At 38.6% G+C, this 270571-nt stretch overlaps 3 protein-coding genes and 2 long non-coding RNA genes across 15 annotated transcripts; 3 read left to right on the forward strand and 2 right to left on the reverse strand.

The window, feature by feature from the left end:
* Positions 1-1347: 1347 nt before the first annotated feature.
* LOC115610696 lies at positions 1348-9716 on the forward strand. The gene is made up of 3 exons (XR_003992307.1): positions 1348-1359; positions 1431-1434; positions 9222-9716. It is a non-coding gene; the product is annotated as an uncharacterized LOC115610696 (long non-coding RNA).
* On the reverse strand, positions 2451-31483 carry BEND4 (BEN domain containing 4). 2 transcript variants are annotated; one of them, XM_030492610.1, is made up of 5 exons: positions 30996-31483; positions 21336-21902; positions 11874-11965; positions 7631-7871; positions 2451-4325 (listed from the first exon to the last, which is right to left on the reverse strand). In XM_030492610.1, exons 1-5 carry the CDS (start codon positions 31363-31365, stop codon positions 4108-4110), a joined length of 1488 nt encoding a protein of 495 aa, XP_030348470.1. In that variant the 5' UTR covers positions 31366-31483; the 3' UTR covers positions 2451-4107. The 2 variants fall into 2 exon arrangements, with proteins under 2 accessions (XP_030348470.1, XP_030348471.1); XM_030492611.1 differs by having other exon boundaries at positions 3510-4325; positions 7702-7871.
* Positions 31484-91946: 60463 nt separating this feature from the next.
* On the forward strand, positions 91947-94494 carry SHISA3 (shisa family member 3). Its single transcript, XM_030491957.1, has 2 exons — positions 91947-92276; positions 93107-94494. Exons 1-2 carry the CDS (start codon positions 91991-91993, stop codon positions 93556-93558), a joined length of 738 nt encoding a protein of 245 aa, XP_030347817.1. The 5' UTR covers positions 91947-91990; the 3' UTR covers positions 93559-94494.
* A 7496-nt stretch (positions 94495-101990) lies between these two features.
* ATP8A1 (ATPase phospholipid transporting 8A1) lies at positions 101991-208565 on the reverse strand. Of its 10 annotated transcripts, none has more exons than XM_030491498.1 (37): positions 207425-208565; positions 198708-198822; positions 196849-196948; positions 194204-194302; positions 190321-190366; positions 186153-186193; positions 185170-185243; positions 180584-180653; positions 179829-179956; positions 175198-175309; positions 174166-174331; positions 171601-171728; positions 169786-169863; positions 168431-168519; positions 166619-166663; positions 163973-164045; positions 161326-161431; positions 160003-160085; positions 159738-159787; positions 157189-157258; positions 156046-156130; positions 152234-152373; positions 150709-150847; positions 149405-149469; positions 147013-147185; positions 141026-141209; positions 140808-140918; positions 133806-133880; positions 133548-133670; positions 130961-131039; positions 127251-127312; positions 123331-123387; positions 122455-122562; positions 110743-110831; positions 110251-110343; positions 103145-103236; positions 101991-102750 (listed from the first exon to the last, which is right to left on the reverse strand). In XM_030491498.1, exons 1-37 carry the CDS (start codon positions 207426-207428, stop codon positions 102653-102655), a joined length of 3450 nt encoding a protein of 1149 aa, XP_030347358.1. In that variant the 5' UTR covers positions 207429-208565; the 3' UTR covers positions 101991-102652. The 10 variants fall into 10 exon arrangements, with proteins under 10 accessions (XP_030347358.1, XP_030347359.1, XP_030347356.1 ...); XM_030491499.1 differs by having other exon boundaries at positions 207963-208199; XM_030491496.1 differs by lacking the exon at positions 185170-185243 and adding an exon at positions 182521-182594 and having other exon boundaries at positions 207963-208198.
* Positions 208566-215588: 7023 nt separating this feature from the next.
* On the forward strand, positions 215589-219469 carry LOC115610273. Its single transcript, XR_003992169.1, has 3 exons — positions 215589-217603; positions 217848-217952; positions 219165-219469. It is a non-coding gene; the product is annotated as an uncharacterized LOC115610273 (long non-coding RNA).
* Positions 219470-270571: the final 51102 nt, after the last annotated feature.

Here is a 270571-nt window from a genome sequence, read left to right on the forward strand (position 1 = left end):
ACAGGCACCTGAAAGCATTGCTTTCTAATGGAAATATTTGGCAACTGTTCCTCATGGATGACACCAGCCTGCGGTCGGGTCCGTCTTGCTTCACAGCCCAGCAGAAGGAGTTTGTGCGGTGAATGTTTGTCACCGTAATTCCTCTACAAATTATTTGGAGTTGGGATTTTCTAAAGCATTTAAGAGAACATGAGACATTCAGCTATCACTGAGTTTTGAATTAGAATGGGATTTAAACTTCACCGCTTGAAAATCCAGGTCTTAAGATAGCAGATGGGTACTTCCTCTGAGCAGTTTTTCTATCTAACCAGCACACAATTACATAGGGCTATATTTTGAGGTGAAAATGATTTCTATTATATTCATACTTGAATCCTTCATAATCTTTCACTGCACTTGCTGGTGCTTCATACCAAACAAACATTTAATGCAAAAGACAACCCTCTAGACTTTTTACATATATATCTAAAACTTTTAATACATATTTATAGTGAGAACCAGTTCTGACAGCTATCATGCTGACACAACGATGCCTACAGAGAAAGAGACAGGTTAACCAGAGACTTTTATTGTGCATTTTTATGCAACAGAACAAATGGAACTGGAGGTATGTAGTAATAAAACCAATATTCAAATTAGAATTAACACCTGAAATAGTAAACTTTAGGTAACAAATGTCTTTATAATTAAAAAATATTGACTGTTTAAAAAATCTCTAAGATTTTATATTCTTTAAAAGAAATGTGTGTTGCCACATAGAAAACGATTCACACATCCTATAGAAATTGTCACAAAAACCTTACTAATCTATATTACACTATGCACTTTTTTTTTTTTGTACAGTATCTGGTAAAGGTCTATCCCTAACCTGTACTTACTCTACACAGTACAATCATCATTAGAAAGTATTCATAGAATTAACTACACCATAACAATAAAAATATCAGGATTAATGGTTTTTTAATCACAGTTTCTCCACAAATATTTGTCATAGAAAATATAGCGAAGGCATGTTGGCACAGATGGGCGTGCAGTACTGCTACACAAAGTTTGAGAGAAGGCAGATACATAAATGACAGTTAAGATTAAAGAGTATGGAAGGGTAAGACAAGAATCTCTATTCTCCTGGGACTTTCTGGAGTGACATGATAGATAGCGGTTTCCTTCTGTCACCTGCTGTCTACATCCAGAGCTGGGAAGGGATGCATGACTTTCAAAGCACACTGCTTAAATATGGCTATCTCGCTGTGCAAGGGCTTACGTACTATCTATTATTTCAGGTCCCATACTACTATGCCTAACCTCTTGCAGATATTTAGACACTTCAATGTGTATGAATTTATAATGCCTCATGAACAAGTTAATTGGAATAAGCTGTTGTGAAAGATTTGGGTTTTATTTTTGTTTAAATGAAATGGATGGGTCAAGAGTCAAGTGTCCATGATGGCAATTAAAACCAAAGAGACAACTGAGGAAAGTTGTCGTACTCTGTTATTTTAAACCCAAGCGTGAACAAAAAAAAGATGAGCTGGTGTCTGCTAATGCCTGTCTGTGACTATGATTCATGTCACTGGCCAGTGCGCATAAGCAACTGAGAGCAAAATTTTTGTCTGTAAAGAAAGATCCAAACCTGCAAAGCCATCTCTCGTGCCAAAGTGGCTTTCAGGATGAAATTATACATTTGGTTATTTTGCACAGTATGAGAGTAGAGGATTGTGAGAGGTCCCAGGATGCTGGCTACACATTTTACGCTGAAAATAAAGCTAGGCTTACTAGTTATGTCAGCGTATCTTTAGGTTATTGAGAGAGGTCTGCCCAGCCCAGTAATTCTGTGACTGTTAAAAATGAAGCATTTGTATTTTTAATCTCATATGATTAAACATTTGAAAGGAAACCATCACAATGTTTACAAAAATACAGCATGATACATATCGCTGTGGACAAATTTACAGTAGAATGTTGACTCACACGTTCTGACATGTTTTACCAAGTAGTTCTGGCAAGTGTCACCACATTAAACATAGACCAGCAAGACTTACGCCATCGGAGCAATGTAACATCTTCATTACAGTTCTTCTAAAAAAAGTGTAAGTTCAACACTGAAAAGCTACTATAGGATATCTGTACCATGACATTTTTATACACTGAGTTTCTCCTCCAGGGGCCACCATGCACTGTTGACTGCTCAAAGAGTCACCTCCTGCCTGTAGTGAGGGATGCTGTCCCAAACCCCTTGGCCTGGTGAGGTCATGACTAAACTGCTCATTCACTTTTAGAAAATGAGTTATCCTGGGGCAGGCACGTGCCTTTCAACCCCCTTTTTAAAATCACCAAAAATAATATGAATTGAGAGGTACTGGACATTTAAGGGCCTAAAGCATATCCTGGTTGAGCGAGGTCCTATTTATGGTGGAGCCCGTGTTCCAAGATGCCCTGCAGGCTGCCTATGAGAGACTGGTCACAACCGCAGGCAAAGAGGAGGCAGGGGTCAGGAAGAAACTACTGTGTGGGTGAGCTAACCTTTGAAAGACTGCCTCTGTCCTCCATCCATGGTCAGGCTAGAGCTAGAGGAGCACTGCACCCCAAAGGGCCCTTCCTGGTCTTTGAGGAAGGGGCTGGGTGCCTCCTGCCCTGCCCAGCACATGGGGAGATCAGAAGGAGAGGAGAAGGGTAAAAGGAACAATCAATAGCTTCTCTCGTGGCTTGCACAAGGCAGTTAGGAAAGCTGGGGAGTATATGTGTTCAGGAGAGTCACCACTGATGAGGTAGCACTAAGGATGGTCAAAAGCGAAGTGAACTTTCTTTCCAAAAACCAGTTCCCTGTACCTGCCAGTGGGGAAATGTTGCCTTAGGCAGGGCTGGTTCAGGCCAGGAAGGATGCCAGCGCTGGCCTGAGAGACTGGACAAGGGTAAAGAGATGGAAAACGTGGAAAGGGTTTTATTTCTTTGGCATTGTGTATTTCTGGAGTGCATCAATTTGGAGGGACAGTGGACTCCTAAGCCTTTAAAATTTAAGTTTTTCAGTGGACTGTTTTCTATTTTATTTTAAAGTCAGTATCTGCTTCTAACGTTGTGCACCATTGTGAATTCTGCTCTAGCACAGTTCTTTTTTTAACAGCTTGCTTAATCTGGACCCCCTGTTTACTTACAACAGAAGTTTAAACTATGCTGCTCTTACCCAACCCTTCCCTGAATGCATCGCTGAGCATCTGACTCTTAGACCAGCTCATTGCCTCATCTATTTCAAGGGAAGGGTATAAAACATAAATGAAAGCAAAACCAAGAAAAGGCAATTTAAAGCCTCTGAAGCTACATAATACATCTGCAGAATAGGAACAGACAAAGCAAAACCTGTCTTCTGAAATGGCAATTTGGTTTTAGCAATCTTATTTTAATGAAAACTGTCATGATCAACTCTAATCCCCTAGAAATCTAGATAAATATAGTGTCTACCTGATATACAAAGCAATGTTTATCTATTAGAAGTGCCTGTTATTGTTCTGGGTCTTTGGAGGACTCTGCTGTTGACGAACACTGCTGTTTTACCTGGGAAGCTTAATTTCCTGGCAGAGTTGGCTAAAGGAAGTCCCTGAATTTTCCATCTCGTGCAGTATTTTAAGGTAGCATTTATAATTATGTTATATTCTGTTAGGAAATGGGAGACCATTTCTTCTTTTTATTGTAAGAGTGCAGACTTGTTCTTTCATCTCCTACTCAGGGAAAGCAAATTGTACCCAGCTGTTCTGGGTCCAGACCTGGGCTTGTTATCAATAGGCATATGAGACAGTAACTGCTGTTTCTTTTGACATCTTTATAGTTTTTAAATGACCTTTCCTCTAGAACTAGATGAAATGAACTGCAATTTCCCTTTGAGGGTGCTATGAAGGATTTGGAAATAACAGGCACTGAGAAGTCCCATACAGCAGGTCTTGAAATTGATCTCTTTCTGTTAACTGGGACATGTTAGGATGGAGAAGCTGAAATGTATGCAGTATGTGTTCAAACATGCTTTGGACTCTTAAATGACAGCAGGGTAAGTATGTTTAACAAATAGTCTCTCCTAAACTAAGTGGTTGCTACTGTTGTAGGAGGTTCTTCTCACTGCCATCAATCACCAGATCCGTCTTGCATACCTCTATTGAAGACTTCATCCTGCGACCCTGGATGGTCAGTCCCTTCATAATATGAGTTCCCATTGTGAAGGAAAGTCCCCACCGCACGCCCTTGACGAGCATGTCCCACTGCGTCACTGAATACCTTGTTTATTTGCTCTTCAGATGGCATCCACCAGTCCGGGTTGGAAGTACAGTGCATCCTAATGAACTCTGCAGGAAAACATGCAAGGATAAAAAACAACTTGTCTTTGCAGCACCCGTTATTGGCCAGGTGTTGAAAGCTCATGGGAGATAAGAAAGGGGGCATTACTGCTCTACTTAAGTAGAAGTAAAGCTTTATGGGGGATGCCATGATAATGCCACTTGGACCTACGTTATTTGTGTACAAGTGTGTTTCTCCACATGCAGTATGTGTTGTTATATATGAGCTAATTATGAGACACATGGGACCTGGAGATTAAATCCCTTCTTGCAGGAATAAAAAGAACTAATTTGAAGTCACAGCTGTGATTCAGTGTGCGCAATACATGTGAAAGCTAATACGAACTGGGATGTGTTTAATTTGAAACCTGTTGTGTATTTGTATCTGAAGGTGATTACTCCGGTGGATCTGTACGATCTCCCTCTGCTGGCTGCTTCAACATCTGCAGGCTGCAGTAGCCCACAACCTGCTTGAGAATGTCACTACCGTTATCTCATTTGGTATGTCTGTTTGGAATGTCTTTCATTTCAAGTCCTTCTCTTTCCATCTTCCTGAATCTGACACCTATTTTTCAGAGAGTAAATTGGCCTTAGAAATAGCTAAATGAGATGAAAGGGCTAATTTGGGGAGCCTTGCAATAGTTTTCAATGCAGGAGAAAATGAATTGTACTGCATGTAATTTGGCTATTTAAGTCGCTGCTGCTTCCACATACAGCTATTCGTATGTGATGATTACATTTTTCATAATTTATTTTTCAGATTCTTTGACATGCAGTATGCTAAACTTGCAGAAGTTGCCTTACCAATTCTGGAGTCGTAACTGCTAGGCATAGCTCAAATAGGTGTATTTGGACTTTGAAACATCCAAATACAATTTTAAATGGGAGGGCGCCTTATTAGATATATTAGATACACTGTACCTCATATGGAAACTGAGCTCCTTATTTATTCTGTAACATACTTATTCCCTCATGTGGTATTGTGTGTCCCAGGATATTTTTACATTCTATTTTCTTCTGTTGACAAGCCAACAGCACAATAAGTGGCATAAGGTAACTTCATTACTGTCACCACATCTTGAGACCAGGGAATGCTGTGCTTTCACATGAGTTCCTGTGCCTGCAAGGTATCTCATCTGTTAGACAATTAGGATATGATTTTTTGCATAGCTCCTCCAGCAGTGTGTCTGCAAGTGATAGCTATCTCAGTTTTAAATTCATTTCTCTGGAAATCCACACAGGCAATAGTAATTCCTACCTAGTTACATTCACATGGGGCTCCACAGACTGGTGTTTTTCTCAGGAAAACGGTTACCACGTAAAGGAGTAATGCTATAATTTAAGCATGCCAGGCTGTTTTAAAGCTGATTCCAGACATCAGTCAGTTGTGGGAATATATTAAAAATGTTTATAGACGTTTAAACTACTCTGAGTGCAGAGAGAGAAGCAGTTTGTACTGCATAAGGCATAATTGGATGTGCTGAGAATTACAAGTCAGACACTTGTTACCTTGGCTTACAAATGGGTAGGAGCCAGTAGCCAGCTCTTGGCACCAGAGAAAGTTGTTGTGTTCCCACCCATGCACAAAAGCCCAAAAGAAGAGAGCTGTCTACTCTGCTTTCTTAACTGGTCCTTAGGTACTGACTGTTTTGGCTTTCTCTTCAAGCGTCTGCAAAGTAAGGGAATCGGCCCTTTTCCTTCTCCCAAGGAGTGTTCCACACGTTCTGTATGTCTAGGACCCCAGAAAGGAGAGTGGCCATAAGCAAAAGTCCATCTACAGATGGATTTACTGTTAGTCTTGGAGGGAGGCAAGGGGGAGAAAGAGGAAAAAAAGGGTATTAACTCTGGTTCTGCATAAATTATTAGGTGAAATTTACAGTCATTTAGTAAATGGTCAATGCATTTGTATTTAGCCTTCATTATCCAAGAGGACCACATGGTTTAGTGCGAGGTGTCCCTGCCCATGGCAGGGGGGTTGGAACTAGATGATCTTAAGGTCCTTTCCAACCCTTACTATTCTATGAACCTCAGAGACCCTGAATCTCATTCCACACCTCTGTGCATTATGGTGTGCAATGGACTTGCCCTTGTATTAAGCTCCAATAAAATATAAGGTCTGGTAGAGTATCATATAACAGGTTAACAGGTTCCTTTGTAGTAAAAAAGAGCCTCTTTGACTAATTTGGCTGTATGTAAAATCTGACCTCATCACGTGGTTACATCAGTGTAATGCACCTACAAGTCTTATCAACTTTGCCTTGTTGGAGTGTTCTACCCTAAATAGGAAGAGGCTCCGTCTTATGTATGTAACCACTCCAGCTGGATAACTAAAGATGTTTTTATCATTGACTAATCAAACTACAGCTTTTTACACTGCAATGATTAGTAAAACATTTTTGAAGTCAGTTCAACCAAAATTTCATGTATGTGCTCACAAAATATTAAATACATTAATGTTAAGCATATGCATTTATAAAATGCAGATACTGATACTACAAACATGTTTTAAATTGTGCTTTAAAAAGGCCTGTTTTGTATGTTTTGTTATAAAGCCCAGTACCAGGCCTTTTTAACAATTTTAGGAAACCACAGAACGAACTGCCACAACAGATAATTCTTCTCAATCTGAACCCTTTCCCTGTATTGTCCAACATCCTCACTCTCTGATGTTGTGAAATGCTTGTAAAATTCCCCTGCCTTTTCAGGCTAAACATGAGACAAACTTGTTCCCTAACTTTTTCAGTCAACTTGGCATCAGTACTCCAAAAAAGAAGTTAAATCCTTGACAATGCATTTGTATACACTCTGTATGTAATTAACCTGTAGATATTCTTGGCTCTACAAAATGTTTAAACCTATTATGAAACTCGGTTAGCTTTTAACTCCAATGATGCACTGTGGCCTAGGCTTACAGTGCATTAGGCTATCAGTACTCCTTTGGTCCATTTTGCTGGATATCTCTGTTAAAGAATGCCCTGTTGGTTTACTATAGAAGAGTGTAATCAGGATTGTCTGATTTTCCTTCTTTGCTGTTTCAAGTGTATCAGTATCGTGTGCCCTCATATTTGTTTCCTCTCTCAAATAAGCAGCCCCATTTTTTCCCATTTAAAAAAAGCCCAACACATATATAATACATACATACATATATGTATGTATGTATATAAAAAAAAAGTGGAGGGTTTCTGGCTGCTTGTCACCTGCCTGTGAAACCCCTTCTAGTTCTGCAACTGTCAGCCCAATGCTTCTACTGAGCCAGAGCCAATGTGGTGAAATGAGATCACATATGGTGGACACTGAGCGAAAAGATGCAGTACCTCTGAGACATGTTACTTTTACTGGATCCAGAGGACGTCTTTCAGGACCTGTCTCTCCTGACTGCACTGACCTTTTCCTTTTTCCAAGGCCGCATGAGTACTTAAGCTCATCGGTTGTGAAAACAAATCTGATGAGATAGCGAAGGAGCCGTCGTCCATCTTTCTTGGAAGAATTTACAGCCTCATCCCACTGTTTACTAGTGATGTAGACAGGGTAGTTGTTCAGCAACTGCTTGCTCCCCTGAAAAAGTGAAATATTTCCGTTGCTTATTTTACAAGGCAAATAAGTAAAGATGTCAGTTGCAATAAAAAATATTTTTTTATTGCAATACTGACAGTAGAACACATCCTGAAGTGAACATATAATTGCCCTTACTGAGATGAGCACTTTTAAAATTACGTTTCCATTTTCTAGAACTCAAATCTGGTGAGGTACAAGGAATACACTTTGAGAGGTAGCTATTGATAATTTCCACTTTAACAAGCAGGTTAAAAAGAGTTAAGAATCAGTGACTGGGTATCTATTTAAGTATAAACTTTCTTCTTAATCTGTTAAAATGCATAAAAAGGGTCTTTGAAGAGTGTGATCAAATGGATCACTACATTACAGCTGACAGTTTACTTCAGACGTGACTCTTTTAGTCTATTTTTATAATAAATTTATTACTTCTGTAGAACACACCTGAAACTTGACAGCAGTTATGTTACTGTGAAAAATGTAAAGAAAATAAATAAAGGAACTATGAAAACTAAATGCTTCATTATTATTAATGAATGCTGTATTAACTCAAATTACAGCTTTACAGAAATGCCACCGTGTCATCTGGAAAGAAATTTTGCTTTTAACCTTCATAATTTGTGTGCTTCAATATTCCAAAATTAAATGAATGCTGTAGGACTAATTATGGGGATTCCTATAATCCACACACATTTATAAGCCCTCTTTAGTCAATTGTACCTAAATTGTATTTAATTCTCCTTGCCCATAAAATGCTATTTTAGCATTACCTAATTAACATATGATGGTACTGTTAATACATTTGAAATAACTGAAGTACACAAAAAACCCCAACCACATCCTCTTGGAGACTCATTACCTTTTACAGCTCCACCTCTTTATTAAAACACATAAATCTGGAAGACCAATTAGTAAAATCTTCTTATAGCCCCCATCTTAGACAGGAGCTCACAGTGAACTACAGAAACATGGATCTGATGCTCAACAGAGGCAATCAGCCACATGCTGTACTTGTGGGCAACTGCTGCAAAGTTCTCCTCATTGCTACTAGATCTTTGATATCTGAAAACTATTTTAAGAACTACCCTTGCCTCCTTTCATATATTTATTATAGCATCCTGGGAGACAGCTTCAGAGCATCTTTGAAGTTTTTCCTCAGGTATTTGCTTTTAACTTTTTTGCAAGTTCGCTAAATATATGGAAGGTAGAATTTAGTGAAGACTGTGATGAGGAGGCCATTAGACAATCTGTAAGATTTAGGGTACCACGACCTGCTGGGGTTTAGTGTCACTGGGAGCTGAGCCTATGTGACTGTCTGCTACTTGTTTAGCTCAGTGTTAACTGCTGGCAAAGATGGCTACAATCAAATCCAAAACTCTGCAAAGGAAGCCAAAATATAAAGGAACAGATGGGCTTTGTCTGTCAGAGGGGCCCCTCCCTACAGCTAAAACATTTAAACTCTCCATTCCCCCTGTGGCTTGTAAATCCAAGTTTGTCATCCCTAAGAGAAAGACCCTTCAACTATAGTCTAATTCTGTTATCATTTGAGACTTTCTCTTTTCACTTCACTTGACTCTTCCCACCACTGCAAAAAGGCCAGGGTCAATTCCTTCCCTCCATTCATGATTCAAGAAGCTGCTTTAATTTCTGCCAGGTACACACACCCCTGGGAAGCCAGTAATACATCTAAGGAGCTCTGCCATGGAAAGAATGTTACCCTCCATTCAGCCCAGCTCCTCATCCTCTCCCAACACGGTAAGAGGCTGGGGAAGGAAGACGAGCAGGGGGACAGCATGGAAAGTTCTCTGGGGGTATTGCACGCTTACGCTGAAGAAACTGTGACCACTCCATCTCAGGGGGAGCTGACACTAGTATTTCCTTGGCTTGTTCTGCCACAGGACCATCTGCTTCCCATGTTGCTACTTATTTTTTCAGCAACTAGCTCCACATCTCTTTTATATATAGTAAAATATTTTCCTATCTTAGATTTCTGAATCCTATTTATTTTTTCTTATTAAAAACACTGTAATGAACAAAGGACCTTTTTTATTGATACCAGCACAAGTAAAAGCTACAGCTAGCTCTGTAGGTACTGCCTTGCTTTTAAGCTCTGGCAGGCAGAAGCAATGCAATGCAGCCCGTAATGGCACAGTGTAAGGCTCCAGGCTTGCTCATGTGTGTTAGGGTTGGATGCTCGTATGTGGCTTTGCTAAGTAGCAAGCTATCCTAGAAGCTGCCTCTGTGTTTAAATGTATTGCACTGATGGAAATAGGGTGCAGAAAGGCCCAACATCTAAATTTCATGAGAGCTCACATTACGATTAACTGAGGAGAAGGTAATAAATTCTGTGTAATCTCCTCAGCCCCAATTTTATTATACTTCTCTCTTATTCCCCCTGAAATTTAGGATATTTATTTTTCCTCATTCTTCTCCAAAGGCATGATATAGTGTTATGCTACTCTGTTAAACAATTACTGGGTTCCTGCTATAGATACACTTTCATTACCTCCTCTGAAAGTAAAGCACTTCTGGGCAAAAGATTCTCAGTAAATATATGATGCAGTTTGGTGTGTCCAGCAGTCATTAAACTAAAACAAACAGAAAACCTTCCAGAAATGAAATAAGCAGACCCTGAAGGAAGAACCAAAGTACAAATGCGTTCATGCTTGTATTTGTACACAATTAAGCTTATGAATAAAAGATTAGCATCTATGTGTTTAATTGAATAAAGAATTCTGTCACATCACAAGAAGCTATTCCATGTGGGATGTTAGAGAACAGCCCCAGTTTTTACAGTGCTTGAAAATTTTAGTTACGCAAAAAAGCATTAAATAAAGGAAAATTAATCCTTGAAATATATTTGAGTGGTAACAGCTAATGATATATATGTATATGCACAAGTATAGGTATATGTATGTATCAATTTGCACAGGATAAAACTGAATGGACGAGCAAAGTGATGCACACCCTGAACTGCTGCAAAGTATCTTCAGTGAACTACGGTAAGTTGGACTATGTGAGGCTTGCATACATATCATTTATGTGCAAAGGGAGGTCAGACTAGACCTAAGTGTTCATTCTTTTGATTTTGTTTGCATGAATAATGGGTAGTGACATGTATACCCTACATATGTGAAACCATGCATAGCAAGAGCCTCGAATGCAGACAGTCTAAACTAGAAAAGTCTCAACAAAACCACTTCATTTGAGGCATCTTTACAAGCCTGGATAGAAACACAGTGGAGCAGAATTAATGTGAACTACACCAGAGTTAATAGATACATCTACCTTCTAAAGAAGGGGAGGACTTAAATTTCCTGCTTTTTGACTGCAGCCCTTTTAAACAGATCATAATTACAAAAATCCCCAAACTCCACATCAAGTATGAAATTGTCAACGCTCAACATTTAGTTTGGGTTGCTTTCTGAAAAGCAAGAGCACTCTAAAAACTTGCTGAAGTCTGTATTTGGCTCTGCAAAATGAAGGAAACATGTATCTTAGCATTAACCATTTTAGGGCTGCATCAGAGCTATACTAACTGTATACACATGCATGTCTGTGTCCATACACATGACATATTGATACCCACCATGCATGGGCTGCAGCCCCCATGCACTGGCAACCCCTGTGTGCAGCCACTGCAGTTTTCACTGCAGTTTCACTGCCACCCAGCTGCAGTTTTCACCAGGCTAGCACCAGCCTAAATTCTACCCGCAAAAGTGAGTTTCTGAGGAAAGGCGAGAGAAAAATTACCCAAAGCAAGGCAAGTGCAGCTGGTGCCAATGGAGGAAGTTATGTGCTGTCAGTGAAGTCATCCTAGATTATGCTAGTGATGAGTCTCCTCCATTTGGGGATTACTGTACCTAAGAATGACAGTTTAATAATAGATTTTACATATTTTTACTAGCAAATATATTCTTCCAGCACCTACTGATTTATTTGCCTACATGTTTTCAATGAATTGTCAGACATAAAGAGATGTAGCTTGTCTTCACTGCTTACTACCTCAGTCGGATGGTCTGTTGGCTGTGGTACCATAAGTTGGTTGTGATGCTGAAGTACAGTCTTCAAATAATCTAAAACAGTCTGGCAGGGCACTGCGTGAAAAAAAATTGCAATTACTGTATATTAGCTGTCTTGCACAAAATAGAACAATAATATTAAATCAAACAGTATTCTTCAGGATCTGTTTTGTATGTCTGTGAGATTTATTTCTGATAGGAAATACTCTTCATTTGGATTTGTGCAGACATTTCATTCAATAAATATACGATGGATGTTGTATTTCCTATGTTGAAATCTCCGACATTGCTTTTATTTTCTGACCACTAGTTTTCAAAGGTTTTTTTTCCTAGTTTGAAATTATAATTATATAAATACAAATTAGGTCAGCAGTAATGATAATAAGAAAAAAATCTGTAAGTACTGTAAACAGCCCAACCATACAAAAGAGAAACCATTTCTTGGACCTAAATCATGCACTGATTAACATGTAAATACACTCAAGTGTTTTTGAAACTACAGTCTCATTAACTATACTGAACAGATTTAATGATTCATATACTTTAATTTCTCTTCCCTCCCTCCTCCCAAATTTGTTATAAAAGTAGGTGTTAGGCAAATTGCTTTATTTCTCTTTCCCTCATCCTCCCCCCTTTCTATTCCCATCACTCTCATCCATTTCAGTAGTGGTACCAACATCCTATTCCCTTCTGCTGAGGTGATAGGTTAATTGGGGATGATTCAATTACGGGTCTCTCTTAAGCAGATGCTGCCACATCCCTGATTAACTCTAGAGTATTTTCGAGATACAGTGCTTTTCCTCTGAGCCTGAAACACCATAGGAGAATTAAACAGATATTAACCCAACATGAAAACTGACTAGTGCAAGAGTAAATTAAGCATCATTTTTAAGGTATCTTATCACTCTCACATTTCGTATGGGTTGTTTTTGTAAAATATTCAGAGATAATCATAGCTTCAGCTAAAAATCTAGAAAAAATATTTGTGTTCTATTTTTTTAATATTATTTCTTGACATTCGGCCTTTACACCTGGAAAAATGCAGTGTTTTGGGCTTTGTCATAAGCTGGCAATCTGAAAATAAGCACTGAAATCACTGAGAACGTCTCAAGGTAGGATTTACAGGTATTTTGCACTCCTTCCTGGGCATTCACACTGTGCAGCAACTATGCTCCTCTCCAGGCAGACAGGGTGCAAAACACCTTTACTCTGTGCAAAACAGACTCTTTAAGCTAAGTGGTGTTACATCCAGCAGTCTGCATACAGAAGTCATGCAAAGTGCCTGGTGTGAATAATAAATTCCTGTGTCATTTCACTCAGTGCTGACTTCTCCATAAAGGCGTCAGTGTATTTGCTCCTGTTTCACTTGATACATCACACTTTGCCATAGGAGGTTATGTGTTAAGCTAAAGTTAGCATTTCAAGTGACTTGTACCTGCTTTATTTCTCCAGTGACTTCACTCCTTATTGCTAGACCAGAGCTGCTACACAGTGACACTGCCATAGAGGCAGGAAAGCCTGGATGCATTTATTTTTTGGTAGGAAAAAAACACTTTTAAATGTCATTGGATGGTTTTGGAAAATGTTTCAATTCTGAAAAAGTTGGAAGGGCAGTCAAGCCCCACCAACATGTTCTGCGGCCTTCCTATAATGAGAGCTGTGTATTTAGCATATAGCAGCAATCAAAAAAATTCAATACAAGTTCTTATGTGGAATAAAGGAGAAAAATAACCACAGGTAATGTTATAGCGCACTGGATATTTGTAAGAAGGTGTGGCAAAAAAGAAGAATTTGGCTTTTTCTCTAGAGAGTTAACAAGATCATAACCCTGAGAGCTGAAACTCTGCATGCTTATGCACATATCCACTATCACCGGCGTTACCAACAAGGATCTGTGCCTATCGTAACCAACAGGAAAGATGCTAATGTCAAAATAACACTTGCTTGTTCTGATTTAGTAGAAAGCCTGCAGGGAGGCAGTAATTCTCCTGCCCATTAGGAAGGAGCCTTAGTGGGAGGGGGAATGTTGGTCTTGCTAAGATGTTAAGCATGACATGTGTAAGACGTGGCAGGTCTTTGTTGTTCATTGATCCAAGTTTTAAGACTTGTAACTCTAGGCATCTGTATGTTGTAACAAATGCTTCTTCGGCATAGCTTGTCACAGCTCTCTCTGTGGAGTATTCTAATTTCTAATAAACAGTTGAACAACTTGGTGGCCACCGACTGTGCCACTGACAAAAGCTGGGCTGTGGTCTCTCAGTCTGACCTGCCACATAGCACAGCAACTCCCCAGGCTAAATTTTTTTTGCACCAGACAGCATCAGTGGTAAACCCACTCTGTCTTACAACCTGGGCTGGAATCGGCATGGCTTTATCCTTTCTGAAACAGGCCAGCAATTCTGGCACTGACTACCAAGCCCCTTAGTTGTCCTGACACTGGGAGGGAGTTGCGGCAGACAGCTGAGGTTGCAGTCCCACCCGAAGCCACTGTTCTATGTGCGCTAAAACCTGGAGTTACAGCAGAAAATATTTCTATGTGCTTACCATCATCATCATATTGGTGTGACTGCACCATTTAACTCTTCACAAGAACAGAAATACTCAATGAACAGTTCCATATTTTTGTCAAATCCTACTATTTCCATTTGATAATGGTCCAATACTGTTACTAGGACAGCATATTTTTCCATTCATCTGCCAGGGAAAGAATACCTTCTCAACAGAATGCTCCAGGTTTGATTTTAATTTTCCTAAGATCCTAACCTCTGCTTTTTACTTCAACAACTTCCCCTCTATTCCATTTGTTCTGTTTCTAACTGTTCCTTTGCTTTCCTTCTAAGCTCGTTGATTTTGTAACCACCATGAACCTTTTTCTCCTAGGTAGTCTTTTGGGGCCTTCAACAACATGCTTTTAATATTTATTTCCCAATTATACCCACTCTTTCTTTTCCTTTTTTTTAAACCTTTGGCTACAATAGTTATCTCCAACTTTTTATGAAGCATCAAGAACATCTCTATTATTGGTTTGGACTGTGGTTTTGCTCATTATAGATGCTATTGGGCTGCCATCACTAGTACTGGTATCTGTCAAAATAAGGGTTCTCATTTATCCTCTCCAAAATGTGGTCTCCACTGTCACACACTCCAGGCTGTTTATATTGCCAAAGCACAGCACTATGAGGAGATACTTGGGTTTGCTGTAAATAAGGTCTATCTCCAATGTAAATAAGGTATATCTCCCACCTCTCCCATGGTATCAGGCAGCCCTAGCGAGAAGGGATGGCTCACCCCCAGCTCGGCTGTGTGTCGCCTCTCAGTGGCCTCAGTCCCTTAAGCAGACAGTAAGAAATCTGGTTATTCTGTTCATTAATAAGCTTTTGTGCTCTGTAGCTGACACTGGCTAGTATTCCTGCTGGTGGTGTGCACAGCAGACTATGAATCCCTTAGCACTCAAGACCATTCACTTCTGAATAGCCAGCGAGGAGGGGAATTGGGAAGGGTGTAAATCTACATCCACCCTGCTCAGACTGGCAGCTGTTAGTTAAGACTGGCTCAGCATTGCAATACCTCCTCCTTCACTTGACCTTGAGCAATGCTTCACTCTCAGTTCATTGCAGGGCATTTCTAAATTGATGCTCAACTGTCAAAATGATGTAACAAATGATAGGGAACCTGCTGACGACTACATGGCAGTGTGAATTTCTTATAACATTAATGGAGATGCCTTTTCTGCCTGAGATTTGGACAAGTGTACAGTATAACATGGCTTGGATTATTTTAGCTCATACGCTCATTTATTTCAATAGTCAGCTGAAAGCCAGTGAAAGCTGCATGGATGGGCTGTGAAAACAAGTTGGGGTGCAGTGAGCTGGAAAAAGAGTGAGAGGTAAAGAGAGATGGGGATTAGTAAAGAGGATTTGTAGGGTACCCAAGACCCTACAAATCTGGATGTTTGTAACTGGACGATAACAAAACTAGCACCCATTGCTAGTGAAAGCAGCCAGCAGAAATCAGAAGAATCAACATTACACACAGAAGGGTGTTAAAGATTGGCTAAACTGACCTACATGCCTGCCAAAAACAGGAAAGGGAGAAAAAATGATAGCAAATATCCTGATACTTTTAAAATCCCTCTCCGTTGTGTTTTCCAGGTGGAGTGGAAAGCCATTTAACTTCTGTTAATCTGCATCTGAAAAGCCATTGTATTTCTTTTAATTTTCTTTTGCAAAAATATTTATTCCACAAAGAAGAAAGAATGTGCCTCTTCCATATGCCCCTGGAATGTGCACCTCTGCCTAAACAACAGAACAGATAAAACAAGGTAGCTTTGCATCTCTCATTTAAACGATGCTGCCACATTCTCCTGTGGCTTTTATTTTTGTCTGTGCTCCCTCATTTTCCTTCTGCTTAATAGAAGGTACCTTTTCTTGTCCTCCCTTTCAGCCGTGAAGTCTTCAGGACAGGGACCTCTCCTGTAAACCTCTCTAGTCAGTAGAAACTGCTGGTAACTAACAGGGAAACCAAGGAGCCCCCGGCGAGCGGGGACAGGACTTTGTGTCACTAGAATGACAAATGCTGACCTGAAAAACACAAACCAACGTTGCGACCGAGGAGTTCAGCCTCACCATGCTGAACCACAGCTCCCCACAGAACTCCCACCAGCTCTTGCTCCCCAGAGTAGGCTAGGAAACCTGACCCCAAAAATTCTCACGGGTTTTTACCCAGAAGCATGGAGAAAACAGATTAATAAAGCTCTGGTCTGCTGCAGTTACACGTTCCAGTAAGTTTTTGTAGTTAGGCTGGTTTAGCAAACTAAGCTGGCACCCCTAAGCTGCAAGTAAAGCAATGCTGCAAATTCAAAGGGGTTCTCGTGCCAAACACTGGGTGACCATGCTCGAGGCTTTCTCTTCCTGAAGTAACTTCTCGCTTTGAAGCTGAACAGCAGAACAAGGCCAGAGATCAGACCACAACATCCAGAACATCAAGGGAAACCAAAGAAGTGGTTAAATGTGAACATCAAGGGAAAAAAAGAGAAGGACATGAAAAAGTGTTCATCATAACCCTTGATGGATGCTTTATCTATGCTGCGGCTGTGGTAGGCTCTTTGGAAATGCAATGCTCTAAAAGTATAAAGGAGACAGGATTTGTAGGGAAAAGTAATATCTTTTATTAGATCATCCAATATAGTCAGGAGAGTCAAGCCTTGGGCACACAAAACCTCCTGGAAAACTTGTCTGACTTTTTCAATTACATTGATATTAACTCGACCTGCAAATCCTGCTTTGCTTTGGCTACCTCCAGCCACCATGAATGCCATCTTTATCAGTGATCACTTCTCTATATTTGAGGGGGTTTTCTACCCCCATCCTTCTGCTGTTTGCTGGAGTAGTTTTTGCTGCCAGGCTAACAAGGCCAGAATAATTACTGTATTTATCACACTCTGCTTCACCTTACTTATTTATATCTTTTCACTACATACAGGGTGGTTCGTCCAAAATCATGCAGCAAAGCTGGGCGCACCAAAAGGCAAATCCTCACTCATGACTCTGGCCTTTGCTTTAACCACCTGGAAACATTTTCTCCCTTTTTGGCCAGAAAACTGTAAGAAAATCATGCTGACAATAGCAAAGGAGAACTGCTTAATATATATTAGATGGTCTAAATCCAGGTATTACAAGCAGTTTCACAAATAGGTCTTTAATTTTGCTATTAGGGAAGTATCACAGCCCCAGTAATTTTATACAGAGGAAAGAGACACTTTTCTCCTAGTATAGATGGATTACTTGCTCTGTTCTTGATAGTCTCAAAACCTTGAAGAGCCAATGACAAGTTTGCCAATCTCCTGCCAGGAATTATCTAATCTTTAATAATTTTTCAAAACAAGACAAAATAACACACTGAATGAAAATGTTTCTCTTTTCAGTTGAACTGAAATCTGAAAATGTTTGCTTAATGTTTTTGCCTAAAAAACCCAAGAATAGGCAAAACTGCATAGACTGCAAGAAATTGCATTGCTCCAAACCCAAAGCACTGAAATATGAATGTTTCTTCATTTATTCCATAGCTGAAACAATTCAGATTTCACACAAATTTAAGTGTTGTTTCAGACAAATCAGCTGGGTATTTTTTGAGTAAAAACCCCAACCAAACAACCGAAACATGCAGTATTTCATCCATACAATAGTTTTTCTCCAGTGATCTGCCAAAGAGTGATGCTACACTATGGGCAAAAAGATCCTAAAGACTGGAAGGCTTCTACAGCAACAGGGCAGAGTTCTGAAAACTGAAAAATCTTATTTTCTGTGTCCAAAAGCTACAGGATGATATGTCTTCTGTAATATTAGTGAAAAAAATAAAAAAGTCATTGCCTTTACATCTGCTGAGAAAACTCTTCTTCCCGGTAGTCTCTTTGTGAGCCATGCAAATGGTCCTTTGCAGAGCTAGAGGCAGAGATGTACAGTGGCAACTATTTTTAGATTGCAAACTCTCATGGATTTTAAAAGGGCTTTTGCATATGGAAAGTAAAAAAAAAGAAATGCAAAGTATTTCAGGAAGAGGATAAAATGATTCATAGGCGGTTATAGAGCAGAAGGGAGGGGTTGAGGCTTTTATCTTCTGTTGACAGGGCTGCTGGTGAGAACCTCAGTACCTGCGGGGAGGGCAGGCTGCACGCCTCCCTGCCAGCCTCACTGAGCAGCTCCAGCCCAGCTTCCTCAAGGAGGAGAAGGAAAACCACTATGTCAAACAAATGCGCTCTTTCAGCAGCTTGATGGGATAGTATGGTAGGCTCCAGGGTCATCTAGCTGCCTCCACAGTTTCAAATCACAGGAAAATTTCTGGGTGGCTTTTCTGGTAGCAGAAGCTCATGGAGCAAAATCAGCACTGGAGACAAAAATAATGAGACATCACCTTTAGTTGATTTTTGACTAACCTTGCTCAGGGAGGCCGTGGGACTGCCTTTGGACCTCAGACCTCTGTCCTTCTATGTGGCAAAATCTGAGGGTCCTTTCTGTGGCTCTTAACGCTTTCCCAAACACTCGGGTCACTTTAGACCTATCTGTATACGTTGCCCAGACAGCAGCAGATGACGATTTTATGTTGACTGATGAAGTTATATGTCCTTGCACATTTATTTTATGCTGTCTGCTTCCCTTGATACACTGTTAACAGGGTGTTTCATTACTCCTGGGGGGTGGGGTGGTGGTGTTCATCTCTCTTTTAAAGGAAGATGAAGGGTAACTGTGATGACCCAGGTAAACACTGGCTGCTTAACTCAGCATTAATCCTAGCAAAATACAGGTAATTGCAAGGGGATTCAATTGACTAAGAACTAAAGAATATGAGTATAATTAATGCCAGTCAAAATGGTCTTATGGAAAGTGGATCTTGTCAGACTAACCAGATTGTCATTCTTTGATCAGATTATAGGTTCACATGAAAAAGTTGGGCTGAACAGATGTAATATATCTAGACTCCGGAAGGGCATTTAACTTACTACCATGAGTTATCTGATTGCAAAAGCAGCAACACACAACATCAGTAGACTATAGCATACACGGATTAAGAACGTGCTACTGACATCTCAAGTATTTGTCATTGGGACAACCATCATGACTGGGTACGTTTCTAGCAAAGCTTGACAGGGATTGGTAGCAGCCTCAATACCGTTCAGCATTTCTAACCAAGATCATGATATTAATTTAAAACCTATTAAAAAAAAAAAAAAAAAATGGATGATACAGAAATTGGTGAACCAGCAAACACTGGGCAAACAGGGCAGCCAAAGCAATCCGGACCACTTCATACACGAACACAGCCAAATACAAAGTATGTATGACTAGGAAGAAATGTGCACAGAAGGAGAAGCTCAGCTGCACAACCAATAGCCAAATGACCAGGGCAACCATGGGGGGGAACAAAGAAACTATTCACCTTTGCTCAGGCAGATAGACACATATTGCATGTATTCCAGTGCACAATTTTTAAAGAAATGAGCACCAGGGGAGAAAAGAACTGCAAAGAAGGACTGAATTAACTTGAGGAGTTTTAAACAGCTCTGTTTGCTTAGTTTATCGAAGATGGAAATTAAGTCAGCTTTCAATCTGTAAATACCTTTAACCAGAAAAAGTACCAACTCCTATACAGCACTTTATTTAGTGGAGCAAAGCATGAAAGTCAATGGCTAAAAGCTGATTTCACATAGTCAGGCAGAGAATAAGGCACACATTTTCACCAGTGTAATTAACCACTGGAGTTAATAACTGTCAGGGTACAGAGTTGGAGACTCTACTCATCAAGAGTCTCCAACTCAGGACTGGAGGCCTTCTGAGATACTACTTGAGTCAATTTTAAGTTATGCTTTAGCAAAAGCCAAAAAGATTTCTGGGTTCAATATAGGTGATTAAATGAAAGCTGTAGGCCTGATTATAGACCCTAATTATAATTTTTGGTCTTACACACCTGAAGCTAGGACTCAACAGGAGTTAAATCCACATGATTTCCTTTGTCACAGTGTTTCCACATGATGTAAGAACCACTACTGAATCCACTGAGAGAGCCCAAGTTACAGTGACTCCAGATTTTAGGAAGGGTGGGGGAAGTATTCTAGATTTTGGCTTTCCTAGTGTTTATACACATCAGAATGCACTGTATACTTATCCTCTTTACTAAATTTCAACTTGCTTTTAGTATTATTTGAGGTGTATTTCTGTCTGTACTTACAGTTTAGAGGTTATGGGGCCAAGATACTTTGTTTATATCTAATATCACTTTTCAAGTATCTCAAAGCACCTTAACAGTGAGAAGTTTTAAGGGGCAAGAGAAGTTTTTCACAGAGGGGGGTTTCTATTAGACAGGGGTTTTCTGCCTGCTTTCTCTCTCCCAGCAGCTGCTAGGTATTGATGAACTGGAGAAGTTGTTGCCAAGACTTTTTTAAGGTTTATTCAAAGATGAACAGGAGGAGCTGAACTTATGCTTCTCACTGAGCTAACAGAAATTTAAAAGATACTGTTCAAGGTAAAAGACAAATGTATTTAAGTTAAAAGTACGGATATAACTTTGAACAGTTTCTTTATCAACCAAATATAAGGAGCCCCAAAAGGGAATTAGGATTATAAAATGCAATGTCACTGAAAGAACAAGATAGATAATTAGGTACAAAAGCATATGTTTGAAATTACTGTGACCTGATGTTTGGAATTTGGAATTATAATTATATCCCATCCTGAACCCAGCTCACTAGTCTAGGACTAAAGATTCATATGGATGAGTACCAGCAGATCATTTTCCAGTGGACACAGCTGTAGGAATTTTGGCTGGAGACGAATTTCAGTGTTTGATTACTATGACTGCATCCTTTAAAAATAACCAGAACTAAAAAAAACCCCTATAACCCAAAGTAATTTTATCACCAGTTGATAATATTATATGGCAGGGGATTAGTTACCTGGAATGCTCTCCAATTTTCTACGAAGTTCCTCATTTTCTTGTTGCAATGAAATTACCTCCTGCTCTAGCTCTTGACACCGAGGGCAGTAACCTTCTTCCTCTTCCTCCTCTTCCTCCTCTGGAAGTGTAGAAGATGATGGGTGACCATGAGATTCAGATGTTGCTGGAGATGTCCATCCACCTAAAGTGTGTACTGGAGAGGTTGAAAGTGGATCCACATCTGCCAAATGGCTAAAATCATTTACTGATGAGGTGTTCTGAGAAGGGAAGCTCCCAGAAAGCAAATAGTTCTGCAGGGAATCAGTAAAAACTCTCAGAAAGGCTGAGGTTTGTTGTTTCTTTTGCATATACTGCATCTCTATGTCTAAAATGTCTGACGTCTGACTATGGACCATTTTCCCAAGCTGACATTGCTCTTGTCTTTCACTATAATTTGGGTTTTCCTGCTTTATACAAGAAATCATGGACTGAGAGTGATTGTTGTCCAGTAGTTTTCCACCACAATTTAAGAGACTTAAAACCCGGCTGCATTGTTGCGCAAAGGCATCCAGAATCATTCGACTCTCTGCAACAAAAGAAAAGATGAATCACAGAAACCTAACGCAAACGGTTATGCCAGGCAGTAGCAGCTAGATGAATGTACACAACTGTTTACAGTAGCATGCATTTTATTTCTGAACACATTAAAATTATGGCTTCCGCTTTAATACTTCTGCAACACTGCGATTTAAAACAATCCTGACTTTGCTTCTATTTTGAGAGTGCCCTTGCGCCCTTGCTGTTAATCAGAAATGCATTGTGATGATAGTCACTGCTTACTGCCATCTTCTTTCGGAGGGATTAAGACAGGAAAATGGGGAAGAAAATACAATTTCCACGCAATTTTCTACAATTAAAAGTTCATCTAAGTACTTGAAGCCTATCTCAAGCTGCTGGCAGGCACTGCCTGTACATGTTTGCAGGACTTTGCACTACACCTTCGTCCTACGCCCTGCTCCTCTCCAACAAGGCTTCCAAGCTCTGGTTTTATTCCCTTTCATCTTTGTGGCACTTGCTTGACATTGAGACACTTCACATGACCTGCCCCCGATTCTATGGAGTTTGCTTCTGTTTCTTTTGCATCAAATGTACCACATGGAGCTCCTCTGGACAGGAGAGGAATTTTTTCTGTCCTACTGACCTCCTGTGAGTTTGTGGGCAGGCCAGTATCACAGAGTTCTTCAAGCTGCTCTGGACATAATCAGGAAACTATATGGGTCTGTGCAGCAGTTCCCAGAGGCAGCAGCATGGCTGTGTGAGTAGGATAAGAATGCCATGCTGCACCTTGTCAGCCCTGCCTCTAGTGACAGGAGGTGTCATGTCTCAGGGAGCAACAGCAGCTACAACTTAAACCTGTGCAGTTCATTTCTGCACTGTCTATGTAAATAGCTCAAGCTGCTGTAACAGTTCTTGGACCCAGATGGAAAATTACCACGACATTTATGATATGACCTGTTAGGTTCCCCAATGAAAATACTTAAAGTTTTTTAGCTTATTCACAGCTGAGTTCCTTTAGGTGTCTGCAAAGATGCAACTAACATTTTGCATGAGATTTAAAAAAAAAAAAAAAAAAGCCTGTAGGTTTAAGCGCTGCCAATTTTGGAGAGCTCTTCTCAGGCAGGCTTGACTTTTAGAAAGTGACAAACGCATTTACTTTTCAAAAGGCAACCTGCTACAGATGCATGAGACTAAGCACCCCAGACCTTGATTTATGTTAACTTCATCATTAGAGATGAAAACATAGCCTCATCACACTGATAATATGTAAAGAACTGAAATGTTCAGAAACCAGGCCTTTCAGAGGTGGCGCTTCTCACGGCACCTCTCCATGATCCAGCAGATACACCTTCTGGTGGAAAACCTGCTTCACACTGAGGTTAGTACAGCTGGCGTGAAGAATATTTTAACCAACACTATTTTGCATTTTTACCATCCTCCAGATCTCTGCAGAGGGCAGGGCTGAAGCTGCATACAAATGCTTTCAGTCTTGAACTCAGCCCAAGAAGACCTCCCCAGTACAAAACCCAAGGATGTGATCTCCCAGGGACTTAACCATAAGAACAACGATGGTGAGATGGACAGAGTAAGCACAGCTCAGTGCTGGGCTATGAGGCTGCTCAGGGCCAAGCAGGGAGAGCCCACCGGCATGTGAAAGATTGGGGTGACTCTAAGACCACTTAAAGCATCCTCACTATCAGCCTCCTGTGCTGACGAGTCTTACCACACGCTTGTAGATGGGCTCAGATGAACCAGGGCAGATTTCTCCAACACATCTTTGATCCAAGATGTTAAGCAATGCCCTATTTCCACACTACAAACTCAAAAGGGCAGGAATGCACAGGCACTGCTGTCCTCTTTACAAGTGGGTGCTGGTGAGGTGTCAGCTGCTCTGTATCCTCCATACCTGTTGTCCCTCCTTCCCTTTTACTGCATTAACCTAAGGCCAGCTTAGGCAAGGTTTTTAACTCTTACAAGGACAAAATAAAACAGCACAATGGACATAATAAAATAAAAGAATGGAACCCTGGTTAACACTGCAGTTTTCTAGCTGGAACCTACTGATAAACCAAAAGAAAATCAAGAAACTCGAGCATCACTAACAACCTCAAGTTGTGCTTTCTATGCCTTCTTTCTTTACCCCCACATTTTCCCTTTAATATTGTTACATGTTGATATTGATTGGAATTTTGCAATCCTACTACAGAGCAGGTTTTTCATTCATTTTAATCCTATAATCTGATTCCAGACTTGAAGTCGTGTTTACTGTTTGTATTTTAATCATTATGGTCCCTGTTGACAAAACAGTTACTCATTCCTTACATACCCTTGTTGCAAGAGGACAAAATATGAATGAAACAACTGAAAAGGGATTAGATTCGTATAAGAAATGTTATTCTAATATTAAGGTTTCTCCTAAAATTCTGGAAAAAGTAACCTGACATTTCAAATACCAGTTTTGAAGAATGCTATAATACACAATAACATCAGCAAAGATGAAATTATTAGTTTTGTTGTAAAATTGAATGCATTACGCACATTCACTGAGATAATGGCTTAAAATGCAACTGAAATTTTATACAGAAATGACAGTATTGATTTAATCTTCAGTTCAGTATCAGATCTACTACAAAGACACTGTAACAGCAATTATTGTTTTTCTCTTAACATCAACCCATATTCAAAGACATAAAAATGAAAGTCATGACAACACAGGGCTGTTTTGAAATGCTAGCACAAAGATTCACAAATGCTTTTTTTGTAGGTACCACTGGGCAGCAATAGTGAGGGATGCTCTCAGCACACATTTTGCAAACATTTGGCTCTGTGCTGAAGCAGGAACCCCTTTGAAGCGACTTTGATACCAGTAACAGTACCCGTACCCCAGTCCAAACAACCCCAAATGAGAATAACTATGGTTATTTCTTGTGATGGATCAGAAATAGAAACAAATGCTGCCCGTTTAGCACATATCATAGAAATTGGGACTGCAGCTTTTACAGACTGTCTCTAATTAGAAATGCAAGCACTGTACGATGCCTAATCACTAAGAAATGACAAAAAGTTGGCTTTATGTGATTACTACTGAATAATCACTGATGTATGATTCTTAATTGATTTAATGCAATGTATGTATTTTGTAGGAAAGGATGATTCCATCGAAGTGACTGCATGCCATGGCTTACGCCCAGCTGGTAAATCAGAACCACGCAGTCCGCTCGCTCAGTCCTCCTCTTCTTCCCCCCTGCTCCCGGAGGGATGGGGAGGAGAATCGAAAGAATGTAAATCCCATGGGTTCAGACAAGAACAGTCCAGTAACTAAGGCATAATACAAAACCACTACTACTACCACCAATAATAATAATGATAAGGGAAATAAGAAGGGGAGAGAATATAAAACTTAAAGGGGAAAAGAAAACAATAAACACAAGTGTTGCACAACACAATTGCTCACCACCCACCGACCAATACCCAGCCTGACCCGAGCAGCGATCTGGGCCTTCCGGGTAACTCCCCCCACTTCATATACTGGGCATGACGTGCTGTGGTATGGAATACTCCTTTGGCTAGTTTGGGTCCTGTCTCTGCTTCCTCCCAGCTTCCCGTGCCCCTCCGCACTAGCAAAGCAAGAGACTGAAAAGTCCTTGATCAGAGTAAACATTACTTAGCAACAACTAAAAACATTGGTGTTATCAGCATTGTTCCCAGACTAAAGTCAAAAACACAGCACTGCACCAGCTACTAAAAAGGAGAAAAATAACTGCTACAGGACAGCTGAATGCTGCACCAGATTTAAACAGTGTAAATAGCATATTAAAGTCTTATTGTGATATCCTTTTTCCTTATTACAATGTTCACCATCCATGTAACTCTAATGTCTTAGACTCCACAGTCTTTAGTCTTTTAGACTTAGTCTTAGAACTTTTATTGACTTTAACTAGACTTTTGCCTGAAAGTGGACTTGCCAGATCAGACCTATCAAGTGCTAACAGAGCAGGATTAAATTGCTAAAAGTGCATATTTCTACCTAGATTATTTGAGAGTGCAAGCAACCTGAAGGTACTATCATACGGCAAATCAGGCACCAACTCCCAGATATAGCATTTGTCTTTAAGTCTTTTTTTCATTGATGCTGAACTGTGGGGCTTCTTAGCTATTCAACTGCCAGACTAAAGCCATGGTTTTACTAAGAGCAAACTTCTGAAACTCAACCTGACAAACTACACTGATACATCAGAAAAGATGTCTGGGAAGACTGGCAGGTGTAACATCAGCTTTTCCTACACCTGAGAATCTTTTCAATACTTAGACCAGACAGCTTTATTAATAGAGTATTGTGTTGGGTCTCAATGCCTCTGGATTCAGGTCATGGCTTTTCCATAGTTCCCATTGAGATCTTGGGCAGCTGGTTTAAAAAGTCATCTTTGTAACTATAGTGTGGGTCTGAATACCATACATTCTCCTCTGCAGGAAAGGTATTCATTAGTATGTAACTTTCAGCAAGATTCCAAAGTCCAGGACCTTAGCAATTTCAATCACCTTGCTCTTCACCTTGCAGTATTTCAGTCCTCTCACCTGACGATTGGTATTTCTTGATTTGTTCAATTATTATATTATTATTAATATACATCCTGGGCAGCAGCTCTGTAACCCTCGAATGGCTTTGTCCATGCACAGACTTTGTCATTATGTTTTTAGACATGAACATTGCTGTAAATGTCTATGCTTGGGTCACGAAATCGAGAGCATCTGACACCTCCTATGACTAAGTGATGCTTCCTTGGGCACTTTGCATGAAGATCAGCCCAGTGGATGAAGATTACAAGTGTTTGGCCATTTCAGTACTGATCTGATGGATCTAATTTCGGATGAGGGTTCCCAACTTCTTTGTTAAAGCCAAAATAATGATCTTCACCTTCTCTGTTCACTTCAAAAACTTTTTGGTGTCCGGGAATGATAGAGCTTTATTAATTGGTTGTGTTAAACATGCCAAGCTGTTGGCACACAAATGACACCTCTAAGACAGCTCTGCTCTTCTATCTCCACTTTCCATGAAAGCCCACCTTTAATTTTAAAGCTGTAAGGTCTACATCATGCTTTCCTAAGGGAGAGGAGTTTCTTTGGTGAACTGAAATGTACATGCTACCAGAGATACACATTGTTTTCATACCAGGAAAATAATCTGAATAGATTAATAAACAATAAGCATTTTACAGAAGAAAATGGGTATCTGCTGATGCTTTGAATGTACCTGTCTGTGTGGCTTATGCTGCTGCAGCAGCAGTGGTCATATTCACTAGAGGACAGAGAAGGCTCGTATTGCAGTACAGCTCCACATTTCTCATTGTAAGAGGGCATTTCTCATGCAGGATCTTTCCCTAAAAGATGTGATCTTGAGCTAGATCTTTCCACACCAGGGCCCAGGATGGAGAACACCTACTTTTCCTCCTTCCCCTAATCCCTCTTCCTGCAATTCTTCTCGACTCTGGAGGCCAGGGTGGTCTCTCAGAGAGGGACTGAAGAAGAAACCATTCATTCTTGGCAAGACCTCCAACCACTAAGAAAAGCTTCAAAAATATGGAAGCATCCTTACTTGTGGTTGTGTTTGAGGTGTGCACTCTCAAGAGCAAACATGGTACTCTGAATCCAAAGAGGCCTGAGGACTAAGAATCAACTGCATTAACAGTTGAGGTTGCTAGTTGTTGTGGTTTAAGCCCAGCCAGTAAATCAGAACCACACAGCCACTCACTCACTCCCCTCCTTCTCCCCCCCCTGCTCCCAGAGGGATGGGGAGGAAAATCGAAAGAATGTAAATCCCACGGGTTCAGACAAGAACAGTCCAGTAACTAAGGTATAATACAAAACCACTACTGCTACCACCAATAATAATAATGGTAAGGGAAATAACAAGGGGAGAGAATATAAAACTAAAAGGGGAAAAGGAAAACAATAAACACAAGTGCTGCACAATACAATTGCTCACCACTCGCCGACCGACACCCAGCCCGACCTGAGCAGCGATCTGGGCCTTTCGGGTGACTCCCCCCAGTTGATATACTGGGCACGACATGCTGTGGTATGGAATACCCCTTTGGCTAGTTTGAGTCACGTGTCCTTTTTCTGCTTCCTCCCAGCTTCTCATGCCCCTCCTCACTGGCAGAACATGAGAGACTGAGAAGTCCTTGATCAGGGTAAGCATTACTTAGCAACAACTAAAAACATCGGTGTGTTATCAGCACTGTTCTCAGACTAAAGCCAAAAACACAGCACTGCACCAGCTACTAAGAAAGGGAAAAACAACTGTTACAGCTGAACCCAGGACTTTTTACTAGCCAGCTTGCTCACTGTTGCCTGCACAAGAAAAGAGCTATCAACAAAAAGAGGGGAATCTGTGAAACTAAACTTACAAAACAGGTGTCTCTACAAAACTGTGATCTACAGCCCTCCACCCCTTCACTCAAGTAAGCACCCACCAAGTGCTACAGGTAAGCCAAGCGGGAAAACTGTGCAAGTCAGGGATGGTGACTGCTTGCCTTGTGGAGAACAACCAAGTGGACCTGCAGCTGGACACCTGCAAAGGGAAGGATCCTTCCTTCCCTACAGCACCCACTGATCAGGAGATAAACCTCTGGCTAAGAGGTGTTCTGGAAAGGCCCAGCCCGTACTCTTGCTGCTGTGGGGAACCCAGGAGCCAGGTGGGCAGAGACCCTGTGGGTGCTGGGCAAAGCACAGACCAACCTTGCTTGGAGAACACAAAAATGCTCCCACTCCCCAGGGCAAAACTGCAGCTCTGCTTCCCCAGAAGCCGCCTGAGCTATCAAATTGGCTCACACATTTGTTAAGAGGATGTCAAGGCTCCAGATGACTGGATGGCAGTACTTTACATACACACAGCCCCGAAGTCATAACTAGCTCACCCTCAAGAGCTCCCAGCTCAGCTTACCACTGCTAGAGCTCCTCCAATACAAGGCACTTGGTGTTTCTCCATCACCAAGCAGGAAGAAGAGGTTCATAGCTCAGCAAAGCATCCGCACCCCAGGGATTACAATTCTCAGGAGGTCTAAACTTCACCTCTTGCTTTATCAGCCCCATGTAACAACTTGTACAAAGTCCCACTTCTGCACGCTGCAGCAAGTTTTTGGTTTGTTTTCTCATGTTCTGTTTTGCATGGTACTTCAGGCTTAGATGAGAGAAGGTATGTTGATACCCATCTAGGAACCTAAAGTAAAACTAAAGCCTGGATGTGCAGGTGATAGGACAGGGACTTCAAATGACTTCAGTGCACAAACAGCAGTTCCTTAACTACCTTTTTGTTTTGTTTTGAGTGCAGGACTGAATCGGTGACAAACTTTGAAGCCTGCTCTAGCACCTGGTTGGTACAATCTACAGACGCAGGAGAAAGTCCAAACTTCTGCTCTTCAAAGCCCAGAGGGCTTCGCTGTGGATATAGCCTCATACATCATCTACCAGACAGCTGAATGTTTTCCATGGTGTAATCTGCTTCTGTAAAGAAACGTAGGTGACACCTTTATCAGCAGTGTTTTGATTGTGGGCCACAAAAAACACTAAACTACCACCATTTTGGTATTTCAAGTAAGAAGTATTTTCAAGAAAAAAAGAAAAGATGATGTTCTGCCACAGATCACAGGACTGTGCATCAGAGCTGTGAATTTTCAGGCTAATCTATTCAAGTATTAAACTTTTTGGTAAAGCACTTGAATTATTTGTAACAAGACATGATAAATTCATCCAGTACACGGCTGCTTCTGAGTGAAAACAGGCATTAAAACATAGCCATATATCCTATTAACTAGAATATCTCCCTGTTTAGTAAGGAAATGTCATCACATTTGTTACAAAGGCAAACAGCAACATAACAAAACAGAATCCAATTTTTCTAAATAAATAAATCAATGATGTGTCAAAAATTAACAGATGAGTTAATATACCCGATGTTATCAAAACCAGATGGTGCTTCATAATATTCATCCTGTTCAGTCAAACCCTGAATATATTCTGGACCATCAGTATATAAAATAGGATGCTGCTATTTGTGATGGCAAACAAAAGCAATCATGCCTGCCAAGCACATACTATAACAGGCAGCATTTCAGCTCTGCTAGACAGAAAGTAATTAGAATGCTTTTAATGTCCAAAAGAATGATGCTGATAGGCTGCCACAGATGTGTAGATTTATGAATATTTATATGGTGGTTTATAGCTGACACTTTTATCAGTTGAAGAAGATAAAATATCTGCCTGACTCAAAAGCTTGACAGTCAGGTTAATAAAATCTCATTAAAGAGAATGACCTATGCAATTATATAGGATTTATTGTAATTCATTTTTGATTGTACTCTGCTTAAAGATGCAATTTCCCATTTCCTGATGCCAAATTTAGGTTGCACATCAAGATCTACGTGGTTTTTAACTCCAAGCCATAACCAGAAGAAAGATATACATTCAGCACCTCGGTATCTTACACCTTTAAAGCAAAAAAATAATAAAGTAATCCCATCCCCTGCTCCTCGCTGCATCTTACGAAAACAGTGCAGGCAAGCAGCCGATCTATTTTCTTCCTATTAAAATCACCACCTCTTTAACATCAGACTCTCTCCACCTCCAGCAGCTCCCTCCAGCAGCCAGCTGCCCCCCCCCCCGGCCGCCACCGCGGCGGAGCGGAGCGCCCGGCCCGGACTGCCCGCGCCCGCGGCCGGCGGCGGCGGCGCCGCTCCCGCAGGTGCGAACTGCCCGCTGGGCGCTTGCCCCGCCAAGTCGCGAGCGGCCGCCGGCTCAGCCCCGACGGTGCCGGCGGGACCGCGATGCCCTCCCCGTCCCGGCGAAGATGCTGGCCCCAGCAGCGGCCCCGCCCGCCCTCCGGAACTTTAGCGATGCCCCACCGACGGGCGGACCCAGCCGCTCGCCCCGTCCCCCCCGCACCCAGCCCTGAGGCGCCGGCGCCGCCAGCCTCGATGGGGGAGACCCCGAGCCCGCCTCCAGCCTCCTGGGAGAAGGGTGTGGGTGTGTGCGTGTTGTGGGGAGCCCGCAGCCCTCATCCCGCTCCCGCCTCCTGCAAAGTGCCCCGCGAAGTTGCGCGGCGGAGGAGAGGAGTTGCGGGTACCTGCGCTCAGCTCCGCGCCGCCGCCCCCCGCTGCCGCCGGGCAGGGGCCGTAGCGGCCCGAAGAGCTCGGGGCCGGCGGCGGCGGGGGCGGGCGGGGGTGTCCCTGGGCAGCGCCGGGGGCGGCGGTGGGGCGGGCGGGCCCGTTGGGGAAGGGGCCGTGCGGCGCGTAGGGCAGCGGCTCGGCGGTGTGCGGGAAGGGCTGCCCCGCTCCGCGCCCGCGGGGCACCTCCACCATGGTGGGTCTCTCGTAGCGCTTGGCCAGCGCCGCCCGCTTCCCGGGGAAGGTCTTCAGGACGCTGTAGGGGCCCCGCTGCTTGTAGATTTTGGGGGTGCTGGGCCCCTCCTCCGCCGGCTGCATCTCCTCCGCCATCCTCCACCGCCTCCCCTGGCCCAGCGCGACGCGGCCCCGCTCCGGGGCTGCGTCTGCCGCCGCCGCGGCTCGTCTCTGTGGCACGGCGGAGCCCCGGCGCGGCGGGGCGCCGGCCTGATTGACAGGCGGCCGCGCCAATGCCTGGAGGGAGACGGGCGGCGACCGGCAAGTGTTTAGGGTAATCTGTGCTAATGGCAGCGGGGCGGGGAGGCGGGTCCTGGCGGGGCCGCTGCCGCCTCCGGCTCCCCCCGCGGGGGCAGGTGAGCTGACGGGCAATGCAGAGGGGAACGGGCGGCCGCGGAGCAACCCAGCGCCCTCCCCGATCCGCCGGGCCTGGCCCGGCGGTGCCGCGGGGTACCGACCCGGCCCGCGGAGCGCGGAGCCGCGCAGAAACTTTGTGGCCCCTCTGCGGATGCGCCGCCGGTGTCCGTCCCTCCCGTCCCTTCCTGTCCCCGCACGGAGCCAGCCGCGGGGCCGCCTCCCCGGTTATTAGGGGTGAAAGAAATAATGCCATTTGGGAGTCCAGGACCTGTCAGAGTTGATTAGGACACAGAGGACATTTTCTTTCTCATTATGCAAAAGCGTTTCATGGCGAAATAAAAGAGGTTTCGCTGTAACTCATGCATGTCAGATTTCCAGGAATCCGGGAGATTAATCACATTTAACATTATTTGCAACGCCTCCTGCCCACACCCCCCCCCCGTCCGCTTTTTGCAAACTGCTTAAATGAGGCGGACACGTGGGGCGAAGGCTCGTCCCTCTCCTCTCGCCCCCACCCCCCGCTCCTCTCCGTCTCCTGCTTAGACCCTTGCAGGGACAGTTGAGAAATAATGAAGCGCTGGTGAAAGACAGGAGCGGAATGAGATGCCATCAAGAGACGTTTCTGAGAAATGGTGGAGATCTGGGTGAGATGGGAGACAGCTGAAACTGAATGATACGCTGAAGAAAAATAAATGATAACAAACAGCTTGCTCCCTCTCCCCATTCTTTTCTGTGAGGCAATTTTATATTTTGCATTAACATTTCCCTTCTTCTGTCCCACTTTTCTCCTGCTTTTGCTGCTATAATTTATCAGGATTACAATAAACCTTCTGGCTTGTGGAAGTAAAATTACAGAACACCTTAGTTATATTTAAGCAGTGGCAGTGGGAAATCATTCCTCTGTCATCATGTGGAGTTTCAGCCACTTATTGTGGTCATCGTTCTCCCATTTCAGCTGTATGTATTTAGTCGGAAATGAAAAGCCGCCCTTCTCTACTGATGTAATTAACTCCTGTGGTCTTCAGCCCCTCTCCTGCAGAGAAGTCCAGCTAACTTCTACAAACCAGGCATTTCTTTCATGCAGGACATACAAGGAGCTGCGCTGTTTCTGATTTTGATTTTTTTGACAAGTAGAATAAATTGAATACTTGCAGCAGCCAAAAGCCTCTAAGTAAAGGCTAGTGTAATAGAAATCACTATTTTATTTAAGAAAAATCAATCATAAGTCTTTTTGTTTTCTGACTGACTCTTTGATTGCCTGTGTTTTAAAAAAAATACTGTACTGTAATGCAAAAGAGAGACTGGAAGTAAGTGTGAGAGAAACTCTGCTTCCACTCAGAAACAAAATGTGTTCTCCAGCTTGTCTTATCTGACTGGCTTCTACCACAGCTGTGACCAGCAGCTATTGGAGGTTGGTACAGTAATAAAATTGTATGAAGTTAATATTAGGCTTCTAGTAGTTAGATTCAAATAAATGGCCAAAAATTACCTGCTTAGGTGTCAACTACATTCCTAGGAGCTCACTACTCTTCGGTGTTGACACCTACCCTTCTGCTCCTGGTGGAGGAAACAACCCTTGCACAAACAGAGAAAACCGGGGTTGGCAGGTCATGTCCTCCAAGCCGCCTTCTTTATCTGGGCTCCCTGCCACTCGTCAGATAGATGTTGGATCTCTATGGACATGAAGAGAGAAGTGGGTTTGGGGTTAATGGGGTCCAAAGCTACTGAAATGCAGTGGGGACCTCAGCCATGAGGAAAATGGAATACATACTTTATGCACTGAATTTGTGTCTGCTGAGGTTTTTGACAGTGTCCACCACTGGATCACCAAAATGACCCTTTGGTTGTTTTCAGGAAGGCTTGGTTTTAACTCTGCTCTGCTCTCAGTGGTTCTTCTGGGTATGTAGACCTAACAAATGTGCTGATTCTCCCCCCTGCCTGTTCCTTCTATGACCCTTCCCATGAGTTTCACATGAGGGACTCTGCTACCATGGCCAAAGGCTGTGTTGTGCCTAACATGAGGGGGTCCTGCTGCTCAGTCCTGTGGAGCAAAAGTGGTCCCACCTTCCTTTGGCTTTGTGGGATGCCCCTTTTTAGGGGAACACCAATTTACTCCTAAGCTCTGTAAAGGTATGCAATCGCTCTTGCAGGAGGACTAACACGGCTTTGCGGTTGGGGATCATGGCCCTAGACTGGCAAAGAGGCCAGCTGGGTGAAGTGGTGGCCTCAAGAGTATGGGGGGATGATGGTGTACCTGCTGCGAGCGGTTGTGGGCTGTCCCTTTCCATGGCCGCTCCCTGTGGCACATCCTGCTGCACTTGAGTGGCCTTGCAAGTAACAGCATGTAGTCATGAAGTTATTATTAACTAAACATTTATCTCTGAATTACAGTCCTATTTTGGTTTCACACTGGATTGAAACAGTTTATACATAGAACATAGCCTTTGCCTTGATCAAGTAGAAAAAAATAAAAAGCCTTAGCTGATACCAGCAGCTCATTTCAAGAAAGCCAAACACCTTCATTTCCCATAGACTGTGCCACCACTTAGGATTTGACCCTGAAGCGAAGGTTGTGTCTTTCCCTACTTGTTTACTGATGCAAGTTTCCACGGTTTTACTGATGCTAAGGGCTGGAGATCTGTGACAGGATTATTTCAGAGCACCCAGAGTGGAAAAAGGATGGGAAGCAACTGACCCTTGGAAAAAAAACCTAATCAAAACAAAGATAAAGGGCACAATGAAAAATAAGAAACCCAACATTGCTGCAGTGTATGCTCCTCTGCTCCTAGAAATCACCACAAAGAGAATATTTGTCAGTATATAGAAAAATACCCAATCTAGACAGAGGCTATCAATCACTGAACATGCCTTTGTTGAAGATAGCATGAGGTACTCAATGAATAAAAGTGTGATTCATCTCTATCTTCTGAGCAGGGGCTAAATCTTGCTCCACTTATTCATGGGAGCAGTGCTCCTCTGATAACTAAAGCATGCAGGATTTGGCCATGAACTGCCAATATTGCTCTGCACATTTGGAGTGCATGATGAGAGCTAAGATTGGCAACTCTCCTCTGTAATCTAAACCACTCTGCAAGCAGGCTAGCCATAATTTGCTGCCCTAAACATTTAACCCCAGCTAGTTAATTTAAGCTTAGCTCAGTTGCTCATGTTTATGGATAAAGAAACAAAAGGGAAAGCATCAAAAGGAAAAGATGACTGTGGAATTCAATATTTCAGCAGCTGTTGATAGGTAAATGTTATTGAAGTGTGGCATTCAAATCCAAAGGCCTGCATTTATGATAATGAGCCTAACAAGGAAATGAGATTGACACAGCAATTCTCTGTTTTTGTTGTCCCCTGAGGTTAGAGATTATGCAGCGCATGGTGCTGTTTTTAGCCTCCTTGGTGATTCCAACTGTGAGAGACAACGCTGTGCATATTTGTCAAGGTTGCACTTTAATCAGGTGACTCAGGAGCTTTTTGAGGGAGAACATGAACTGCTGGTCTCACTTAAACCTTAATCCACATCCTATGTCAGAGATCCATCAGCCAAGTGAGGTGGCTTTTAGCCCCTGCTTTTCTCTTTTACTCAGTGCTCTGTGAAAATGCTTTGAAATAATTGAAATGTATCTATCATGGTTACATTGTATTTTGAGAATTACTGGAATGTTTCTCAGTGACATTAATTGGTTTTAAAATATTTTTGTCTTTCTAATTAGTGCGAGATTGATGAGCAGTGGAAAGGGCATTTATACACAGGCAGACACATATTTCCATGCTACATTTGTGTCTTAATAAAATGGTAGCTAACTGGATTCTTGTGCTGAGTAAACACTGGCAAATAGAAAGGAAAATATCCTATACCTTTAGGAGGAAATACCCTGTGTTTTAAATGTGATAACACTGTGTAAAAAAAAAAAAAAGAACCAGTCTCCCTGAGGGCTGGAAAATGGATAAATGAATTATTTAAATATAGTTAAAGGACACACAGGAAAAAAGTAATGGCTTTGATACCCAATGTAGGGAAAATTATTAATATTTTAAGGAATCAATTGTGGACACATGGAAAAGCTCATTTTAATTAAAGATAGCTTACATAAAGCAGTTTGAAGAAGGGAGAAATAGTTTAAGGTACTTGTTGCTGAGAATTCTTTAGAAATACATTATGGATAAACCAGGTGACATAACATAGTCCGAACTTTCACCTGCCCTAAAAAAGCCTCACTGTCTGTGTTGGAGTGATTTGGAATAGCTTCACCTTCCTGGAGTGTCAGCTTTTGCCCTAGCCCTTGCCCAAGCTTGGTGCTCTCATCTTGGCCAGCACCAAGTAATGTAGAATTGCTCCATAATGTGTAGTTGCTCTTTGCAACATTTAGTTCTCGTCTTGCAGCACTTGGTATTTTGAGAGCAGCATCTCAAAGGCCTGCTGACAGTGTGCTGAAAGGGAGAGCTGCTGCTCCACGTTGGGATCCAGCTGCTCTGCCAAACCTATGCGACTCTCTCCAGTCCTGCTAGCTCCTGCCTTTCAGATACTCTAACCTTTGTTATCCAGCTTGCAAAAAGGTGGTCCCCACAAGGCGGAAGTCACACTGACCTGGAACTCAATTAGAGTAGAAAGCGTTGGTTTCCCCAAGTAGAACTGTTACTGATATTTTGCATTGAAGTGTTAGGTTCAGGCCCTACACCTGCACAGCTTGGTGGCTATTCGAAAATACTGTCAAATTTTGTCTAGCAAGCTGAGCGCATCAGTTGCAGTGAAAACACAGATGGGATGGACAGGGGAAATCAGCTGGAAGCAGAATCTTCCTTAAACTCATCTAGACGGGGAACCTGGCTGTGATTCAAACACAAAAGGATAAACATGATCAACCATGCAGCATCTACCAAGCAGAGTCTCAACTAGGCTTAATTTGATGAGAAACACAGACCTGACAGATACCTGGAGATACCACCAGTGCTGTAAGCATTGGAATGACACCTGATTCTTTGTTGAAGATAGGCTTCACCCCAGATTAGATGCCTTTCCCAGCTTTAAAGAGGTCCTTTTATGACTTGAAGGGTGTAAAATCTTCCCTGTGTTTGCCTTCACTGTTTAATTCTCAGGCAGCCCTTCAACCTTACATGAAATCATGACAACAACTCACATCTAAATGTGGAGTTCAACCACTTCACACAGATAAGATGAAGGACTTCCTCTCCATTAAATAGTCTTGTAGAAGACTGGCAATCCTGTGGGAGAACCCCAAAAGCTGTCTGCAGGGGCAAAATCATCACTGACAGTTGAGAAAAGAGGAAAGCAATGGGCAAACCCTGGAGTCCCCTGAGACCTTGCTTGCACACTGGCTGGTGCAGCACAAAATGGCTTAGTCAGGAGAGGTGCTAAGATCTTTGAAACAAAAGCTGAATTGAATACCACGTTAAAAGAAATGGAGGGGAAGAAGACAACAGTACATATAGACAAAACTGTGTGAGAATAGGGCCAGGAGACTGCTTTGAGAAAGAAGTTCTGTCACAATGCAAATCTTTTCTGCCTGGGAACATGTCCATCACAAGCTGCATCTGCTTAGAAAAAGAAATAAATAGGTGAAACCTCGTTTGCTCAATGGTAAATGTACAGGTGCTATGTTTGGAGAGGCTGAAATTCACCTGATGAACCACCCACTTCTAGCTTACCGCATACAGGTGAGTTGCACCCAAAAGACGCTCCAAGGTGATCTCAGAACAACACTTCAAATAATTGGCAGCCTAAAAAATGTATGCTTTTACTTGTTTACATGCAAAGGATCTAAAAACCCAAAAAAGATCATATGTATGTGGTTGTCTCAGGTAATGATGTAATACCTCAAACATCTATCAGCTTTATTTTTGTGATTACAGTATCATGAGAATCTTGTTATGTCCTGGCCATTTTTCAGCTTCCTCATCATTATATTCTTGATTCTTTCCTATGTGACAATGGATTTACATTTTAAAACAGGAGAGATACTGTCAATATCAACAGAGAAGTGAGAGTTAACTTCAGCTAATGCTCTGTCCCTGAATCTCTTAATCTATAATTGAGAAAGTCTTGTATCATCTACCATCCTTGGAAATATCTGCTGGTTTTGGTGCTGATTCTGCCACCCTTAGAGTATAGGAGATCAGAATTTAGGTAATGTGCATTATTTTAATCTGGACTAACATTAAAAATTTATGAAAATCTTCCCATCTGGTAGGAAAGTGGCTCTTCGAGGAAGACGGTATTTCTTGCTCTCCCTCCACAAGTTTATATAGGATTTAGCTTGTTAAGAAAAAAAAGCGCTGTAGAATGTTCTTTTTTCTTGTGTGGTGATTTTGGGTTTTTTTGGTTTTTTTTTTTTTTGTTTCTGTAATACTATGGTTATAGTAATTTTCTTTTGCTGGGGTAAAAATCCTTTCTGATCAGCTCTATTAATGATGGAGGAAACCATGCTTTCTAAAGAAAGGGCATTAGCTTCCCTAATTATTGTTTTCAGACCATATATATTTATGAACGCGGGAGACTGTGGCTCCTGGAAAACTGAAGTACCAGGAAAGACAGCTGTTCAGGTTTGAAAGAAAATACATTGCCCAAATACATCTGGCCAAAGCATGGGCACAGATATAGCCTTTCTTTACTTATGCTGTCTTGCAGGCACACACACAATCAGAAAACTGGAAAACTAAATATTAAAATCTGACACTAGCACAGTTAAGATTTTACATGTTCACTTACATAGGCATCTGATTAAAAATGCAAATGAAGCTGACTTTGCTGAGATACTGACTTGAGATCAAGCTTTCTGAAGACAGGCTATTTCCATTTTCCTCAGAAGAAAGAAAAAATGAGTTGGGAGATTTTATTCACCTGGGTGAAACAAAAATTGTGTAAGAGCTATGTATAAATATGTATGAATAAATATTTAATTATATATATGCTGAATGGTTTAACTGTTTTTCAGCAAATACATAATTTGTTAATTTTGCCTGCTTCCACTGGATAATTTATTCATCAGATCAGCGTTTTTAATATTCACTAGATGATCGGCTGATCAAATCCTGTTAGCTGAATATGTTATTTGATTTTTTTTGCCCTTTTCAAAAATCACTTTGTCTATTGGAAGAACATTGCTGTGATTTATTAGTGGTATATTCCATCCAGTCCATGGTGACATTCTTCAGAAGTAAGCTCTGAAGACAGTAGATTTCTTGCTCCTGTCATATGATATTAACCTTTTATAATCCTGGCATGTATTAGATGTCTTTGACCCCATGAGAAATAAAACCCCATGTCCAACAGCACCCTTTTTTGTCATGCATTCATGACAACACATGTATGATATGTTTTATTTTTCATTTGATTACTGAATATTGAATTACTTAGATTAGCTACATCAATCAATTCTATATTCTGGTTCATCCAAGTGTCTTCCCTGCAGTTTGTTCAGTAATGTGTCTCTGCAAAGCATTTCTTCTAACTCCTAAAATTGCCATGTGGCTTCAGAGATACCCTGACATTACAGTGTGGAACAAGATGGAGAAAGGACAGTGTCTAATCCTTTACAAGTCAGCCTTGAAGTTGATCATCTTATAGCCCTTTGTAGCTAGAACAGGACTTCTTACACTTATCACTTGAAAGGGAGATTCTTAGCTTTCGATTGTGCTGTCTTCATACCCAGGGAGGTTTGCAGAGATCAGGAAGTAAAGCAATGGTATCATTATGTTTGGAAACATATTTTATGTTTTATAGCATTCCTTTACATTTTCATAATTTTTAAAGTTTCTGAAGACATACTTTTCCTGTTAGATTACTGAAGCCTAAATATTTGAATAAGGCTAGCTTTGTAGGAAGGAGGTTATAAAAGTAGCATCAATTCAATAAAAAAAAAAAATTCTCAAGCTAATTCTCTATAACATTGCCCTATAAGACTTTTAGTATATAGAGAATAAACAGTGCAGTGACACTCAAAAGCGTTGAGAGCACCACTCTGAAATGACCTGTGTAACTTTGTGCCAGTGCCAGTCAAAACTAGTGCCGACAGCTATACTCAGATATGTGTGCCACAATCTGTGTGCTACAGCCTAATGTATTCTATATTTCAATATGCATGCATATGTAATAGGTTATATAATATTCCATACAAAAATTGCATTAAGAAAACGTTAAAGTTGCCTAGTTCGGCATTTAAAAGTCAGGAAATAAAATTAAGATTGTACATGCAACATTAACTCTATTCCCTAGTGCATTTGCCTATGATACAGTCTAATTACATGATCAAATATTATTTCTCAGATTATACAGTATAATATCTACATTTTTTTATATCTTGTGAAATAGGAGGCAAATTAGACAGGACGAAGCTAGATTTCTATAAACCCTCATAAGAAAAGAGTCCAAATAAACATGGACGTGTCATTTTGGAGAGAGGATTATAACCCTTTGGAAAGGGGTTATAACAAGGGATGTGGATGGGAAAATCATGAGTGGTGTGGAAAAGGTGTATGAAGAATGGTGATTCAATATTCCTTCCACTGTAAAAGCTGGGGGACATTCGCTCAACTAGCAAGTTTAAAAGAAGCTTACTTTACATGCCACACACATGAAGTTGCCACCACAGACTGTTGAGGAGGTCCAAAATATAATGCATCCAAAACACATCAGAGAAATGTATAGAGGATAGAGCCATTGCTGACTATTACATGTGAATTTCAGGTGTATGCCAAGAAGTCACTAAATTGTTGGTGGCTAGGAGCTGGGAGTATCTACCTGGGAAGAGCTCATTTAATTTTTCTTCTATTCTTTTTCCAAACAAACACTGCTATGGTTTCAAAAGAGTAGCAGTTACTGGTGTTTCCATACAAAATAATGCTGCTGCTGCTGACAGTAATACCCTGTATTTGGGATCCTTGCCACAAGGAAAGGAGAGGTGAGTGTGACCCTTGGTCTAGGGAAGATGTGGCCCCTGTTTACCAGCTGAGAAGCCCATCGTCTGCACCACTCCTTACTGGAGATGTTTCTGTGCACATAAATAACACAGTGACAACAATCAAAAAACTTTGCAGGACTGTCCTTGTAAGACTCCATTCCTGCTCACTGCTCCACTCTCCAGCAGGATCTTACCTTAGATCTGTAGACCTGGGTGTTTTAAACACTGAGTGGAGGACAACTTCACATTTCCCTGCAATTTGAGGCACGTGTATCCATGCCTCAGTGGCTTCTCTCCCTGTCTCAGATGTTGGCTATGAGATTGTTGCAGTCCACTGATGGATGGCATGGGGTGGCCTGAGTGGGCCACGCAGTGATGGTAAGCGGCCCTGAGAGCTCTGGACCAAAGGTGCCCAAAGGGGCATGGAATTTGACACACTCTTCAGATACGGGCTTTGTTCCCACATGGAGTTGGAAATGTAAGTGGGGCTGTTTTCCTATGACATGGGAATGTATGTCAGAAAAAAAGCAGGTGGAGACAACAGCCATGTGATAGACCATATTCACAGTAAATTCCATTTACCTTGCATATATTATCTGCCTGCTTCACCTGCACCATGACTGCTAATTCATTCCTACCAAGAGTCTTTTTCTTATGCTAATGAGGTTCTTTAAACAATGTTGCTAAAACCTTACCGAGTTGCTAGAGAAATGGTCCTTTCTTTTCCCAAAATGCAGAACAGTCCTTCCTTCACTCCCTGACAGGTCTGAAATGACAGTGTTTTTCCACTGGCAGTTTTAAGGTCTGTGATTTCATTCTTTGTTGTGTCTAGAAGTCAGTATTTTATGTGGTTAAAGATCAAGAAATATTAGTTCAGGGAATTAGATTTTGAAGAAGTCTTGACAGATAGCAAGGTATTATGTATAATTAACACCAAATAATCTACAATTAGAAGATTATGCATATACAAAGGTTATGTTAAGGAATTTAATGATATTTTAGAAAGTACATGAGTGATGGTTTTTACTCCCTCTGAAGTCTGAGGTTCTTCATGCCTTTGCAAAAAAGCAATACAAAATCAGCATCAATTTTAATTTTAAAACACCTGAATTCTTAATTTTGCAAAATGTAACCATCTGTAATGCTGATCTGTCTGTAACATCTCAAGATTACATCTGGGTGAGGTACCAAATAAAAAAGCCAGTCTGTCTTTATTGAGGGAGGAGTTAATTTTCTGTATGTAGGGAAAACCAAGCTTAATGTAAGCTACAGTGGCTGATACAATAGGATTTTCAAGCAGGGAGGGGAAAAGTAAATGTGAGAGGAATTACAGTCTTGTGGTTAGTACACAGACTTAAAGTGCTGACTGTATGCAGCTGTCCCATTACTTACCTGTATGGTAAAAAAGAGGTTGTTAGTAATTTTGGGGGCTTTATTCCCTTTTGTTCTGCCATTTTGGTGAGGTATAAAATACAAACATTGTAGAAACATTTTGCACTGGAGGAAATCACTGCACAACACCTGCAGCACTGAGGAATGTAACTCTACATCCCATTGCACATCTTTCATGTGGAGGCCATAAACAACCCCTTTTGTCTCTCTGTGTTATTTTTCAACAATTTTTTATTTCTGTTCCCAGATTAGAGACTAACCATCCCAGTAATGGGTAGGCAAGAGTTGCTACCAGCAACTACTGTCCTTGGAGAGCTTGGCAGCTTTGGCCTGCTCAGAGCCCAGCCATGGGGACCTGTTTGAGTTCTCTGTGGGCTCTTCCCATCTTGTACAACAGAATTTCTTTCCAAAATTGAGGACCCTGGAATTGTTCAAAAATCAGCTCTGCTGTCTGATATTCCCTCCTGCTACCCTAGCTACCATGGAGGGTGGACACAGTTGGAAGCAGCTCTGTCTCTCAAGGTGTGTGTCCAGTGCCTATCCCCAGTTTTGCCTGGCCATGTGCAGGGTTTGGCATCTTCCTTGCAGGTGACAAAATCACTGAAACACAACACAAAGCTATTTGGGCTGGAATAGTTACTGCAACGGTGATGTCCACAAGTGCAGCAGTTATAAAAGCAGCTTCTGAAGGAACCCTTCATAGCTGTATGACTTTCCAGCACACTTTGAAATGTCTGCAAGCTAGAACCAGCATTGTGATGGGATACAGAAGTTTCTTTTGCAGTTGCTGGTGAAAGACAGGATACAGGCAATATGATCAGACCTTGGCCATACCCAGACACAGATAGAGGAGCACTGTAGCTGTGTTTTGAACTTTCTTTTTGTTGAACTTGCAGCTTTTTGGGATGGCAAATCCACTTTTAGATCAGCTACACCTAAGAAAATGAAAAATCTGACATCCAACATATGCAGGTTTCACCCATGGCTGTCTGTGTTCAAGGTAGATGGTGCTCTTTGCAGGTGGAATTGTGCTTTGCATTGGCCAGGCATGAGCACTGTTTGTACAGTTTCATGTGTGGTTAGTTGCTGTGCTATAAATTCAGTCCTAACTTGGTACTAGTTAAATTCCCTATTTAGACCAAACCAATCCTCATTCCAGAATGTAAAGCAACAAGTTGAACCTACACATATTACATTCCTCTTCTTCCATTTCTTCCTTTTCTTCCTACACTTACTCTCCGGTTTGTTTTTCTTTTGTTTTGTGACACTTCATTTACCGGTTTACCGCTCCAAGCAAACAGTCTGGGGCAGCAAAATTCATGGGGGAAGGCGGCATCAAAGATTTTGGACTCTGACTACTGTCCTTTAACAAATGCACTGCCCATTTTAAGATTCATCTAAGCTCTCTGTCTGGTCCGCCACCAGACTTTTTTTGTGCTTGTAGCCTATCACGGGCAGAATAAGGAAAGAACATAGTGCCTTGATGTAGCTGTGCAGTTCGTAGTCTGAGCCTGCAAGTTGGTCTGTCCACAAAATCCTGGAAAAGCAGCAGTGTTTAAATACCTGAGACCTCACAGTCTCACACCTGCAAGAGAAAGCAACCAGAGACTGCTTTTTTTGAATATCAGGGAAAAAAAAAAGATATTTAAAGAGGCAGGGACTTATGGATTCATTTGTTCAGACTGATAGAAGCCATTAAATGTTTGCAAAGCAGTTTTTCTCTGTAGCATTACACTTAATGGGAACAAATTAGCTGAAAGATATGATTGCAAGAATGTTAACAGCAGGATTCTGAATGAGCTTCAGGATTACAATGTTTTTTCTGCTCCTCCATAAAGGAAAGAGCTCTTAATGTACAACTTCTATGGCATTGTAAGCGAATAAAAGATGAGATAATTATTTTCCCTTAAAATTGACTTAAGTTAGATGATGCACAGACACAGATGAGATGTAACTCTGAACTATTGTATTCTTCAGGGCTGGCACATTTCCTATAGACTAGACTTTTTTATCCAACAGAAGGAACATGGATATAATAAATTAGCAGAAGTTACATGGCCCAAATTCTGTTAAATGGGTCAAATGTTAGTACTTCCTATGAGAAAATAAAAAGAAGGTATGGAGAGAGCATTCATTAATAAGACAGTCATACAAAGAACCAGATGAAGCTGTTTACAGACTCTGATGGCAACAGTAGGGTTGTGGGACAGTTGTCCAGACTGATACTCAGTAAAGCATTAAGACTTCATGTGAGAAGACAAACATCTCAAAACCTAAGTGTTAAAGCTATCCCCATCAGAACATGCACTGGCATCCAGCCACACACTAATGCAAAGGAAATTGCTCTGATGCTTTGTCCTTCAATGCTGCATTTCTAAATTTGCTGTATTAAATAGATTCCTGCTATTCCTAGCATCCAACCTCAACCCTATTACAACAAAGAAACTGCAGAGGATAATTTCAAAACCACTATGTCATCTTGTGTAGTCAGTATATGTTGTGGTCTTATACAGTACTCAGCTTTTCCAAAAAGTAAGGTTTAGAGGTTTGCCCAAGATCGCATAACAAAGCTGGCAGAGCAGAATATGATTTAGGATCAACCACTACCACATGGCCCTTACTTCTTCATCCTGTGCTGCTTCTTGATCATGCTAAGTTAGTCACAGCTCTAGCAACAGAAATAGGAGTTGTTTATTATCCTCAGTGTAGTAATGATACCTCAGGCCACGGTGTCAAGTAATTGAAACAACAGGGGTCTTAGACATACTTAAAAGCAGAGATCTCAAAATATACAGAAACCAATGTAGACAAATGGAATGTATAACTAATAAATTGTTAGCTATCTGCAGTATAATATTACAGCCCAAATTCAGCCATTCCAGAGACTTCCACTGCACCCTTGCTACTCTTTGGAGTGTAAATCTCCATCAAGCTGAGGCTAAAATAACAGTAGTAGTAGTAGTAGTAATAATAATAATAATAATTACTATTAGTTATTCACACATACATTTGCTGATAGGGATTTCCACTTGTAAATGCCAGGCAGGTGGAGAGTAAATTTAACACCAAGGTGTGGCAACAATCACATCCAATTAAGGACCTAGTGCTATGTGGTACTGAATATCTATGGCCTAAAGCTGATGAGGAGTTAAACAAGTAAATAGCAGTCTTTATAAATATTTTTGACTTACTGCATCTTGTTATGCTGGCCTGAAAATATGTTATGTCATACTGACTACAGATTTAGAGATTAAAACCAAAACATGGTAATTTCTCCACAGTTATATTTGCCCTAAACAGATGCCATGGAGCCCTTTATTATAAGCTCTGAGGAAGGAAGGATACAATCTTCAAAGTAAGTCTTATGCCATCAGACCCAGTGATGTGTATTTCTCTGTGTTCTTTATTAAATGAGATTGCATTTAATATTTTTCATTTGCCTTTATGATCTATTAATAACACTTTACCTACCCATCACTCTATATTTTCTGCATCATTTTATTCAGTGCTTTTGCTTTTAAGATGGTCCTAGAATTTATAGTACTATTCCATGTACTGTATGCATTTTGGGCATATATTTTATGCAGCTGAGATATATCATACTTAACAAAGTTTTGCAAAACCATAGTCTCACATTGTAATGAGATACAGAGAGATTAAGGCTATTTTAGTACTTTGGCTACTGAATGGCAGATGAAGGGCAATATGATTAAATGCAAGATAAAACTGTGAGCTGAGTGATAAAAACAGACAAGTACATGAAAGATTCTTCTGTCAAAGGTTTTTCTTATTTTTCATGTAAATATTGCTGGAATGCGCTGTTACTGGAACTAAAGTTTGTAATTTTGCAGCTAGTAATTCTCCATTAGAGGTACTGTTTCATTTATCACTATGGGATTGTCTTTGGAAGGCTAGGAAATAAGACAAAGTAAAATAACAGTAATCTCCCTTAACCCATTCTAACCTGGCTGTACTGTTTATTTCTAGTAACGTGCACCATTTGCTGGGGCTGAGATCTAGCAAGGTACCACAAGTGCTGCCAGCATGGCTCTGCAATGCATAAATCAGTAGCTGGCTCCAACAAAGTGGTCAAAACAAACAAACAAAAAGAGAGACGTACATCTGGTACGTGGTTAATATGCAGAGCAGGGAAGCACCAAGAGTTAGCCAGCAGGGTATGCTGAACAGCAGGATCTACTCAAAAATCATTGTGGATTGTTTCTGCCATTAAAATGTGGAAGAGTGGAAAAGAAATGGTTGTGGCACTCCAGCAACCTCAGCTGACGTCTTTCAGGACCCAAGGTAATATCTGCTTTGGAAAGGTCCCAGCCCTCTCAGCCCTGGCTTGGGAGTCCTGGTGCTGCGCTGGGGAGTATGGTGGGATTTGGTTCCCCCAGCTTCAGCTCACTGCCCCTGAGTCGCTGAGGAAATTACCCTGATTTTGAGGCTGTGTGTAAAGAGCGGGAATGTTAACAGTTGGAGTTACCTCTTTTGCACCACGAAAAATAGGAAGCCTCTTGCCAGCAATATTCCAGCTCCATTTTTATACCATGCCACAGAGACCCAGTCTGGTTCAGGTTTTGAGGATATGGTTGGAGCACCTGAGCCTCACACCAGTTCTAGCAGTGAATGAGGTTTGCAGAGGTTGCAGAGGTTGCCAGTGCCTCTTGCTGAAAGGCTGTGGAGACCACCTGCCCACTGATGCAGCTTTGAAGGAAGACAGCACTCACCATAAGCTACTTGAGCAGTTTGTAGGCTCTGTGTAAATTGCAAAAATTACTGGACAAAGATTTTGAACAATGAATACATTTTGTTCTCAAGCTATTTATGAACAGAAAAAAAAAAAACCCCTTGAAAAAAATAGTGATGGGTTGAACATGCTTTGTTTGGCATTAACGGATATTTGAAGGAGCTGGGATGCATGACTCATTCAATCAAGCTGTAGAGATAATCAAAGGTGGTGAGAAATGCTTCCAAATTTTGCATTCTTCAAACATCCCAAACTCCCAGTGAATTCCGTACAGAAGAATTAAGATGAGTTTTCCAACCTTGCAGGTCTCCTGTCTCCCTGGTACTTTCTGTACTCTCCTGTCTCCCTGGTGCTTTCTGTACAGCAGAACTGAGACTAAATCATTTCACAGAGCTCGTACAGGAGCTGCACAATTGCCCCTTTCTGTACTACATTTGTTACATGCATTTCTAGTCCCCGGGCTGGATCTAAGCAGTCTGCATATGACCTGCTGCCTGTCCCCTGCCACGGTCTTTCCACAAGGCTGTCCCTGTCACCTGGGGATGGAGACCTGCTGTGCAGCCCTGGGTGTCTTGGTAATGAGCTGTCTGGCAGCTCTTGCTGAAGTTCTGGGGTCCGTCATGGATACATGACACCCAGGAGTAAAACGGAATTATCACTATAAAAAAGTCAGATCTTTTCATGTCTATAATTTGTTCCTGTGTTTGTGTGTTATTGCATTGCATTAAGCTCCCTCTAAAAATAAAAAGCTCCAATTCATAATCAGAGAGAGAGAGAGAATAATGCTGGGAATCCCAGATTACTGAAAAGGAGAGGGGAAAAAAAACAACACAAAATTGCTGCCTGACATGATTAAAGACACTTCAAAATTTTATAGGGAACAGCCTGCAAAATTGCCACAGAAAATGGTGGGAGATAAGGCAGAAAAGAAGTTGGTTATTGGAGATATGAAGAAGTTGGAGATCTTTTCAGAAAAAAAAAAAGTCACTGTATGAAATATCCTCTCTGGTCTCCAAAAAAAAAAAAAGGTGCCAAGAGCAGATATAACCAAGGAACATATAGATGATCGGTGTCCCATGCTTCATTCAATCAGGCAATCAAGATAATTAGAAAGTATGGGAAAGATTGATTAATGGCCAAGACAGACATTGAGTCGACCTTTTCTTTATTACTACAGCAGTACATTTAAATAGTCTTCACTTAGTAGGGTTTAAAATAGAAAAGCGGGCTGTTATAGATATAGTAAATGTGTAACTAAGAATGCATGATCTAACACCCCTATTCTGTAGCTTGCTTCCCACCTTTAATCTCCACTCCATTTCATCTGAATATGAATTGGTTTAGTTTCTTGAATCCATGCTCCAGCAGCAGTACTAGTTACTATCTTAGAGGCATGAATTTATTTAACAGTAGTAAAATAAATATAGTTTTAAATGGTTTTAGGTTGAAAATAGGAAGATGTAGGGGTCAGCTTTACTTTGTGAACTAGTGTCAGTTGTGTTATTAGGACCAGGGGAGTTGAAGCAGACTGCTCGCTCTGGGAGCCCCAGGTTCAGTGTTAAATGAGGAACTTGTCCAGGGCGTTCTTGGTGGTACCAGCTGCTAGGAGAGCCTGGCATGTCCACAGTTGGGTAACCCAGGCTGCTGCTTCTTCATGTCAGAGATTTTGGCTCTGTCACCCACAGCTGGGGCCAGCGGAGCTGCCACAGCACAGCAGTGACAGTGGCAGAGCAGAGAGCAGACAGATATCTCAAGGGGCAAGAAACTTTACTAAGGCATTTTTAGCAGCATTAACCAGTCCGCTGGCTGTGAAAGGAGAGGTAGAAAGCAGGCTAGAGGGCAGGAACCATCTGTGGCGGGGACTTGAATGAGTGCATAGGAGGAAGGGACACCATGCAGGAGAGGCTTGGAAGGACTTGCACTTCCCCTAGAAAGAGATCCAGAGCCAAAACATTTGGCTGGCAATGCTCAGCTGAGGGGGGCTGACCATATAACGTGAATCACAAGTCACAAGGGCCGGCTGACTTGTGCTGCTGGGCTGATGGTGCGCAGCTGGCCACCTAAGCAGCAGGCTTCAGGGCACAGCAGCGCTGCCCTGGTTGTGCAGGTAAGCCAGGGCTGAAGGTGTGTCCCGAGCATACCTCTTTTGGAGAGGGTTTAATTTAACATTTTATACAAAATGTTGCTCACTCCAGTAAGAAACGCAGCCATCTATCTGAGCTCTATAAGGTGACCCTGATAGCAACTGTAAATGAGAAGCAGACAGAGAGTGGGAATGAATGATGCTGGATTTTGCCTGGAGGCGACTGAGGGCAGCAGTGTTGTCTGATTTTGCACAAAGGCAGTGCACTGTGTATCCTGCCATCAAGAAGGGCTGGAGCAAGCAGCATGGGTTTGAGCACCACTGAGCCTGCTGTGAAGGCTGTTTCCCACTGAGGCTCAGTGATACTTGTCAAAGAGTCACAGGGTTTTCTCAGCTGCTGAACTGAAGAATGGCGTGTAGTGCTCAAGGCTGTTTGCTGAACAGCGCTCTTCCTCACAGGCAGGTCTGCAGAGAAAAGGGAAGGAAGTTAATTAGTAAAACTGGAAGGCATTTAGGAAAAAAGTATGTATTTGGAAAAAAATCCAAACCAGTCTCTGTGGCATAATGCAGGGGAAATCAATGGATGTCTAAGAGAGTGTTTTTGCAGGAGTTTACAAAATCTGCAGGGAAATTATGACATTAAGCAATGTTTACAATTAGATAATAGTGTTTGAAGCAAAAAATGTTATGTGTTGTTGATCTGCAGTAGTCAATCCCCCCGCACTCCCCAACTTGACAGTTAGCCTTTTAATTTTGTAGAGTTGAAAGCCATTGACACAAGCGTATGAAAAGTTTTCTTGTGTCAGTTATCTCTATTAAGCAGAAGTAATCTTGATCACCAGCATTAGTTCAGACATTCAGCTCATGTAAATCAGCAGAACTCCTCTGGTGTCAATAAAACAACCTTGATTTATAGTAGCAGGAGATCTGAGTGGCATATTGCTTTGAAAAATTGAGGTGTACATTTATTCATTGTTTCAAAGGTAGAGGCTTGATCTGCTCCACTGAGGCATAGCCTTGCTGTGTCAGGCAGCTCCACCGAGGACCCTGCAGGCTCAGGAGGACCAGGGCTTGCTTACAGCATGTACGTTGCAGGATCAGCTCCTCACCTAATAAAAGGAAGTCCAGCACTTCCTGAGGAATGCCTCCTTACCCTAGCCCATCAAAAACGCACTTGCAATGGCAATTAATTGGTTCTGGGATACCCTCCAATGCAAATGGTCAGATCCAAAGCCCTCTATTTTGTTGGCTTCAAAGGGCACCAGCACAGTCTCAAGGGTGTCAGTTTTGAGACTGGTGCTGGTGCTTTATATGCATCTAGGTCACATTTCATCTGTGACCAAACACGTGAGCTGTGATCCTGTGCTGATCTCGAAATGGGTGTAAGGCCGTGTGGAGCCTTTTTTAACCCCACTGCTCCACTTGCAGGGAGTGGGGTGGGGCTACTCCAGGGCATGGAGGTGCTGATGCCTGTCTGCATTTGCTGGGCTGGACCCAGGCTTTGTAGTCCTGTTCCTATAGCACTGGTAGGTAGGTAAGACTACGGAGCTGGTCTTACTGACAGTGTTGCTCTAATCCAAATAAATATGTGTGAAAAACATGTGCCTCATAACACAAAAATGTAGCTGCATTTTAAACAAGAGGGCAACAAACAGCTGTTGTGGATACTGCAGAAGGTGCCGTTGGGTAAGAGAAGGGTTTGGTTTGGTGTTTATACTGCATTAAAAACCACTGAACTGGGTGGTTCAATGTGGTGAGATCCAGAGTACCTCTGCATAGTGCTGAGCATTTTTCACTCACATTGACTTCACTGGAGGAAACCAAGGGAGCTCCATACCTTAGAAGGTGACTGTGAGCTCTGACATTTGTATCATATTAATAAAATAGATTCCCTTGTTGGGGTATGCATTTCCCCTTCCCCCTAAGTTTCAAATAATACTACTACTTAAAGTAGGAACAAACATTTTACTTATGGCTAGAATGCATTTATTGGTAATTTTCACATAAATCAACTTATATGAAAATGTATTCATAATCCAAGCCTTCTCTATAGTGATAAAATGTTTCTGCTTCTGTGGTAGAAAATAGCTTATTATGCAAACAGCATTGCTAGTGTTACATTATGCATGGGAGTCACCTGGAGAACATCACAAAAGCTTCAACCAAAAGGAAAAAAAAGAGGGGAGAAAATCGGGTGTTCCATTTACCGCACCACTTGCCTATTATAATTAGCTGTAAATGAGCTGATAGTTGTACTTTGAAATGTATTTCATATATGCCTTGGTAACGCTATACAAATAAGAAAAGCAGAACAGAATGGGAGAATATGAAACTCACCAAAGAATGGCCTCGCAAAATCTCACCCCAATTAAAAAGTGAAAGCCAGTTGCCATTTTAAAATTGGTTAGTTGTATTTACTTTGAGAATACCTTCGTTATATTTATTTACTACTTGATTTAATTCAGAATGCTGCAGGTTCCTGCTGGACTGTCGTTATTATGAATGACATTGTTGAGAAGTTTGATTAAATAAGATCTGCTCAGGCTTAAAAACATATTGCCTCTGATTGTTTTAAAATAACAAAAAAAGAATTACTCCCAGTACAATTGTGTGAGGCCCAGTGTCTCCTGTGACCCTTCTTATTGAGGAATAAAATGGTGGTTTTAAAGAAAAGTGGAAGGATCACAGTTGTTCTTGTGGCACATCTTTTGGGAAGTTCTGGAGAGATATCACATATCAGATCAGCTCTTGCCCAGGGTGGGTTTACACTTGGAGTCGTTTAAGATGAGGTTCCTGTGATATTGGAGTCTGAGAACTGGTATTCAGGTAATTCTGAGTCTTTCACAAAACATTTAGTTTTGGGAATGTGTATGACTTCCTGCACCAGCACTATCTTTGCCACTGTCTTTATGCCGCCAATACTGTTACATCTCTTAAACTTTCACACGAAGGATTCTTTTGGCTGCAGTCTTGCAAAAGCCGGATGTTTCCATCATCTTCTCTATATCCGCTTGTAAACAGTGAGCTCTTGACTTCTCTGATGTTCTTGGCTGTGTGTATAGTCTAACTGAATAAGTAGTATTTCCCTGGATCAGTTGGTTCTGAAAACATCTGGCTAAGCTGGAGCAATCTGTTTTATGATATATTAATTTAATCAGCATCTGTGGCAAATGCAGGACAAATATAATCAGGGCTTCACTGCCCTTCACAATCTTTTAATCTTGTCAGTCAGCCAAGAGACAAAGTTAGCCCAGAGAAAAATAAGATGACACTGAAGTGAGGAAGGGAGATGCTGTGAACCAAAATTGGTTCTTGGTGTCACTGCTCTATGGCTGGCTGTCAGACCCCATGCATCCCTCAGCAAGGGTGCAGGACTGCCTGCAGCAGGTCTGTATCTATCAGATTGTCCAGCCTGAGGCTTCCTGAAACCTTGTGCAAGCATCTTGATGAATCAACAGTTTTCAATAGTGGTGTTCCCCAGACAGACCCTGAGGCGTGGACTAGGTCTGGCCAGGATGGACTATAACTACAAATTCCTGCTTTTTCTAGCCCAACCCAAATTTGCTGTGTCTTTCATGTTTCTGGCAAAAAGTTATACAATGCATGATATTGTGTTCTCCCAAAACCCTGAGAGCTGAAGGAGCTGCTCTGAACTCACTGGTCACTAGGCATTTGCTGGCCCAGGAAAGTACGCTCTGACCTTGGAGGAGGGTGGCTGGTAATACCTCACTGCGCCTGGCTCTGCTGGGTTCCAGCGTTTAAAAAGCCGGTTCTGCCTCATGAGTTCTCACATCAGCAACATAGCTGCTTTACTTAAGCAAGAAGCTCTGTGGGGCTCAAACTGCAGGGAACTTTCAGCATGTACCAGCTTAGATCAGCTGTTACGCAGCAGTGGTATCTGCTGCTGATCAGGTAAACTCAGGTACTGAATGAAGTGGGTGTCTTTTAGGCTTTTTGGATCTGCATGGCTACTGAATGACAACAGGCAGGAGGAGGAAAAGCAGCTAAGGAAAGCGTCCTAAGAAAAAGACTGGAAGTTGAACATGACAAGTTGAAACTCTCTGAAAATATGCCAGACAACTGAGGATGTTTTAAATCTCACTTCACCATCCACAAGATATGATGCTGGCAAACAAAAAGATAATCAGAAGGCAATTTTGTTTCTGGCAACGCTTTGATCTGAGGCAGCTTATATGCTTAATGGTTTTCATTTAACTCTCTTTTGGAGACATCACTGGGAAGTGATGAAAAACATCACAGGAGAAAAACATTGCATACATATACTCTATATGAAAAATATCTAGTATATAAACGTATGTATATACATGGAAGCATTTGTGTATATATCTATATCTATATTTATATCTATATCTGTATCTATATCTCTATATACCTACATATCTCTACATCTCTATATCTATATATCTACATATCTATATCTATCCGTATCTATCTAGAAATCCACGACTCGAAAAAGAGAAACATAATCCGTGACTCATTTAAGGCCAACAACCCAATCCTGGGGTCCAAAATCTTTAGCAAGACACAAGATCATGACAAGGATCTGGGGCAAAATGCTCCAGACTGTTGAGAGAAGTTTCCTTACTTGGCACAAAATGACTGTTTGAGAAGTCAGAATTAATCTGTGACAAAGAAAATAACATTTATGCAAGGTGGTAACTGAAGCTGCATTTTTTCTACATGAGGCAACACTGTGGCTGGTAAGGGCAATCCAGAATATTAGACAAAAAGAGAGAATTTTTCTAACAAAAATAGCATCTAGAGATGCACTGAAAACCAGTGTAAGCAAAGATAATGCCTGATATCTGGGAAGATATGCAAAATAGAAATAGATTATGTTACTTTGCAAGAGTGCATATGCTAGCAGAGTGTGCATAGCATGGACAAAGAAGATGACAACAGCATCACTAGCTCAGAGCAATTCCTTCTTTGAACAATGGACACTGCTGCAGAAGTGGAATATTAGCTTGAAATCAAATGGAACATTTATGAATTTTAACTTGGACACAGGTAGACAAGCTGGTGTGGGGCCAGAAACACAGATATAATCATGGAGATAACAGCCACAGGCAGTAGGAAATGAGCTGGAGTTGCTGGGGCTTACAGTGAGAAGCTTATCTCTACCAAGGGCGTGTGTGAACTAAATGTATAAGCAAAACAAATTAAAAAAAAAGGATTTCCAGATGTGTCAAAGGTGGGGGTATCTATTTTTAGCTTAAAAACATGTAATTAAAAAAAAGTAGTTATTACAGTGAAAAAACCCTAAGTTTATTTATTTTATAAGAATTTGAGGGGATCTTCCAGAAGGTAGGCAAGAAAGCTAGACTACCTCAGACTAAATCTGAATAAACCTATTTATCTCCCATTGTACGTCTCCAAGACAGGTTTTCTCTCAACTTAAAACAGAAGGCAAAAGCACAGCTAGTGAAGTCATTCCTATTGAATCACAGAGTAAGTGAAGCCTTCCTCCAGAGTGGATACAATTGCTGTGCATTGCATGGGAAAAAAGAACCTGTGGTTACTTATTGATATATTACCTGAGGATGTGAAAACTAAAGTTTGCTTGTCAGAGGATGACACCTTTGGAAACACGGACATTGCCAAAGATACTCTCTGTGATGTGCTGGTGCTGGCCAGGAAACTCCCTCAGTGAAAAGGTGTTTGCTCACCCCACATCACGTCTTCTGGAGGAACACCTGACTGCACTAGATGTGCCCACAGGACCAAGTTATGTTCCTGGGGAGATTTCAGTAACACCCCCAGTGTCCTGCACCCAGTTTTTCCCTTGCCTTGGTTAAGAAATTTGTCTCCACTTTCACAGTTGTTTTGTCCTATCTTGTTTATGACCCTATCTATGTTACAGTACTGATGAGTTGCTTTCTCTTTTTTCTCTGTCTGGCCATTACATAATGAATAGCCTAAAGAAAAGATATTTAATGATGGCATACTTTGAAGCTCTGCTACTCTTTAAGCCTTGGGAGACTATCAGTGCTCCTGGATCATTCTGGCGTCTGTGTTAGAGACCTCTCCCAACTCCATGGTGCCCTTTGCTTCTTTGTCACAGGACAGAGGTCTGTGTGATCCTCCAAAGGTTATGGAGGAGTCTTAACTCAGCAGGTAATTCCTTTTATTCTTTCTTTCATGAGTTCACCCCTGCTGATGGCTGGTGGGCTGGACTAGCTCACAGTGATAAATCTGCAGAAAAATGGTTAAGGGATATTAACTGAAAACTCACTCTGTCCCCAGATCAGCATCACAAGTGCCCTGTCTGGCTTTACAAATTAAACGACAGACTTATTAGAAATTAGGAGCAAATCTCAGGCACCAGATGTGCAGATTGCAACAGTGAACACACAGTTAGAGAATGCTGAAGATCCTGCTGCTCTCTGAGTCCAGCATGAGGAAGATGAGACTTTTTTGGTACACAAATGGAGATGACAATCCTGATGTCCCTGCTCATTGCAGGGCAGTTAGACTAGATGACCTTTACAGGTCCCTTCCAACCCACGGTATTCTATGATTTTATGAGCCTGCCTGTGTGCAGCTGATTTTGCTTCTTCATAGAAATGTGTCATTTCTTCATATTGCACCAACCCCGCAAACTTTGTCTTCACTTTCTCAGAAAGTTTTATCTCATACCCTAAAAAAATAAGAAGTCCATTAACATTCAATATACTCAGCTGAGTTGAATTAGAAATGAGCAAAAGTAGGTTTGAGGCAAACCAGAGGGACAGAAACAGTTTAGTGGAATGACCTTTCCTCTTCCTAAAGTTGTGTCATCATCAGTAATTGCTTATTCCTCGAGAGAGGCAATAGCTGGGCTGGAAAAGATAGAGTCACTGCGTCTCTGCACCCTTCAATGAGATGAAGGGAAAATAGTTGGAAAATTTGATTGTTTGGTCTCTTTTCCCAAGTAACAAGTGATAGGAGAAGATGTAACGGCCTCAGGCTATGCCAGGGGAGGTTTAGGTTGGATATTAGGAAAAATTTCTTCACAGAGAGGGTGCTCAGGCATTGGAACAGGCTGCCCAGGGAAGTGGTGGAATCACCATCCCTGGAAGTGTTCAAAGACTGTGTAGATGAGGCCCTCAGTTAGGTTTATTGGTGGACTTGGCAGTCCTGGGGTAATGGTTGGTCTTGATGACCTTACAGGCCTTTTCCAACCTAGTTGATTCTATGATTCTAGGAAAAAGGATGGTGTGAAAAGGAAGGGTCTAGTACTAATGGTGATGTAAAATATAGCCAGGCAGCAAGAAGTGACCTCAAATACTGGAGGCTTCCTACAAAAGCCTCCCATTTGAGATTTTAGGATGATGCCGGTAGTCAGAGTGTAGGCTTTAATTGTAGGTTTAAACTAACAATAGTATGTGTGGCTTTAAACTAACATAGTAAAATACAGCAAACTGTTCTAACTTGCTAACATGTAGAGAGAAAGGAATGTTTGGCTGACGGGGGAAGGAACATCACAGGACTGGCAACAACTAAGGAAACAGTAAGTAAGACCAAGGATGCCAGCCTTCAAGATAACAGAGTGGCACCCAATGTGGAGTGAGACTGGAACAGAACAGAAGCAAGAACATGCCAACTGCTAACTCAGCACTAGGACCTTGCGAGCATGCAGAAGGACTGAGGTCATTCAGTAAACACAGTGAGGAAGACTATTGGCAGCCACCAGAGACCCCCACTCAGCAAGAAAGCACATGTGTAATTAGAAAGCAAATATTATAATTAGTTCCTGGAAATCTCATGAATATGTAAATAATTTCCCCTGGAAAAGCTGTAAATATGCATGAGTATGGTAAATATATATAGCTGCTGCCGGCAAGTAATGGATGCGCTCACCTTTGCGAAACTATTCGCGTGTGCACCCAGCGCTGCAATAAAGAATGCCTGCTTTCTAAAACTCCAAATCGAGTCTTAGAGAGTTTCTCTGACTGACTTTTACAGTAACAAGAGAGGAGCAGGAATAACTGTACAGAGGTGGAGGAAGGTGGAAAGAAGCTTGTGGGTCCATGAGATGAGGTGTCCTTTCAGGCTTCTAGACAAGAAAGAACAGTGCTGTTTCAGACACAAGGCTGGGCTGATAGGGTAATAGCTTGCTATAGTCGAACTGCAGAGTGGGATTATTATGGCTTTGGGTAAGACCTATTAACTATTGTTAAGGTGATTGATCACTTTTATTATTTTGTTATGGAAGGAGTTTCACAATCAGAGCTAATCATGGGGCATTACGATGCCCCTGTCTGCTTAAATGCTGAAATCCAGAGATAGATTGTGAGATGATTACAAAAATTGCAAGACTGTCATTTCCATATTGAACATGGACTGGGCGAAAATCATAACAACACATGTATTGCTGAGACACTCCATGTAGGGGAAAACACTTGTGAAGTTTGCTTTCAGCCTCTGGAGAGGGAAACAAACAAGTTTGCTCACTGTTCTGTTTAGCTTTTCTGGCACACAAAGTTTCTACAGTTTTAAGACTGCTCTGCTGCGCAACTCTTATATGTCTGCCCGGGTTCTCTGGTATTGTCTTCTGCTGCTGCCTGCAAGATTCACTGAGGTTTCACCAGGGACAACTCCCTGACAGGTTTCCCTGTAAATGTGTTTAAAAATCCACCTCACACAAAGAAGAATGGAGAGTCAGATTAAGAAAGAGTTTTGAATTCAATATTGCATGGCCAAAAAGATGTATTCAGGTGTTTCCACAGCAGCAAGATGCTTTCCAAGAACATAGACTTCTATTTTACTTTCTCACATAGTGTTTAATGAAGCTTTCATCTGAGAAGTAGAAGACTCTGATGGGACAAGAAGAATCCGTATTATTAAAAATTGTTCAGGTTCTGAGAAAACCAGTAGGATCAAGGCACATAAGTTGCAGGTGAATCCAGCATGGAGGTCTGATCAGAAGCAGAAGAGCTAGACCACTCCCCAGTTACACATGGCTGATCCTACATTAAGATTTGAGATGCCCAGAGTATAACAAATTAATTCACATCTATACCTTTATGTTCTTACTAGTGATGAATGAGAGCAATGAGAATAGCTGTTACCCACAAACTCAGCATCAGGAAAGTGCATGAAAGAAGCAGCTCTTTCTGTGCTTTTTCAAGGCTCATCGTCTCTTCTTGGGCACACCAGGAATATCTACCTACAGAAATAATGAATATCCACCATAAACAATGTAATGTTCAGCTCCTACTGGAAGGTGCATGTTCAGCTTGACCTTGCAGAAATTGTGCATATAACAGTAAACACAATAGAAGTAAAAGGCAAGAGACTGCATCAGGACTGGACAGAATGGGAAAATACCAATGGCACTGGCCTGGCAAGTCGAGCTTTGATGTAACTGTACAAATAATAAGTAGTGCAATAAGAATTCTGTAACTAAGTAGCATATTATTATGCACAATATTAATAACATGCCAAATCATTAGTGCATGTGTTAACCAGTGAAATCTCTTGAAATGTTGTTTCTCTGCAATGAATGACTACTGCAAGTAAAAAGAGATATCTCTGCAACCAGCCTGTGTCATATACCTCCTGTAAAGAAACCCTTCCCTGTCACTGCCTTGCTCGTTTGGAGTATGTTATCTCTGGCATGTTCTACTTCACATCTTTCCTGGTATTTTTGCACTTTTTACTAGGAATAGGAACTCTTCTGGCCCTAAAACTCAATATTTACAGAACCTCGTTTTGTGCATAACAGACCCATTTCTTCTTTGACAATACCACCTTCATAATCTATCAACCGGAACATTAGTAAAGATGTAACATTTGTGGGGTCTTCCTGGACTGGTGTGTTTCAGCAAGTCCATGTACATGGAGTGCCTAAAAGACACCCACGTAGGTGTTCTTTGTTATCCTTTGACACGGGCGACCACTGACCAGAATTTAACCTGTCAATTCATTGGTCATAACCCGTTCATCTATCACCAATTGAAAAGAAGTCCTGTTCATAGACATTATAACAATGGGTAGAATTATATACACATAAGATGAATTTGTAGATGTTTTATATGACTAAACATACATGACTTGGGAGGAGATGATTTTACAGGGAATGGAAAGTCAGTGTCAGCTGTTGTGCCTGGATTTCAGACTGCTTCCTGAACAGAGGAGAAAACCAACTTAAAAGTCTTTGAATGTGCATGCTAGCTAGATTAGATTTGTACTGATAGCTTTTGTTTCCATTCCTATCTCTCTTGCCTAGTTTAATATGCATGGCTATATATGGAGAAAATGTGTCTCTGTGCTAGCATAGCAAAGATAACCTTGAAGAGTATAAATGAATGTACGTATTGATGGAGCAATTTGTGTTTTTATTGATTTCTTGCTGTGTCTCGCTGAATTCCTAGTATGTAGAATAGGCTGTAACTATTTTTTTATGAAGAATGCTACAGAATATATTTTCCCACACCAATTCTTAAGAGACATGTACAATTTATACATAAGAATATGAAAGAAAGCATACAGTATATATTGATTATTATTATTTATTGCTATAAGTAGGATTTAGGGCTCCAGGTAGAGATGCAAGACTTGAGATCAAAAAAGAGTAGCGCATTTTCTGTGTAGGAAGGCAGAGCTCCCAAGATGAAATACCAAGATTTTAAGCCTAAAATACGTAGCTTTTGCTAACATGGAGAAAGTTGAAGGCAAAAGGGTGACACAGTGATGTGTTCCCAAGAAGAAAGGATGTTATTGCAGAGCAGTGATTAACACTATCAAAATGCAAATAGGTGGCTAGAAAGGAAAGGCTGGGCTGGGTCTTCTCTGTACTGGGAATCTGGCTTGTGCTGTAGATGTTTTTCCAAGTAGGTAAAGTGGGGGAAGGTGTCACTGGCATGTATGAGCTAAGGATGTTGGTCAGGTCCAGAGGCAGGTACCACCCCAGGTCATGATCCTGCATGTGTTTCTGGACCTGACATCCTTTGGTTTCTTTGACACCAGCTATCTTCTACATGCACACAGGGGCTTGTACATTAGGGATCTAGTTCGAATTGGTGATAAAGTGATTAGTAGCATTAAACTGAAGACTGTGGATGTTTATTCAGGTAGCTTAGTTGGATTTTTTTCTGTTCCTCTGAGTTTTGCAATGCTTCTTCCTATTGCACACTCTATCTGCTCTGAGCAGAGAAATAAAGCAGAGAAATGTGTTGTGTGCTGGCTCCTGTGCAGTCTTGCTGGGCTTTGAGAGCAGGCACTGCAGACTCCTCAAGTGCTGTTTAAGGCAGCTCCACCCTAAATTTGAACCAAGCCTCCCTTCAGCGCAAGGAGTGGAAACTGCACTTTTCTTGTCTGGTTGCTCATGAGCAAGGAGAGGAGCAGTGTGTCCATTCTGCTGCATGGAAATTAGTGACTGATAGCAGAGACACAACGCTGGACAGAAGGCACCTTCATGTGGCTCAACAGTTGCTCTCTGACAGTGCCCAGAAGCGGATACCAAAGAAAGCACATTAAAAGCAGTACCCATGTATCATGAGACTTCTCTTCAGATACTGAAGAAGTTTCTAAGCCAGAGATTGCCTCTGAACCCATGTTTAATAGGCGCCAATGGTACCATCCTCCATGAATGTGTCTAGTCTCTTCTGAGCTCATTTATGCTTTTGGCATTTGTAACATCCTCTGGTATTAACACTACAGTTTAATTATACTTTATGAGAAAAAGTAATTCCTTTGATTCCTGTGTAGATCTGGGCCTCTTTATTTTAAATGAGTGTATATGGCAATTAATAAGGCTTTTAAAATGGAGAAGGAAAATTATGAAGCTGATCACATAGATCTGGTGTGTGAGGCAGAACACTCAAATGGGAGAGTGGGCAACGCCAAAGGCTTGAGCAGCTAAAGGCTGAGGCCGACAAAATGGAATAGTAGTACTTTACTAGACCTTGGAAGATTTACCAGCTTTCAAGAAATAGAGAGAAAAATTACGTAAAAACATGAGAATGTCAAAACAATGATTAATTGCATAATATACATTATCAGTGATGTTGTGGGTCATCATGCTGATAACTGTGTAGGATGAATACCTGTAAATGAATATTGGTTTAGCATATTTGATTTCTACTTATCTTTTTACCAAGGCTTTAACTGCACAGTCTTCAAAATCTGTGCATAGCATAGATTAGTACCATTGCACAGTGGTAGAATATGTTCCTCTTTGTTCTCAGCCCTTTGTTATTGTTTCTTTCTAAATACTACATTCTCAAGAGAAATACAGAACCTTATTTTTGGAGACTAATAATCTAAACCTAGGCCAGCTTTTAATTCATGCATAAGTAGAGAAATATGCAGATTTAGCAACAATGACTTGAAACTATTCAGTTTCTATGCATAAGCGAGTGGCAGGGCTCCAGATATGTCAAGGCAATCTCACCCTTGAAGGCTGTGGACAAACCTGGTTATTGATTATTGCAAGCTGGTGAGCACATCCTAACAGGAAGGCAGTGATGCTGCTGGCCTCCCCTGAGCAAGGGCCACGGGAAGTCCTGCTGAGACCCCGCACTTCTCTTGCCAGCTTGCTTGATCTTTAACATCATTTTGTTGGATAAGCAACCTGTTAGCATCTAAGACTGCTGATTTCCTTGACCCTCTTCCTCCTGGCTTTTTGGCTTGCAGGTGTGACATCAGACTCACAGAGTGAGGGTTTCCATTTGGCGGTGTGGGCTGGGGAAGATCCCTGGGCTGGCTACCCTCTCTCTGCCTCTGTGCTGGGCCTGGCTGGGCTGATGAGCTCAGCTGAGCTGGTGTCCAAACATCTTCTTTGAGATTTCTCTGTGGAGAGCAGAAGCCAACCTATCTTGGAGCCAACCCTGTCCTGAATCTCTGAAATCTTTTGACAAGATGGTGCCTTAAGTTCAAAATTCTTAACCTTCAAGACACCATATCTTCATTAATACTGATGCTGAAGGGAGATGAGAGGTAAGGAACTAGGGACAAGAAATTCTCACAGAGCTGACTATAGGGCATTTGCCTTTAGTGAGAGCTGTGCACAGGTTCCTTCTTCTATGGGAAATTCCAGTGGAATTTTTGTTCTGTGGAGGATATAAAACAAAAAATTTACTGTGGAGCAAGATAGCTAAATGTTCTGTTCAGTGTGACTTACATTTGCAATTTTATTTTTAATTTAAAATTTCTGAACTAAGTAACTTGAAGACAAAATCAGATTATTCTCGACCAAATATGTTACAACAGATGTTATAACTTTTTGAAAATGTTTTAATAACTGAAACAAAATGTTACTGAAAATCTTCCTGCGAGACATTTCAGTATCAAGTTATGGAATTCTTCTAACTGAAAGATTTTCTGACAGAAAATTTTAAGCACACTCTGTATTTGTTTTTCATGTGCTTTTAAGTATTTTAAATGCATTTTCATAATTTCAAAACAAATGAAAAAAGAATTATAAAGGCAAAAGAAACTCACTCTGGGATTGAGAATATTTAGCAATAATGGGTAGTGCAAAACCAGAAAGTATTTTTCAAATGGCTTGTACATTCCTACTGTTTCACACTGAAAAGTAATGGCTTTTGTAAGCTACCAGCCTTATTTTATACAATGCTCAGATGTTACAGTGCTTTCATTAACTTATGCTGGCAGTATTGTAAAAATACTCTCCAGAAGCATACAGGAGGGGGAAACTTACTCAGGAAGTGTCACATCTCATGGACCATTTGTACCATTTGCACCATTTGCTTTTAACCATAGAGGAGATTTTCCTGGTTTTGTGTATCTCTCTTTGGAAGGAGGAGAGTAATTTGGTGACAAAGGAGCACTCAAAATATATCAACTTTGCCAAGACAGAAATATAAAGCAGTAATTTGAGTATCTTCAGGGCACTGCGTAGACTATTAAACTAATGGAACAGCTGTTGCTGACAGAGGGGCAAGGTTTTCAGGTCTTTGGGAAACTCTTTAATTACTTGCTAGGTTTGGTAGTATTGTTGTAGATGTTGGAAATTCAGACACTAACTGTTCAGCAACTAAAGGTAGTGAATATTTTTGTGAAAACAACTGAAGATTGGTGGGAGATGTGTTATCCAACAGGATGATGCCAACAACCATTTAATGGCCACTCAGAAAATTATGCCATCTCCTTCCAGACCACCAGATCCTCCATTCAGGGATGTTGGCTAGTACTTCCATCTCAGAGTCTTTTCTTCTGCTAAGAACATGCAGCAGTTCTTCAAAAAGGGGGAGAAGAGATCGTTGTTTCTAGAGCATGAGATGCAGTCAGAGGATCTGCTTGCTCTTCAGCAATGCTCTGGTTGGAGTGACGACATGAGAAGTAGCTCTGGGTCAAGACCCCAGTCAGCTTAACCCTACAGCTCCAGCTGTGCAAGATTGACTCGTGACACTGTTGGGTACAAATTCTTCTGTGTCTGACCATGGTATAAAAATACCACCATCAACTGCTCTGAGGTTCATATTCTGATGGTGTGGTTTAGGTAGGCTCAGAGCCTAGTGGACAGGAGATTCTTGGGGTGTAGCGAGAAGAGTGACTACTTCCTGGTTACAGAGGAGGTTGATGAGTGCTGTATGCTGTACTGGAGGGTTCATCAGAGCTTCCCCAAGAGCTGCATTTCACTAGGCTAGCTGGATGCTAAGTGTGTTTCTTAGGACTTCAGCAGACTTGTGCTATTTAAGACCATATTTTGTCATAATAAAAAATTTGGAGTGGCTCGGGAGAACCATGACCTCAAAGTATTCTCTTTTTGATCACCAGTGTTTCAAGGCAAGTATAAAATTGAATAATGTGAAGGGTTTGTGGCTTTTGAGTTTGTAATAGCTTCCATAATGTCTCCCTGAGAGAGGTCAGTCCATCTTTTCTATATCCTGAACGCTAACTAGATCCTGTGCTTCTACCTGACAGTGACAACACAGTACCTGCTGCTGGTGCCTGCTTTAAAGGTTTTGTGATTTGTGCACAGACACCCATGACAACAGAACTGCATAAAATTTTCACTTATTTCTACATAGGTCTCTCAAGAAACTTCCTTCTGTTATGAAATACTCATTTTTTAGTACCTCCTGGTGACTGCTGGGTCAGAATGCCACAAATCTTGATCTTGCATGAATCCACAGGACAAACAGCAGTTTGTGATTTCCAGACAGAGAATGAAGCTCCTGAAGCAAAAGTTTGATTTTTTTACTGTAAATTCCTAGTACCTCCCCTACTGAATTTACCAGAAATTTCTGTAATCATAGGTTTGGACTTGGTTTATTTTTTTCCATTTTTTAAAAATGGTAACAGAGAACATTTAACAAAAGCACATATATCCAAAGCCAGTGCACAAATGTATGTAGATAACACAGATAATTAAGAACTAAAATGCAGTATTTATATTGATTCTGTGTTTTTTTGCTGATAATTTTATGGTAACAAGATGCTAAGCTAATAATGCCAAATAGAAAAGAAAGAGAAAAAATATCAATACTTATTATATTTAGACTCAGAATGGTCAGATAGCTATGACCACTTTTTGATACATTTGCCAATATTTCCTTTCCCCCTCCTATTAGCAGCTGTCTGGTGAAACCTGATGAATGGGCACAAAGGGACAAATCCATCCAGAGTATAACTTCAGAGGAATGACTCCAGGGACATGTTCAGTCCATTATGGTGAGCAGGGAATGCAAGCTGATTGGCATCTCTCCAATTTTACATGATCATATTTAAAGGTGGAGAAATTACATTTAGTACATACTGTTTTCCCCAAAAAACATATGCACAGCAGCACACATTGTATTTTCAAGAATATGATTGTCTTTGAAAGATAAGCTGGTTGGATATACTTTTTATTCTTGTTTATTTATGGATTTGTAGGTTGAGGGGGGTTCCTCTTGGTGGGGGAATTTTTGTTGTGTTTGGGACTGTTCTAGGAAGTAGCGTTTCTTATTTACAGTGAGAAGATGAAGTCTGTAGATGTTGAATAAACCTAAAGTAAAATGTGGTGTCATTACAAAGATCAGGAAGATCTCTTCAGGCTGCACCTTGCCTTGAGAAACAATCTAGAAATGCCAGTGGATCTGTTGGTGACACTGCTAAGATCGAAACTGGAAGAAATCCTCTTACTTGGAACATGCTTGTTTATAAGTGAATACTGAAGGTTTCTGAACTCCAATACTTTTAAAATTGTCCCTGTAAGGTCAATGAGCCAGAGCAGGAGCCACACTGTTGCTCTGTGCTTGCATAGAGGCTTGCCCAGAGGGGTCCAGGTTATGACCAAGCCACTAAAGTGGTACAGTGATGAAAAGCATTACCCTGTTCCTTGCTCAAATCTGTGATTTGCTCTTCTTTTTAAAAATTAGTTCCTCCAAATAACAGTTACGGGCTGGAAGGGACTGACATACAGAAGCTTGCCAAACATAAGATATAATTGCTAAGATGGGAAAGGTTGCTAAGTGTGAGAGGATATATCTTCATGCCTTTTAAAAGCAAACTCTGAGTGAACTGAAGATAGGATGTGAAGCCAGACAGTTGCTCTGCTGAGGTGTGGTGGTGTTTTGAGACCCTCCTTTACACAGAGTTCTGTCATGTGTCCTACACCTCAGAATGACAGAGAAATGGGAAGGTCACAAATGACCACAGTACCACAGCCTTACTTTTCATGCACAGTTTTTCTGAAGAAGTATGTGGTAGATAATGCTACTGATAATGTAACCAGCTGTCAAAAATCCATTTGTACCAAGGCAATCTGTGTTGTATTATGTCTCTGAGAACTGAGAATGTCATAGGAAAATGTCTTTGGCAAGCAAAGTACAGGTTTCTTTAAATCTTGTTTCTAAATTAAATGGTGATGGATTATGTCTGGATCATATTAGCACTCACCTTTGGGGATGATATTTGAACTCTAAGTCTTTGCTTATCAGATCCATACTAGGCAGGTTACTGTTACTGTCACTGTGGTCATGATTCAAATGTGGACATGTACTGCAGCAAGAAGAGTTACATTTAAGTTTCTTCTTCTCGCAGCATTACCTGGAGGACATGCATTGATATCTGGAAATATTTCACACTATTCTTAAAGGCTTTAGGGCCTTCCTTGGGTGCCTTTATGACCCTTGGAGCAGCTCTAGGTCATCCTTCTCCATCCACCTGTGCCCAACCAGTGGGTCTTGTCAGGTCTTACCAGCGTTATGAGCAATCCTGTTACGCAGTGTCTAAGTCTTGAATATTGAATAGACTGCTCAGGCTCTGGGTGAATGAATAAATGAGCATCTGTCGGGGGATGCTCGTCCAGGGGATGTGGTGGAACACACCCAAAGTGTGATGAGGAGCCAGATTACATTAGATTTAGAGTATTAGATTTCCCCCAGTATCACCAGGCCAGAGTGGCCTCTATCGGGGGGTCTAAGAGTGTGGAAAGGGCAGTGTTTTTGGCAGGACCCCTAGAGGGCACTCTCAGATTCCTTTTGGAACGAGACAGCATTCCCTCGCTTCGCCACCGCACACGCCAACTTCTGGTGCGCCTGTTTTAAGGCACTAGCAGATCTTGAGTGTGCGAGTTACCTGAACACAGATCATGCTTGCTAATGAAAGGTACTGATGCAAGCATCAGACTTCCCAGAAAAAGGCAGTAAAGTGCATAGAAAAGACTTGGGATTTATTTTCTTTTTTTTTTTCTTTTCCTTTTTTTGTTATTTTTTATTTTTTATTTATCCCCCCCCCCCCCTTTTTTTTTTGTTCAGGACCATTGTTTAGATTAATACACACAGCTCTTGGAACCGTTGGAGGGTTGCTACTGCAATGACCATACACAGGGAAATGTGGCTTACATGTATTTCCATAAGCTCTGCATTTCAAGAAGTAACCAGCACCAAAGGAAGAAGAAAATGTGGTCAGGGTCTCATGTGGGTTGTCTGTGATGGGACTCAGGATGGATTTAACGTGCTTCCTCCTGCTCTCCTTTGTGCTTTAGCTACAACTAGTTAAAAAGACTTTCCTATACTTCGAATAGTTTCAAGCATTGCTGAAAACACAGATGCTGAGTGCCCTTACCTTTACTTCAAACCAAAGGAGCTGTGGGTGGGTAAAATAAAGCCTCAAAGAAGGTTCAGTACTTCATAAAACCTTATGAAAAGCACATTTTTTTTAATTAATACGTCAAATGAGATAACTTAGATTTCAGACAGGATTTTTTTTTCTTCACAATTCTTTATAGACAGAAATTTTGCATGATGAAGCTATAAGTAGGCTGTGCTGTATTTCCAATACTTCTCAATTGCATCAATACCTTTGGGGTGGATCTCACTGAAAAGTTGTCCTGTCTTTCAGCTAATAGTGTGTAGCGTTTGCGTCAAATAAACATGGATGCTCTGTCCTAATGGTGAATACAAAGTCTGCCAAAGTACTAATCCGGCTGTCTGAAAATAAAAGAATATAAAAAAAAAAAGTCAGTGGCTTTAATTTATTCAGACTACAAACAATGCTGTAAGATCCTGTAAATGTTTGGGATGTGTCAGTGTTTTCCTGAATCTGCCTGTTATGGTTTTTCAGGGCATAACTCATGCTTGTTTGCAGATACTGGCAGGGCAGACAGTGTGCTCTGACGAGCTGCAGGCACAGGCTGCTTCAGCAGATTCCAGGGATTTGCTCTCACAGTTTAGCCCAAAAATAAGCACATCTCCTAATAAATGTTGTATGCAAATATGGCTCAGTCATTCCTACATGAGATTCTAATTCATTCATTTAAAGATGTTAATTTTGTAGTGTATGCAAATTTGCATATGTAATTCAGCAAAGGCAGGAGTAATCTTTTATTCTCATCACTTCTGACATTTTAATCAATGATTTATGTCATATTCTTACATTTATTAGCCCTCCCTCAGAATGCTAAGGCAGATTATTATGCATTGATATTTCTATACATATATAAAGTTCATTAAGACTCTTTGACAGAAGGATGGTCAAAGTGCAGGAACAGGGGGCAGGCATTTGGGGGCTCATGCTTTACTGTCTCTACAGGCTGGTTGTCCTCATTTGATAAACAACTTCCCTGTGTCACGGTTGTTCCATCTGTACAATAGAGATAGCACTGCTTGAACTCAAAGGTGCAACTAATTGGAGTTTTTAAAGCTTCTTGAGCTCCCTGGCTGGAAGCTGCTATATAAATATTCTTCTGGTCACAAAGAAAAATAATGAGGCACAGTCCTATGTAATGGAGATATCATCTGTTATTTCTAGGGTTTTTTTGCTGTTAAAGGCGGTTGCAGAAATGGTATCCTCTTCTGGAGACTACCCCTTGTAGGTATTCACAGTCACACACTCACTGACTTTTTGACAAAATACAGCTTTTATGGCTATTTTCTTCTTCTGACTTTGTTGGCTTTCCAGATCTGAGGGACTCAACTGGATTTTATTGCCTCCTAGGCACCATCAACAGAATAACTTATGTTGTCTCAATGCCAGTCACTCACTTCTCTGTGAATCCTTGGAGGGCAGTTGAGTTACAAAGATGACTGGGAAAGGCTGAATTGTAAGACACAGAATTACAGAAGAATCATTTTAAAGGCCTGATTTCACCAACAGACCTTTGCAGCTGAGGTGAATGTGTGAATAGAAAGAAATCAGCTGGGATCTCAGATCCCGTTTTGAGTTTGAACCAGGTCTTTGTATTTAGAAGAATTATTTGTGATGAGAGGAAACAACAAGGGATTTTTTCAAAAGTATAATTTCAACTTAAAGGGTGGAAATATGATCCTGCAAGTCACTCACAGTTAGAGCTTTGCCTACGTGATTTTTGGAAATATATATGTATTCCTGTCATGCAATAAAGGCAGTCCTGTGCCCTGCAGGAATCCAATTCCAGTTTCCAGAAGTGTAAATTCATTGATGGTATTTATCTAAAGCAAAATTCCAAGCATGGTTACACTTAGGAATGGGAACTATAAACTTACATTTTATGCATAGGGGTGTGTGTCTGCTAAATATTCCTGGAGAACACAGGCACAGGTGAGAAATCTGTTCTTTATTCAGTACGGCTGCTGCAGGCAGCTGAAGTTCATGGTGTCCCTGTAAAATGAAAATTTCTGGAGGACATCCAACATTTCAGTTCAAACCCTTTTCAATGGAGTAGCTTGTGAATTGGCCCTGCTGCACACCCCAGTCTGCATCCTACATTTGAGTAAATCCATGTGACTGCAGTTACTGACTGGTTGGCCCAAAGTAAGGATGACAGCCACATGAGACGTGGAATATACAACTGGATACTTTCATTACAAGAAAGTTCAACCTAATATCTAATTCTACTCAGGTATTATTATGAGTCCTATGACTGTCAAATATAGCCATATAATTTTGATGTCACGCTGTCAAGCCCAGGATAATAGTGATAAACAGGGTAAACAACTTGCACTATGAGTTTCTAAGAACAACAAGTAACAGTTGTTATAGTGATACTTACAAAAATAAACATTTTTGACATTCATGTAAAGGTAGGGATCCTAAAGAGAGACACATCCCTCTGTTCTTGGACATGTAGCTTAAAAAAGTTCCAGTTGTTACTACTGAAGAAATGCACTAATTCTAGGCAGGTGTTTAGGAGTCAAAGAAAACTGGGGAAAAGAGGCACGGTAGTATCTTACCAATCTCATCTCTTCTAAAATCATTAGTCAGACTATTGCCTTCCCTCCTCAGCAAACTATTGTAAGTGTAGCCTAGTTCCACAACTCTAAGGCTAGACAGCTACCTTGGAAAGAAAAGAAAAAAGGTTATTCTCAAAATGTCATGATTCTAGGGCTGCAGCTCTAAGAAAGTCACTGTCCATCCTTCTCCTACTTCTCTTCTTTCTCCTGACAGGTGGGGAAAAAAGCCTCAGTGTTTCATACTCTCAGGAAATGAAGTTCATTCTCAACATTGCTCAAACATTTCCTATTCCATGTTATAAAGGCACTCCCAACACTTTATTAAAAAGAAAAATTTTTTTTCTTTTTTCTCTTTTGTTTCCCTTTCTTCTCTTTTCTTTCCTCTTTCCTTTCCTTTTCTCCTTTCTTTTTTCTTTTCTTTTCTTTGCTTTGCTTTGCTTTGCTTTGCTTTTTTTTCTTTTTTTTCTTTTCCGTTTGATTTTTTTATGCAAAATATGAAAAAAGACAGGGATTGAAGATCTTGTTTTTTCTGATTTATGTTGTTGCTCAGGCCAGACCTCAGCACCACACAGACCTGGCAAAATGGAAAGAAGGAAGAAACTCAGCTGTAACTGGAATGGTTTATTATTTGTTTATCTTTATCCTACACCACCACTTTCCAGTTTCTGAATAGCAGTAGCACACCAATTATCCGAGGAATAAGAGACTGTCCAAGGGAAGATAGTAAGCAGCGACTGCCTGTCAGGTAACACACACAGTCTGAAACAAATACTGAGTTTAACTCTCCTAGTCCCAGGGGCTGCCAGGACAAATCCCGACCCCTCTCTTTTCCCACTGCTGCCTTACCAGGTCCTGTGGGCGAGTCTCTGCAGCACAGTGTCCCCTCCCGGCAACTTCACCTTCAGCACCATCCACCAGTCCTGGATACTCTCTGGATATGGGCTTCCCCCAGACGTAGGGTCTCTGCTACACCTCTGATATCAGATCTGGAGGGTCTGGGCAGGAGAGCAAGGAGCTGACTCAGGCAGTGACACCACCGAGGCAGCCCTGTCCCTCCTCACCCTTCACTCATCTATCGGCAAAAACACCACTGCTCTGCCTGAGGAACCATCCCCAGCACTTCTCAGGGTTTTCTCAATCCATAATTAAATAAACAGCACTTCAAATCTGAATTAATAGTAAACATAGCACATATAAGCCTACAGGGAAAAGGATGCTGCAGGGATGGATAGTCTGAAAAGAATATACCAAAGCACTTACAGGAATATTAAATACAGAAAATAGATCAGGAGAAAAAAAAACAAGACACAAGGATGATCATTGAATGAGTTTCTTGGAAAGCCCAAATATTCTTTTGGGCTCTACAAGTAATACTTTTTTCATGTGCTGTAAGGAGACATTTGGTCTCTCTGCTATGAGAAGACGATCCCACAGCTAGATCCCCATTGAGGAAATGGCACAGGCAGCGTAGTGCTGCTGTCAGTGGTTAACACTGCTGTTTTCTCTTATAGCACTCACCATCATATGGATACTTTCAAAGAGGTGATCCAGGACAGAGGCAAGATTGCACCAATATAAGCAGTGTTAATGCTGTGAGACCAGCGTGGGCTCTGATGCCCCTTGTGGAGTGGTTCCACTGACCTCCACCATCCCACGGGAGGATGAAGACCCGCTACAGGCCTTCTTGGTTTGGGGAGGACCTGCTGAGAATAAGATCTAATTAGTGCTGAGGATGATAGGAGTCTAAGGGATGTACGGGTTCAGACCTGAGGCTAGAGAGCAAGGTGGTGTGTGGACCACCGCTGAGTGCTTAGTTCTTACACTGCAGCTCTTCTCTCAGCTGGGACTTCTGGCTATGAATCTAACACCATTCCTAGCACTCTCCCTTTGGGATTTGTGGCCAGAAAGGGTCTGCAGAGTGAACACTGAGCTTCCCTTAAATGGGAAAACAGCAAAAGGAAAGAGATTTGGATTATGAAAAGTGCAAAGTGATTTCTGCTTCTGTATGAGATGCAACAAAACAGACCATGTTCAGTTAGGTAGCCATGTTTTGAGTTTGTAATTGCATGCTATATGGTGTCACTGAACAGTCAACCTGGAGGTTTGTGCACGTTCTGTGCTGCTGCTCCCTTGGCTGCTCTTACTGAGCAGAGCTGGTCACACAGTGCACGAACCTCTCCAGCCGTTTGATCATTTCATAAAAAGCTGCACTTCTGCAGATAATTTTTGCCAGTATCCACACAGGCCCTAACAATTTAATTTTTGGTAGTAAGTACTACTCATTCATTGCACTTCAGAGTTTTCCTGTGTGGTTTTAAAAGTAATTTGGCCATACGTAAGAGCTGCAGACCCCATGGGCTGTAGCCAGCCTTTGTTGCACGTAAATCATAGCTTGCTTTAGGTTACATTTTCTTTGGAATGGAAAGCTAGTTTGTTTAGTTATGTTGGTCTAAGGGCATCAAATTGGACCATATTGTCACTGGTAACAAAAACAAGCTCACAGACTGCTCAGGACATCAGTAAAGGTAATTGGCCAAATTACTTCATCCAGCCATAACTCTAAAGGTAGACATCCGATAAGTTAGTCAAAGCTTCATCTTTTCATGAGCTATCAGTTCATACATCACTCTTGACATGAAAAGGGCCTCATTTCCACAGCTTTAGTACCAGAAGGGGTTTTTTTAGTCTTAAATATAGCATCTGTGCACAAGACAGTCTTGGAAATTTTATACCAGCAACAAATACGTTACTGAATCAGAGCTTCAGGATAGTTCTCCTGGAATATTTGAGTTTATCTTGTAATTGTACTACTCATTCACTGAAGTAACACCTTTCAAATCAAATCTTAATACTAAATTTAAGCAAGAGAAGCAATCATGCTTACGGCTTTTAACAGTAAGATGAAATAAATTCAATTATTTAGTAAAATTATTTATGGACAAGTGGCTTCTTGCTAGCCTCTGTCATCATTATGTCTCTGACTAACAGATCAAATTTTTAAAATGAAAATATTATTTTCCAATTTGTTCATTATATGGCCTCTCTCTCTAAAATTTTAATGCTGCACTTCACAGCACTATAAAATAATTATAAAGAATGAGAGAGTAGTCTCATTCCTGAATGACATGAGGATGTTCCCTCTGTTCCTAGAGCAGGTGTTACCAAATCCTGCTGGTGGGTTCCCAAGCCTGGAGTCCCAAAGCTTTCCTCCTTTGCTTTAACCCTGCCAAAACCACCTATCTCTAACAGATAATACTGGATATGGATCCAGATATTGTGTTCCTCTCCTTATACTGACTTTACTGAAGAATTAAAATTTAGGAAGAGTAAAGACATCTCTGCCCCCAAACTTTAGTTTTCTTCACAAATGAAAAGGTTGTGCCACAATGTTACAGTGCATTTACCTCCTAATTCGGTAAATTTTTTTTGCTATTGTCAAGCTTTAATAGGTCTGGCTGCATTGATTTGATGGAATTAATGACCCAAAAGGATCAAAGGTATTAGCATGACCCCTTAGCATGACCCTGCTACAACATTAAATTATAAACAAATGTACAAAATTTCAGATGCAGGAACTTCAGCCTCTTTACTCTGATGATCTTCTAATGCTATAAGGAAGCAAACATTAATTAAAGCATTTGAGATGTGACTCATTACACTTTTTGTTCTAAACCCATTTCTTACAAATTCTACAATTGAGAAGAAATAAGTAAATTCTACAGTTTCACACTTTCTTTTCATGCCTTCTTTGACAGGAAGGAGGAGAAGAGAGGATGGAGAGGAGTGAACAGAAAGAAATAAACCCTGAGCATTAAGAAGCTTTCGCGTTTTGTGTGCTGCTGCTGAGGTCTCTTATTTTTCTCTTGTTGCCAAGTAAGTAACATACACATTGTGAAGGAGAGACAGTAGGGACAAAGTGCAACTAGTCCCAGCTCCAGTGTGCAGCCTGGGGCAAAGCAGGCGCAGTAACCACTCCTGGCAGCTACCCTGACTCCATCATGGTTGCAAAAGGCCATACGCCTCTACCACGTTTTTACCAGCAGTGACACTCATGCCAGCTGTCAGCCTGCCTTAGGAGAGACCTAGCGGCCAGGGGACCTTGTGTCCCTGTGGCCCGTGGGCGCTGCAGGCACTGCCCTGGTCCTCAGCTGTGGCTCCCCTGGGAAGGACATGTTTCTGAATGCACCAGCAGTGTGCCAGCACATGGCTCCAGGCTGCAAACACAACTGCAAGGGAAATCATGGCATACAGACACATTTCAAGTACAATCACCCCTTCTGAGACTTGGAGAGCTTGTACCAGAGAGAGTTAATTTGTTCATAGTATGGCTTGTAGTTGTGTTTCCACTCACATCAGGTGGCAGCTTTATCTTTTTTATCAGTCGAAATTTTTTTCCCTGCAAGATTGTCTAGTGGTTGCTGGGTTTGTGGTTTTTTGCACGTGTATACTTTTAGCATTTGAAATGTCCCATCCCAAAGCTTGATTAGCATTTTGCTAATTTTGTAGCTATTATCTCCTGTTACTAGAATATATAAAGAACAACTGTTCTACTTTTTCTATGCTACTCACAATTAGACTGTATCCTCCCTATGCTGTTTCTGTTCCGTGCTGAAGAGCCCTAGTCTGTTCTTAATCCTCATAATGGAGATTGTTTACCCACTCTTGGCACCATGCTCTTTCCTTTTCCAGCTGTCCTGCTGTCTTTCCGAGTGCCTCATCACCACATCTAGCGTGCAGTATTTTCTAGTTATTTATATGTCTATACTACATGGTTTACAATCAAACTAATTTGTTTCTATCATTAAGTTGAAATTCTGTCTCCCTATATATATTCTAGTACGCAAAGGATGCTACTTCTTCAGTATCTAACTAATACCCAAATGTCCTGATGATAATCAGAAGTGGACAAATCAGTAATCATATCCCAAATAGATCTCAGCATGCAAGCCTTGATTATATAGAGCTTAATATATATGGGTACATGGGAAATAAGGCTGTTTCTTCTTGTAAGTCCACAGTGTAAAGTTTAATGATAGCCACTACACAAGAGTATGTGCAGGCAGGAAACATAAGGCTTTGTTGCTCTCTTCATTCCAAATTGGGTATAAGCTACTGAAAACCTGAAAAAAATATTATGCTTTTAGCCCTTCCCATTAATGGCTTGTCTCACTTTTCTACCTGTTTTCACGTTACAACTCCTTCCAATACATGATTAGAAAAAGAAAATGGAGGCATTATGATATCAGGGAATTACTCATCTCAGTTTAATAGCTCTATTGTTATAATTATTGATTGAAAATTACTCTCTCTGAGAGCTGTTGAAATAAGTTTTCATGATACATTTTGCACCAGAAATGCCAATACCTACTGCTCAATAATCCTGCCTTTACTTTGCCTCGTCCTTCATCTGCTAAAAAGAGACTCCTTTGTGTAATGCTCCTTTGTGCAGTGCACAAATACACCTCAGTGTAGCAATCATTCGTAGTAGGGCTGTCTCACAGTGTTCCTGAGATGAGGCAGATTAGAGGAAATGCTAACTTTAAGCGAATGACAAATGATCCAAGGGGATGCATGATTACCAACCACTTGATAATCGCCACATGATAAGATCATTGTGGCTTGACTGCATGTCAAGGCTGTATGATGCTGGTTGTGCTGTGGCACATCCTGAAAGGCGCCAAGAAGGATCTGATATGGAGATCTGTGAGAAAAATATTTGTTGAATTGATGGATAGTTTCTGTCTCTTGGATTATCTGAGCTGTAGTGTTGCATACAAAAGGCACTGGTAATCCATTACTTGAGCCTGGTGAGCTGAGAATTACCATCTCCTCATCATTTGTGTTTCTTGGAAGCCAGGTTCTGCCTAGATTTAATGCAAGAATGGGGGACAAAGGGTCTCTCTGACACCCAAGGCCATGAACCACACACCATTGCCTTCCTCTGTATCAGCAGCCTCCAACCTGGGGAATGGAACTATAAACACTTCAGTTGAAATATTAAGAGGGACTAGAGATCCAACAGAGAGAGAGACTGTCATGCTGGTGCAGGTGCTGGTGTGATGGCAGGAAAGCAAACAGCAGGGAACCATGAGGAAGCACCATTCCCAGGGTAAGGGTGCAGCCTGGCTGGCAAAGGAGCAGCAGCTTTTGGCAGGGATGGGGACGGAGGGAGGGAACACCACCATCCAACTGTTATCCTGCTAAAATTGTTCCATCGAGATGTTGTTTCCTGGGATTGCTCTTTCTACTTTTATGCTTCATAGAATTTTCTAAGTGTCTTTCCTGTTACTACAATGTGCACTAGGTAGTGCTGAAGCCTGTCATGCTTTCAGAGCTGAATGCTATGGAGCCCCAACACTGGTAAGTCCCGAAAGGCACATTGCTGTTTAAGATTGTCAGGCATTTCTTAATTGTGCAGTCAGCACAAGTTTCAGTACATAGCTGATTTTTTTTTTTAATTGTATGTGCCCTGAAAAGTCCTGCTCCCAAAGGATGTTGATTAAAAATTTTAATAGGGGTTTTAACAGCCAAGCTACATGAAAATGCTCAGCCTTTAAGTACTGTCCTCAGCATTAATAAAATTAGAGGAAATACACTCTGCGTTTGTGTAACAATTATCCCCCAGTTTCTATTTTGTTCCTCTAGATCATCTTGCTTGCTTCAAGAACCCTGTCTCCATGATTTATTGCTAGATCTGCTTTGTCACCATCTGCTCTGCTGTTGCTCAAGAAAGAACAAATCCCCAGAAAACATTACTGTCCAGACTAAGCACCATATAAGCATCCCTTGCACATTCAGCAAAACATTGACTAATAGCGAGCTAAGCTATAATCACAAATTCCCTCCTTTCCTGTTCACTACAGTTTAAATTCATATCAAAAACTTGGTGGAATTCAGCTATCCTCCTTGGGGATATAGGTTACCATCTGTCTGGTTTCCAGTGGTACATTTAAAAAACATTTGTCCCATTTTCATAAAACATCCTGCTGCACAGCAACCACTTTAATATCTAATTACACAGCATTATGTATCACATATGTCACAACCAGAATAATTTGACCTAAGCTTCTCTTATCTAGTCTAGTCTGTTTTTCTATTTTAAATTAAGTTATCCAAACACCTACAAATCCAAAAGTATGCCTCTAGCTAATGTAATTAAAAAAAATAAAATAAGTAAATATTGAACCGCCTGAGGAATATTTTGGATTTAATTTGGTAATTTATATAAGATTTTCATTTCAAAAGCAAGCAAAATTTTAAACTAAAGGTTAATGTACTTACCATCCCATAAAAAAAAAGACTCCATGTTAGTAAAAGCAGGCAAGAGAATAGTAGCAGATATCAGTTGTTATGCTGCCCACATAAACACATACAAATGCCAAAATGTAATAAAATAAATTAGTCTTCCCCACTCTTCAAATCTTCCTGGCTGTTGCCAGAGGCCTGTGCAGAGAACAGACAGACGTTCTGTGGTCAGTCAGTGAGAGCATCTTCCCAAGCCACATCTACTCAGAGTGCTTGATGAAAAGCCTACTCCAGTCTGCAGGTAGCTTCCCATGGACACCACCAAAACAGTAGTGCTGTCAGGGATCCCTGGAGAGGGGTTGGGGAGAGGCAGCTGGACTGTGCCACAGCCGTACCCCTCCTTCCTGGCCAAGCCACATGTTATCACTAATGACACCTCTGAGCACGTTTACAATGAAGTTAACAATGATCACGGCATGGATGCTCTGGGAACCCTGTGATTTCAAGTGCACATGAAACTGCTTGATGCCCACATCCCATGGGGCAATGGCATTCACTATCCTAGACCAGTAGCTTGCCTTGCACCATTTTGCCTAGTGATGCTGTATTTCTGCCCTGCTCATGCAGGGATGATGCTCCAGGGGTAATGCCTAGAGCATCCTGTTTCTCCTTCACCTGGCCAGCATCTTTCTTCTTCCCTCCAGCAAAGTGCTGAAGGAGACCAGAGTTGCCATGAACATGATCTTAGGAGGGGTAATGATCTGTAGGTCCTAAGGGGCTTGTTAAGAGTAGGGGATAGGGAAAGTCTTGGAGGCTCCACTCTGCTCCTCTGGGAGAGCTCCCACCTGAAGGGCGGGATGAGAGTGTCTCAGGAGCTGGGGCTCAATGCGAGGAAGAAGAGAGTGAGATGTAGGGAAGAAAAAAGAAAAAAAATCTTTCCTTCTTCTGCCTAGAAACTCAACGAGACCCCTTGGCCAAAAGTGTTGGTATCCAATACTAAGTTGTGTCATTATATTTTTTATTGTTATCAGGTCCTGGAAGATTGAAATAGTATTTCCCATGGCTACCACAAGGACAACAGTTGCAGCAGACCACTCTTGAGACAACAGACAGATGATGGATAGTAGCAATTATTGTTTTTGAGCACAAATTTTTTTCCATCTGTATCTAGCCAGAAAGCAGCTATCTCATTCACAGCTATTTGTCTAAGAGAAGCTATAAATTTAACTAAAGTGCACGGGGAACATACACTCTGGAGGGTGGTAGGATACTTCCCTGTAATGACATCAGTTCTGCCTGCATTGAATCTGAGGCAAATTACTCAGAAGTCTCCCTCAATTTCTCCAAGTCTTCCACATAGATACAATGTTAATGGTGGAGTCTGTACTGTAGGATTCTTCCCCAAAACTCAGGATCACCTTAGAAGAACACGTACTATAGAGAAGCTCATGAACGCAGTCAAGCTCCATCAACCAGCCTGTCTCCACTGAACTGCCTCCACGTTCTTCCACATGAGGAGGACTTTGGCTGCTTTGCAAGGAAAACATCCATTCTGAGGAAGCTGTATTGTTGGAGCAAGGGAGAGCTGGGGTGGCTGAATATATAGAAATATGTTCAGACACTAACTCTGTCATACCTGGAGCACGAATGTCCTTTACATAACGTGTATGACTAGGCAAAGGAGGCTTGCATCCCCCAGGACTGGTCATGGTTTGGTTGCATGTTAGCAAGCATTAGTTGTCTGGTAGCAATGCCCCGAAAGCGCTGTAGACACTTGGCTAGGCTCCCCAGAGCTCAGAGAGATAGGCAGGAGCACCAGCAGTGCAGGGCTGGAGGCACACAGATGGTTAGAGCTGCCCATCTTTTGCAAATGATGATTATTTTCATTATACTATAGGCATTAAACTGAATTCACAGTAGCAAATGCCAGATTTTATCAGACAGGCAACGTAATTTAAGAAATGAGCATTGAGTTCTCAAGAAGAATTGCAGCAAAAAAAGGAAAGTTTGTAAATCACTTAGGTTTTAGAGAACTTGTTCTGTTCTACAGACATCCCAGTAGGACAGAAAAAGCTCTTTGTAGGAAAAACTGCACAGACATCATATAATGTTTCATTATACTGCTGAGCTAGTCAATGGGATTTACAAAATATTCAGACATCAATACCAAAGACTATTTCCTAACTACCCCCAGTGGTAATATTATAATATCGGGCACAGCTAGCTGGGAGAAAAATAATCTGATACCCATTAAAATTTATCTGCTGTTTCAGGACAGATTATCTGACCAGGGTCAGTATGACTCTGAAGTTACCTCAGAGGATACCTCCTGAGCTCTATGGTATTCAAACCAACATCTGAGTGAATAAAAAAGAAAGCAAGTAAGTATCATAACTTATGAGATCTTTCATTATAAGTTCATCAGTGGACATCTTACTTCACAAATAAATAAATAGAGAAGGAAACTGATCTCTACATTTACCTTGGTGTAACTTTGCACTTTTTGCTAAGTGGCAGAATTTGTAACTTTATGCCCAGAACTTCATTTATACATCCGCTTTTGAGAACATTCACTCATATAAGAAGTGTGATTGCCAGAGCAATCACGTTTGCAGCCAAGCTACAAAAAAATCCTCCACTTATCACTCGCCTATGGACAGAGGTCTAAGCACTCCAATAAAGGCAGCATTTAATAGTTCGTCCCAATTCTATTGATGGAATTAATCAGGACAAACTGATGGTAAGGCAGGCTTCCCTTTTAATAAGCAGAGATTAGTCATGAGTTTTGCACACATAAGGAGACAGTATCTGTCTCTGACCTGTACAGCAAGGCAGAAGTCAAAGTTTTCTATAAACTTATTAGACATGAGATTGGAACAAAACAAACAAGTTACCTGTATGATTAAGTTGCCTCATAGATGAAGGTGGTCACAAAGGCCATCAGAATAGAAAGGTTTGGGTCTAGCGTGGTAAGAAAGCTGCTGCTTTGTGAACCTACAGATTTTCCATAGAGATTCCTGAGTCACCAGTTCCCTGTTGCTCATGTGCCATTAATTCACCAGTGCGATGTGCAAGTTTGATCACATGGATGCTGCACCAAATTAAGGTGCAAATAAGTCTCAGGATGTCTACAAATCCTTTATGTGTCTGTGCTGGGCCTCCACATGGCTGTGCAAGGAGCTGAGCAGTGCTCTTTAGGGCCAGATGATAATGAGATTACGTGTTATGCTATTTCTTTAGAGAGACACAGAGAAATCTTCACAAAAACCCTCAACATACCTAATCTTTCACACTAAAGTGATGGGAATACTCTGCAGCATTCTTTGCATAAATTTGAAGTATGCATCAAGACAAGATGTTAATTCCCTTTTATGACTGCTGGTAAATGCAAGACAGAGAATACACATATATCTATCTCAGAAGATGCATTAATAAATTTCACGAGTGTTTTAAGAATCTCAGATGACCAAACCCAAAAAATATGAAGTGGCTTTTAATGATTTTCAAGACCGATAATTGTGTTAGTGTCTCAGTCTCAATGCAACTTCTCTGACTAAATAAAAAGCCTTGGCTGGCACAACGAACCTGAGAATATGAAGTGTGTCTCCAATTTCAAACATGGCTTCTGTTAACCGGAGTTACCCAAATTTTGTTTTAGGAAACAATTGATAAAATCTGCTTGGTTGGTTAGTAAAAGGGTATTAGAGTGAGTCTGCAAAACACAGATGCATCTCTGATTACAAGCCAATATGACAAAATGAGCTGCATTAGTAAAAATGAACCTGAGAATTTACTTTTTTTTTCTTACTGTGTTAAAGACCACCATTTCCCAAAGCACTTGTTTCTTATACCTCAGGGATATTTGATGGAGGGTATGGGAACAAGCCCTTATAAAATCTGTGAATGGCCTAGCATCTGCAGCTGAGAATGCCTGATGACTGGGTAATGATGGGAGAACTACCAGTGTTTTGTGTAAAGCTGTGAGCTTACATCCTGTCTGAACTTTTAGGGGTAAAGACCTTGCAATTTGCTAGCAGAGAATTTTGCAGAATACTTTCCTGATACTTAAATTGAACCCTTAGGTGCTTGTGTAATAGAGTAATAATGATTAACCATATAGCACGTGAGCTGCAGAACAAAAGTTTAGGCTAAGAAAAAGACAGATGACTGCAGAGAAGTACAATAATTTATAATTTAAAAATTGTATTAAAGAGTGAAGCAGCTTCTGAGCAAATAAAAGTCTTCTCACAGAAATGTAAGATTAACTCTTAACAAGGTTAATCTACATGGTGTTTAGATGTTTCACTCCTTGGTACTCTAAAATGTACGATTTGTACTAAGTCTATTAATCAAAGTGATGGAAGAATAAAGTCTTCACACTCAGCCAGGAAGACATCAAGTCAATATCAAAATCATAACATTTTAAGTTAAAGCCGCCTATCTGGACTTCAGAAATGTTTAGACTACACAACCAAAAGTTAGAAACCAAACATTTGAACTAAGCTGATAACAAGTGATCATTAATTAAGACTGAAGTCAACAATCTGGCACCAAAGAAATTCCTAGGAACCTGTGCCAAAAGTCTAAAGTAAGATGTCCAAAGTAAGTTCATAATAATTCATCATCAATTTGAGATAAGATAAGCTCATTGGAGGAAGCCAAATGTGGATAATACAGGCGACTACAGGCAGTATGTATGATAAGTATTAACTTCTCTTCTGAGAGGGAGGCTAATGGGGACTCATGATTCAGCTAATTTAGGCCTGTTTTTATAATTGGATAAACACTAATTTAGGGCTGAGGCTACTATTATTGATGTTGTCAAAGACTTATATTGAGATGCCAGTTAACTACTAAACCCAGCTCTTGAACCCAGTTGTGCTAGGCTATGTCCCAGCACATATTAGTTACAACCCCTGCTTCACCTCCTCTCTTGGTCTAAAACCCAGCAGTTTATTACTACAGGAAGTGTACAAACAGCTTCAGGAATAATAGAATCATAGAATAGTCAGGGTTGGAAAGGACCTTAAGATCATCTCGTTCCAACCTCCCTGCCATGGGCAGGGACGCCTCACACTAGACCACGTCCCCAAGGCTCTGTCCAGCCTGGCCCTGAACACTGCCAGGGATGGAGCATTTACCACTTCTTTGGGCAGGCTGTTCCAGTGCCTCACCACTCTCACAGTAAAGAACTTCTTCCTTATATCTAACCTGAACTTCTGGTTTAAGTTTAAACCCTTTACACCTTGTCCTATCACTACAGTCCCTGATGAAGAGTCCCTCCCCAGTATCCTTGTAAACCCCCTTCAGATACTGGAAGGCTGCTCTGAGGTCTCCACACAGCTTCTCTTCTCCAGGCTGAACAGCGCCAACTTTCTCAGCCTGTCTTCATATGGGAGGTTCTCAAGCCTCCTTATCATCCTCATGGCCCTCCTCTGGACTTGCTCCAACAGTTCCATGTAAACACAAGTGGGATGTGCTCAGTTCACAGCTATCCAGTAGCAAAGATCCCAGTAGCCAGGTTATAAGCAGGGTATGCTCTGCTGAGCACTGAGGATTTTCAAGGGACAACCTATAGGCTGCTGGTGGTCTGCAAGGCACTCAGAAGTGGGTAGCAAAGGCAGAAGCTGCACGTATCACTGGTTCTTCCTATAATTCTACTTTTGCCTTATGCAGTGGTTCCCAGTTTCTTTTTAACCATCTAGTGTCCTTCAAAAGCTTCTTGAAGAGGACGGTTGTGCACAGGTTAGAAGACATAGGCAAGGAGTTGAAGGAGGACTCTGCAGTGATATATTTTCTCTTGAGCTTTCTCACTTGCAAGTAGCAGCCCTGGAGAGAGAGTAAAAAGCTGCGCATATGCTATTTATATAAGCTATGTACATGGCATGCTGAGTGCCCTCCTACTTCTTTTCGCCAGGACCATGTGACACATCCCTATGGAGCTGCCGGCTCTGCCTGAAGAGGTGCTTGCAGTTTCGTTGTATGGATGATTTGGACTTGGGTGTGACCCAAGTGCAATCAGTGTAGATCAGCCCAACCTGGCTCTGGGCAAATGCAAGCAGTGGGCAGTAATGGCTGCTGGCAGGAAAGCACAGTGTGGTGAGAGGCAGGTGGAGAGAGACAGATACAGAAGAGTGGGGAGGGAGAGACCTCTGGTGTATGAAATACCAACTTCCACCAGCAACCGGGACCCGACATATTGCTCTCACACTTGGTGCAAACTGGGCTGCTGTTACGCCTGCAACCTGGTGACCCTGCAGGAGCCTTCCCACCAGAAACGGGATGTGTGCTCCTTCTGCCCTCCTTGATACTGTAAACAACATCATCCAGAGGAATACTCATTCTCCAAACTCTGTGTTAATTCTCATTCCTCACACAACAGTCATGCACATTCTGTATCAAAATGGCCCTTCTGCAGCACACGCTCTGCACCAACAAAAACTGCTGCCAGAAGAGGAGAGTCCATGACATGTTTTTGGTTATGGATACCGCCTCTCACATCTCCCAGCGATAAACAGCTCCTGCAATACCTCTATCCTGCACCGTAGATGGCGGTGTGCAGTTACTTTCCTTGGCATATTTACCTATTAGCTGGTTCCTTGACATTTGCTGGAAAACTACTTCACTCAGTAAACAGCAAAAATGATAACATCCGAGACTATATTTAAACACTATTAATTTAATATCTGAAATAGGAGTATTTGTTAAGCGTTTACTGTAAACGTTAGTGTATCATAAATCCAGTTGTTTTTATAGGTCAGATCCCAGAAGAAATCTGAGCAGAGAGACTGAAATGTAGATAAGCAAAGGAAAATTTCCTTGGGTTGTTGTATATAAGAATAATAAATTATTAATCCCCCAAGCACATGACTACATTCAGCCTATGTGAATACATTTAAAGGCTAAATATTTTAAATCAACATTGCTACTCTACAAAATAACTAATGTGTTCACCAAAACATTTTATGAATCAACTCATAGTTCTTTAAGTCCTTTTTATGTTTCTTACATGGTAGAATGTAGCCTGTACTGGTTCCGCATTCAAAGGTGTTTTCCCACTCATTTTTTTCCTCGTGTGACAATCAGACGCCACAACTGTGTTGTACTTATGTAGTGGTAATGCTCAAAATGGCAAAGGGTGAAATGGGCTTGTGCAGATCCTGCTGTTTGTGTCATGAATTACAGCTGATGCCAGCCAGGAGGATTTGCGCTGACTTTGTTTCTTAAAGCTGGGCTTCAGGACAGTCATCTGATGAGTAGCAACTAAGCATGTAGGAAGACATAAAGCTTTTGTCCCTTCTCCCAAAGGTTTTATCTCTCAAGCAGGAAAATTGGTGTGGAGACCAAGATGGGAAAGGACAGGGTGTGCATGGGGCTGTCTGGCTTGAGCAGAAGTCACTTGTAGGCTGACATAAGAGCCTCTAACAAGCCTCTAGGTTCAATGTTGCTGTGCAAAGCTTTTGCTCTCCAGTCCAGCAGAGCCATAAGCAGGGGTGAGATGGCTATAAATCACACTAGTGGCTGCCTGCTAAAAGTTCTCCAGTGAACATCTTGCCTGGATGATTAACCACTGCAAACGAACCCAACTCCTGTCGAGCTGAGGCCTGAGCAGCAGCAGCAGCAGGCTTGAGTTAGCAACACCGACTTACCGCTGAATGCACCATTATTGCATTTGCACACAAAGATGGAGGTGAAAGTGGTCCAGGCCCCTCAAGGAGCAGATAGAATGTTTGAAAGTCACTACTCACTAAACAACAGTAACAGAAAAGTTGCTCGCAGACTTTGTGCCAGGGTTTTTGTGCCATTTTGCAGACACCCTTCCCCTGGGGAAAGGCTCATGCCTGGCAGCTATTTGTGTGAAGGAAGGTTCCAGGGAGAACAAAGACAGGAATATGTCATATCATCTCTCCAACTAAGGCAAAGAAGATGCAGCAACTAACAGCAGATATTGCTCCAGGGAAAACTGGTCAGACTGTGCACACTGTGCCTGGCACTATTGAATCGGGTTTGTGGTGATGGCAAGAGCCAGTTTATAACTTACCAACTAGTTTGAGGTTGACAGGTCTCATGAGACAACCAAACACAGCAGCCAAGTTTAGAAGAATTGTGATGAGGCCTGAGTGAATCAGGTGAGTGGGCGACCCAAAGACAAATGAAATGCAGTGCCTGCAAATACAGGGTAATACCATTTAGAGAGAGGCACATTCGAACTTCAATTTAGATACTTCACAGGACTTTCAGTCTGCTGTACTATTTCAGAAAAAAGATGACAGCTCAATGAAGACATCTGCTCAATGTTCAGCTGCCTTCAAAAAAATTGCCAGCAAAATCTTTTGAGAAGCGTATTAGTGTGCCTGCTCTAAGACTTGAGTTAAAGCCAGTCCCCAATTATTACTCATCCAAAGTTTAAAACTATTATATATTGGGCTCACTAGATAAGACCTATTTCCTGCACATTAACCTCATTTGGGTAAATTTCAGGACTGTGCACTTGAGACCAGAATCCCCAAATATTTCCTCTGTGTGTACCCTGATCAGCCATACAGCTTGCTCACTGTGCAGGGGAGGTGGAGGTGGTGTTGCTGCAGGGCTTTTTACCTGTCCTGAAGTAGTTATTGATAGCCAGAAATATGAGTTTGGATTAGGTGAATGGCAGGACACATCTTGTTTTGTATTTGGAAATGCAGCATATCAGGAGCAACAAGCAGTTGAGCACAACTTGCAGCAACTCTGCAGCTACTCAAAATGGTGCCAGTTTGACCTAGTCCCTGACTTGGCCTAGACTGTGGGGGGCTGAGGTAAAGCTCTTCCTTAAATCTACCCACCTTCAGTGAGAACAAAGAATATGGGTCTCACTCTTTAAGTTCACCTAATCTTTCTTTCACTAATTGGACTATCATAAATATAGATCTAATTTATGTCATCAAATGCTATTTTTTTTTTCAGACCTGCAATGCCTTATATACTTTGGGAAATCTGCTATACATACACAGGGTTAAGAGTCATATCAAGGACAGGACAAATACAAATACAAAACCTAACCATCTTTTATGAACATGCAATGATATAAATGCTAACCTGAATGGGTGTTCGTCATCTGGGTGAAACATAGCCTGAGGAAGCAGGTGTGAAGGACCTGAGCCAGACGAACAGAGGGTATGTTCCCAAATTCAAAGATGCAGAATTTGGCCCTGTTTTTTAGCACTGGATAGCAGCTATTTAATGCTCAGAATAAATTGGTTACAGCAGTAATACAATCATGTTTTAAATTCCCGATTGTTTAATAAAATTATCTAATTCATTGCTGACGAAAGCGTCAGGGACAGTTTAGTTTACCAGGGTTAGTGCTACAAAGGAATTATTCTTTTAGATCCAGAGGATCCACTGATGATGAGTTATTTGTGTAAAACTTTGATATGCTATAAAAATACTGGTGTTGAGTATCAATATATCTTACAGAACTAGTTCTCCCCCAGTTCTGTAAAGGATACATCTTACTTAAGGCTTAAGGCATTCTATAACCAGTACATCTGGAGATTTCTTTATACAGTAATTGCCAGTTATTCTCATGCTTTACTTTCATAATAGTAAATCCATACTTTCAAACTTAGGCACATGTTTATTAGGCACTCTGTTAATTAAGGATTGAAACAGTGCCCTCATATTCAGCAGTATTTATTTTGACCAAAAAAAAAAAAATGCATTGGTATGTATTCATTTTTTCTTTTTGAATGCTCAAATGTTCTTTTTCTTTCCTGCACTTTCAATGCAAGTGAAAAAACCCCACAGTTATCTTCATTCCCTGGTAAGGGACATTTTCTTTCTACACTCAAATGTCATGTTCTCTCACATCCTTTCACTTTTCTTTTCGTCATTAATTCTGTTGCGAGAAAAAAGAAGTGCACACTCTATTGCAGAGCAAAGCGGGTCTGACTGGTGCTATCTCTCTCCTCTGACCTTTCTGTAGCACTATTCATTAATATGACTATACCACTAAGTCTTCTGTTTGAGGATTAGGGAATTGCAGGGCAACAGCACACTGAGCTTTCCACTTCTAACAGCTAAGCTTGGTACTGCTTAGAAACGGTTACAGTTATGAAGATTGCTAGAAAACATAGTTATTTGCTAGCAATAACTCATTCTTTCTCTGCAAATTACCAAGAAGGAGCTATGTGCCAAATTACAACCGATTAACATTTTTCAAGTGAAACAGTGGTCAAAATGTGGCCGCTTTTCAATCTTCTTTTGGTTGTCGAAACATGTTCAGTGCTTTGAAATAACTGTTAGAAATACAATAGAATAGTAATTTTTACACTTTATTTTTTGCTTTTTATTTATTTTTTTTTGTATTGGCTTTTGCAGTTCTAGTGGTTGGTATAGTTGCGTTTGTTGGGGGTTTTTTTATCAAAATTGGGAACTGTTGCTTTAGGAATTTGTTTCTGAACTCAACAGCATAGGAACTTCTGGTTTAAAAGCAAATTAAGTACCTCTTCAGAAAACCTTGCTTAGTAGCCATAAGACAGGCTATTTTTAGCCTCAGCTGGAGTGAAGGAAGGGTAACTGCACATCACATAAGACCAATTCCTATCTCTTCCAGACATCTGTCCTTGCTCTTCTACTTGTAAACAGCTCTATAAGCACTTGCATGCTGAGGCGTCCAGGTTGTATAGGAAGGATACATTCAAGGAACATAAGTTCCTGTGTGTAAGCAAATCTCTTCATCTTTCATGGCACGGTCTCTATACAGTTCAAGTGTAAGACATGAGTGGTCTCCTAAAGGATAGATGGGGGGTGGCTGGGATATGTTCCCCAAACAGGGATGACTGCATTTCTAGCTTGAAATGTCTTCTGCTCTTGATGCCTTAGAAAGAGAATAATGACTTCTAAAGTCTGAACCTAACTCCTTCAGCTAGCAGTGCTACAGGTTTCAGATATGGAACATTACTGCAATATGAGTATATACGTATCAAGATACCAGTAACCCTACATCCTACTTCTTGAGTGAGCTCTGGGGCACTTACAGTGTGACTAATCTCACTTACTTTGACAGTCATTAGGCTGAGATAGCCTGACTTGTACATTTTTCTCCAAAAGCTGTAACCAGCTTTCTCAATGGGTTTGTTGTGGGCAGGTGTAAGTGGTGCTGCTTTTAACAGCCTGCCCACATAACCTTACTTTCAGGAACTCCTGAGAGACTTCAGAAAACATGGTGATATTCCCGACTGGGGTAAAAAACAAGTCAGTGCTGGTCAAATCCCAGAAATATTTATTCAGAAATAAATCCTAACAAGTTGACTATCAGAGCAGCAGTTCCCAATCCAAACCAGACCAGAACAATCCCTCCCTCCCAGATATGAAAGGACACTGAAAAAGAAGCAAGGCAAAAGAAAAAAGCACCACATTTCCCCTGGATTCAGACAACCAAAACACACTCTGTGGGTTTCACAGGTCTATCTTAATTTGCTGATGTAGGCAATGGGATGAGGCTCTGCAGCCAGAGGAGGAGTGGAGATGTGGCAGGACCCTCTTGGGGGTGCGGGGTGGAGGCTAAGGCACATCCCATTGCTCCCACCAGCTATCCCAGGCTGGGAGACGCATATGGCCTGGCAGGTGACAGGGAAGTGTGTGGCCTGGCAGGTGGCCCTCCCAGCAAGGCGGTCGCAGGAAGGGCTTTATCAACAACCAGCCAAGAATAAAGGTATAGAGAATGGCATCAGGGTTTTAGTCTACAAGTCCTTATGTGCTTAATAAAGCAACTCACATAGCTAAAGGGTTTGCAATTTAGATAGGGAATTGGTTTATTTTTGAATAAACAGCCTGCTTGCACCAGGCTGTTTTTAGAAGCTGGTAACTCAATTTAGCCTTCATGTTCTTAGAAATTCAAGACAATATAAGAGCCGGGATGAAATGACCAATCCTGATGGTGATATCAAGCAAGATACCAGCTGAGATAGACATGTGGCATTATTTAAGAGTGTTTGGAAGGTCCAGTCTCTGCTCGGACTCTAGTAGCCAAGCTAATGTCCCAGGGTTTTACTAACACTGGTAATGCTCGCCTAAAATGTTAACACAATTGGCTCTCTCTCATGCTAGACTTCCTGGGTCACTGACTTGTTTTATACAGTAAAGGAACCCCAAAACTATTACAGTGAAAACGGGGGGGAAGAAAAGCAAGTGTAGTAAAATTCTTAGTAGGAACTATGAATCTGTTTAAGAAGATTTTAATATCTGTTTTTACAATCAATCCATTTGGCAGAAGTAAAATAATTACTGCATGCATGAATGCAGTAATTCCAGAAGTCATTTAAGAAAAATTGTTTGATCTTCCACTGAAGCATATGAGGAGCACTATAAAGTGCTTTCCCCATAGGTTTGCTGTGGGGACAGTAAGTGAAGCCTGATAAATAATAATACATTAAATGAGAATGAAATTATCTTTTCTGCTTGTTATATGAATAATCTCACCTTCATTAGTATTAATACTAAGGTTTTAAACAACAGCAGTCAGAGCAATAGCTAGATGAGCTTTTAAAAACAGTGTTTTTCTTTCAAAATTAATGATGACACATCACCTGGAAACTGGAAGGCTTCAGTTAAGAAGAAGAAATAAGCAAAGCCAGCAGGCTTTTCCAGGAACATTAAAAAGCAGTCTAAAAGTGAGGTACTCAGAGCCATGTGTTGTCCTCAAACTGCAGATGAAGGATGCTGCCCAACAGTCTGCATGATATTTTTTCCTTTATTCTTAATTATTTGTGCATTTAGTTTTAAGTAAATGACATAAATAGATGCAAATGAATCTGCTAGCATGTCAGATTCTTTAAGGATGTAGTTGCACGGATGCAACCTTTACAAAAGGGGAGCAGAGCAAAGGTTATTTTCTCCTTGGGTCAGAATGACCCAGTTCACCTTCATAGAGTCACATCAATATTTCAGAACAAGTGAAAAACAAGCCCAAAAAGGTCAGTTAAGACCTCAGCAGTTCACAGGAAAACTGCTCATGTATCTTCAGACTTTCAAGGTTGGCTGTGTTTGCAAAAGCAGTACCGAAATCTGCCTCTGATAAATCCACTCGAGTGATTGAAATGCCATTTATCCACACAAAAATAAACCAACCACACATGCACTTTCAAGCAAATACTTCAGCTCTTACAGGATTTTTCTTGCAGGATGGGGCAAGTTGGGATCCAAATAAAGAGAAGGGTGATTGTGCCCGTTTGATGGAGACCCCGTACAGCTGCCATCAGCTTACACAAGAGGGGAGCAGAGGATAGCCTCTGCCTAAAGGGGGACCAACAAAGGCAAACTATTAATTAGTGATGCAACACAGAAGAAATAAACCTAGGTAAAAATCTTGCTGATGCCTGTGGATTGGGAGCTTCCCCCCCCCATTTTCTCCCACCCCTCAACAATATCTCTGCAGTTCCTGCACTAGCTTACTATACAAAATACATAGACAGATTTTTCCATGCCTTTTTTTTTTTTTTTTGGAAGCTGGTGAATTAGCAAGATCAACATATGAACTGTGACACATTTACTCAGCAACTACTAGCAAATGTAGCTTTCCTGCAAATATGACAGGACAGCTCTGTTGTCTGCCCTCTGCACCTGAGGACAGACAGCTAAACGTACCACGAGGACCTTACTGAGCTCCTGCTCCAAGCCTCATCCTAGTCAACAAAGAGATTCCTTTTGACCTTCCTGGAAGCTGGATTAGGCCTTTAAAAGCCATACACGTTAAAACATTCCATGGAGGCTATGTTTGCTCTAAAACCACAGTGAAGTAAATGCAAAACTATATTAATATTTAACATCGGCCTGTAAAAACTAGGAATTCAGAGTCAGGACAGCTGGTACAAGTTTAATTCACATCATAATTTCAAAACGAAAATGCAGAATATCACATCTTCATGTTCAAAATCTATTTGTTTTTCTTTCATATTCAGTTTTGTTATTTCTATACCTACACCTGTTAAATAGCCATGAAAAATATCTGCATTTATGAAAGTTTTTTTATTTGCTCTCCCTATCTGGTAGTACTGGTTATACTTAAAGAAATCAAAACAGAAAAAAAGAGTCAGAGTGGAAAAAGAGAATAGATTAGTTAAAATAAAACCAAACACAAATATTGTGCTTGTGGACTGTATTTAGGGGTTGGCCAGAAGTCTAAGGTCTTGATAGATGGTTCTCGGCGCGCAGTTTTATTGCTGGTACACAGCACACTTTGTTCCTTTTGTTTCACTAAACCTGCCAACTTTGGAAATTAGTGACACAGGCATTCAAAATGTTTGACAAGTGATCAGGCTCCGATATACATATTCATATCCTCGTGGTAAATGATGGCAGGAAGCTTCAGATGCAGTAAAAATGAATTCTTTCGTTCAGCCCAACTTTAATATAATGCTAGTTTCGTAAGCACTTTCAGTGTTAAGGCAGGAGTGCCTCTTAGATAGCACACAGGGGACACATCATTTAAAGAAATGTTTCTTTGCTTGAACCAGAAGTCCAAATCTGTTCAGTTCATTTAAAATATTTTTTTTTTTTCTCTCTTTTCCTCTGGAATAAATGAATAAGCAGTTCCTTTTGTGGTTTTCCCGATGCTCAGTGACTTGCTGTTATTCTTCCAGCAGAAAAAGGATCAGACGGTCATATGAACAGATGTGTCCCTCCTCCTCAGCCCCACACTTGCCCTTTCTCTTTGGAAAATGAAGGTGACAGGCCTGGTGTTTGACTAAAAGAGGCTATAAATCTTCTGGGGATATGCTGCTATGTCTTTGCACATAAAAAGTGTCGAGGAAAGGAAGCAGGTTGAAAAGCAGAGTCCTTGTAATAAATCATATGCTGTGCTTGAGTTTTTAACTCTTAGAAGGGCAGGGCTGCTTCCATACACTAACAAGGCAAGAAACTCTTCTGGTCCGGGGCTCAGGCCAGAGGCAAGGCAAGGGGCGCATTCAGGTGTGCCCGCAGGCCAGCTCCGCCCGTTTGCAGCGCTCAAGCTGCCGAGGGGAAGCAGCCCCGGGAATACAAACCCTGATCTGGCCGCAGCCGCCGCTTCGGCCGGGCTCGGCCCCGTCCCACCGACAGGTACGGAGCGGGACCTGCCCAGCCGCGGGGGCCGGGGCGGCAGCGACGTGCGGGGCGGCGGCGGTCGGGAGCTCCGGTGGCGGAGGAGCTCGGTCACTGACGGGACGGGGCGGCAGGTGAGGCTAGCGCGGGCGCGGCGGGACTGCCCCGCGGGGGCGCGGCCGCGGAGAACCGGAGGGGGAGCTGCCCCCCGCCGCCGGACACGGCGCAGGAAGCCCCGCACCGCGCCCGGGGCCGCCCCCTGCCTGCCCCGGCGGGCGGCGGCGGCGGCGGTGGGGCGATGGAGGGGCGGCGGCGGGCGCTGCTGCTGCGCTGCCTCCTGCTGGGGCTGCTAGGCGGCGGTGGCGGCGGGCAGCCCGGCGGGGGCGAGTACTGCCACGGCTGGGTGGACGGGCAGGGCGGCTACCACGAGGGCTTTCAGTGCCCCGAGGGCTTCGACACGGCGGCCGCCACCATCTGCTGCGGCTCCTGCGCGCTGCGGTACTGCTGCGCCGCCGCCGAGGCGCGCCTGGAGCAGGGCGGCTGCACCAACGACCGGGAGCCCCGCGACCCGGGAGTCACCGCCCGTGAGTGCCGGGTTGCGGGTCGGACGGGAGCCGGCCCGGCTTAGCTCGGCCCGGCGCGGCGCGGCGGGTGGGCAGGAGGCGGGCGCGGCTCCAGGTGCGCACCGGGAGGAGGCGCCGGGTGCGCGGGGCCGGGAGCAGAGCGGGCGCCCCGGGATGCTCCTGGTGCGGTGGCTTCGCAGTCAGAAGCGCCACCAGCAGCTGGATCCATCCTAACTGGAAGGCGCGTTTGTGTTTTAAGTTAGCACTGGCAAACTTAACCGTGCCTGTTTAACTTCGTTTTTCCCGGAGGTGCGGCTGGGCTCCTCCGGTGCTCTGCAGACACGACCCCAACGTGCAAGGGGCCATCGTCTTTTCAAAGAAAAGAAAAGAAATCCGGCAGCGCATACGCCCAAGTGGCACATTCTGCGCTTATTTTCCACGTTATGAGTGGGAGCGACTTAACAGCGTTTGCAGCGTTTGAGTTTAGCTTGCAGGTTCAAGCAGTTACATTGGACAGCCCCAGCGGTTTTGGGGGATGAGGGAGAGGAAATTGAGTGTTATTCTTGAGCAAAACCGAACTAGAACCAGCAAATGGGACATGGTGTAGACAGCTTTTACCACTGGTTACTGTTAAAACTGTCAACAGAAAGAAATTTTGAGTGGTACATACAGGGTTTAAACTTTAATATTGTTTTACTGCTAATGGTTAAAAGTGCTGTCTTCTGAGCAGCTCCTCAGGGCTTTAGTGGGACAGAAACAATATGTGAAACTGTGGACTTTATTTCTGCACAGCAGACATGTTACTTACGTAGGCTAACATGCACGGCTTTTCTTATTCTTTCTTCTCCCAGAACCAATCTACGTTCCATTCCTCATTGTTGGATCGATATTTATTGCCTTCATTATCATAGGCTCTCTGGTAGCAGTTTATTGTTGCACATGTTTAAGACCTAAACAGCCAGCACAGCCGATACGATTTTCTCTGCGGAGCTATCAGACTGAGACTCTTCCCATGATCCTGGCCTCAACAAGCTTCAGGACGCCATCGAGGCAATCCAGTACTGCCACAAGTTCCAGTTCAACTGGTGGCTCGGTGCGCCGGTTCTCCTTTCCCCGGGCAGAGCCAGGGTGCCTTGTGGCATCGCCACCTCCGCCGTACACATCTGGCTGCTTCCAGGCAGCCCACACAGTGCACCTGACCCAGCCGTCGGGATTTGTGGTGTCGCCACCGTACTTTGGGTATCCTCTCCAACCAGAGCCTGCCCTGGCTGGGAAGAGCTGCTCCGATTTCAGTCAGAGCTGAAAGGAGTTGTGAAGGAATAGCGCAGCCTTGGGAAGGAAGTGCAGGGACTGCTGCTGTTGGGTGTCACACTGACATGCTCAGTGGCTGCGGAAGTCAGAACCGTTCCTGTGGGTGAGTTGCCCTTTAAAAGTGCAAGGTCTCATTTGGGATCTCATTTCCCAAACTTGGATCACACTAACAAATGAATTGTAGAATATTCCAAACAGTTGCTCTAAAAACTGACAGCCCAGTCTAATTTGTGCAGAACGTTACAAGTAGAAAAACCATTTGGGGGGTAAAGTTACTCATTTCATGGTGTTATAAATGACATTTTAAACCTAAATGTTAATAACTTAGTTAACAAATGGTGGCTGCATTCCACTGATAATAATCAGACTAGTTCTATAAAGCAGCAAGAAGCCTGAGAAGTAAAAGAGGACTTATATTTACCAAGGATCCTGAAAACAGCTGACTGCTTCCCACTTCTATGAGCAATGAAAATAAGAGAAAGAATTTTATTACAGCTATCAAAATGCTTTTTAAAATACGCATAATGTACTTGAACTTACACTGCATATTTGTATTAGTAAAGTTTAACTATGATAGATAAAACTACTACTAATTAGGTTAGTTGAAAATTAATCAGTCCCAAGCAGCCAAATAATCGTCTGTGAGAGAAGCAGAAGGTATTTAGCGATATCACTAATAACTTCTCCACATAAAATTCTAAAAATGGTGTTACGTGAAAGCATTTATCAGAAGGCAATATTTATTGTTGGCTTTTTTCTCAGCAACGTGTGTAAGTTGGACAAACTGATCATAAAGTTCTATTTGTAAAATTAGCCATGTATAAAATGTAAAGACAAGCTTGTAAATTAACATGTATTTACAGCATTGACGACACTAATTAGTAGTCACACACACACACAAGATTATCAATAAACTCTGTGGTTGAAATGCTGTGTCATCTCTATGTCTCTGTACAGACAGTGTTTGACGAGCAAGTTTTCATTTTGGTGGCATAACTGTACTGTGTTTTTTCCTGTTAAAAATAGTTATCTTTATCTTTTGTAAATGATTTATGTCGTTAACTGCACCTGTTGTGCAGATTTAATATATAAAATTCTGACTGTATAGTAAACTAACAGAGTAATTCATGTCTTTTATATGTAACTGTGGTAAAAATGTGGTAAATCCTGCACTGATTAGTTGGGTATTTTAATTTAAAACATCCTGCCCTAGGAATAAATTTTGTTTGCCCTTCTACATTCCTTCACCCAAGTAAACCAACAAGCCAAATGGAAACGCATCTAAACCAAACACATGCAGCCAGCAAATGGAAAGTACACAAGAAAAAATGCAGTCACTAAAGGGCTTCTCTGTACACTTATTTTTGTGAACAGATGAAGTCATTCTCTGTGTCAGAATCTACAGTATCAGGGGCTGAACTTTCCTATTTTATCAGCCCCAAACTCCCTGCGGGTATTATGAAGTACGTTATAATTAAGCTGTTTTACAAGTACCAGTGTATCGGTGCATGTTAAAATTATAGCACTTCTATCCTGAGTTACAGCATCTTTGTATTTTAGAAAAGCTTCATCAGTTCTTTCTCAAGAGTTGAGTAAATATTTTTTCTTCGCAAGTATCTAGCAATCAGTATCTTAGCATTATGAAAAAAAATATTTTGAAATAACCCTTTTAATAGATTGTGTAATTGATATTACAATTCAACAGATACTACTACTGGAAATGCGGTTTCTAAGCAGAAAGACAAGTTGTATACAGTGATGTTCTAAGTAATAAGCTTTAGTTTGAATGCTGTAATGGTTAATTACAACCTAAAATCGTGATACACAGTAGTGTACACATTTTATAAAAAACTAAAAAGTGGATTCCAAGTACTTTGGAAATTAATTGAAAGGTGTTTTGTCTTGCAGTTTTTTAGAGAAACAATCTTCAAGGAAGGGGGTGGTTAAATGTTTACCCACCTTTGGTGATGTTTCATAGGACTCTGCACATTTTGAATGGGTAAGAAATATGGGACTATTCATCAAGTAACTTTTGGAAAAATAGTTTAATATTGCAACAGATATCAGCACTGTTGTTTGGAAGCATCCTGTGAAACCTGCTGATCATTTTTAGCTAAGAAGGTGTAATTTTATGTACTTTTAAAGAGTGATGAGCGATTGAGGCACTGATAAAGGTGCTGGGTAGCTGAAATTCTGTATTCTCCTCAAAGACAGGCTGTACGCAGTGAAGTCACGAGCTGGACTCAGTTACTGCCAGTTAACATTTGGCTGTGTATGCTGAATGGGCCAGGCTGCCTCACCGTCATGGTCTCTGTGGGCTCTACAGCAGATTTATTCATGTTTTAACATAGGGACAGATTTTTGCTGCACTTGCGTACAGTCTTACAGATTTTAATGATTATTCAGCTTAAGTTGGGGCAGTGAAGTTTGCTGTGTAGTGTGAAACAGCATAGCAGGGAAGACTCCTCTGAGCTACTTCCTTTTCTCCCCTGATGCTGCATAATGGGTTTGACTTCATAAAACGCTTGAAGAACTTGACACACAGGAATAATTTCATTGAATTAGACTTCTGTAAGTCTCTAAATTTATAGGTGCTAAGCACTTTGCAGATTGGTAGCCAGAGTGTAACAAATCCTGCAGATGTGGGTCTGAGGCTGGGAAAGATCAGGTATGGTTAAAATAGCTGTATAGGTTTACCTGTGAAGCAAGTGGGGTGGGGATTATGCACCATGTGCAAATAGAAGAATCTGTAAATTAAGAAGAATCTACATGTAGATGTAAATATTCATGCAGCTACAGTGGCAGTGACCTCTGAAGAGAGAGGAAAGGAGGTGGCTCACAAGCCCATGGACAAAAACGCTTGTTGCCTGTGCGAGTAGTTTCCAACCCAGATGGATTCAGTTAAGAATGCTAAACTTCCTTCCTAACGAAGAGGACCTCTTGGCACTAGGTGCTTCTATGATTTATAGGAAATAGAAATTTTTGGAAAACTTGTGGACAGAACATTGATACAGTTTTAATGACTACTGAAGCAGTTTGAAGGGCTGGATGTGTGCTGGAACTAAAAGCAGTTGCATGCTATCAGAAGTAACATTTATACAGTACTTGCTTTATTGATGTTTATTTTTTAACAACTTAAGTTTAAGTTTTTCTATTGTAATACTGGAGTTAGATTATGCTCTTTTTGCTAGATGACACCAATCTACAATAAATCAAAATGAAGGACGAATCACACCCATTAAATTCGTTATTGTAATACCCCCATTATGCACAAAATCTTTTGATTGCCATTAACTGGTAATGGCATGTATGAAACCCAAGCCTTCTGTGGGCAAAGAGTACTAGCGACATGAATTAGATCAGCTATTTGTTTTGTGTTTTTACACTTTGGGTTTCTTCAGTGTGTTACCTTCAAAATACATCAAAACTCTTCAGTGCTAGGAAAAACATTACATGTACTTGCAAGAATGTCCTACAGGTTTTATTTGTAATTAGGTAAGCAGTACAGTATATGGCTATGTAAACTCATGGATTAGTTGCAATACTAATCCCACTGGAATAATAATAAAAAAAAGTGACAATGTCCATATTATTTTGTCAGTACTATTCAGTTAGAGCTTGACTATGACATTAGGGAGATAGAATCAATTTTCAGTGCTGTTTTTCTGGATATTGTGATGTTCTGTGTGGACTTAAACTACTCTGAACAGAGCTTCTATTTTTTGGGGGACACCCCCCCCCCCACTGCGCCACAATAATCACATAAAGAGTTTTTGATTCACAATTATATTGAGGCTGTAATTCCATGTTAGGCTGTATTCATTAGCAAAGGCAGAAGAAGAAATGCCTTTCTGCTTTTTTTATTCTCTCCATCTTGTGCAAATTCAGGGGGCTGTGGCATACATCAGGTTAGTGAAATGATTTATCTTAAAAATAATGTTTGCATAAGAAAAGAGGGAAAGGATTTTAAATGGAGCCTGGATCATTATAAACTGGATTATAATCCGAATAATTTCAATGGCCTCGTAACGGCTAGTGTAATAGAGACAGTGACATACCATGAGGTGGAATCTCCATAAAGCAGCACTATCATTAAATATTGGGTATTGGGAAACTAACAACATTAAAGATGCATCTGTTATCGAACCTGCCTTGACAGAATACAACATCTAGAAAATAAATTAATTGTCTAGTGTGTATATAAAAAAATCAGTCACTTATCTACAACCAGAACAGGTTTGGATATATTCATTTTCATTCAGTGGGTGGGCACTGTTGTGGGAAAGAATTACCTGCTACTATCATAGCCAAAGGACACCATATTTATCACTACCATCTGGAAAAGGAAATGATAGTTTCCTTATTTCCACTCTATCATCGTTGTACTGCATACTTCTCTTTCAAAATACGCTATCACCACCTCAGTATGTTAGGGCTCTGCTGCAAATCTCTGAATGGCAAACTCTTGTCCTTCCCCCATCCTTTCTTTTTTTGACTTTTTCTGGACTTCACATGAGAACTGAAAAAGGCATCTCAAAATAGGTGTTTACAAAAAAACAACCAAAAACTTAAAACCACTTTCTACTTTTTCAGTTTACCTTAACATAAGAATTCTTTGGTATTTGTGAAATGCTATTTCTAATATATCCTATTTTAAAGAATTCTAAAATAAGAGTGCTGACTTACATGTTCTCCTTTGAAAGTAATTGCTAGCATTTGCAACCAATCAGTTCAACAAAGCTTCTTCATTTAATGGCAAAGTTTATTCATTTTTTAACAATTAAAAGACAAAACATTTAAAATTTGCAGTTCAAAACATGCACATTCACCAAATGCCAAATGACATGTAACACTGCATGGAACTGAATGTGTTACTAAAAGAGAAGAACTATTTATAAAACACAGTGCATTTAACATCCAGTTAAAACTAAACCTGAGAAACTACCATAAACACTGAGTCAAAAAGTCTTCATTCATGCAGCTTCATAATTTCCACAACAGTTTCAGCAGTAATGGCTTAGTGGAGCTGTAAAACCTCACTTTACCTTGAATGCAAATTTTGCTATTACAGGCTGACCACTTTCTGCAGCGGTTTATACATATCACACACCGAAAATCTTGATGAAAAATTACGCTGAAGTAAAAAACCCCAATATTAATGCATTTATGGCTTCTATTCTACAATAAAGAAACACCATAAAATATGATTTTTTAAAAAAACTTGTTCTGGTCACGGCTTTGCAATTACAAATCACTATATGAAAATGCTTCCATTTAAGTTAAAGTATCAACCCTCCAAAGTGCCCAACTTGGCACATCATTGCTTAGATGAGTAGTGCTTATACTCACAGTCCAGTTGAAGCCTATGTGAGTAACGGTTTGCATAAGCAGGAACCAGGTTTGGAATGCTAAAATATTCCTTTGTTTAATAAAAATCTGTTGGTTAACAGTGACGAAAGTGGGGAAGTGAGGGCAGACAGGAGGAAGGAGAAACTCATTTGCTGAGTTTTGTTACCAGTGAAAACATCTACTACCAAGAAGGTTGAACTGACAAACTCATTTGCTTACATAGTGCTAGCTTCTTGATACATTATGAGCAGACTTTTAACGAAGGCATTAAAAAACAGGGAACAGCAACCACCATGCACTGCCTCAGAACACTTAGAAATATTGCCTCATGCAGAGGGAATGATAAATCCATCAGAACTACAAATACTTTTACACAATACATAAGAAAAAAAGGGAAAAAACTTCTCTCCTTAAATTTAACACATATTCGAGATTACTCATCATTCAAGATGGGTTTAAATGTAACAAAAGAAGTCTTAAGACACTTAACACGCATCTTCGTAACTCAGTGAATTTTATGGATGCATGTGGACATATAGGAATCTTCAGCTATCTCTTAGTGTTTCAAAATATTTATCATTTTATATAAATAGAATGATGACTAAGTATAAATCTGTTGAAACCGCTTTGCAAAAATAAGTGTAAAATTAGGAAATGGCAAGAAAAAATTTGAAATACAAATTATCAATAGGTTTGTTAAAATTTGTCTCCTGTTACTTACTTTTTTGACTCCTTTATATATATATGTATATATTTAAAAATAATCAAGCAACAGTATTTATATAAGATACCCGATCTCTAAGTGGCATTGGTTCAACCTTTTGCTGGACATTTTTAATACTAACTTGCAATTGTTATGCAGTGCACATGAAACAGATGGAAAAGTCCATGTGAATTCTGTATTTAATACACATCTGAATGTTCAGGCAATAAGAACAGAGGCATTGTTATGAGCATTTTTGCCTAAACTGTTTTTTCTTTAAACAAACACCTGCACAATCCCCTTATTTTAACAAAGATAGGATGTACTAATAGGATGGTAATAGATTATATTACTGTGTACTCAACGTGAAAATAAAGTGCATATTGTATACTTGACCTGATTTAAAAATAGGCACACATAGCTAAAATGATCTTCTATTTTAAAATGGAACTGTATGAGCAATCAAATAACAGAACTGCCACATTGTCTTTTTTACTATTTCCAAGTGGTATCTTCCAACTACTAATTACCAGAAAAAGTAGAGAGATGGGAGAAAAAGCCATGATTATCCTAAAAAAACTTAAATTACAGTCTAAGTTTACTATACCTTAGAGCTGTTTGAGTTGTTTTCCTTCTTTTTAAGATAGTTAAACTCGGGATATACTGTGTGTTATTCTCCACAAACTGTATTACAATAGTGAAACAGAATTTTATTTCAGAAGAAGAGACCATGTACATTTCTCATTGTAAATATTTTACAATGTATTCTAGTCATCATGTCCTTTTCTGCAAAATCAGCTATTAAACCATTTAGAATTGGAAAAAAAAAACCCAATAATAAAAATAAATTTGGATTGAGTTGTTTTATATGAGTGAAGTACATTGAAAGATTATAAAGGAGCAACACTGTCATGGTTAATTTCAGAAATGTTTTGAAGTTGGTCATTGTCCCTTGGATGACAGAAAATAGGGATCCCCATTTTAGGAAAGGTTTGTGCCCCCAAATTTTTTCTTGCCTTAGGTCAAGTGATTTGGCCCTCCCATATTGATCCATCTATTTATCTATGCCTGAAATGGCTTTTCTGAAGGCAGTTCTTGTCTGCATGACTGACTGGCAGTACTGTTTCTAGTGGGATACGTTCCTTTTGTCCCTGTAGCTTCTGTTCAAAGATCACTCCGGGAAACTGAGAGGAAGATGTTGGATAACATGCATATGAAATGCAGACTGCCTTCCCATTGATATGCCTTCCTAAATATGTACTTTCATATAGTGCCTTTTGTTGGGCTTTCCATGTGTATTTGCAAGTTTCTCTTAGAGCATAAGAAACTCTGATAGTGCAATAAAATTGTATGTTAAGTGTTTAGTTTGATGAAAGGCAAGGACGTAAAATCACCTTTAGTAAGTATATGACTAATGAAGGAGGGCAGAGAAATGATGGGATTGGATGACTTGTTAATTTTGAGTTGAAAGTGGGTAATTTGGACAGAAAGAGGAAATTCTTAATTTAACAGATAATTGGGGATGCCAATTGTTCTGTTTTTCCATTTAGTTGATCTCCACTCAAAGAAAAGAGAGATAATCTCTGTGTAGTGCACAGAAATGCAATTAAAAATTAAAACCAACTGCTACTATAGAAAAAAAATATTTTAAATGTGATTATGGTGGCTTTTAAACTTAGAATTAAACGTGGACTAAAAAGCTACAAGATTTAACTAAATTCTGAAGTTAAAGTAGCTTTTCTTAGTTTGAAACTTGATGGTTGTTGGGTAGTAAGCTGAGAAATACCAATACTACCTTAAAAAGTTATCACAATGTTCTCGTTTAACACCTTTTTTTTTTTTTCCCTAAAATCAAGTGTGTATCTCTTTCTGTAGCCATTTCCTCTCCATTTTTAATTAAAGGTGAGAGCATATAGGTATTCTGCATGACCAGTAAGTTGTAAAGAGTCTGCTGCAATGTATTTCACACCTTTATAGGAAGTGGCTTTAGTGCAAATAAAAAAGTACATACCACAGACTAGCAAAGAGCATGCTTCGCTCTCTATTTCAATGTATACATTTCAAATAATCTTAGTATAAAAATGTTGAAAATTGAATTAATTTTTTGAAATAAGTTAAAACAAACTTTCTTTTGAACCTACAGTATAAGCAGATACAATTAAGCATTGCAAATACAATTGAAGTTTGCTAAAGGGAAGTAAGGCAGAGCAATTCTTAAAAATTGGACAAAATAATATGTGTACTCACTTTTACAAGGTGGCAGCCATTTTCAACATATGCAATACTAAATGAAAGTAAGGGGAAAGCTTCTATAAGGCCAAAGGTGCAAAGACTTGCAGTTTTGAAAGCAAATGCCGTAAAGGCCACTCAAATTTGACTCACTGTACTGTAAATCTTTCTCCTCAAGTGCAGACATTCAAGCATGCAGTTCTGATATCAGGACTGGAGTTAATTGCCTTTCAAATTATTTCTAATAACAGAAAACATTTATGGAACTTCTTTGGCAGACGTTTTTAGGTTAGTTTGACACAAACATCTATAAACACCTTGACTCAAAATATTTCTTAAAGAAGGTGAATTAACACCATTAAGATACTCTTTTTTCAGCACTTGTTGAAAACAAAGGCTTTTTATCAACTGTATTTAAATATATTAACACTTAAAAACCTTCACAGATGCTAATGGTCTGTCAATGTAAAGCATGTTTAGCGTTCTGACCATTGCCTTCTAACTATATGACCAGTACTGATTCAACTTCATTGTAAAATAAGCAAGCTGGCAAGATACAAGATAAATTCCAATCTGTTTACAAAGGCTAAGCAAATACTTGTTAAAAAATTTAGAGATGGTGTGTTACAGTATAGTTGCACAGTGCTTATGTCTACTGAGTACACAAATCCAAACTTTATGGAACAAGACCATCATAGATCTTTAGATCTCAGATAACTGGGCTATGGTTGCAGCTCCCAGCAAAGATCTAGTAGTCTGTCTCACAAAAGTAACTACTAAGGCCCAAATCTCGAGCTGTGTTTCTTCACCATTCCTCAGGCCTTTGTTTTGTTGTATCGTAAGCTCTTATTACTTCAGACTGGGAAACTATTCCATTTTCATCTTGAGAGAAGGCATAGCCATCTGCAGATATAGAACAAAATAGGAACCAATTAAGTTTTGATCTGATTTTTTATTTAAGCTTTAATAAAAAGCTCTTAAGAAAGGTCAAGAGAGGGCAATAAACCTCTTTTCAGTACTTAGTAGGTAGAAAACCCATGACATTTCTTACAAATTTTTCACTTATAGAACAGCAGAAAGAACTCTGTGCATACAGTATCTTAGGAATGAAGAGAAACCTACAAACAGGCAAAACACATGGTCTACTGGGTTTAGGATACTGCATCTTTACTATAAAAAAAAGTGATGAAAGGTAGAGTTTTACTTCTATAGTATGGGGATATTAACTTTTATTTGTCTCTTCATTTATTTACTTATTAAAGTTTTACTTAAACTTTTAATTTATTTATTAACTTACGAAGCAAGTTTTGCTGCAGAGAGTCAGAGCGATACAAGTTCACGTGGTTCTTCTTAAAAACATTCTTCAGTAGTTGGGCTCTTTCAGTTAAGCTAGAAAGAAAGTAAATGTGTGAAAAAACTTATTAATTACAGTATTCCTCTGTTGTGGAGTCTGTTAAATGGGAATTAATTATTAAAAGTGTCCATTATCCTTTTTCAATTGTGCCTGAACTAATTATTAAGAATGTGATTAAAAGTGTGTGTGAGGGCAGATTCTGAAGTCCAGATCCCTGGTAAAGTTTTTACTCTTCACAGTACAGGCAAAACATGTGTTTGAAGCACTTGTGCACTGACAATACAAATAAATGAATAATATTGTAAACATTTGAGCATGACTCCTTTAGGAGCATGCAGTATAAAGGGAAGGCACTGGCTTCCTTGACATAGTATGGCCTGATTAGTGCCAGGCTGTATTACAGTCTGTCTTTTTCTTATAGAAGAAGGTGCTTTTATAGTACCCCAAAGGGATGGCAAAAGAGATGCAGGTAAAGTGACATCTGTGGCCATCAGCTGTGTGTACAGAAACACACTACTTCTATGAAAAGTGTTCTAGCATCGTGTATTCCCCAGGAAACTTCAGAAGGTGTTTTTCTGGAGATCATACTCAAGTAACAGACTACTATTACTACTAGAGGTTGGTCACTTCAGCGTATCTCCCTCCTTCTCAGCAATACTGAGTCTCTTGTATTATGTATTTACTGTGCTTTAATGTGGTCCAAGCGAGTTTCCATTTCAGCCCAAGTAGAGAACAGGAGTATGAAATAGTTTTGAAACCGAGACTCAAGCATCAGCTGAATGCTGCAAACTGTAGTGAATGGATTAGTGAAGTTACCAGGTTTCCTTTCATTCACCTTTCTTACATGTCAAGTTCTCTCAAATAGGATCTATATTACTAAATAAATAACAGACAGACTAGCCACAGCTCAGAAAGCTTTCAAAATCTGATAATTTTGATAACATATTAAAGATGTGCAAGGGACTATATTAAAAAAACTTACACAAACCCTTTAATTTCTTCTTCTAGATTTGATATTCACTGTGAATTAGAGCTTGTTTTTCAGAGAAATAGCAACCTATCACTTAAACACTTCCAATGCTGAAAAATCCAACTCCTTCCCATGTGAACTGGTCTAAAAATTACTTCACTTGGGAAAAAAGAAGTATTTTATGTTTATTCTGAGTATATAGTGATTTGATTTTGTTAGTTTTGCTAGATTACCAAAATTGTTGCTTGTGTAAGGGCATAGTAGGTAAGACAGACTTCACATACCTACGTTACTAAGTTTTGGTCAGTCAAATTACTTTTTAATATTATTGTCAATTAGATCTACAGCCTTCCCAGGCTACTGACCAAAGTGGTGCAAAGAATGGCTAGATTGCTTCACTCCCTAGATTAGCATTCAAACCATTACATTAGAAAGGCTCATTCTTTCTTCAGTGAGTATATACTTCATATATATGAAATTGAACCACTGTGTTAAACTGCAGAGACTAACAGTCGCTATCTCCCCTTTCTGTTCCCCTCCAGTCTGGTGGTTAAAACACATACCGGAAGGTGAAAGCTTGGCTCTTCAAAGTTGGAAGAGAGAAATAAACCTACTATTCCCACATCCATAGAGGAATGCTAACTGCAAAATCTACAGGGTAATGGGATAGGCAGGGAAACTGCTCCTGTGGCCATGGTTTGAATTAAAAGATGGAATGAGACTTCCTTGTTGGGGAAAAAAAAAAAAAAAAAAATAGCATTAGGTACCAATTTCAGGAAAGCTGTTGGCATCTGCTGACTGAACCAAGAATGGAGAGGTTGGAGTGCTGAGACAGATCTTTGTCTCAGTGTTTTCATAAGCTAGCTCTTTGGCGCTATTCTTGTCCAACCCCCCCTGTCCCCCAGTTGCTGCTCTAGGCTGTGTAGTAACCTTGTTTTTTAGTTCAGAGCTACAAACTATTAAAGTGACAAGATTAATAAAAAATTATGGACTGAGGTTTAAACCACAAGGATACAGAGAGTGAATAAATATCTTCATGTAAGATGGGAAAGAAGTGGAAGACCATGTGAATACCTAGATACAGTTATCAGCTGTATCTCTTTTGCAATACATGTGAGAAACCCTTCCTAATGCGAGTTGACATCAGCTAATTTCTACGAAAATTTTTTTGACAGGTGTTTTCTAATAAAACCTCCATTTTATTAAAAACATAGCAGGCCTATTCTAGAATTTTTGGTACCACCATTTTTCTTTGCTTGCAACCCAGAATGAAATGTTCAGATTGTTTTAAGTGCCTTAAGTTTTACAAAAACATGAAGTACGCACATTTCTTAGTTTATGTATAATGAAATGAAGTTTCCACTGCACAGATCTGATTGCTAGTACAGAAAATACAAATAAAGAAGGAAATACATATGGGAAAAGAAAATGCTTCTAGCTATTCAGGTATTAAATTCTGCTCTATTTCTATACTTGAAATACTGGATGCTCTTTATTATGAATCACCCTGTTGCCATTCAAAAGCATATTTTAAAAAAACACATGCAAAGCCAAGAAAACATGGTTTCATAATTAACCAATGATAAATGATAGTAACTACATGCCTGTGCTCATTATGTGTACCTATATGGGCAAGCAGAATCTTAAATATTTTTTAACATGAAATGTATACATTTACAGGTAATTAATGGCATTTATAGAAAACATTTTTACTACGTTATATATTTCTGACCAACCACTTAGATGGTCTAAAAATAATTTCCAAGTGGACTGAGTGAAAACCAATGATTATATGAAGCAGCATTTGCAGTATATATCTCTAAAGATGTTTCCACAATTCTGGGCTGTTATTCATGTTACTGTTAGTCTATGTGGTATTCAACCCAGTAAAAATATTTTTGTAGTATTAATACTGTTGTTTCTGCTTATGCATTATATACATGGTATCAGAAAAACTGTTTTTGAACAATGGTTTATATACAAAAGTATCCTTTCACCTTAGTCATTTCAATTTTAAGGAGAAATGGCTTTGTGGCATTTCAATTACAATTGCTCTAATGACAGAATTCATACTTTTTGTGGAATGAATTTTTTAATCCACTGAAGTTATTCTAATTGCTGCATCAAAAGAAATGTGACCAGCAAGTTGAAGGAGGTGATTCTGCCCTTCTGCTCTGCTCTTGTGAGACCCCACTTGGAGTACTGTGTCCCTTCATCAGGGACTGTTGTGATAGGACAAGGGGTAATGGGTTCAAACTTAAACATGAAGTTCAGGTTAGGTATAAGGAAGAAGATCTTTACTGTGAGAGTGGTGAGGCACTGGAACAGGTTGTCCACAGAAGCGGTAAATGCTCCATCTCTGGCAGTGTTCGAGGCCAGGCTGGACAGAGCCTTGGGCAACATGGTCTAGTGTGAGGCATCCCTGCCCATGGCATGGGGGTTGGAGCTAGATGATCTTAAGGTCCTTTCCAACCCTAGCCATTCTATGACTCTGCTATTTATGCTATCAAAGCACCCTCAAGTCAATAGTATACCAACATGAAAGTTTACTTTTCTGTTGGAAAAGTGACCATGCAATATTTGCACCTTCTTGATCAAGATGTATATCTACTTAACTGACAAATATATGTGATGAAACCAATTTCACTGTGTTGCCTATAAAAAAACAGAATAAAGTATTTTCACAGAATCACAAAATGGTTTGGTCTGGAAGAGACCTTAAAGATCACCTAGTTCCAACCTCCTACCATGGGAAGGAACACCTTCCACTAGACCAGATTGCTCAAAGCCCCGTCCAACATGGCCTTGAAATTTTTGGACAGTTTTGGGGAAAAATCTGATTACACACACTGAAACAGCAAGATACAATAGGAATGCTCTTCCTGAGCCTTCAATAGTAACAATTTTAAATCCCTTTCAAATCAGGACTGTAAAAATAGAAGGGATGACAAATTTTAAGAGTATATTAGCATGTCCTACTTCTAAAGCACATGCTAAAATAAAGAACTTTGAAAAACAGTATTTTAAATTATTTCAATGTAAATGTCAATTTTTATCCTAATTTTAAAAAAACAGCTGAAAGCCCAAATTTAGAATTTAAATAGAAAATTCCCATCCTAAGATTGATTGATAGGAAAACATCAAAAGGTAAAGCCTTACAATCTCCATTGGATTTAAATGCATGCAATATCAGGTCAACACAGTTCTAAAAATCTACAAAAAATATATTCTAGCTGAAAAAAGGGCAATAAAAAATAACACTAATACACTTCTAAGTAAGCATTCAGATACTGACTGCTTAAGGCATCTAACTAGTAGTAGAGTCCTGACCTGTTATCTGTGGAAGTTGAGCCTGTGATTTTGTGTTGTAATATTTTTAAGATGAGAATTGACAGAGTGGAAAAGTACCTGAATTATCTTTCTCACTACTTCCCAGTTACTTCTTAGTGATTTATATCTTCTTAGGTTATTTTGGCATTTCAGGAAAACAAATCCCTTCTGCTACACCATAAAAAGGTACTTGCAGATGTATGCACACTAGAAAAATATTAGTTGGTGCTGAAGAATACACAGTAAGTTTTTAAAAATATAATTATTCTTGCATGAAATGCACTAAAACTCGATATAAAAGTTTCATGTATGTATTTAAAACTGATGCAAAGGACATTCCTTGCTAATTTAACTACTTACTCTGCACTGGTAACTAGTCAAACCAGACTTCTGCAACTTATGAGACTCAAAAATGTTTATAATAGTTAAATCATATTTCTGAAGATGCAAGTCAGTTCATCAGAGCATTTCTTTAATGGGAATACTTTCTCCATAAAGAGTGAAGTATTGGCTCCATTACCTGAATTAAGATGTAATTTAGAAAAAATAATGGAGGGAATAAATGCTTAAGAGATATTAAGATGTCTAATGTCCACTGATTTGCATGCTAGGTGGATGCTTGTATACTTCAAAGAATACAGGTCTAATAACTTTATGGAGAAGGAATGGATCTAAGACAGACATTCTAGCAGGTATCTAAACAACCTTCATGAAGCCCTCAACTACTTAATTGTGAGATAAAAAGATAAGTATAAAATTAGTGGTGAAAAGCCCAAGTTCATCTTACCTAAATAAGAACGGATTTGGAAGATATTCTGTAGGATGAAGGAAGAGCATACTGCCTAGGCAACTGAAGTAAAAGTAGCTGAATTTGGGAATACAGGTGAAGTCTCAGGAATGCAAGTATGGAACACTAAAAACCTAAGTTTCCTTACTTTCTTCTACATCCATAAGATGTTCCCCTTTTAGCACTGTCTACGACTACTGTCTGCTTCCTTTTCTGCAATTCATTCTTTTACAAGTTTGCTCTTTGCAAAAGAGCACACGGCGCACATTGCTTCTGGCTCAAAGCTCAGCACATTGACATGTAGCTTGGTTAATTTAGAGGAAGATCTTGCCCTGAAGCTGCCTGAATGAGCACTGCCACTGGAGAGAGACATCCATAACAATCAATTTAGATCACCTTTAAAGGTAAGAGAACTTATTCTTGCAAACACTAGTTGGGTCCTGAAACAATGAAGGAAAAGGATGCTCAATGCAGGAACTGTCATCAACTAGGGTATTTTGCAATCTGAAGCTGCTGCTACAATGACAGCATACAGAGCCTGATGGGAGACACTATGCAGGCATGTGCTCCTACGTATGCCAACACGCTAGACTAAGTGTTCCATAGGTGGTAGGATGAGCTTTCAGGCCTCATGGTACCGCCTCTGGTATTTGTTCATGGTACCAGGGAAGATACTAGAATGCCACTAGAGACAAAATGTTTTTGTGACAATAATTTCTAGGAAAAGAAAGGAAAAATAGGAGCAAACACAAGCTGGATATTCCACCCATTAGAAATGGTGGTATCCAACGTAATTTGGTTTCAACCTGGCAAATCCTAGTAAGCTGATGAAAGAGGGATTCAGTAAGATTGAAGGAGAAAGGGAACTTAAGTATCTTTATGAACAAAAGGTACTTCCTGAAAATTGAACCTACAATAAAACAAGTGTCTGTTTGTGTTTCTTCCTTCCCCCCCCCCCCCCCTCCCCCCCCCGGTCTCTTTCTGTGCATAGCTTGGTAGGAGGAAAGCCTTCTTGGCTAAATCCTTTGCCATGAAGATACTAAAAGAACAGCAATCCAAAGGAAAGAAAGAACAGGAAAATCAAGTATCAAGATTTTTTTTAGACTTCACAAAACTCATGAAAATGAAGACAAGGAAAGAAAGCTCTATCTCAGCCAAATGGCACGAATGAATTGGAAGTAGGGGAAAAGGGGACTTTGGCACCTCATACTCCCATTCAGCAAGTGCTTGCTATGAGTTCAGTTGGGGTTAAAAAGTCTCAAGCATTTTGGTGAGTGCACACCTTTAGACTGAGTTTACATATAGAAAATTGTCCAATTGTTCAGATTTACCTTCTCCCTTGTCAGATTACTTGTCTAACCCATGGAGAAGGATGTAATAAAGAAATTCTTGTGGAATCTTCAGTTACAATTTTTTCTTACCTCATACAGGTTAGTCAAATTTGTTTGCTCCGGACTGACATCAGATTAAAAGCCAGCTTGTTCTATTAAATTTCAGCAAATCTTAGACAGATTTTGCTCTTTGTCTCTATGCTACCAACCAGGTTTTAAATTTTTTATATATATATATATATATATATATATATATTCTTTTATTTGTGCTTAGGCCAAATTTGTAACTATACTAGTGAATGATGTAGGTTTAAACTCAGTTTGTGACTTTGTTAACACAGTCTAAAGTAACACAATCGAAATCTGTCTCAAGTTTGTTCTATACGTAATATCTAGAAATGTAACAGTCAGCTACAAAGAAACACATCACTTTAAGCCTTTGGTAGAAACCTACATCTAAGCATCTGAAGAAACATACGGGCTTGGTAGACCAGAAACGTCTTTTAGATGCCTTTTGCTTGTATGGATTTTGAAAAATAACCTTTTGTCTTTGATACATGTATAAGGCTGAAAATATTTAGCTTTTTTTTTTTTTTTTTTAAAGACAACAATCCACAGATTTTTACAGTACCTCTTGCCATGCACAACTGCCCCGGGATCCTCAGACTTTGCTTCCAACTCCTGAACTTCATCTACCAGTGTCTTAAATGTAGCTCTCTTTACTCTGTAAGTAATAAAAAATACTGCCAGATTTACTCTTCTTGAAAGTGAAAGAATAGATCGTTTTAACACTTACATAAGCATTCAATTTACAAATCCATTTTTCCCAGATGACTGAAAATTAATCTTTACAAGAAGAAATATAAAGCTGGTTTAAATAATGTCTTTTATCAGCTGTTCTTGCAAATTAGAAACAAATATTTATTAAAAAGACATTAAATTATTGAAACATTTAAAATACTACTAATGCTTATAATAAAGTTTGTCAAAAATAAACAAGGTGAAAAATAATTTTTTATAATCACCAGAGCTGATCTTAATTTGTTTTTCTTATATTAGTAATTAGAACACATATTTAAAAGTCAGTACTTTATCCCGTAAACCTCGGCATTTCTGTACTCACACTTTGTACACTACATCAAGAAGTAAAGCTGTCATAGGAATACAGAGAAGTCCCATCCAAAACACTCCAGAGCTGAACATCATAGCTGCCTGGAGGCAATAAAGCACAAAATGTAATGATGTCATGACAAGAACTAGGAAAAAATCCCTAGAAATCTAAATTACTCGGCTGAGAGTATCAAAAGCAAATTTAAAGGAACCATTCTAGACACTCTAATGTGAAATAAAACTTGAACTCCTTTCTAAAATCCCGAGTCGCTGTAGAAATCCAGTAGACAGAAAGTACTAATTCATGTTAAGAAGCTGGTGGACAGACCACACTGCTTAGCTCTTTAAGGGGGGGAATCTATCCCTCCACAATCCTGCTCTACACCACTGCACTGACTGTAGACATTTCCATTAAAATCAGATTTATCAAAAATCCACCCCCCCCCAATCTTTGTCAATACATTATGAGCACAATTTCTTATTTGCAATCAATCCTAACAGATTCCTGACCCTTGATATGTATACTGGACACGGTTACAATCATTTTGCAACATAACTCGGATCACTCATTGTACTGCAGTTCCCACACTGCCACAGATTCCTGTTCAACAAACTGCTTAAAAATGAGAACTAAGAAAAAAACTAATTATGGAAGTATGCAACACATTGTTAAATGAAGATCTAACACATTAATGCATGGTGAAATATTTGCAAACCAGATCACTGCTTTTAGCTGTGTGTCTGCTTTTTTATACACCACTTTATATGAATACATAGGAATTTCTGCTGTTCATGACTTGGTCTGTAAACATACTAAAAACTAAAACACACTAAAAAGCCAAAACAAACATCATAATGTATGGACATTAAAGGAAAAAAAACCCCTTTAATCTACCCTTGTAATTCATGCCCAAGTATCTACATCAGCAATATTATGGATGCAAGGAGTATGATAAATACATAATGAAGTATATTACTGAAGATTGTTTTGCAGTCAGTATTAAAAATACCTTTATAATGTAATTAGATTGCACAGAGGCTGAATGTAACGTTGCTACACAACAATACCCTTTCAAATCCTTTGCTTCATTACTTGGAGACTAATACCTTTCAAAGGTTAAACCTCAGTATGTAACTAAAATATATAAGCTGATATTTTCCTAATATTAATTAGAAGAAAATTATTAGAAGAAAACTGCAGGTAGCTTTCAGCACCTGAATCTAATTTCTGAATGCGCTTACATGAACATTTTAGAATTACACTTGCTATGTTGATGCGTAAAAACAAAAGTGAACTATTTTCAGGAAAAAAAAAAATCTCATTCTCTTGCAAATAAAATGTTCTGTTTACCTTATTTTTGTATCCAAATTCCTATTGGCACTGATTCTTTGGAAAGCATAAGAATATATTTTAACTGAAAATTTGATAAACTTTCCATAACCACGTTAAAAGGACATAGATATTGCCTGAAATTCTAGTAATTATTTCTGCCAACAGCTGTCAGCAAAGGTGTAAACACTGAGCAGTGACAGGTTCAAAATAAAACAATTCACATTTTCAATGGAGGGAAAAAAAAAAAAAAGAAAATTTTGTATCAGTAAGTGGAGAAAATGCATTAGCATAGTCACTTTATAAGCAAAACATGACTTTTGACATATTTGATGAAACAGTAATTTCCTTAAACCGCAGCTAATAGGAAATGTCTATCACAACTACATTTTGCAAGACATTTTATAATTACACAGCAATCAGAGAGACCAAGTTTCCTATAAACAAGCATAAAATACAACTTGAAGTAATTACGACTCTAACTTCCTATTATTAACAACATTTTTTTAATTTGTAAGAACATAGCAAAGAGCTGTCCTTGCCTTAGCCACCCTGTATTAAATGTTTGCTGGTGAAACAGCAAAAGTGATAATGTAGGTCTTAGGATGTTAATTCTGACTATTGTAATGCTAACTATGAATGAAGGAACAACTGGCGCCTACTATTCAGTCCATCCAGCCTTTGGCTTTACAAATGAACAACATGAATTGAGGGAAAAAAAAAAAAGTTTTTCTGCGTCATATTTGAAAGCCTGTCAGATTTTTTTTCCTTTACAGAGTTAATCCAAACCTAAAAGATTTAAAGCTGACATTCGCATTAAAGACAGAGGGCCTCTTTGTATTTTTTGGACGAAGAGGGGAAAAAATAAAATCCCACAGAGGTATTTCCTTCCTTTCTGTACAAGAAAGCTCCCCCCTCACTCTGTAGAAAACATTTTTGTCTCTAACTTTTCACATCTCTCTACGCATAGGCAGGTCATCTGGGAAATGGCAAACCAATCCTTTTCAGACAATGGCACTAACAGGAGCAGCCTGTTCTGGGGATGGACTCTGGCTGCCTCTGGTCGTGGTTTACAAATTGTTCCTAATGTGAGAGATTTGTGGTCTATGCCAAGTTTTCCCCCTTTAGGCCTTGTGAAACCAAATGGAATCTGCCACAAAAGTGGCTCCCAGGGGAATTCAGAAGTAATCCAAAATGAGAGCTGGGAAGCCTAGTTTATTGTAGGACTTACAAATCCTGCAGGGAGGATAAAAAATTTGTTGTATGTGTAGCTCATGCTTAATGTTAGGGCTTTCTAAAGTGAATTAACATAGTTTATTCAGTGCAATGCACAGATTTTTGTATAAGTTCTTATAAATAAATAAAATAAATTCTGAGAAATACTCCCTTTCATCACTTAGTGGCAGATTAGAAATATTGGCTGTAAAACATTTTTAATGCACTGATGAAGATGTACTGTTAGGAAATTACATGCCAAAATGAATAGAGAATATTCCTTTTTTCTTCACTATGAAATGATCTGCCAAAACAGCCAGCTCAGATTTTAAAAAGCCTCCTAAAAGAGAGAAAGATGAAAAGGACAGTAAAACTCTTGCTGCAGAAAGGCTTATGAAAAAACTTTTCAGTTTATCTATTTCAGATATCATCTAGGTAGGTATCTTCTCCCTATAAACTACAGAACCGCCCAAATAATACCTCTTCAACACTATCAAACCAGCAAGAGCTTCTCTTCTCAACAACCTACAGAGACAACACCACTAGTTTTAGTTACCTGCATGTGTTTGCCTTCATACATGCCAAAGTACTTACTGTTGTTGTATTAAAACACATCTGCAGTAACTCAGTGCAGTGAAGTTCCTACCAGTGATGCCTCTCATCTTTCTTTATTATTTAGAGTTTAAAAAACATCTCACAGTTACTATTAAGAACTACATAGGAGCTCTGCTTATTAGGTGTATTAAACAGGGAGTCTCTCCATTTTCTGCAAATACAAACTGAAGCCTTACTGGCTTCCTCAGAAAGGGATGAAATGCAAGACTGCACCTTATTACATGTTCTTGTACTAGCTTAGAATGGCTGCTCATTTTAACTTTGTGAATTAAGTTTATAGGCATTTAATTCCTTCCTTGCATTTTATGAAAGCTTAGGTTACCTCAATAGATATTTCACATTTGGAAAAAAAAACCCAAACAAGCCAGCAATAAATCATGGTGCCAGAAATAGCAATTAGGAAGAGAAATTATCAGTTGCTACCTTTGTTAAGTTCAGACAGTAACACTGACGGAAGTATTTTCAAAGATAAAGTGCAAGGAAATAGTAAAGAAAAAAGGTTTTACAATAAATATTAATACCTGGAAATTTCCTCAAAAAGCTGGAGAATGATACACAAACAAAAAGAGCTTCCCTGAGAATTAGGAAGAGAAAGAAGTTCTGTTAGCAAAAGTCTGGCTAACAAAGTTGTGCTACAGCTTGAACTAACATACCTGAAAAACAACCTTTAGAAAATTAAAGAGAATCAGCCACTTGGATGTGGAATCAGATAAGCTAGCAAGGTTAGATACATCACACTAATTTTAATTGTGCTTGTAATCAGAGAACATTAGTTGTTCTGCAAGAGAAGGCTAGACTGTCCTCTTTTGCCTCAGAGTAAAAGATGCACAGGGAGACCTGGGTTGAACCAAAGATGATATAAGAAATAGTATCTGGCAAAGGAGATGTAAAGCCATGAAGAACAGATGAGTTCTGATGGTTCTACAGAGTTTGTCACCAGGATAAGGGCAGTCCACACTGCAATAGGTGTAACAGGAAGGAGTACAGGAAACATTGAGTTTCAGTAGAATTTGTAAAGAACTGAAGTAATTCCTCATTACTGCAAATCAGAAGACAAAGTTGCTATGGAGAAAGTAGGCAGCTGAATATGATTAATCTTTTAAGTGTTGCTGTATTCATAACTACAACAGGAATGTGTACTGAATTCGATTAATAACATTATAAACAGAAAAAAGTCCTGTAACTTTTGATTATAAAGGAGATTACAATAATAGCTGAGGAAAAGAATTCAGTTAAATGCCAATACCAAGAAAAGACTAACCAATAAAAAAGAATATTAGAGTGGTAATGTTATCAAGACAGACCATCATAAGCAGAAAAAGTAAAATTGGTAGTTCAAAGATCAGCTCTGTGGTTTCTGATTGTACCTGTGCAGTCACAGAACAAGAATGAGAATGTAACTATTGAATATGGAAAAGGATCTTTGAAGTATATCTGGGAATAGCATATTCTGACTAATAAGTATCTAGTACTAGACTAAGTATAATTAAACCATGAAGATCTGTGGACTCAAAATGAAAACTACATAATGGGAAAAGATAAACCCCTTATGAAAATATTCTGGATTCCTGAAGTGAAAGACTAAAAGTAAACTCTGTATTTAAAGAACTAAATAAGCTAAAATATCTTAGTACCAGTATGGTAACATAATTTTAGGCTCTCAGATGAAGATAGATGACTAAAACAGATATGTGTTACGGGATGAATTCTGATTCACTTAAAAAAAGGTCTTCAATAAATCATTGAGATTTTTTGAAGTAATATTCTCCACAAACATACATTGAAAAATTTTATTTCTCTAAACAAGAGGTTCACATAGGTGTAGAGGGGAAGACAGAAAATGATTACTGATTATTGTTTTGTAAAGACTCACAGGTCTGTAAAAGACAAGCTGGGAAAAAACTTGGGAGGGAGGTCAAAATGTGCTAAAAATGGGGAAAATGCTTATAGGGGCCTTTTGCTGAGAATGGGCTTGAAAATGTTTTTGGATACGAAAGACCATAGCTTTTGTTGTTTAATTTCAATGTTATTGAAAACTGTATTACAGAGATGCTCTCTAAATAAGTAATAGTTCCTCGCTGAAAGTTCAGTAAACTCAATTACTCCCCCCAAAATGAAGACCCAGAATTCTGGATAATATTTTAATCCAGATCAATAACAAGCAGTGAAGCAGGAAAAAAACCCCAAAAAACCCCCTAACTCAGCATAACTACCCCAGATATTAGCCATTGAAGAATGGTTATTTTCCACAAGTTTTGTGATAATGAAGTAAGAATTGAGAGACTTGGGTATTCGTTTACCATATAAGGCTCAAGGCAATTTTTAGAAATACAGATTGTCAACTGAGTTATCTTACAGGTTTCCTTAAAAGCATGGCACAGTACTTTTCTTGTTTCATTGAGAAACTTAAAGAGAATCATTACTTTTCAAATTTTAGAGGCATTATTTATAACTCCCCTGCTAACACTGAGGAAAAGTACCACAGTAATTTTCTTAAATATACAACCATTTAAATTTATTTATTATACTGTATCCTGCAAAAGTTATTAAAATAACACTCATCTGGTTTTAAAAATCCAAGAGACAAGTATCCATTAATAGCACCTTTTACAGCTGGAGGGACAACACAGCAGGGAATAAACCCTAAGATCCTCATAGAGAAGCTGTTGATGATCAGGCTGGATGAACAGCCAGTGAGGTAGACTGAAAACTGGCTGAATGGCTGGTTCCAGAGGGTGGTGGCACAGCCTAGGGGGAGGCCACTAACTAACAGCATACCCCAGGGGCCAATACTGTGGTCCAGTCCTGTTTAACACCTTCATTAAAGATCTGGATGATGGGGTAGAGTGTACCCTCAGAAAGTTTGCTAATGACACAAAACTGGGAGGAGTGGCTGATGCACCAGAAGAACCTCAACAGGCTGGAGAAATAGTTAAGGAACTAACACTGTTAATATAATGTATTCTAATACATCTTTCCTACATGGTGCAGCTAAATCATCCTACAAGGAATATTATTGTTTTTCGCAAAGATTCTGCAAACCTCAATAAAATGATCTAAAGTTCGGTAAAATACAGGCTTGTTCCTTAACTTCAATTTCCGTCAGTAGTTTTATAGATCCCCTGGGTCAGACAAAGCAGAAACAGATGGTACTCTGGAGAACTTTACACTGCATTATCTACGGTACCACAATAAATTAAAAAGTTCTGCAGATATTGAACTTTTGCTTTTAATCTCAATGTCATACTTCTTATTCCAGTGTTATAATTTTAAGTTAATTTATTAGTCACATAGGTGTATAAAAAGAAGCCTAACAACTCGAAGCACGTAACAGTAACAAATCCTAAAGAATCAGCAGTTGCACGAGTGTGAAATATACAACAGGTTGGTTTACTCCAATACAGGTTTTCATCTCAAAGCACAACCACACTTGCCCAAGAAAGAGAGAACCATATCAGCTTAGAAATGTATCTATTTTATAATTTAAAAAAATCAATCTGCTTTTTTAAAGTGACATTAAAAACAAAAGTAGCCTTTGGAATTGCAAGGATGGCAGCATTAATGGAAGGTTCTAGCAGCTTCACAGCCTACTGACATGAATGGTAATGACTCTTATATGTGATGCAAGTTACAGAAACTTCATTAATTAATGAAATTATTGCAAAAGGACTACACAGATATAAAACCATATAGCAATTTAATCACAGCATCACTTATTTCTTTCAAGTACTTACAATGCGCAACATGACAAAATACAGGCAATGAGAAAGTTCTAGTAATTCACTGGATCACAGATTTAAAATGCATTTTATTCAGCATCACAGAACAGCCTTCTGTGTATTGGAGTTTCAAAGAAGGAAAAATTACACCTACACAGTAAATACCTCATCAAATATGAAGAGGCTTGGCATTTACTTTTAGATATTTATGCAAACTACACGTGGTTTAAACTGAGAAAATAGTGTAATTTGTTTTAAAAGATACTGAAAGTACACTTAACTTACTCTCTTTGTTAAAGTTCTACATAAAGAAAAGTATCAACTTCAGTTATATCAATGTAGTAGAGAAAGAGATCTAGGCAATTGATTTACTCAAGTCTGCAATGAAAACATTCTAGTCTGCAGTGGCACCTTTTTTGAAAGTAAATGGAGATTATTTTACGTAATGGGTCAAAACAGATGTCCTGCACTATGACCCACTTCTCCATAATGGTGTTAAATTTAACAAAGAAGGTTTTTGGTTGGTTCGTTTTTTTCTTGTTTGTTTGTTTTTTGTTTATTTTTCCCCTTTCTTTCTTGTGTATCTATACTTAAAAGCACATTTTTTACAGGTAAAACATTAAGAAAATAATCTGTAAAGCTGGTTGTTCAGATGCTGAAGAGATTACTGAAGATTAACACTGCACTGTAATAAAGACTATGTTACAGGTACTGCGAGGTTGTTATAAAATCACTGAAAATTTTTGAAACGTTTTTCGTATTTCTCTCTCCTATGCTGTGTATGAAGTTCCCTTTGACAGAAGTCATGCCTTGCCACTACTACCAAAATTGTCCTAGCAGAAAAGGTATTTTAACACATTGCTATAAGAAGATAAAATTTGAATTCCTAATATTTTAGGATGTGTGTCTAGGACTAGAAGAATATATTCCCTAATTCTTAGAATAAAGTCAAGAAGAGAAATTTTTAAATGAGTAAGTCTGAAGTACAAACAAAAATAATATGAAGGTAAATAATAACTTTAGCTTTATTAATGATAAAATACATAAGTCTTGTTTAGACTACTAAAAGACTCATAACTTAAAGTTGATCTGCTGCAGTACCTGAAATAGCCATTGATACTATATCATTAACTACTTAGGTTATCACCCCTTTTTTATCATATATCCTCCAATTTTACAGCCCATTTTCCATTTTGTTATGCTTCATAAATCCCATTGCTTCTCCCACACTTTTCATCCATTTTTCCTTCTAGGCTGTCTGCAGAAAGACAGTGGTAAACTGACAGTTTTCATCTGAACATCATCAATAAGGGAAAATAAATGAAGTTTTCTTCACTAGGAACTTTTTTCAATTAAATTGGAATAGAAACTGTTTTAAGGCTGACAAAATGTAACTGGTTTCTTGTTTGAATATTGATTCTAAAGTTTTGTCAGAATTTTACAAAAGAAACATGTTTCAGCTATTGTAACCCAGATACCTGCTATCAGTCTCTAACAGTGGCCTAGACGATGATCAAAACTGCTGGCACTCTGCCAGAAAGCCATAATTTTTCATTTCACTGTATTTTCCTTTAAAGCACAGCACTCTACAGTCTTTCCTTCTGTATTACTAACACACAGCAACATATGTAAAAGCTAACTTTAATTATCTTCTCTACAATTGGAATGATACACAAGATGCTGGAAACAAAATTAGTTTAAAAAGCAGGGAAAACTTGCAAAAGTATATGAGATACTTGTTCCTTTGTTCAGTAAATTACTGGGTGATGCTTTGATACTAGAAGATGAACACAAACCAGCAATTCTTAGGATTTAACTTTGGGCTGGTAGCTTCAGTGCTCTAACGTAAGAGTGTTTTTGCAGCATGAACATAAAGCATTTCTTCTGTTACAACTCTATTTTTCTCTTGAGGCATTACCTTGTAGTGTTCTCTGTTTAAACATATGTATCAGACCTGTATAGGTATTTTATAGGAACAGATGAAAAATATGAGTTTCAAAATACTTAGATGAAACTTCTCTGCATCCAATGAAGGTTTTCCATCATCTCCATATGTTTTTTCTCTTCCCTTCAAGAGCATTCATTTTTTTTGGAATAGAATCAGCAATAAGCAGAAAAATCTTATTATTTTCATGACATTAATATGAAGAAGATAGTCTGAATCTCTAATACAGTGTTTCAGTAGGCTTCTTTTCTGTCTAAAAGAAGCTGTGAAAAAGGTGTTTGTAGGAGACATATCATCATCTAGTTGGCACTCAGTGGTTGGATTAATATTTTATCAAGAATACTGACTGGTAAGACTATAAACCTACTAAGGTAGAACTCGTTATCAGCTGTTAGGAGCTGAAAGAGAATACAGTTAAACTTTGTAAGGATTATAGTTGGTAAAATCTCCTTATAAATATACAGTTTATTAAAAAGGGGCATTTTGAACGAACATATTTTGAGGGAAAAAAAGCCCTGAAAATCTCCTTCAGCATAATTTATGAGATCAGGCTAGGGCGAAGCAGACAAAAAGCTACCAAAACAAAAAAATAAAAAAATGCAGAGGTCAGCTTTTAACTTGATAATTTAAAACTTGTTCACTTAATTTCTGCCAAGCTTACTTGGACAATGTCTTCAAGTCTGACTTGCACACTTGAAAAAACTAGACAAGCAGTATTTCCACAGGCAAGCAGAGATATCTAGATGGATTTGTTTCTGTCATACCACAAACTTGTCAAGAGTTAGATTTGTGGATCTTTGAGTTTGAATACTTATGGAAGGCCTGGACTTGCTTCAGATATATCCAGTGAATTCTGCCCTGCCAGAGACCACCTGGTCAGTGAGGGTGCTTTGAGGAGAGTATACAAAAATCCTGCTTTCAATCTGAGCTGCAGTATTCATTGACAGGACTTTTAGCCACACAGAGTACAGCTCAAAAAGCTAGACTAAAGCTTTTAAAATAAGTTTTTATGGCCTCTGATGGGTTTAGGAGACTTTATTCAGATGTTACAAACTTCTAACTATATTCTTAGGAAGCAAACAAAACCAAAACCAACTTCATCCAACAATACCCCCCTCAAAAAATGCATGCACATACACGAAATCTACTATATACACATGTGCATAAGCAAACATACTAACAAAAAACCCTACCCATTTCAAGTACAGTTACAGTTTTATAACAACAAATAAATGAATTTAGGTTCATAAAGTGTCATGCTGAATTAAAACCCCAAGAGTATTTATTTTTGTTGACAGCTTCCTCTCTTTACAAAGAACTGTTTTTCCAAGTTTGTAAGAATTACATTCCCTTCAAAAATATCTTTTTCTCACAATAACTTCAGACATTGAACACATACTAAGTAAAATATTCAGTTATTTCAACAGTGAAGTAGCCACCTTTATGTCATACCAAGTATAACACACCCTACTAATTCTATTCTGCTTATCAATATAAAAGTTCTTGTCTTAAAAAACAATGTGTAAAGTTTTACAAAATCTCTAAAAATAAAAAATTCCAAAACCATCCTATTTCTTCTATAAAATACAGTGTATATGAAGAAAAATGCTAAAGTATGACAGCTTCAATTACTTTAATTTAGAATAATGTACGTAATTAATTTTGAGTTGCTGAGCAACATAGTAATGTAAAAAAATCTACATATATACCTGGGTAAGAGGTTATAATAGAGAGAAAAGCCAGCAAGAAATTATATAATTTCAAATTTTTTTTCCTTAGGTGTACAAGTACTTAAGTTAATTCCTTGTGCTTTCCATTAAAATGCAGTAGTTATATAAATGCCTACATACTATTTTTCCTGTAACTGCTTATGTAGGAGGTGGGATTTGTGGGTCTGAATTACCTCCAAATGAGGGAGAGAATGCACCTGAATTTCTGCATCCTGCATGAATTTTTAAATTGCTGAATGCTATCACAGTGGTGGAGTTAAAGGCACTCACACTTGTATGGGTATAAGGCCTGGTTTAGGTAGCATGCTTTGACAACCATTAGAAGAATGTTTTTCTGAAACAAGCAGGTATTCTTAGTTTTGATCCCCACTGAGAATATACATAGAACTAACTCCTCAGCTCAGCAGGTACTGGCCATGCCTAGAAGCAGATATTAGTAGTCTGGGAAATTAATACTAAACTTCAGATGTTTTTGGATATCAATGGTTTTGAGATTTGGGACTCAAGTTCCAATTAGATCAGCACAGGCAGCAAGTAAGCATCTTGTATGAATTCAGTTCTATTTGCAATATTCAGAGCAGGTTTACACAAATGGCATAATAAATGAAAAAGAAACCAGTAATTACTGACAAAAGGTTAACGATACAGTACAATGATGCATTCCAAGCAGCACATTAATAGAAAAGTAAATGAGTGCATGTCAAGCAGCTGCTCATGCAGTGTTACAGCACCTCAAATTTTTTGAGGTGTTTTACAGTTTCAAATATAGCAAATTCGTAAAATTGAAGATCAAGAAACTGCCTTAACCAATGCACTACTTGTGCTACTTCATTATAAAAAAAACCTTCCAGCCAAGTAAGCACTGTAATTCTGAGTTCTGAACTTCGAAAACTTATCTTCAGAAAATTAAAACTTACTAAAGAACTGCAAAGCAGCTTACCTGTCTACTCTTCTTCACTAGACCCTATAATGATAGCCTGTTACTTGAGCTCCATTTTCACAAGAGTAAAAATCCATTCTGTTTTAAATAAGCATGGTTACCACACTGAACATATAAAAGAAGCAACCCTCTTATGCACCTTTGGTTAACAGGATTCAATAGTGATTAGTACTAAAGATTGAAACATTATTTTTTGTGCACATTCAGACAGTAGTTAAAATATACTTTTACCTCTCCTGACATATCGGGTGCCATAGGAATGACTGGCCACAAAGAAGAGTAGATTCCAAAAAACACTACCCAAAGTGCTATGCTGCCCCAGATAGCTATATGGCTGAACTGTTAAACAAAACAAAACAAAAAAAAAAAAACAAACAGAAAAATCATCACAAGTGCATTATGACATCAAAAAAAGATCTTTGCTACTTAGTATTTACAATGCAAATCTGATGTACTGGATGAAATTCCCATGACTTGTAGTAATTTAACTCTGCTACTTCAATTAGTTACTTCTTAATGCAAAATCATAGGATCATAGTATAGTTAGGGTTGGAAAGGACCTTAAGATCATCTAGTTCCAACCCCCCTGCCATGGGCAGGGACACCACACACTAAACCATGTCGCCCAAGACTCCGTCCAACCTGGCCTTGAACACTGCCAGGGACGGAGCATTCACAAAATCTTTGGGCAACCTGTTCCAATGCCTCACCACCCTCACAGTAAAGAACTTCTTGCTTATATCTAATCTAAACTTTCTCTGTTTAAGTTTAAACTCTTTCCCCCTTGTCCTGTCACTACAACGATACCTTCAGCAGCAATATTAATGCATTTTAAGCAAATTTAAGTACAATCAGTTCAGAGTAATTTGATTTTTCTAGTTTAAGGATTACTTTTAAGTCTTATCCCAATGTCCTTCTTTTCAATATAAAGCATTATTTTTTGCATGTGCATATTCTGTCTTTCCATGCAGTAACCACAGTTTAGTTTGATACTGTGTGGAGGGCTGACAAACTGTAAGGGTGTAATATAATAAATGAGAAAAAAGAACATAGTTATTCATCATATCTTATAGAACATTTGAGAATATGGAAAAGACATTTGCTTACCAAAGTCCAATATGAGGTCTCCAATCCAGCCTTCAAACACACAGTCAGAACCACAAACTTAAAGAGAGAGAGAGAGGATTCTTAATTAATCTGAGAATCTTAGCATACAGAATTTATTAGCTTGGTTGAACTTTCAGGAGAACAGAAGAAAAAGTTTAATGATCTTCATACTTCATGTTTACTTGCACAAATGAAATAAGGGAAAGGATAATCAATCTCTTCAATTTAAATGTGATTTCCTTAATAATATTCAACAAAGTGCTATGTGTGTCAATGCACCTAGCTCTTTTTATGGAGCAGTCTCTGAAAACATCATGTTGTTGTCCTGTAGGACATGCTCCATTTTAGTTTAGATGAGCAGTAGCAGAAAATTTATAATCTCACAGCAAGGACTAACTGATTCAGGAAAATCTCCTTCTTTTGAAATTCACACAAACAAAAATTCTTAGCAAAGAAATAGTTATTAAATTTTGTAAATCACATGTGAATATGTATTGCAAGTTTTGCTTTGTGTGCAATCTGAAGAACATGAGGCTGAAAAACTGAGTCACAAAGACCAAGCTCCAATGGTTACAGCTATAGTTTCAACTCTAGTTTGTTGGCCAGGTTGGCAGCAATGATATACATGAATTTGTCTGTGGCTGAACTTCAAGAAGACTCAGAAATTCAGAAGAAATTTACTTCAATCGGAAGCTGAAAATAACTGGTTAAATATAAATGACAATGTCTGTGCGCTATGTTTGGTGCACAGAAAGATACAAATCCTGCCAGAAAGCTTTCACCCTAGTTCTGTGTTTATACTTTTAATTTTGGAAGCTCCTATTTCAACTATTGCTGCATTATTAAGAACAAAGAAAGAAACAAAAACCACAAAAAAACCACAGTGCTACAACTCCCTTATATAAAACACGTGTGAAATCTAATTAGAAGAAAATTAAGGGCCATGATGAGTGTTATAATTTACTTAGTCTATCCAGTTCTGGTGCTATATTTGGATGAATGAAAAAAATGAATTATGGCAAAAAAAGTACTCATCTGGTACCCCTGCTTGCTACTTTTGAGTTGGTCATAAGAAATAAAACATCCTTTAAGATCATGTCAGGAATTCTCATTGCATAGACAAAACGTATACACAAAACAAACACTGCATGTCTCTATAAAAGGAGATACACTCTGCGTGAATATACACCCTCCTTGCATCTTAACCAACACCCCTAACAAAGTCACAAACTATGCACAGCAGCTTCCTCAAGAATGTGGGTTTTATAGCTCCCTCTCCCCACCTTGATCCAAACTAACAACAGCTCACTGAATCTTACCCAGGAAACAATCAAACTGGTATTTTGTATAAAGCACTGAGCTTCTTTAAAAAGACCTCTCAAGAATGGTCATACAAATATTTTCATGGCACTCCTATTTAAAATTTATGTTTGAAGAAATAATTAAAGGACACGATATGAATTCCATGCACATTCCTGACTTCCTTTGTGGATCCAAAGAAATTATATTAATTTCCGAATCCCTTTGCTACTGATTTTTGCCCAACTGATAAACGTAGACTTCCTAAAACCAGACTAAAAGTTGTAGGAAGAATGAGAAGTACCTTAGCCTTATGATTTTGATATTTTAAAACAATGACTGACAACTGTCAGTGTACACACACTGCACATGCACAGATATTTTTAAAGTTTTTAGTTCTCCCTTCTGCTCCCCCAGTTGTGAAAGTCTCTCAGATCTTCATGTGTTTTCCAGACCTCCTTCAATTCCTGTGCAAGAGGAGGAATACATCAATTGCAACATCCACCTCTCCCCAGATTTTCAATCTGAAGTGGATAATCTAGAAACCAAATGAAAAGGCAGGTTGTCTGGACTTAAAATGGTGAAATGATGTTTTCTTGGGGATTCTCTGCCATTCTGCAGGTTAATAGCAAGCAATTAGCCTCTGAAAATGGTGCAGTTTCAGCTCTCCTAGTTGAAAACCAGCTGCGGAAGGTGACAGAACAATTACACTGACTTCTATTTTAGCATTTATGGATACAGCTTGACAAAGAATAATGAGTAGCTTCAGGTTACTATACTGAAAGTATCAGCAATTAACTAATTTCTGAAGGTGGTGGAAAAGATAATGTTACTACAAATGTGAAAATGCAAGCTTTGATGTTTGTGAGTCAGCTGATGTCACAGATGATACTCAGATGTTCTGCAGTTCTGTAAGATTTCAAGACTTATCCATCGATAGGTGACAATCTAAACAGTACTTTTTGAATGCTCAGTAATCCAGTAAACTCTTAGCACAGCATATGTAACCCTGTTTACTCCTGGTGTCAAGCTTGGCTTTTGGAAAGAAGCGCAAAGTGACTGGATAGATGAAGTTCTAAGATTGCTTCAGGAAAGAACATCAGCTGTGATTGCAGTATGTTGAATAGTTGGATTTAACAAGTCTACAGTGCTGACTCACTCTACAAAATGATGGCCAATACAAAGGATACTTTTAGAGCAATCAAGGAAAGGAGATGCTATCATAAAACCAGGCTTAGGTGCTAAGATAAGTAAAGTTATGCAACTCATGTATACATACATAAAATTCATAAAATAAACTGTTGAATGGAGCAAGATTGCAACTTCTAAGTACAGTGATCAGTGAAACATTAGGATGAAAATAAGGTGAAAACCTGGCGCACAGAGTGCCTCTCCCCAAGAAGAACCTGTTTTACTTAGAGCAACAGGTGGTTCTGGTAGATACTCTTACAAAGTGCTTATCAATATTGGGGAAAGCTGTGACACTCAGATAAATGTCTGACTTCTAAGCGCTGCTTGGTGTTATGAGATCATAATACAAATAGACCTGTGTCAGTTGACCTGCTTATGTCAGGATTGAGCTATGACAATGACTGTGACCTTACATCTTAATTTTATTAGGACTTACACAGAAAACACCCAGAATATTCCATCCATCCCCCTAATGGAGATCAGTTCATCATATGATAGATTGCATGATCATATGCGACTACTGCTGACAAAACATGCTATGCTTGCCTCTTGGAACAGGGAAAGGGAAGTGTAGGGGAAATAAACTTTTAAGAGAATGTGTGAACAAACAAAGCGTGCCTGAAGGAACCAGTTTAAAGGCCATGTACTGACTGGCAGAAGAAACATTTTATTTTAACTGGCACAGAAGCAGGAAATACATAGAAGGGGCTGTGTTTACTAGGTCTTTTATGCTCTTTAACCTTTCTGGTTAGCTGTCCAGAAAACACTATTCAAAATGTTTTCTCATACATAGATGTTGACTGTAGCTACATTCTCAAAGGGCTAATTCTAGAACATTTTCCTTTTATCTGTGTTATGATATCTCCCTATTCCCTAAGGAAAGAGGTTTTTTACAAGAATTATTTGTATTGAAAATCAGATATTTAGCTTCATGAATGTATTCTAGGACATAAAAGATTAAAAGAAAAAACAAACCAATAATGACTAATATTTCTGAGAGTAACAGAAGATTACTGTCAGGTGTGGGACAGGTGTCATTCTGGCAGTTTGGTTGTCTCTGAAAAGACATCCCACAAACCTTGGTTCCATGTGGCTCTAATCCCTCTTTCAAAGCCCCATGATAAATTAAGAGAGGGAGAACAGAATTTTATCTTCACAAGTCCACAAACCAGTTCTAGTAAAGGATAGGTGTATCTTCTGCATTTTTATTAAACTGCTTTGTTTTAAAAACTGGAATTAGAATGCAAAATATACTTCAAAGCTTCTCAAGGAGTCATTCAAGAGCTATTCCTACTCTTAAGGCACTGCAATGAATCAAGTCGTCTATGTAGAGAATTATAAATAAAAATAGAACCACATCTCTTTAATAGTTAAAGATAGAGCCAATATAGATAGACAATAGAGCACCAGATAACTATAGGAAGACTTACAGTGTATACAGTGTTTCCCAGGAGCAGGTAATCTGAAGTTTTGCCATTGCCGAATACAGTACCTGGAGAAGGAAACAGTGATAAAAACATTTAAGCACTCACAATTGCAGTATCTGTATATAAAATCTTTTTGATACAAAAAAGATGGTACCATCTCTACAGGGTACTAGCAGAAGATTTCACCTTGAACTCTACTGAACAGTAGAGAACTATGACTTTTATAATTTGTAATCCCTTAAAACTTTCAGTGACTTCAGGAATTATGCTAGAAATAGGAGCTTTTTGCAACATCATATCTCAAAATGAGTAATATTTTATTCGGTAATAATTTAGAGTAGCCTTTACAATCAGAGATACAGTATCATACCTTCAGAAAAATATGAAATATAATAGCTACAGTGTACGTTGATTGTAACATATAAGTAAACACAAAGCTTAGAGAATCAGATTTTCACTGATTCTGGATATTTCTGGTATAGAAATTTATCTTTGCTCTTATCCATATTTCTACAAAATATACCCAATTTTAAATCTTGAGATGCTTGCTATGAATAACATTTTCAAAAGTTACTCAACTGAAATGTGTGGATTCATATAAATACATATCCATTTTGCACACACGGATACACACACAGCATTTATACAAAGAGTCAGTGCCCTAAAGAGATGTGTCTGCATAAAATTCACATCTACTGTGGTTCTTAAGTTCAGAATTCTGAAGCAATGCATTTATGCCTGTTTAAGAAAACTTATTTTATGACTATTGCTAGAGCAGAGGCTTTCCTGATCCCAGTTCTATGGAATTTTTTGGCAGACATGGGACAACACACAACTAAACTATCCAGAGGGAATTTCTCATTCTCAATTAGAAGTACTGAGCTTGCTAAATTTTTATGTGTTCAGTTTAGAAATGCTTTTAGCACTCAAGATTGTTCATATACTGTGACTAAACCAGGAGACTTATTCTGCTGTAGAGGTTCTAATCACTGGGATACTCTTTTTACTGCCATCATATAAAAAGTTATCAAGATGCTGTGCATGTAGTAAGGAAAGATAAAAGTGCAAGACAAAAAAAAAAAAGGGAAAAAAAAAGAAAAAGAAAAGGAAAAGAATAAGAAACCCTGCTAATGCTGAGAGAAAGGCTGTTTTTCAAAAGCTGTGTGGGGAAAAGAATAATAAAGGTGTTTGGTTTTTTCCAGCCTTCATATCACCTTTACAATGAAATTAATTTTAGTCATGGATCAAGAGTGTTCCTTCTAAAAGCTTTTCAGGACCTGTGAGGCCAGTTTATCTCACACAAAAAACCCATCTATATACTGATGATTGTCTCTTCTGGAAGAGACAGCAGGTAGAAGTTCATACAAGTAGTCCTCCTTAACCTAGCTGTCTCCCATTACACAATGAGGAGCTCACCATGGCTGCCTCCTTCAGTCTAGTGACACTGGTTGCATTCCTAGCACTTCTCTGATTTAACTTTCTCCCTGGACAGACTAGCACACCACAAAGGACTACAAGAGCTCTAGAAGCCTGAAAACAAAGCTGAGACCATGGCTCATTTTAAAGGTTATAGAAAAGAAGGAGCAGTTGGTGGATTTACTTATACATGTAAGTCTTGCTTCTGCCATTTACTGTTATGTTCATGAAGTTTTATCAGAAGCAGCCTTTGTGAAGATTTATGTCCTTGTCACTTTTCATATACACATGACAGTCCATGGAGTGCAAACACTCTAGTTTTTTGTAGAGTACAATGGTTAGGTCCCATGGAGCAAATTCTGACAAACAATTCTTACAACTCTATACCTATTCTCCGATTGCGTATTTCTTGGTACACTCCACTACAAAGCATGCAGTTTGAAATTTTCCACTTAGAAAAAGAAAGAGGTAGACAAGTGAGACTAAATTGTAAACAGGAGAAAATACTCAAAGAAAATTATAGAATGAGTGCTCTGAGAGATTTTAATTATCAATATTTGATTTTCAATATTTAATAAATACCTGCTCAAACTTGCACTCCCCTGCTTTACGATATATACATAGCAGTAAAGAGCATAATGAGGATAAAACAAAGGAACAGGCAGGCAGCTAAGTCTGTTCTCATCAGATGTGCTGGGACTCAGCACCCTTATGAACTCTTACGCACAAAGCTGAGCTATCCCCCATTCTTCCCATTCCTCCTTTCATGTCTCAGGATCGTCCTTCTGCCTCTTTGCTAGGACAAGGTGGAGACCTGTTCTCAGAAGTTCCTCTCTCTGGTAGATCTCTCTGGCACTCATCAGCCCCTCCCTAGGAAACTAATAGTATTATTTCCCTTCCTCTTCACATGCACAGACATCAGATTTAATTAACAGCAGCTCCCATCCTGTACTCATGCAGAACTCTGCACCAGCCAGACCCATGGCAGGTTCTGGTCATACCACCCACCAATTACACAATCTCCAGGTCCCAGTTCTGCTCCCCTTACTCACCTGGCCTTTCCCTAGGAATGAAAGAGGAAGACAAAGCAATTCATTGAGACTTGTAGAGGCCACTTGCCAGCAGGTGAGTTCTAGCCCAGGGGCTGTAAGCTGTAGAGGCCTGTGCTACACTGCTCTCAGAAGTGCTCGTGCAATTTATCTCAGCTTTGCCATTCACACATGAACTCTACTCTGCATCACCGCATACACTCTTTAAACACTTTTCCATCATGTAATGCATGAATCTCTCACACGGATTGGTAACAGCTTTGAACAGGGATTTTGGTTTAGAGTATGCATTGACATTTTGGGACCTCTTTCCTCCTGGTCTGTCTGAACTTCTCCAATGCAAACCACTGCTACTGAGCTCACTCAAATCCAGCGTGATGTGAGTGGCCTTTCAGAGAAAACAGGCTGCTACCTAATTCCCTTTACCCATCAGAAGTCACTGAGCATAAAATACTCTGCAACAAGTCTTCCCCTTAACCTTTTCGAGCACAAGCAGCTGTGACCGTATCATTAACTAGTCTCAACAGTTACAAAATGTCCATAAGAGTATTTCTATCTTATATGCCAGGTCAGATTGCCTGGTTGTTTCAGGGAAACTGAGCAGACTATTAGTTTTACAGAAAAGCTGCAGCCCCCACAACATTGCCACAAACTGGAAGCAGTGCTTTCAAGTTTTGTCTAACACAGCTTTCCCTCCAACCACCCCATTTCCTTCTGCAGCTCAGATGCATACACAACAGTTGAACTAGAAGAGTGATGAGACTGCGCTGTCCAAGATGCCCCAGTTTCCTCTGCCACAAGCCAACTTACATAGATGCAAACTAATGGGTTAGTATGTCCTTGAAGTAACAGGAGAAAAGGTATACGAATCAACAATAAAAGTTTACAAAATGTAAGAGACAATGCAAGGGACAGTAGTGATTTAGGATCTTGTAGGTATTTACCATGGTAGCGTATTATATACAAAAACTAGCATAATTAAATAGCAATCTCTTTTTTGCCATCTTGTTTCGGTTTGCTTAAAACCTATTTATACAGTTTGACATATATGTACAGAATATTACTCCTACTTTTAAACAGATTAAAAAAACCCCTGTATTAAATATACTGCATCTACTCTAGAAATGGTATCTTGAGATTTAATCACACAAACCTGTTACCATTTATAAAGCTTTATTAACAAAAAAGAAGGTATTAAGGTATTTCATACCTTTCAACATTTATATTTTTATTTTTCCTAATACTTACCATGCTGGAGGGCTTTTAGTGGAAACCAAAACAGAATGAATGAGTGGAAGAGGCCATTTAAACAATGAACCCAGAAAACCTAAGGGAAAACAGAAAATCCATGAGAACCATTTGCAATAAACTAGCTCTGTGAACCCTGACCTTTCTTTTTATCTGTGTGTTAGATTCACAAAATGTGTTTTTGTCAGGCCACCACTGTGAAGTAATATAACTGACAGGCACTTTCTGCCTCTTAGCTCTTCATGGGTCATTTGTTTATTTTTATGCTTAGAAAAAAAGTGTGTATTATCTCCTTCTTTTAATTTCAAATCAGAAGGGAAATTAAAGTGTATACATATGGGAATATCATCAGAAAAATTAAACTAAACCAGACAACTGGAACAATTGCTACGTTCTAGGTAGGGACTTAAAAAGGACTCTAGCTTTTACAATTTACATTTTGTGTAATAAGAAATTTTGATGGTAGAACAATCAAAACCTGAGTTTTACATACACCCACCTACATACTGCCACATACAAAGGAATTAAAAAAGGACAAATAAAAGTATCTTCCTTAGATATCTTCTTAGATGCTACATTCTTGAAGTACATGGTATCATTATAATAAACTTCCTTTGATGTATTTGCTAAATAATTCGCATTTTACTTTCAAACTTATTTTCATTTGTAAAATATGCTTTCTACAAAGAACAGTATTAAGGATAAACAAGCTATTGATGCTTTCCATAATATATTGTATAAAGACATAGAAAGACTTAAATCAAAAATATGTAACCAATTTCCTGCAGTATAGCAACCATATTTTTTCATTAACAATGCTTCAGGCTATCACAGCCTTTATTGTGACTGACGGATGCGTATTATGAGTGTTAAGGTGCTCAAACAATTGAAATGAAGTTGCCTGCCTCACATTTTCCACAATGTCTCAAAGTCTTTTGTTAGATTATACAACTACACTAGGTTGTATGATCCAATTTACACTCCAATACTTTGCACATTTGAACTTGTGCTACTCATTAACCTTTGTCTCTCCTCCTTGCTATGTCATTACCAGAAGTTTTTATTTGACAGAAAGCACAGGTGGGTGCAAGAAAAATTAGTTCTACGTTTCCATTTTCCTGACCAATTCTTATTGTCACATGCTAATCCTTTAACCTCTGTCATGACCTTATAACCTTTGATCCTTTTTACCATAACAAACATCTGCATCAACATTCAAGGCAGTAATGTTTCCAAATCTTTAACACCAACTATTCAACTTATATAGGTGGGAATTTTGTAGCTGGGAAGTTTGTAGATGTTTACTCATAGCAAGTGTTGTATGGGAATAGCCACAGAATTTCCGATGAAGTCAACAATACATCTGTGCAATAATAAAAATATTAAGGTTTATTTAAAAACAGAAAAAAAAAAAAATCCAACAATTGTAACTCATGACTTACGTTATTTATTAAAACGATCACAACACAACAGTGGCTCTATTAATGGACTGCGAAAAGTTTGATATTTCTAAAGCATTCACTGTGACACAAGAAACAATTTTCCTTAGTTTCCTTACAACTTTCAGGTTTGTTTTTGTAGGTGAAGTGATGAAGCGTGGAAGAAATAGAAAAATCTCATATGCTTCAGTGAACATAGTTTATACAAATAATTCTATACAGATAAGGGTATTCCAGTTTTACAGCACAAGTGGCACAGATGTGAGAGCTAAGTATGCTGTATTGGCTCTACACGTCTATTACAGACCATCAAATGTAGGCATTGTTAATTCAATGACAGACTGAAAATGTCCAAGTTCAACATGCAATGACATTACTTGAAATGTCCCAATTATATTTAGAAAAATAAAATATAAAGTCTTATAAATACTACAGTATTCATGAAATTCCAGACTCAGGAACAAGTTTAATTCAGTTTTTTTAAGAGATTACTTATAGACAAGTCTGTAGAAATTGATTATATATTTTATATATTAAAGTGTCCTACATTCTTTTACTCCTTCTTGCGCTAGCCTCTCCAAAATGTTGCCCATTTCTCAGCAAAAGTAGCTTCGGATTCCTTTTGATCCATTCTGACACATTCTAAGCTGACTCAAAGTATTTTTTCCCAAAACTCAAAATTAAACCATAAAATCACAACTCCAAATTGACAAAGAATTGTACCAAGTCACTCCCTCTACAAATCTAATGACAGTTCTTATTGTCCCCTGCAACACTTCTCCACAGGCTTCAGTAATCCATTTCCATATAACAGTACAAATACATACAGCCCAGCAACAGAGAGGTCTAATCACTTCTGCCTATAGAAGACAGCTTTATTACCAGCAGAGGAAAAAAATTAGGGCTGGGGAAAAAAAAAAAACCCCCAATAAAAAAATGCTTGCTGTCCATTTCCCTACTTGCTAAAAATGAATAAATATGATTTGCACTGTTCACAGACATGTGGACAACTGGAAACAACAGTAATAAAAATGCACTCCATTTTTAAATATGAGCAGCTTAGAACAAAAAGAATAACAATACTGAATTCCTATTAATTTCTGCTTTAATTATATATATATATTTTTTTTTTTTTTTTTTAAATATACCTTCGTATTGAAGTCCAGTGCATTTTGGGAAGTCTTGTATAACTCAGGATATTTCAGCATGTTTTCTTTACGGCAGGATCTCTCAAATATACCAAGAGTTAGTGGAGGCATTGCTGTAAACATCTAGTAGGTGGATTAAAACAAACAAACAAACAAAAACATACCGCAAAACTTTAGAGGACTTGCTTAAAGATTACTTACTCAAGAAACTTCCATGTTTATGGTTGCAAATAACTGAAAACACACAAATCATCTTACCACATTGTAAAGACCTATACACCATCTTTCAAAAAGAATTTGTCCAGAAAATCCATTTACAAATGCAAACCAGATCTGAAAAAGAGAACCATATATTACTCAAATGTCTTGCAAGGCATGATAAATACATTTTTCCTCAGCTTCACAAAAAAAGGTATCCCTAGAACATATTTACAACACAATTGAAAGTGTTTTGGTTTAAATCTATGTGAGAAAAAAATTAAATAAAACCAATTTGCATTCAAGAACAGATAATGGGCAATCTAGTCAAATATGTGAGCAATTCCACCTAAATATGAAAACATTTAAAGGAAGTAGCTACTTTCAGCTATTTTCAGAATCACTCTTTAAGAGTGATTTAAGCTCACTGCATTTATATTGTACTTAATTCATAATGAAATGAAAATTCTGAGAAATATGGGGGTGTGTGTGAGTGTGTGTGTGTGTGTGTGAACCTACACATAAGAAGCAGTCATCTTATCATTAGCAAACCTCCTAAATAATAGAATTCATACAGTAAGTTGCAGTTTGAAACTGAAAACTGTACCAATACTCCTTTCTCTTACATGAAACTCATGAAAGGATAAGGCTTTACCACTAAATCAACTACAACTACTTATTTGAAAAACACTAACTCAACTACAGAGTACTTTAGACAGGCAATTGGATATCTATCTCTTTCACTGCCTAAGTTTTATCACTTTTTACTAAAAGTGATACTTTTTACTAAATGGTTAAAAAAAAAATTAATTGGAAAGGCAAAATAACAGATTTTCTTATGTCTTTCAGAATAGTGTGCAGCATGACTGCTTGCTTCTATTTCTTCATGTGTAAGTTCAATGACAAAGTGGAGAAGCAGCATATCTGATGAATCTTTATTAACAAGTCACACTGAAACTATATCGCCTATGACAAAACATAAACTGTAAAGGTGACAAAAGCGAGGATCGTCTAAACAGCATTCTACTCAATTTAAGACTCATGTTTTTCAAGTGAATTTTTAGTTGCTGCTTTGCAGAGACTTTCCTGCAGTTCATATTTCATTTGACTTTACCATGGAAGCATGAATTGCTACAATCATAATGCATGTTTACCAGTATGTATGTACTCAGGCTGGCCTCCAGGTGACCAGATTCTATGGCCAAGCTCAGATTTTTTAACATGTAGTGGAACATGTTTGTGACTACTTTGAGATGGAAAAAATCCCAAAATTAGTAACAATTTACATTAAAATGAGAAGCAAAATCCAGCCAAAAAATTGCCATCTTTTCAACCAATAAATGAAAAGGAAATGGATTTTTTTTTGATGGCCAATTATTGGAACAATATCGCATACAAAGTCATGAATGTTAGAGGCTGCAATACAGAGATATAGTATACACAGAATTTTCTGAAGTCTTATAATGCTAATTTTCTTTACTTTGGTTAACAGTAACAAGCAGTATTTTCTAACCTTTCAGTCTATTCACTGAAAAGACAATGGAATTACTTTATGCCAGTAGAGTCAGATTTTTATAAGATCTTGTGTATTTTGATTTTTGACTTTTGAAAACATAGTTATGATTTAACCATGATGAATTTAGCAGACATTCGTTAGCAGCAGTTTCTCAGTTGCTGAGTATGAAGGAGCGAGATGAGTGCATAATCAGTTGTTCACTACTGAACACATAATCATGCACTGAACATCAGCACAGTTTTTTGGATGCTTTAAAACTAAGCTAAATGTATGAACCTAATCCAGGTTCACCTAATCCACCCCCACTGCTGTATACAAGTTGTGGTCCTCAACTGCCATCTCTCTTTTCAACCTTCTCATTATACATAGGTCCTACGTTATTTCCAATCTAGGAAGATGGCTAGGAAGACAGCTCTTGAGAGAGAAGTGAAGGAATAGATATTACTACGATTTACCTTCCCCCCCCCCTTTTTTTCTCTTGTTTGTATCAAATACTGAAGTAAATTTTAGAATTCTTACTTTGAAAGAGGGTGGTGGAAAAGGACATTTTTAATAGAGGTCATGTGAGTCAGTAGCTGGGCATAAATATATGTACAACTCATTACTGGTAATTTCAGACAGTTTAACAGAAGTACTACTCTCTAGGAGGAAAGTAAGACAGACTGCAAGTAGACATATAACGGACCCTTCAAAACCACGGAGTATATGAAACAACATTAACTTTCTGTTGTGATTTAACTAGCAGTCAAAACGTTACGAAACTCTCATTTAAAAAGAAAGGACCAAATATATGTACTGGATTTATTCCACATACTCACTGCTCTTAAAGATAAGTGATGTTAAGCAACACTTGAAAATGTTTTGTAGTCACTTTTTTAAAGAAATTAAAGTATTTAAGATAAAATTTCATTTACAATGGAATAGCATATATGAAAACACTACCGAGCCTCTCAGAAATGCTATGTATCATTTTATTCCTTAAAAAACATGTTGCTTTCAGTTTTATTTTGTACAGAACTTAAGAGTTAAAATTTTCAAGCTATTTAAACAGTTTTACTGTAGAATTGTAAAGAAATCCTTTAAGGCATAATATTAACTTCCTCAAACATTAGCATTTACTTTCTTCTAAAGAAAGCACGCAAGTTACAAGCATTTTATGTCAGTTTAGTGTAATAAGGAACTGGAACTTCTCTTGGTCAGAGCTCTAGATGCAAGCCAAGAAAAAATGAAATTTGGTAGCACCCCTCAGTTCTAAAGTTCTTGTTGAATCTACCAAAAATTGGTTGGGAAGAGAAACTTTTTAATGTGGCTAAAAACAATGCCCTCTGTAGTAGAAACACTACTATTTAGCGGAATACCAGACATACTACTTAAAGAGGCAGAGCATCTTTTAGTATCTAAACAGAAACATGGATTTTCTATTGTTTACAATAGCTACTATTTGAATGTTCACATTAAGAACACCAATGGCTCAAAAATAATTGGCAGATGTAGAGGGGAAAAAAAAGGCAGGAAGGATAAATGCACCCCTCATCTCAAACTGTAAGAGGAGAAGAAAATAAGCCACCCACTTGCCCCAACTTCTGAGCCTTGGAGCCTAGAAAATTAGACTCTTTTCTTACACAAAAAAACTACTATGGAGTTTACTACATTATTAATAGCTACAGTGACAAGAAATGCTTCACAGTGAGAAATTTATTCATGGAAGGTGTATTTCATTCTGATTATGATGGACAATGAAGGCAGCTGTACCTGCAAAAGAAGTTTTTAGGACATATTGTACCTGATACTAATTTAGGAGCAGACTCCGCCACTTCTCTCTTAGAGGACAGGTCCTACTCTAACTCAAATTACTAATCGAGCACCCCTATACAGCAGAACAGGTGATAGGTGTCCTTCAGAAGTAATTTAGACTACATAAGTGAGGTGGAAGTAAAAATTCAGACCATTTTATAGTTTAACAGCTACACAATTTCCATGGAAAATGAAAGATTTAGGTTCACAGCCCTTCCAAAATGAGACAGGCCTCTGTGCAGAACCTTGTATTTCCAAGTTTTCAAACCATATAATGCAAAAAAGTGGACATGTGCATAATCACTTTCTCCTGTTTTGTGTTTTTAACTGAACTTGGTGCAGTTCGCATACATTAAGTAAGGCATGGCATATTGAACAACAGCACCTAAATTCCACACCTCAGAATCAGGATGAGTATACACAGAAAGCCTGCTCACATTTGGGGTTATGCATGATCTGGGTCTCAAAATGACCACAGGCACTGATCTGATGTGTCAGGCACAGGAAATCGGGAACAAAATGGTAAACTTCAGTTCTGGACGTGAGCAGCACAAAGTGTGTAACTCAGCACTGGGTTTGGGGTGGGGGGAGGAAGGAGAAGATAACCATCATCTAAAGTTTCTGAAGCAAGAAAGACGAAAAACCGGCATTACAGCTCTAATTACTTAGTATAATTGTTTACATAATATCACTTAAATTGTTACAAACAGCCATGTTCAAGGATCTGTGACTGAACTTTAAATGTGAACTCCATGCATCTGTTTTTTCTGCTTGTGTCCTCTTTTATTTAAATTTTTCCCTACATAAAACATGAATGACCTATGAAGATCTTCAAACTTATTTTTTTTTAAATTGTAAGCTTTCTTTTTTAACATAAGCCAGTTATTTAATGTTATTACTAGTTATTGCTAGCTAGCAGAACAGAAAGTAGGAATAAGAAAATTTTGTCTTTTTGATGTTGAAGGGAGATTTGCTTAACTTCAAAAAATGTATAGTTTAAAGAGAGAGTATACACAGTAATGGTAATTTTAAAACCAAAAACCAATCAACGGAGTTTTCAATCACTAGATCAATTTCAATCCCAACCATCACTACAATGTAATGACAGCCCCCTCAAAATAAGGATGAGGCTCCGCATAGGCTTATCTTACGGGAATGTGAGTATACACTCCCATACAGGTACAGGCTTAATAATGCACATTAGCTGTCTATTGGAAATTCAAAGCTTTCACTTGCAATTTAGAATGATACTTCAAAATATAACCTCTAAAGTTACTGGGACTAGGCCCGGTCAAAAGATGAGGCCCATGTTTAAATATCTATTGGATCAAGACACAGACTAGAAAAAGTTATTACAGAGCATTCTTATGAACAGGAGTTTAAATGTTGAGAAACACTAATTATTATAGACCTTTACCATTTTCCAAAACAAGAAACCAATGGCACTTATTTTGTATAACTCCACTAATGCCTAGGAAAAAGGCTGTATTTTAGATTAAATTGAATCTATTACATATTCATTTGATTAGTATTGAGCAGAGATTTAAAAATATAATATACATCTATTAAGTAAAGGTAGATATTTTTTTTAGTTATTGTCAGCTAATAAAAGGAAACTTGTTTAAAGCAACTTCCAGACATGCCTTTCATAGCATTATTTCCTAAACTCCAAGACAGAGGAGGCGTGGCCACAAAAGCTTCACAGGCATTTTCCTGATGTAGCATTTCTGCATATTAAGCAGCAGCTTACAAATACTCATTGAGCTCTCTGCTCCCACGCCTGATCTGTACAAAAACCTGAAAAGGGAGATTCAAGACTGGCAGTTGTCCTTTCTAGAGACGTTCAATGATGAATTTGTGCCCATTCACTCACAGTATTGACATGAGCTATTAACATCTGTGAAAGTTTTCTGAGCTGACAAACGTTAGGTATATAGGAATTCAAGTAGAAGTCATCTTGTTTTCCAGAGAAGGTGTATGTGGTAAAATGCTTGTATGGATTATATATAAAGGGTCATAACTCATACAAAATGACCTCTTTGCCCTTCCATCTGCTCAGGAGATTTAATCTTTTGTACTTTTGTACTTTTTAGGCTATGATCTCTGTACCTTGCATTTAACTTTCTTTCACAAAGAATACAAATGGTGGGATATTTGGACCTAAGTTATAAATTTACAGTGTGTTTGCAGGTGACTGACAGAAAATTGAGAAAAATAAGGTAGTATGCTCTAAAGCCCAAGTTTGTATGTCTTCCATAAACAGAAAGCATACATTAATCCTGTTTTTTCAAATACTTCAAGAGCTACTGTTAATCAGTAGTTCTGGAAGTCTGATCATTTAAGCAAATATTCAGCTATTGAAAGTCTGCCATCACTTCCAAAGCGAAAAGGATCTTTAATGGACTTGCTTTTTCTATAGCTTCCTACTTTATGTTTTTCTAAATGGGCTACAAAATTGCTACTACTTAGATGGATATCTATTTGTTAATAACACAATAAAGAGGAAAACCAGGAAAATTTAGAAAATGTAAAAAAAAAAAGAAAACTTAAGAAAAATGCACCTTTTTCGCTACAATGCTTGTTTATAAAAAGATGTTTGAATTATCTTCAAATATTGCAACATAAATATCAGAATCAGAAATATTAACCTAATGTTTACATCAGGAGTAACAGAAATGAGGCATGTTCTTTCAGTAAAAACTGGATACATACTGTGCAAGTTTAAGATACTAACTTGAAAAAATATATAAAAAACTATTAAAGTTTTAAAAATAACTGTAAACACCATTAATGTAAAAATACAGGAGATAGACCTATAAAACTTACTTTGTGATCAAGCTTTGCAACAAATTAACTTTTTTCCCACATTTTTATCACAAAGTATCATTGTGAATATAAAGTTTGACTCAATTCTAAATAGAATTACTAGATGTATTTGGTTATAAGAAAGTGAGCAGCTGTTGAAAGAAAGAACAGTAAATAAAGGTGGGGGGAATTTAAAAATACATTCAAAAATGTAAGGATGCCATGTAGTCATGAAGGTCATGAAAACTATAGCTACACATGCTGTTTTAACCATATATCGATAAAGTACATTTTACTTTAACACATGCCTCTCGTACTACTGTATTTTTCACAAGACGGCAGTCTCCTTGAAATCACAGGTGAGGAAACTAGGCCAGTTACTTTCAGATAAATATTCCTGTTCATGAAATAGAGCCTAAGCAGGCATGGTTACCTCATCAACAAGTGAAAGGTATGCAATAGTGTAACTAAACATGTATATAAAAACCCCAAGTACTGTTTTGTACAGCAACAGCCCTGCAGCTCAACAGTGATCCGAAAAAGAGATTCAGATTGTGAACTGGACAGCTACCACAGCTCAAAAGCTGGTGTCACATTTATTTCTTGGTAAATCATGAGCACATGTATCTCTTGGTAAATTTAAGGCTATTTGTAACTGTATTCCTTAAATATTGTAATCATATTATAGATATAGAATTTCAACAACCTAGCAGTATTATGCAACGCAAATTTTCGGTACTAATACTTGGTACATATTTTTAAGACAATTGGATCTTTGAAAGTTAAGAAAAATCACTAATATTAATCAGCTTATTAGAAAGCAAGACTCAGTAGAAGTATTTATTGGCAGTTTAAATGCTTCTTTAAAATCATATATAATAACCAAAAGCTCAAAATAATAATGTCTGTACTTTCAAGAAGTAACATTAACTGTACTGTAGAATTACCTCGATAATATAAAGGACTATATTCTTGTAGAAACAATACAAGATGCATTTTGCTACTCTGTTATAATTCCAGGCTCCATGAACCAACAACAAGTTCTTCAAATACTTGAACTGCGAAAAATGAAAAATGAACAAACATACAATGAGAACATGCACACACCAATATTAATCTGATATCAAACTACATTACTATAGTATTTTACAGTGTAATGACTTACCTGAGCAATTGAGTAGTCTGAAGAATTTGCAGCTTGTAGACCTTCATTCCCACTAATACCAACACCAACATGTGCTGTTTGTATCATACTAACATCATTTGCTCCATCACCAATTGCTAGAGTTACTACCTTAACTTGTTTTTTAACCATTTCTACAACTTCAGATTTTTGAAGTGGTGATACCCTAAGAGGTAACGAAAAAAAAAAATAATACAGAACATTCAAATGAATGTACTTTAAAAATGTACTACTTAACCTGTGAAAAGGTAATAAAAACAAGCCAGATAATATCCTGCTCAGCAACATGGTATTGCTATTGCCTTTTAGGCTGTATGTTAAAAGCACATTCTCAGCAAAATTCATAGCAAATTTGGATTTGCTGAAGCAAGATGTTAATAGGACTGGAGAGACATAGGTCAAATAGCAATGGGCCCTTAAAACGGAGTAATAGAAGGAACCTCAAACACTGTCACTACCAGCATTAACTTACAACAATTTCCGATTTTGGCATATTATATTATTATGCTTTTTATTTTCCTCTCTGTTTAAATATGTATTTTATAAATAAACAAAAGTTATTTAAGACACAGATGTCAAATCAAACAGGAACAAACAGAGTGGACAGCACTATGTTAACTTAGCCTACACCGCTAAATTACAGGAACCAACTTTGAACATTGACTCTTGATCCTCCCTTTGTCTATCAGCTTGTAACTTCTCCCTCATTCTTTTCAGGACTATTCCGATTATCTGTCATTAAGAAAACACCTGTCCACCGCTGAAGGAAGAAATTATTCCAGAGATGACTCTCAAAAGCTCTATTGATGAAACTGTATCAGTTTTGGCTCCATCTACCGTTGTGTGTCATATATGTACCTTTCATTTCATGTTGTTAAAGTTCTATTCTGTATGCTGAAATTGAGTCCTTGTAATATTTGAGACACCATAACTGCAAATAATATATAGAAATCAAGTGCTAGGACTGGTATTTTTCACAGGGTGATGAAGCAAAGGAGCAAGCCCTAAGCAGTGTGGCAATCCACTCTCGTGCTTCCTAGCGCTGGAGTCAAGGTTAAAACCCTGGCCCTTGTTTCATGGTACAAACAGAAATAAGAAGAAATGTAAAGAGCTCTGAATGTCTCCCCCACCACTGCTGTTTACTGCTTCCTACAAAGGGTGCAATTGTGGTACCAAAGCGTGACTTCTGCTCTGCAGCTGGGGATGTGAAGTTGGTGAACTGTCCTTTCCTCATCTACCTTTCCAGCTTTCCAGATGAACTCATTCTAGATGCCTCCATGCAAAAACTAAATGTGATAGCAAGCAGAACTTGCCACTGGACACGTACTGACACTAAGATCTGGGGAAAAACATGCATTTCTAATTAACTTCCTACAAGTCTATATGCACACTCATGGCAATAACCTGACTGGTACCATAAGCTTTTGGAACTTCACAGTTTGGGCTCTGAAAGATTCCCCTTGCAGTCACAAAATTTCAAGGTTAAGGCTTATATAGGGATGTTCATAACCTGACTTAACTCTTCCAGGTCAAAAATTAAAATAACAGAAATATACAAGAAATTAAGAATACAAATTCTAGGGGACAGATTTGCAAAGGAAAAGTTGCACAAAAGAGCAACTACTTCTAAGTAACGTTCTTTCCTGAACACTTTCTGTATATTGCTACTCACTGGGATATTGTGAAGTAACGCAGCCTACAGAGTTCATGAATACAGTTCTCACCAGAATCAAGACTGCTGTATGGCACTCAAGCTCCATAACAAAAAGAAACATTAAACAGCAGACACCAAAAATTCAGCTGTATTATGGCATCTGTGCAGTCCTAAAGTTCCTCACAAAAGATCCTGCAAGCTGAAGGATGGTGCAAAGGCACCATTCTTATAAGCACGTGAATACTGGAAGGCCTCATAATACTTGAGAAAATGGTACTATGTTATTATTAATGAGTTCCTGATAGGCAAGTCCTTTACAGTTTGAAGAATTATAGGGCAAAGAAATCTATCAAATCTCATAAGCGAATGCAGCAAAAAGCCCCCATTTTTTTATACTGATCGATTTTAAGATCAGAAAACCAGTGCTAATGAGGGCAATAATAAAAACAACTCACCTACAAAAGAAACAAAATCATTCTAATGATATATATTAGTAAAATTATTTTTCAGAACATGGCATAATAAAATGTTACTGTCTGCCCAGTGACCTCTGGCATTAAAGCCAAGGCTGAATGATTTGCGTGTCTTGACACTGGGCAGACTGACATTATGGGTTAAAATGCATACTGGTGTCTATTTGGACCAAACTTTTGACCCATAACACAATTTGAGAGGAAATGTTTTCTTTTCCAACTGGTGGTATAAATTCCCTCATCACACCTCTTCCTGACACCCCTCCAAAAAAACAGAAACAGAACAACCCACCCACCTCTGTCCAAGTGAAGAATGACATACTACATTATCCACATTTAACACTAAGTTTTTACAGTTAGAGAACACTGGAACAGCAATTATATTATTTTCATTAAGTACACAGATACTAATGGCAATGCTTGGCCATCACTTTTTCTAGCTATCTGTAAACTCAACCATACAACCAACAAGAAATTACATGATTGCTGAACCTAATGGCATTGCTACCTGCCTTCTATTCTGCTTGAATAAGAATGCAATTGGAAAATAACTTTTAAAAACAACAATAAAAATTAAAAAAAAACCAAAACCAGAGAGAGAGCATAAAAAAAATTTCCAATGTTCACATGACAAACTATAAACTTAACAAAAGGAAACCACAGTTGTTCTGAGACAGTGTTGTGAAAGGAAACTAGGTATGTGGTATCTACGCTTATCTTTGCTCACATACAATATTCTAACTACCACTGGGCTCCAATAACATTCTTGTAGCCCTTTCCATTCTCCTCTCCATTTGCCAGAGAACACCTTCTCATGGTTCACCTTTAGGTGATGTTCCATGAGTGGAATGAAAGCCTCAGTCCTACTCTGTGCCAATTAAGTTAAATTTCTTAAGCTTTAAGTGCAAGTAAACTGAGAAAAAGGTTGCATAAAATTTAACTGTGTGATTTTTCAAAAGCAAAAAAATAAAGGATTGAAAAATAATATAGCCTTTGGACTGCAGGTAGCTATATAATTACTTTATTCAGCAGCCTACAGAACACATGTTATCAGGCTTTTGAAAAAGGTACCTGGGATGTGTAGAGCCCTGTGACGAACCTGGGATGAAAGCTTATGGGCAACAGCCCTTCAGAAAAATTCTGTGGTCCAAGTATACCAAAAAGCGTTTCTGCAATCTTTTATTACATGTTTTATTTGAACTCTGCTGATGAGTGTTGCATCAAGACTGGCTATAGCCAGCTTCTATAGAAGATTCCTGACCTGAGAACTTCTTTTTCATCTTTTTAACTTTCCAGGAACGGTGGCTTATTTTGCTTTCAGACAAGCTTATAGGGGCAGCCAGAAGGTGCACTTAGTCTCATTACCTGGTGCATCAAGTTCATGGTGAAAACAATAAAAAAATATCTCTTGTTCATTTTGTTCACTCTTAGCTGTACATTTTTACAGAATACAGAATAATCCATTTAACATTCTTCTTACATACATTGCACTGAAGCTGATACAGAGTTGGAATTCAGTTCATCAAAGTCCTTAAGCCAAACATCTGCTTGGAATTAACAACTTAGAGATTTTTTTGAGGTGAAATATCTACTGAATATTTGTCAGCTTCATCTGTGTTATGGCTAGTCTTAGGAAGAATACACTGGTAATAGAAACGTTAAAGAAAGTGATGTAATTTGTACTTTTAAAACCAAGGAGTGCTTAAAACATTTACTGCCTTTATATGGGTGGAGAAAAGGACTAAATTTTCATTTAGTCAGGACAATATATATTTAAATGACTTACCTTAATTAAAAATTACCATTTTTAAACTTCCTATTTTCATGTTCACAAACAAGGAAATGAAGTTTTTGTTCACATTTTTGTTAATATTTTGACGGAAATTTTGACTTTTGAGAAGCATATGATAATAACTCACTAAAACAGTGAGTGTTACAAGCAAATATTTTAGTTTTAAACCTGCGGCCAATTTTCATACAACCACATAATATGTCAGAGCACATACCTAGGCATGTATTGAAACCAGCTGACCCAAGAATACTACGGAAATGTAGAAATGGCAGAGAGAATGCTACTGGAACAGAAACTTTAATTTTGCACTTTTTGTTGTTTCATCATAAAGATGCTACCACTAAGAGACAGCTACATGTACAGAATATCCTTCAATGGTTCTATGGGTCAAAAGAAATGGCAATATTGTCTCTTCAAATGGCATAAAACATATTTTCAAATCAAGGAAAGAGAAGAAAAAGAAGCATAGTTTTGAAAGAGCACTTCTATGCGCATCTCCTACTTGTTACTTACTATAGCAAGCAAAACTGGAACTACTACAAGACGCACAAAGCTACAACTTGCCTGTCACAGGCTACTGTGTTAGAAAGATGTTCAAACACAGTATGAACTGTGTACCAGTGTAAGATCTCAGTTTAAAAAACATTAAGATCTTAGTTCGAAATTCAGAGTGTTTCATGCTGGAGCATGGCTACAAAGCTAAACCATAATAAATACATAAATAAATAAATCACTTGGTGGCATAACACATTGCTTGACAGAAATGATGGAAAGACTACAAACCAAGTATTTATTGGATAATACAACCTCATTTGCTTCTCCCTGTCCTTTTGCAAAGCAGAAAAATAGGTCCATTTTGAATTCTGATTTTCCAGATGAATCTGCTTCATCTTAATTATGAAGAACATTATTAAACCTCTACCTGAACACAAGAACCTTCCAATTATTTATCTTATTACTCAAAAGCAGATAATCTACTAAGGTGTATTTACAACAGTTTTCACATTTGTACAGACCATGTCTCTACCTTCAGGCAGATAACAGGATAGGCAATAATGAGGTAGTAGGCAGTAAGCTTATGTAATTTATTGAAAGAAGATTTCAATGAAAAGTGATGCTTACTTCTGCTTTTTGATAGATTAATCACTTGGCCTAAACCAAGCTTTTTAAACATTGATAGAAGCAGCTCTTGTGTATCTAGCTACCAAGCATACAAACTCCTTTTTCATTCAATCATCAAATGTAGAAAAGGTGCTTAGGAGATGTTTGCAGTTTTTGTGTTTAAAGACATAAAAACGCCAGAAGGCCCCAAAACACATAAGCTAGCACTTATGCAGTCTTATGTATTTCTTCCTTAATATAAATCTGGACATATTAAAAGGCATGCCAAACTGCTTTCATATTGTGTATATTTAAAAAAAACAGATATTTAATTTTCTTTGATCTGGACAAAGTTCCTGTGTTACAGTGAGCTTACAGCTTTAATAGCTGATGTTTACAGGAAAGGATGAAAGGTCTGATTTCTGAAAGAACCCCCAAACAATCCAGAATAATAACAATTAAAAAAAAGGTGTTTCAATCAGCTTCAGAACATAAAAATCACCCAGAGTAGTACCATTAACATTTTTGTGCACTTACGCAATGTAATCCATAGCTTACAGAAAAGTGGAGATATAAAATCCTGCCTGCGGAGGAAGCTCTACAAAAAATCCAGATGTGCTAAAACCTGCAGTTAACTGTAGTATTAATTTAAAGGCTAAGATTAGTGTCTCAATCTTGCTGAGACTACCCTTGACAGATAACAAATTATTTTTCTGGGTATATGCAATCTGAATGACTCTGTTTGACAGGTACATTCTGTTGCAGACTGCTCTACAGAAATATTTTGCTTGAATGACTGTATTTCATAACTTCAGCTACTGAAGCTTGTGGGTTTTTTAATATTTCATGGTTGTACGACATGGATATGTGTATTTTTTCTGAAATAGAAGTTTCTTAACTTTTATATGCCAATAAAAATACTGTAGAGAAAGAATAATGTAAGCCTTACCTGCAACAAATAACAGCTTTACATGACAGAGCCAAATCCAGGAAATACTGTCTCACTCCAAATGTCAAAGCATACTTCAGAGATTTACCATCAATAATGAGAGCAAAATCATTTTCCTTCCTTAAAGTATCACCAAGAGTACTGCAATGATGGCTAAGCGTCTCTCTTGTTCCCTGTTGCACAAAAAACAATTGTGTCCATTATTTTTAATTCCTGCTATTCTTCAGTCCAAATAATTTTCTTTTGTGTGATCGGAAACATTGGCATTTCATTTTTTGAGGAAATTCCCTTTTGATTTGGCTATCAAATAGACAGTATTAAATAAAAAAAGTGTTTGCAACAGCTGTACTATTAGAAACAAAAGAAGAAACAGGGTGTAGGACTGCTTTCACACTGCCAAAAAGAAAAAAAAAAATGTGCATAGGTTATGGTGGAACTTTTCATGCTCTTTAAATGCCACCAACAGTTGCATAAATGTTTGCTAAAAGATATTAAATAGTAAGTGTCCTATACACCTATGCGAAGGAAGATTCACATATATATAGATATCAGATAAAACAATGTGTTCACTTTTACATAAAGGGGTCTTAAATGTTTAGAAAAAAGGAAGAGAAACAGAGATAATTCATATTATAAGTACATGTGTTATAATTGATAATTCTATCATATTGAATTTATATTTTAAGATAAGCCCACATCAACTACATGTTATATAAGGGAACATAGTTGGGGGTTTTTCAGTTGCTAAGGACAGTTTGAATCGCACCTACATAAGTCACTATTCTGTGATCCAGTACTAAGAACTTCGGATTGCATGCAGTAGACAATACATTCACCTGTGTTTATGCAACATGACCTTCCCCTGCTTTGGGGAGGTCACTAATACCTAGTTAATTACAGCTCTACCATAGAGTGCCATGAAGAAGAGAAAAAATGCTTGTTCCGTTTCCTTCTTTTTGAATGGTCTTCATTGAGCTACAACATACTCTTCTATTGTTTCCTGCTTCACTCACAGCTCAGAAGAAAAAAGCATTTTAGAGGAGAAAGGAAGATAAAAAAAACCTGCTTCTGCTTTCAAAATACTGAATTTGGAAACCAGTAACATCCTATGACAACAATGTTCCTGCTGTACTGAGGGAACTGGGTTGTCCGGCAGCACTCATAGGAGCACAGCATATTTATTTTAAAAATATATTGTTTAACATGTATTTATTCAACTTTTTAATTATCACACCAGAGGTGGTTAGTGTGCAACACTTGTTTAAGGAGTTTTTATTGTACTCCATTTAGTAGTTAAATAAAACTACCTCAATTTATTTCATTACATATGAAGTATACAAAATCAATCTTTTTCACTTCAGATCTATTAAGTATTGCAGTAGTTCTGAAATCCAGCAGCCTCTGTAAATGACCTAAATATAGATCAGAAATAGTAGTATAGAAATACTGTAGAAATACTATAGAAAGTAGTAAGTATTTTAATTCGTGTTGTAGGCTACTCTTACAAGCTACCATGGAATCCTTCAGTTAAGGCACTCTTCTCACACTTTCTTTTCACTTTCTCTCCATAAGTCCTATCTTGAGCAACCTGACCACAACATAGAGTGAAGGTAAACTTCATTTCAAGTCTTCCTCCTGAAACCTTCTGGACAGTGAGTTTTCCCACTGAGGAATTTCCTCCACTTCTAAGTTCATTTAAGGCTCCCTTAGAGAGGGTGGTAAAATGATTTCTTTCCCCTCATGGGATTTTTCACTTAATATTGCACTCCTACCTTATCTAAAGAATTACTTCTCTACAAAGCAATATACTTGAAAGTTTGTAGTTTTAACCCTTACTTGTACTTCAACATCTGATTACAATTTCAGCTGTTTAATCACACAACTACAATTAACTTTTGTCAGATAGTAAGTATTCCACAAGAAACAGCATTAGAAAGGAACTTCAATTAGCTTGGTTGGGTACTGCTAGGTACTGCTAGAAGCACGTGAAGCTCCTGGCTTTATGCCTGCATGGATGGAGTCATTTCATTACGAGGAATTTGTTTGCTTATCATTCTCAAGTTCACTTGTGTAGTAGCTACACTGTGATGTTGGAAGGTGTAGGTAAGTTTCTACTCAATAAGTAACATTTTGTCACAAAGACCATACAGTCTTCCAAGTATGCAATACTAAAATTAACTCAAATTTTCTCAAAACAAATGAAAAAGCAACCTCCCAAACCAAAGAAACAGAAACACCCCACATAACTGTGGTTTTAGAAGAATTTTCTGTGTTTGTCCAGATAAGGAGATGCCCCAAGTTATTTTTCAGGCTACCTCCACCATGATGTCTGGATATTTTAAGCAGTAACATTAAGTGGTTTCATTAACTGAAAACTGCAGATTTTACTTACATCAAGAGAGCCTTCATTTATAACAATTAGCCCCATGTTCTTCCTCAAAAGTTTACAGGAGTGACCTGTCAAAAACATTTTTGTTTTCAAAAATTTATTCCACCAAATCCATTATAATATAACCAAGCATTTTTTCCTGTAAGAGAACTACAGACAGAATTAAGACTTCCCCAACTGAAATCAGTGGTAAAAAATCATACTGCATACTATAAAAATTAGACATACAGGTACTAAGTCAGAACAGCCAATCTTCCTTGCTGCAATTTGTGAGTTGTGCCTTACTCAGTGGTGCTCAGCAGAAGGACAAGAAACATCTTGACAGAGAGTTACAGAAAAGAGCAAACAGATCTTCCTTAGCCTTGCAAATATTTGGAATGCAACTTGCATTTCATACAAAATTTGCATATATACACATTCCCATTCTTTTCTTTTACTCTTTGATGTTTTAAACAGAATGTACACTGTATACTAATGATGCAGGCTGCCTAGATAAATATGCATCACCATTCTTATTAAGATGAAAATCCTGGTATTACATGTATAGCCTCAAACCTGAAGGTACTAATGAAAATAACCTTAGATCAACGGTATCATGTGCATACAAAAAGTTCTCTAAGATTAATAATAGTAATAAAAAGAAATTATGCTTTATTTTGGGCACATGTGTAGGTTAATAAAGAAGGGCTGATATGCCCATATGCAAAGAATATTAAATCTTATAAGCAGCTTTCATGTATTACTATTTAAAAATACAGATTTATTGCTGTTGAAATTAGTTAACGTGTGAGGGTTTTGTTTTCCGCCACCCCCCCCCAATAAAAAAATAAAAGGAAACCTCTGATTGATAGTAAAGTTTATAGTACTTTAAAGTACAATCTATGTTGTTTTGCTTCAGTTAAGATTTTGGTCTCTACCAGCTTTCTTGGAAAGATGGAAAAATACAGAATGGAAAATAAAAATACTTATATTTTCTTAGTATTATTCTTGCTGTCAAAACCCAAACAATGTATTCTTTTCAATTCATTGTAGATGCTACAAAAAAAGTACAAATGCCTATTTTTGACTCCTCTCTATGATAATAAGGCTTTTTCTTGCTGTCACTGTTTTAACAGAGGACAAACCCAACACTACCCTTTCTCCTGCTACCAGTGGCTGAAAACTAAATTAACATTTAAATACTGGAATGCCATATAATATTACTGTTTTTACAAGATACCTTTCTGTTCTGAAAGCAATTTTATTCTAGCAACTTCTATAGTTTCTAAATATGTAACAAAGCCATCAAGTAAATGCAAATATGATACCAATGTTAATGGCAGTCTCTTGTTTGTCCCCAGTAAGTATCCAAATTTTTATGTCTGCTTTCATGAGAGTCTCTATGGTTTCAGGCACTTTGTCTTGCAGTTTATCTTCAATTGCTGTTGCTCCAAGCAGCTGAAGATTCTGTGAACATAAAATATTCAGTATACGCAGGTTTTTTTTATTTAAATTCAGTTTTAATATTTTCAATTTCTTTTGTTTAACTTTCCGTATTTATGACTTGATTAATGCTCTCTAAATTCATTAAATCAGATTTGGTATCAGCTAACAAAGATCCTCCAGTTTATTCCTATGAGCTTTAAGTTAAATAACTATGTGGCTTAACAAACTGCACAGTGAGACCATCTAAACTTCACCCATTATTCACAATCTCAGTGTTTGTTCAGCAACAGCTACCCTTTCCTGAGAGGCACTTCTCTGATTTGAAGACTTCAGGACTGCTATTATTATGTCATCTCCCACTTGTAGTGATTTTTTTTTCGCCAAAGTGAAGGAAAACCCACCTGTGAATTCATCTTAATCTTAAAACTATAATCTTGATTATGTTCGTTTAAACTTCCCATGGAGCAGATCTGTATGTTTTTTGTGAATATGTATGCTTGGCTACTCCAGCAGCAGCATTGCCAGAAACTCAAGATAAAGTGACTATGGCTCTGCTCTTGCGAGGTTGCATCTGGATACTACCTCCCTTTCTGGGCCTTCAGTACAGGAGTGGTTGACAAAGTGGAGCAAGTCCAGCATAGAGACACTAAAATAGCTTGGGGCCTGGAGCATACCATCTTGAGAGTGTCTGAAGAAGTAGGATGAGGTTAACATGGTGAAAATATAAAGCTAAGGGAGAGATTCCATGGCTGCCTTCTGCTAACTGAAGAAGGCTTGCAGAGAAGCCATCTTCCTCTAAGAGGTGCATGATGAAAGGGCAAGAGGCAACAGCCCCATTCTGCAGTAACAGAAATTTTAATTCAGAAAAAGGGGAAAAAGAACAGTTGAGCACTAAAATAAACAAACAATTGCTTACTGCAGCTGGGAAAACTCTCTCCTTGCACATCCTCAAAACTTCATTGAAGTGCTGGTCAAACAAAATTAGCCTTGCTTTGACCAGGGATTTGTGTCTACATGACCTCTCTAAGTTCCTTCCAACCTTAACTACTCTATGGCTCTACACTCATCATAAAATAAAGCAGATGTTGTTTGCCTGTTGTTACACTTTTTTATACAATAGAGAAACTCTGAGAAAAGCTTTCCAGTAGTTCTACTTAAAATCAACACTTTCTGGCAAGAAATTAATCTTTCCTTCACTTTGACCATCTAATCTGCAAGGACTACATGACAGCTTCAGTATACTGCTAGATTTTTTTTCTGTCTAAGCATTACTCCTCTATAATGATTCAGATTTCATGGTGTAGAAAGCAAGGACATTAATTAAAACACCCCCCTCTCCTCATGTGCCCCATCCTCTCCCTCCCTCCCAACCCAAGCCAACTAACACCCCCAGAAAGCTACACATACTTTTTCAATTAGCTCGTAGCTCTCCTCAAGTTTGAGTGCTCTGTTTTGTAAAGCTGTAGAAGCACGGTGATAGACATCTAACCACTCCTGATAATCACCTTCTGAAATCTCAGCCACAGCAAAACACAGAGTTCTTAAGCCTAAAGAGAAAGCAGACAGTAAGTATGATTCAGTAGTTGTTAGTCCCTTCCTTGATGTGCCTGCAATGAGTAACTACCAAAGATGAATTTATTCTGTATTTTGTGTATGCTTACGCCTGATTTTTAACTTACTGCTGCATGTCTCGAAGAACTTTCGAAAATATATGTAAGGTAAAAAAAATGATATAAATAGAAATTTATCCAACATAGTAACTATTTTAAGGTAGCTGAATGTAATACAAGTGATGTACTTCAAGGGAAAGAAAAAAAAGAAATTTCACACAAGTTCGATTTATCTTAAATTGTAAACAAAACATGAAGCAATCCCAAATGACACTTGCTGAACAAATACGTAATTAGATTTTTAGGAACATTAAAACTTTAAGATTAAATTATATTTCTGACAAAAAGAAATTATAAACTTAAATGTTGCTACTCTGGAAAGCAGTATATCAGCATGATGTTACGACTACCCTTTTCCACCCCTCTTCAATCTCCTCAGGAAATTCTTGGTTGAAGTTTAAAATTCATCATTTAGAAGCTGACTTTGAATCTGCTCAGATTTAATTTTCCATCTCACAGATTCTTTCAGTTTCCCAAATTCTTAAAATAAAATCTTTGTGTACAGGAACATTCGGAGATTTTACTTAACAATCTTTGAGCTGCTTATACTTAACAGGTTTTTTTCCTTCAGCGGAAATCTGATTTAAGCACTACAATAAGAATTTGAGACTGCAAGATTATAAGAGACCTATTTTTTGACAACACGCATTTACATTCAATTAAAGTAGCTAGGTGTGAATGTTCTAACAGTTCATTTTCACATATTGCAGATTCTTAGATTTCTAGAGCATGAAATTGGTATAACTCTTTATATACTGAGAAGAGTATTGCTCTAGCCAAATGATGTCTTATGAACCCAGAATTTGCAGGCACATAGGTTTAGGAGGGGGATAAGCAGGACATAGCGTCTTTGTTCATTTGCCCACTCTGCTCCAGGAGATGAACAGCACCATAATCAAGGATGGCTAAATGCAATCTTTATTTGTTCATAGGTTTTTGTTGTGTATAGTTCAGCACCAGCAGCAATTCTGAAGTGATCAAGAGGCTGGGCATGAAATAACACATATATGTCTTAGATTTAAGATAGTAATTTAATATCTTCAGCATGAAAACCATGTGTAAACCTAATATCTTGACAGCTCAATAGTATTAGAAACACAGCTTCTCACCATCATACCTAGAGAATAAACTTAAGACAGACAGACAAAGCAATGGATTTTTTTTTCTCTGTGTAATAAGGATATACTAACAGGGTCCAAAGCAATGAATATGAGGTGAAGGGGAGGAAAGGAATTTATGCCTGACTAGTAGTAATATTATTTCCACAGTTCTTTCAAAATATTTTATGCAGATGTGTGTACCAAGTATCAGCAAACAAGCTTTTCAAGGAATTTGTGTTTTCTTTTTAAAATCAGAGACTAATTATTTTTTCTATTTTTCATTTTAAAAAGATTCTTTTCATTGTGATTTAAAAGAATCTTCCAAATGAAAAGTGGAAAACAAAGTATCATAAAGTCTGCTTCTTAACAGATTGGAACAACGACACAGGAAAATTACACACTTTTCCTATTTATCCAAGCAGGCATTAACACTCAAGTTTAATAAATGCTTAAATATTAATGCCAGCCATACTAACCACTTCATTTTTGAACAACACACCAAGGGCATGCAGCAAATGCCAAGGACATACTGTACTGCCACATGAAAGGATACTCATGAGAAACTTTGCAACGTCATCGGCTGCAGTTTAAATCTCATGCAAAAGTAAATACCAATTTCTTTAATCGATTCCAGAGAGAGAAAGACGTACTTATTTTTTTTTTATTTTTTAAGATGGAATTTTATGCTTTCGAGAGGTTAGAAATTCACTCTCTGAACAGTAAATCTTTTCATCTGTTGAAAATAAGGATACAAAAAGTACTTGAACAAACTTCTTAACATTAATACTTATGTACAGTGGTTTTAAAGATGGGTGGAATTTTTCGTATTTTATATTGATTCACTTGGTCCAACCTGACTGCTAAGGAAAAAAATTATATCAGCTCTGCCATTGATTTAATGAGAACAGTAATTGAGAATTGGATTGAAATTTTCGTATCAATTCACACAGGATAGCAGATATCGACCTATTTTTACCTTTTCTGTAACCCAATACATAGTCTTATGGCCCAAACTATCTTCACATTTAAGTAACTTTTCCTTGACTGATCCTGATTTGACCTTTATAAAACCCCGAACTGGCCAATCAACTCATACAACTAGATTCAGGAGCTCAAGGAGTGTATCGGTGGTTTTATGTTGTATCATGAAACTTGTTTGGTTTTAGTTCAGCTTTCAACTTCATTGTATAATTTATTATAACTTTGATACGCCAAGATTATTTAAGGCTAACCGCATGTTCCCTGAAGAGATCTTGATATGGAAAACTAACAAAAGAAACAGATCTGTGGCTTGCTTCTGCTGTCCCTGCCAGAATCAAGAGACTTAAAGCACTGACTATGACACTAATTAAAATGCTGAATTTCATTATAAACCAAAAGAGAAAAATTAGAGAAGTTACAAATATAACAGACAGAAAAAGCATCTTTCCTGATACAACGAGATTTGGCCAAACATCAGTTATCAAAAGGCAAGGATTGTATTTTAGAAGGAAATGATTTTAATAAAGTTTGCTTTCCAGTGTAAGCTTATTTCAAAAAAAAGAAAAAAAAAATGTAGTTCAGAGTCCCACTATTATAATTCTGCTTCCAACTACTATCTCCCAACTAACGGATAAATTAAAACACTATGACACTTCACAAAAAAACTCTATAATCCTTTACTAAGACACCAGAAAGGGGGCATGGCATTGAAGATCTAGGAACTGTGCTAGAAGTACCTGCATGAAAGCAGAAACCTTTCTACAGTCTGCCTTCCTCTGCATGCCTGTATTAGGTAATCCACTATTACTAAATAACTAACTAGCTGTTTGCATCAATCAATCATCTTCATTTCACAGTCTTTTAAATTTTTGTTACTATTTCTATTTCATCAACCCTCATGGAGAGGTTCCCTACCATCAGCGACTGCTTTGTAAGAGTGACTGTTAAAACAGCAGAGACACCAAAACACACCGTATGGAAAGCTAGTGCTGGCAATTTCCTTTATTGTGATTGGTGACAGAAATAATATAACATACGGCTACCTTAAAAGCACCACACTAATAATTTCTAAGCATTTTCGCTTTGGCTTCTTTTTCCTGTGTGCCTTCCCTACAGCATTCATTTGGTGTGGGATGTGAAAGTGACCATAGGAATGAGATCTTCACAGAAACAAACAACATGCAACGTGTTTTCTCTCTGGAAAAAATATATTTTTGTTTTGTATATGTAATATATTTGTTTAAAAGACTCCACTGTGTACTATGTGGGTGGTTTTTTTTTTTTTTTTTTGTAAGCATGACCTTATTACTGAAACTTCCCAGGAAGATTTTTTTAGAAGGCACCACTAAAACATAATTTTCAAACTTAATGTAAATAAAACATTACAGCAACATAAAAATGACAAAACTGAAAAGTTGAGGGGTAACTGAATTCCATATTTAGTTTTATATTGAATACTATTACCCACCTTCTGTAGCAAACTGCTCTAGATGTTTTAAGGTGATTTCTTTGTATTTTGAACTTTCAGCAAGACGGTCATATATTACAGTATCCTACAGAACAAATAAAATGAACTCAGAAGCTTTTTGTGTAGACAATACAAATCACGCAGGAAAAGGGAACAAAAATATGCAGCACTGTGTTAATCCATTTCAGCATCAAAAGTGAATAGAAGTAATTTTATCTCAGAGGATGGAAAAAAGGACATTCCAAATCCTTAAGATGCTCTAAATTAAGGACATTCCAAATCCTTAAAATGCTCTAGATTTAAAAATTCTGCTATGATACAGTTTTTCTCTCCTACATTTTTTGCTGTTATTTCCTTTCATTTTGAAAAGCACTGCTTCTTCCTTTGTCTTGCCACAAGAGTTCTTTTGATCTAAAATTCTGTCTTCCTCCTTTAATATTAAGCCCACAAGGTAAAATTAGTGTTTCGAAACTGCCATTCTCAGGTTTTTGTAGCTAGCTTGATATACAGAATATTAACAGCAGCTTCTCTCCACTTGAGAAGATACAGAACAGACATTTATATTCAATGAACTTCATTTTTTAAGACCATTTAGGAACTGGATTTACACCCCTCTCCTCTTCAAACTTGACTGAAGTTACAGAACAAGAACTAACAAGCAACTCTACCATTCCCAGATACATTATGATATCTTTCCATAAATCCTGTTTTTAGGGAAATTTACCTCCGGCATAACATCAACAGTAGGTTAAAATTCCATTTAGTCACTCATGCTAGAGGAGTATTTCTACCTAGTGATCATGCTCAGCTACTCCAGCAAGTAACTAATAGATCATACCACACATTCATCCATTTCCTTGGAGTACAGAAGGAAACAACGAATAGGAAGCATAAAGTTATTAGTCCAGTACAAAGAATATGGTGAACAGGTCTGTCACACATTTGTAGGCAGTTAGTAAAAAAGACATTAACTAGTCCATCACGTTAAACAGCTACATAGTAAACCGATGTAAATTGAAAAAGGCATCAACCTTCCTTCCCCCATGTTTTCAATATTTTAACTGCAGTGAGAACAACTTTTTGCTTTCATATTGCATTTGTTGCACATGTTCTTTGACACAGGGAAAACAGAATAAAACTCACAGCTCCTTTGCAGTAAAGTCTCAACTTTCCCGACGGCGTGCGAACAATCACTGACATTCTCTTCCTAGTGCTGAAAGAGAAATAAATGCCTTATATAAGGTGGCTCATAAATATAAATATTTACTGTCATGTAACCTAAGAATATTAATTTTATATAAGACAAAGGAAAAGAAGTAAGGACTATCTGTTCTGATTTATGTTCCCAGGTGACTGGGCTGAAAAAACAGTTTTACTGTCTGGTAATTAGAGTGAATGTTGTTTTTCTGTGCATACTTCTGTAGGCCTTTTTCCCCATAAATATGGGGAGCCCTGAACAGCAGAAGTTCTGAACAATTCTTTAATTCCTTGACCTTAAGGTACCACAGCAGTTGTGGTATCTGAGCAGAGTATATACTGGAGGCAATCTAAACTCAGCACAAATTATCAAGACACTATTTGCTCCACAGAGATTAGTACTATATTTAGGAATAATTTTCAGCTGGTTAAGCATTATCAGTTGCTTTCAGTATGCTCACCTGCCAGTTAGGCTGAGAGCTACTTCCTTGATATGAACAAAGTATAATTAGCATATTGTATGTCTACTACTTCTCTTTTCACAGGCACAGCTATGATCGCTGTAAAAAGAGAACACCGTAAAAGACAACTTTACCAAGTATTCCTACAAGTTCTACTTCTGTAACATACTTCTCTGAAAAACTACCCTATCAAATGTTGACAACGTTGCACTCTACTTGCAGAAGTGTCTTATCTGGCTTGTATTGGAAGGTGGCAAGGAATTAGTTTGCATTTTTTTCTGCGAAAAACTCGGAACACCTGGAAACACTTCACTCAATAGTTTAATCACTACAGATTACTTCTCTGAAAGTACATGCTCCTACACATACAGATGGTGCTATGTTTTGGAGCCAAAACTTCTCTTGCTGTGGAACAAGGGTGACCTCTAGTGCCTTCAACAAGTCAGTTCCAAGCAAAGCTAAATATTAGAGAGTAAGAACAAAACCAGCTATAAAACTGAATGATTAATAAAGTTGGGTGATTGGTATCCACCAAAAAACTTAATCCTCCAAAGGTAAGGATTTAAAAGCAATTCTCCTTTCTCCATAAAGCACCACTGCTTAAATTACAATTTTAGACTGACACAGAAGTTTAAAGAGATCTATGAAATCAAGACAAAGATCAAAACCAGAAACAAACTAGGAATCCTTCACTGCTACTCCATGAATGCAGTATAAACTTTCACATATGTCAAACTAACAACAAATGCACTTTGTGCTACATACTTGCTAACTTTCCAGAATAGAAAGTAGTTCCTACAGAAAAATGAAACCATGGCATAAATCTGAAAAATTTCAAGTATTTCCTCTACAATATACAAACCCAACATTAATTACAAGCAGTCATTAACAGACATTCAAAACTATAAAAACTACTTGCTGTTGCATTATTTTTTTTCCACTGTGGTGATCTTGATGCCTCACATTATTATTGTTATTATTATAACTATAGGCAACTATTTCTCTTCTTTCACCCAACCTATACATGTTCAGTATTGACTCTCTCTCCAGTATTGCCTTTGATTTCTATTTCTTGATCTTTTTTGCTTCTTCAGCTAAGCTCAAGGGAAACATAATAGGACAGGAGGGAAAACAATGATCACTTTCCGCAGGCACAAGTAATCATTCTGAGGAAAAAAAAAAGAGCTTCCTCTACATACAAATCCTTTCCCCATCCTGTGCCAAAGTAAGCAATGGGCCTACACGAACACTTAGAACACAGACAGCATACACAGATTTACATAACAAGTGAAACTACATCCAGGTTTCTTATGGGTACCTTCACAATTCCAGGAGGTTTGACATAAAATTTTTACTGAAAGCAAAGCATGTGATACACTCAGTTTCCAAGAAAACTATTTGGCCAGTGCTCTAGTGCTCAAAGAGAATGGCTTTCAGTCTAGAGTATTTAAAGAAGTCATAATTATGCAAGTATATTTAAGGTCAAACTGAAAATTTCATTCTATCAGTCAAGGCAAACACAAGTTATGTTTAACGCTTACTTGAATCTTCTTTCCTGTCCCCAAATATCAATTTTTTAATAAATCACAGGGTGCCATGGCTTTCAGAAATACATTTTGAAGTTCAAGTACTTTCTTATACTCTCTTTTCATGTAATTTTTTTAAGCTTTGAAATCAAGGGGTATTTTTCAGTCTTAGCACAAAAGCAAAAGTGAAAAACATTAGCCCAGAAGGAGACAACAGGAAAAAATACATGCCTGTATTTTTCTGAAAACATTTTACAATAAAACCAGAAGTGTGGTTTAACACTTAAGTGTGGTTTAACAGAAGTGTGGTTTAATGTACACCAGAAGTGTACATTAATCATGTACACTGCTTTGCCTATGATATTATTACATAATAATTACATATTATAGACATAACAGATACACAACCTGCATACTTTGGCTGTACAAACGAAAAATGCAAACATTTTTATCCATAAGAAAAATTCATATTTTCATAAAGATGCTAAGTGCACAACATGCTGTTTACCTTGTAAATTCCAGGACATTTAGCAGTTCATATCTCTCTTCCTGTCCCAACTGAAGAGTAATAAAAATAAAAATAAAAATAAAAAAAAAAAAAAAAAAAAAGGTGAGAATTAATGAAAAAAAAAAGCCCCAACCCCTCAAGAAAAGGCAGCAAAACCAACTCACCAACATCTCAATATATATGTACCATGTTGAAGTTATTCAGAAATTATTTAATATAGCAGGAATAAATACAGCAAAATATAATGTTACTCTAATATACTTACAGACTCTATGATTACTGAGTCAGGTGTCCTTCCAGTGAATACAAAACGAAGATTCCTGGCTGCTCTGACCAATGCTCCTTCATCTGCAACAAGTCAAGTAGTTATTTTACAGATGTACCAGAAAACTGTTAGTTTACCCCATGATTTGATGGACACAGTCCAAGCTTTTCTCTGTTTGACTTCCTATTTCCTTTATAGATTTTAAGATCAGATGTGGTGCTGGAAAGAACTTTTTGTTTCTCCTGGCGAAACTGATGAAATGAGTTTACAGTTCAGAGAAAATAAGCCCTCAAAGGAACATGCCTCAGCTCAGTAATGAGAGCACTCTCTTCAAAGCATCTAGGCAAGCACCTTTCTCAGTAGGGCACTTGACAAGGTACGTTTCTTTTTCTGTAAATTCTGTTTTAGAAGTGTGATCAGTCATGCCTATAAATAATAGATAACTTCAATGCCTACTTTTAGGAAACATTTCAAGCAGTAACCTAGCCTCCCGTAAGCATCAGTTGTCTCCAAATGGCTCAGGATGTTGGAACAGAATTTGCTTGCAATGCTTAATCAAACATTGCCTTGGCCTAGTTAGTTTTATTTATGGCCCTGCCTCTGCCCTTGCCTTACAATTGTTGAAGGACAGAATTTAGAGAAATAACCACCTAGGAACTGGGGCAGACAGGGAAGATGAGAGCTGAAGACTCTGCACTTCATACCATTTCTCCCATCATAAGCTGTCATAATACATCAGCTCAGCAGAGCTGAGCATATTTTAATCATTTTACCTTGCTTCATCACTTCCTGAATTCAGAAATTGCCTATGAACCACAGCAGATCTGAACCAGACCTTTTGCACTATAATCTTTTCTCACTCTCTAATAGAGCTTTATCACAGCTTTTAGTCTATTAAAAACAGTTTACATTTTTGATTACAAACACAGTTTCTGATCTAAATCATGGTTACCAAGTAAAGAACAGGTTCACAAGCAAGGACATCAATTTGTCTCCTGGTTTGATTTCTGTCTGCATTTCAGCAGCTCTTCAGAGTTCCACAGCAGCCTCACACCACCTTAGGAGTGCTGTATGGTTAATCACCCTTTGCCCTTACATAATCCACAGGACATTCATATGTATTTTCTAAAGCAAATTAGAGAAGTCTAAATCCTTTTTTGATAAAACTGGTTTTAGCTGACACCCATTCCTTTTTTTGAGGGATATATCCTTTGTTAATTTTGGAACATATTTAAAAAAAACCCAAACAAATCTTGAGTAAAATTTGCTTGTTGAGTTAATGGAATACTTTATTGTATGTTCACCCAGTTACTTGAGTCTCACCTGGAGATGCTGCTTGATATATAATTTTATCACCCTCTCTTTCTGGAACTGCTGTATGACACACTGCCATCATTGTCAAAAACTCACATATTATAGGTGCAGTTGGCTAAAAAAAAAAAAAAACCAAAAAAACCCAATGTCAGTGTGATTAAGCAACTAACTGAAATGTAATAATAGATATGGAAAAATAATACTCAAGAAAAATCTAATGAAAGACTTTTTTACCCTCTTCTTTAAAAACTACCAACAACTAAACAAAACAGACATTATCTATACACTAATTTTAGCATGCAGAATAACTTCTTGCTGCTGTACTTCAATACTGGCTAATATACATACAGTTTAGTGTCATTTGCTACCATAACAATCAAAAGCAGATAACCAGAAACCTATTAATAATAATTAATAATTCAATAAGCATTTTATAGCGAAGGTAAGTCTGAATGCTGTATTGAAAGAATTTTAGTTTATTCACCCATGTCTCTTTGGAAGTTGGCTTTTTACTAGAAACATCCCTTTTTACATCACTTTTGTCTAATACTGTACTTGAAAACACTTTTTAAGAACCTTTACAAAGATGTAGCAACCAAACCCGAAAATCATGTGGAAAATGCTGCAAGGTCAGGCAGTCAGCTTTTAAAGGAAGACATTGAAATGAAAGTCTCAGGCACTTCAGAGTCTACAAAGCTGAAACAATTTCAAATGATTTAGTCAAAAGAAGGGAAAAAAGTGTGTGCAAGAAAATTAGTTGATTGTTATTGACAAATACAGCTAAAACATTAGTATAGCTGAAATTTGCAAAATGAATGGACTCCTAAATGGATATTCAAGAGAAATGCCAGCATTCCCCCTAAATAAGCTTAAAGCAGCTGCCCACCTCAATCAAGGGGTTTTTTTGTAGCATATTTATTGTATTGTGAGGCCACCCCTTGAACAGTGTGTTCAGTTTTGGGTTCCTCAGTACCAGATAGACACTGAGGTCCTGGAGCGTGTCCAAAGAAAAGCAACAAAGCTGGTGAAGGGCCTGGAGCACAAGTCTTATGAGAAGCAGCTGAGGGAACTCGTGTTGTTTAGTCTGGAGAAGAGAAGGCTCAGGGGAAACCTTATCACTCCCTACAACTACCTGAAAGCGAGGTGGGTGTCAGTCTCTTCTCTCAAGCAACAAGCTGTAGGAAATGGCCTCAAGTTGTGCCAGGGGAGGTTTAGATTGGATATTAGGAAAAATTACTTCACCAAAAGAAACAGTGGCACAGGCTGCCCAGGGAAGATGTTGAGTCATCATCCTTGGGAGTATGTAAAAGACATGTAGATGAGGTGCTTAGGGACATGGTTTAGTGGTGGATTTAGCAGTGCTAGGTTAATGGTTGGACTGAATGATTTTAAGGGTCTTTTTCAACCTAAACAATTTTATGATTTTACGATTTGGTAACAGTGAAGATGACATCACAATTACTCTATAAAATACAATAATGTTTGAAAACCTAAGTTAATTCCACAGTGCAGAAACACTAATGGGAGCAGGCTCCTATCCTCTTCCACTGAGGGCCTCCAGATCCTGTAAGATGTATTCAGAAGCCTGAATTACACATTCTTTTCCAAAGTGCTTCAGAACACATTCAACATACAGTGGTGAAATCTCGCTTGAATGTGTGCCTGAATTTTTAACTTAAGATGTATACAGATGCATTTTTATAGCTTGTATGCTCACATTATATATACTTAATACTACGTATCTACCAGAAAACTTTCAAGATTCAGCCACTTGCACACCAAGTGTGCTCACTCTAGAGAACAGCAGTAACAGGACAATGCCTCTTCTGAGCAGTCTGTTGGTAGCAGTGAAGGTAAAAATAGCCTGTGCAGTAAGTGCAAGAGCCCCCTCTGCTTTAGTAATAAAATGCTTCAGTCTGCCAGTTACCCTGAAATTATTTTCCTGAGAAGAAAAAAATTAAAGAAAGAGTAAAGAAAGAGTAATTTATTTACACTCTTCAAAAAGAGAACAATTACACTATTAAAGGTAGGTGCTGTTGGTTATGACTAGGCAAAAACATCCCTTGTACAAACGATAGAAAGTGGAATGATGGTACTGTTGCTTTGTCAAATCATAAACTAAGCTATTGACTTTCTGTGAAATGTATTGTTTTTTTAGGGTAAATACCAGCCTCTAGAATGCCTATTTCATTTCAACATCTGAACTGATGATCTAAATTCATGGAAGCATGTACACAAAAACAATGTATATGGTTAACTCCTGTCTAAGCCTGGGCACAGAAATACTAAGTCATGTCAGGACGAAAGTTAACTTGACTGATCCTGAAAGCTTTGATGGATGTCATGATATCGTATGGGCAGCATGAATAACGTTAACACCCACAGAAGGAAGAATGTAAGGCTATTATATTTCAGACTCATAGAATCTGAATCATACCATTTCCAAAAAAAAGAAAAAAGGAAAAAACCAAAAAAAAGCCATATCTAACATGTATTGACGACAAACAATTATAAAATATTCATGAGGTCAAGTATTCATTTACATTTTATGTAAATGTATAATTTATTTATTTTCCTTCAAAGGACATAATCTTGACTTATGGAAAGCAGTGGTTTGATTTCACAAAACAATGGTAATTGTTTCTGTATAACTTACATGATTGCTCTGAAGATTCTCCAGTAATGATGAGTCACTAAATGGTTTTTCTTCTCCATTTTGTGAGCCCTGCCTAAAAATAATTCAGTACAAGAGAGATCATTAGCATATTCTTAACAATTCATATACAAATCATCCACATTACTGTGCTAAGGTCAAGCACAAATTCTGTTTTTTAGCTGTTACAATAAACGCTGCAAACACACACTGTGAGAAGTGAAAAGGTACTTGTTTGACATCTTCAAAGTTCATCTAATTTTAAGAAACTTTGATTTTTAGAAATACACTTAAACCCAGGAAAGTTTCTCTGGTCACTTCAACCAATGCAGAATGAAGTAAAAAAATCTATCAACAATGTTAAGGCTGTGGCTTCTTGTCTTCTGATCTCTGGCATGCAATTACAGTAGGGAGTCAGAAAAAGATATGCCCGAAAAGATGACATTTCATTGAGAAATCAGCAGTTTTGGAATAGGTTTGCAAATGCTTCAGAAAAGAAAGTCTGGTATCTGAAAGAAGTAAGCAAATTGAGTCCAGACATCAGGGAAGTCTGCATGGAGATGGTTTGTTTTCTATTACTCACAACCAAAGAAGCACTTAGTAGACAGATAAAGAAGACACAGCACGTGAAGTAGGGACTGAAGAGATGCAAGAAGGAGATGGTTCTGGAGAAACAAAGTCATACACTAACATCTCACAAACTGCACAAATCTTCTATCTGAAGCTGAGAGCTCAAAATTGTAGGTACTTCTAGGAAGACTTGTTACTGCAGCTGACGAGTATATTAAGACAATCTAGTGGAGTTTGAATCTCAGTGAAATAAAACAGTACTGAAAAGTGAACACACTTGGAGGAAAGTATTCTTTTTTCATTTACTTTGGATCTTACTTGGATCACATAATCTTGCAAGAGAGCGAACACATTCTGTGCTTTAAGTTGAAGAATAAGCCGTATACATCAAAGGCAGTCTAAAGGTTCTCCACAAAACCCAAGTGTGAGCTGGTTTAGTCCTGCACTACCATGGAGGAATATAAAATGGCAGTACCTCTTCTGTACAGCCACTCGAGAATGACTTTTTCTAAAAATGTATTATTAAAGTGAGAAATTCGAAGCATCCTCATTCAGCAAAACTTTTTTTTTTAAATGCAAAGCAAATAGATCTTAAAGTGTCAAATATTAACAACTTCAGATACATTAAATTTGTTGAGTCTAAGGTTTACACTTTGTTTGCTTTAAGCTTTCTGACAGAGAGACTTCAAAATATGTTCCATATACTCAGTGCTAAAAAAAGGAAAAACTTTTGGTTTTTTTTGTCCAACTGGAACACAATTCTTTATAACTAAAAAAAATATTGAAAAGATTTGGAATTAAGTACTTTAGTCATTTTAGGACTAGAAATGTTACTGCCAAGCAGAGTCTACTAATTGCAATAGATTTACACACAAAAAAATTCTTAAGCATCTTATTTCATAAGTATTTACAAGATGCTAATTGCTTATAAAAGGGAAGTACCGCCTTTTTTAAACTACTGTTCAGGCCTCAGTTTATCCATGTCAGATCTGCTTATGAAGATTTTGATATGTATTAAGCCAAAACCAGCCTTATTTCATAAATATTTTATAAGCAAACATGCTTAATTTCATGTAAGTATTGCATTATTTTAATGAAACCAACATTTTCGAGGTTAAGCACACTTGTACATCTTTCTAAGAAACACCTTGCTGCTACATCAAATGAGGATATTCAGGTCAGCTAAGACTTTGGGCTGTGCATATGTGCCTCTTTTCATGTGTATGTGGAGGGTATTTTTCAAGTTTGGTTTGGTTTTTTTTTTAATAATCTAAAGAAAGAGTTATTATTTCTACTTTAGCAATGCAATTTCTTTTCCCTTCAAACTTTTTAAATATAAGACAACACATTACAGTTTTGTGTGACACATCTTGCTGTAACTTTCAACAAAACAACAGTGATAATTTAAGTAAATGACATTTTTTCCCTGATCTGAGATTAATTTGAACAGCATTGAAAATACTTAGTTTAACAAAGTATGATGAAGTAGTACAAGGCAATACGCAAATGGCAGCAGAAAGGAAGCCAGGACTTAGACTTTCCTGAGGTCCCCATTAAGAGATTAATGTCGACCCCAAGTGTATTTGTGTGATATACAGTTAAGAACTAGGTAGTGCTAATATTCTAAAACTATCTATAGGAAGTAAAATATTAACAATAACATCACATTTTTCACTCTCAAATACGGACTTTTTATTCCAACATGTTAGAGATTATTACTAGCCTATTGCTAAGTAACAGTAGAAAAGTGTGATCAAAGTTAATATCAGCTACCTTAATAAATTCTACAACTTTGTCCAACAAGCAATTCTGAATTATACAGGATTGTCAATAGAATAACTGTACTGTATCTCAGTGACCCTACTAGCAATTCTATTCCAGAGTACACAACCTAATGCCATAGAATATGCCATACATGGCATAAATTTCTGTAAGATTGTCAGTCTGCAACAATTTCAAGCTAAAACAACATTTGAGTAAAATATCTCACATATAGCTCTGTTTCTAAAAATCTTGCTCAGTGGTTTTAAGCTTGCATCTTCAACAAACACCACACACTAAATGATTTTTAGAGCTTACCAATCATCTGAAGAAACACTAAAATCCTCAGGCTCAGGGCAATGGCTGCGCAAGAAGTAAGGGAAGAACAGAAAGAGAGGAAAAAGAATCACAAAGACTAAAAAATTTGATTAGTATAAGTTAATTAATGAAATCAAATTACTAAAAAAAAAGTTTTAAAGGTATTTCAACAATGTATTTTGCTAGTGCCTAGATAACAATAAAATATTGCAAAAATATGTTTCTCTTGAGGCTTCATATACTATAAATGATATATTTTGTTTTCAATTGAAAGCTTGTCCGTTTAATAACTTATAGCAGCAGATATCAAGACAGTTGCCCTATTTACAAATATTGCTTTATATTTCAGTATATATGCATTGGTACAGCCAGCCACAGCACATGAAGGACTCCGCCCTGCGATGACACAGGTTTAAACACATCACAATTTATTGCACACTTAGAAAGAAGAGGCATGGGAGATGGAATAGTCACTTTTACCCTTTTCCTGTGTTCCCAACTTCTTATTTGCATCAATACAGAAAAGACAGAGTGACTCTGTTCTCTGAGTAGCTATGAGAGATGCTGTAAGGCTATTCGCTGTAAAGAGAAACTCTGCTTTCTAAAGAGCAGTGCTAACCAGAAAACTGGTCTTTTCAAAATGGGTTGGATTGGAGCTGAAAAGTATAACAAGAAAAATTTGGGGTTTTTTCTTTTTTTTTCCCTAAAACCTACATTCACACCTAGGTTTCATAAAGGAGAACTTTTAGAATTTGTGCTATACCAATTTCAGACAAAGAAATATTGAACTGGATTATCAAATACTGATTTTAAGTGCCATGACCTTTAATGTATTTTTTATCTTAAAAAACTGCTATACAAAGAACTTGAAAACAGTTCACAGCAGTTTCTCTGAAGTCATAGAGTTAGCTCATGTGGTTGAAATTGAGCCATATATATATATATATATGTATGTAAAACTACACACACTTGTATACATATTTGAAATAGCAGGGTTAGAACTGTATTTCAATACAACTAAAAAAAGCCATCAGTATGCTTAATGCATTAAAGATGTAAGTTTTTTTTAAAACCAAAGCCTAGATTAGACTCGTGAAAATTAGGATTTTTAAAGGGATCCAAATCTTAAAAGCCACAAAAGCCAAGCCATCACACCTTTAGCACAAGCCCAACACTTAATTTTACAGCCTCTGCCTCCTTTCTACCTAGTACTAGAGATGTCTAATTAACCGCTACTGAATGCACCGAGATCGGCCCAGGTCCAGCATCTCACATGCTGGTAAGCCACACTGGCATTTAAAATCTAGGTGCTTCTGCTTTATTTATTGCTCTAACTTTTTTTTTTTCCAAGTAAACAGTCCTCAAAGTTTGAGCTTTTATGAACTCTGTTGAAGGAGTTGGCTGCATTTGCTGACGAAGAAACAGTAAAATGCTTTGTTTGCCTTTATTTGGAGAGATTTCTTAATAGGAATTGATATTTGGAGTTATGCCACTACAACAGTATTCATAAAAGCCACCTGGATGGTGGTTACAGTACTGTAGTTCATGCTTCCATGCCTATGGAAGTTGCGTTACAGCAGCAAGCCTTTGATTTCTAAACTTTATTTTTATTCCTCTTTGCAAAAAGAGATGTCATAACTGAAGCAATGATACCTCTTGTAAGTAACATTTCACAGCCACAAACTGACTTCTAGTTTTAGATATTGCCAGGCTTAAGTTTATTTTAACTGTAGTATTAACACATGGGTACATATGGAGAGGCAGAGGAAAAGAAAAGCACACAGATAAAGGAAAGTATATAAAAATACATACCCATAAGCAACTCCTGCTACAGTACACTTCTTGAATTGCATGACATTGCATGTCAGAGTACCCGTTTTGTCAGAAAATATGTATTTGACCTAAATGATAAAATTTATTACACATCAACATTCAGCAATTATTTACATATTTAATACAATTCATGACTATCAACACACTAAATATTTTTACCAGTTCTGCAATCTTCACAGTTTATAGAAAAAAGAACCAAACCAATAACCAATATATAAATGTGGCTGATGCACGGTTTTGATATCCATTTCCAAACACATCAATCAATTGAGATGTCAGGAAGCTTAAGCTTGCTTCAGCACATGGTGGTATACTCAGCTGTCCATCACTTACTGAAATGCAAGAAACCAGTGAAGACCAATGGCTGTGCTAGTAAAATGTTCCATTTCTGACAGAAAGCAATACAGTAAAAGGGAAGCGTCTATATGCATATCTAACCCCCTCTTTTGACACTGAAATATCTTCTTAAAGCCAAAACATTAGTAGAAAAACAACAGTTCAGAAATGCCAAGTTGCAGGAATAGATGAAATATCTTCCTTCCTCTGTACTCTCCTATCTCCCTAACATCATAAACCCTTCCTCTCTGGAAACTACTAGTTAAAGTATTTTAAAACTGAAGCTGAAATAAATGTATCTGTGATATATTTAAATTTTGTTTCTTAAGAAGAAAGTTAATCTAGAAAGAAAAATGGTCTGTGATGAAATGAAGGTTCTATTAGTCAAAGGTAAACTTCCACTTTAATTAATTAAAATGTATTTCACATTAAAAAAAAAAAAATCACAGTATTCTTAATTAAGGAATTAACTGCATTATACATGAAGCTAATAAGGCCATGTATTAGTAAAATTTATTCTGCATTTGCTACTTCAAGGTTCTGTTTCTGAGGGATTATGACTTAGCCATATCAGCAGTTAGAAGAAATCCTGCATGCCAGGTTTATGCCTCATCTGTATTTTTGTTGCTGTTGTTGTTGTTGTTACGGTGTGGGCACAATGGGAAAGCAGGAACTGCAGCTAAGAAAACTCAACTTTTTTCCCCAACACCAAAGTTTTGCCTTTCTTAAATCCTGAAAATCTCTTGGGGGAAATTTTTCCTTCATTATGTGCAGCCCTCATGTACTTCAAAGAAGAGATTGGCTCTTTTTGTTAACTCCCCACATATTGCAAAGTGTTTTTAAAAATATCTGACAACAGGAAGAGAATAGAAATAAGCAAAGTCTAAGGCAATAATATAAGTCTTCTGAAAATCTTCACAGCTGTTCGATAATTTAGATTGTAAACCCACATGAATAATTTCAATACACAGAGTTAGAACCAGTAATTTTTTTTTTACCTGTCCAAGTTCTTCATTGAGATTGGAAGTACGAGCCATTGCAGCAGTGTCTGTAGGTTCATAGTGCATGTCTATGTCCTACAGATAAAAAAAAATAAATATATATATTTAAAAGTCTTCCATAACTTATTACAAAAAAATCCAGTATCTAAATAGAAAATGTAAGTGTAGAAGAGCAGACCGAACATAATACAAGTTATCTACTTCTGATTATTTCAACACAGAAAACCACAGACATAATCAGATCACTTCCAAGTCACCTGAAAAAATTAGATTTCCCTCTTTAAAACAAAAATCTGTATGATTCTTTGAGATTTTACTGATTGTTCCCAGTGATCTTTATTATTTATTATTGAAAAACTGTTTTACCCATGTATCTAAAATAGATTTAGCAACAAGCAGAAATACTACATTGTCACACTTAGAAGTAAGTTTTATCTATTTATATTGCATACACAACCCGTCATTTCTAAGTAGCAAGATAAACATGTCTTGAGATAAAATCATGAAGATAAATTTAAGAGTACACAATAAATGTAGGGTACATTATAAGTGGTGTGTTCGGTGGTTTTTTTTTTAGCTTCTTTTTTTTTTCTTGTTAAATAAAATAAATCGGAGTTTATTTTTCAATACAGCAAAAGATTAAAACATTGTGAAGTATGGCAATGTAGTGCAATGACTGCAGATGACCAACTTCTCTATATCAACACGCACACAAAGAAAATGTTTAAGATAATATCCAGAGTCCAAGATTAAGATAAATTAAAGACAACTAATCCCCTCACAGTGTGAAATGGTGGGGGGAACAGAAGTTAAAAACATCTTTTGGATTTGTATAAACAGTTGCCAATTTACACATTCAAAATGGGTGAGCCTTTGTTGAATATTTATTTTAGAATAAAGAACATGAAGGAAGAATTTAATTGCATTCTCTTATTTGTCAACAATTTGTTCTACAGCACAAAAGAAACGAAGAAATCAAAACTAGCTGATGGCTCACAAAGACTGAACTTCTAAAATTAAGCATACACTTCACCTGGTACTCCACATACATTTTTATCTGTATCTGCATGCCATATCTTACACACAGAAATCCACTTCACACAGTTTATCAAGGAATCAGATTAAGGAGTTCAGAATTATATGAATAATTTACATTTGGGAAAAAAACGGAAAAATTGAAGGCATGCTATTAAACACACTTACATGGCTTTAAGGAGAATACCTCACCCCCCACTCCAGAGAAACAGAGTAAACCCTTCTTTACCCCATCACTAATTCATTAAGGAAGTACTAAAAAAAATTTATTTAAAAAAAAAAAAAAAAGCCAATGTGATCTTTATTTATTTTGTAAGAGATCACACTAACAGACACTGGCTTTGTACAAAAAAAAAAAACCAACCCATAATAAATTGTGGTGGTGGGAAAAAAAAAAAATCAGCAAAATACCAAAAAAACCACCAAAACATGAGCTACACTTAGAAAGAAGAAATGAAACTGGACAAAACTTCACTGGATTGCAAAACACTTTCTTCTGATCATTCTGGATGAAACTGATACCTGAATATTAATAATAAGAAAACACAAAGCACAAAAAACAGGTTCCAAAAAAGACTAGTGCTAGTATAGAAGTACTCAATAAACCCATTTCTTATTACCTTCTCAGATTCCAGTATTAATAAACAACATATTTCAATATTTACATTGAGAAAAAGTCTGAAAAAACCGTATACACTAAGAAGCAAGCAATCATTTCACTTACTTGTAAACCATTTGATTTTAGAAGTAAATGCATATTGTAAAAATAATATTTACCCAATTTATGAAATATGCCTGGACAAATTTAACAACTTCAAGCGTAACCAACAAACTGATTGGAATAAGATTATTGAAGAGAATGATAAAAGTCAAGAAATTCAATCCAAAGTTGCTTGCTCCACCATCTGCCAAAAGACAAAGCAAATCAAAAAACATTTAAAATCATACTTAAAAGTATGCATATACAGTGTATTCAGAGTATTGCATTAACTGCTGATTTTTAAAGTGTTTGTGTCTAAGAACAAACTTGAGAATTACATATAATATCACTTGCCTAGAAATGTGACCTTCATAAGATTTAAGGATCTCTATTATAAACTGGAGTTCAAATTTAGACATCTTTGCCATCTTCTCTAATTTCTGAAAAACGAATTTACCAGCCATTCCCTCTTTTGCTATATTTTAAAATCATAATCTGGGAATATCTATATACAGCAACCAAATTCTAAACTCTGCATTTTAGTTTCATATTTTTAAAGGGGTAAAACGTGTAGTGGAATGAGTTGTTTTTTTCTATCCACCATCACACCTTCCTACTCTCCTCCTCAACCCAGCAAAATGTGATGAAAAAGGTAAATTCACACCACACAAAGGAGATGGAATTACAGAGTTTAATCAAAATTCTAACAGAACTAGAAATGTGACTATTAATATGCACTTTTAAACTACTTTTTCCTTTTAAAGTTTTAGATAACTCTAGTAGTAGCACTTCAGAGAGGATGTGAATGGGAAAGAGCAGTCTGCTCTCCAGTACAGCAAAAGAGCGAAAGATGTAGCCTGCCTGTCTGTATTCAAAGATCACCCAAAGACAAGCAGCCTTAGACAGGTTTCTGCTGCCTATGGAATGTGGGTGTGGTTGTTCCTCTTTAAATTCAAGACAGCAGGTTTTGGATACTTTTGTTAATGTCAATTCCAGCATCAAAGGAAGTACAAGTCAAAGACCAGAGAGCTAACATACACCGTGAACATTGATAATCTCAGTGACTACAAAGATCAGATGAAGTTTGATACCTATTGCTACCTGTAAATAAAACAATATTCAGATATTTATTGTTAAGGTTACTACTTTTTTTTATCATCCATGGGCAACAGATTGTTCTAACTAAATGCTAACAGCATTCAGAAAGATGGGGCAGTGCTGGGAACCTGTTTCGCTACCACATAAAAACTAAATAACAGAGAAAGGGAATAAATTGTTTCTTACATATTAAAAGTACCTGGTACAAGAACAACTATGAGCTGAATGTAGCCTTAAAGGCTGTACCTCACAAACCCCAACACAATTAATTTAATGATGGGGCATACATCAGCCAATAAACTGACAAGGATAATTACTTGAAGCACACAGGAAATATCAATGGCCACTATTTCATGTTTCTTTTTTTTTCAGGAATAAAACCAAAAGCTTCTGAACTTCTTCACTACTGTGCTAACCACCGTATTCTAAAAACTTCTACATTTCCCAAAAAAGAAAAAAATGCAATGAAAAGAAAAACCAGCTGAAAAAATAACAAATGATGAAGCACATCTAATGCAATTCTTTTATATTATTGGAAATCGTCAATATTCACTTTTTTCCACCTCACAATGGAAATATGAAAGTTAAGTTTCTTACTTTAAATAAATTTCTTCCTCAGCATCAAAAAGAAGCAAGGTTCTCAATAAAGAAAAGTTAATCATAAATGCAGACAACTGTTTTGTTCAACAGAAACTTTGGCAGAGTGCCTTCAATCAGAATTTTAAGATTTTTATTTTAAAACTGATCAAACTACTCCACAATCCCTACTTTGATGACCACACTCAGCAGCTTTATATTCAAGACTGTTGTTTCAGGATCAGAAAGCCTAATTCTGCTTCTACTGCCTAAGTAAAGCAGGCTCTAGGCCTATCATGAGAAATTCTGAAAACACGAATAATTCACCATAAAGTATATCTATGAAAACTTCCTTTAAATCTGTTTTCCTCATGGAGGGTCAAATTACATCAATATGTCGGCATGCTGGCATGAAGGGCCAAGTAACATCACATATGCCTTGCATCCACCATGAGTACAGCTGCCCAGTATATGTTAGATGAGATATTTGTGTTTTATCTTCTTTAGGAGCAGTGTGCTAAGACCTGACGTTTGCAGCCAGTAATTAGTTAGATCCCTGTACGGTAAAAATTCTAAAGCCACAGCATCATTTCCTGGAATGGGGGAGTTTGAAAAGTCAGAAAAGACACAACAGCCTTAAACGTAATCTATTGGTAATACCTGAAAATAGGTTTAGTGTGATGCCTAGGAAGCTGACTGTTTATGCCAGTGGAATGTTGATACAGATCTTGCTAAGCTGCAGGGATGTAGAGGCTGAGAGATGTGGAGGTGAATTTAGCAAAAGCTCATATGGCACAGTAAGGTAAATTTATACTTGCTGTGATATACCTAGCCTAATGACTTTAGTCAACAACCGATACAGAGAGACTGATAAAAACCACACCGTGTAAAGGATGGTAATCATCCTCCTTTCCAAATGACAAAGACAACTGAACACTAAAATATTAATGTATTATTCTACATCTTACAATTTAGATCAAGATACCAGTCTCTTCCAGTATGCCTTCGATTCCATATAGCTGAACCAATAGAGCAGATCAAAGACATAGCAATGAGGATGCAGAACAGAATCAAAATTTGAATATTCGTAATTCGTTCCACGTTAGACATTTTTAGAGGTGGACTTGTTGAATTCTGTAAAAGATATAAACAGTGGCTACTAAATATTAGAAAAGACATACACACTTTTCACTTTTTAAAATACATGTTACTGCATTCTTTTCTAAATATTCTTCCAAATACATCATTATAATAAATACTGTAACATTTTCCCCTCAAAAAGGCAGCTTGTAAATCCATGAATTAGAGTTTTAGTTTGTATCACAAGCAGTTTAAACAATCACACAAAACACTCATAAGAGCAACAGCTAACAATATTAAAATGAATATGCATACACCTTATCAGTCCTATAGAACACAATTGCTAATACAAACAAACTTTTTCAAGCAACTGTTTTACAAATCAGAAAAACAATAATTAAGAGACATGCATGACCAACTTGAAAGCATTCTTTTTTATCAACAAATGCATCTTAATTTTGATATTTCAAACAGTGCTAAGAAAAGTAATTTCATAGTCTGAGAATGGTTCTTTTCCCACTTCATTTTGCAAATAAAGTTTCACTTTGTTTTCTAACAAGACTGCTTACCTTTATACTTGAAAGAAAGCTCCACAAGAGGACAGTTTTAGGAGCAGTCAAAAATAAAAAAAGATGAACAGGCAAACTATAATGATCCAGCTTGCTAACCAAATAGTTTCAAAACACAAGTTACAAAACAGAATCAACAAATATACTTACTAATGGAAAAACTATTCTGTGGCTAAGCAACAAGAAATTATTTATTTTTATTGGTTTTACTTCATAAGAAAGATGCCCTATTACTGACATTTCAGCTACTATATTGAGTCTAGCCATGTTCTCTGACAGGATTTTCTATGCTGTGTAATGGCATAATAAGGTAACAAAACAGGTAAGTTAGAGAAAATCTAAGTGACAAACCTGCATAAGTTTTGTGTCATGTCCTGTATAGACAACTATCCCATGAACCCACTGAGTATTTCTCAACTGAGCTCCTCGTAGAAGAATCTGATCCGCTCCCAATGGAATAGTACTAGAAGGAAGGAGTTTTGTATTTATCATTAAAACAATGTCAATGAATAAACATAACCATCAGTTATTAAAACTAATTTTCAAAATTTAGACAGTAAATATGCTGGGAACCTAATTTTCATAGTTAACTTTTGGGGAGTGGTGACAGAGAGAAAACTTATCAGTTAAAAGCAAGTCTAAAAATTTAAGTATGAAAAATAATACTTACCACTTCATTTTGCCTATAGACTACTAATTTTGATATGGTACTACTAAGCAAGCATACTGAAACTAAAAAAGGCTATTTTTTAGTGTGATCATAAATCATAATCCTGTGATTTACGATTATGAAGCTTTTTTCCCAAGTCTACTCTTACAAAAATCTTCCAAAGCAATTTTCAAATTAAACAATTTTCTGAACTCTCAACTTAATCCACTCTTCCAGTGAAATAAATATCCTTTATGAACATAATTAACCATTTAAAATTCACAACATATTTTCTGCACCTTCTTCAAATTGCAAAACCAGCTAAATTTACTTGTGTTACTCTTTTTGAGCTGCACTGAGTAAATAAGCAACAAAACCTCAAAAGATGTTTGAAACACTTAACTGTCTAAAATTCAGACAGCTGACTTTATTGATATACTGTAGCTCAGGTTTTTCTTAAAATAGAAAAAATTTAGATTATTATTACTCTCTTCTTGGGACAAACAATACCCTATTTTGGCACTTTTCTTCCTATAAATACCAGCTAGCAGTTCAGACTTGTCAATACTGCTCTACTGTTTGGCATTCTCATCTAAAACTATTATCTCTACAGTTGTTTGAAACCAGTATAGTTGACAGCAACTGGATATACAGGCTACAAAAAGTCTGAGGAAGCCACAATATCTGGTAACATTTTTGGTAGCACAAAGAGCATGAAGTCAGTCTCAGTAAGTAAATTTCAAGTAATAATTTCCTTTGGATTATCATGTCTCCTTCCCTCCTCTCATACACAAGCTTTTAAGATTCAAAGAGTGCAAGTAAAGAGGAAACAACACATTCTTCCTCCCCTAAAATTACCAGTGGCAATACAAGTTTCTGGAATCAGTTCTTGCAGAAACTAGGAAAATAAAAAAAAAAAATCTGGAAAAATATTTGAGTGCTTTTCCATAAAAACTGAAACAACTAACAAACACCACCCCACTACGGCTTAGTCCACTTTTGAGAAAACTAGCATGGAGCAAACTGGCTGCTTAAGGAACCATTCTCCCCACTAAGCATATTTCAGCAACTGAAATGTTGAATGATACTGTCATAGAAAATATTTCCAGGTGCAGGCATTTCATCAAAAGAAGGCATCATAAAACAGAAATATAAAACATACGGAGATATACTTGCTTTCTAAATCTGACCTGTGCTGCTCTTGTATACAAGATTTGCTCGTATCATGGCAAAATTAAGAGAACAAATGTCCTTTCAAGTATGAAAGGAACTGCTGGGGTTTGAATTACACAAGAATCATTAAGAGAGACTCCTATTGCCATCAAAGATTGCTTCTGAACTTATATTTATTCATTTGCATTCCTGCAGAATCATTCTAAATCTTTTGGACCATCCATCAGACAACACGCAAACATTTCAGATAAGGAATGGATTACCTGTCATTCCAAGAATAATTAGGTATTACTAGTCTATTAACACTAACATGAATGCCACAGAAGGAGAAAGAAAAATAACTTTCTCTGGTTATATGCAAGTCTCCCACAGACAGATTGGAAGCCTTTTCAACTACGGACCTTCTCTGGAAGGCCAAAAGACTTTCTGGCCCTTCTACTAATTCAAGAGGGTCTAGGAAGGCAAAAGTCAAAACCTTCCACTCTTAATTTTTGTATTCCTTGAAGAGTCAGGGGAGTTCTTTGACACTTCTAACTTCCTGATCTCCCTTTCTGTTTTCTCTTAAAAACTGTGAAGAATATGCAGTAAAGTCTTTTCTATTGCAGGATTCTTTTTTTCCATTGGGACACTATCTCTCAAATTCTCCAACTGTCCCAATTGTCCAGCTTGGGATAGGAATTTATCCTCAAGGGTCTGTTACTGGGAAGACAATCAGAAGAGAACTGGGACTGCAGCCAGTGGGACATGTCTCCAGCAGACCTGGTGCACAGACCAAGGAAAGGAAAACAGACAGCAAAACAACCAGGGACATAGAATGCCCAGATCTGCCTGGTGTAATGCTACTGATCCTCAACAACTCTAATAATGAGATAGTGTGATGGCTTGACGGAGCTCTTAAATCACTATTTCCTGGCCTCAGCATTCTCAAAACTGCTCCAACTCATCTAATTCTTCTTGTATGCTACATAACTAATGACTCGTCAGCAACGTATTTGTGTTGTATTCAGTAAGGGATGTTCTCAATGGGGAAATATCATTTCAGCATATTTTCCTGCCAGAGCTGTCAAGGGTATATTAGGAGCTAGTAATTCCCAAGACACATCTGAAAGCTTGCATACCAAAATGTCTTCATACTTCACTCTTAATCAGAATTTTAAGAATGTCTTCAGGAAAACATTTACTTTAGATGCGTATAAAAAATATCTGCCCTTGTTTTTAACTTGCTCACCCTTCCTCTCTGAGCCATTGTCTAATTATAATTTCACGTTTATCCAAGCTAAAGAACTTTTCTTCTTTTTATAGCTAACTGTCTTCATTGACTAAAACCAAGTTGAGGTGCTTCTGTATATTCACAAGTATAACAAAAGCTGTATACTTTGGTGAAAAAAGTTAACTCACACAGAGGATACAAAGAAAACTTTTTTTGCCTCTTTGTCCACAGATTTAGCCAAAAGGCAAAATAACTGTAGTGTGGTTCTACCTCCTTGAATACTGAGAATTCAAAAGGAAAAGGGGAAAGAGAACCCTTTTTTTTTTTTTCTCGAGTTGTTCTCCCATGAAGGGAAAAAGAAAAGACTGAAAACGTCAACCAGGTACATTTCTGGCAATCCAATGAGTTATCTAAAGGAAAAAAAGAAAGAAAAGGGAAATACATTTTAAGTATTCTCTATTGCTTTTGCAAAAATTTTAAGATGGTAGTGGACAAAGTGGAAATCGCAACAGCTGCAGCTACACAATCTGGTAGGAAGGTCTGAATGTTTACCAGTTAGATGAATCTGTGCTACCTCTAATATGGACAGAAAGGGAATTCATCTCTGATTTTTCAGAGTTGGGAATAAGATCAGGATCCAAAAAGAGTTACTTACCTGCAATTCTTTTGCACTGAAGGTAAAAATTATATTAGAGCCACACTTTTGGAACTATTCTACTGCACAGGAACTATGTTCAAAATATTCCAAAACTGAATTTCCCAAATGAAAAACTGCTTGACCAGCAGATGGCGTTCTCCTACACATTCTTCAGGCATAATGGCCATCAGCGCATTCCGTGTTTCTTTTTTAAAATCAATTTTTAAAATTAAGTAATTAGATTGAAAAGTACTTTTGTCCCTCTAGCCAGGGAGGAAGGATGAATGTGTGGATCTATTATAACTATTACCTTCAGAGAAGAATTACAGGTAAATGTTTTTCTCTTCTTAACGACAAGTACAGTGGAATTATAATAGATCCACACTCTTGCGACTGAAAACTCCCGGAATGCATCTGTAAGAAATCAGTAAATAAAACATGGAATATTAAGGGGAAGGAGGGAAAAAAAAAAGGTATTTAATAATTAGTTAGTACTATATATATCAGTCTAAAACCACAAACACAAATAATATTGTATATGGAAAAATACATGCCTACCAAATAAAAAAGAAATTCCCTAAATCTTTGGGAATGAAAGACTCTACAATTCTGGATCTAGCAATGTATCACATTCAGTTCAAACCCATAGGAGACTCTAAATATCAATATTTACTAAGCACTTAAGTATTTTAAGAATTTTTGAAGCAGTTTTACAAGCATGTATGTTGTAATTGCACCTGTTACAACAAGGCAGTCTATTGTTACAGAAACATACTTTCAGGGAGCTAAGGTATTTAATGTCTTTCAGGTACCAAATTAGAAGAATTTGAGGTATACAGTGATGGACTCAATTCCACTCTATATTTACACAAACAGAAGAAAACAACAATTTAAATAATAAAAAAAAAAAAAACCAAACAAAAAAACCCACCAAAAAACAAGCAGACAAGAAACTACTTCTATTCAGCTTTTGTAATAGAAACTTAACAGAGAAGGTATCAGATACTTAAGTGAGTTACTAGATACACATTCCATGACTATTACAATTTGAATAGCACTCCCATCTATTATTAATACCTATTGCTTTCTGAAGGTCAACTAGCACAAAAATTCAAGTTCTAGACATTAGAATTAAGGTTTTATCTCTTTTTTTTTTTAAGAATAAAGAATACATCAGAAAAGATGTTTTCTTCTCTAGTCTTAGCAGAATAAAGACTTTACTTTTCATATTTAACTTGAGTAGTTTAATAACATATATTCATCTACTGATAGATTGAATCTCCTAAGAGGTCATCTTCCTTGGATTTACATACCCATGCCCATCCAGTCTGATGTTTCCAACAAAGTCGTAGAGGTGACGGTTTGGGCTCTCACATTCAATTCTGCCTGAAAGACTCATCAAGCTTTCAATGTCCTTTATGTCTGATGTTAGTGGCAAACCCTGTAAACAAAATTTATTTGTCATGACATTAAGACTCACTTTCCAATATATAAATATATGTATTAGAAATCTAATGGTGCAAGATTAGAAAACCAGAATCCCTATGGGAGCAAAATGGGAATGCAACATTTCGCTGACACTGCTGGATGTTAAGACAGTGAAAAAGTCACCTTGGTATCTTACAACATCATGATGAAGACAGGGTCGTAACCAGCCATATAGCTCACCAAGAATGTCCCTGAATACAGACAATGCACTCAGTCAAAAAATGCTATTCCCTTCTTGCCTCTGAAGGGTAATACTGGCACTATCAGCTTCTTTCTGCAGGGTTTCTGTATCACCTATCCTCTAAAAACAAAACCAATATCCAAACTACTAATATTTCTACCTATTTACCCAAAGAAAAAGTCCCCAAAGCAAGCACAAAGCATGGCTTAGCAGTACATTCATTCCTTCCACTTGATTAATTCAGCAAAAACTTCTATGATGCCAATAACCTGCAGTTTTTTATTCAAACCATTGTGATTTCAGCCTTCTAAAACAGCCATTAATGTAATAAAAGATGTTTCTATAAGCAATAATAGATGAAAATAATATTAGCAATATTCTCAAAAATGAAATTCATACCTGTCGAATTTTTAAGTTTGTCTCACCATCTAAGTTAGATGTTTCAATGTAGCACATAGCCTGCGGTTCACTATTAAGAAAAGAAAATCCTTAATTTTAAATTATAATGTCAAAATTCACAAACTTTCTGTAGTCTTTTAATGCCGATTTATGCAATCAGATTTTTCTTTTATCAAATCTTCAGAACTAGAGTAATTTACAGGCACATCTGTAAAAAACAACAGTACTTCACATTTTCAGAAAAGTTTGCTCTAAAAAAAAAAAAAAGTTTTTCCTAAAAACTTAATGCTAGAAATGCTGTATACAGCAAAAGCTTTCTATGGTTTTACATGAGATTAAGATACAGACACATGTCGTGCATTTGTAGTGCCTACTACTGTTGGCAGCAGTAGTTTAGACATGAAAGTTTTTGTGTAAAGGGTTCTTTTATAAAAAAAAAAAAAAAAGTATGGTTTATGGATAACATAATACAGTTTTTAAAATACGTCCTCTAAGAAATTAAAAAGGCTTTTTTTATAAATTAAATGTTTCAAGTTTATGCAGGACATTACTATTTGAATAGTTAATCTATTTAACACATACTGATAAATGGCTTATTCCTTGCAAAAACTTTTTCAATACAATTTTTTGATGTGTAACACAGCAGCAATTTTATATTTTGTAAAATACTTTTAGACTTTAAATCATATTACAACCATCACAGATCCATTAACTAGGAAAACAGATACAGAAGGACATGACTTTTCTGCAATGAGACAGTAAACAAGTACATGTCTAACAGGTCAGGATTTCTTAAATACTCGTCAGCTTCCATTTTCTGGGCATGACGACAGAGCACCTACTACTTATATCAACAACAGAATGAAGTTTTGATCTTGTAAAGGATGAAGTGAGTCATAAAACCCCTTACGACTTAAAAGAATACATGTTTACTCTCTACACCACTTTAAGGCTTCTAATATTTTCCTTCTTTGTCCCACAAAATTCAAGCACCAAGTGCTTCGTAAAATTTTCTTTCTTGATGCAACATGCCTTCTGATCGCAGGATAAAATTAAGTAGGTTATTCTAACACATTTTTGAAAAGCAAAAGCATTAAAATGTGATATATTGCTTTCAGGCTAGTGTTTCCTGGCAAACTTTTCTAAAAATGTAAATAACTTCTATTCAGATTGTTTGGATGGAATCACCTGTATAAAATATTATTACAATTCTACCATTTTTATTGGTTAATATAAAAACAAACAGTATTTCCGTGAAGCACTTTTAAACAGACTAAGGCAGGAAAGCCATTTCAAGTGAGACACATGCTTAATTGCAATTACCGTAGCAGAAAGCAGTGACCTCCAAAGTAAGTAAGTTACAATTAGATCAAGGCAGGCCCATTGATTTGTTAGGGAAAAACAAAGTGCGGTAACAGTGCAGACAATAGCATAAAGCTGACATGTCTAAGAAACATGCATTTTGCCACAGTACACAAGAACAGTGCTGCTTTTGCCATCGCATGCAGCAGAAATTGTGCAACATCCAGTCTGTGCAGAGGGTCCTCTACCAGTCCTACCAACATTAAACTATATTCTTTGCTGAAAATAGTGGGTTGGTATAAACATGTATATTTTTAATTTTCTCCAAGGAATTAAACATATATTTATCTTAGTGTTTTACTGTGCGTTTATTCAATGACAACTTGTCTGACAAAATTTCATGGGCGTAGTGCAAAAACAAAGAGGACTGAAATTTTGATTTCCTGGAGTGTTAACATGTATTTACACTTTAATGATCTGTATTTTTATCAACCCAACCCCGTCTAATTTTATAAATGTGTGGGTTATGTTGAAGAAAGCTGAACAGCAAAGCAAGTATCAACATGGCAGTGTTCTTCATATTTGGTATATGAGGACCCACATACACATTTCCTGTGCAACTAATTAATTCTAACCTTGACGACAGACTGATGAGATCAGCTGGGAGATGTTCCCCATTGGTCACTTTCACTACTTCCCCTACTGCCACCTACACATCCCAGTTTGAAAATGATTAGAACAGAAAAGTAAGTGACATGGAAAAAACAAAACAAAAATGGACAAAGACAAAAAGACAGAGTTTGAAATTATTATTCAAACAATACATGTTAATTAAAATGTCTGATGACAATTTTTTCAAAATCTATTCTAATCAGGTCAGAAAGAAAAGAGCTAAACTTTAATTTTTACTCAAGTATACGGTTTTATTTTAAGGCACTGATTTTAAGGTGCAGATCACATTGATGCTGTACAGTAAAAATAAAAAGCTGTTATGCTTATTTCTCAACCGACAAAGTTTCTAGACACTCCATACATTAATTATAAAAATAAAAGCCACAACAAAAGATTTTCCACCAACTTTTCATGAAAAGTCAAGTGATAAGAATCTTTTCTATGGTGACATGCTGAAAATTATTTTGTATTTTGCTTCATCTTTGTAAATTTCTGTGCACACTGAATTAGCAAGAACCAAACAGAATCAAACTTCACAGGTTTGTGTCCTTCCACTGTAAGAGATTATCATTTCCTAAAATAATTAAAAGCCTCTTATTTTCCAGAAACTGCTATTGCTAATAAAAGAACCGAATGTTATTATTTCGAATTAAAACCAGACCCACAAGCTTGCATTGCTATTGAAACCTAAAATGTAGTTGGGGACCAATAAACACCTGGAATGCAAAAATTGATGAAACTGTCTTCTTGGAGACTTCCTGGCCACACAGAGATGAGAAGTGGAGAAGGAGAGCACATTAGAGGTAACGTAGTAGCACAGGGTTCTCTCCTGGAAGGAGGGCTGCAACAGGACCCTAGCAATACAACTAAGAAGGAAGCTGTAGCTGAAAGAAATGCCTGAACTGGGCCCAGAAAAGCAATCATAATTCAAGGCGTCCCCTTTGCAAACTGGATCCTAGAAGAAAACCTAACAGGAAAATCCAAGGTAAGTAACGGTCATAGTTGGGACAGTGTGCTCTGACAAGGGCAGTAAAGAGAGGTTAAACAAAGAGGTAATGATCTTGGCCAACTCCAGTAGCAGCTATTACTTCAATTTATCAGCACATGATGTAGGACTCCTTTAGAGGGGGGACAAGGCTCAGAGAGAGGGTTTTGCAGGCAGCTGGTATTTTTCTGTGTGTAAACTACAACTGGAGAACACTGTGATGCAAGTGTCCTCCAAATCCAAAAGGGCAAACAAGAGAAGACATCTAGGCAAAGACTCAAAGTTAGGAGTTTACACAGATTTCAAAGAAGCTGGTCTGAGAGGATGTAACCTTCTTTTACCTGCAAGACACTAGGGTTAGCATGACATCAGCTATTATCAGGCCAATAGAACAAGTGTTCTTGCTGCATGGTGTATTGCCCAGGAAGATCTTGGTGGAGAAGCACCAATACAATTTATAAATGCTTCTCAAAGTGCAGAAGTAAAAGTTTATTGAGGATACTCACTACAAAACCAGCTAAGTTATGACAAACATTAGCATTGAAGACAGACTATAGGGAAAATTTACTGTATTATCTGGCAACTACTTTACACTTGATAATAATTTAATAGAAGAGTTTTAGAAACCGCAACACTTAATTTTGAGATGCGATGGAAGATGGAATAAACAATGTACTGGTCTACGCTACAGTCTTGTCATGGAAACGGGTAAGATCCTAGCTTTATTAATTATATGTAAGAGTGGATTCATTAACTTCAGTGTGATCATAGCGAGTTTATACCTAATTCATAATCATACACTTGACAATAATGCTTCCGCTTGTGCCAGAAAAAACATGGAATTGCATTGTAAACATAGAGTAATAAATCAGAATGTTACTGATCATATTTAAATAATCTTCATTAAAACATTTCTTAAAATATGTTGTGTATTGACCTGATCAAATAGATGTTGAAAAATGTGCATCTTCCACATAAGATGTGGATTTATTAAATAAAACAGTCCAAGGAAATGATGATAAACAACCTCTGATTGTCCACGTAAAAAGAATCAAAGCATTGCATGCTATAAATCAAGTTTTGCTTTCAGTGCTGAAATTATTCATTATATATATATATGAGAATGAAGTGAATATTCAGTTCATAAAGACAGCACTAATTTGATCATTCACATCTCACAATAACTTTTTTCCTGATTCAACTATCAAACTGGTGACTATATCCATCAAAAACCATTTCAGTTCCCTGTAATATATCTATTTTAATTTATTTATAGGATAAAATTTGTTAGGCACACATCAAAAAGCCAACCAGATTAAATTTGGCAGTTGAAGTCCAATTTTAAAATGAGAATCACCCTTTTTTGTATTATAGTCAACAATAAAACTACATATTAAGTTTTTCTTCTGGGTAAGTTGAATGCCAGTGTAATCTTAAAATTGTAACTGTCACAGTTTAAAGAAACACTGCGTTAAATAAGTGTTCGAATGAACAAAAGACTACACTTCAGAACAGCAGCATTTTTGTTTATTCTTTATTTCCTTGGAGCAATCACAAATAAATAAATAAATAAATGCAGGGTAGAGAAACCAGCCTCTACACTGTAAGCATCAGTGGGCATCTCTACCTTGATGAGAGCAGTACAGTGTCAGCAGGTATATATTCTTTGCCTTTTATTATAACTATATCTCCAACATCTACCTGAAAGAAAACTGGGAATTGGTTAATGGTCTCAAACAAAATATGTTATCCCTTTGTTTTAAGCACAGTAAATATTTACCTGCTGAATTTGCTAGAAAGACTGTTAGAAACACATGCTTAGAAAAGCCTAAAGGTATTAGGTACTCCAGTGACTCAGAGGTCACTGAAACTCTTTGGAGATCTGTTGCCTTTTTTAAACAGTCTTAATCCCGACCTTCTCTATGCAGCTCTTTACTTCTGCTAGTTATTGTAAAATACTTTATGGGAAGACTGAAGCTGAGTTAAAGAAGAAATGAATCTCCCCTAAGATCACAGCTCAGTTGCATCACACTACATACCTTACCCTTGCTTCTCCAAGGATATAAACCAATTTCAGCTGAACCTTACCTCCAAATCCCTGTGGGTCAATTTTCATTCAAGTTTTCAGGTATGGAAACCAATACAACTAGGGGACTAGGTACAAAGCGTACCATTTAGTCCTATACAGTTACCTTTAACAGTCCCTTCCTGGCCACTATGTAACAGTCTTTAAAGTTCTCGGTATTTAAGCCAAAGAAGTTCATTGAATACACAAAGTAATTGGTTACCAAAAAGAAGTTCCTGCTTTGGCACACCAAATACTACTATGGGACTGCATAATTTTGCAAGTTAATCATATTATTCAAGTTATTTTTCACTGAACTTAAAGTCCACCACTGAACAGCAGTTTTGCCTTAATCATATCATCAAAACTGATTTGACTTAAAAGTACATTTTAAGAAAGAAGTATTAACAACCAAAAAATCAATTACAAAAGATTATACCTTTCCCATCATACCAGTCAATTCTTACCAGTGACAATTATTTGGAGAAATAAAGCAAATATCAAATATGCATTATGCTCTAACAGTCACCAGTACAGACACACACCTTTTCCCAGTGGACAATCTCCCAAGCACCATTTCGTAGTACTGAAAAAAAAGAAAAAAAAAGAAAAAAAAAAAGAAAGATTGTACAAGTGGAAAATTCTCTAACTGCAGTATACAGGTATGTGTTAGGCTCCATATGAAAAGCCATACACTCACAGCTCATTTACACATTTTACAGCATGCCTTATTTCTATGAATTAAGGTCAAGCATTGCAATTTTTACAGCACGTGTTCTGTATATTACTTTTTGTACCATAGAATCTTAGTACAAAGTCAATGAGGACATTTTACAGGGTTTGAGAATTAATTAAATCTGATAAAGATTGTGTAATAATGTGGTGTTTTTAAAAATAAATTAGTAATTGGATTAAAAGTTCCGAAGTGGAAAAAAAGTTATTGTGGTGGAGAAATCAATTAAAAAATTATTTTTTTTTCAGTTCAAATATTGATGTTCATATAAAAAAGACTCTTAAGAAGTCACCAGCAGGCTTCTTAGCATTCAGCTGTTTGTACTGTTACTGGCATGTCAGAGAAATTGAGGATCATTGAAGCCATCTCCTCCATAAACATACTGGAAATCCCCCAAATCAACCCATGCCATTGAAGATTTAGTATAGATTTCACCTGGCACTAGCAATTTATATTGCAAGCACGCTCCACTACTCTAGTTTTAAGTATTACTCATGATACAAAAACCATGCCTTGTTTGCCAGTTAATTGCCAAGATTGCCTTTTCAGAGAATCATAACGGTGACTTTTTATTATTAGCCCTAGTTACAAAGCTATTTAAGATTCATGTGCAAAAAAAAAACTGAAATGAAAAGAAAATGTATCACCATGTATCAATACTCAGATAGCTCCAAGAGATTTTTCTCTTTCACTGTGTCTCCCAGCTTACAAACTGTCAGGATGCTTATCTTAAGTACCTGATCGGGATCCAATTCTTATGCAAGCATGTGCTGATTTCAAAAAAGTGGATCAAAATGTGGGAATACATACAGCCTTTACATCTAAGTCTTCCTTGAGGTTCTGTCCAGGCTGACCCCTCTTCTTGTATCACAACAGTTCTGTAAGTCATTATCTAACCTTAATAATTCTTTGGGAAGGGACAGATTTTCTTACCCCTCCTTCCCCTATATTTATTAGTGCTGATATGCTCAGGGCAATGGTAAATGGAGCTGTCTCCCTTTCAGAGAGTAAGCAACATCTTTTAGCGACTGTCTCACCAAATAGCTTATCATTACATAAAATCTGTTTTGACAATTTCCCTTCACTGGGAAAGTGACAAGATCCACAGTGAGGATTGGTTGTAATAGTGTCCTAAGGAACACCCAAGAGGTCTGATAACTGTGCCACCAACTACCTATTTCCATCCCTTTGTGCCAGCAATATTCTTTGTGGGGCCATGGTACCAACCAGATGAAAGAAATGATGAGGATTAAAAATACCTTGCTGAAATCCAGATGATAAATCTCACAAATAGCTATAGTAGAATAACTGCCAGTGGAGTTCTGCAGGTCTTATTTATAAGCTGCCAGAGGTGGCCAAGAGCTTCTTATGAAGTGCTGGCTGCAGAAGCACTTGTGCTGCTGAAATACACCCTAAGGCTGTTTCATGTGCTGTCAAGCTGTCCTAACATAGCATTGCCACTGCAAAGGGAAGGTCCTGTTCTGCCCTCATCGCATGCAAAGATGCGTGCCCCACTGCTCAATGCGTGTTGCCTCTGGTGTTTGTTGGACACTTTGATGAGCCAGTTTAACCCACTAAATGGAAGGAAACTGTCAGCTTTTCATTCTGGATTTTTGTTTCCTGCTGGTTTAGCTGGTTAAAATCAGCTCATAAATGGATGAGTCAGACTCATCAAAACACAAGACACCTGAAATCTCAAGAGTGCTCTAACCCTAGCTTGATACAGTGACTTTTAAGCAAAATTAACATATACCGACATTCAATTAAATCCATTTTTTATAAGACTAAAAAAAGAAGTGATGCTGCTATGCTCCTTTTATATAACAGAGAACTTGTGCCATAAAGTCTTCTGCAGTCTGGCTTTCACATTTTTATTTCCCATTTTTAGCTGTCTCTAACTTTCAAAAGCATGCTCCATCTGCCCTACACACGACAACTTCACCACACTGCAGAAATGCACATTTCATTACATCAGAATGTCTGACAGTGTCCTGCTGTGTATGTATGCAGCCTCAGGCAACAAAAATCATCCCTAATGCAGCCTAATAAATCAAAATCCTCCACAAAAGGTTTTTAGTAATTGAAATTTGGAAAGTTAATTATGTAAGGTTAACTGAGATACAGGTGGTCTTTAAGGAATAGACAGATGAAGGGAAACCCATATAGAGAATCTATACATGCACCTGTCATTTCATTAACAATTTCGTATGTTTAAAAGACAATAGCAGGTGGAGCTGGATATATAATGTACTAAGCACATTTTATGTAATGTAACTTTTCATGGTTACAGAACTGCTGAATACATGGGGAAAAAAGGGTACCATACTGATTAACTTTTTAACTATTGCTTTGAAAATGGACTCTATTTGACAATACATTTAAATATTGCTTTGACAGTATGCTAGGATTGATGTTGTGAATCCTACATTAGCTTAAGAAACTCGTTTCTCAGTACTAGCAATATTTTATGTATCCTCATTACACTTTCAACTTCCAAGATGCTCTTTTGCATGCATGGAACATTCAGGAATTTTACGAACAGTCACCAAAGAGCCTAATGAGACGCAACCAAGGAGAAGAGGCAGCAAAGACATTAAAACAAGTCTCTTATTGATTTAAAACTCTGTACACTCAGACAAACAGTAGAAAAAACCAAAAGGCACTTCGAGATTCACTGCTACCTAAAACTGCTGGTTGCAATCTCAAAAGCTATGAACACTTGATGAAAGAATTTTGGATGTCTAAATTAAGCTTTCCTTTGTTTTTTTATGTATAGATAAGACAGTATCTATTTCTCCAGGCCTGTTCTCTTGAGATTCCTATTTCCAGTACTTTCGGTCAATAGATTTGTTTCCTTGTCCTATTCAGCTACATGCTCAGTAGTTTCATAAGTTATCTTCCCCCTCCATCCTCCATAAATTTTACAATAAGCTTCAAAACTTATGTACAATTTAGGTGGGCTTTAGAATTTATGTTTTTAAATTAGAGACATTTCCAGTGGTTAGCAGTGATAAACATTTCCGATTGTCTTTAGTCAATGACTTCATCCCTCCCTAAAAAACTAGGGGTTACGTTTGTCACTTATTTAAAAAAGATTCTGTATAAGATTCTCCTCTTTGTGGTATTTTTCAAACTTGCTGCAATCAAATTCACATGATGCTTATTCCTCCTCCTGTTTATAAAACCAGGACCAGCTCTATCAAGAGATGCCTACCTCAGAACAAGTAACATGAAAAGTTGAAAAGCAGCAAAGCAGGAACTTAAACTTGGACTTCCTACACGACAAACGTGTTTAGGACATATTAGCTAGTATCTTCCTCACTTTCTGAGCTAAAATAATCCTCTGATTTAATAGTTGTTCTTTTGTTCATTAAAAAAAAAAAAACTTAAAAAAAATCACATTCCAAAGTTTCGGGTTGGGTACACTGCCTAAATATCTCATTATCTCTAATCAAACCATTACATTGATTTCATATTAAAAACCAAAACAACGAAACCCCCCCTCCATTCATTTTTATCCACAGTTTCGAAGCAGCATTGAAATATAGATCCATTTTATAACTTATCCTTCCAATTGCAGAGTTTTTCAAAACTGAATTGTTCAAGATCTGATGGTCAAAGAAAAAATATTATTTGTGTACTTAGAAATGCATAGATTTTTCATCATAATCTAAGCCTACTAAATACAGTGGTGATTACAACCTTTTAACAGCTACAGCATCATCTATATTAAATGAGTAAATGTTAAAGTTTCTTTGGAACCTCATAAAGATTTGGAACATATTCCATTTGGTGGGGCTAATGTGACTGCAAATTGTTAATGTGACTGTTTAGATTTAAACTTTTGAAGTGATCTGCAAAAGCAATTTCCCACTCAATTACCTGTCGGCAGTTCAGATTACACTACTACCATCTGCAAAAAATTCAAAACACAACACCCCTCCCAATCCACAATTAATAGGCTTAAAAAAATTTCCTACCTTGAGTTTGTTTCTTGTTCACTGCGTTATCAGCTTTATGCCTTTTCTAAATTAAAAATGCACAGTGGTTAAAGACTTCTCTTGACATGATAAAGCTTTCACACTTAAGATGAAACCAACATGCAATACCCCTCCCACTCATCAATTCAATAAAATGATTTAAAAAACATTTTAAATATTACTATATATTACTTTCATAATTATGATCATCAGGAAAGTCACACCCAGTTCCGGGCTAATTGCATTGTATTAAAATGCCCTCTCATGCGGGCAACTGCTATCTAAACAACTTCCTTATATAGGAAGCAGTGTACTTGTATACCATAACTTTGCCCTTTTCTAGAACTGGGAGCAAAGATTGTGGAACCATTCTTCATACTGGTGCCTCATACAGATCTGAAGCCAAGCAATGACTGTGTAAACATAGGACTTCACTGCTAGCTAAGTGCCTGCAGACTTCAGCAACAGTAACAAACACACAAATCAACCCTCCCCGCTGTGGGATAATTACTGAATATGATTTAGGAAAACACACCTCCACCCCCAATGCTACCCGCCTCCAAAGTGAGACCACCCCTCTTTGAGCATGCTCTTTGAATTTTTTGTGGCATATACCTTTAAAAGCGAAGCGAGGAAAATTTACACAAATAACAATAAAGGTATGTATGACTAGAGTCACTCAAGCTCCACCTTGAAAGTGAAAAATAGTATAAAAATGACCCAAAAAGTGGGGGGCTTTAGGGAAGACATCATCGTGGACAAGCCAAGGAAGACCCCATCAGCTGACTACTCTCGACTCCTGGGACCAGTCGACAGGCTGGACCTTTCTTCCCCCCCATAGGGATGCCTTTGGGTAAGACTTGCACTGTATCCAGTGCTTCCCTGGGAAAATTAGGAATCTCTATATAGAGTTACTTTTTACTTTTATACTTTAAAGCCAGGCTGTATTATTCACAACTTTGTCACGCGGTTGTATACCTTATTATTTGCACGTGCTTTTGCAGACAGTGTATTTATCACCGACAATCCATAAGAACCTGTATCTGTTGCTTTAATAAACTGCACTGTTTAAGTAGCTAATCGTAAATCTCTCATTGAACGCGACCAGCTCCCTCAGTGTGGCCGTGCTAGTTCGTGAGCACTATTAGACTGAAGGTGCAGTGCACTATTAGTGCATCCGGAATCGTGATTATTCAATATATTGAATGCGACCGGACTGATAGTGGCAAATTGGGCATCACTCAGAATCTAAGCCTAGCTGCACCCAGCCCCTCTAATATCTGAGGACCAGCTGGAAAGCAAGGGGGTTTATTTTCTGCCAAATTATTTTACCCTTTCATGCAACACCCCCCCCCAACCCTAAACAGGCCATAATGTCCCTCAGTTTTAATGCAGCCATGAGAAACCTTTTGACAAAAATATTTTGATGCAGCTAAGAACCACCAGCATTTTCAAGGTATAACCAAGCTCAGCTACAAAAAGGCTTAGGAGACTACTAGTTTAAACGCAGTATTTAATAGTAATGAACGTTGTTCTTCCTGAGCAGGAACATGATTTGGAAAATTAATTTAAATAGAATTAACTGTTTTAGGTAAGCTTTTTGAATAGAGCTGCATAATTCATGCCTTTGAAATACAAAGAAAAATCAGAAGCAACCTTGTAAATTTAAAGAAAAGTAAGTCAAGCTACTCAAGAGATTTATTTCTAATAAAATGCTGGTATGACTGAGCTAGCAGCTCTTAAAAGGCCACCTCATCACTTTGCAAAGACTAAGTTATTATTTTTTACAAGATTTTCACAAATAATCAGCAGATTCACCTTTCAAAAAGATGGCTGATTTTACAGATAAATAACCTTTGATCAATGGGAAGGCACAATAACTTGATCAAAGAAGGTGTTTCTTGGCCCATGAGGAGAGTCTCTTCCAGGTTAAAAAGTAACAGTCTAATGTCAGTTTCTTTCTGAACTATGATGGGTGAAAATCATCGGAAACAGCTGATAATCTAGCACCGCATGTCACAAATTTTGCTAGCGCTTCTGAAGCATATATGGAAAACACATGCTGTTCATGAATAATTTTTATGCTAACATCTTCTGCATCTTGGGATTTCATTCCAGAAAAAGCAGCATTTGGTTCTTAAGCTGGAAGTATTATTTTGATAAGTATATTTATTGATATCAACACGTAAAGTTCCCATCCAAAAGCCAATTAATCTTGCTTTAATCTATGGTGGTGATAATCTTGGGTATCTCTCTGTGTAAAGAAACTAAGACATAATGAAAATTAAAGGTTAAGGGAAAACACACACAATATTTTACTATGCAGCAAGCGGTCAGCTTTCACAGGAAAAAAAAGTGCAGCTGTCAGTCAGTCAAACATTCCTGCATGATACAACCAGCAGGCAACATTAAATTTCATACCTGTTTGACTACAAAACCAAAGCAAATAATTTTATTTGGACTACACTCCAAAAAACTCAGCTGTGCAAGTGAGAAATTCATGAAGTTACATAGTGTATATATATACACACATGCACACGCAGAGCCCTTAAATTAGCACCTAAATTCTCTCAATCAGCTCCTTCATCTCATTCCATTCCAATTAAGTGCAGCAGGAATTAACTACATGCTGAAACAATGTAGATTTAACAGAAAGAAAAATAGTATCTGAGATGCCTTTAGGTATCTCTGTAGTATTTGGTAATGAGAACTTTATTGTTTTAGCTGACACATGCAAAAAACACTAAACCTCTTCCCTGTCTCCCCCCCCATGCCAAACTGCACACTTCAAGTTGCAAAGAGCAAATCGTAGACACAAATAGCAGAAAAGCGACTGGATGAGATAATTTTTAAAAAAGGACACTTTGTACAGTAGCAGCAGCCTCAGTTTTACATGTGCCTAGACACTGACAGATGGTGCAAGTCTAAGCATTAACAGCAGAATGGTTAAAAATATCTGAAAAAATATTAATTGATTTTATGGCTTTTTTTAAAAGGGATTTTGTTTATGTAAAGGGAAAGCAACAAAGACATTTAAGGAGAAGCTGACTATTGGGCAGCAAATACTAGAAATGCAACAGAGAAAAAAAATATTTATTGGAAACATCATTGCCTCTTGCAGGACCACTCAACTCTGTGGCCCAGGAGCTTCACACAACCCTGGGGGACAATATATCTTGCCTGCCATACATTCACAGAGGTAGCTTAGAAGATTGAGATCACTGTATCGGCAAAAAAGGCAGCATGTGACCAGCCACCCTCCAATTCAGGGCTTATTTACAGCTCACCACTCTTGCTCTTAATCATGTTTCTGCACCTACATTGTAATTCTGCTCAACCACAATAAATATGATGCTCCCAGGAGCAGGGAAAGACTGTACTACCTGCAACCCTTTACAATAATCAAGGAACAGTGCAGGAAATAAAAAAAATCCTCTAAAAAAAAAAAGTATTTAAAGGTTATTTGGCTTTAAAATAAGATTCCACCCAAGATGAATTCAGTAGGTTCCAATCTTCTTTTAGTGGAGCCATTGTTTGAGAAATTTGGCAATATTCTGGTCTTGACTGGATTCTGTGGAGTCTTTCCAGTTCACACGTTAAAAATATCCTTCATTACTGAGAACTGTTGACTAGAAACAATCTATATAATAAACACAACAGTCACTGTTTTGCCATGTAATTGTCACATGTATATATAGTAAACACACTTTCAAATTATAGTGCCATGTTCTACAGATTTCATCTTCTCAAGTAGCTTCAGAAGCTTTCAAAAGCATCCAGAAGGCAAGAATGGCTCAACACCAAATTATTCAACAAAATTTTTGTAATATAATCTACGAAAAATTTGAAAGCTATTTGAAAAATATTACTATTAAATACTTACAATATCCTCTATTATCTCCTTCACTGCAGCTACAGCTAAAATAAATAAGAGAGGGACCAATGTTGTGTAACGGCCTGTTGGTGACACATCTGGTATTTGCTATTTAAAAAAAAAGAAAAGAGAAAATTTGTTTACATTGCTGGTTGAAAACATATTTTTAACACAAGAATCAGCACTTTCTGTGCAAACACAGACAAGGCAACTGGATTCACTTTTTACACATGGAGCTGATTATTTCCAAGAGAGGATTATTGCCTTCAATTTAAAAGCAACTGATACGATAAAACAACATTAGCTTTTTAAATAGCATAATATTCAGTAGAGTTACTTTCAGAGGTTTTGGTGTCTGCAGAATATTCATCTTCTTCTGTATTTCAAATTACATTAAAATATATATGTTTATAAACCACAATTTTTTCAGTTTAGATTTTTGTTAGTGGACATAAGTCTGAGGTATTTTTACTTCCTTACAGTTTTAATCTCAAAAAAATATTTTGTATCATACTAGTTATTAATTGACAAATTTCAAAACAGCTGCTTTCTGCCAGACTGTTGTAAGAAATCCATTTTTGCTAAGCAGGTATTGCCACAGATGATGCAAATGAATGTGTATGTAAATGCTGAGAAAATGCAGCTATTTATGTGATGCACATGGATGGTTATCCATAATTATACTGACTAGAGTTCTTAACTGGCAACATTGATAGGTGAGAGGATTGCTGCCTTAACAGACTTATAATAGGAAATGCATCCAATATGACTACAATGAGATCTTTGGAAACAGAGTATGCTAATAAGTGGTGCCTCAATGTGGTTGGAAGACATCCTCAATTTATCATAAAACGTTCAGAAAAACCGCCAGTGTTACTTATGATTTATATAAATTTCTTTTTGCTACCACCACATTGTGCTTCTGAAAGAAATCAGGACGTTATATGTACATACACATCCTGTGTTTCTTGGAGTAAGACTAATATAGATCTATTTTCCAGGTTACTCTAGACCACATTTTTCAAGCAATTAAATGGAAACCAGGCACAAAGTTGTTGTTGGGCAAATGTCTATGTGTTGGCTACAAGGGAAAGGGATGTATCACTTCTCCAGCTGTTCCTACCCTTTCATTCCCCTCTACACATATGCCCAAACTCCCCCATTCCAATTACACATTATTTTCCAGGCAAAGTATGAAAGCGAAAGGGGCACCCGCCTTGTACCCTGGTTCCACTACCCCATGTTTCTTACTCCTGTGTGGTTTCACTGATAGCGCGATAGGAGATGGTGGGCTTGTAGATCCTAACGTTCCACTTCCTAACATTCCACTTCCTCCACCTCAAGTACCGACCTGCCAGCCGTTCACCTAGTCATGCCAAGCCTCAAAGAGCTTCTGAAACCTCACATTCTGTGTCATGAGCTTGATGTGCTCAGTGGCACCACAAGAAAAACTGCTGAACCACTGGATTATCCTGAGATGCCAGATGTCAAAAGAATGTTTAAAAGCCACAGATTTCCAGGCAAACAACCTAGTGAAACTGCAAATTTCAGATTTTTTTTCTCCTAGAAAACAGTGTAAGCTATCTGTGCAGATGTATCCTAAGCAACTGCTCCAAGCACTTACAGCAGAAACAAAGAAACCTAAGTACAGAGGAATCAACTTTTACTTACTAAAACATCTGAAGCGAGGGAGGAAAAAGCACACAGGGCAGTATATATGCCATTATATTAGTAATTTTTATTTGGTATGTCAATTCCTAACACAATGATCTCCACAACAGACAAATCAAGGCATTCTAAAAAAAATGCACTAGAAATTGTGAAGAAAATGTGTTTTTATCAAATATGATTATAATACAGAACTAGCCAATGGTAATTATCACTGCACCTGCCCACAGTTCAATCAGCTACTGCCTTCATAGGATAGCATACCCCCTCCCCCCAATCTACTTTATCAACTTGAACTACTGCAAAATGAAAATATTCTGATGTATCTGCAAAATGTTATGTACTTCTTCAAAAAAGTTTCAGTAAGCTGGGTCAGGGATAGCCCTTTTTACAAACATACTGGATGAAGCTACAATGGTGGTATAGAAAAGACTCTGCACAGGTAACCAGTTGGGATATGGGAAATAACTGCTATAGCACTGGACTCCGCTGCTGGTTTTCTTCATCTAGACTCAACTTCAGTCCTTATCAGCTTCACTCTAAGAATAAATATTCACTTCTCCTCAGCTGCAACTCCTGCCCCTCAAAACAGACTACAGGATTAAAGTTCATTAAGTTCAGTTTTTTAGGGGGTACCCTCTATTATGAGAGATGTCTACCAGAGGTAACATTTTTTCTGTGTATGCGAGGTATTATTAAATGGGATTTTCCTGTCACAACAGTCTTTTTCACCTGACAGTATTTCAGCTATACTTAACCTGTTTTACAGAAAAATCTTTGTGTGTATTTTGTTATCTCCAAGCAGCAAAAAAGCCTCACAAACCCAAACATTTATTAAAGGTATTTCTGCACAATACAGCTATTCTGAGAGGCTAACTAGCTCAGAAAGAATGGTACACAAACCTCTGTATCTCTGCAAAACACTGTCTCGGTGTAAATACTCTCTTAACAAGTTTCAAACATTAGCATCTCATTGTTAATCTTACCTGTAGTAATGCAATAAAAAGAAAAAATGCATTAGCAGCTCTTCTGAACTGGGAATAAAGGAACCTTGGCAGGAATGTGATTATGTTGTACTTTGCAGTGCTGAGAGAAAGAGAAAAAACCCACGCTGTTATTACAGTACAAAAAATCCTTCAAATTTATTCTTTCCCTCTCAGTTAGGCAAACTTTCAAATAAAACAGAATCTCTTGTGATTTATGTGGTACCAGACAGATTTGTTTTGGCTAAAAGAGAAACTGAAAGACTTCTACAGAGATGGTCCTGCAGGCATCCATGACATGCCTAACCCAGGGAAGCACGTGCCACTCACAGCTTCCATGTTGAGGTAAGAAGTTCCCTCTCATCACCTCTGCCTGCTCTGTGGGAAGCAGTTGAGCTCTGCTGTCATGCAGTTATAGGCAACGAGGAGAGGAAAAAAAACAGAAAAGGTAGTGGGCAAGCAGTTACACCAACACCAGGGAGCAGGTAGGGCTAGGCCCAGACAAGTACCCTGCCCTGGAAGCTGTGGCATACACTTGGCAGCTAACTCTGCACAATGCCTCCAGTTCAGAGAAAATTCATGGGGAAAGAGGTATAACAAGCATAAAGAGGAGGGTGCTAAATCAGGTCTGAGGAGCTGTGGAGCTTCTGAGCTGGGTGTGAGTTTGCATGACTCAATGCAAAAAACTAACAACAGGATCAACTGAATTGAAATGGTGCATTTAAGAGATAATTAAAATTACAAAAATTTGTTAAAAGATAAAATCCTTCACTGAATGAAAAGTTCATTTTTTTGTTTTAAACTGATAAATATTGGATATTAAGTGTAGTTTTGCTAGGTTGGAAGAACAGAATACAGTTTATCCCAGCATAATAATCTCTGCTAAGCCATCATCACAAAATGTTTTAGCTCCCAGCTCTCTGTCAGCCTTACATTTGTTTAAGAACAGATCACTACCATCTAAGGTCCTAAAACAGTAATAGTGAAAATAATCATGCCAGAAACTTAAAAGCAGAAGACTTATAAGACTATTTTTAAGTTAGTAATGTTGAAGTTAGTAATATTTTTAAGTTAATAATATTTTAAGTTGGTAATATTTTTTTTGACTTTGCATAAAACAGTCAATTTAAAGGGGGAGATGAATGTATCCTGTAGAAAAGCTCAACATTGTAATGAAACAAAGCAAAAAAGAGAAAAAAAGTTTTGTACACAAACAAAAAGCATTATAAAGTTTATCAATTCCATGGAAAAAACCCATCACATTATTTTTAACGTGTATAAAATTTCTGCATACTATCAAAAGTACCTTCAGAAAACACACCTACTTAGGATAGGGCTACTTTGCCATTCATTTACTTTGAATTTCAACAACGGAACTGAGGGCATTATCAGATTTAAACATATGTTAGTGTATGACTTAAAATTCAACAAAACCAAAAAAATCCACCCCAACATAAACTATCTGCAGAGTCCTAAAGCCTGAATTCGAAATTCAAAACCAGTTTCATTGTAAGTAGTTGACTGAAAAAGACAAGAGTTTCAAAAGCACAAACAATGCCATGCTCAAGTGAAGTACATCTGCATTGGCACCCAGTTACCAGAAATACGTTCAAAGATGAACTCCACCGAAAGCTGAAGAAGAAATCCATACTCTCGTGACAAGCTGACAGTGCAGCTGTAAAGCATCCATACCTTCCCCACCCTGTTCTTAAAAATTTGGAAAGTCAGGTTTGTAACTGCAACAGTTCTGCTGCTCTTATTTCACTTCAATCCACCCCCCCAGAGTCTGAGACTTCATTTTTGCTACACAACATGCAATGTTCTGAAATTAAATATGTATCAACAAAACCACTAGTTAATACCTGACATGATTATTGCAGAATTTGGTTAGCTGGGGCTGATTGATGAATATAGTTCTCAGTTCTTCTTGATCAGCTAAAGAAGTTTTCTCTGAAACATCATCTGTCTTCTCATAGCCTGTAAAAAGACAGTATGATTTTCCATATAAATACATTTGTATACACACATACAGAAGACTCAAGGCACTTCATGACAAAAAAGGATATCCATTGTGAATGTGAACTCAATGCATTTGCATTTATCACAACTAATGATCCATTTTAAAAAAACCAAAAAATTATATAGTCAAGGCGCTTTGTAAAGCTATGGTAATGAATAATAACTGTAAAATCTACTGATCAGATCAGATCTCATGGACTTGTGTATTCCCAGGTTAACTGTTCCCTAACCTAGTCTTCCTCCACCAAGGTACATCCTTCTTGCTTCATCCTTTCAAATTGGTATCAGGAACCCATGGTTCCTGAAGGCTAATCTTATCAGTAGAGACGAAAATGGAGAAGGCACTATGTACCACATCATTTCCCATGTCCTTTGTCTCCAAGTTGCCTGCTCTATTCGGCAGTAGACTCATATGTCCCATAGTGATCTTCTTCCTGCTGTTACATCGGAAGGAGAATAAGGGCTCCTACAGGCCCCGCACCAAATTAAATGCCAGGTAGGCTTTGGCTTTGTCAGCTAACCCCATCCCTCTATACTCCTCTCTAGCCACCTATCCCTGCTTTTTCTTCTTTTATGTTCCCTTTTTACACTTGAGTTTTGTTAGGGGCTCCTTGCTAATTCACGCAGTCCTACTGCCACCTTGGCTTCATTTCCTGCTCATTGTGATGGGCCAATCTTGAGTTGGAAGGACTTGATCCTTGGAAACCAAGACCACTAAGAATTTGTTGGTTAATGGGATACCATTCCTTCACCTGCTACAAATTTTCTGCATGACACCAGCCAGATTATTCCTAGAGAAGTAACATCAGTATATTCTTCATTTTGTGTGTACTTAACTTGAAATGGTATTATTAGACTTACTGAGATTCCCAGCACCTGCCTCCACCAGCCAGTGAAAGCTGTGCTTTGTGTATATTCTTCTATAAACTATGAGGCATCTTGTACAACCTGCATCACGACTTTCATCTGTAAAAGGGGATACTAATGTATTCTTTTCTCTCAAGACTTGTCACTAATGTTTTGTAAATCACTCAGCCACTACACTGATGACCAACAGCCCGAAGCAGTCTGTTCAGCCTGGAGCTTGTAAACACAGGTATGGCATAAATCAATCACCAAAGAGTTGTAAAATGATAGCAATAATCTGTGTGTGTATAGTTGCTTTTTAAATAAGCACTCTCCATTCTGCATGCCAAATGAGAAACATACATAGAAGAAAATTATGTCAGAATGCAATTGAATACATCAGAATGTACATGCATGTCAAGAATAATTAAGACTGTAGATGAAAACTTAAAGCTTATTTCTAGCATGTTTTATAAATCCTTACAAACAGGTTACACAAAATCAAAGTCATCCTCCAGACCACTGGCCTTCTACATCTTAACCATTATATCCAGATCATACATTTCAGACACAGCCTTGCAAGATCAAGTCTCCACACATTGTGAAAGACTCAGCAGAAACTTGCGATTTCATGCCATTTGCCATTCAAAATTCACAGATTCTATTATGACACAGGACATCCCCACTACTACATTCATCCACTGCAATGTCTCTATTTCTTTCCTTCCTCTCCTCCAATGAAAGGCACACATTCGACACCCTTTTATTCAAACTTTGGTATATATCTCAAGAAGACCCTTCAGAGAAAGGGCAGCCATCATACATCATACAACCACAATGATAACCATCATACAGCTATCATGACAACCATTGTACAACTGGCTATGCACGACCTCCAGCACACAATTCCATAAACATATATCCCTATAACAGAACTGCATATAGGCACATCTTTAAGAAGAGTAGGTTTCAGTCAAGCTGCAGGTCCACAATCAGTCATGTGTTTATACCTGACTGAGCCCCAATTCATTGCATGGCAAGCACACCTTCATTCCAGGTATAGGACATTTACTGTCCAGTTGCTCAATGAACAAGTGAACACAAAATATGGCTCCTATGAAAACACATGGGTGAAAAAGTTGGAAACTATTGTGTCAAAACACCAACCTAGCCTGACTAAGTTCAGGAAATACAGAAACATTTTGCACATCTGTGGAATGTATTACTTTAAAACACTCATTTAAATTAAAACTTACAGCAGAATAAGCCTTGAATACTGACTGTGATAGAGTAAAAGCAAATGTTAGGAAGCATTAAACACTATATATTACCTGTTTGTTAAAGTGATAAACTCAGATATTTATTTCTAAATATCAGTATTCCTTTAACAAGATGCAAAATGACAGCAAAATGGTGCTGGTAAGCTTTCTAAACGTTCACTGCCTCACTTCTTACTACCTTGAATTCACTTTTTTTAATTTTCACTTAAAAAAAATAATAACTCAATCTTAGGAGTTAAGTTGTGCAGCCTTCTATACTCCACAGCTTCAGTAAAACCAGCTCTCGTGGCCTAGAAGCATTATACTACTACTCTAAAAGCTTTAAAGGTTATAAATGTCCCATCACCTCCCTGTGTAAACTTTAGAATACATTCACTACAGTATGCAGACTTGACTGGTACATAATGCTCAGTATCAAGGAGATACAATTTTTCTTCCCTATTTGGGTTTGTCTACATGTGTATACATGTACACAAAAAATATCTAAAAACTTATGCATTTCGTCTCAAACCTGACCTTTAAGAGCTACCTTTCTATGAAATTTAAAAAAACCCAATCTATAGGACAGAGCTTAACTGCTGACTAACATAAGAAAAGGTCTCACACATCAGTGCAGGAAGTCTACATAAAAACTCACCACTTTGCAAAAAAGAAGCTACTAAGTGCTGTATTTCTTCCTCCAGAAGTGAGGATCCATTAGCACCAAACCAATTTGTATGAACTCAGCTACTAAGCAAATAAGCAGAAGCTGGCCTGTCATAAGAATCTTGTCTACAAGTAACTGCAGGAACAAATAAAAACATACCCATGCTTAAGAACGGAAGGGAAAACATCTCTTGACGAAAGTAGCTACATTTTTGATACAGATGTGTTTGAAAAGGATGCATGAAACACATAACAAGAATTAAAATGAGTTGGTTGCCCTTCTGTAATCCATTAGAAGGTTCCAAGACAACAGAAGAGTGTTGACTCAAACATTCAGAAAGTTGACAAAGAAAAAAAATACACCTGAAGTACAGAATCTAGACAGGAACAATAAAAATCCCTCAACACATGCACAGACAATAGCAAAGCATCAGCTGTTACAAAATGCTGGTTAGGAGAAAGAAGTCAGTGTGAAGAATAAAAGTAAGAACGTAAGATGGAGTAATCTTTTTTTTTTTTTTTTAAGTTTAGTTATTGCTGTGTAACAGGTATGAAACTGATGTCCATTGAATTTGCTTCTTGTTTATTCATCGCACTAAGCATTTTTCCAGTGCTTAAAATTAAAAGTAGCATCACTCTTCTTGGCCTAAGGGCCACAATTTCAGGTTACAAAAAATTATTAAGCACCTCTTAGCAGTAATTTTGAAGTCTCACATCTAGCAAACAGCAGTTATCACATTTCAGACAGGAACTATGATGCTGTACTAGTAAGACCTGCAGTTCAGAATGAAGAACAAGTATATTCCAAGACTTCCTCTGCTGTGGCTTGCAACATTGCATATATTTAACCATAGCTGAGCTGATATTTAACCACAGCTGAATTATCAAACAGATTCTATGACATACATTCTTATGTGCCCCCACGGATGGAAAGGCATCTGACTTGAAAACAGTTGTAAGTCAGCACTTTAAAAAGAATAATAAGAAATGTTAACACATCACACTACTCTAAAAATTCATTATGCAGAAATGGTAAGTTTCAAAACTAATTTCCTCTTAACATTCAGAATCACACTTTCTGATAATATAGTTTGATTATTTTATAATTTTGTCACTACAGGGCCAAATCCAATTAAAAATAAGCTTCAATGTCAGAGGAATGCAATTACCCTCATCAGAAAGTTCGCTTGCAAAGCTGTTGCATAAACTACAGTCACTGTACATAATATTTTGTTTTGCACTATGAAAGTTATTCGCTAGTGGAACACAGAATCTGGAAATTATTGATGGATAAGCACAAAACACCACGAATTTCATTCAAAGTCACTCAATAACTGAGGTTTTGGTTCACGATTTCTTTCAATCTGTTCAAAATTAAAGAATGGAAGCAAATTCTATGCAAGAGTGGGAAAAGGTAAGAAAACATTGGAAACAGAGTTGCTGTCAATTCTGAGAATATGAAGACTGCATAGTTACTTCCCAGGGTACAAGCTGTACCTGAAAAAACGTGTTTTGCACAGAATACATATTTTCAGTTTTGCCAATAAAAATAACACTTTCATCAATAACAAAGCCCAAATAAATAAACAGCCAATGAAACAAAGCCCCCAAACAACCAACTTGAGCCTTCTTCAACAAGAGAACCCACCGAAGACTGTATTTTGCTTCCAGTAAATTTCAAAGCAACTTTGTTCCAACACATAATATTTGCAGAGACTCTTCCTAAATCAGTTTTGATTAAAAAGTAACAAAAATAAATTCTAAAGAGTAAATATTGTTCAAATATTTTCCATATAGCCAACTTTTCCTTTAGGTAGGGTAGTTTAATGGCTCCAGCTTTCATTCCTTAAAACAGTCTCATTTTCATTACAAGAAATGGATAAAGATACATACTGATAACCTGTAATATGGAAAGAAAGGGAAGGAAATAAAACACTCAAAACAGAAGGATTTTGATTCACTTCCCTTAATAATTAATTTTATTTTTTTTAAATTCTTAAAACACAGCATTCAAAAGCTTTAAAAGCTGGTGCTGTAACCAACTACTTCTTACATGAGTTAGTGTTGTGGTTTAATGTGGCGGGCAGCTAGCCACTACACAGCCATTTGCTCTCTTCCCATCTAACAACTCTGTGGGACGGGGGAGAGAACTGGAAAAGAGGTATAAGTTGTGGGTTGAGATAAAGACAGTTTAATAGGGCAGAAAAAGAAGGAAAAATAATAATAACAAAATAAAAGAATATACAGAACAAGTGACGCACAATGCAATTGTTCACCACCTGCTGACCAACGCCCAGCCACCCCCAGCCAACTAACCCCGGTTTTGTTCTTCAGCTTCTTGTGCAGCCCCAGCCTACTCACTGGCACGGCAGTATGAGAAGTGGAAAAGTCCTAGACTCTGTGCCAGCAGTGCTCAGCAACAACTAAAGCATTGGTGTGTTATCAACATTATCCTCATCCTAAACCCAAAACACAGCTACTAGGAAGAAAATTAACTCTATCCCAGCCAAAGCCAGAACTGTAAGTCTGCTAGCTCATATTCCTGAAGAATGCAGCACAGTTTGAAGAGGGTATCAGTATGAAAAGAAGGTACCTTTAGAGTTATTTATTGTGATAGACCTTCAATGACAGAACACGCACTGGGAACCTGACCAATCAGTCTGTCCTTCTGGGGAGTCAGAGCACAGAAGGGAATTGGAATGACCTGCTTGAACTTGCTGCTACTGCTGAGATGGCCAGGCTTGCGCTAGAACTAGACCATGTTTTTTTCCCATTGTGAAGCACTGTGAGTCTGCAAAACAGACTTGGCAGAAATAAAAGGAGTCACAAGCAACTGTGAGCATTACATCTGGTAAAATGCTATATAGTTCTACAGTCCATGAGTAGAAACTCCAAAGGATATATTAGGCATTTCGAAAACAGATGGTCCGCCAAAGACTATCTGATGACTGCTATAGAATTTCAAAACTCTTTCCCTCTTCAGGTGAAAGTCATCTCACCTTGCACAAGTTCAGCTTCACCGAGTTTTCATACAGGCATTTACCTCCACTAACATGAAGAACTAGTTATTGCCTACTTTTGTTGGTAGACAGCACCATGGCACCCTCAAATCTCTATCCTTTCTTGATGACCTAATATAGTTCACTGATCTCCACCAACACATGGAAGAAAACCATTAATGCTTCAATCTTCAGAGAATACTATAAGAACTGCCACAATTCCACTTTCCTAAAATCTCTCAAAAGAAATAAAATGCTTTGAATGATTCCGTTTCATATTACTTAATAGATGCATATATTAACTGTGCAGCTATATATAGCTAAAATAACCATAGTTAATTACTGTATTTAATAAAGCTAGATGTCAGCTACACTACTCTAGGATTCCCCATGTGTTTTGCAACTGCAGAATACATGATGCCAATGCAAGTACCAGAGCACCAAGTGTCTGAAGCCCAGGTATAGTTCTAAATTAAAGTTACTGGTGGTGAAAACGCATGTACTGATATCCTAAATTTGTTTAGGAGGGCCACATCTTCCATGCCTTGAGCCAGACTTTATTGATACACATACCAGTTTATGATGAACTGCAACAGGGGTGATAGGCACAAAAAAATCTATTAAAAAAAGGTTATAAATGTGCCTGGTTATCTTTCATTTGCCATGAAGAGCACAAGAACCTGAACATGTTGTCTTACAGATGTTAAAACACCTACAATTTTTATTTTGTAATAATTTACACACTGTAGTGTCAATTCTGTGCAACTGCCAACCAACTCTTGGGAATGACACGTGTGCATTGTTCTGACAGTTCTGACTTGGTTTATTTCATCTGAGCACAACAGTTGATCTTCTCTAGTAACAGTATTACTATCTCTTCAGAGAAAGCTTAGTTCAGAGATGATGTCAAGAGAGTCCTGCCTGATAAGGTAGCTCATGATCCATGGAAAAGGTCTCTGAAGCAGAAATTAGATGCTGCAGTGATAGGAGAGAAAAATGAGGTTTTAATTCCAAAGATACACTACAAAACCTCTAGATTAAGAGAAGTAATATTAAGCTTGTCTATCAGATCCCCACAAGTCTTAAATTACTCAAAGGAATGGGTCCATGCCATAACAGCATTCATGGACGCTGCTGTTTGTGATTACAGTATTACCACTAACTTCCAAGGAATATGGAGGGACCATGCCAGTAACAACTCTGCAGTGTAGGTCCGACTTCAGTGGAGGTCTCTGAAGGCAGCCTTATCATCATGTCACACAGTGCTTATTACAGGCTTATCTAAGAGACTTGTGTGATGGGCAGAGCCAGGGTTTTACAACTCTCTTTATGTCACTGTCAAATGCTAGGGATGAGACCCACGTGCAGAACTCTGGAGTTCTCTTTTTCTAGAAAGTAGTAACACTTGCAAAGAACTGTTTAGAAACACGAGCTGCACAGTCCAAATGTGCGGATTAACTAGACTTGGAAGCCATTTATCTCAAAAAGAAAAAAGGAGTAAGAGGCTCGTTAACATTGGTTTCACTGTGAATGAACTGAGCATAAATAAATTTAACTGAATATGAATAAAATGAACTAGTGTAACGTTAAGATTAAGAAAATGGTAACAGTTTCTAAATGATTTTTCTTTGAGTAGTATAGTATGAGTCAATAACTCCACTGCTACAATGAAAAATAATCATGTCATTTTCCAAAAGTTAAGTTTCTTAAATTAAGTTTCATACCTACTTTCAGTCTTAAACTATTTTTGAGAAGCTTCTTAAACCCTGTATGCAACTGCTTCACCGTCATCCATCCTTGAACACTATTCAAATAAGATAACTCCCCCCCTCCCCCTCGCCTTTTACTGCATCTCCACATCTTAGATAGACATTTACCTTTAGGGAACACAACATTTGTTCATTTAATAATCATTAAGATTCCTTTAATTAGATTACTTTAAAGAGAGCATCAATGTTCCCAATTTATTTGTGCTAAGCTTGCAGTGAAACCCAACTGTCTGGAAAAAGAAAAACTGGAAAAGAACTGAAATTAAGCTCTGAAAATTTGGACATTTAACTAGCCCCATTATACACATATACTAATCACTGTGGGTAGAGCAGCACAGCTGCTTTGGTTGTAAATGCCTTTCAAAAGTGTTCCTAGAAGGATGTACCTTCTTCTTTTCTTAGAAAGATGCATTCTTTTATTTCTTGGCCAGCTAACATTACCTAGGTAGATGCAGAGCCAGACCTCCTACAAACCTAGGAAGGCATGTAACAGAAAAGAACCTCAAGATAACAGCCTACTTCCAATCTATGTTTCTTCATGCTCTTCCTAGCACAAATAAATAAACAAATCTCCTTTGTTAGGAAGAAAGGTACAAGGAGAAAGTTTCTACCTCCCTATATCGTCAAACAAAGCCAGAAAATAATCAACCTGATGTAATGGTTTCAAGTGCAAAAACTTTCAGACAAAGGGATAAAACCTGCCTACCTGCCTTGGGAAGTATGCGTCACCACAGTGACGCTTCCATCGTTACCTACAGCCACTGAAAATCATAACCTGCCCCAACAGACTGCTGCTCTGCTACCACGGACTTCAGCTTTTACTTTCGCATGCAATACATTTTATTTTAGTATCATTTCACTGCAGTGATTCTTTTTACAAGGCAGCCCTTGACACACTGTTACCTGAAGTCTAAGCAATCCTAACCCTTAGGTTAGGCATAAAACATCAGCAAGGTCTGAAGCTTTCAGGCATGCTCCCCGCACCAGAAACGCTTATTTCTGATAATCGGCGTGCACTTACACATTACATATAAAAGAGATGTGCCGGCTTGTTCCTAGGACGAATATCCCTCGACAAATATACTCGGCCATGAGCCACCGCCGCCTCTCCCTCCGCCGCTTGGGGCCAGCGGGCCGTGCAGGCAGACACACCGAGGAGAGGAAAACAACCGCTTGCCCGTTAACGCTGCCACCGCGGACGCGCAAACCGCTGCCCGGGGACTCGCGGCCCCAGCAGACAACGGGCAGCCATAAACACGAGACCGCCCGAGAACCACCATCACCACCACCACCACCACTCACTCCCCAGCGCTGGGGGTCGATGCCCGGCTGCGGCAAACGCCCGCCGCCGCGGCCCCGCCGGGAGGGGTCATGGTACGACCGGAGGCCGCGACGAGGGGCGGGCAGCGTTGCAGCACCGGCTCCCGCCGCCTCGCCTTCCCGCCGTCCTCTCCCGGCCAGGCGGGGCAGACTTCGCCGCAGCTCCGCGCCGGAGCGCCGGGCGGGCTCCTCCGTGCCTCCCTGCGGGCGGGGAGCAGCGGGCGCCGGGCGGCACTTACCCCCTGCGCGGGACCGGATCTCGGACACCGTTTTCTGCACCGCCGGCATCGCCGCCGGGCGGGGGGTTGTGGCGCGGCCGCCCGCGCCCCGTGCACCTGCCGCACACCGGAGCGCGCCCCGCGCCGCGGCGAGGCGAGGCCTGGGGCGAGGGCGGCGGGTCCAGGCAGCGCCGGCTTCTCCGGCAGCTGGAGGCAGCAGACCCTCGCCCCAGCTGCGCCTCCCTCCGCTGGCGGCGCCGCTTCTCACTGACAGCTGCGGCGCCAGCGCTCCGCGCCCGCCTGCCCCCTCCGGAACCTACCAACTCCGCCCCCCACCCGCCTCCTCATCCCACGGCGTCCTGCCGCCATCTCCCGTCCCCACGGGCTCAGCGTTGTGGGGCCGCTGCGCCGAACCGGGCACCGGCCACTGCGGGAGGTTTACGTCCCGCTCCAGAGCGAGTGAGGGGTACCCGGTGTGCCCCTCACCCCGTGACGCGGGGGGAATGGAACGCTCCGAGCCCAGCGCCGCTGCCCGGCACTAGGGGCGGGCGGGGGGCGCTCCGGGGAGGGGGGCCTACTGTCTCCGGCGGAGCTCGGCCTCGGCGGGGCGGGAAGCGGTGGGGCGCCGGGCGGGGCGAGGTGGGCTATTGGGGGCGGTGACGTTTGTCGGGCAGCTGGGGCAGCCGGCGGCCTGGGCTGAGGAGGTCGGGTGAGGGGGGAGTGGAGGGCAGCAGGCCGGGAGGGGGAGCGTGCAGAGCTGCCCAGCCTTGTTATCTGCAGCGGAGGCTCCGCCGTCCTTTGGTTTCTTCCACAGCTTAGCGAGGTGTAGATGAAGCGGAGGGCGCGGTGGGGGGCGGGTGGCGTTCATCCGGAGGGGTAACCTGAAATGTTGCTCTAAGGCCCTCATTCAGGGGGACAGAGGGTTGGTGCCGCTCTCTGTCTGAGAGGCGGCTTTCAAACTGTCGCCCAGCTTTTTATTTTTAACCTCTCCTAAATCGGAGTGCTGCAGTTTGACAGCCCTGAGTCAGAGTGAAGCCGCGCTCTCCTCCTGTGTGGGCTGGTAGAGAGGAGGTCCCAGCTGTAGGCGCCTCGGGCTGAAGCAGGGGCGGCAGTTCTGCTTCCAGGCTGTTAAGCGTGACACTCGGGCGACTGCAAGAGGCTGAGCAATCTTGTCCTCATGTCTCGTTTAAAACAGCCACAGAAAAAACAGGATGGAGAGGAAAATAGGAAGGGTGATAGGATTTAGAGGTAGGTCGTCGTGGCGTAATTGTGTTTTGCATCCGTTTCAGTCAGACATAGAGCATACTGACTGCCGAGAGGACGATAGAAGTTGTGAAATAGAATAAAGCTACTATTGTCCTACGAATGTTGACAGGACTTGAGGCTGACGTGCGCTAAAGGCCACCATTGTCCCCCACAGAAAGTACATACTCAGATTACAGATGTGAGATTGCTGCCAATTTCTTTACAGACCATGCATACATGCTAGGAGAAAACAATATATATGTAGTCTTTCTTAACAGCAGCAGAATTATCATACAATTTTGATAAAATTGTATAAATTTAATCTGTGTAAATTGATCAAGCAGCACTTCATTCATGGTGAAAAGTGAACCAAGAATATGTTTTCCTTAAATGCTTAAATCATGACAAATGCCAAGCTCAGATACCAGGAAAGAAGAAAACTTTGCTTCACAGAAGACTGCATTAGGAAATAAATGCAGGGGTTTTTTTTAAAAGCCATGGGTCAGAAAACCTGCTGGAGACTCCTCTTCAAAAGAGAATGCTCTTCTGCATCATTCTGTGCATCAATCTGTGTGGGTTGTTTGTATTCTTTATGTTGGGTTTTCGTGTTTATTTTTTTTTTTCTGAACCAGAAACAAAGATTGTAGAAATAACTATCTTCGTGCTTTTTTACTGGAAAAACAAAATGCCCGGGAAGAACATGCGCTGCTCATCCAGTTTTAAGAAACACTCAGTGTAGGTCAGGGGCCATGGGCAGACGCTTGGCTGATGCAAGTTACTTTCTGTAAGAAACAGCTTTTAATTTTCTGTTGAGCTTCCACTGAAGCCTGACTGAAGCAGTCATTTTAGAGACTCAACATATATATAACCCTCCCAACATAAATATGGCCCTTTCGTGGAAAGGGATCTTGTATGGGTTTGGTTTGGTGGTTTTGTTTTTTTTTTTTTGTGTGTGTGTAATTCATAGCAGCTACGCTATTGTTAAAAGGCTGCAGCCAGACTGTGAAATTCACTACAAATTTATGTACACGCCAGTCAACATGCATTTTCCCCTGAATCACTGCAATGCTGGTGACAAATAAGATTGTCATTTAAATACACTTTTAAGTCAGATTTTATGTCTAAAGTGGGTTTTTTTGGTTCTGAGATCTCTCACAAGTTGTGCTTATTGCTGATACCTTTGGGCAACTGGAAATTTACCCACTTAAATACAGAAGATACTAAACCAATGTTGCCAAGTGCTATTTAAAATTGTGAATAGTTACTTTACAAACTATCCGCATCATAAAGTGGCACAGCAGCAAAATTAGTAGCTTTATTTGTGGTATACATTTGTGTACTCTGAGTTATTGTAAATGTTTAATACCCAATTTTTATTTTTTTTTTTAAGTAAAAGCCTTTTTTAGTTTATAGTATGAATAATGGTTGAAAAGAAATAAGGAATAAGGTTCTATTAAATCTTACCATCACTTAAGAAAGTCACCAGTTTCCCAGTTTTCATTCTACAAAGCCTCAATGGTAAGCTAAACATGTTTAACCATTAGTTACACAACAGACAGTTAATCCAGTTGTCATCCAAATGTAGGAAACTCCACCACTATATTTCATAATAATGCCCCGCCACTTGCAGTGTTATGCCAGAAGCCCAGTAGCCTCTATCTTCTCCTCCTTCCTCCTACAAGATCTGCCAGCAGAACCAACTGGCCCTTGTATTTATTTCTTTTCTTCGGTAACCAAGTGTACGACCTCCATCCCTTCACTTCTTCTGTGCTAAACACAGCCTCTGTCACTCAAGCAGTTTCCATCTCTGCATACCACCATTCTTGTTTTGATACAAACAGGTCAGAAGAGGCTTCTGCAGTTTTTCTAAGCTGAGAATATGCACAGTTTACACACTTGGGAGTATGCTCTGTATTTAAGGAATCCAATATTTGTTTCTGCATCATCACTTGTTGAAATGGTGAGCTAGTAGAAGAAAATTAAAGGCCTTGGTTACAGGTCTGTTTGTATGTCAAAAATACCCCATATACTATTTCATTGTTTTATGGGTTAGACCGAGGCAGTCTCTGATGAGGCCATGTTATCTCACTAGTTAATCTCTAATGGCCTTCAGTGGTATAGACTACTTAACCCAACTGAAATCTGTTCTTGCAAATGATATGAACACTTATTTGATTGGAACTTTAAAGATAGAATTTTTCATTATTTCTGATATACCAACTATCCACAGTGGTAGCTTCCCACAGTAAGAAATACTCTTTTTAAAATGAATGTCTGTATAAACAGGGAAAATAAGCTCTGCAGGCTTGAAATTTTCACAAACTTGACATATATAAAAATTTGCTCTATATTTTTCCAGTAATAGTATTAATGTATATGAAGTGGTGGGATTTTCCTTTGTGATATATGTCAGAAAACAGGTGGCCAGGTTACATACAATAGTGGAAGGGAAAATGAATACTAGCTGTTGCTTCTTTTCTGGAGTTGTCTGGGAAGGATTTCTGGCATATGTCTTTTTCTGCTGCAGAAGATACTACAGCAACTGGAGGCTGAGCTGTTAATCTCAAACTCATAATATTCTGATACCTTTGTAATTTAATATATTAAATATTCCCATAGCATGGGAAGTTTCTAATGAAATTTTATAAATAGCTAAATCTAAAATTTTAAAAAGTACAGGAAAGCAACCATTTTAGCTCACATGGGTCTAATTTTCCTGTCAGCTAGGAGTCTACATATGGTATTGCTGAAGACTAAACCAGTGATGTGCTCATAGGAGCAAAAGTACATTCTTGCTTTCTTGACCTTCTTTGACCTTCTGAAAGAATAACACTTGCAGGCTTTGTGTAGTGATTTTAAAATCCATTATGTGTACATCTAAGTGTAAGCTTCTGCTATCTATGCTATAAGCAGAACAGATAAAGTGCTTTGAAATTCTACATGAAGCCATTAAAATGGTGACAAGAAGTTTTATTTAAGAAATTACATGTTAAGTCATTGTTCTTTTCTGAACTTTGAAATCTGTCGTGTTAGGTTTTTTTAATCTTCTCAGATAAATATATCTCTAAAGAAAGTTTATTTAAATTATTTGACATTTCTTAGCTGATATTTCAACTACTCCCAGTGAATTTCTGTGTGGTTTAAAAGGAACCAACAAATCTTTTGTTTGCCCAAGTGTTACATCAAATACATCAACTAGCCTATAGTCTGTAAGCCAGCAAAGTCTATCCAATGTTCACATAAACTTACCAGTATCTCACTGCAAGATATGAAGAATTAATTTGTTTTCTGCTTGCTATTGTTTATGTAATGGTACTTTGCTCTTAACTGTTCTGTACCCCATCGCTTGGGCTTACAAATAGATCACCTCTGGAAACAGGCTGTGAAGTTTTCATTATAGAATGTGTTTGATCTGTACAAGCCAGTGTAAATTTATATTGTGTGTATCCTTTATGATTACGAAAGACAAAACTTCTCCTTCCCTGAGGCAAGACATATTAATAAAAGAAACCTCAAACGCTGTAAGTGGATATTTAGACATACAGAATGTACCACAAAACGCATCAGGTAATTTAACCTCTAGGCTGATTTATAGAAACTGTTGAATGTGTTCCTGTTAGTTTCTCACTCAGCTGTTGTAGGAGTGCCTGAGTGCATAAACAAAGCATAGGAAAGCAAAAAACCCCAGAGAAACAGAAACAAAGCAGATCCAGAGTGTAACAAATAGATGCTACATCTATATATCCTTTTCTTTGTAGACCCAGCTCTACACCTGAGCCTAAATGTCCTTTACTCAAATTTCCTTTATACACTGTTAGATTCACATTCAGGGCACTGGAGGAAAAAGACTTAGGGATACATAATTCCGTAACATAGACCTAAACTCGTAGTTGTTTGCAATGGAAGTCTGCAAGGACAAGTTCTCTGATGTGCATCCTGTAACACCTTGTGTTACAAGGCCTACGTGTTGTGTTACAACAGCCCACATCAGGTATGCTAGTTCCTGAAAAGATACGATCTCTAATGCTAAAAGGAACTGTGGTAGTTGGAGGCAGCTAACCTACAGATGTTCACAATGGTGCACTTACAGTCAGTTCTTGTTCTGTTTTGTGGTTTGGCTTGAAAAGACTGTACAGATAGTATTAAATGTGCAATCAGGAACATTCATTCTGGTCAACAAAAGTGGATGTATCAGTATTTCTTCAAATCCGCCTCACTATCCTTTTCTGAGAAGAAGTATCTTTTTTATTTTATTTTATTTATCCATTTTTTTTTTACATGTGGAGAGAAGGGAAGTTATTCTTTTGTCTTTTCCCAAAATAGGCTTTCCCATAACTCAGTTTGCACATAAGGATGGCGGGATGGATATAGGCACAGAGACAGGCTATGTGAGAAGAGATACTTGGGGACCTGTGCTGTCTTGATTGTGTCATATACTTCTATAGGAGTTGACACACATGATTTCCAAATTCTTAACTTGGGAAGATTTCTTTTAACTTCTGAATGGATTTTAGGGTAACTTTGTGACATAGCAAGGGTTATATGTTTGGGGATTGCATATTTATTTGTACCTTTACAGGGGTGTGAAAAAGTGAGATACCTATATTCTTTTCCTGAGTGTGCCTTGGGACCTGTTGTGTGACCTTACGTAAACACTTCCTGGCTGCTTTAATTCCATTTATTTATGATTTGAGCTGTTTGCAGGAAAGTTTCTCTCTTGATATTCATTTGGCTAGTGCCAGCCCCACCCCAGTGGGGTCCTGGCCTCAGTAACAGTGCAAACAACAGTGCTTAGCCTTTCACCGGCGGTGTTCAATGTCATGCAAGGCTGGGCTGAAATGACCACCATCTTGGGCTTCCATGGTCTCAAGTAGTGGATATAGGTCCACAGTAGAGACGTTTTCTTACAGGATAGCCAGTACCTATCTGCTGTACCCACAGGACCTCAAATGCCGCAACGGGGTAAACAGGAAGAGCAGTCATACAAAAGCAGACAGCTAAAGGCGAATGTGAAAGTCTAGGTCTATATGTGGCTCTGTTGATAGTCACTCACAGCTGTAGAAAATAGGAGAAGGAAGAACACTATGCCTGGAATAAAAACTGCCAGAAAACAAGGCAAAGATTTGCACTCTTGCCAGGCTACTTGGCATTCATAGCAGGTTCAAGGCTATTGTAGCATTCTGCAGGAACCCGTTGATGTTTGTGAAGCTGTGACAAACACGCAAGCATCCATTGCTCATCAGACAGAAACTGAAAGAGTTGTGCTGGTACTTTCAGTATAGTATTGTGGTGAGCAGATTTGTCACACAAGGAACATGGCACAGAAGCAAGTATTGTTGGCACATGAAGAAAATGGATCAGGAAGAGCATGGCCAACCAGATGGCCTCTTTTGTGGCTGATCATACGCTTATGCAAATACTAGATTAAAACCACAGAAGAGAAACAATGCAGATGTGTATATTAGATTGGTTTCTTATGTGAGGGCAAACCATCTAAGAAAATGCTAAAAGGACAATGACAAGTGCTGTATACAGGTCTTAATTATACAGCATGACCATTTCATCCCTCTGTTCAGTGATTACTTTAAGAAATTGGTGCAAATTTAAATTATATGGCTTTATATTGATAGCAACAGTATAATTTGCTGCTGCTTTCCTCCATTTTATGCTGGCTTTAACACTCTCAATTTTAAAGATGTTATGACACTGTAAACATGGAATAACTGGATGGCGAACAAGGCCCCTGAAGTTTAAATTTATAACAGTTGCAGATACTTTTCAGATAAAATACTCATATCCAATTAGATACATGTTTCAGGGAGAATAAGGAAGGAGAATAGGGAGAACCTCTTTCAAAATAAATGCTTTCAGTTCTCCGGGCAGTCAGTTACAAAAAGGACTTAGAAGAGATTTAAGTATCTATCTGTATAGATACCACCGGGAGCTACAGTAGTAAGAATATTCAAATGTTAGTAGAGAGAAAGAAATCATAAACCAAAAATGCATTATCAGTCTGAAATCTACCCAAAGCAGAATAGATTCTGTTAAACAAAGAAATACAGTGCATGAGTCAGCTCTGTGTTTTGGAGAGAGTGAGCAAGTGTCACTCTATGTGGTAGCAGTACAATGGGCACTATCAGTTGTCCTGCAGTGTAGCAGATGTGAGCTCAAAAACAGATCTTCATGCCTTCTGGTCTCTCCCTGATATAACTGCACCCAAATATGAGCAAACAACCTTATAAGAGAGAGAAAATAGTATGTGGTGGGGGACTCCTATGTTAAGTGTTAACTGATCATTTAGTTGAGGAACTGCAGAGCCTTTGCAGAGATGGATCTGCCTCATCATCAGAGGAATGCGTTATGACATTGCTCAGAAGAAAGTGAAAATAAAGTCAACTGAAACTGGGCGAGTCATGACTCTGAACATCTGAGCTTGCACATTCTCAGCACAGTCAGCATTTGGCAGCCAAAATTCTGAAGGTTACACAGTTTTCCAGGACAACGGGGACAGAGCAGGATTCCCTCCTGTAATGGCTCTTCCCAGTGTCTTCCCCAGTATCAGGAAGGCCATTACTAGGTTAACATTAAACCAAGAAAAAAATCAAACATTCTATGTTTTTCAGTGTCACTTCTGGAGGCGACCATGTGCCAAGGAGAATGAAGTGTGATTGCAGCATTGAGAACTGAGGTCAAGAAATAGTTGCGGGTAGGGAAGATACGAGTAAGGGAACATTGTGCAAATCAAAGGAAGAGAGGTCCGGCCTGGGAGTTAAAACAATGGATAAGGTGTCTTTAGCTACTAAAGTACAGTGCTTTTAGGACATCAAGAAGCTCATGCTTTCTACAGACTCGTAGACAAATATCTGGTGTTCCAAACTGAGGTGGGTGCTTGTCCTAGTGCTTGATTAGGAGTCTCTAACTCTTGAGCTGCTTGGGTAATAATCAAATGTCTAATAACTCTGGCTACAGGTAAGGTTTGACTCGTAACTGTCAGGGTACTCAAGGAGTTTACTGCACACTTCAGCAAGTGATTCCAGGAGGATGTTTGTCCATTTGTAAAAGAATAATTTTGACAGTAAAGGCATCAGATGGTTTAGATTTAAATCTCATAGTTTTAATGGAAAGTGAAAACAACCTGCATGATGGAATTTTTATCTTTGGCTCTAGAATGCCCTTAAAAATGCAGAAAGTTTTACTGTAAAGGTTACAAAGCCAGTTTGTCACAAGTTAGAAGTCACAGCATTATGGCTGTGCCAGGCTTTAGTGCACACATGAAACACTGCCCAGTTTAGACTTTGATCACAAATAATTTTTCTCAAGTTCCCAAAGAAGTTTAATTTTCATACTTCTTTTGTGGAGACTTTCTTTTGACATATTGCACATCCTTCAATAAAAAGAATGGCTCAGAAAAAAATCCTGGACATGCTGAACATGACAGTCCTTTTTGCTATTGACTTTAGAGGTGCAAGGATGCTGCCTAGATCTTTTTCAATAGTTTTGAACCCATCATGTTACTATCTAGTCAGTAAAACAAACCAAAAACCTGCTTCTGACTAAAAAAAAACCAGTGACATGTTATGCTATAAATCATTATTACAAGTATTATTCCACAATGATCTTACTGTTGCATTATCCAGTTTCTGTCCTCTCTAGAGCAAGGTAATGTGGGACAATTAAAAAAAGATGAAGGACAGAAGGGCATTCTTATATAAACTTTAAAAGAATGTTACTACTAATGAAGAATGTTATCAGGTTGCATGTACATGACATGGAATTTTACTTTCTAATACAGTAGAGTCTGTCTTCAGCATTCATTTAGCTCTGCAGCATCACAGTAAAGAAAGCTATGACTACCTAAACAACAAGGCGGCCATACTACATTTGAAAAAGAAGATTCAGACATATTTTGTTTCAGGAGCTTTTAAACAGCCAATGTAATGAACTAAAACATCTCGCAGTTTAACTGCACATTTGTTTGCACACACTGGATCTAGTGTATACCTAGTTGCCCTGAGTTAATATTTACCATTATAGAACAACAGTATTTTGATCTCTCTCTTTGATAGACTTATCTGTTGTGTTGATATTTTTGTAAGCATTTACAATGTGCATTCTTTTATATAGGTGATAAATACAGATGGATCTGGGGAATGAGATCATTGCTTATGTACTCAAAACCTTGCAACACTGGGCGCTTATGAAATATTCTAACCATGTGTATTTATGAAATAGTTTTCTTACAGAGTGTTCTCAGCTGATGCTTTGCATGACCTTTAAACAAAATAATGCCCTTGTTCTGGGTTCATTGCAAAATGAAAACATGCAGCATGATGGGAGTCTCTGGAAAGCTCATAGAGGTCCTAATATAGATGGAGTGAATGTAACATGACAGATGCCCATTCTTCAGTGTTAGGGAGGTGAGAATTCATGTTTTATTTTTAAGATGTTTGACATGCCAGAAAATATCTATCAGTCTGGGTAATCAACAGTCTAACAAATGATTTAGCTCATTCTCCTCACCTCCCTTTTTATTTATGTATCTTCACACTATAACAATTATGTACTGTTCTATTTCTGTTTTCAGAAACATAACTTGTTACATGATTATTCTGTTAAATCTCTGTAAGCATGTCGTCTATTACTTTGTTTATATCTTAATAGGTCAAATGCATTCCAGATATACTCAGATAAAGGCAGTGGAATGAAATCAAATGAAATGAGCATTGACTGGCAAGTGGCATGTTAGAAAGGTATACAAGGAGCCAGGTATGTATCTTCCATTAATCCAAAGTAATGCCTAATGTCTGACTGAATGACTTGACAGAAACAAGACGATCACAGGTCTTACTGAGCACTTAGAACAAGTGGCTGTACTTTATGTACCTATCCCCAGGTGTAGCAGGTTATCTGCTCTAAATTTGAATTTAGCTGAGTATGTCAGTATAACACAAGACCTTAGAGGCAAAAATGGGCTTAATGTTTCTGTACAGATGACATCACTCAAGGGTGGAAACTTAGCAGAGTTCTTGGTATTGAAGCTGAAAATGCCAAATATTATCTGTCTGTGCTGATGATAACTCTTCCTCAGAACTCAGAAATTGTAGCTTTTATGATAGCATTGGGAATATGTAAGATGCTTTCCAATCCTCTGCAGACATCCAGCTAAACTTCCAACCAAATTTCTGGCATCACATGGGATCCATTTTCTTCTGTAGTATGAATGTGTAGTTTTTCAGCAGAACCTCTTAAAGTTCTCATGGACATTAGTGGTCCTCAGTGAGTCTGCAGAGGTTTTTTACCATGAGCAAGAAAGTGGTGTTTGTTTTTAATCATCAGCAAGGAAGTGTTTTTTTGTTTTGTGTTTTACTATGAACAAGGAAGTGGTGTTCGGGTTTGGATTTTTTTTTTTATTTTTTTTTTTTACCATGAGCTAGGAAGTGAATCTTTTTTGACAGGAAACAGTCACAAACTTCTGCATGTAGAATTTCTTCATCTACAGTGCAGAACTTCCATGTAAGTTCTGAAAAGTTCACAAGACCTGTGAAGTGCATATTGTGTGCATTATGCCCTCAGGATATGCTCTGCATCAAAAAGTCATTGATGCTTCCCATCATCTACATTGAATGACTTCTGTGTTGTAGAGATCAGTAAGACTATAGCCACAGTACACGAGTGCAACATCTCTCTTTGAGTCAGAGCCTAATGGCATTACAAGGTCTGCAACAGCTGCTACAGAGATCTATCTGTGACTCATCTGAAATCCTCCTATGAATAAAGCACTAATACAGCATCATAGCCTATTCTGCTGGCCACAGAAAAATGCTAAATATAAGTAAATCTGTAACAGAATGCAAATATAGTGGAAGGTTGGTAAGATTTCGGAGAAGTAAAAAAGCTCTATTTTCCCAAAAAAGGAAAATTGAAGGGGAAATGAGAAAAACATTTTCTCTAAGTGTTCCATTTCCATTTCTCTTTTAGTTCTCTACAGATACCAACATCTATTTAGACACCATAAGACGAATGTAATGTTTATCTGAGAAAGAAGGATCATAAAATGTAGATTACCAAGTGAAATCACTATTGCGTCAGATGTTTGGAAATTAAAACAAATGATTATTCAGCTTCTGAAATATAGGACAATATTCACTTTGAGTGAAGTTTGACTAGTTCATCTACTGTCAACGGCAAAGCTCCATCGGCTTCAGCAATGCAAGTTTTCATTTTGTATCTCTTACCAAGCTGATTTAATGCATGCTAGGATATAAAGATTAGCTTCCTCTAAGTCAAAAAAATATTGCTTTATACATTCTTTTAATTATTAAACATTAGCCTGCTGAAAAGGAGGCTATTCCTACTCAAAGAAATACTTGCTGTAAACTTGAGTCCGGAAAAATCACTTTGTCACTTTTCCCTGCAGTGCTCTGGAATAAACTTAATTCAGTGCTACTGAATGTAAAGATCAGAATTAATAGAACTGAATGCCCTTTGTGCAATGTCTCCATTTTAATAAGCTTAGTTGTGGCTTTAAAACCCACTGAGATGGTAAACTATTTATATCTCGGCAACACCAGGCATGGCTGCAATGTGCTTAGGACCCAGAGAACTGGGTGGTCTTGAGCCAAATGGAACTCTATGCAGAGCAGATTTAAGGGGAAAGTATAGTTTACCAGAGACAAATATGAGGAAAAACAGGAAAGAAAAGTATTTTTTGCTAAACTGGGTGCTTTTCTGGTTAGGTGCTTCACCCTCTGTCATTGAGGAGCAGCATGCATCTGTACCACTGACAGTGTCCCCTTTTTATTTACTTGTTTTCTTCACTAAGCTAGAAAGCAGACTTGAATTTAGCTCCAGATAATGCCTCTAATTTCCTGCAGTGATTTCCACAATTGCCTCATTACTGGTAAAATGTAGCTGATAATAGCTTTTGGTAACGTTTATAAAATTCTTAGTTTCGAACAAATGAATAGTACTGCTCACTTTTCATTCTTCTCTAGTAAAGGGGCAAATATAGAAAACCAACTAAAACAAGTTTTAAAAATAAAAATCTGTAAAATTCTGTATTATTTTAGTCGTACTAAGTATTTCCTGTATATTTATGGAGAACCATTTTAGCTGTGGAGATGAGTTGACTCTAATGATTGGCAATGTTGAATCATTAGTCAACATGCAGCGATCAAACACAAACTGCAACAGACTCATAAATCAAAGCAATGACTCAGCATTCAGCACATGATCTTTGGCTTACTTTCCTTTCCCGAAGAAAATGTGGCAGTGAAAAGAAAACTGATTCCTTTCTACCACAGAGAAGGAGCAGAGAGGAACAGAAATCTGCTCAGGTTCCTGCGGGCTCCCTGCCCTGCTCTCGGTTTTCTCTGTGAGTGTGGCCAGTAGCTTCACTCCCAGTGCTTTCACTCTTACAGCCTTCCTCTTTCTAATAGGAACTGCCTGTTGCCACTTGGAAAGAAAACTGTAGCCTCTCCTACAATTGCCGTGGTAGGGTGTAAAATATGTCTGATATTCGGGCAGTATGATCACAGGCCACCCATGCAAAGCAAAGGCAGATGCAGGCCCAGTCTAAAGGGGAAGCTGGAGTTGTGCAAATGCATTGCATAGTATAAGTGTATTGGTCAGTGCAAAACTCCACTGCTTCAAGAAATGTTCGCCTGCACAAGGCTGAGACAGAAGCCATGAAAGCTGTATCCCTTTTTTAATGTCAGAAGAGTCAAAATAAACCCAAGGAGACACATACACTAATTAGATTCTCATTGATTGCATGAAGACATTATCTTTACTTGGCTTTGTGATTAAATCATTCTGGGGAGGGGGATATTATCACTGAAAAAACACCTGTTACAAACTGCATTTGACAGCTAATAAAATTCATATTATGAGTTGAAGTCCCTTCTTTACATACACAATTGAGAGTAAAAGAAGCAGTTGTGAGCATCTCCTTACAATCTCTAACCCAAACAACAACTTTAGCATGTCTTTTTGTTTTCTGTAAAATGAGTTTGATTTGAGTCCTGTGCATGAAAGTGATCTGTTTTATGGAAAACAAATTGTAATGCTGCACCATTTTTTAAAATAATATAAACTGCAAGAGAAAAAGAAAAAAGAAAAAAAAAAATCTTAGCTGGCAACACTCATCTTATGTATGTTCCATGCATAATGATGGAACAGAAGGAAAGAAGCAGTTGTGAGTGGTCAGTTATGAAACTGATGTAGGACATTCATTCATAGCATAAAGGGGAGTACTGGGAACCCCATGAGATGCTGGTAATCACTTTTATAAGAATTAGTACAGGAAACTCATTCATTCCCCATTTCACAGCACTTGCGAATTATTCAGTTAATCCTGTCTGGGGAGATAAATGTTGCATGCTATAGGAGCACATGTTATGGTATTTATGGTGCTTATTAATTTAGTTAGATGTTTGACAGGCTTCAAATCTGCTTTTCTAGAATGCCAAATATTATTGTTTTAGTTTCTGTATTTTGCCTCTTATCACTAAGTTTACAAGAACCACCCCCATCTGTGTTTCTACTTGACAAGTCTTCTTAAATGAATCAATTAAAAATGTTTGATGTTTTAAAAATCTATTGTAGACATTCTGTCTCAGATATTAACAATATCTGTCAGCCACCAAATAAACACAGCTTATCTGGACTCTTTTCATGCCTTCTAACAATTCATTAGGTTTAAAATTTTATTTTTAATCTAGGTCTTATGTTGACAGTGATGTAAAGTTCAAACTGATATGTGTTTGTGAGCTGATAAAAAACAATCTATTTGATGAACACTCTGGCAAAGTACTGAACAAATCTCATAACTCATTTGGATGAAGAATGTTTGGCTGATTTTAAAGTGCTGGCTGGAGTAGCATGAAGTGCCTTATGGCACAGGTTACTCCTACCTTGTGCTTTGTCTCAGGGCTGCTGTCCTCAAAGCTCAATGCATTTGACATTCTTTTTAAACTAGTCCATGTATTTCATAGACCCCCTCATTTTGGTTCTTATTTCACAATGAAATACTTAGTATGTTGGTTCAAAGCCACTATTTATATGGTTAAAGTGGACATGTCACGCTCTGGTGAGTGCCTTTCTTACTAAAATTGTGCCTTGATTACAGTGGGAGCAAAAGGGATGCAGTGAAGAGTTTATATTACACAGTGAAATGGAATATGCCCACTGCCTGATGCAATTTTTCATTTTGCAGTCCTTTACTCTCTCCCTGCAGCAGACAGCTGAGTAGCCAAAGAGCAACTTGACTGTGTTGGGTCTGTTTCACTGCAGCACTGCAATCGCACTGCCCTGTACAGCCATAGTGTGGTGAGCAAACACATCTATCAAGTGCATGCTAGGAGTTAGAATGCTGACAAAAAGCCAGTAGTTTTCCTAAGCACTTGCCTTCTAGGGAAAAAGCTGGCCTTTTCTCGACCCTAGAAACATCTCTATTCACGGTGTGTGCTTAATCTGTCATCGTCCTCTTGTAAAAAGATGTAAGGATTGTTCGACCTGACACAAACCCTGTCTCTGGGACATCCAGGTGAGATGGCTGGAAGAGTCTCTGTCAAAAATATTTTTCTGATGGCATCATGATGTAAATTGACTAGATTATTCTGAAAATATATGGGAGAGCGTGTGTAATAGAACAGTGCTTGGTAATTCTGCCACAGATTTAACCATGGAAGCATATTCAGTACTGAACTGACAATCAACCTGAAAATAAATGAAAACAAAGGATATGTGCATGAATCTATTTTAGTGATCAGACTATTGTATCAACAGAAGACCAACACAGTCCTTGTGCTCAGGGCACCTGCACAGGCAGTTTAGCTGCCATCCCCAGAGAGGGCTGTGCATACACCAGACCAGTCCCTGCCGTGCCAGGGCTCCCCACCCCTATTTCCAGACTCACACCTTCCTGAAAGCTTTTTCTATGTCAGCATCAGAAAAAGGGTAAAGTATTAATCCTCAAAATAGGGTAGAAAGTGGCTTTTATGTGTATGCGTATGTGCACATGTGTGGGACACATGGGAGATAGAGGCCAATATTTCTTTATGAAAACAAAGAAGGAAATAATTTCAGGTGATTTTGGGTGCCCCGGTCCTGGGTGTGTTAATCATTAGAAGCAAAAGACAAAAAGAAATGAAGCTTCAAATACAGTTATCAGAGATATATTTTGTAAGAGTTATAAAGTAACCATTCTCTGAGCTGTATATACAGCTTTGATTCTACAATTGTATGTTATTCTCTGGAAATTCTTATTTCTGTGGAGAAAAGGAAGGGAATGATGGATGCTTTAACACAGTGACAGTTTTCCCCCTTGTGTTTACGTGTAGGCCTTGAGTTCTCCTCCTGGGTTTTACATCATTGTAATTCAACTTGACCTGAATCTTCCTTGCATACTTGATTTTATGACAACATTAAGTTTATTTGGCAATGGAGTTATTTTCATCCTAATTACTTTTCCTGTGTGTGTTGGTTATTTTCACAAAGTGAGACATACTAGGGAAAAAATAAAAAGTAACCATAAAATTCCTAATATTTTCTGACTGTTCTATTTTGTTTAGCTTAGCATCTCTCCACTTCTCCACTGTGAAACATGCTGGTGATCAGTGCTGGATCTGGCTGGAAAAAGACGGAGTTACCAGTTAGGTGACACATTACCAGAACTACTTCAGAGAATGCAAGACTGCATAGGGTCTAGCTTCACCAACCTTGTAATTTAGGAAATTTAGGTCAAACTTTATTTTCTAGAGAAGGACTGAAATATTCTTAGGCTTTTTCCTACTTGATTATTTTTACTCTACCAGAACACCAACATCAACCTAAATGTGTGCTTTTTGCAGAAATACATTGCCTTAGTTACATTTCTTTGTCTTTTCCTCCCACCCCCAAGTGATATTGGATGCATCTCCTGTATTTAACATTTTTAACATTATATTAATCACGCATTTGCTAATGTTGCCATATTTTTATTTATCTGTGTTTTCTCTTTTTATCTGCTGTTGTTTGGTAGTGAAGTTTAATTAATTCATCTTGTGGAATACTTCTCAAGTTACTAATGCTAGCAGGGATAATAATTCATACAGATAAGCTTTTTTTGCAAATTAGAAGATAGTAAAGACATTTATTTTTCACTTAATAGTAAAGTATACATTGGTTTCTTCCTTTGTAACTCCAAGCTAAGTGTTCCAACACGATGACCAAACCAATAAAAACTCCTATCTTCTTTTTTTAAGAAAACTTTTTTCTTTTTTTTCTTCTAGAACACAGGAGAAGAGCTGCTCTAATGAGTCAGTTGTTTTGCTTGGACTGTTGATTCTGCTTCCATTTTGGGGGACACATTTAAGGTTTATATACTGTTGTATCTTTTTTTTTTTTCTCATTTCCTGGACCCATCTTATATGAGGACTTTGCTTGGAAAAAAATATTTTACTTTTCATCATTTTCTTTTTTCTTGGAATACAGTTACACACTATACCAAATGAGAAAGAGGAAAAAAAAAAAAAAAGAAATCCTGAGGAGACAATGGTAAGTGAAAAATGAAAGCCTCTGTCTAGAAATTCAGGATCCCCCTGAATTTCAAGAGTGGTGATTTTGCCTTATCTCCTGGCTTTGCCAACATTGCTCTCTTATTACCTGAGATGCTAAGATGGTAAGATAACATGCACCTGTCTCTCAGATGTAATGGTAGTAGCCATAACACTGAAATGCAGCTGTACTTTACACCTTTTCTTTTAAACCAGCTGCTAAATGACCTTAGAAAAACATTGTCCAGAAAGGCCTGGGAGTCTGATTGCATCAACATTAACTGACCAAACTCTTCACTCGGCAGTGCCAGTTTGAAATATTTGCTGCTTCCCCTCACCCCCCTGCCCCATCCCTACTTTCCCTCTCTTGCTCTTCTTTTAGCATTTCAAAACCTTTGAGCATCTAACATAAACGATTATGGATAGAGATGGTAAAAATAAATCTAATATTTTCTCCTCCCCTTCTTTAAAAAAAAAAATATTCTTTTGCAGTCGTGTTCTTTAAAGTGCCTACCAGATGATCGTTTCACTGTCTTGAATTTTGAAAAGGAATAGGATATAATTTAAATTCCGTTGTACATTGTGCTATCAAGAGATGTTCCAATTTATATTTTAATTGAGAGATTGCAGTGTAAAATAAGAAAAAACATTTTAGATAAGTTTTAAAGATCTGATTAAAGTAGTTTTGTAATGGCTTGTATGTCATGAAAGGACAGTAATATTAGACTTACTGTTCTATTTTTGGGTGCTTAGTTTCTAAAAATACAGCAAAGTCTCCTGAAAATATGACAACGAATTGCAGTTACATTTTTGTACCTCCTTGAAAATATGTGGGGTTTTTTTGAGGGTTTTTTTTTTTTGGTTTTTTTAAAATTTTTTTTCTCTTTGCATTAGGAAAGGTCTTTCCACAAAGCACCACTTTCACACATAAATGGTAAGCTTGTGTGATACAGAAGGTGTTTTGTTCGTATCGCTGATGCCCAGCAGAACAGGAAGAAAACAGGAGCAGACATTGTGCATTGCACAGGCTCCTGCAGGATTAGAAAAGAAACATTTCAGTCAACTGTCAGCAGTTTCACAACAGCAGATTACTAGTGCTTGATTACAGAAGTACTGAGCCTTCTTCATTCTTTAGGGCTTATTTTGTTTTCTGTGGGAGTGGTGGAATTTGGCTTTGGTGTCCGAACTGCCCCCAGGCTCTATTTATCACATGCAGCACTGGATGTGTCTCTGCTGCAGAGATAACTTGAATGAGTTTGTTTTCTTGATTTAAATCAGTGTAGGTGAGTCTGTCCACTCAGAAAATGATGTTTGGGCCTTTGTATCCATCTTCCTGATGGAGTGACTACCACTGATGTTACAAGCTCCGGGGACCAACCCATGACTCTCCTCACTGCAGTCTATTTCTCTGATAGGCCCTGCATAAGGATTAGTTGAAACCATTTTGCCTGTATTCTCATTTTCTCACTTCATGTAAGTCTTTTCAGTATCTCACATTCAGCAGCATGGTTATGGATTTTTTTTTTTTTTTTTTCCCATTCAGAACAATTTTAGTAGTTCTGGTTCATTTAAGTTGTTCTTTACATCTGGAAGTTGGCAAATCTGCTCCAATTGGTCCTCAAGGGGATAATAAATCTCTGTACGATAACTAGAAAAACTGGAAGAATTTTTAGGTTTGTGCCCCTCACTTTCTTTTTGAAGAGCCTTTTCCCTTGCTGTTTGCCTTGCTTTTGCTACAGACTCTAATGAGAACAGAGATTGTGGTGTGCTGGGAGCTCTGTCACTGAGAAATGGAGTTGGTTTGTGTTCATAGTGATATTACCCTATCTTCTGAGCCAGCAATAAGGTCTATTGCATTCAATTCAGCAGTTAAGTTTCAAGACAGTAATCTGTGTAATTTTTCCACTTTAGTCAATAAGCGCAGTTACTAGAAGTTCAGTCTTCTATATTGCTTTAACTTTCTAGACTAGCCGTTTCGTTCTAACCACCCAGTCATTCTTTGTCGGCATCACACTCACGCTTCCTTTGTCTCCCCTTCCCTGAAGAGACACACTTTTAAATATTAAATCAATGTTAAGTGCTGAATAACTTGAAATCAAAGTTAATAACTAGGAAATAAATAACTAGGAAGTCAAATTTTAAGCACTGTTCTAAGCTAGTCCCTCTATGTTAGATATTATCCACATTACTCGAAGAGTTCTGTGCCATCTCATATCATGCACCACCACAAATTACTGGATTGAAAGCATGGTCATTAAAGACAGGATGATGGGAGAGAGAATAATGGCCCTTAGTGGTTTTTTTTCATCTGTCAGCTCCCTGGCCAACATGACACAAGGACTGCACTCCACTGCAGAAAGACACAGACTAATACAGGTCTATAGTCAACCTTGTGTTACTGTCTATGGTATTCCAGCTATGTTCCAGCTTTTCTCATTATCCACAATCAGCATGCAACTTTAGGCCTAATATTGTTTGTTTTAATATACTTACTTTCCTTGAGCATATTATGAAATCCACAACTGTAGACATCCCCAGGATGGTACAAAATTCCAAAGGGACGGTTTTGCTCCTCCCTTTGGGACCTTTTTAATTTTCCTTCTTTTGTTCCAACAGAAAAATGAAAAAACGCAGAGCAGCAAGTGATCTTTTCCTTTGTGCCAGTCCTCAAATCCACCAGGAAGAAACGGAGCTGGAGGCACTTCCCCAAAATCCTGGGGGAGGGCCCTAGCCACTGTAACACGAAGTGGATGAGTAGGGACTGAGGGCACCCCATTCTCTGCCCATGGCAAGGGGTTGGAACTAGGTGATCTTTAAGGTCCCTCCCAACACAAACCATTCTGTGATTCTGTGAGAAAAGATCAAATATGAAACAAAGTTTCTCACAACAGGTGGTGCTGGAGGCTGGCAAGAGGGACAAACTAGCAAGCCTTGTATCACTGCAAGGGCTGAAAAACCTTTTATTATAGCAATGTCATCACCATGACATTGCATTTCATTGCTTAGGTGTGATTTTTTCCTTCTTAGAGTATTCCTGCACCATTTCATGTAAATATGGGTGTACTTTTCCAGAGCAGTCACTGTTAAAACCTCACCTTGTTTTACCCTGTGTATCAACAAGGTGACAGTAAGTAAAACTTTAGGGTACCCTTATGTTTCTCCTCTTGTTATTTCCATGGGAAAGTATTTTCTGATTGTGGTGCTATGGCTGTGGGTGTGTTATAGGGAAAGGCTTCCATCCAGCCAATGGGCAGGGAGAATCACTACCATTAACCTGACGCAGATGTAAAGTGCGGCCCTTCATGCAACTTGACAGGAACAACTGAGCAATGCTTTCCTTAATTTAGACTATTTATCTATTTTAGCTGTTTAGGATAGCTATTTTTCATTTGTGTTTGGCAGCAAAAAGCTTCAGCTAGGTTTTATCAAAGGAAAACAGAGGGTCCTGAGTAGCAAGTGCAAAGAAACTGTACCAGTCAATAACTGTCACTGCGAAGGAACGTGCCACTGTGCAAAGGTAACGTGCAATAATATGCACCACTCTAGTTTGATAAGATCTTTATTTCCAGGTTAAGTCTCTGGTTTCAGACTAAAGGTCATCCCAGGCTGTGAAACAATGATTTTAGACCTTTAAACAGCTATATCCTGAGTTTGCTCTACTGTTTAGTTTGTAAGTTAGAATTCCACTTTTGCCTCAGTTTATTTCCATACCTCACACTGAGGCAACCTGTGCTTACAGGGGTCCACAGAAAGACCAGAGTCTGGGAAATTTTGTAGCTGCAAAGTGTAAACTCCTTTAGAAAGATAATAATCAATGACAGAAGGCTGACTGCTTTAAATCATCATGCTTTTTCTTTTTTCCTGCATTTACTCGGTCAACAGAAGGAATCAAAAAACTACTATAAGATGTAAACATTTCCAAGACTTTCTAAAGAATCAGCACGTCCACATTTGCTGTGTACTCTGTTAGTCTGCAGCAGATTAAACAGCTGCATTACTGTAAACCAAGTTCGCTTCTCAATGATTCAGCTTTTGCAATTTCTAGCTATAACTGTTTAAAATAGAGGCTGTGCAGGGCGGCTCCTTTTGCTCTGCTAGTGATAAGAAACATACTGTGAGACAGCTTAGAGAAAGATTTACCTCTTTCAGTTATACCTTTTAAGAAGTTAGCCATAAACTTAGTTTTTTTTCTGATTCATACTTTCAAACAAACCCTACATGTGATTAGGGGCAGTTTACTTTCAAAGTGTCATGAGGAGCAGAACTTCTCAGATTGCATCCTAAAGAAGCAGGCTTCAGCCTCAGGCACAGGCATCCTGGCACAGCTCAGAAGGAAAAGGGCACACTGGGAACTGTGCAAAACCAGCATCCCTAAGCACTGGGGGTTGTGAGCTTCCTAATGGATAAAATATAAGAGTAATGTGATGTATTTGGTAAAAGATTTATGCCAAACAGTGGCAAGGATGAGGGCATTCAATTGTAATGTTACTCAAGTGTAAGCAAAGGTGGCAAACAGAGCCTTTATGTTGGTGTGCACTACTTTGGAGATGGGTAAATGTTGAATGAGGTTTTATTTTTTCTCTAAACTTTTTGAATATGTATATACCAAAAAAGAGGGGGAGAGGAAAACAAAATGCTGTGATTCATTATGTTATTCATTTTCAGTAGCTGCATAGAAAAATTCTGGTCATCGACTTTCAAAGAAAATCTATGGTGTAGGCCCCATATTAATATGGATATAGCTAACTCAGTACTGGCAAAGATTATTCAATGCACTACATAGAAAGAAGTTTTGCATTTTCAGACCATGCATTGCATTAAAACTGCACAACCTTTTCTATTTCTAGTCTCAAGTGAATGGTTTTCTTCCTGTTTGCAATTGAGAATATCCCCTTGATAACCACAAGCTATAATTAGGTGTAATAACATTAGAAAAGAATGCATGTGATTTTTAATTTTTTTCTTTTGGAAAAAAAAAAATTGCTCTGTGTACTTCTGCACAGACATGCTTGTTTAATTTCCTTCTCTCTTTTCCTCTTCTGTATCCTCTTATTCTTAACAGCTAGAAGAAAAAGGAAGGAATAGCTCACTAACCAGCTCTCTGCAGCTTGGAAATCTCTGTGGTAAGGAACTTCACAAAGAAAATCTTTTGACTTTGCCTGTGGATCAGCACATCCTAAGACTGTGCTTAGGAAAAATGTAATGACTGTTTCTGAAAGATTAACATAGGTAGGTTCATTGTCAATTTAAGTCATTAATTCTGCACACTTAAATTTCAGTGGGTTCATTTGGGCCGCTAGCCATATTTGTCATTTACATGGATGGTTCAAATGAGAGCTTTATGTGTTGCATTACATGATAAACCATTTCTCCATTTCTACTAAGCATGCAGTAACACATTTCAGAGCAGCACTTTGCACTTGCTGTGTATCACTTCAGAGAGGATTGTCTTTCCCCATGGATTTTTAGTGTTGTGAAAATACTCATTCACATCACAGAGAGAAACATTGCACTTTTCTACACAAAATGCCTTTCCCAGTTCTCCTCCCCATTCCTTTCTGAGATGTTTTTAGGTCAGATATTGCTATTTAAAAGCAAAATCTCTCTCTCACTCATGGCTCAAGCAAATGAGCTGTTTGCAGGGAATCTGCTGGAAATTGCAGTGGAGGAAGAAATCTTCCTATAAAACTACAAAACAACTGCAGTCCCAGAATAGCAATGAGCTCCAGGAAGCTCGCTTTTAGTTACCAGAATTGCTTGCCTTCACTAGTTTACGGCAAGAATGTGTATACCGTGTGCTGTCTTGCACCGAAGAGATGCTATCCGTGTAGTTCAGAAGAGCCCTCCCTTGACCAGGGACAGGGATGCTAAACTTCACCCGCAAATAATAAAGTAAGGCAGAGGTCTTTAAAATAGCTATATTCCATTCATTAACTGTCTATCATAAGGAATGATCTGCAGAATCCTAACAGCAGCTTATCATGGCTCTGTGGTTTCTGATGGGAAAACAAATATATCATGTAAGGGAATAAAGTGCATTTCTCTGGTTATCATTCCACTCCAGGCTTTTGTGTCGCAGATTGTCTGGCAGACTCTCACAATTGTTTCCTCCTGCAGCTTCTGGAAACGATCTGCTCTTTTCTGCACTAAAGAAAAATATGCCCACAGCAGAGATGGGTTTTATTTGCAGTATTCTTTTGTATTTTTCCATTTTGCCATTAACTGATTTTTAACTCTCAATCTCACTCATGTGCATAAACATAATTTCTGTCAGGACTTGTACACTGCTTCAGGTAATTGTTGATATGCCTGAAAGCTGTGTCCTCTTAATGTATTCATATTGTTGTTAAATCTTTGATAAGCACACTAGACCTGAGTCACCCCACAGGCTGCAATGAGCAAATGTCAGTGCACTTCAGTAGTGCAAATCTGGCTGCACATGAGGAGATGAAGGAGTGCACAGAGTAGGTCCCAGAGAGGTGGGTCTCATGCAAAGGTACATACACAGCTGAAACTAATACTTCCTAAATGGAGTTTCCTCTTTGATTTGTTAGAGTTTATCTCTTCGGGCTATCATGAAATCAACTATGTGCGGTGGGCTATGGAAGAAAAATATCCAAGACAACTGCTTTTCGCTTTGAATCTGATTATCTAGCTAATGGAAAGGAACAGCAGGCATTTGGATATGAACTAGCTGGCTGGTCCATGCTCAGAGAGTGCTTTCCCCCTCCCCCAGTCCTCCTCCTTGGTAGCTAAAGCAGTGGCAGCTCCTTCTCCTGAGGCTGCTCCCTGAGTGCCGGGCTGTGGGGCGGCCAGCTGGCTTCTTCCTCTTTCCTGGCTACTGTGCCACCTCAGAGACACACCGAGTCCCCACCTGTGCAAGGGTTGGATGCTGGTCTGTGAATTGCTGGAAATTTGACTATGATTCAAATGGATACCACTAAAAAAAAAACACCTTTTTTTTTTCCTTTTTTTCCCCCCCCTTTTTCTTTTTTTTTTCCCCTAGTCGATGTGACTGCAAAGCACATTTCCTTGAGAGCTGGGGAAGAGCACATTGAGCCTGACACCTGATGAAGTGGCTAGTCTCTGCCTTGCATCCTTTATTTGATGAAAGACGTCACATGTGGAAGGTAGCACGGCTAGCTGTTTTCCTTGCAATGCCTCAAATGCCTCAGAGTGAACGAGTTCAAAAATGAGCAATTCCGTGCTTCTCTGTCGCTTCCAACCCCACCACAGAACATGTTTATTTTTTCAGTTACTTTCTTCAGTGATTTCAGTTACTTCCTGTGTATGCAGCATTACGTCTGTGCTTGTGATTCATTACATTGCTTATGGGTGTTTAGAGTCTGGAAGCCTCCTGTAAAACACGATTTGTAAATACATCCTCCATGTGAGATGAGGAGGAAGAGACGACTCTAGTACTTTGCTGCCTGCTGCACTGATCAAGTCTGAAGGTAAGAAATAAAAATAATCAGTCTGATGAAATTTGTTCTCTATTGAAAGAGCTTAAAATGGAGGTTTAAAATTAAGAGGAATGTTACATTATATATACATGTACGTTTAACAGTAAGGTTACCGACTGCTTGGTTTTAAATCATAGATGCAAACCCAATTCCCCCGTACTTTTGAGAGACAGTGAGAACCGGAGGGACTGAGAATTGCCCGGGCCCTTCCTCTCAGCCCTGCTGCCTGTTCTAAACTATCAGTTAGTGTTTCTTTCTGCTCCAAGCCTATAAGCAGAACTGCAGCTAGGTGCTGAAAGAAATCAAATGGAGCAATCCCACATGAGATTTATTGGGAAATATAGTCAATCTTTAATCTAGTTTTCTGTAACTTTGATATTCCTGACTTCACAACTTATCTGTATGCTTTTTCCCTGTGTATTTCCTAGATTTCGTGACTTCAAGAACTAAGGAAACCAATGCTGCCATGGAAAAATCTATAATAACATGGCAGGGTCAATCAACAGTATTGAACATTTTAGATCCAATACACATATCTCTTCACTTTATCACCAGGTCAGATAACTTGTCACTGTTCTCAGAGCATCCATATGATGAGAACAAAATGAGCTTCTGCTAACAGTGGAAGGGTGGGGAATCTGGTGATCTAGTGGGGTCTGAAACAGAGAGTGCTGTCTAGTGAAAGCCCAAGGCTGCACTCCTCTCTTTCCGTTTGCCCTCTCCCTCCCTTAAGTGAAGATTCTGTCTGTCTCACTCCAGCACTCTCTCCTTCTCTTCTTTGAGACTCCAATCTATCTCAAAATGGTTAGAATCAGCCTCTATCTGGCTGGGAATAGTCTCCTTGAAACCTAAAGGAGATCTGAACCTTGCTTTGCTGAAGCACCTCTACTCAACTGCAACCATAGCCACGCAGATCCAGGTACTTTATCAGCTGCAGCACCTCACAAGGACTGTGAAAAACAATGGCAAGCAGATTCCTGTTTGGCTAATTGAACTGTTTCAGCAATGTGGAAAAAGCAGTGCGTTCCCCTCCTCCATCAGCTCTGCTCTCTGACTCTGCAGAGTATTTTTTTTCCGTGCAATGCTTCCAGTAAAACTCAGCCTGAGGCAGAGAACCTGGCATAGAAAATTTTAGTCCAAATAGTTAGGCAGAGACATAAACAACCAAAATAGGATCTTTCAATGGCAACTGTCAGGTGACTAACAATAGGTGCTATTACCAGCTCCGTCTACTGCCGCATGTATCCAGCCTTCCTGTGCACACTGTGCTCACTGGGGCAAGCTTGGAGGAAAGGAAGACTTGAACAAGGGGGCTTGGGTGTTTCTCCAAGAGTTGCCTACAGCTGTTCAGATGTTTTCCATTTTATCAATAACTGTGGCAGGATGTAGCATAATGGATGCATCAGCATTATTAAACAATTGGCCAGGTGACTTTTTTTGATTTTATATTACTCTCTAGTAAAGGTGTAACACTTACACATTAGTAAGTGAGTAAGTATTCTGCTGGGCCTCAGACCATGAGTAATTATGTGCCATTTTAAGGACAGCCAAAGGAGCAATGTAAAATGCTTGAATGAAAAAGGGAGAAAGTAGAGAAAACCAGACAATTCTCTAGAAGACAAAAAAGAGCTCACAATCTGCATTAGCTTGTACTTAGAAGATACAGATGCAGCATGATGCACTTAAAATTTCAGCTACATCAGTACCTGATAGGAAAGAAATAATAAAATGATACCTGTTTGCTGACACGAGACTGAAGCAGAACTACCATCTTGCCCCCCACTACCCATTTGAATCCTTGCCAGGTTAGGCTACGTAGACGAAGAGTACTGCCACTAGCAGTAATAGTAGATGACTAAGCAGTGCATTGCTCCAAGAGTGAGTGCTTTTTCCCTTTTCTGTTTGACAGTGGTGGAGAGAGATGGAAGCCAGTTCCATCACAAAATCCACATGCAATTAAAAGCAATAACAATAACAACAACAACAATAAGGAATGCAGCTAGGCGTGTTTTCTACCACCTCCTCCACAGACTTATCTCTATTCATCCAGTGGGTTGCATGTTCACAAGAACATCCTGCAAAATGATTGGGACTTTCAAGAGATGATGTGGGAGTCCAGCGTCCTCTGCCAGTGTTGTAAGGTTGGTGGTCCCAAGAACAGCTCTCAGAGAGGCCAGGTAGCAACAGAAGCCTTAGGAACTTTCCAGTTGCATGCAACAGCTAGACTGATGCTGGAATCCTAACAGGAGAAGAAGAGCAAGGCTTTCCTTACTGGTGGAGGCTGGGAGATGCTCTTTTGCAGCTGTATCTCTTCACCTTTTCTGGGATGCCTGGCCTCTTTCCAATATTTAGCTGGAAATCAAATGTTATTGTTTCAGAACTGCTGCTTGGAGGAAGGTTGGCATTTGCCTTCCTGTTCTTGCTATGTGTCACACCTATGAACTGCTTAAAGTGATTTTCTAAGCCACACCAACCCAGACTCCTTGAAACTAGCCCTTGATGGATGATGTAATTTAAATGGTGGATCCCTGTATCTCCTAATAGAGGCACCTTAGCTATTCCTCACATATTTTACAACCAGCAGTAACAATAAAAAGAAGACCTTGAAAACTATTCTAATTTTTCCTATTGCTATGGAAACTAATTTTTCTTCCGCCTGCCCCCCTCCCCATCAGTACATGCTATTATGCTTTATTATGAAACTCTGGTAAGGTTTATCTTCTTATAATGAAGAGCTTTTGTGTAACTTATGTAACCTCCCTTGAATTATTGCAGAAGTGGTAAGTCTAGACGATGAAATAATGCTTTACAGTACAATTTTAACCTGAGATAACAGCCTCTGTGATCACAATGACAAGGGCTTCTCTGCCTGCCTGAGAGAAATTTTGGTGGGTTATTTGAAGGCACCAGAAAAACAGCTACAAGTGATGTCTCCAGGCAGACACTGAAGGTACAAGAAAGAATCTGAAACACATCTTGCCATATCCGGTGAAGACAATATTACAGGTATGTCCTTAGATGCAGACATCCTTCTGGAGATCCCATTACATGCTATGAATCTCACTTCCGTGATCTACTATGTGGGCTTCTTTCATGCTGTGCTCTGGGATCTCTTAATTTGTTTCTTCAGACTAGGTGCCTCTGCTATTTTCAATATTCACACCTAGATCAGCTGTGGAAGCAAAACACCTTTCTCCTTAGAGCATTAAATAGGCATTACGTCGTGTCACATACTCCACGAACAGTCAGATATTTCAGAAAAGCTGAAAATTAATTAATCCTTGCCTTCTCCATGCTGTAAGCATTGGGTTTTTTTAAGTCCTACAGAGAACATAATTTTGACAAATACTTGCCACGTGAGGTGGCTCCAACTGTCTAGTGCCACCCCATAAGCTGGTCAAGCTCATGTTTATTGGGTGTTGGTGGAAAGGTTTTGGTAGTGGGTGAGCTGCAAAGTGGCCTCGGAGGAGAGACTGGGGGCTGTCCCATTGTGGACACATCTGGTTCCAGCCAGCAGCCCTTTTGCAGAACACAGCTGAGCCAACCAGCAAAGCTGATGGTGCCTTAATGAAAACATATTTATGAATATTTTTTCTGTCATGGCAGAAAAATACAAAACAAATGATGGGGCCTCCTTTTCCCCTGTACAATAATCAGGAGAAGAGACACATGCGACAACCTCTGTTAACCCCAGTCCCTTGCAGGTGACCGTAGGAGTATGCCTTTAGGACCTTCATTGGGTTCCCAAGCTCAGCTACTGGCTGGATGCTCAGCTGAATCCTGCTCACTCACCTGCCCGAGAAGAGTTTGCAATCTCATGCTCAGCACTTTCTGGGACTCCGAGAGCTGAGGGACCAGCCAGAGAGGTCATTCCAGCCCCACCTCCCCCTGACTCCACTAGGTTCTCCCAGGTCTTGTGTCATATAGCTTTCACTCTAAATGGCAAAGAGTAAGGGAAGGTTCAGGATCAGACTGACAAATAGCTCTTGCACCTGCTGTCAATCCAGCTCTCTCTCGGGGCTTATAAACTAGAAACTACTGTTGCAGGCTGCCTGCTAAGAAAAAACTATTTCCCACCTCTGGCTGTAGATTCATCTAATCTCTTTGCTACTAGTGCCAGTCCTGAGTCTGCTCCCTTTTCTGCTGGACCAGCATCTGTATCTCTGACTTCACATCACCTGCATTATCAGTTTACCAATTTTCCAGCACCCTTGAGCACATAGTAGAAAGTCGGGTCAAACCAGAGACAGCGGCTTTGTACTACATATCTGGAGGTCTTTTGCAAAGCTGTATAGATGAGAAAAAACCCCAGCCAGCACACCACTGCTTCCCGGACTTCATGCAGACACTGCCACAGAACCCATCCATCCACTGCCAACTGATGCAGGTGCAAGCTAACAGCTGGGGTTTTTTTTCTTAAACAGTGAATATGCTTGCTGGAGTGGTGTTTATGATCGTATCAGCTATTGCTGAAGTCTTTTTTCGCAGACACTGTGGCCTCTTGTGTTCCATACAGGAGCAGGCAGCAAGGAGCTTGTATTCTTTTTTTCTGCCATGGAAAATTTGAGGTCTCCAAAGGGTAGTCTTCCAAAAGGCTCAGCCTGCTCACAGAAGAGATGCTTTGCTGACCTCTATCACTCCTGCTTCTGGTTGATTATGGGAATAAACCATCTTGGAAACTATCTACCTGCAGTTCTACTTGGGAGTGGGGTATGTATGGGATTTTAGATACTAGAAAGAAGCCATGACTTATGTGTGTCTCTCGTCTATGGTAATATGGGTGCTGAAACTATAATTCTGGCTTGGTGGCATCATAGGAAGAGAGAAATGATATGTTAGATCTGCCTATATCCAGACAATCGTAGGAATAAACATCTAAGATAGTTCATATTTGGGGTGGAATTGCTAATTGCTGGCCAGTTCTGAGACAGGGTGGGAACAAAAGGGGATATAATGTTATGGAGGTGTAAGCATGGCCCAGGGATCACCAGGGAGGGCTTAATCCAGGCCATTATTCATCACCAGCAGGCTGAAACTTTAGAGGAGAAATGTAATGGAAATTAAACATACAGTAGGGGTTTTAAAGATTTGCCTATTTGATGTAAATTTCTGTTTAAATTTCTCTCTTTAACGGGGACTAGACCAGGCCATTAAAACCACTGAATAATTTCTAATAATACTTGGTGGCTAATTTTTACCTATTAAAAATCTGTGGTGGTATTGAAGTAGAAAACTTTGAACATGGTTAACCATTTTGCTTTGTCAAAATATTGTAATTTCACTGTCTTCGATTTAACTGTAGTTCCTTAAATCTCACACATAAGAAGTGAGTCATGAATTTAAATAGCACAGATTAAAGTCTAACAAAAAATATTCATCATTTTCGCAGGAGATACTGATTTTCTCTGTCCTTTGTATTGTAGCGATATGTAAGCCAACATGGCTGTTACTGTCAATAGGGTATGTTCACACAAGAAGGAAGAATTTCCAGTAAAAATACTGTGTTTCTTTTTGAATGCCCATGTACCTGCAGAGCATGAATTGTTTTAAGAATATCTGAGATTGCAGCTTCCATGTTTTCTGTTCTCATTCTACAAGGGACACACTTTGCATTCTTTGCCTGGTACACATGGCCTTTCCGTTTCTGAAAGATGCATTGAAGTAAAGCATAATATATTAAAGTAAAACATCATAGGTATGTGTTAGGTAGCAGCACTGAAGCAAAAAAATTTTTTTGTTTTTTTGGTTTTTTTGTTTTTGTTTTGTTTTGTTTTGTTTTGTTTTTTGTTTGTTTTTGTTTTTTCTTTTTTCCTAAGTGGGAAAATGTTCAAGTTGCAAACTCTAACTCTAAGCCTAAATACATGAAATGACATACTTCTCTGGGTAAACATAGTTCCTACAAATGCTCCCCTTCCATCTCTGAACTTAAGGAACTCTTTGTACAGACCTTCCATTTGCCTTAGATTTATCAAGATCTCTGCTACCTGGATAGCTGTGTGCTCCATGGTTTGTTCAGTAATGGCAGTAGTTTACAATATATGTAAATATGTGTATGTTCCTGGTGTATATATGTAAATGCATACATACGTACATATAAATATATATATATATATGTTCTAGAATCCTGCCTTGTGAAGATTTCAAGAATACTCTGCCAGCATACTGGCTAAGGGGAAGACAGATTGGAGAGTGTTGCAGGGATGTTTCCCAGCAGTCTCATCATTGCATTTTCTCTTACATGGTGCAGCATGTCTCTTCCCAAGAGCTAGTCTCCAGGCCATGCATGTGCCCTGGGGATGCTGAGGTGCAATAGGTAAGGTTTCAGTTACACCAGGCTATTAAATAGACCTTACAACACAGAAAGAAGTTACTTGCATATTCATTCTTATATTTTTTTTTTTTTTTTTTTAATGCTGTAATGTTGCAGAAATGCTTATGTATAATTCATTGTCTATCTTCTTTCCTCAGGTCTGCTTTTGCATTTGTTGGCATAGTGCTTGTAGATACAAGATTTAATGCCGAGCTCTGGCCCATTGCTTCTATGTTTCATATGGTGAATCATAAGCTTTGTTCCTCTGAATGAAGAGGGATTATCTCGCTTGATTTTCTGAGACTTATTGTCACCCTGTGTGCAAATTATCATCATGGTTTTTCCACTGACCTGCTGCCATCTTAAGATCTTTGTACCGTAAAATATTTTTCTCATACAACTTCCATGTGTGCAAGCTTTTGGGGATTGAGGTTAAGTCTCAATCTGTTTTAACTTCAGTGTTGGGTTTTCTATTTTTCTCTTTACTTTTTTCTTCTTTTTCTTCATCTGGACCTTTTTCTCCTTAATTTGCCTTATTTCACTCTTAATTTTTGCAGTCTTATTTGATCTTCTTCCCTTTCCTGGACCCACTTCACCCTTGACCAGTCTTTTCTTTTGGACAGTTCCTCTCCTGTTGGCCTGAGATGCTATCTGCTAACATTGGGGTCTAAGAAAGTAAAGAATGATTATTATAAAATGGCATAGCTGCCTGGAAAAAGCCAGTGGTGAGGAAAGAGGAGGTAAGGATCTGAGTATGTGTCAAGACAGAGATGATTTATTGCCTCTGAAACAACCAAAACAATGTGTAACAGGAGATGAAATCATCTGGAAAATGGCTATAATTCTCACTCTCCAGCAATCTCCTACTAGGCAAAGATATCAAGATGAGCAACTAAAAACCATATGAGAGAAACCTGTCGCATTTTTCACTTCAAGACTTGGTCTCAGAACACATTCTTGTAGAATATCCGAATGTTTGGGTTTTTTTTTTTTTTAATTTTTTGTTTAATTATAATTTCCCTTTCCAGCTGCTCTTTTATGTCTTGTATATCCCATGCAGTCGATACATTTTTACAGTTTTCTCCCACCACTTTTGTAGACAGCGAAGAAGGGCAAGTGATAATATAAAAATCAACCTTGAGATCCAATAGAAGGTGAAATTAGATGACCCTATGCTAAGCTGCAAGGAGCGAGCCAGGAAGCCACTGAAGCAGTTAGCAAAGTGCTTTAGGAAGAAGGCAATACTGACAGTAGGGCTAGAGAGATACATAATGCTAATTTGGCCTGAAGCAAGGTTGATGTTTTATGGTGGTGAAATATTTTTTTTTAATAAAAGGAGGGAGAGAGCAGTAGCTTTCAGTGAGATGGGTAATTCAGTGAAGAAAAGTAGCTGACTTGTAATACTGAGAGATGCCCTGTGGAATGAATGTAAGGTGAAAACTGGAACTGGAAAGAGATTTAGTGGAGTGAGTCGTTTAGTTAGAACATCAGCTTCACATTTGTTTAACTGAGAACAGAAGAACTGATGGAGTGGTGAAAGGAAAACACAACAAGAACAGATCTGAGTTTAAGTCTGTATTTAACAGCTGTCTGTCCCGTTGTACATTTAGTAAGTTATTCTCTTGTTCTTCAGACAACATTAAGGTCCAAATCACTGTCCAAAATAAGAAAGAAGCAGTCATTCTCAGACCACCTACCCTGGTACATGAAATGATCTACTGTGGCTTTTAAGCTTGAAGGAGGAATGAGCTTACTCAATTAGGGCTGATGGACCTTTGGTCCTTGCATAGTTTTTATAGGAATGGCACCAAACTGGTGCAGTATTCAGGTTTTCATTGAGAAATAAGCTATAAAGCTGTTGGTAAAGGAAACAAAGCCAGCCTAAAAGTGCTTAATCTTTCATAGACTATCTGATAGAGAAAAAGCTATTTATATGTTAGCTGCAAGAGGATATTGTAATTACAGTGTCGTAAAATGTTCCACTCCATACTTAAGAACTTGTATTAACCCTTAGAAAACAAGTTCCTGTAAGTCAATGCCTGAGGAAGAGCAGCAGCAAAGACAATACATCAGATGACTAGGAGATTGTTTACTTGGAGGAAAACCTTGTAGATCCCTTTTTATAGCACTCACTGAGGGAAACAGTGGTTAGAGAACTGATGGGTTATGTTGTGAGAAGTCATCTTTTAACTAAATTTGGGACTTTGGATCATCCTTGCCTTCTTTGGTTATTATTATGAAAGACTGTCATTAATTTGGTGGCAGGCAGAAGCTTTGTATATCCAGCTTTACGTCAGGGGCTTGAAAGAAAGATCATTGCCACAATTATTTTTGAACTTCATATTCATCTCCAGAACATCCCCCAAACATTAACAGCAGAACAAGATCAAATAATTTTGCTTTTGATCATATAAGTACTCCAGATGGAGAACTGTCTTTTGCTTTGAGCTTCTATGTGGAACATCCACTTTCTCTGTGAACAGCTGCTTTCATATTTCTTGTAGTTGAACAGGTACACATCACTTACCTCTTCACCTGATTTGTAATACTGTTTTCCCCTAATCAAGGGAGACATATGCAGTGATTTCAGTCTCCCAAGTCTCACTATAAGAATGAAAGCCGATGAGACACCCCAGGGACCACAGCTTTGAAATTAAATCAGAGTTCAGATTCTGTTCAAGGTCGCCATGGAAGTATTTTTTGTAATTGAGTCTCTGTTTACATACTTTGCAAACCTAGAATTATATACCAAGAAATGGTTCCATGTGGACATGACCAAGTGACCTTGGTACAAAACTTCAGTTTGTTCAAACCACTGTTATTGTGCTTTCATTTTTATAGTGATAATTCAACAACCTTAAGAAAAACACTGAGCTGGAAGAAGTACAGAATGTCTTAATGCTATCATTGCCATGTGCTCCAGGCTGCTATTGTTTCTTACAGCCTTATCTTATTTTCAGTAGTAGCCCAATCTATCTGCTTTAAAGAATTTGAAGGATTTTATTTAGAACTTTGATTAAAAAAAAAAAAAAACAAAAAACAAAAAACAAAAAACCGATTACTTTTGTCACTTTTCTGGGAACAGGCTAAGATTGGCTGCTGCCCTGTTAGGCAACTTAGGATATTACCTTTCTGTCAAGTGTCAGTTTTGTAATGAAATTTTAGCTGGAGGTATGCAAGAAATGGATTTAAGTAAGACATACACAGAAATCCTATAACATATATGAGACGCATGCATCTGTGTTTTGTTATAAGTGTCATAAATAGGCATCTGCAATTTCTGTGAACTGTTTCAATGGTGATTGTCACAGGGCACGTTTTACTGTCAGGCACAAGTATTCTATATACACCCCATATATTTGGTCTTTTTTAATTTTTTTGTTTTGTTTTGTTTTTTCATAAATGAGAAACAAGGTAATGTAATAAGAGAATAACTCAGATTGCTTTACACTATGTTCCATAACATTTTGTGGTTTTAGATAACATAATAAATGGGGAGCATTTAGCATATTTTGTTCATAACATGTAAAACTTCCATGTTTTATAATGCTTTAACTCTTCAGAAAGAAGATCTGAAATCTACACTAAATATATGCAAAGATGTGATCATATTTGTACCAGAGTTTCAGGTTTCATGTACAGTTTCACACCTGGGTGTAATTTCATGCTTAGTTAAGGTGATTGATTATCTGCCTGTCTAGACACCTGTACTCACAATTATACTAACTTGCACAAAATCTCAGTAAAGGAATGAGTGATTTCTACAAGCTGTTGTGTAACTATAGTTTAAAACTAAATGTAGTTGGTCATAACAGTCAAGAAATAGAGTGAAATACATTATTAATTCCTAAATATATTTTTTTCTATTTCTTTTGAGTTTTTCTGGGAATAGGAAAAGCAAAGAAGAACATCCCTAGGCCTCCATTGATGTTTATTGCTTGAGCCTGAATATCAAGTTAGAAAGACTTTTTGTCCTCTGGCTTAATACAGCTGTTTATATATTTTTTAAAAAGCAGTTTAAAAAAAACTGGGATTTTTCTCTTTTATGGAATACTAAATTAATTTCACTTTGCAAGGAAGTAGCTATTTTTTCAATATAGAAATACTTGGGAGGTACAGTAGTGCTCTAAGAAAAGGAAGAATAAGTTCTAAACTTCTGGTGTAGAATACCTGCATTCATTTTATACAGTGTCTTTTGCTCTTATACAATAAAGATAATGGAGCCTGTATTCTCAGTGCATCTGAAATACATTAATTTTAAAACTTATGTGTTTAAGGACTACTGTATTATTACCCTGTAAATTCAATTGCAAAAGGAACAAACCATTTTCTCTTGTGTGTTACTACCGGCTTTCTTTCTCCTGATTGCAAAAATCCTGGAACATTCTTCTAATCTCTGGAGGAGTTAAAAGATTAAAGTAAAGCAATAATGCATCATGTGCTTGAAAACTTGGTTAAGCAAAAGTAACATGAATTTATTTCTTTTTTCCAGTGTTGTTAATGTATTGGCTGTAGTAAGATTTACAACAAATAGACTACTTCTGCAGTTTTAATTAAATATGACTGGCTTAAAATGTGAAAGTAGTAAACAGGAATTACAAATTGTTGTTTGCCTGAGGATGGGATTTAGTGTTTGCAACTTAGAAACACGTTTTTAACTTGAAAGTAACATTTAGATTGACTGTTTCGATATACAGAATATGAATTAAACCCAGAAAAGAGTCATTTGTGGTCTCACAGAGCTGAACAAATATCGAAGAAAACATAGTGGAAAATTCTGGTAAACATTATAATCCTATGGTATATAAGGGTATTGCTAATAGAACCAGAGGTGGCCTCTGTGCACCAGTTTCCATTCTACAGTCTGCTAGCCTTGCCAGAGGAACATCAGCTATCATATTAACATTGTCAAACAGCAAGATTTATATTAGAAATGATTATGTGATTCACAGTCACCTTGGTTATGGAGTTTACTTGAAAGGAGCAGGGGTCCATCTTATGGCTAAAACAAGAGGGAGGCTTTGTGCCATGGCTGGCCTGCTGCTCAGCATTATGGCAGATCACATTCATTAGTTCATTCATTAAACACATTTTTGTACCTGCAGATATGTGGAAGTTTTAATTCATTTGTCTGCTAGACCTTCCTCTGTGCCTCCTTCAGCAAAAAGACCCAAAAATACTCTTATGGGTCTACTCAGCATATCCTCTGGAAGCCCTGGTGTACTTTGGAATATGCAAGGGATTTTTATGGTCCTTTTAGACCATTTATAAAACACCTGCTGATGAGAGAAAGGGTCTTTCTTTACAGACAGTTGGGTAGATTGAAGCTCACCTGGCTTTCATCAGTAGGGAACTCTTCCCTCCATGGCCAGGTGACAAGAGTAGGATCTGACTGGAATGCTCTAGGGCACATGCAACCTCTGCAGTACCATCATATTGGCATTACTCTGCATTTTTTTAATGGAGACATTTAAAAGATACTATGGTGGAATCTCTCAAGGGAAAAATGATACATTTTAGCCAGTAAACTGGTGTCAAAAGAACTAAACTAGGATTAATCTGGCTTGTATTGAAGATGATGGAATTCAGTATTAATGGAATATTGAATGTAGTATTCACTGAGTTAGTGAGGTGCTTTCCATTGACTGCTGTGGATTTGTCTCAGAGCTTTGATATCTCTTTTTGCTGGATTATTCCACTTGGCCTCAAAACAGGCAAAACCATTTTTATCAAGTAAATGAGAGAAAAGAATTAAAACACTGCTTTACCCATTTTCCCTGGACTTAATTTCTGCTTCTTGGGAAATAGGTTGTTCTTCTGTTAAGAAATTGTTATTGAGAAATGTGTGGAATTGACATTTTTATTCATACTACTAAAACATGTCACTAATTCTATGGGGTTTTTTTGGTTCTTTTTTTTTTTTTTTTTTTTTGGTCAAGATGAAGGAAAATAAGAGAGTTCCTCCTTGAGCTATGCCCAGGTATTGCAGATAACTGACAGCCTCCTTAATGCTATGTGAGCACATTTGAAAATGCAAAAAACTCTGTCCGAGTTTGTGTTGGTGTATAGCTAGAGATGGCAAAGTATCTACTCAGTGAAAAGGAAAAAAAGAAGGGTACAATGTTTATTGCAATTTCATGCCAGAGAAGTGTGCTGTATGATTTATCATCTCTTCCAGCTGCCATGTAAATCTATTTTCTTCTACATCAATGGCAACTTCCAGCCTTAATTCTTCAAACACAGATGCAAATGTCATTTGCTTTCTTGCAGTCAGTGGCACTCCCCATAATGTCCCACATTATGTTTGTGTTTACAGGTCTGAACAAGTAGGCATTTGCATGCTACTGAGGTTTTTATTTTCTGCTCCAGAAAAAAGATATGTTTCTGACAATATGTATATTTCGCAGTACTGAAAAAACCCGTATCTATGGGGTTTTAAGCATCTCCTATGACAGTGGCTACTGCAGTGCTGTGAAAGTAAAAATGGGCAAATTTCCTGTTGGAGGAACATTGTTATAAAATCTGCAACTTTTGTTAACAGTTTTGATTTTTTTTCATTTTACTTGTGTTCCTGTTTTTTAAGTTCTAGTTTCTTGTTAGGCATGTATTCAAAGTCCTATAGCTTTAATTATCACTCTCATAAAAAACTGAAAACTCATAAAAATAGGAAAATTGTTGAGGAAATACTTCTATAGTTGCATTATCACTTTCACATACTTTTTTTCTTTATGGCCATTTATTTTACATGTTTTTTTCTTCACAGACTTTGCAATTTAAATTCTTTTGAATCATCCTTACTGTTCTCGAAGTGTTTGTTTTTTTTTAATTACTTCTTACATTTGCTGCTATTGCCTTTTGTAATAATGATTTTTCTCTTAAAAATATATTATATAGTCTGACATACTTTCTTCATTTTATTCACATTGGATATAACAGTGAAAGCTTGCTTTTATTATCTCATTTCCCAAGCACATTAAGATCTGGATCCTTAATTGAATTCTAAACATCTAAGCTACTACAAAAGTTGCTGTCTTTCATGGCTTTATATGGAGTCTCAGGATGCTTGGAGAATCTTAATAAAGCTTTCCTTTCTGGAGTTAGATTATTATTCTCTTTCTGGAAACAAAAGCAAAACTGGGACTACAAAAGCACCAGAATTCACAAGTCAAAGACAAGAACTTCAGCAGCATTTTAACTCATAAATTTTAAGCCAGCCTATCTAAAGGCTCAGCATTTATCAGATGTAGTGGCCCAGCCACTGCTTCTCCATGTGTTACCTCCTTACCTGTAACCTTGCCAGAATTCTTTGTGTGCTCTGGTTCCCTCTCTTACGCAGGCCATGAGTACATGGGTGTAAGGAGAACTTTGACCAGTTGACATAGATAGTGGAGATAGCCCTATATTCAGGCTTTGATTTAATATGAATCCTATATTAATATTTACAGTTGCTTGTATTCTTATTCTATATGTAATCACAACCATATTTTTTACATTGATTTTGCCATTAGTTTTCAAATATGCATACATTTTTTCAGAATTTACTCATAGAACCTGAACAAGTTGGGGATGTCTGATCCCAGAATTAAGCATAGTGTGCCACATTAGAAATCCAAAATTTTCAGTTATATGCAACAGGTGTGATAACAGTCCACAGAATGTAAAGCTCTCCAAAACAAGTTTTCTATGTCTATTATCTTCAGCTCAGCACTTTCTAGAAAAGTTTTCCTCATCAGTTTTCTTAACAGAGAAAGCCAATGACATTATGTCTGTAGCCCATCTTTCTTCTTTTCTTTACTCTTCCTACTGTTGTACCTACTTCTTCACTCCTCTTTTTAAAATAATTCTGCAGTAAGAATGAGTCATTGGCGAAGGACAACTACTGCCTAAATATTGCAAGAGCAAGTAAGGAAAACAAAAGCAGAGAAGAAATTTTCCAATTTGTTTCCTAGCAGTGTCACAAATCTTTAATAACGTTTTCATTTATTACACTCTCTTGCTCAGCATTTACACTAACAGAAAAATTATTATAGTCTGTAATGTGCAGGACAAGCACTGATGAATGATTTAGTGTGTCTATCAGCTACTTAATTAGAATTAATTATTCATAGACTTCCCCAATGAAAGACCTCATTATTACAATAATCATATAATGTATGTTGTCAGTGTGTTCTGAAATACCTTGCCTAATGGAGTTAGGGAAATTGCTTGTGATTTTGGTCTAGCAAAAACAAAGATTAGAAAGAAGCCCTGAGATGTGATCTGACAGAATTTTCTCATTCCTCTACATCAAAGCAATCCAGCAGACTGCACAGACCAGCCTCTCCATAGGAGCGTGGGGTAAGGACATGACATTGTCCAAGTAGGCAGTGAGAGGTACGATATGTTCTTGGCTAGGCTGTGATAGGACCACAGCAAACACGATGGAGGCCTGAAGTCTGGGGAGGACGAGAGCAGGTGAGTGGCAGTTCTGTCTGCTGGCAGACCTCTGCAGACTACTGAGGCGCTGGGCTGACACCTTTCAAGAAGTGAAAGTGCTTCTCTAGAGAATGTCAGCTATTGCTAACTGGCATTAACTAATGCTAGCAGATCACAGATGTTAATCTGTGAAAGGCAGGTGGAAGATAGCAAGGGTAGCAGGTTCTCTGGAGGAGCTGGAGAGCCAGGGCTCTGTGGACTCACCACTCAGCGTGGGAGTCCACAGGGTGAAAACCATGAAAATTCCCAGCACTGCACGCTTTCCTTGCAGATCCAGATGAGATGTTGCCTTAATTATCCCTGAACATGTTGCCTTTTTGAGGTGTTCCTTGGAATTTTCAGTTAACTTTAAAGATCACCCACTTATTTTAGGGTTGAGTTCCTTCAATTTCAGATGAGAAGAAATGGCAGATACATGGTAGGACAAAGTTAAGCTCACTGGAAAGGAGTACTTTCTCTGCCATGTGCTGCCTTTGTCTTTATCTCCAGAGAGGACGCCTTTAACACCGGAGCGGGGGGAAGCACAGCGTCCAGGAGCCTCAGTTCGGAGCGGCAAGAGCGACCGAGGGAGCCTCAAGTCCTCGACAGGACTTGCCCAGGAGCCGGCAGCTCAGGGGACGCGAGCAGCTGACTCACAGGGGGCGGCGCCAGGAGTGACGGCACCAGCCCCCAGCGGGTAAAAACCCATCCCAGGGAGCGCGGCGAACAGGGCGGGCAAACAGGGCGTGGCACGTCAGTCAGGGCGTGGCGCGGCAGTTGGCGCAGGCAGGGCGAGCGGGATGGTGAGCACTCGCCTCAGGACCAGGGCCCGCTCTGGGAGCTCTGCCCCGGCGGTGGCCAGCGTAGGCACCCAGACAGAGCCGACGAGAGGGGAGGCTGCGGTGCAGACCTCGGAGTGTAGAGAGTGCCTTGACTGCTCTCTTGAGGCGAGGGTGCACAATGGACAGGGCTGCACTCGATGCGCCCTGGTGGAGGTCCTCCTGCAACAGGTGGCTGAGCTGCGGGAGGCTGTTGGAGAGCTAAAAGATGCCAGGGAAGCTGAGTGGAAGCTGGGCTGCTTGTTCCAGGCCCAAACTGTGCAGGAGCTGCAAACGTCCAGCATTGCTCATATAGGAAAGAGGGAGGGCAGCAACCCAGGAAGCTGGGAATTAGTCACGAGAAAAGCTAACAAAAAAGGAGGAAGAGGACAATTAACGGCAAGGGACTTCCTCCTAAATCTGATGTCCCCACCCAGAACCGCTTCGCAGTTCAGCAGGGGGCTAATGAGAAAGCACCCACCACACCTAATGAGCATCCTGCTGATGCACCAGTAAAGAGGATCACTACTGGTGCCTCCAGGAAAAAGTGGAGGGTCATAGTAGTAGGGGACTCTACTTTGAAAAGCACAGAGGCATTCATCTGCCAGCCTGATCCAGTCTCGAGGGAGGTGTGTTGCCTGCCAGGGGCTCGGATCAGGGATGTTGCTGAGAGGCTGCCTGCTCTAGTAAGTCCTGCTGACTATTACCCCCTTCTAGTGGTCCATGTGGGTGCTAGAGATATAGATAGCAGTAGCCTGGAGAACATTAAGAAGGACTACAGAGCCCTGGGAGAGGTGGTTAGGGGCTCTGGAGCTCAGATAGTTTTTTCATCGATTCTCCAGGGCAAAGGGGAGGACCTTAAAAAAGCTAGGCGCATTTGGCAGATTAATAAATGGTTAGAATGGTGGTGCCATAGTCAGGGGTTTGGCTATTTAGAACATGGGGCTCCATTTGGGAGGCCAGATCTACTGGAGGCTGGTGGAGCTGGTCTGACAAAGGGGAAGAGCTGTTTTGGTAGGAGGCTTGCCAGGCTGGTCAAGAAAGCTTTAAACTAGATGTGTTGGGGGAGGGAAGCATTGATCCATCCCAACATTCCTGGTCAGTTGCCAGCACCTGTAATAAGTGCTTGGAGCGATGTAGAGATGTTCCAGCTGCCCCAGCCATTGAGTCGGCTGCATTTGGAGCTCGGCTAAGGTGCCTCTATACAAACGCCCGTAGTATGGGGAACAAGCAAGAGGAATTAGAGATGTGTGCAAGGCTATGGGAATATGATGTCATTGGTATCACAGAAACATGGTGGGATGGCTCCTATGACTGGAGTGTCGGAATGGAAGGTTACAGGCTGTTTAGAAAAGACAGGCCAGGCAGATGGGGAGGGGGCGTTGCTATCTATGTCAGTGATAGGCTAAAGAGTATGGAACTCTGTCTGGGGACGGGTGATGAGGTAACAGAGTGTTTGTGGGTCAGGATCAAAGGGAAAACAGCAACAGGGGACATTACGGTGGGGATCTGTTACAGGCCGCCTGATCAAGAGGACTCTGTGGTTGAAGCGCTCTACAGACAGATAGGAGCAGCCTCACACTCGCAGGCCCTTGTCCTCATGGGGGACTTCAACCATCCTGACATCTGTTGGAGGGATGGTACGGCCCAGCACAAGCAATCCAGGAGGTTCCTCGATTGTGTGGAAGACAACTTCCTCTTTCAAGCAATAGAGGAGCCGACGAGGAGAGGTGCCATGCTTGACCTCATGCTCACCAACAGGGAGGGACTGGTTGGAAATGTGACGCTCCAGGGCAGCCTTGGCTCTAGTGATCACGAGATGGTTGAGTTTGAGATCCTCAGGACAGTGAGAAGAGCATGCAGCAAGCTCACTCCCCTGGACTTCAAGAAAGCAGACTTTGGCCTCTTCAGGAACCTGCTTAGTAAGGTTTCATGGGATACAGTCCTAGAGGGCAGGGGGGCCCAAGACTGCTGGTCGATATTCAAGGATCACCTGCTACGTGCTCAAGAGTGTTGTATCCCGACTAGAAGAAAGTGCAGCAGGAGGGCCAGGAGACCTCCACAGATGGACAAGGAACTGCTGAGGAAACTTAGAGGGGAAAAAAGAAGCTTATAGAAGGTGGAAGCGAGGACAGGCGGCCTGGGAAGAATATAGGAGCATTGCCCGGGAAGCTAGGGACCAGGTTAGGAAAGCTAAGGCCCAGCTAGAATTAAGTTTGGCAAGGGATGTAAAAGATAACAGGAAAGGATTCTATAGATACGTAGCAAATAAAAGACAGACTAGGGACAATGTGGGCCCTCTCCAGAAGCTATCAGGAGAACTGGCTACCATGGATTTGGAGAAGGCTGAGGTTCTTAATGACTTCTTTGCCTCAGTCTTCACCAGCAAATGCTCTGACCACACCATGAAAGTCTTCGAAAACAAATGCAGGGACTGTGAGAATGAAGACCTTAGGCCCACTGTAGGAGAGGATCAGGTTCGAGACCATCTTAAGAACCTGAACATGCACAAGTCCATGGGACCTGATGAAATCCATCCACGGATCCTGAAGGAGCTGGCAAATAAAGTTGCTAAACCACTGTCCATCATATTCAAAAAATCCTGGCAGTCAGGTGAAGTTCCCGATGACTGGAAGAAGGGTAATATAACCCCCATTTTCAAGAAGGGGAAGGTGGAAGACCCAGGAAACTACAGACCAGTCAGTCTCACCTCTGTGCCTGGCAGAATCTTGGAACAGTTTCTCCTGGAAAACATGCTAAGGCACATGAAAAACAACGAGGTGGTTGGTGACAGCCAACATCGCTTCACTAAGGGGAATCCTGCCTGACCAATTTGGTGGCCTTCTATGATGGAGCCACAGAACTGATGGACAGGGGCAGAGCAGTTGACGTCATTTACCTGGACTTGTGCAGGTTGTGAAGGTAGGAAACATGAAAATACAAGTCACAGAAATGTGGGGAAAGAGGAAGAAAAGGAGAGGGCTGGGAAAGAAGGGGGAAGAAAAGGAAATGGAGAAATCCCCTTCCTTCCTTCTGCAAAGAACATGAGATACTTTGTGCAGTTAATATTGCTCATCTGACAAAAAGCATTTAAACAATTTTTTAGTTTTCTGTGAAGTTAGTATAAAATAGCAGCGCTTAGAAAAGCACACCATTATTAATTCTGAAATTGTTTCCAAGTCCCCCTTTTCCTCCTACTCCACACATTACATAGACACAGTTACTGTTATTTTTATGCTTAACTCCCTGGATATCTGACGATGAACAAGGAAGTATGCTCATATAATAGAATCAGGAAAAAATACATACATTACTGAATTCTGCTTCACTTACACAGGTCTACAGCATGTATGGGGAAACCTGTTCCTCAGCTCTGGGCTGAAACTGATTTAGCTGAAGGTAATAGTAGCCCTTTAGCTTTTTCAGTATTTGAATCAATTTAACAAATTTCTATTTGTTGCCCTTTTTTGATTGCTTGCGCACTCCCATTGTCTACTCGCCTGTCAAAGCTGACCTGACTGGAAATATCAAGACTTGCTTGCATGAAATTATTGCACTATCATCTGGTTTTCACAGGAGTAGATGTAAAGCTATAGATTTTTGTACGAGCCTGTCAAATAATTGTGGTCATCTTGGAATCATAGGATTACAGAATGGTTTGGGTTGGAAGGGACCTTAAAGATCATCTAGTTCCGACTCCCCCTGCCACAGGCAGGGACACCTTCCACTAGAACAGGTTGCTCAAAGCCCTGTCCAACCTGGTCTTGAACACTTCCAGGGATGGGGCATCCACAGCTTACCTGGGCAACCCGTTTAGGGCCTCACCACCCTCACAGTAAAGAATTTTTTCCTAATGTCTAATTTAAATCTCCCCTTTGTCAGTTTAAAGCCATTCCCCCTTGTCCTGTCACTACATGCTCTTGTAAAAAGTCCCTCTCCAGATTTCTTGTAGGCCCCCTTCAGGTTCTGGAATGCTGCTGTAAGGTCTTCCTGGAGTCTTTTATTCTCGAGGCTGAGCAAGCCCAACTCTCTCAGTCTGTCTTCATAGGAGAGGTGCTTCAGCTTCTGATCATTTTTGTGGCCCTCCTCTGGACTCTCTTGAGCAAGTCCATGTCCCTCTTGTGTTGTGGGTCCCAGAGATGAACGCAGTGCTCCAGGTGGGGTCTCATGAGAACAGAGTAGAGGGGCAGAATCAACTCGCTTGACCTGGTGGCCACACTCCTTTTGATGCAGCCCAGCATATGGTTGGTTTCTGAGCTGTAAGTGTGCATGCTGAGTCATGTTGAGCTTCTCATCAACCAACACCCCCAGGTCCTTCTCCTCAGGGCTGCTTTGAATCCAGTCTCTCCCCAGCCTGTATTTGTGTTTGGGATTGCCCTGACCCAGATGCAGGACCTTGCACTTGGCCTTGTTGAGCTTCATGAGGTTTGCACTGGCCCAGCTCTTGAGCCTGTCAAGGTCCCTCTGGATGAAATCACTTCCTTTCAGCATGTTGACTGCACCACAGAGCTTGGTGTCATCTTGTAAATGACAAGAAGTTGGTTTTACCTGAAGTTCTTGCCATGATGTTGTTGTGTCTCCTACTGGCACAGAGCTGGTGGGAGCATGACATTGCTGCCTTCAGAAAATACCCCAAACTTGTAGTGCCATCCAATTCGTACTGGTTGGGTGAAGGTGTAAATGATTGAGTAGTGATTTCGGTGTCTTTATTTACTGAGATGCATACCCTCGTGTGGCAGTCTGCATGTATTGCATCGACACGGAAAGAGAGGCTTAGAAAGCTTCAAAAGACCTTTGCCATTACTGCGGGAAAATTCAGCCTAAGTAGATGTTATGACATATATCTAAAGGAAGGGTTAGCTGCCAGAGAGAGGAAAGAAACTGCTCATCATTTTCCTTTTTCTTTCTGTGAGCTTGAATGGGATGAGTTCAGCAGAATCAGGCCTCATGGATTTTTGTTTTTCACCAGGTATTTGGGAATGGTCATCTGGGGTGGCACTAAGCACAACTCAAAACAACTCTTATCTTCCTAAAAGAAAAAGTATTCTCACTTATGCCTGTGACTCAAATTGGTTTCACTTACCATATGAATGAAATAGGAATCATGATAGATAGAAGCATAATTCCTGATTGTCTTGTAATTATTCGCTCTTTCTGAAAGCCCTGTGTATATAGTAGTTTTTTTTTTTGTTTTTTTTTTTGGTGCTATGTCAACATATTTTAACCTGTCATTACATTTTTTCTGAACTGAAAATATTTTTCTGTAGTGTCTTCAATATCATCATTCTATAACTGTTGATAACTCACAATTTATACTGCCATAAAAGCATGCTACATCTGTTGAGAGGGATCGAGGCACAGTTTGGACCTAAGCTAGCATAGGACTGGGCATTGTAATAACAAGGTTATTGTTATATTGTGTATTCTTTCATAGGGAGCTGGAAAAACAATGGCGTCATATCTGTGGCAGAAGAAAAGGTGGGTCAAAATTAACATGACTGACAGGCTTGGAGAGAGGATAAGAGAAGTATAAACACCATGTTTTGTGCTGGTGTTTTACCAAATGAATATGGTTGCCACTAACGAGTGACTTCTATCTGTTCCTGGACTGAGCTGAGTCCCTTGAGTGTTCCTGAAAGGTATCCAACTTGATTTTACGACATTAATTTGCATATAACAATGTGATGCTGTGCCTGGTTAAAGAACCCTGGGCTAATTTTGAGCAAGCTGGCATATGTTCACAATGTAGGGGAGCTTTATGCTGAAGTCTAGCACAAATTCTGGAAGCAATCGAGGAGGTGATGACACAGGGAGCAAACAACTCTTGCCTCTATGCTCAGCTTGTTTGCACTGTGCTGCTGCGGCTGTACCACTTTCCACTGCTAGCTTGACAAACGGCTGATATCTTGGCCAGTGCTGCAGCATGTTCACATTTTTCTGCTCTAGAGTATTTTCTCCAGTCTTGAATAACTTCTTTTACTCTTGCCTGCATTGCCTGCAAGCATGCACTTGACCTTTATTACTATACTCTAACACTGGGTTTATCAATATACCGGATCCACTAGCTTGTATTCTTTTTTCAACAGTTGAGATGTATTTCTGGATCTAATCTTACTCAGAGGTATTTTTCAGATTCATTGCTCTTCTGATTCATTTCTTTTAGCTGTATAGTTTTTATTCATTGTTTCTAGATGTAAAAAACTTACATTTTGCTGAGTTGAACTGTGATTTTGAGTCTTGGCCCCCCCCCTCCACCCCTCCCCGCCTTATTTGTTAGCTGTTTCTTAACATTCTTAGCATTCACTTTATTGATACTGTGTCCTATTTTGTCGTGTTGCAGTACATGAAATAACTTGCTGTGTGGGTTACATCTGCTTGGCTATTTAAAATCAACAAAACTTACGCTCTTAAAGAATGCGATTAGATTTGTCTGACAAAACTGATCTATTTCCCATAAAACCATGTCGACTGACATTAAGTAGATTCCTGCAACTCTTAATCAATTAAATCATGTACCAGCTTCTCCTTGATTTTATCCAGGACTGATGTCATGCAAAATTATTCTGGTTTTGAATAATTTTCTTTTTCTGTTTTGCAAACACTTCTTACTAAGAAAGCCATAACAGACAGTGCATTTGTATACAGCAGCTGGACAGTCAAGAATGCATTAATTAGTATATTACAGCAGTGGCACTTATTATTTATTACGCCATCGTCAGAGAACACAATTAAGTTATTGTAGAGTTGCTATGGTTTCCAAAGGAGGTACAGTGCAGACTAATTACCTCAAGATGCCAGATGGTGCTGAATAATTCCTGAGCAAATGCCCCGTCACCTCTGCCTCTCCTATGTTTGTATAGTAAACAAAACATTGATAAAATGGAGGCTGAGAATGTAGTGATTTCCCTTTGTAGGTCTCCACAGGTTTCTGTTTGCCCTGAGCATATTTACATTCTTCAGATTTTATTGTTTAATTTTCTCCCATCTGTGCAAAGATCCTAATGAAAGAACTGCAAACAAGAATGTGAGAAAATTCTGCTGCTGGTCATCTTGACTGCAAATACTTTGTCTGTAATATACCAGTCATTTTTGTGTTGTCTGTCATGGCTATCCTGAGGATATATTGGATAGAAAGACGCCTGATCCTGTTCACAGGGCAAGTAAGCTATAAGAGACACTTGAAGCACTGTCTACACTCAAGATTTCCGTTTAGCCTAAAATCTCGCCACTTTGTGGATCATAGAATCATATAATCATAGAATTGTTTAGGTTGGAAAATATGGGGACATCATGCATTTGGACTTCAAACCTGACCTATAGGATACTCCACATAGCAGTGTACATCCAATCATTGGGATTTAACAAAATTGCAAAGCTTAAAGACAGTGAAGTTTGAGGCCACTCAGTCTTAGAGACAAGGCTTTCTTGTAGATCTGTGCCTGATCTCATGGCTGCTTTCTCTTTCTTCTCTTTCAGTGATCAGTATGTTAGTTTGGTATCTGCAAAATCTTCCATTATAGAGCCTGAGAGGCAAATGAATAGATGAACTCCAGGACTGCACATGTGGTAAGTATCAAACTATAACTTTACCATCAGGGGATACAACAAAATACGAGGCCCCAAAGAAAAGTTGTTGGGATAGTGTGACAGAGAGATGCATGCCAGAGTCAAAAAATTCTAGCGCCCTACTTCTGCTGCCAGTATCATAGAATTGCCAACACACTGCCCTAAGAAACAGTCTTTTAATTTAGTATATGCTCCATTCAGAGTTTAAATTCAGATTTGCAGTGTGGTTGGTCTAGGAAAACAGCTGTGAAAAAAACAGAACAGCAAATGTTTCCCCTCCAACTTCAGAGCTTGCCTATGCAGAGCCTGCTTAGGCTTTTCCAGGTATTTGGGATTTATATAATTGATATCTCACTTCTACACAACTTCTTGGGGCTTACTTGTCTCTGAGCTGCTCCAAGCTGGTGGGGCTCCAGGTTTTTTTTGCTTCTCTGTGGGGTTTCAGTAATTCCTGTTATGGAATGAGCATTATTTTCATGAGCACAGCTGTCCTGGTTTCAGTTGGAATAGAGTTAACTTCCTAGTAGCTGGTACAGTGCTCTGTTTTAGCTTTAGTCTGAGAACAATGCTGATAACACACCAATGTTTTAGTTGTTGCTAAGTAATGCTTACCCTGATCAAGGACTTTTCAGTCTCTCAGGAGACTGTGCCCAGTAAGGAGGGCACAAGAAGCTGGCTGGGAGCAGTAATTCAATAGTAGTTATGTGTGTTTCATAATACTTAAATGATAATAGCATATATATAATTGTATGCAATAATTATGCAAAATGATATAACTAAGTCAGCAGTAGTGATATGCTTGTTATTTAATTTTTTTTTAGGCAATTACTTTCTGAGTAGTGTATTGCTTAATCATTGTAGTCTCTTACATCAGTAATATTTCAAGCCTCCAGGTTACAGTGTATGAGTTAGAACCATGAAGCAACAATGTCCAAAGTAGAACATACTTAAACCAGCAGGGATGTAAATATCAAATCTTATTTTGTAGTGTTGAACCGTAGATATGAAAATGGCTGTCTGCCTTGTCAGGTTGTTTAAATATTTAAACAAGCAATTAGTTTAATCAATGGGAATTGCAGTTATTGCCTCAGTTCAAGCTCCATTTGAAAAGATCTTTTCATTTCTTATTCCTGCATAAATTTGGGTTCTTTCTCAGTTCCAGAAAAGGAAATAATAATTGAAATGCCCAGATCAACTGAAATACTACATTTCTTCCCTGAAAATACTAGTCTTTTAGAAACACAGAAGACAGATTGCTTTTTCAGATCAAAAAGTTGAAAAAAAAGCACTGTTAAAGCATCAACCAGTCCACTTCAGGAATATGTATGTTTTCTGAGACAACACATTTAACTGTAAAGTTAGTTTGAGGATAAGTTTGAGGATAATACATATAATTCCGATGTAATAAAAGTATTTCATTACAGGAACCAGAGAGGTATGAAATCACCTCTTGCATTACACCATCTATTGATCATGAAACAGCTGATTGCATAGTTTGATAATTTGTTGGAAAATTACGTTGCTGTAATCTGTCTTGTTCCAATCAGAGGAACTATGTATTTCTTGTATACAGCTAATAAGCCAGGACTTTACTGCACACAAATATTGCTGAAAGTTTACAAGCTAGACATTCTAAATAATATATATATATTTTTGTTTGTTTTTTACTGTAAAAAATGGTGTAGAGATTCAACTCCTCCAAGGAAGGATCCAAGAAGGAGATCAGATATAGAAGGCAGGCAAAGCAGCAAGGCCAAAGGGTGGGGAAGCAGACCGAGCAGGGGATCAAAGCAAAGGAAATCTAAACCAAGACCATGGAAGCTTTGCTTGATATGCAAACATTTCTGCTCTGACTGCTCTATTTGCCAGGTACTTTGAATCTGATTTCAGAAAATTGGTCGTAACAAAATATTTGCTCCTAATGAAGTCATTAGATATGAAGCTAAAGGAAACTATTACACAAATTAATACCTTTCTCAATTATTGTACAAATTAATATATCTCTCTAGTTTATTTTCTAGTTAATGGTGCCTGAAAGTTAGAGGAAAATGTTTCAAGTTAGGAGAAGTTTGGACAGAAATAGGGAGATGCAAGTACAGCAAATATGACACTGAAATAAAAGCACTAACATACGTACAAATAGTTCGACAAATTGAACAACATATTCCGAAGATGTTGATATACACATGAAATACATCAATACGTGTGGGTTTGGTTTTTTTTTTTTTTTTGTTTTACTCATCAGCATTTTCAATTTTCTCTGAGGTAAAGTAAAACTCTTATGACTTCAGCTGGTGACACCAAGGAAACCTACCAGCCCTGGAAATGGGTCATCTTGTGTGTGCAGTCTTATGAAATAAGAGTTACAACTATGTACCAGCAGGGAGGAAACAATTTTCCTTTTCTTCCAAAAAGGAAAACAATAAGACTTCATCCTGGTGAATGTGCGCGTGTGTACATCTACTCCATCTGTAGTCATGGACAACCAAAACTTGGGCTTAAACTTCATGTTTGTTCTAATCAAGTATTTATCACTATAAAGCAGTAATTTTACAGTACATCTGTATTTTCAGTATGATTATGGTATTCTTGTAAGCAATATCATCACACTAAATGCCTACTTTTGTACTACAGTGAACACTTTTTAAGACCTATGAGCCATATTATGCGGTAAGTAATGGCCTAAGTTACAGAAATATGTTATAAAAGGTGTATAAATTTCTAATTTTTTCAGCAATAATGTTTGCTTTAAGTATTCTCTGTATAATTGTGGGCATCATTTACATGGAAATTGGCATCCTTAGGTCTCAGAAAAGTGATCTGTATTACATGAACAAATAATGGAAATACAGAGCTCAAAACCAAGTTAAGGCATTTTTCGGTAATTTCTTCATTTTTGCTCAAAATTTGACACATTAATGTTTGGTTGTTTTTTTTCTTTTAAAGCAATATTTTAATGTTACCTCTAAGCAATACAGTGTTAAAGCTGTAGCTGAGTTTCCATAGCCAAAACCCCTGCCCTTAGTGTTCCTGACATGAATTTTGTCCTTGCTCATGCAAACGATAACTCAGTTGTGCTGCTGCATGCTGTGTTACCCTCAACTGTCAGGCTGTCTGAGGAAGACAGCAGAAAATGTCCCCACTTTGCCACTTGACCGTCTCTTGTCTCCGTGTGCATTTAACCTTGTGGCTTACTGTAACCTTCTGATGTTTTTAAAGGAAAGGAGGGCTGAAACAAACAAAAAAAACTTGGCAGGTGATCTAGAGTGCATTTTTTTTTTTAGTCAAGAAGTCTGGGACAGCCGTTTGAATGCTAACCGTGGGCCAGTTCAGGTCAATGCTCTACATCTCGCCACACTTGCTGTGCAGCCTGTCTTTGAGCTGCTCAGAAACTCCAGTTCCTATTACGAGACTTTAGGTCTGTTCAGTATGAGTGAACTGCCTGAAGGGTCTGTGTAATGGCATAACTTATATAGTTTCTTCAGAGTGGCTCTGCCATCAGCTGCTGGTGTCCATATTGTGTTTATACCAAGCTTCACAAGTCTTATCTGCCCTTGCAGCAGGCAACATGGGCATCCCTCTGAGAAAGGTCTGTACTGACTTGCTCTATAATGAAATATCAAAATGCTATCACAAAAATGCCGGGTAAGACAGTTAAGGCAATGTGAACTATAGATGGTGCTGTATCCAGCCTCTGTGAAGAAGTTCACCCCTGAGGTCACACCAAATCACAAGTCCTCCCACAGAAAGGGATAATGACTTGCTTCCCAGCTGTTCCCAGGTTAAGCAATGTGGGTGGCTGATGAATGCTTCTGCACCTCATTGTGAAGATGTTCTACAAACAGGTTAGATGCTTACATATTGTGATAATAGGGACCCAGTAAGAAGTGCAAGCAGAAATCCATGTAAGCAGGTGGCTGATGGATTAGCAGGTGCCAGGTTTTGGGGTCTCTCCTCACTAACACTGTGTGTTAATGACTAAATCTTTTGCTAGCCTATACCTTACATGACAGACTGTACTGGGTATGTTTGAGAGACATGCAAGGTGCTCTATGTACCCCGTGGCGCCTCACCCTAAGAGGCTAAATTCAGCAATCCTTACAATTCTGTTGTATCACAGTAAGCGGTGATCTTCAGCAAAAGAGTGAAAAATGTGGAGATACTCAAAATCTGATTGGACATGGTCCTGGGCAAATGCATGACTACTGATGTAAAAGGATTGCATGAAGATCTCAGCTTCTAAGAAAAATGTGGTTGCTATGTTGTTACAGGGGAAGGTCTGAAAATATCAAAGGAGTGCAATAACAGGATCAAGATCAAAGAGAAAAGAAATACGCGTGATTTAAAATTGTACAATATTTACCCAGTCTGAAGATTTTAGGGGACCTGGCTCATGATTTTTGAGCATTTAGGACATATCATTTATGACTAAGGTTCATTCAGGTCACCTGCTGGGACATCCTTAAATAATCTGATATCTGTTCTAGAGCTAAACTACCAAAATATTTAGTTATTTAAACAGAATCTTCACCTGCCCAGCTGATTTAGCTTTCATCTGGGTTTTTGTTGCTGAAAATAAAGGAAGCCTGTTGCAGAAGAGTGAGAATCTGCCCCACAAAATGTAAGATGCAGAAAAATTTGTGAGGGAAAACTCACAAACTACTTGTCCTGGAACCGAAGTGACAGCAGAAGGGAGATTTTAAGTCCAATAAATGAAAGTCTTCGGAGACCACAATAAAATGTGATTCTAGTGACAGTGCATGTCTATGAAATTTCACTGCGGTATCAGACATCCCAGGTGCCTATTTTATCAGGAATTGTTATGCTGCTCAGTGTTCCAGGAACAGTTCTGCACAATGAAATAGCTTTTGCATTCAAAGAGGTGACATTTAGTCACCAGGTATTTAGCTGCCAGCCATAGAGGCCCCTGCTTGTAAAACGAGTTTATTTGAAAGAAAAGAGTGCATGTGTATTATTAACTGGAGACTAAGAGTAAACTCTTAAATTAAATGTGCTGCAGCTCATCAATATCTTGAGCTCAACATCACTGATGGGGGGTGATGAGGAGGTCTGAGTTCCTGCTGAGCTTACTTAGAGTTAGGACTGCCACTGAACCTCACCAAAGATTTAGTTTGAAATCTTGCCTTTGTGAATACATATTTCAAATGTAAGAATCTAATAAAGTGAGAGTGTGCATTTGAATTTGCCTCTGATGAACACTCACCACAGAGCAAGTAGTCGTTTATATACCAGTGTTCAGCTGAAGGCTGAATCGTGTGGGAACCAATGTAATTCAGCAGCTTCCTCAGCTCTGGGGAGTGAAGAAATAAGAAATAGTAAGCAAGCAGTTACAGTAAAGCTAATCAAAACAAAGCAAATCAATACAAACCACAAAGCCCCTCCAAAAGGTATTCTGACCAGAAAACCATTTTATAAATTAAGGAATCTTGCATTCATGGGAAGAATCTTGTAACTAAAAGGTGGAACTATCATGTGGTCGATAATAATGTTTTGGGGCTGGGTGCACTAAGGAGATCTGACAGGCAGGCTCATTACACAGCCCTCAGACATGCCTGCTGGAAACGGTGTTGGATACTGTCGCTGTCCCTCAGCTGTGACAAACGGAGGTAGAGCTAGAAAGAAAGAGATACAGAGAGACAAGGAAATATTTCTTTAATTTTTAAAAAGTTTTAAGATGAATCAGAAGAAATATGTGACTTAGCATAAAAGCCTGTTGGGAAGTTAGTCATTATTTGTAAAGATTTGACCGGGAAGCCTATAGAGAAATTCACATACAATTTAATATTTACTGGAGGAAAAAGCATTACAATTTTCAGTTTATTTTCCACTTTCTTTACCTGTTGGATCGTATTTTAGATTGCAGGTATGAGCAAGCAGACTGATGCTGCAACAGGAGCTCCTGCGGTTTTAAAACCCAGGGACTGTTCTAACATTGAGGATTCCTGTGGAGACACACTGTCTTCCCTTTTCATTTGCAGTCTGGTTAATGAGCCTGTAAATTGAATTAGCTCAGTCTAAGTGCTCAAAATCCAAGCTGAAATGAAAACAAGATTAGAATAGTGTATGGAGGCTATGCTTATTTTGGTGTCTTTGGTTTCCTGAGGAATGCAGTAAGGCTGAAATAATAATAATAGTAATAGCAAAAGAATAAGTGACTGAAAGTATATAATTCATTATAATGTACAAACCAACCTATTAAACAGTGTTCAAATATCAGAGTGCTGGGTACTCAGCTCAGTAGGTGTTTCCTGGTTCTAAAGAGATTAAGGGTAGCTAAAGGAGAAGGCACTGTATTTGTGGTTCCTCTCTCCCAGTGCTATGGTATGTGTATATCCTTATCCTTTTGGACAATGTTTGGCATGTCTTTTTTTCCTTTTTTTTTTTTTTTTTTTAAAACAGCAAGTGAGTAGCCCAGGGAAGTGACTGCAAATTAGAGTTGTAAATAACTGGATTTATGGTAGCAACAGTGCACTGAAGCATGAGGAAAAAGTTGGACAGCACTGCACCATTTTTTTCCCAGTGATTTTGAAGCCATCAGTGCCAAAGGAAGAAAACATAATCTGCCCTCGTAAGCTGTTCCTTCCTCTATAGATCAAAAAGTACTCATTTTTCTGTTAATAAACAGAAAAAGAAAGGTTATCTCCTTTGTTGATTGTGCCTCTCTAGCTCACTCTGTACCTGCCTGGGGCTGCTGTGTGCGAGCCTCACCCAGCGACCAGCTCCGACAACACCTGACATCCCTGAGCCCACGGGTGGTCACCAGTCCAGGCTCCTCCATTTGCACTAAGCTCTGAATTTCTATTGTTATAAGGGAGCAATTTCATTGTTGACATGGTTTCATCAGTCAGTCCAGACAAGCATTTGCTGACATTATTTCCCTGCACATAGTAAGGGTTTGACTGAATCATAGAATCAAATTGAGACAATTCCCAATTCAGTGGCTGAGATCCACGGAGTCTAACTGATTTAATGATTAATCCCTCTCGCAGTTATCTCAGTCATTAAACAGACCAATACCCTAATCACTTGCCCTCTGCCTAGTCTTTTTCTGTTTACTCTGGACTTGGTTGTGAGTAACTGTCAAGTGGAAAAGCCAAACCAGTCTCACTTCTTCTGTGTCCATGGATGGCTCTTCTGCCTCCAGGTCTCATAAAGATTTACCTTTGGGAAGTCATGGCTATTAAACACTCCTCATGGGCACACAAGACAAAGCTGATATGTTTCTGTTATCTTGAAGGCTGAATGAAGTGATAGCCTTTCCTTTCCATCTAGTATTTAATACATTTGTATATACCTAAACATCTCCTTACCAAAAATTATATCCACCCTATCTTCAGTTAAAAATAGCACAACAATCCAGGGATTGGACATCTTTTCTTAACAGTTAGTGGCCATACGGGAGAACAGTGTATGCAGATTGTCTTCCTCAAACAGGGGTCAGTCTGCTGTTGATATACAAGAACAGCAGTTGGAAAAAAAAACAACTTCACAAGATTTTGGAGTTTTTCTTTTCTTAGAAATGATCTGAAGACATGGAGAACAAACAATATATAAGAATTTATCAAGTTTTGAATAAAAGAAATTCACAGAAAGAATACTATTGGTAAGATGCGCTAGTAGCAATAGAACTAAATGAAAGTCCTTTATCTTATTTTCATGACTCTTATTTTCACGTGTGAAATAAGAGCTAAGCTGCATTATTATAGGTTACTATCTCTAGAGTATCTACTGTCTACAGCCACAATAATGATGTGGTTTTCTAAGGAGGATAAAATGATAGGAAGAAAACTCTGAATGTGATTTTCTTCTGTGAAAGAAAGAAAGAAAAAAAAATTCTAAATCATTAGTAGTTACATTTTTGACTCAAAAATGTATGTCAAAAATACTGCATAGTGGAATGTTTGAGAAAGGCGTGCAAGATCAGTGCTTCAAGTCATATTTAGGGTTTTGGTAGACGTTTGCATGCTCAGCAGCAGATTTTCCATACAGTCTGCAAGCAGTAGCTTGTACGTACTCCCACAGAAGAATAAATATGACCAAAAGAGGGCTGCTTACATGTTGTTAGCATTGATTCCCTCCAAGTTAAAGTCCCAAAATAAATATTGCCCCTCCAGAAGCCCAGGTTGGATATAAACTGACCTGAAAAACATTTTTGTAATCTAAGAATAAAATTTAAAAACCATAAGCCTACTCACAGTACTTATAAATACTTTTTGTTTCTTTATAAGAATCTCAAAGTCCTTCCAGTAAAAGTATATAATTAAATCTTTCTTGTCTCCAAGGAACATTTAAGAGATATTTTTAAATAAGGTCACTCACTAATGAAGTGTTGACAGCTCAGCAGTAGGACTCAGCAGCAGGACCCAGCAGCTGTTTAACAGAACATAGCAACGTGAGGGGAAGACCACCACGTATAAAATTTAACAATTCAGCATTCAATGGTTTAGTTGGAATTTATTCAAAAGCAACATGTAGGCCTAAGATATCTACCTTACAAAAAGGGCTATAAGGATTCTGCACCTGGAATACATATGAATAATGTATTTATGGGTCAAAAGATGACAGAAGTTTGATAGAATTTGTTTTAAATTTTATTTAGCTGATATTACCCAGAGATGCTATCCATGAACATGGATAGCCTGGAATACTATCATGGATAGCTATTAACAAATGGTTAAATCACATGAGAAAGAACAGTACTAAATTGAATTTCACTAGAGTTAGTTCTTTCCACCCGTTTTACTCCAAGTAACTGAATGCCAGATCCTTTTAATCCCTATACTTGTGTTATTTTAACTTTTCAGTTATAGGCCTGACACAGAAAGATGGCCTGTGTCTCAAGCGGGAGCTAAGAGAAATAGATGTATGAGTAATCTCATGGCAGGGTTTGGGTATCTCTGCTGGTATTTCATGTGGAGCTCTGAGAATGGAAATGGCTCTCAGAAGCTTTCATATTGATTTTTTCATTTTTGTTCACAATGAAGTGGGGCTATTAGCAATCCCTAAAAATTAGCCTTGAAAAATATCATGGGTCTGAGTATCATTTTTCTTTCCAAGCAGAGAATAAATATCTTTTAAAAGTTCCTATTGTTCCTTTGTCATTGAAGCAATGAAAAATTAAGAATGGGCACAGGAGAGGATGTTCTTCCTAATGAATCAGTGCTTTCTGTAACAGGTTCTTCTTCCAAATCTTTGGTAGTATTTGGATTGTGACATTTGTTGGAGAACGAGTATCAGATTTTATATCAGATTTCAAACAAAGGTTTTATAAACCACACCAAAAAAGAGGGGAGCACATTTTCACATTTAAGAAGTTTAAGCAGAACTTATAAGAAATGTGTACAAATATTTTGCTCTCCTAATTTCCAGTTTTTTCTTTTGCAACACAGCCTCACCTATAATTTCCAGTATTAATGAAAGTAAACCTGGTCTGAGATGGGATCAAGCAGAGCCACTGTGGAATCATCAGACAGAAAACAATATTTTTGTCATATATTTTTATGGTTGCTCCACAGCTACCCTTTAGTTGACAATGACCCTCAGATATGTTCTATGCTAGATTCTGGCATCCAGACCTCCTTCCCCAGGGCTTGCTTGTCGTGCTCAGTTGGGAGGTGGCTTGATGGAGAGGTGCATGTTCTGTTCTTAATCTTACACTGAGTTGGACATGTCTGGACTTTATATGTGGCCCCACAGACTGGTAGGTTCACAATTCACCATGCTGTTACTTGGGTAGACAGAACTTAACATCTTGCTTAATATCTAGCCGGTACATTATACAAGGGAACAGTCTGGCTGAGCAATTACCTCTTATGACATGCTTTTTTGTTCTCTGCTGAATTGCATTTTTTTCCTGCTCCATTGTATCTATAAAATGATTTTTTTCATAGCACATTTCTTTCCTCTACAAATTGCTGCTAGAATGGAAATATTTTTCTGTTGCTATTTTTCCTGTTCAACTAGAACACAGGAGAAAATATACCAAAGATCTTAATGGAAATCAGCATAAAAATTCAATCTTATTCTGGACTCTATAATTGACCACCAAAGATTTTGGTGGCCAGCTGCTGATTAATGCTCCTGGCGAGACAGCTAACACTTACACACAGCCTTTGATGACCACTTATATGATTAGAAAAAATGGAGCTACAAACAGTGAATTTTAAGACTGGCTGTGTAAGAGAAGAAATAAACAATTATGCTTGTTATGAACCATATGACATGGATCAAAGTTCCCAGCCACTATTCTTACTACTGTAGTCAGTAGGCTAGAAGTATGACAGGCTGTCCTGAAGGAAAACTGGTCCATGCCACATACAACTCAGATATTTAACACATTTAAGAGCTGAACTTTTAATTTGTTTAGAGTAAATAAACAAAATACTTTTTCAGCAGAAGCTGAACTTACTGCGTAAAGATAGAAGCTCTTCACGAGCTGCTGCTTCTGCATTTAGCTCAGCAGCTTGGCTTCTATGGAAACCTACTGTGGAAAAAGCAGAAATAAAAGAACTATGCTCAAATGGCTGTGAATTTCAAGTCAAAGGTAGTCTTTGACTACCTTTCCAGGTACGATGCAGAACATTTCTCTCTAAAGAGTTTGGAAATGGAGGCTTTCTGCTACCCCTGGCAAAAAGGGCAGCAGAAAGATCCCATATGTCCTCTTACCTCCTTGTGCACTTGTGTTCATGGCCTAGATACATGTGTTGATTTCTTCATTCATTTAACTCCTTCATTATACAAATTGAAGAAACAATGCACCCAACTCACTGATGTAAAGGGAGACAGAGACACAGAAACCCTGCCATTCTGTCTAACAATTGTTTAACAGAAGTTAAATGAAACCTACAAATAAAATGAAATGGCAGTGTAAAGCACTTGTCACATGAATAATTAGGCATTATAACAGCAACAGTATGGTCAGTCTGTTTTCATCTGTAGTATTTCTGTTTAGCAGCTGCTATGCCTAACAAACAGATGCCAGATGCAGGAGTTCCCTAATGGGTACTTGAACATGCTCTGTGTCTTCTTCAACTTCGCTACAGTTAAAATGTTATTCTGGACCAGCAGAAAAGTAGACAGATGTTTTGCCAGCTTGGCAAATAGGAATATTCCTTCTCTGAGCAAGTGGGAAATGAACTATATTTGTCTCAGCTAGAAACAACTTTTGCACTCACTCTTCAAATCATCTGCTTTTGTGATATCTAAAACATAGAGCATGTTGTTCACAAATTTCACGTACTTGTAACAGAATAAACAAACTCAATTTTCCACATGTGCTTTTACAAACCAAAATACCTGCTTCCCAACAACAGATGGGAAATCTAGGGCTCTTAAATATCTGGGTTCTGATGACTGATCTGCTAATTGTGCATTAATAATTAGAGATTACAGAATATGCTTCTGATTACTACCTGTGTAATAAAGTCAGAGGCGGTTGCAAACAGACTTTGTAGAGTGAAGAAATATTAGTATCACAAGACATGTCACTGTGAATCCATGCCATCTGTGTAATGATGAATGACACCAGTGTGGATGGTATCAAGTCAGCCTACAGATTTTCTATATATACTTAGTAGCCTGCAAATACATAAGGCAAAATGGCCCCACTTACACATTGCATCAAAACAGAGAGTGTAACGCTTTGTCATAGCGTAAACTGGTTTATTAAAATTATCACGTCCTATAAATGAAGAAGGCATTTCTTGATTTCAGCCTATTTTATTTCTTTTTTTTTTTTTTTTGGACATGTTTTCTTCTCATTTTCAAGATTCACCTTTCATTTCACTGCTATTTTAATACTACCAATTCTAACAGTTCTTTATAACTTTTATTGTCTAATCAATGAGAATGTCATGAGATCCATTTTTACAGTAGTTTCAAATAGCACATTTGCATTTCCTCAGCAAAATGCAAACAATCTTTGCTGCTTAAAACACATGGCTAAATACTCTTTCATGAATTTTGCTACAGTTTAGTGTTATCGATCTGTGGTCCTTTCCTGAGGTGAAGCTGGTAGTAATGGAGAGCCTAGGACAGAATCTTTACCTGTATAAGCTGCTGAAATTGAAGTATGTATGTGTATATATATACATGATGAACTCTGACAGCTAGATCTCACCTATATATTGAAGAAATAATGTCAGGGTTATAAATGAGACCAGAATCATAGAATCACGGAATGGTTTGGGTTGGAAGTGACCTTAAAGATCATTCAGTTCCAAACCCCCTGCCATGGGCAGGGGTACCTTCCACTAGACCAGGTTGCTCAAAGCCCTGTCCAGCCTGGCCTTGAACACTGCCAGGGATGGGGCAGCCACAACTTCTCAGCTCAACCTGTTCTGTTGCTTCACCACCCTCATCACAGTAAAGAATTTCTTCCTTATATCTAACCTACTTTTCATCAAATGAAATAATGCTTTGAATGAGAAGAATATTGACTAGAGAAGCTAGATAATGATACACACAAATATAACAGCTGGCAGGGTGCAGCGTCAGAATGGGTAAGTGGAGTTAGTGTCAGCATTTGCTACAGATTTTATTCTATAGGAGGAACAGAGATGCTTAGTCAATTCATCCTTTCTGTCTTTGTTGAGAACATGCACCCAGCAGATGGTACAAATATGTTCATTTCAGGTCTTTGAACTCTCAAATGTCATGTCATGAATACAATCATGAGTACACACATGAGTTTGTAATCTGTTTCCTGATGGCTCTGTGCACTTACCCCCAAAGTCACATGTTTCTCCAAAGCAGGTCCACAGCTGGAACATCAAGATGAAATCCTGATGAAAGTGTGTGTAAATGCCTCTGTCAGAGGCACACTCCACATTCAGTTAACTGTTTGTTTTTTTTTCTACAGAGAAAACTGTTCATCCAGTTTCTCATTTGTCATAACCAGACATAAAAATATTTTCCAGTTAGTAATGGAATTGCCATGAAACTAAATGATGAGCTAATTTCCTACTAACAGAGAATAAGATGCTAACAGTATTTGGAGTGTTTTTAAAATATGATGCTGATTAAGTCTGCATTTATTCAGTGCTACATTAACTTTTTAAATCACTCAGCATCAAGTCCCTTGCACTACAGACTTTCCCAGTGCTTGCAATAAGAAGAAAATAGTTTCTATGTTAAAGAATGTATAGCATCAATTAGAGGGGATAAAAATATTATAAAAGTATTGTGCAACATATTTCTGTGATCAAAGCTCAGAATTCTTAATCTGTGGCAATTCATTGCAAAGGACTTGAGTTTTATTATTTAATCAAAATTAATACAAAAAAAACATCACTGCAGATTTCTAAGGGGAGATCACTTAGATAATCATGGAAACACTATGATACAATTAACTTTGGGTTAGGCATCAAACAAAGTGATTTCTCCAGATATCTTGCAGCCCTGCTTGGATAACTCCATAAAAGATATTTTGAAATATTAATTTTGCTACTAAGAATGTTCTTAGTTCTCAGTTTTTAGTAATAATAAGCTGTACGTGTTGTTAAAGCACCTGTGGGCAAGCAGCTATATCACAATCAGTGTGATTCAAACCAACCCTCCCAAATGAATTTCACAAGGTGTTTTATAACTATATTCATTATTAGTACAGACATTGATTCAAGCTGTTTTTCCTCTCTGAAAGGTGATTAGCAATGCATTTTAACTCTTGTAACTTATTATTTTTACCTTTTTTCCTGTGTAAATAATAATTGATAATACAGTGAATCATCTCACTTTAGAAAGAAGTGTGACAACCACTAGAGCTGTGAGATGCCACTAATAATTTGTTTTTCCATTTTGTAGATGGAAAAGAAGTAATTTTAGAGTTTAGTCACAAGAATTGTGATTTTGCTTGAGCTGAAGAGCAGTATTTTCATTCCTTTTGTTCAAAAGAAAGTTGCAATAACCCCCATCTTAATTGCAGAAAGATTTGAGCCTGCATTTCCAAAATCTTGGCCAGAAAGCCTCCTCAGATGCTCGAAGCTCTGCAGCTGCTCGTGACTGCAGGCATTGCCATTCTGGTTTGGCTGAGCATCTAGGGACTCATTTCATGCCTACACCTGTCAGGGGGTCACAGGTTTCAGGAAGCAATTCAGTATTCATGAGTCTAGAGAGAAAATGAAGCTGTAGGGAGTGTGTAGGAAATGTTTGCCAGGAAAGTGAGAAGGAGGTGGAGTTCTTGATGCTGCTTTAAGGAATGTTTTGCATTTTGCTTTAAATTAAGAAAATGCAGAAATAGCACTGTAAGTAGGGATCATCATGCAAACTCAGAACCAGCTTGGGGGTCTAAGGTGCTACGACATGCTATTGAGTTGACATAGGCCAGAAGCCTCAAGCGTGACTTTGTTATATTTACATCTAGAGCCGAATGCCTAACACCACACCAGCCTCTGCTTGTGATTTGCTGGGATAGAGGAATTTCCTTCCCCTGTGGTTGAATCCACCTTACCCTACTTTTCTTTGGTTTATGCCTATTGCCCCAATTAATTAGCTTTCTCCTATTCCTTGTTCAGATTCCTTGGCCCCATCCCTTGAGCAATTGGCAAAACAGAGCAAAAGCTGTGGTTAACACGTGGTACTAGCTATGACTCGGTTTTATTTAATAACACTGTGTTACTCTGTGCAGCGAATTGTGACTAATTGGTTCTCCCCTACTCTGCCAGTCTGTGAAAAGGCCAGCATTGCAAGACACCAAATCAGAGCTCCCCACCAAATCTCTGTAAGTATATATAAAAGACAAAGTTTGGTGAATGAGGTCTGACTGGTAGAGGAATGAAGTGTTTTGATGAAAGAAACGTGCCCATCACTGACTCTTTTTCAAGTTTGTGATTTTCCCTGCAGGTGTAATCATAGAATCATAGAACCAACTAGGTTGGAAAGACAGGTGTAATCATAGAATCATAGAACTAACTAGGTTGGAAAGACCTTTAAGATCATCAAGTCCAACCTTTACCCCAGCACTGTCAAGTCTACCACTAAAGCATGTACAAAACAGTTTTGACTCTGCAGATCTTGTGAAAAACTCTTTGTCTTTCTCAGCAAAAAACCCTGCATTATATAAACTTGTGTAGTTTCTGTAATTTGGTTTATCACGTGTGGTTTTGAATGTTTATTTTAATCAATGAATATAATTTCTCCCTCTCTTGCTTTCTTCCTTAGTGCTAGGAAGAACACAATGATCTTTTTAATATTTAATTAATGAGATCGATTTACAGGTTTT

The sequence above is a fragment of the Strigops habroptila genome, chromosome 7 (assembly GCF_004027225.2).
Source record: "Strigops habroptila isolate Jane chromosome 7, bStrHab1.2.pri, whole genome shotgun sequence".
Taxonomy (NCBI): Eukaryota; Metazoa; Chordata; class Aves; order Psittaciformes; family Psittacidae; genus Strigops; species Strigops habroptila.

Bases quoted from the DNA above. Each gene is read 5' to 3' on its own strand.
- SHISA3 (XM_030491957.1), top strand. From the start codon at position 91,991: ATGGAGGGGCGGCGGCGGGCGCTGCTGCTGCGCTGCCTCCTGCTGGGG. The intron at 92,277-93,106 runs GTGAGTGCCGGG...TTCTTCTCCCAG, and splicing joins CGACCCGGGAGTCACCGCCC to AACCAATCTACGTTCCATTC.
- ATP8A1 (XM_030491499.1), bottom strand. From the start codon at position 208,011: ATGCCGGCGGTGCAGAAAACGGTGTCCGAGATCCGGTCCCGCGCAGGG. The intron at 180,654-185,169 runs GTAGAGATGCCC...TTTTCTTAATAG, and splicing joins ACTGTACTGCTCTCATCAAG to TGAACCGCAGGCTATGTGCT. The intron at 122,563-123,330 runs GTAAGCAAATGT...TTTGTTTAACAG, and splicing joins AGACCTCATATTGGACTTTG to TTCAGCCATATAGCTATCTG.
- BEND4 (XM_030492610.1), bottom strand. From the start codon at position 31,365: ATGGCGGAGGAGATGCAGCCGGCGGAGGAGGGGCCCAGCACCCCCAAA. The intron at 11,966-21,335 runs GTAACTAATCCC...TTTTTCACGCAG, and splicing joins AAAATTGGAGAGCATTCCAG to TGCCCTGCCAGACTGTTTTA. The intron at 4,326-7,630 runs GTACTGCATCTT...GTTTTCCTGCAG, and splicing joins AAAAGTAACATGTCTCAGAG to AGTTCATTAGGATGCACTGT.